This window comes from Citrus sinensis, chromosome 5 (assembly GCF_022201045.2).
Source record: "Citrus sinensis cultivar Valencia sweet orange chromosome 5, DVS_A1.0, whole genome shotgun sequence".
Lineage (NCBI taxonomy): Eukaryota > Viridiplantae > Streptophyta > Magnoliopsida > Sapindales > Rutaceae > Citrus > Citrus sinensis.
The window spans coordinates 30,745,780-31,024,557 of record NC_068560.1 but is presented as its reverse complement, the minus strand read 5'-3'; the positions used below and the strand labels follow the sequence as shown (position 1 = coordinate 31,024,557).

The following is a 278,778-nucleotide window of genomic DNA, read 5'->3' as shown; positions in this document are numbered from 1 at the left end:
TAAGAATCATAATTACCAAGTATGAGCAGAAGGCAAATGATCTATGCTGCCATATGCCTTGTGTATTTGAAACTTCTGTGAACCTGAAATTCCTTGAAGTGCACTGAAACCTTCCAAGGGCACCTAAAGTATTGAAATGAGACAGTAAGACTACTAGATCTAGGCAAGAGTTCTCAGGTGCAACAATAGAAAGGTACCAGTTGCTTAATGTGATGAACAAATATAAATTGTCACTTTCGAGCTTATTTTCATTTGCATTTACCAACAGCTTCTCATTCAAGATTTGGAACCCAATAAAACTCTACAGCCTACTCTGGATAAAATTAAAAAAAGTGTGTCAGCATTCCTCTGCCAAAGAGGAGTGACATATATTTAAATCAGAACTAAATCCTTGAGCTATTGGCTAGTCAGCATTGGATTTCTATTGAATAAGCCATGACTAATAAACAAAAAGATTAGCCATTCCAAAGTGTGTGCATGCATATATGCAAATCAAATCAAAACAACATTATTAAGAAAATCAGTTATCCAGTTCTAAGGAATGAAGTACTTGAAATCGAACAGACATATAAATCTATAATGATACAGATACAGTTCTTTTCTGTGATGTCATTAGTTCAAATTTATGATCTTATAGGATTTGTTGTTCTTGGGCTTGGGGATTTTTAACATTTTCCTTTGCAGACTTCTTGTCCCTCCTCTATGTACATTTCCTACATATAATATACTCATTTTGTTTGGCTACAAGCTTGTTTCCCCGGTGATATGTCACCAATCATTGGCTGCCATGTGTCTTATCATTTATGTGATAATTATTAGCATATCACTAAATGTCACATCAGATGCCCAATCACTTGGGACAAAAATTATGTACCCAACTTGTAAGCATAGCATTAGCCTTTACCTTTGAGGTGCCAGTCACAAACTGCAGAAGACGAGCCTTATCCTCCTTGCTGAACCCTTGAACAACCTCCCAAAACCACTGGATAACAGGAGATGCAGCACTATATCCAGAATATTCCGTATTTGCCCTCATGTCATCCACTGAAACACATTGTTTGCCAATTTTTGTAAGAAGCCAATTTTGGTTAAGTAGACAACAAAATTGGAGAATGATACAACATGAACAAGCCAAAAAGTACAGAAAAAACCATCAACGAAACTCACAATCAATATCCGGAAGCCCACTAATCAATAATTCTAATTCCTTGTCATTGAAGATAGATATCAACTCCCCAGGAATTAGTTCGGTAAATCCCTCCAGAAAAGCATTTATTTGAGGCCGAATAGCAGTCGTCAAACGATGCTCCGCAACTAAATCCACATACTGGTGCTTATTCTCCTCAGTAACTTTAATATTCCGTCCACCAGGAATTAGCTCATAGTCGGTTACCTGCATATGTTCATAGCAACATTGAGATAAGAAAAAAGAGAGAAAAAGGCAGTTAATGAAAGGGTGAGTGAATTCATTACCTGCGCCCTTTCATACAAAATCAGCTTCTCCTCATCAGCATCAATACTAAAAGTGAGGTCAAGAACATCACTGATGTCATTCTGCAAAAAGGGAAGGGAAGTTACCAGATAAGATACAACCCAACAAATGGAAAAATTAGGTGAAACTCAAAAGATGCGGGGAAAAAAAATGCAGCAGACCTCAAGCATCCACTTCAGGTTTTTGAAGTAATCTGGATCAATAGCTTCAATGTCATGATAAGTAACTTTAACCCCCAGGATGTGCTTGTAGAAAGATCGAGTAAAATGGACATCCAACAGTTGCCCGTCAAAAAGAGCTTTTCCAACCTAAAGAAGATTTTGAGGAATGAGCAGCAAGGAAAAATGAATAACCAAGTCATTATAACTAGAGCATCAAAATGTACTCACAACTCGCCCAACAAACTTGAAATATGAAAGATGTTCAGTTTGGTAAACAGAGTTGGGGTTGGGCTGGAATGTTGATTCATTGCCCACTGTTGTGAAAAGTAGGGCTCCCTTGTCAAAAATAACCCTTGACAGCAATTGGTACCACTCCCTTGTAAGGCCACCGGCATCAATGCCTTCCTCTCCTTGAAAGTGAACAGTCAACCTTCCCTTCAAATCTTGCGTTGATCGCATGCGCAGTTGGTTGTATGAATCTTCAAGAATGTAAGCTCTTCTTACAGATATTCTCAAAGGACTGTGGTGGTGATCATGTTGATGCTTTATTTTTGATCTGAAATGTGCACGCTTATTGTCAAAATCAACAAAGCGAGGAACCTTCAGCATGAGTGAGAAAGACTTCTCTAGTAATCCAGGATTTTGACGGATGAATGCATTTAGCAGCTTCCTGTGCTTTTCTGAGAACCTCACGAAAGCAATCTGTTTTTCATCAACTTTTGTAACATGCCCTGAGGTTTTCTGCTGGGCAGAAGATGTACTAGTTTCTTCGACCTCAGAAACTGCAACTACACCAAAATCATGACTGGAACCTGGTTGTGCAGGATGCAACTTTTCACACATCACAAAGAATGATTCTATATATGGTAAGATGTTCTGAGCACCAGCAGGAAGGGGTGATGTGGCACTGAAGGCTTTGGCAGCTGAAGTTTTTGCAGTAGTAAACAAATCAGGAGAAGAATCTGAAAAGCTCTCTATTTTGCTTATGCATGTACTCAGCTCCAGCCACAAAGGTTCCAAAGCTGCATTGATCTCCCGTACCTGGGAAAGAGCTGCAGTATGTTCCTTCTCAGGAAGAATCTGCTGATCCTTATCTTTCTCAGTTAGGGACGAAACAAGAGCACTTAGGGTCTGCAGAACCCTTAAGATTGCAGCTCCATCAGAAGATGATGTACTGAGGAGTGCTTTCACGGTTTCACCAAACCTATGTAGCTCATCCATACCAGATTTAGTTAACTTTTGTATTGCATCTGCTAGCTCAGTAATAAATAATTGGCAATGAGTTGGAGCAATCACCACCAATTTATTCATTACATCTGCCACCAGTGTGTACGCATTATCTGACAAACTGAGTGGAAAAAACAATGTCAGCTCAAGTGCGTTAAAAAAAAGGGGAAAAAAAAGTCATATAAAAACATTAAGAAAACATCAATTGCCAGCACGATATATTAAATCAAGCCAGCTCGGATATTAACACTTCAGAATAGATGTGCACGTAATCTAGAAAGTTGCTGACACAACAAATAACGCTCTTCAAATTCATCATTGTAGGTAGAAGAGAAGAAAGATAAAAACAGTTGAAATAATGAGCACGCACAAGCAGACACACAAGCATAGTCACGCCCAAAAGGAGCTCTAGACTTAAAGATGTTCTCTCATACCCTTCTCGTGCAAGCAATGAGCTTAGGAGTCGAAGTTCTGCTTGTGGCAAGTTAAGCAGCACATTTTGGGCATCACATTCGTCATTTGCACCAGAAGTTGTGGGTTTCGAAGAATCAACAACATTGGACGATGAAACAGAAACGCCGGAAGGAGCACCATGAGATTCTGTATTCATCCCAGCATCTGATATGGGTATTTGTTGTTCAGTTGTGGATTCCGCAGACTTGTTTGGTGAATTGCTTTCAGCATTATCAATAAGGACCTCCACTAAGTTAAGCAGCTGAAACAAAGCACAAAAAGTGAGCATAAACCCAGAGCAGCCAGTACAATAACTATAAGCCCAAAATACCGGAAAGGAGTTAACATTTATTAGAAAGAACATGACCTGTTCCAGATGTGCTATACTCCTCAAATACAGAGGTTGGTTCAAGAGACTTAAAAGCAACATGATGGATATATATCCTTTCTCCTGCTGCTTTCCTTCTATTTCACACCCTTCAACCATCACAGATTTGCCACGTGCCTGATCAATATTCTCTGGCTCTTGTAGGGAAGGGAGAGACAGCCTAAGCTGAAGCAAAATCTTTGCAACAAGGGGATGATTACGAGCCAAGTATGTCAAAGTTTCAAGAATACGCCGGGACACCAAAGGAGGAACTCCTACAAAAGAAAAAGGGTACAACAATAAGACTTTTAACAATTATGGCAATAAGTACAAGAGGCAACAAATTCTTCCAAATTATTGATTCAATGCTCTAGCAATAATATAAACATACACTTACCATCATAATGTTGGGGACGGGAATAAACCACATTGTTCTGGCAGGCATAAAGCCGATATGATGGCTCAACAGCATTTGAAGAATTAGCCGGTTTTCTCGTATCAAGCATCAGCATATCCATCAGAATTTTAACCATAGACGTTCTGGTTTCATTGTGTGCACATAAATTCAAGAAAAGCCTCTGCAATGCACCTTTATACAGTGGCTGCAATTTAAAATAAAACAAATGATGAATAGATAAATTTATATAAAGAAAAACATTAAATGAGCATATAACACAGGAGAACTCCTATTCATAAATTAATAAAAAAAAATTAAATGAGCATATAATACAAGAGAACCAAATTCCACCGAGTAAATACCTGAACTATACGAAGCAACCGAATCAGTGCGTGAAGAGCTTCTGTGCCAACTAAAGGAGCTCCATCAGCTTCAACTACCTTAGAAGCCATAGTCCTGCGGGAAGTAATACTTCCCACAGCTCTGTCCAGGGCTGATCCCAAACCTTCACCACGCCTAGAAGGCTCACCTCTGCGATTTCTAGGGTACATACCAAATAAGGTATGGTTATGATAACGGTTTGCAAATCTTTCACGCAACATGTTAGCCTCCGCAACAAGAGCAGGGGTGAGATTGGCAAGAATAGCATCTGATGATGTTAAGAGAACCTGTAAGGGAAATAAAGTTTAGTCACAAATAGGTAGCAGACAATTACAGAAAAATGCAAATTATACCTCTTCTCTCAAATCTGAAGAAAATGTCGCTATGATGGAGACTGTATCCATTTCAACTGGTTGACCTTCAAGTTCCTGGGATTGATGAAGCCTTTGAGCTCGCTGTTGTGCTAAAACTTCTTCTCGGATATCAGGAGGAAGTGCCGCAAGGAATTCCGGATCAATATCTCCAGCATTTTGTGGTTCAGCATTTGAAGGCTGTGTCACCTGACCCTGCTGAGCCGAAAGAACTTCTGCACGCAACTCCTCAGGGAGAGCTTCCAAGAATGCAGGATCAATGGATCCTGAACCAGCATTGGTGTTTATTTGCTGCTCCACTGCTGGAGCATCCTGATCTGCTTCCCGGCTAGAATTTTCTGAAACCTCAGTCACACTATGAAGAGGTGCATCTCGCCCACTTACAGGAGTAGAATGCCCAAAGGACACATTGGTTCTTCTAATACGAGTTCCTTGTTGATCACCCGAAGGCATTCTATCAGCTGAACCTTGCCTTTCTCCACCATCGTCATGGCCATCAGCACTTCCAATTTCAACATCTAGGCTCCTGAGGCTTTCCCCTAAAGTAGCTCCAGATCCACCACTTTCTTGACTCACTGCTTCAACATCCCGCACAACTGCATCATTCTGTTCAAACTGCATTTCGGCAGATTGTGGGTGTGTAATTGATGCATGCGTTCCCTGCACAGAATCACTTGCAGCAGGCCTCACATCAGCATTACCAGAGCTTTCAATTGCAGCAGTGGAGGAAGGTGGGGCATTAATATTTTCAGTATTCACATTGTTCTCCCCAGGAATTTCAGGCCTTGCACCTGCTTCTGACTCCTGTAATTGACTACCTTCAATATTATTCTGAGGTTCAGCTGGTGACGTGCTCTGATCAGGTTTCTGAGGCAAGGGTCGCCTCAACTGGGAAATAAGTATTTCTTCAAGCCCTTGTGGTACCACAGCCGCACTAGATCCACCATTTTGCTGATTATCATCCATCCACAAGTTCAGACGATGTCCATGACGTCCGCTCCTCAAAGAACGGAAAATAGTATCCAGCCGTGACGAGGTACTCTCCACGTTCCTATCTGCGAAGAAATTATCATTTGCATTCTCTGCATCAGAAAAATCAGGGTCAAACATCATAGATATATGGCACACTCGAAAGTATTTAACAGACCTTCAAAAAAGGGAGATTAAAACCAGAAGACAAAGGAGAAGAACTGGGGGAAGGGTAAAAACACTTTCCATTTTTCTTCTTTTGCACATGTTTGGTGATATTCCTGGAATACTAGTTCATCACAACTAGGCATACCTGATTGTCTAGCAGGCGCAGAGTGACTTGAGGACGATGGTCCCAGCAAAAGAGGATGTCGTGAAGAGGCAACACTGTCACCGTTTCTCCCCAACAGACTGTAAATGGATGTAGTCCTTGCTTGACGCCTAGAGCCAAAAACATCAACTGGCATCACATGAAGAGTTTCATTTGGGAAGCTATGATCTCTGCCAAAAACCTCAATATGGTCAAAGACATTTATCCCATGGATGCCCTCCTCCAATCTGAGAATAATACCATCCTCATCATCCTCCTCATCATCATCATCTTCCTCCAGTACTTCCTCATCAAACTCGTCATCATCAATCTCATGATCATCTTGATCAGTGTCAGGATGAGGCAGGTGATGGACTTCATCCTCTTCCAAATCATTATGTTCTTCATCCTCGTCCTCATCTTCATCTTCATCCACTTCATCCCCATCATCACCGGACATCTCTTCATCTTCATCTTCTTCATCAAGATTTTCTTGCACGTGAGGCTGGATTTCAAATCGGATTCCAACCGTATCAATGCCATTTTCCAGACCCCGCATATCCTCGGAAGTTTCTTGCATGTAGTCATCCTCTGGTGCAGGAGCAAACCCTCCATCAAGATCCTGGTCATGTTCCATATCATCTGTAACAGCCTCAGATCCACCATAGTTTGGTCCAGTATTGAAAGACTCAACATGATCAGCTGCGACAGAATCTTGATTGGATTGGGATGCCACTTCCACGGTCTGGGATGTGTCAACAACATTATCTGTGCTTTCAGTCTGACCATGGCCAGGAGCTTTTGCCAAATTCTCACCCTTAGCAGCATTGGATTCAGTAGAATGAACATGTTCCTTCGTTACCAACTCTAGAGCTTTGACAAGCCCTATAACAACTTTAGGTGAATTAGAATGATCCAAATCCAACACTTCAAGAGTTCGAGTCAGCGACCTAACCAGACCAACATCTATAAAAGTGGCAGAAGCTTCTGCTGTAATACATGAACCAGTAGGTGTTCGAGCAGCTAGAATGTCATTCACTAAATCAACAAAAGTTTGAATATCATCACCTGCTGGCCTAAAACCACTACATGAGTCAACAAAACCATTGAAAATATAGCTGATGTCTGTCAACACCCTCCTCCTTCCCTCTGCAGAGCGGACACAAGACGCCACCAAGAATTGATTAGCCCTGCTGGCTAGTTTATGCCTCCATTCACCATCTACTTTCCTATCCTTTTTGGAATTTCGACAATAGGGAATAAACCTGTGAAGAATATGCTGAAATATTCCTCCTGTGCAAAAGCCAGTAGCACTCCTGCAGCTACTAACTTCAGCATCTCTTCGGAGAAGAATAGGAACAGATGAAGAATACATCAATAAAATCTCTGTCAACAGTTTCAAGATAAATACAACCTTTGCAAGAGATGCAGAAGCATCCTGACTACTGGCTTCATTATCTCCAATAACAGTAGCAATGGCTTTTCCTTTTCCTTTAATAGCGGCAACATCAATGTCCATATCACTTGATGATGGTGCATCAAGGTGCAAATCAGCCACCACATCATCTTTCATTGGAGGTACAAAAGCAGTGACTGAATCCAAAAGAAGTTCAATCACATTAATGAAGCTCTGGGGAGATTTCCGATGAACTTTGACGGTTTTATTATTTGAATCATGAACCTTTCCACTGCCAGGGCCTGTTGTGTTCATCCCACCCAGACTACCCTTTCCATCATTAGTCTGTGTTTTGTCTTTCTCTGATATCTTTTCCTTCTCTTTTTCTTTCTCTTTGGACTTCTCTCTGTCACGGTCCTTCAGCAAGACAATGTAAGGCCTGTCACCGACCATCTCAACTTGACACACAGATTGAGCAGCTAGCATAAAAATCCCAGGATCTCTTGAAATTGCAGAACTTAAGCTCAGAAGGAAATTCCGTGGAGTGATCCGCCCATTTGAGTGCCTGTGTCCACTTGAGTGCCTGTTAGCAGCAGCCACAAGGGTGTGTTTTATCTCAGATTCCATGGCTTGCTGAAGAGTCTGGGGATCTTCAAGGACATGGCGGATGATAGTAGCAGCAACATTGTCGAATCCAGGGAATAAGCTACTTGTTGGCAATGAAAGCAGTGAACTTACACCCCCAGCATCAAGAAAACAAACAGCAATAGAATGAGTTCTGGAGAGAGTCGAACATAGCTGCAGAACAGCATGCATAGTTTCAGATGGAAGCCGCTTCTTGATACAATCACAAGCAATCTCAATAAGCCTCTTCTGCTCCTGAATATCAATGTGCTTTGATGATCCTAATAAATGCAGCTTGTTTTGCTTATCCTCGTCAATGTTGATTGAAGTCTGCTGGTTACTAATACCATCTCTCTTCAACAGCTCTGCAATGTCAGAATTCAATTTCTGATCAACTTGCAGCAGTCGATCAACAGCAAGAAAAGCTGTGGTTATCCACTTTGGAACTTGATTCTTCTCCTTGTCAGATGAACCAGGATTCCATTGTTCAAGTAGCTCAGACACCAGTTTTACAAGACCATTCTTAGCGGCAACTTCCCGTGCCCCAGCATCTTCATGAAGAAGCAAAGCAAGAACATGCAACAGAGCAGATAGCATGCAATTGTTTCTGCTGTCAGTGATCAAACAACACTCCTTCACTTGGTTGATGATAAAGGAGATGACATTAGACCTGTATTGACCTTCATTCTGGGAGCATATCAACACAAGCAGGTCCCGAACCGGAAAAGCTAGAGGTTCCTTCATCAGAAGCAGCTTTGTGCATGTTGATAACAACTCTTCAATTGGAGGAAGTTGGGCCATTTCTTCTTCAAGTGGCTGAGAACTGACATTTGCAGCATCTTCCTTTCCTTCTGATTCAGAGTTTCCCAGGGACATGGCAAGTGCACGGGCAAGTTCATCATCTTCTTGGGCTTCCTCTGGATGGGAAAATAACCACTCCATTGCCAGCTCCACGCTATTTGATCCAACTTGCCTTAAAGCTTCCTCTGCCCTAGGCCTGGAAAAACCCATCTCCACAATTGTTGAAATAGTTGTTTCATTTGGAGGAGGGCCAGTAATACGAGCATTGGTACTGCTACTGACATTTTTCACTTCAACCCCAGAGTAAATGTGCCTAATGATAGAAATAATTGCAGTAATGAAATCATAGCTGCATTCAGTAAACTGTGGATGAGTCCAAACAGGAAGCACTGCCTTCAATACCATGGATTGAAGCATCTTCACAAAAGTCTCAGCATCCCGTGGGAAAGGTATATCTCCATTTATAAGAGGCTGTGAAAGCAAGTGTCTCGTAAATGGAGATAAAATAAAAGAAGATGTTACCATGTGATCCATAAGTTTACCATAACTTGCCAAGGGACCATAGATCCAAGCATGATCTGCATCTTCCTTTTCATCTTGTTTTACATTTCCATCATCAGTCTCCATTGGAGATGCAGGAGTCCTGTTAACCGCAAAAAGCAATTGACTCGTAGCTTCAAATGTCATCAAAACTGATTGAACAACCCCATGCCCGTATAAGCAATTTAACAATATTGGATTACAGGATTCCGGCCTGTCCAGTAGAATGCCATCAATGAAATTAACAACTTTACCAAAGTAGCGACATTTGGTTGATATAGAAGCCTCGGATCTAGAAGGATTTACATGGCCTCCAAAATTCATGTGATCCAGTGCAATGGAAGCAAAAGTAGAAGCCACTGATTTCGAAGAAGGGGACACACTCACAGTTTCATCTCGCCGACGAGCAGGAAGCAACATTGCCTTCCCCAGCTCCTGAAACAAATGGGTAATGTGAAAGGAAAGTGATCTCACCATGTCGCAGCAAGAGGTATAATATGATCTCTGCTTATCGTATTCCTTTTTACTGCCAGAATCAGCAGCATCCGATGAAGGAGAAGGATTGGCTCCAAGCCAGAGATTTGAAGGACTGTCAGTACTCAGCCTATGTCTAAAGCCAGTGGCACGCCCAAGATCACGGTATAGGTTGATGAGATCAAAAAACTGAGCTTCAATACTCCATCCTGATGTCCTCCTCCTCAATAAAGGATCAAGGAACTGCCTGAACGAGTTGAATCTTTGCTCTTCAGACTCATGTGTACTTAATTCAGACTGTTGTGGTTCAGCAGCAGAATCAGCTCCATCATCCTCCAGCTCAAGTTTGGCATCTTCAAGAAGAGCAATCTGCCATAAAATTTCACGATGGACCCGCCCAATATCTGTAAGAACATCTTTGCTACCATTTCCAAATTCTGCCAGTAGTGCAGTTACCCAACGATTGTCCTTGGAGGCAGCAAGAAATAGAAGGAACTCAACAAGGAAAAGAGATGAAAAGAGGCCATTATCTGGCACTATCCTTGGATCCAGCAGAAAAGACCCTGAAACTGCACTAAATCTAGCCAAAACTTTCTTCAAATGATCCCTAAGGGCAGAACAGAAGGCACGCGCCAGAGGAGCTGAGTGATGTTGAGTAAAACCCTTGAAGACCATAGTGCTGTGCAAGGCAATAGATGTTCCTTCAGATGACTGTGCAATACTTGGCCTTAATAGAAGCTTTAGTAAAGCTTCTATTCCCGATTTCTCCACAAATAACCGACAGGTTTCAGTATTCTCCATTGTTCTATGAAGCAGAACCATCAAATGGAATATTGATAATTGAACAAACTGCTCATCACTAATGCCTTCTGTAGCAGTAGTGGAATCAACTGTATCACTGATGCCATCAGCAGCAGAATCAACCGCATCAAGCAAACAGCTAGGTCCTTCATTTTCTCTGTCTTCAGAATCCATTTCCATTGCAGTACTCGAACCAATCTTCCCCGATGACCCAGCAGAGTTATTGTCCCCAAGCAAAGCAATTTTATCAACAATTTCAATGATTATATCAACACCCGTGCCCCTCAACGAAGACACATGGCGCAGGAGTTCTTCCACTGCATTTGCCAGTGGAACAACAGCATCATTCATTGGAATGACATATTTTTTGCTGGTAAATATGTCCACAAGGAATCGCAATGCTGAAGCTTCTTTCACTGCTTCTAATCCTTTGGCATTGAGACAGATGGCACCAAGGCCATTTGGAACACATGTAATGGCCTTTGAAGAAGGAAGTATTCCAGATACCACCGATGACAAGAATGCATCAGGAAGACCCATTTCAAGCAACAGAGGGAGACAGGTTGGGTCTTTGTGAATAATTTCACTCATAACAGTTACAGCTGAGTAATAAATTTCGCCTCCAAATTTATCTACATTTCCATATATTAGTGACAAAGTACCAGGTAAAGCGCTATCATGGGAGTTTAGGGGTGGTCGGGTAGAATTTGCAGGGGCATATGTAGCAGACCCCAGTGCCTTCAGAAGAACCTTGATAAGCCTCTTCTGGGTGTAAACATGATCTTCATTATATCTCGAAAACTCACTGATATTCATCGAATTGTGATTTTCTGCAGCTAAACCAACAATTCTATGTACTTCAATTTGTAGCCTCTGGGCCATCAGCTCCACTCCCCCCAAATCTCTAAGCACTGTCACCGCTGAACTACTGTAGTCCATTAGCTTCTGTAAACCTTTCACAGCCAAGTAGACAAGATGAATATGGGCAGGATCAGAATCCTCCAACAGCGGCAAAAAAGTGGATACCATTCCAGAACCCCTCACATTAGTCCCTGAAGCTGAGGATGAAATAATGTGAAGCATGTAGAAATGAAGAAGTGCCTCAATAAAGGCGAGGGATGATGGGTCATTGGAATTTTTCAGAGACATAATTGCCCTCTGAAGCACATTAAGAAGAATCATCCGATTCCCAATAGCAAAACTGATAGTTGATCCACTCAGAATGCGTGCCCGCTCATGAGACGATGAATATGCAGCTAACTGGGCTCCCAAAGAAAGCATTGCAAGAGTTCTAATAGTCCCAGGAACAGTTTCATCAGACCGTACAATCCTGATTAACTCATTTGTATACTCAGGCTCATTAGCGAAAAAGGAAATCAGCTCATCATTGGCATCACTAGACTGAACAAGCACAATAAAGGCAAGAAGGCAGATCCTGCTGTACAGCCTGCATATTCTGGGTGAGCGGAAGGCATGAGCATATCTGATTCTTGTCAGCAACGCAAACCGGAGCTCAGAAGCTACGTTGTACTGTTCGATGCACTGTTTCATCAAAACCAGATCATCCTCCTTCCTTAAATGTAGGTCTGGAATATGTATAACTCTTGAGCTTGAAAAACTTGCATTGCAACTGTTTTCCTCAGTGCTCTGGGCACTGAGCCCATGCAATTCAAAATAGAGTGTCGAACCAACTCGATAATGAGACTTGTCGCCATCATTTTCTTCTTCAGATGGAAACAAAGAAAGCCCATCCTCCTGCTTTCTCTCATTTGCCATAACACATGAGTATAAACCTAAGCCCTCTTCCTTGCTCCCCCATCCCTGAGCTAAAGATAAGAGAGAGCTGTTTACAGAGCCCAATCCAATCAACTTCCCATTTCCATGCAGCTTAGATGGATTTATTTTCACAAGTGCAGAAAGCGTCTCTAATGTGGCTATAAGAATCTCAGGATCTGTGGAAGAAAGTAGGAGCTTGAAATGCTGAACATGAACAAGAAAAATATATCAGACCAAACACAGTTGCATATGCTTGCTTATATCTAACAGGTTAAAATGATAAATAACAAATTCACATTCGATCCTTTCAGTTGGAGATTACTTGTGAGAAATACATGACTTACCTCTAAGCCGTCAAATGAACCCTTGTTAGGACAATTCTCCAATATTATTTGCATTACTCGTAATATTTGAAGAACTTCATGTTTTGGAAATGGAGTATCATCTTCTAAAATTTTATCTGACAATAAAAGGTCGTTCCTAGAAGCCAAGTATGTCTTGAAATATGTATCAAAATGCAGAAACAATGGCCTCCAATGATGAAAATTTCCCTGAAGTCAAAGGAACAGGTGAGTAAAAGAACACAAGGGGGATCAATAGAAAACTTGACCCATGAGGTTTAGCATGTTCTCACCTTACTGTACTCCCAGCGAAAGCCAGATAGAGGTATTACTATGTCTTGTAATGGACTGTGGATCACCTTGTCAATGAAGGCTTTAATTTTAGGAGGCTGCAATAGAGACACAAATTAAGCATTAGATTAAAAAAATAAAAAAATGCAAAATAATCCAAATGAAGCAAAAGTATTATAAAAATGTGAACAATAATTCCAAATATATTCTTGGCAAACATATGTTTACTTTTAGACAAATGGATGAATGAAAGTAATACTCCCAAACATAAAGTTTGCATGGTAAATGCAAACAGCAATTTAGAAATATCATTACACTAGAATGACATACTCAGTCACTGCTTATCACACTCAAATATTTAGTTAGCAATTTAGACCATTTCCAGGTATTCAATTAGAAGAAATTCACTCATGAAATGTCATTTAACCAAACAGTTATTTATAGATGGATGCTGAGAAGAATAATTAAATGGAAATAAGACAACAGGAAGCAATGCAAACTCAAAACATAGCAAAAAATTACCAGTAAATGACCTCCTAAGTTTGATCAGATAATACGTTCAGTCGCAAGAGTGAAAGATTTCTAATCAGAACCTATGTTACAAACCTACACACTTTTATTTAACTTGATGAATCTATCAGACCACCACAGCATGAATGTCCAGACTCCATAAGTTACAGTCATTAAAAGTTAAAAAATTGCAAGGATCTGTTAGCATCATTGAGAGGATTCCAAGAACCTATTCTAGAAAAGTATCAAACAAAAAGGACACGGCAATGCATACAAGGCCTTTAGTCAGCCAAAAAGAACTAAAGCAGTTCATTAGCCTCATATCCAGTCTTTGGAAGTCAGTATTCAGTAGGTGTACCACTTCAAACAAAGGCCACCATTGTAACATTTATAACTAGACATACCATGGGAAATGGCTATCGTGCAAATTTCAAGACACCATAGGATAAAGGTTAGTTTGAAAACATCCGATGCAAAAGTTTTAATCAGAAATATCCAACTAGCATTGATGTCATTCACTTAAAACATTACCATGTTAGGTCACAGTCGATATCATAATTTTCGGCTCACTGCTACCTCTAACCTCTAAGAAACAAACAACATACACCCTTTTATCAGATTAACAACCTCAATAAAATACTAGAGAATTAAAACTAAGGCAGCCTTACAATTCTATTAACTTAAAAGTATATCAACACACACTTACGACACAAGATTATACCAAATTAGTAGCAGACACTAAAGCCAGTTGCCGGCAGCAGCCAACACAAAAAATGAGAGGCTCAATTCAAGTGGGGCCCATTAGACCCCCTTTTTTCAATCAAATCTGACCATAGAAAACAATAAGGCCCTAACAAAACCCTAATCAACGACTTGAACACACAGTATTCGTATTTTTCAATAAAACCCTAATCATAAGAGAGGTTAACAAAAAATAAAACAAAACAAAATAACAGGACTTAAATTTAGGAAAAAAAACTTACGGGCTCAGAGTCGAGTTTAACAGAAGGACCGATAGAGTTCTCGCCGGAAATAAGCTGTCGCAGCCTCGCCGGCAAAGTTGATCTTGCGGTCGCCATCTCATCTCAACTCAAAATTCGCTGCTTTCTAAGACTACTGCCACAAAAACACAAAAATTTTTAAAATAATAATAATAATAATAATAATAACCTCTAAAAAAAATTTGAAAAAAGAAATCCAACCAACCAAAGCAAAACCCCTTAAAACCACTGCAATTTTAACTAGAAAATAAACTTTTTGAAGAAGAAAACCAAGTTAGATCAGATACCTGAGAGGCATATAAAAATACTGAGAGAGATTTAAGAGAGAGTGGGAGAGATTTAAGACAGAGAGAGAGAGAGAGAGAGAGAGAGAGAGAGAATGAGAGAGAGGCGAAACCCCAAAGCAAAGAGAAGAAGGAAAAGAGAGGTGGGGTTTGTTTTTGTTTTGTTATTATTTTTTTCTTTTTATTTTAGCCTTTTCTTGGTTTATGCTTTTGTTTGCAATTAAATGACAAAATAATTTTGTATTTTTAGGTCATTATTGTTCGCCACGGAAGACACAGTTCTATTTATACAGTGAGAGGCTGACGCACACAAAGCAACACAGTGAGTATGCGACCGAGTTGTTTCAACTTGCAGTCGCTCTCGTTTTGAGAAAGGCCGTTTTGCATTTCTTGCCCCTTCTAGTTTCCTGTATTTCTTTTTCTTTCTTTCCTTTTCATTTTTTAATCAAGTCGGTTTCCATATTTTATATTTTATTATTACGAATTTGCGTCTACCTTTTTTTTCTTTCTAGCCAAACAGGACTGAGTTCGAACTCCAATCTAAACTTAGACCTCCCTCTTGTGCGTCCTGAGATTATTCCTTCTAGAATTTCATTTTTATCACTTAATTTTTTAATAACTTATTTTTTCTCCATATTTTACAATGGTCGCTAAAAAAAGCATACCATCAAAGAGTGAATATGCTTGTTTATTTTTTTGTATTTTATGTATGATTTTCATAATCACATCTGAATAGGAAAAGTGAATTTTTGTATTTTTTATCTTAATGAAAAATGTTAGAATATGTAGTAAATATTATATCCCAAAGTATATCTATTAAAATATACTTATTTTTTAAAATATAAAACCTAACCATTTTTTTGTTTTGACTTACAAGAACATATATGTTTAATAATTATGTTTAAATTTTTTAAATTTATAAAAATAAACAAGATGGCACTTTTATTCATATATAAAAAATGTTATTCAAATATTTATATTCAAACCCATTTAAACTTTAGTCACATTTATACATATTAAAAATTCATATAAAATAATAAACAGTACCTTACTCTTCAAGGCAATCCATAAATTCATTGATACTTTTTAGTATTTAATATTAACATGCGTTCAAGGCCTTAATTGATTGAAAGAATGGTCAACACATAATGGGAAATCGAAAAAAGGCACCCCAATTTTTTTGACTTACCCTGTTTAGAGTTATAACTCAATTATTGAAAGTGATTGGAGTCACTCGTCACCAACGTTAGCAGCAATAACTTTCAATTTCAATAGGATTCAACATCCTCTCTTGGGTTATCCTCCTCCTTTATCCAAGTCAATCTATGTTCAATTCAATTTTGATACTTATAAACGAAAAAAAGAATGCAGGAACAATCCTTGTATTGAACATTATCATTATATGGATGTTAGTAAAAGATACGATTATATGTAACAAAGAAGGATACCACGAAATTTTTAGAAAATTTTTCAAATTACTTCTTATACACTAAGTTCTGATTTGGTATTAAAGTGTTGTAATTTACTGCTGTAGAAAAATATTGTAACTATAAAATAAAAATTAATAGTACGTAGCAAATATAATTTTTAAATAATAATATTAACATAATTAGAAAATATATAATAAATTTTACATTATACAGGTGTAAAATCAAATCAATTTAACTTTTAAATTATAATAACTAGTATTTACCATAAATTTTAATACAATCATCCGACCTCAATTTAAAAGAAGGGTGATATGGTTTATTATACCCACAATTTCTCTAATATTAGTAACATTCAATTCATAAGTTTATTCTTATTTGCCTAATTCTTTTTAAAGGCCGAAGTTTCTTAAATTGCAATACAATATAATATCTAGAAGCGATCTCATTCTGTGACGTGACGTGTTTTAAGTAAATATAAAAATAAAATAAAATAATTTTGTGATCGTGGCTTTGGTGCAAAAATTTGGTGATCTTTGGTGATGTAATGTTTTTTTTTTTTTTTTTTTTTTTTTTTTTTTTTTTTTTATAGATGATTTCGTCAAACCAGGGAAAATTCCATTTTGGCCACACAAAAGTACATAAATAACATAACGTTGCCTTTCTTTGCACAGTAATTTCAGGATGAAATGCTGACTCTAAGAGCACAACAAAAGAAAAGAGTTTCACATATGTGTCGAATGGTCAAACAAATTTATAGTATTAAATCCTCAAAATGGTCAAACAAATTTTGTCTTGTATAGCGATTTCTTTGAGATCGGACTACTGTAAGTATGAAATTTCTGCATGTCGTATAGACGCCATCATTTGGGACCGTGGACAAGCAAATCTAGACCAAAATCAAAAACCAATTTGGAAAATTGCCAAATATAAATAGTGGTGCTTAGGGAATGTTAGGCGAATGTATGAATATTGTAAGATGAAATCAAATGTAATGGATGAATGGTTAATAAATAACTAAAAATATTAATAATTAGATAAGAATTAGTATTGGTATTGTGCTTTAAGTTGTCGAAACAGCTCATATTTAAAGTCTTGATGATGTAATGACTAATGTGACGTTTGTTATTTTTGTCTGAAATCTAAACATATTTGAATTAGTTTGAATTCTTAACAGAGCTGAATGTTTAAATTTAAATGATATGTTTATTTTTTTTCTTAATTACTAAAAATAAATATTTTGTTGTTTGATTTTTTTTAACTTAAATAATCTGAAAACTGGTATTTTTACATGTGTGCGCTTACAAATTATAAATGTGAAACAAATAATAAACATCTCAAATAACATAAATGAGATAATATATTATCATAACATAAATCTCATTCAATTGAATACAATTCTTTAATATTCTTAATTAGCATACGTTAATCAATTTCATTGTAGTTTATGATATGTTTGTTTTTCTTTTTTAAATATCTAAATATAAATGACATCTTGTTTGTTTTTACAATAAAAAACATCTTGAACTTGGTTATTTGACATTTATGTCCTTATAAATTAAAACAAAAAATAGGATTATATTTTATAGTTTAGGAAATAAGTTATTTTACATAGATATTTTTGGAATATAATATTTACTTGTCATTCAGACCTTTTCCATTTAGATAAAAGTCACAAAAGTTTACTTTTTCTATTAAGATGTAAATGTTTTAAAATCAGACATAAGTTTCAAAAAACAAACAAGCATGTTTTAAAAAATGTCTGAAATTAATAAAATTTCAAACTTCAATATTTAATAAACAACCTCTAAGTCCATTAAAGTCATTAAGGTGGCGTTTGTTTTTTAACTTAATAACTTAAAGTGACTTAACTTAATTAATTAAGTTAATTAGAGGTGTTTGTTTTTATAACTTAATGAGACTTTTTAGATAATTTTGACTTAATAAAATAAGCCAAATTTTTTGGCTTGTTACTTAATGGAGAAATTTGAATTAAGTCAATTACTTACTAATGTCAAAAATATCCATATTTTATAATTTATTTTTCATGTCTATCCCAAAACTCACCCATAGACATTTACCCAACATAAAAATATCCATGTTTTTTCTTTCTTGTATTATATACGATAAAATTTGAAATTTATGGTATTTTATATATTAAAATTCTAAAATAATTATATATTCACTTGAATATAGTTTTACTTATAAATGTTAAAATATTGTGGTATTTAATATATTATTTATTTGACATTCAAATTTAATAAGGATACAAATGTAAAAGTACATATTTTCAGCTTTTTCAGTTGAAAAAAAACAAACAACTTAATACTTATTTTTCGAGATTCAGACGAAAAAACAAACATATTATTCAAATTCAGACATTCAGATCTATTCAGAATTCAGACTAATTCAGGTCTATTAAGATTTCAGACAAAAAAACAAACGCCACCTAAGTTAATAAAACAAACATCCCCTCAGTGAATAAGTAGTCCTCTAAGAATAATTTGACTTACTATAAATGTGCTTTACATTTATGTTTATTTTAATTTAAGTAATAATAAAAGTAGAATTGATATTTGTTTCGTATGGTTTCTCATCTCCATCCAAATTTTTTTAAGAAACATAATATATGTTGCTTTGAATTTTAAATAAGTTATAGATGAATTAAGTAATAATGAGTACCCGTTTAAATAAAAAATCCACTATGATAAAGCAATAAAAGAGAGGCGGCATTGAGACCTATCAATCCAAATATCTATGCTCCAAGTGAAGAATTAAAGGAGATTCTTTTTTGGAATAATAAAAAAATCTCTCACAACGTACTTTAAAAAAAACTCAAATTCTTATATTTTTATAACAAATAAGAAAATGAAGTGATAACCATTGTAGTAAAAGAATAATTATCAACCACTTATCTTTTAGCCGAGTGGCAGAGCCACTACTCTCATAATTGTGAAGGCTCGTGGGGGTTTAAATTCTTTTCCAATTATTTATAATAATTGAATGATGACAAATGTCCCTTGAAAATTTATAAGATTTAATGTAAGATTAATCCTAATAATTGTCTGATTGTATATTAGATTTATGGTGCGTTTATTTTATAGAATGAAAATGAGCTAGAATGAGAATCGGGATTATGAATGAGATTCTAATGTTTACTTGGCAAAAATAAATGGGAATGAGAATGCACTTGAATGTCATTGATGTGTTTACTTGGTAAAATAAATGGGAATGAGAATCAATTTACCAAAATACCCATAATATTAAATAATGTAATTTTCATTAACTAGATACATGTATAAATATTATTATGAAAATGAGATTAATTAAAAAAATAAAATTAATAATAATAATAAATGATAATAATGATAATATTAATAATAACAATAATTAATAATAACTAAAATAACAAAGTTAATAAAATTTAATAATAATAATAATGACATTTAAAATAATAAAATTAATTGTGATTTGAACGATGGTAATTCGAAAAATATGAAAAAAAATTAGAGATATACAAAAGTCAGTTTAGGAAATGAGAATTCTCATTCCCAACCCCCTCATGGGAATGAGATTTCCATTCCTTATTCACAAATTATATGAGAGCCACACATTTTATTCTCATTTTTAAATTATATTTTGCCAAGTAAAGATGGGTTTCATTCTCATTCCCTAAATCCCCAAGTAAACATACCATTAATATAAGACTAGTTCTAATAATTATCTAATTGTAAATATATGAGATTTAATGTAAGATTAGTCATAGTAATTGTCTGATTGTATATAAAATTTAGTGTAAAATCAATAATTTTCTAATTATAAATATATAAGATTTAATATAAAACTAGTAATTGTCTAATACTCTCATGTAATATGAGTTGTAATTTGAGTATTAGTGTCATGTAATTTTAATAATAATAATAATAATAATAATTATCAAGTGCTTGAAATTGAGAATACGTAACAGACTTCATAAGGTGCAACAAGGTCAAAACGTAAGCAATGGAATATTTCATACAGCACAATCGATTAAACATTTTGAGGAATTTTTTTTGTTTAATTATTTTTGTAGATCTTTATCCATATATGCATGACTTAGATTTATTATTCTCTGGTCCATCTCATTGAAAGCGTGCGAAAGAAAAAAGCCTCATCCAGCCAAAATTATCGATTCCTTGTATTGAATTGAAATGCAAAAAGTCTTCTAGAATAGAAAAAAGTGTAAAAGACGAAAAGACCGTCTTGCCCGGCGTCATGAAAATGATTTGTTTTAAATAATGCATAAGCGTGCTAAGAACAAGAAAGATATTTTTAATTATAAAACATACGTTTTTTTTTTTTTATTAATGAGATGAGATTTTCTTTTTTTTTTTACAAGCAATGAAAGTAATTGAAAAAAATTGACCCTTTGATTGATTCAAAATATACAACATAAATTATAATTTACTCATTACAATTAAATAATTTGGAGCACCATTATAGTAGCAACAATGATAAATCATGCTATTGTACAATTAAAGTACATGTTATATTTGTTCATAACGTTTGTTATACATTTATATTTTTCGTTACGTTAAAGTAAGGGCATCTATATATATGCTTATTTTGCAGCTCTCACCATGTAAATGATAAGTTGTCAAATCTCAGGGGGAGCCAAGTATTAATAGCCCTACATTATGATTTATAAAATTGTCAAAGGAAGTGATCCATCATTTCGTCTTTTACAACTGGTTGGATACCTGCCGAGGGGGCAATGCCCAAAGCCTTCCGAATTTCGAATATTTAACCTGCATCGGCAAAATTTGGGAAGTGCGATGCTTTGAAAAGTTTTTATCAACGATCATTGGGTCGCTTGACTACAATGACTAGTCGGAAAGCACTTTCTACGGGAGCAATAATTTCTGCGACACTTCCGGTTCCCAATACATTATTGAAACAAGGAATGCGAGAAGCAAGAATTACATTGTTAGAATCGCAGCTTTGGTGCTGTAAGATTGCTAGCTGTGACAAAACAGTGCCCTGGCTGAGGCATTGGTACTACTAATACTAATAATACCCACCTTGAAAAATAGTCTCGTTGCTGATTTTTCTTTTTGTTTTTCAATGTTAGAAATGATGAGATTTTTTGTTTAATTTATGGAACGTGCTTTATTGGTACAAATCATTAACGATCCCCTATTTTTCAAATGTTTAATTATAATTTTGTTGAATTTTAGTGAGACTATGGTTCGGTGTTAAAAAAGAAAATTGATACTTTTTTTTTTCAAGAATAGAACTCCCATGAAATAGGAACAAATAAAAGGCTTTCATAAAATATTTTCTTAATCAAGTTTCAATGTTTCATTCTGTGCATCCCATGAATTAATTAGGGTTCAGTTCGGCAGTTTTGGGTTTCTCAGCCCTCGCTCAAAGCACTTGCACACATAGTAAATGAATGTCTAGTGCTTTATAATCTCAGTCAAGTGAACTTTAGGCAACCACAAAAGCATATCCAAGCCAAGTTCACAATCAGTTTTTCACAACAAGAAATAAATAAAATGTATGAAACCATTGCCTTTTTAGTCGAGTGGTCAGAACTTTATCCTCGCAACTGTGAGAGCTGCAATTCGAGCTCTTGCGACATATGTAGGGGTTTATTTCATTCCTTAATTATGATATATAATTAAATGAAGACGGTTTTTTTCCTTTCGAAATGCAAGTGAAGTAGACATCCTTCGAATATTAAAAAAGATAAAATCTGGGCTGTGTATATGGATTGTACTATATAATAATTAATAATATTCGAGTAAAATCTGGGCTGTGTATATGAGATGTACTATATAAAAATTAATGTAAACTAATTTCAGTAATTATCTGATTGTAAATAGCAGTTGTAATCTTATACAATATGAGTTGTAATCTGAATATTAGTTTCATATAATTAAAAAATAAAAAATAAAATTTATGCCATCAGTGATTTAGAACTGTTGGAGTAAATGGGCGCGGCTGCGGTGTAGTAGTAGCCGAGTTAAATTACAGAGTATGTGGTGTCATTAGCTTCAGTCATTGACCATGATTTCTACTTTTTAATCTTTGAGTTAGTCCTATATAGGATTGTATCCTCTTCATATAAATTAAAAAAAAAGGCATTTGATTGACCTCGAAGACAATTTGTTAGGGTGGACATGAACAAAACAAACAAAAACGGCACGGGGTTGGAGAAAAAGAGCCTATCAAGAAACAACAACAGAGTTTAGTGCTCTAAAATTAAGAACCATACACATGTTCATTGGGTAACAAACAGTACGAGTTGCCTCTCCAATGATTTTGATGGAAATTTCATATGAAAAAGAATAGTCCTAGAATGAAATCCTATTAGGGTTAATTTTAAATTCTCTCTCTTAAAATGATAATTTTTAAAATGCTGCAAGTTATTATAAATCTCAATTTATTCTCCATTTTTATTAAGATAATTTTTTTTATCAATCCATCTTATTTGTTCCTTTATCTTTTAAACAAAAATGAAAGTAAATTGAAGTTCACAATAATTTAAAGCATTCTAAAAATTATTATTTTATTAGGAATAATCTGAAATTTACCTTCCTATTATCACTAAATTTCTGATGGTTCAAAACTTGAAAAGTTATATTAAATAACTTCTTAATATAACAGCCATTTCCTTGTTTAAAAAAAAAAAATTAAATAAAGAAAATAAGAACTTAGTATTTCTCTTATGATGTTTTGGACACAAAGGTTCAGTTCAAAATATGCCTTTACACAGTGTGGCTGATTCTGATTTCTGAAGTTCAACTATAGTTGGTTGAAATGCACAATTGAATGCACAGGACAACTCAGATTGCTATCTTCGTCGCAATTTTGGTTCTGTTCTTTGTTCCGATTTTTGATTGAAATAACCAGAATCATCATCACTGAGATAGTGGAAAATCGAGCGACTGATATGTATATTTCGATTAACAATATTTTACCTGTAGGCATCAAGTGTCGCCTACTTTGCTGATGATAACGGAGGCATAATTTGCAATGGTGGATTCTGGCGATTGCCGAAGCCGTGCAATCACCGGGAACAACTCGGAGGACTGTAGGAATTGTCGGCAGGGAGTGTGGGCGCACATCTTTGCTAATGAAAAGAGGGCTATCTTCAGTGGAGATTCGTTTACGGCATCTTTCCTGCTTGGGTTTAAGGCCAGCACCGAACAATCAGCCACCAACTTTATCAAAGCCTGCAGCATAAAATTAATTGGAGAGAAAAAGTCATCACGGCATGGTGCACAATATTAGATGTGAAAACGATAATAGCATCACTGGGGGTGGTAAATGGATTTTTGGACTGTGACATCGCATTGGTCCCAACACAAACAATATAAAGAAGAAAGGAATATAGCAACCACTTTGTCTAATTTTCCTTCAAAATTAATGGAAAACTTTGGTCAAGTTCCAGCTGCTTAACAATAAGATGCCTTTACAAAGTAATGAAGCATGCCCACAAACCTGCATGGCGCCTTTGGACACAATATCTTCACAGAGCTTGCTCGAGTTGCGAACAAGATTGCTTAGAGCACCTGCAGCATTTGCTTTAGTCTTGTCTTCCTCATCTGAAATCAGTATATTCGCGAGCAGTGGTATAGATCTCCTGAGTTCTTCATATAACACATCATTATGATAGGCAGCATTACCAATCTGGAGAGTGAATTTAAGCTGTGGCTGTAAGTCTACAGTAATGAAATTTGACATTTACAAAATGTGGATTCTTAAGACTAGTGACAATACCAAGACAGTAAGAGATTCCATTACTTGAGAGGGAAATACCTAGAGGAACTTCTATTCTAGAAATAGATAATTGAAAGTAGGTATAAAACCACCCAAGAAAGAACATCTTTTACCGCAAAACATGCAAATTTCCGTGTTCGTTTGTCGGGATCAGCACATCGATCGATGAGTAGGCCAATAATACGATTCTTTGCCTAGAAAATAGCATTCAATTGTAAGAAAATGCATAATCAATCAAGCCTGCCAAATTTTTTCATCATTTGCCCATGCATGAGCATGTTTGCATGTAAATAACAAGGACCTGTCCAAATTTTGAATCTCACTAGGATTTGGTATCTAGGAATCAGATTTTAACAAGTTTACCAGTGAACTATAGAAGTACGAGCTGTGGCGACACATGTTTCCCAGAGCACTGCATGCCTTTGCACGTACATTGGGATCTTCATGGGTGAGAAAGTCTTTAAGAAACTCTAACATGGAAGCTCCATTAATATATTCATAAAACCACTGCATGCTCAAATAGTTCAATATTAATCAGGCACATCGTAAAGATGAGTTACTGTAAATCAAGTAAAAACAAGATAATGATACTGGGGAAGGGGCTAAATAAATATATTCTGATTTACAGCAGTAAATTGAGATGACGATGTCATCCATGCAGAGTGGTGCTTAATTATCTGTCTCAATTTGATGGGAAGGGATAACATTTAGTTTTGATTTTAAGTTGTGAATCTAAAGTCAATCTAATGGTCGATCTTCAGAAGTAAAACTAACATTAGAGTAGAGATGAATGCATTTCCAAACTCCTTGAAATGGGACAAATTAAGTATGACATAAATAGAAGGGAGAAGATAATGGAGTGAGGAAAGTTCTAAATCTAATTCAAGGCAGAATTGAAACTTAAATCCGACTTCACAGCCAAGATTAGTGACTAAATAGGGATACCAAAGAAATGAGAAGAAACTTAGAAACAATTAAAGAGAATAGCGATCTCATTAAGAACATAATCCAACCTTATCCATTCGCGCCAAATCAGAAACTATCATCAAAACATCCAGGGTGACCTCCCTTGTACTCGAATCAAGCAGCCTTCTTACTCTATTTGGATCCAACAAGCCTTTGCCCACAAGTTGAACCGCAAGGGACCGTTGTCCTATCATTTTTGCAAGGAAGGCAATGGGCCTTCCCAAATTTTTTAATTCCATGTGCTCTAAGCAACGGAGAATGATGCCAGGTACTCCCACCTGAAATTAGAATTACACAGGTCACTCAGCACCGGGATGGTTTTCTACCTTGCACTAATAAGTAACATGCTAAAGTGAATTAAAACATGCTCTTGGGGTCTCTTACAACCATTTTCTGCTTGCTCATATCACAACGACCATTTAACTTCTACAGTGTACTGAGCTTATTGGATTTCCAATACAGTGTACTGAACTTAAAAGCAACCAAAAAAAAATACATTTTAGGTTCTTATCAATGATCTAATCTCTACCAACTCTGTTCAGGAAGTATGTATGACATTGACATATATAATGACCAAGGTATATGTGCTGTTCATGACATGACAAAACAATGGCACAAGCATACCCCCTCCCAAAAAGATAAGGAAAAAAATAGGGCAAAAGAGATCTGACCTCCATAAGAATTTTTATATATTTTCCCATGTCTTCCTCGATTGCCTTAGCCATGTCCCTGTCTTCCATGCATACTTTCCCACCAGCGGAACCCATATTGAGAATAAATCCACTGTTTACAGAAGCAGTGGCAGAGGGCAAACCTGGAGCATTTTGTACAGCGACAAAGGGAAATGCTAAGAGATCAATTACTGCATTTATTATATCCCTGACTCCATCCTTCCCTCCACCCGGCCCACCCCAGCCCTTCACAAGCTTAAGATGGACATCAGATAACAAGTTACAGATGAGCTTCATGTATTCATTCTTGAGCAAAACCTGACGAAACATTAAGACTCCACCTGAAAGGCAGTGATATATTGATGAAATTGTTGATACAACCCCTGCAGGAGATAACATCATTTGATCTCTTGTGCTGCCAATTTGTTGAGAAGAATGGGTGTTGGCTAACAAATCAATAAGAAGCATAGGGATATTGCTCGCAATCATTTGTTGTACCGCCAATGGTCCTCCACACTTCAGTCTGGATTCTAATAAGCCAACACATCCATCCTTAAGACCATGCCAATAGGAGAGGCTGATACTCTGGCTAATGGGGCCCATCTGATCTGCATTGCCTGATGTGATTTTAAGGAGATCACAAAGTGTGGCAGTTGGAGGAATCAGAGGAACTGCAATTTCGTAGATTGAGGACTCAACAGTAGCACCACTTTCAAGGGATAGGATGGATGCAAAAGCCAGCATGGCTGATGCAGAATGCAATTGAAAATAAGTCTTAATTCTATCATCAGAAGAAAAATAATGTGCAAGGATTTTAAGTCGAGAAAGCTGCTTCTTTGGAGTGGTTGTGAGCAAAAATAATGCTGAATTTCTCAAAGTTGACTTTAGACATTGAGCAACTATCGCTAGGAAAAGGCATGAGTGCTGAGCCAGGGCACAAGGATTGCTTGGTTTTCCCTTCACATTGCTTGTTTCACCTACTTGCGAATCTTTATTTGAAGATGCACATAAAGATAGAATTGAGAATATCTCCGAAACAGCAGTGCCATCTTCTCCACCGCTGACAACAGTAGTCACAGGAAGAGAACTGGGGAAGCCACAAAGAATACTTGGAATGATTCCACTACGGAGGCAGCACCTTGACAAGAGCTGAAACATTAATCAGAATATTATATTTATATGGACACCAGAGCAGAAATATTTACTATATAAGCATGAAGCAAACAAAAGAAATTAGAAAATACTTGAAAATTTGAATAAAGTAGTTTCACCAATTACTACACAGACCAGAAGAAATTTCAGTGGACAAGAACAAACACCTGAATGACGGCAGACAGTGTGGCTTCTGCACGTTGATGAAGGCAATGGTTAATAGCAAGTTGGACAGCTTTTGAGCGAAGGAAAGCTCTTGTCAGTGCATCAATAATTCTTGCTGATTCAGGTCCAACCAATGACCCACGCTCATGGTCCCTAATGTCAAGTCGGAGTAAAGAATGACTCCAGAATGCATTTAGGGGGAATAGATAGGCATTCTCCATGGAAAAATGAATTTCCAGTACATCTACCAGGGAAAAAATAGCTTTACATGTTTCGCATGCAGCTCGCAACATATTTGAAGAACCGGAATTCAGATTTGATCCGGAAGTTGCTAAGCAGCAACATAAATGGTCTACTAAGCCTGATGTTTTAGCATGGTCTAAAATCCTTTTCAGAGTTTCATTCACCCTAGGAGTAGAATTTGCATCAGGACCTGGAGCTGAGGAAGATGCTTTGAGATTCTGGGCTACTCTAGATAACATAACAGTTATGCAAGCAGTGGCCTCATACATTACTCTTCCAGAGGCATCTTCATTGCAAGAAACAACCTACATATCCACAGGATTAGAGGGAGAAAAGGGCATATAGATTCTGGGGAACCAGCATATAGTATAGATGAATCTGACCTTTGAAAATATTTCAACAACGGCTACCCAGTTTGTGAAATATGAGCTTGCAATGCAACTTCCACTATTGTCTATCAGCATTTTAATGATCAAGAAACTCTGCGAAAAGTTTGTAGTTAGCCATCATCAATCATCAGGGAGAAAAATCACTGCAAGCAATGTAAATCATGAGAAACTCTGAAATGCTAGAATTTGCAAGCCGCCATTGATCACCAGAAAAACAACAAAGGTAAAAAACATTCAGTGGTCAAAGATTTATTCAGCTCTTCAATACTTTACACTTCTCAGAAGATAATCATTAGCATAAGTACAGACGTTTTGTCAATCAGCATTTATTTCAAAAATTAAAATGGAAAAAAAATGTACATTATTCATAATTTGGATGCATAGTGAGTTACAGCTAAAAGAAAAATTATGAAGCCTAAAAATTTGATTAGAATTCAGGAACCAATCAAGATTAAGATAGTTTTGTCTATATCACTTATTCCACAAAGATCCATCAACTAAGTTTTATGGCTTGGGTGACATGACACAGAGATTATAACAAGCAGAAAATACCTTTGCTAATAAGTCATTGAGTTCAGAAGCCTTTAAGCTGACTACCACAGAACTGAAATCAAGAAGTTCTGATATTATTTCATCAAGCAGTCCATTAGATTGGATAGCACTTGCTGCAACTAGGTTTGATAGAATTCGCAGTGACTGGTTTGAATTAAGAACATCTTGATCCCTGAATATGTTGAAAACGAAATTAAATCTTACAAATGAAACTTTTATAGGAGTCTCTTATTCTAAAATCAAGAACATATAAACCACGTAACAAGCTTCTGCAAGCTGTATCTACAAAAGGTCCAATGAGGTAAAAAGAGCTTGACATCCAACCTTCCAAAGAACAATCCCTATATATGCAACATTTATCTAGAATTTCTTTGGTACATGCAAGACACCAACATCTAGCATTATGCAAAGCATGCCTTTCGGTCTGGTTTGGACTTCCAAGTCTGACCTTTTCCTCTCAAGGTCTTCAAACAGACTTTGACTAGCAAGGAACCAACAACTCACTGAAAGTTTAATTCATCAATACGAAATTATTCTTTCTTCTAGCAAGTAGAGCAGGGTAGTCTTTCTTTAAACATTCAGAGGAAAAAATGCATAAGCATGATGAGAATTCTTCTTGCAACTTACTAAAAACTGAGCAACCTAAATAGAGTTGAGTTTGGTTAACAGGAAAAAAATATGCAAAATGTATTATTCGCATCAAATCTAATATTTCCTACTTCTATATCCAGGCTCAAAAAATAAAAGTAAACAAAAATAATAAGGCAGAGAACAAAAGTTTCACCTGCAAGTGTTTTGGGATCCTTGAGACCATTTTTTCAGAGGTAACAAAATAAGTGCCAATGCTTCATTGTCTTGACAAATTGACAGTGCACCTTTAACTGTGCGGGAGTTATTTTCCAATCTGTTCAACGCCTGACTACCTGAAGAGAGATAATATGGTTCATAACATAGATTAATGCATTTAGGAGCGAAATGGTAATGAAACTAACTTATAAATTTGATCAATAATAAAAGTGAACAGTATAAAATATATAACTTTAATCATAAAACATCAAGTAATGATATTGTCATTAAGTGACATTGGGGAAGTGGAACAGCTCCTGAGCAGTGAATAAATCAGATATGCATTGCTCAACATATCAGCCAATCACAACCCTTATTTGGGAGTGCTTATCGATCTTTGGAAGAATCCAACTCCGTCGAACAAAAATGATAAACTAATGGGAAAATGATAAAAATAAAAAAAATAAAAAAAACTTCTCAATAGCAGGAAAACAAGATGCAGATAAAGCAATTGGGGGACGGACATCAGATCAGAAATGACTTAAAACTAGGTATAGTTTAGTCCCATAATTGAGAGAAATAAAGAAAGGAATTATGAGATTATGGTTGAAAAGAAGATTCAGTTGCAACTATAGTACAAAACAGAGGTCTAAAAGAAGGATTCGGATCATCGATCATGTATAAGACGCACTAAGAAGATTTCTGGCGCAAAAGGATTATAGAGAAAATAATCTATGTTCAACATTTAAATGACATTTTCAACATCAGACAGCATAATGCAGGCAAATAACTTTCTTAAACTGCGAGAGTATACCTGATGGTTTAACATTGTTAGGACTTGAAAATCCTGGAAATGCTTCACAGGGTGAAGAATTAGATTGACTTGTGTTGGAACTGTTTAATTCCATGTCACTGTGAAGGCTTGGAGAAGTGTTATTCACAGAAACAGCTGGAGAATTGCTTTTACCTTTGACACAATAATTTACGACTGTCAAAAAATAGGGAAAGCTTAAATACCTCAAGAATGTAAACACTATACAGTAAGAAATGAAAACAATCAAACCAGATGATGATTGAATAGCATTTCCTTCAGCTGTCCATGTTGCATTACATCCCCTGGCTTCAACAGATGTAGCACGCAACTCCTATAGATCATTCATCAACTATTTAAAATTTTCAAGAATATATGACGGAGAATTTAGAGACAATAAAATCCAGAAAGTCTTTAAACATAAACTACAGGCAGACAGTGAATATAATGGAAATATAAGATAACATTACCCAAGCATTCAGTTCATCTGAAGTTTCTTTTACAAATGGATGTTCAAGGAGTGCAGACCAAGTGAGTCGATTTTGTGGCACCTATTTTGCAAGATATGAGAAGCCGATCAGGATAAGGGATTCGCAATCAGAATTTATAAACAGTTATCAAAAAGAGAAATGCATTTTATTTATTGAATAACCTTATTAAGCAGTCCCTTTAGAAAGCTCTTGAAATTTGGACTCATTTCATCTGGATACTTGACTGGATCCTGGAATATTTCTAGTAATATTTATTAGCCTTTAGGTTCACAAAAAGATTACTGAGCATGAATGAACAGTTATAAAAGATTTGAGCATATTTACCTTGACAATGTGCCTAATCAATGCATATACTGAATTTGTATAAAATGGAGGTTGGCCAACGAATAATTCATACCTGGTGGGTCCATAACAAAATAGTCAACTCAAGTTGAACAAAAACAAGGAAAAATGAGGAATCAATAATGACAAATTACTAATAACTACACATATACACAATTTCTCTTTTCCATTTATTCTCATTAAGGGAAAGCACATGATTATATCGAAATAAACTTTTTCGTGTTCTTTTTTCCTTTGACAAACTGTGCTCATGCATTCTTTTGTGATTCTGATTTTTAGCATTCCTACCCCTAGTACTTGAGTTTAAAGAAAAATATTGTCATATACGAAAACATGGTTATGAGTTTCATGGCACAGTAAAGGCATCATGTGCTTCAGTTGCACTAGCATAAAATGGATTTATGCGGAGGTACAAGCATGAGTACAATTTAAGAAGATGGGGAAAAAAACCTACGTAGGTAAGTTCTATGGTATTTTAACACGGATAAACCAATCAAATGATTTCCACAAACAGAAAGCAAGTTGATACCAGTATGGAAAGTAATGCTAAGATGCAATTTCCTTGGCCTAAGTGTTTAAATGACCCAAAAACTCATGTATGATTGTACATGTTTCACCTTGGTAAAGGTGATAAGTTATTACTCTGCTTCTTCCTGCCCTAGGTTCACTTTTAAAAAGATAGAAATTGAGAATAAGCAAAGTAGTAAAAAATTATTAAAAAAAATAAAACAAAAACAAATTGATGAACCACCAAGAAATAATGTCGTGTGGAATTTTGAATCTAAAAAAATGTAACACTTCTTAACTAAATTATAAGCAAACCAACCAATAATACCATGATGGAAAGAAAGTTCAAGGAAACTAGACAACAGAAATCAACAACATAAATTTTTTAAGATCGAAACAATAGCTTTATATTGAAAAGAACCAAAAGAACCAAAGACAACAGGGGCACCAGACAAGATCTAATTAATTTAGCCATAGAACTACATCAAATTTGATTTTCCATTATAGAGAAAGAAGGCTTGAGTTTGACTTACAATATAACGCCAAGTGACCATAAATCAGCAGTGTGGTTGTAGGGTTGTTCCCGTACCAGCTCCGGAGCCATGTATAAAGGAGTACCTGGCATAGATTAATATTGCTAGGATAGTTCTGGATCACTTCAGTAGTTCCAACCTAAAACAATAACCTATAAGAATTGTTTCAAAACCATCCAAACCTTTGATAGATCGCAAAACGACAGTATTTGCAGACATTGCACGTGCAAACCCAAAGTCACAAAGCTGGGATGAAAGCAAGGAATATATGGTCAAGTTTCTTTGAAGAAGTATTTAAAAGAATATGCATACTGTAAACAAAATACACATTAACACTGCTATCACCACCAGGCAAACATTGCCCATGGAGCAAATTTATGAAATATAAATTAGCAGCATACAGTATCACTAGAAATTCAAAATAGGATTGGGGTGGATATATATCCTCATAAATATATAAATACACACACACACACACACACACAAAATAAGCACGTTTTAAACTATCAACCTTGACAACAGACCCAGCACCAATGAGAATGTTTTGTGGCTTCATGTCACGATGGATGATACGGTTTGAATGCAAGTAATGCAATGCTCGCACCTGCAATTCTTAACGCACAAAAGTTAGATTTGAGAGGAAAATCATAATAAACAGTAAACTTGAATTCTATGAAATCAAACAATAGCCATGGCAAAGATCACAGCAAACAGTATTTGTCAAGAAGGAAGTACCAACTGCTTTGCAATTGATTGCACTTGTTCTTCTGGGAGGCATTTGTCGTCCTCGAGAATCTCAAACAGTTCACCCTAAAATCAAGACACATGAGCAGTTTCTCAAATCCATCCGAATGCATACATAAAACCATTGTGTGAGTGTGAAATTGATAAAGTGAGAGGAAGATTACTTGTGCAAATTCAGTTACAACGCAGAACTCCTGCGGGCTCTCAAAGGAATCAAGCATTTCAATAATATTCTGATGCTTCAGCTTTCTTAGAATCTGCAAAAAAATAAACATAAAAAAACATGTAAAAGAATTTCAGACTTCAACAAAACCTCCAGTACATGTTAAGTCAAACAACTTTGCCTATAGAAAAAAATTGAGTACAGACCTCAATTTCTTGCCGTAAATTATGTATATCTTTCTCACTTTTTCCATGCTTCATGATAAATTTCATTGCAACAGTCTGAAATCAACAATAGCATTGAATCTTGTTCTCCCTTCAAACAATTTAAAAAGCAAAAATTAATGAATGAAATAAAAAGAGTACCTGACCCGTGTACTTGCGCCTCCCCTTATATACTTTACCGAAAGATCCTTCACCCACGAGCTCGATTACATGGTAATTTTCTACTCCCATCTTTTAACTGCCAATTAATTAACTAATTATGCTCCAAAATCTCTTAATAAACTTTTCGTTGCTCAAAATTAAGCGTTGATTCCACTCAATCCTGATAAATTTTTTATCTTAAGAGTATGAAAAAGAAAACCTAAATCTGGAAACATATGAGCACAATCAAATTATCGGCGAGAAGAATAAGTATAACAAAGATCTTTCATCATCTCATGTTAATAGAAAATAATGAAACGAGAAATGAATCGAGTGAGCTAAATCTCCAATGAGTAGAAAAGAAAACACTAGAGAGAGTGTGCCTGCGATTTGGAATTTAGAGAGAGAGAGATTTGAAATACTCCCGCCCATGTAATTTGAAATCAGGGTAATAACATCTGTATCCCTAAATTCTGAAAATTTGACAATAAGAACCTAGGTTGTAAATTTATTTTAAACAGGTCCGCGCAGGACCATGTGAGTAGGCAATTTGGCATGGCAATTTATGTTGCACTACTTTTTTGACCCAACCCAAAATGAGTGCACAAAATTAGGGATATTGGATTGAATGATAGTAAGGGTCTCCTCTCTTTTAATAAATAAAGGATAAATTAAAAATTAAAAATATTATTATATTCAATCTTATAATATATTAAAATTTTTGTTTTTTTTTTATGTTAATAAAGTAAAAGATTCTTCCTATAAAATTACTCCAGCATTAGATTAATGTGACATAATTATTATTCATATAATCATATTGTGATTGCATCACCTATTTTTAATTAAATCATGTTTGATACTAGTTATTCAGTAAATGGCGTTGGGTTAACATGTAAACCTGTTAAGACCAGTATTATTTTTTGACATTATAAAATATAAGAAGTTATTTAAATATAAATTTATTAAGTGATAAAATGTGAAAAATCATCTGAGCTTAGTAATACTTTCTAGCCAACTAATATGAATATGATATCAACTTTTATAAAATAATTTGTAAGATGAATAAGTGGCTCCATCATTTCCTCCTCTTTTTTTTAAAGGACTAAAATATCATATACGTCAATTTAGAAAGATATTTCCGTCACTGTTTTATAAAATAAAAATATCAGACATGCAAAATAACACATCATACATACGATGGGAAAACAACAAATTCTAAAAAAGTTTTCATGAAATATGAAAAGTTAACTTACTACAATACTTTTTCAACAATTAATTAATTTAGATTATAATAATTTAATTATTAATTGTTAATGTAATTAATTCTTTTACTACACATAAGCAAATATTAAGGGTTAATGGGTCAGTGGGGGAATATGCTCCCATTGGTCCCATTATAGAGATCCGACAAAGCAAGGATGTAGCAGCCTCAATGGCTTTACAATCATCACCAGTTGAAAACAGTTGGCGGCTTTACAAATTATGTTCATCAATAATGCATAATTGCCACCTTCTCCAAGTAATTTAACCTAATTCCCCAGCAACACACCAATCTTCATTGTCTTATTGTGATAGCAGCTTTGAGTCACATGCCACTATTTTCACCCTACCGACGGTCTCTTGTAATTCCTCACTCTTGAACAAAGCATCTTGCAAGATGAATGTCCACACATTGTCACAGAACCTGTAGGTGTGCAGATGCCCCTGAGGAATTCAGGAGAAGTTAAAATTTCAAATGCTCAGATTTCACCCACAACAAAATAAATGATAGCAGTACATCCTAGGTAGGGGCCTGGATTGACGTGAATTATAATGCTCAGCTATCAGCCTAAGAAGCCTACTTCTCTGGATAAAACAAATTGCAAAGGAATCTATTTCTCTTATTTTCAAAATATACAAATATGCATGAAAAACATGCATGTCCCCTAACATTTGCACTCACAAAAATTGGCAAACACAAATGATTACAATATGAGTCAAACCTGTGCATAAAAGTAAGCATCCAATCAGACTTAAATTAATACATAAATTTGAGTTTTACTTTTTGCATAACCATAGACATCTGTGAAAAACAGTTTGGAGACTTAAAATTTTCAGGGATTCCTCTCCATGAGTCATATGACTCAAGTATTGTATAACTTCTTTGCAATTTAATGTGGATTTCTTAATTGTCTGCAACAGTTATAATTTGGTACAAGTTCCTATATACCATTCTGCACTAATACTAGACCAGTATTTAGGCATGGCAATTGGTTTCCCCTTCATATGCTCAGCCTCAGCTATTTTATAATAGCGCATAAGTCTTCCTATCGCACTAAGTTTATAATAGCGCATAAGTAAGCACTTTATGGACATGTCACATTGACTCATTCAAAAAGCACAAGGACTAGCCAGAAAAAATCAAATGATTCATTTGATGTTCGCACGAGCATGAAAATCTTAAGAGATCCAACATATATATAAAGCCAAGGAAGTTACTATAAATGAGGCATTCAATAAATAAGAATTTAAACATACTAGATACTCCAATTAATTGCTCTAAGAAAAGGCAAAGGACAATGATATAATAAAGTGAAAGAAACTTGGAATCTTACAACAGCCAGTCACCAATTCCAATCATTTAGAATGATTCTTCCATAAGATCTCAAATTCCCAAATACCATGGCTTCTATGAAGCCCATGATACTGGTCCCAGTGGCCATTTTCCATAAAAAAAGTTTTTGTCGTTTAACAAGAGTAACTCTTTGAAAAGACAGCTAACAACTTAACAGTAAAAGGACATTCAAAGGCACATAAATAGGATACATAAATAATATTAAGATCAATTATCACCTGATGCAAAAACTCTATAGTCTAAGCACATGCTGAATAACTATTATCTCTATCAGTGGATTTACACTGCACTGATAGAATATTTAGACCACAAATTTTGCCATGTATATTCTACCTTAGTTCATCACAATAGCATTTGATTCCTAAAAATTCATTAGCAATCACTGAGAACAGATCTTCCACCTCCAGCAATACATGAATCAAAATTAGGGTATATCTGGAATCAAGTTGTTGGGCTTTTAATCCACAAGTGAATAGAATCACCAGCCATCAAGTATAGGTGGCTGTGTGATTCGTATTGTTATTTCAAAATAAAGCAAAAGTACAACATAGCCAGATTCACACCTCAGATCCCTAAACAGACAAATGCTTAACAAGACTGTGCGTCAAAAAAAAAAAGTATCTTAAAAGATTAAAAATAAATTAAAAGAAAAAGAAATTGATACCTTAATGGAGACCTTGCTCTTCACCTGAGTTTCTAGCGCTTCTGTCATAGACTATAAGATGAAAAACATAAATAAATAATTCACAAAAAATAAAAATAAAAACCAATAAACATAGGTATCCAAATACCAAGATCGTTAACATACAATTGAATAACCGTACCTTATCGAACTGGACGAGAACCTGGATAGCGAGCTCGGGAGTAAGCGTACCGTTTTGGACCATCTCGTCTAAAGTCTCGGTTAAGCACATCCCAATCGTCGACCTGCGATACAGCTCAAACGTCGCCATTTCTCACGTGATCTGTCGATTCAGTCCACGTATTCAACAAATGCATCGAGTCAAGATTGAATTTGTGCAGGCAAAAAAACACAACAACACAAAATATGATGATTCAGTATCTAAAATTTTGATCAAGTTAACACAAAATTGCATGGAGAAATTGAAGCTACAAATTGGAGCTTACGTATTGGGGGGTGGTGATTGATTTAAATGGTAGACTTGTTGAACGTTTGCTGTGAAGATGAATTTTTTTGGGCGGAGAGATTTTGGGGCTTTTTATACCCTAACTTTTGTAGATGGAAGTATATATAGCCGCGACATAATTGAGATAATCGCAATGACTATTATGCCCTTATTTGACTATGCTGAGTGTTGACGGGAAATTTGTGTGAAACTGTGAATGTATGATCTAGGCCGCATTGCGGCACTATTGGCCCAATCTTTGGCCCATTGAGCATGGATTATTTTAAAGCTTTTTTGTTTTTTGGGTCCCCGACCGGCGACCGGTAATATTTAACAAATTACTGGCTGATTAACGTGTCTTTCATTATATTTAACACATTATAACATTTGGCGATTCTCCCAAAAAAACAAAACCTCATAAGTTGTTATAAAAATTCAAAAGATGTTATTTGAAATTAAAATTAAAAATGACTTCAAAAGGTAAATATTTTTTTCTTAATTTTTAGGAATTAATAATTTTTTTCTTTTTTACCAAAAGTGATTTGTGTTTTATAATACTTTTCATTCAATACGTTTTTTAATTTGAGAATAAGTAAACTAAAATCTCTCTTTCTCTATGTATGTGTGTGTATAAAAGAACTAAGATATCTTAACATTCTTTTATCTTAGTTAAAAAGTTAAAATATATATTTATATTTTAACCAAATTTTGGCTAAGATCCGATTTTGAACCATTAAACATTTGTTCTCACTAAATTCATGTCAAATCCAATTAAAACAAATAAAATTTATATATTATGGGGGAGATTAGGCTAAGTTTGGCTTTAGATGTATTTTTTGAGGTTTAGGGTAGGAGTATAGCTAAGGTGATATGAGAGATAAGTTGTGGTGTTGGGAGGTGAGATAAGATGATTTGGGAGGTGAGTTGTGGTGTTCTAAGATTGGAATATTATGGTGAGCTTGTAGAGTTGGACATAAGGAACTCAAGAAAGTTTCGAGAATAACTTTAAAGAGCTTATCTAATTAATTTTGTAGAGTTTGTAGGATAACTCACGTGAACTCATATATGAAATATGATTTGGACATCAAAATCATCACAACAAGCAAAAAATAAGTATAAACAATAAAGAGCACACAATATTTTACATGGTTCGGTCTTTTGACTTACATCTACGGGAGTAGCTCATCTACAATCCACTATATAAATGAATTATTGCATAATTTGCTCTATAATATCAAAAAGCCTTATTAAAGTTTGTTTATTGTGGATACTAACATGAGGGAAATGTGAGTCTTATGGAGATTAGAGAGTTTTCTTGGAGAAAAATAAGAGAAAAGCTTCTTTAAGAGGTGACATGGCCAAAATTTTCTATGGTGATGTAAAAATAGAGGGAGAAGAGGATGAAACAGCCTCTCTAAGAAATCAAATATGGAAAAAAGAGGCCTAAGTTTGGATGAAGCTAAAAGAGAGAGATAGCGCTAGAGATGAAGTGAGCCCCCTCAAGATTTAACATGTGGAGCTTACGTAAGAGTGTTCACGAGAGTGTTTTGGTAATTTTAGACACGTGACACTCATTTAATGGTTGGCCTCCCTTAGGTGAGGCTATTTGAGTAATTTGCCTTGTGGTCCTTTGATGGTGACATCTATAAGTTTAAGAGGAAAGAAAACCTCCAGTTGCCTTTTTGTTTCCTCAGCTAGACACGTGGCAACCTCCTATCCATGTGGTCTTGTTGATTTTTTTGTGGTATTAAAAGGATAGTTGATGTGATTTTTTCTCATTACTTGATCAGAGAATCTACATTCTTATTGATTCATTATCTTTAGCTAAAAGAAGATATTTTTGTTCCCTTTCAGGTGTATACTGTTCACATGTTGACATTAACTACCAAAATCTAACTTCCAACAATATCTTTTGATAATGTGTATTTTTCCAAACCTATCATTTTCTTTACAGTTTCTGTAAGCTATTCTAATTAAACAAGATAGCCTCACTTGGTTGACTTTCCTTCCTAATCAAATAAGGTAGCCTCCCTTTGTTAACTTTCTTTACTACATGTTATTCAACTATTGGCCCACGTTAGCATCCAAAATTTCTCCTAAACAATTTATATTTATATTTCGCGATACATTAAATGTAACATTATATGAAATATAAATTTTATATATCAAAATTTTAAGTTTTTTTTTTTTAATTTTTAAGAGTGCGAAACAAATCAAATTTAATTGTCTTGAGGAGTTTGGATTGAGTCCCGTCCTTCAAATTCGATTAAAATATGGGCTAAAAATGTCAATTTGATTTTGCCTACTCGGCATCTGTTCATAAATAATAATAATAATAATAATCAAGTTCATTAGAGCATCTTATCACTTGAAAAGGATCGGGTTGGACCGGAAACTTCCCAAAACTATCAGCTCGCTGCGGCATTGTACGTCGTGGCAAGCGAAGAGCTTGCCTCGTAAAGAAACAGCACTGACGTGGTAACAATTAACATGATGCTCTTTTAGACTTGGACTCTCTCTGGTCTTTGTCGTAAATTAAAAATTAAAAATAAATTGGAGTAAAGAGGGGGAAAAAAAAATAGGAACATGGAGGCGGCAAAATCTTCACCAGCACAAACCACAGAGACGACGAAGAGAAATCAGGAAACGTCACCTCTGTCTCGCGTGAAGAAAGATTGCTTATTCTTCAAAACTTCTTTGCAGGAAGTTTTCTGCTATGTCAAAGCCTGGTTTATCGGACAGGTATGAAGGTTGTTTGGATCTTGATCAATATACATGAAAGAAATACATTATATATTGTTGCGTCTAGTGTTTTCTTAACAAAATGATTTGATGGTAATGTTATGAAATTAACGGGAGCAGGCGAAGAAGGCAACAGCGAGAAACGAGAGGGAAGCAACGGAAGCTGATCAGCAGATTTGGAAGATGCAGGTGGAAGCTGCTGATAACGCCGAGGAAACCAAGAAGAGACTCGATAAGTCCATGTAAATTATCCTCCATATATATTTATAGAATCAGCTTCAGGTGCGGAATTAAAATCCGGGGGGAGTTGAATTCGTTGAATATAAATGGATAACAATTACTAGCAGTGAATGAATAGTCACAGGTTGAATTTTATTTGCTAGCAGTTAATTACTCTGTTTAACATGATTACCATTTACATTCAAGTCATTATTGATGAACTGTTACACTCAGCTTTTGTAATAACATTATACTGCAAAGTTTACATAGTACGAACCGAACACATCCACAGTTTTTGCTCTCGGAACGGTAAATAGTGTCTAAATTTCCTTTTTCTCTATGTTGGAATTAGAAGATGGGGGTCCTTCGAAGCGAATATAGTCATAGATGACCCCAGCTACAGCACTACTGCTTGTAGCTTGTCTCAGAAAGATGGTGTTTTCCCCAGCAGCAAGGTTAGCCGCTGGGACATCCATGCTGTAGAGCCGGTAGAGACCATGAATTCCATGTCTTGCAATTGCATTGTCATGCCCAATTTGCCCAGTTGTAAACAGAGGAGGCTCTGCTTTCTCATCATTCACCCGGACCTTCAGGAAAAGCAATCAAAGTTACCATGTCAGTTTTTCATGCTGAATAAGTAACAAGAACTAGAAAATAGGATTGTGAATATGAACAGGTTTCTTGCCTCCAATTCTGCAACGTTAGCAGTCGCAAGAGCTATTCGCAGTTTATATGTTGCATTCTGATCCACAGTGTCAAGTTTGAACTTAATTTGCCATGTAGTTGCCTCGTATGAGTTATCATCTTTCTTCCTGCGTTTACTCAAAATTTTCATTGACGCATCAAATTTACTTGTTATCAAGTAATATTATGGGGATTCATCTTTTAATCCATAAGTAGTAACTACTATGAATAAATAATTAGCTATCAAGTTGATTAAGTGAGTGGTCGGCTAAAATTTTTCTGCCAAATAAAATTTAGTGGGTTTATCAAACACTAGCGATTGAGCCTTCTAAATTAAGTAGAAGAAGCATAATAGCGTGGCCAACTGCAATTATCTACTCAAGATATAAGTATAGATGTGGAAGGACTAAGGAGCCAAACCTAGGAACTTGAGCGTAGAACCAATCGTTTTTGTAGTCGCTAACGCCGACGGTGTAAACTAAATCCCCTTCAGGGTACAAATCCGAATATCTTTCCCACAATCCATATTGCCTAAACCTGCACGCACAAAAGGTAATTTTCATTTTCTTTTTTTATTATTGATTCTTAAATATCATAAAATTATCCAAGTTTTTAAAAAATTACAGACGAGAGTCAGCCGCTGACTGAATAAGAACAACAAAAGTAATAACAACAAAAAATTATGAACTCCCATGCATGGTAAAATGTATGCCACTATTGTCAGTAACATCTATGACTATGCTTTTCCAAAGCATGTCACTAAAATTATGGGGTGCAGAGCTAACCTGTCTGGGTGGTTAACATAAAGCTTGTTGACATATGTCGGATCAGGATCAGGGATGTAGAATTCAGCAGCAGATCGGCTGGGGATGCCAATTTCCCACAATGTTGGGCCATCTCTTATGGGCTCAAATACAAGATCACCCATGTCAATATCACTATCTGTTCCATTTTTTCAAACAGTAGATTATGCACGTCAATACTGAAATATGAGAACTCACAGCTCGCGAGACATCAGTCAGATGAGAAAGTAATACCTTCAGTTATGGTTAAAACAACATCATTGCGATAGTCTCCGATGAAACCAGGTACAAAAGCATAAAGGTTGTAGTCCCCAACACGGATGTCACCGATCGAAAAAAAGCCATCAGTATCTGTTGTCGTCCAAAATTGATAGCCCTGGTCGGAAATAGAACACAATATTGCAGCTGTGTCAACTTAAACTATGTATCTTGCGAAAGAAATGGAAAAATATACTGCTGCTAAGCACCTTGCATTCTGTTTGCCATGATCCTGCATCCCCTGGGGGTGCTAACCCAACGTAAGCGCCGTCTACTGTTAGATAGTCATCACTAACATACCTGTAGGGCAAGTGCTACCACTAAAACTTCAATCGAAATTCAACAAATTAAAATAATGTCAATAATCAAAATTTGATTGCATGGAGATAGTCTCAGCAAAGTTAGTGATGACACACAAATGGTTTCTATAAATAAAGCCCTTGTGGGCTATTTGTACTTACAAATACTAAGACAGAAACAAATACGGACCTGTCTTGGACTTGTAATCTGCCACTAATATTACCCCTTTGATTCCATTTTGGAAAATCTTCCGAAGCTGGGAAACTGTACGGCCAGCTTTCAGATTCGTTCAACGTCTGAAATTTCAGTTTACTTGAGTCTTTTTCCATAAAATTACTTAAAATAACGGCCCTCACATAATCCATGAGTGACTGTGCAAACCTGTTGTTTAGCATCCTCCCATAGCCAGGCCTTCGGATCATCGCTGTCCAAATCCAAAAAAGAATTGATATAGAAAAAAACCGGGCCAAGAACTTTCTTCCACGGCTCATCCTGCTTCAGCTTCAGCACCAAATCCTCTCCTCCATAATGAGCGCTAAGAAACATCTGATTGCGCAATCAAAATCAGAGATCACATGTTAGAAAATTGATGATACAGGCAGTCGTAAATTCTGAAGGACTAATAAAGGGAAATTCAGTTTACTTACTGCAAGAGTGATGGGGCCAACATGTGATGTTAGATTCTGTTTAAGTGGCCCACCTGATCGAAATTCATTGCTGGGAGTTATTTGCCAGAACCCAATTGCAGGATCAGAGCATATCCACCCATGAACCTTAAGATTTCTATTCTCACATGAGTACTGGTACTTGTCATCCACCTACAAATTAATAATAAGTATGCTTCACAAAATATCTTACAAGCAAAGCATTCTTCTGAAACTTGGGCCTTAAGTTTGGGATTGGCACGTCGTGCCTAAATTTCATGATTGATGATTGCTGTGAAATGAAGTCATTAACGGCCAAAATTTTAGAAAATGGGTGGCAAATCAGTTAACGATATGCCGCCAGAAGCACAAAAATTACAAGCAAAGTACCTCGCCCTTGAACTCGGGCTCCATAGGATTGACGAGTAGAACAGCCTCTGGGAAGGCCAGTTCTTTGCATCTTTTTGGCCGGCGGTCGTCCGGCAATGGCATGTGGCGCTGTCTGTTATCCGATACCGCCATGTACTGAAACCTGTTTGCCCATAATATACAATTACTAACCATTTAACCATGTATTTTTCTGGTCTTATAATCAAACTATTAATTTGAGAGCAGTTTGTGTTACTTGTCTTTTCTAAGCTTGAAAACCATCCTGGTTTGTGGGAGGTTGAAAGCAGGCCATTCTCCTATGTGCTCGTAGATTGCATAGGAGTAGAATCCGGAGGTGTTTCCAAGCATTATATATCTGGAAAGACAATAATATTATTAGTGTTACGCCACGTCAATCTTAGGTGCGGACGTCTCAGTAAAAGTATGGTCACAGTACAAATTCACATTTTGTAAAATGCAGATGTTTGCACCCGAGCATCAAATTTTAGCAAAATAACCTTTTGTCTATATTAAGAGGAGCGAGCTTGTCTTGGAGGGAAATGTCCCACATTCTTGTGAATGAAATCTCTACTTGTTCCTCATTCTCCACAATGACCCTAAAATCACTCCCTTTGATCCTGCGTGTTAATTAATCAGTGGCCTGCTCAGAATTATTAGCTTAAATATATGAAAAGGTTGTGAAAAAAGATGACAACTTACAATTCGTCTGTTCCTGTTGTTCCAGTACTTCCTGTTTCACTCCAAACAAGGTCCCAGTACCTACAATGCATATCGAAATTACTTAGGGTCATGTTAATTTCCATGATACAAACGCTTCAAAATTTAGAAAAATTATGGATGAAAATATCAGCGAGCAATGTACCCTCTATTAGTCTCCTTGTTACGAACTTCAAGCATGTTATCGATGCCATAACCTTGAATTCGAGTGACATGTCCATCTGGTTTTGATATTGTGACTTGGAGTAAGCCGTTATCCATCACCACCTGCACATTGATTCAATTAATTATCTACATTGGAATTAAGCAGAACAAACACCAGGTTTGTTTAATAAAATTTTCTTGTACTGTTGAGATTTATATATCAAAGGAAAAAATAATAATTGCGAAGAATAAGTACATTATACTTATGTCACATATGTTTTGCCATCCTCATATCTATCCAAATATTAAAAAAACACAAATTAAAGGAAAAAAAAAACTGTAAGTAATGCTAATAATAAATCATTGCACAAAGTGGATGTACATGATGATCCTGAATTTGCAATTGCACCCAAGAAGCTGACATGGTTCAGTTTCCGGCACAAAATCCCAATGTGGTAACTAAATTTCTAAAAAATTTAGTTCATACTCTCCGTTACTTATGCAATTGAGGCAAATAATAATGTGAAGAGTTTGGAGGTTTATAAAGAAATGACTCATTTGATGGTGTTTACTTGAACTAGAAGCTAAGATTGTTTCTTTGGCCTGTATTAGTTGTAAATTCTTTACTCAATCGCCACCACCACTTTTTGGTGAACATAATAGAGCCGTGCAAGAGTTGCCAATACATCACATACACATGGTCATCGACTTTTTGTGAAATATAGCTACCCATTAATTCCTTTATAATATATGCATACAAGACACATATATGGCTGATGATATGAAGATGGAAAATGCTTCTCAGCGAGAATGCCGAGAGAATGCCGAGAGAAACGACATACAGTAATGCCGTTTCTCTGGGCCCCCCCCCCACACCAACACGTGAACTTTTGCTCCTTTTGCTTTTTCCACATTTTTAATTCTCCCCCACGTTTGATTCCAGCTGAAAAGCACTACTCCTCACGTGAAAGGATTGAGTTGGGATGTTTCTCTCGTTTCACAAGCATAGAAAACGGCATTAGGGCAGGAGTATTTGCTCATTCATAACGCAAGTAATTAATAACAAATTGATCTTAATAAATTCAGCATTAACAGAAGTAATTGCAGCCTATAATATATATAATTCTTTGGCAAATGAATCAATAAACATTCGAACCTTGGTAGCAGAAGCAACTAACAGCCTAATGCCTCTCTATCAGCAAGTTTGGAATGTGCATCCATTCTTTTCGGCTAAGACAAGAAAATAAACATTGAGAGTTGACAATCATCCAAAAAATCTTTTTCCTTAGTATATGATATGAGAGAAGAAACTATAGTTGAGATTCCATCAATTGCGCTGTATATATCTCAAAATTGCGTTGTGATTTAGATTTGATGTTAACAACTTCATTTGACCACCACATTCATTGTATATTTTGAAGTGAATTTCGACTTTGATTTGTGCTACATTATCAATATTAAACTACTTTAATTGCCACAAAAAATAAAAAATTATTACCAAAAAAAATAATTCCCAACAAAATAATTACCAAACAAAATTATCAAAAATTATCATAATTTAATTATTAAAATAATTATCAAAAAATAATTATCAACGATACAATTAACAAAATAATGACTCAACAAATTACCAACAATTATAAAAAATTAATTATCAACAATACAATTACCAAAATAATTCCCAACAAAACAATCACTCAACAGGTGCTAGCCTGCTAGTGCTCTGTCTGTGTATCCGCTTCTTCTTCCTTCCAATATTTCTCTTTAATTAAACATAAACAAGGGAATTAACAATGGAGAACGCTATTGAAACGCTTGCATTGAAGAAGAGTTGTCCCGCGCCTGAACCTGAATCATCACGCAGCAGCTGCAAGCTTATTATGGCAATGGAGGAGTACAAAACAAAAACGCATCCTCAGCCTCAAGAATCGAGGAAAACTAACACCCCAAATCGGATTAAAGTGCCTAAAGCATTCAAGTACCCTGAAAGTGAAAGGTACAGGAGCCCAACTGATTCAATGATGTCACCTGTTACTAAAGGATTGCTTGCTAGACACAGAAAGGGACCTGCCCTTCTCCCACCTACCATCAATCACCAGCAGATTCAAGAATTGCTTGTTCAGAATGTGGGCTTGCTTCGTAACTGATAAAAAAAAATCACTCAACAAAAAATAATTATCAAAAAATAACTACCTACCAAACATAGAGAGGGAGATGGAGAGAGACGAGGGAGACGAGGACCAGCAAGCAACACCACCGAGCAGCGAGTAGCGACCACCGAGTAGATCTGGAGTAGTAGCGAGCGAGGGAGAGGGGAGACGGGCACGAAGCTGGGGAGACGGAGACGAAGCTGCTGCTGGAGTGAGAGGAAAAATGGCACTGTTTTTTTTTTTTTTTAATACCGGCAGATTTTAAAATGCTTTTGTTTTGTTTTTTTTTTATTGAGAGCAAAACGCTGAAGAAACGGCATTATTGTATGCCGTTTCTCTCGGCTTTCTAGATACCTAGCAGCACTCTATGAAGATATATAAGTCTTTTGCAAACAGCCCATATGCTGCTCAAGTCCTTAGGAATTTTGCTGAAGTCACAAACAATGAGATTAATTCCGTCAATGTAGTATAGTTGCCATCATTCAATTTTTGTAATGCTCATTGGAAATTGAATTTCACCAAATTCCAAACTTAGAAGAATACTTGTCTAAAATTCATTAATGGGAATTAATTAAAAAGTCTGATTTCTTTCCATTCGAAAACTTGGACAAGTTCAATGTAAAAATTTTGAATTAAAATGCATGATTTCCTTTAATTCTGATGTACGATAGTGTGTTAGCTAGAGGTTAATTAGATCTGGTACTTTCAACTTGGACTGTACATGTTACATCTTAATTTTTAGCACATAATATACCATTGAAGCATGCGATAAAGATGAAGTTATTCTTTTGATATTTTGTCAAATTCGGCTGTTCTAGGTCACAAATGAACATTTGAAGTTATCCTTTTGTACGGCTATGAGTGCTTTTAAGAGTGGGTTGCCATGATTGCTTTTAAGAGTGAGTTGTTGTAAATTTTAAGCTGAGTTATCGATAATAAAAGTTATAATTGTGGAGTAAAATTAAGGAAAAAAAACTGTCGAGTTGTCAAAACCCAACAACCACACATCACTCCGAAACTCCTCTTATATTAAGGACTATTTTTTTAGGAGAATAGCATTCTATCTTATGTCTTTCTTTTTTCCCTCTTTTTATTTGTGTTGCATTATGAAGAAAACTAATTTAACTAAACTAGAACATTACATTTTATTTTTCTATTGGAACTCAAGTTTTAATAAGAAATTTCCGACACAAAAATGGAAAAAACAAATCTTGAAACAGGGTTATGAATTTGGATCAGGCCCTTCAAAACGGAGATAGTCATACATGATTCCTGTAAAAGCATCTAATTTTCTTGGCTGAGAAAGATAAATGGTGTTGTTTCCTTTCCTTAGCACCTTCCCCGGCACATCGACATTGAACAGCTTATACACCCCATGGATTCCATGCCTCGCAATTGCGTTTTCTCTCCCAACCGACCCGCTTGAAAATAAAGGACGGCGTGCCGAGCGAGAGTTTACTCGAACCTGCAACTCAGCGCCATGTGCGGCAGCCACTGCCACTCTCAACTTATATGTCGCCTTTTTAACTACTCCCTCCAGTTTGAATTGTATTTGCCATGTGCTTCCTTCGTATTTGTTACCTTTCTTCCTGCAGCGCATGAATTGAATGCAACATCGAAATTGAGTGCCATAATGAAGAAACTTCAAACCTGAGGATCCAAAGTTAATTTTCTATAGAATGCTTGAACCCAGCTGTAAAATTATGAATGAAAGATGGATGGAGAAATTAATAAAGAAACGAACCTGGTATTTTGCGCAAAATACCAATCTTTTCTGTAATTATTAGCCCAAACTTCATAGACCAAATCTCGCTTGCGATGTAATTCTGCATATCTTTCCCATAGTCCGTACTGCCTAAACCTGTAAATAGAAGAAGCTGGTGGTTATGGGGATTTGATTTTGTATTTCATTAATAAAAAAAAATCTAGACCATGGGTTCTATATATTAATTAAACCTGATAAAACTACAATAATTAATTTATAAGAACCAAGTCTAACCTGTCATGTTTAACATATAACTTGTTGATATACTTTGGATTAGGATTTGGAATATAAAATTCTGCAGCTGATCGATCAGGGATGCCTATCTCCCATAATGTAGGTCCATTTCTCGGGGCCTTATATACGAGATTGCCAATCTGTTTTGCAGAACCTGCATTGAAAAGTTCATTAATGAATTGCTAATTTTTTTTTTTTTGGGTGTGTGTATGTATATAAAGTATTAAAGTAGGCGGGCGCCCTCATTTTCTTTTGATGTGGATATGGTTTTACCATGGGGTTTAATAAAGTCAAGATTTTAATTTTCAAACTTTATAATTCATTCATAAATAAGTATTTTAATAGTGTGCACTTGCATATGAAAATCACACACACACACACACATATATAATTGTATATCATTTTCAAGTGTGGACGCTTGTATTTTTTTAAATACGAACACACTTTTAAACCGTGCGGTTTAAAATAATTAGTTTTTGAATGAAGTATAAAACCGTGTGGTTTAAGAGAATTAAAAACTAGCTTTCTTAAACCCCACGGTTTTTAAGTATATTCGTATGAAAATAAAATGAGGACGTCTGCACTAAAAAAATACTATATATATATATATAATAATAATAATAATAATAATAATAATAATAATAATAATAATAATAATAAGTCTTTGTGTGGACATCATTTAAGAAAATACAAATTTTCAGTACTGTATATATTTTTGATATAGCATTATAAATGAGTAATTATAGTTCGAATCCAAATGCGAACGTCCGCAAGCTTGAAAAAAGTTCATTTACGAAGAAAAACGGAAAATATAATTAAAACCTGCGGTTATTCTAATGGCAGCATGATATTTGAAATCCCCAATGAAACCAGGGATCCATGCATAAAGATTATAGTTGCCAATCAACACATTTTTAATGGAGAAATTTCCCCCCTCGTTTGCAACAGTCCAAAACTGATAACCCTGGTAAAATTTAAAATGAAAAAAAAAAATCAGTTTAATGCTAATGTTGTTGCTTTATAATTTACTGCAATTAATTAATGGGCTAAATTAACAGATTCAATTAATCACCTTGCATTCTGTTTGCCAAGATCCAGCCCTGCCTGGCTTTGCCAAACCCACGTAAGCACCTTTTGCGGCTATGCCCGCACGACTAACATATCTACACCAATAATCGATAAAAGCTTAATTATGAGCAATTGATAATTATAACAATAGCATCATGATTGGATTGGATTATAATACTAAAAGTTGTAAATGAAATTACCTGTCTTTGACAATTAATCTACCGCTGATACTACCTCGTTTATTTGATCTTGCAAAGTCTTTTGAAGCTGGGAATTTGTACGGCCAGCTTTTAACTTCGTTCATAAACTTCAGGGAAGGAGAAAAAAAAAAGGTTAAATATTACACATTATATATAATTTAGGCTTCGTTTGGTGTCACTATTTAGTAGCTGTGCAAGTGATTGGCAAACACTTTCAGCTATATTATTTGACACACCACAATCCCAAATAAAGCCTTAATTGTTTACAATTATAAGTTAAAAGTAAATGTATGTATGAAACCTGTCTATTGGCATCCCTCCATAGCATTTGCCGGTCCCCTTTACCCGGTACAGAATTAACGTAAACAAAAAAGGGACCAAAAATTTTCTTCCAAGCTTCCCCATCTTTAAAATTCATTCCAAAATTCTCTCCAACGTAATGCGTGCTGTGAAAAGTCTAATGATCCATGTCAATATAACTAAAATCAGTATATGTTATATGCAATAAAAAATAAAACACGTACGTCATGATTTTATTAAATATGAACGGATGTTTAAGGGGAAAAAAGAAAAGTACATTGATGCTGATGGGGCCTGTATGAGAAGTTAGAAATTGTTTGAGAGGTCCAAATGATCGGGATTCACTACTGGGTAGGATTTGCCAGAATCCGACGGTGGAGTCGGTGGATATCCATCCGTGGACCCGAATATCTTTTGCGTCCATTGAGTATTGATACTTGTCATCCACCTTCATATCAAAAGAACGACAAGTCATTCCCTGTCTCCATAAATGGATGACATGTTGCTTCAATATTAATTCTTTGCAAGAAAGAGGATGTAATTGCTATTTGCTGCTTTGTGTTTTGCTAACGGTCCATGTATTTGTCAATTTCAATCACACATTCAAATACATACTATATGTATGAATTATTTATATTAATTTATCGGTACAAAGTGATGTGACACAATCTGCCTAGAGTAAAAAGAAAAATCAATAATATATAAGATTTGATTTTTTAATCCGTTAGGGACCTTGTTAAGTTACATTATGATGTAACTTACATCAATCATTAAGTTGTAACTAGTGACCTAAAAGTAAAATTAACTAAATTACTTTTAGGTCACTAATTACACTTTTTAAGTTAATGTAAGTTACGTTATAATATAACTTAACAACAGCCGTTAGTTAAATGAAGTACCTCCCCATTAGGAAGCAAAACTGCCTCCTCATAGGCCAGCTTATGGCCTCTTTCCCGGTCTTGTTGTAGAGGCATTTCCCTTTGGCGATTGCCAGATATTATCATGTAGTGAAACCTGCAGCACATTTCAATCTTGCCAATTAATTCAGGTTAATTAAGTATTGATCAATTTTTTGAAAAAGAATTCTTATGTTTCCAAGTTGTTTTTACATACTAGTGATATTTGACAAACTTTATAAGAAAAATGAGAGGTTAAAATTAATACTTGTCTGGATTAGGCTTGAACACCATCCTATTATTAAAAAGCTGGAAACCGGGCCATCCCTTCAGGCGCTTGTAAATGGCATAAGAGTAAAACCCCGATGATCCTCGAAGCATCAAAAACCTAGCCCCAATCAATTTACCAAATCAATCAATAGTTGCTTTTCATTCAAAAATAAAGCAATAAATATTTATCAAATACCTTTTATCGATATTCACCGGAGCTATGGTGCCGTTAGTAGAGGGATGCCACATCCTGGTGAATGAGAGCTCCACTTGTTCTTTAGTTCGCATTATTACTTTATAATTTGTTGCTTCAATTCTGCATAGCAATTAATCAGATCATATACGTCATGATTTTATTTTAATTTTATTGCTAACAGATTAATTTCAAATGTTAAGTAAGAGAGCAGAGATAGAGAGGGATCGCCTGTCATATACGCCACTTCCGCTATTGTAATTATCTTGGCCGGTCCAAAAATTATGATCCCAATAGCTGCATTAATATTTTGAACCAAAAAGAAAAAGAGTTCTCAAAATTACTGAGTCATTGCTATTTGTTAGTCCATAAAATAAATTGTTCTTCAAAAATTGATACCCTCTATTATCTTCTTCGTTTTGGACATTGAGTAAATTTTTGATGCCCTTGTATTGAATTCCAATGACGAATCCCTGTGGAGTTGATATAGATACCTGGAGTATGCCATTGTCCATCACCACCTACATGTTCATTGATACCACATCAATATGAAAATGCAAAAAGCTTAATCTTTATTACTAGCAAAATATATATGGCAGAAAAAAAGAAAAAGATGATGTTCAGAAATAGATTTACGTGATTATTTTGTTCATGCAATTGCACCCCCGCAGCTGAGACTGAGAGGCCCAAGCATTGGACCAGAAATAAGAGCAAAAGAAGAGAAGACATTCAAAACTTAAAAGAGCTAAGATTGAGTGTTACAAATTGCTTGATCTTAGATGCTTAGTGAGAGTTAAAAAGCATATGCTATAACATTTTGTATATAAGTAAGTTGAAGAGCCTAAAAAGGAGGAGCTCTTTTGATATGTTATTTGGCTACAAATCTTTATCAGAGCAAAAATTAAGCATGATATTAATAGTTAACAAAAAAAGAATGATTTTTTAACCACAAATTTTGTCATAAGATGCTTTAAAAGTGATTATTAAATTAATCTGGTTCTCAAATAATGAGATTTTGTATTGAATTTTCTAAAATGCAACCATGGTAGATTTTTAAAATCTGATTATTTAATATAGTAATAATAGACATCCCAAATTTTAATCTCAATATCAGATTTTGCAGGTTATAACACCAAAAGTGGTCTTAGTAAAAATATGTATTTCTAAAACACCCTAGGGAAAAACTTGATTTAAATTCATATTTTATAAATAGAATATGTATGAAAAATAATAAATAATCAGATTTTATTATTTGGAAAAATGAACTTAACTTTGCTTCTTCTTTTTTGTTGGGGGGGGGGGGTGTTTATTATTATTATTATAAGAATGTAAATCAAACTGTACACTGACTTTGAGATGAGCAGGACTGAAACCGCAACTCTCTTATATCACCTGTCAATTAAATACTGAGCTAAAACTCTACTACAGCCCCTCTCGATATCAATTCAAGGCTGAGTTTGCATGCCTGATCACAAATTTTATTACCCGAGGGTAACTTATTTCTTGATAATATCATTCTGTTGTCAAAATTATGTGAAAAAGTGCTTGTGGATTTCTCTTCTAAACTTTGCTAACAAAAAACCCAAGGCATATATAATGCTATTATTTTCCAGGAAAAAGAATTGCTTTGATTTTTCCTAAGAAAGACCAAATTAGGTATTGTTGCTAGAATTACAAGGTGGGAGAGGGGGACCTTCTAAACGAATATAGTCATACATGACCCCTCGGAAAGGGCTGCCACTCAGTGCCTGTGTTAAATAAATTGTATTATTATTCCCTTTAACAAACAAAGCACCGGGCACATCCACATTGAATAACCAATATAGTCCATAAATTCCATGCCTAGCAATCGTATTCTCCTTCCCAATTTGCCCAGTTGAAAATAAAGGAGGTTCTGTTGAAGGGTCATTAATCCGGACCTGCAATGGAAACATATCAAACTAGAGTAAAATTTGAAAATCAAAATGAAGTTCAATAGTCTCTCACAAGTCACAAGTCATGAGTTACGCACAGTACCTGCAATACAGAAACATGTGCTGAAGCTAGGGCCAGTCGTAGTTTATAAACAGCACTCTCATTTACATTGTCAAGCTCAAATTTTATTTGCCATGTGGTTCCTTCATATGTTTGGTTGTCCTTTTTCCTGCATTGCAGTAGAAAGTTGATTTTTAGCTCCTCAGCTCGAATATTTTCACATGAAATAGGCTACTAACTAGAAACAGCTGAATGCTCCTATATTTCATTGTAGCAAGTATACAAATGACCAATATTGTAGAATATAGAGATCGAATAATCAGACCTTGTGACCTGAGCAAAAAACCAATCTTTACGGTAGTCACCTTGATTAACTATGTAAATCAAATCTTCATTAGGATATAGCTCTGCATATCTTTCCCATAATCCATACTGCCTATATCTGCCAATAAAGATATATGTGTATATATAAATTAAAAAAAAAAAGAAACTGTATGTTGAGTTAATGATCTCGGAAAAGTAACAGCATTATTAGCTAATTACTTATCACAATGAGAGCTAACCTGTCAGTGTGATTGACGTATAATTTATTTATATATTTTGGATCAGGGTCAGGCACATAGAATTCTGCAGCATAGCGGTCAGGAATTCCTATTTCCCACAGTGTAGGCCCATTTCTTGGAGGCTTATACACAAGATCACCTATGTCAATATAAGACCCTTCAATTATGGTTATGTTAAAATCATATTTGTAATCCCCAATAAAACCAGGAACGAATGCATAAAGACTATAGTTTCCTGTCCTTATATGATCTATGTAAAAATAGCCATCTGCGTTTGCTCTAGCCCAGAATTGGTAACCCTGCTCAGCAATATGGCAGAGAATTGGTTAGCATTTATGCAACAAGCACTCTGATTTGATATAATATAGATTTTCACAATGTTCTTATCAAATTTAGGATGTGTTGAGCTGCTATATGCTTAGATCCTAACATGTCTGATTTACAAGTTTTGGCATGAGCTGTGTAAATCTGATAATATAGAAATTTCCATTTCCAACTTGTCTGGTTTACCATTTACCTTGCATTCCCTTTGCCAGGATCCAGCATTTCCTGGAGGTGCCAAGCCCACATATGCACCATTTGCGGCAATGTAATCCATATTAATGTACCTATATAAGCGTAACATTTGATTTAGTTAGAAACTTGATCAGAAATTTGTTGCAAAACAAAGAAAATAAAAACATGGGTTCATTTCCAAAAATTTGACCACAGGACATCTTGATTTTCCCCTGTAAAATCCATACTATTAAAACAAAAACAGAAAGGTACCAAGGATGTGACTGTAACTACTGTTCTTCACAGCAACTAAAGTATGCACTTTTACTTGGCAACTAATGCTTAACGACCAACCACTCATTCATCTATAATTGAAAGTGATTCCATTCCGCAACAGTAGTGAATTAGAGCAACAACATTTCAATCTCTAACATACCCTAAAATGATAAACAATTACCTATCTTCAACTAGTAATCTGCCATGGAGTGTTCCCCGTTGATCTGACTGAGGAAAATCTTTGGAAGCTGGAAAATCATAAGGCCAGCTTTGAACTTCAAATATCATCTGAATAAAATTTTAAAATTTCTGTCAGTCTAAATGCAGAGACAAAACTCCTATATAAGTTAGATCGCACAATATATGTCTAACCTGCTGCTTAGCATCCTCCCAGAGAAGAAGAGGATCATCTTCATTCGACAAAGAGTTAAGATAAATAAAGATGGGGCCAAAAACTTTCTTCCATGGTTCAGAGTGTCCAAATCTTAGTATCAGATCCGCTCCTGAATAATGAACACTGTGAAAAAGCTGACGACACAATTTTAATCAAATCAAATAGAAGAGGTCAGAAAACAAATATCATAAAAAATAAAAAAGAAATTACCGCAAGAGAAGTGGGTCCCACGTGTGATGCTAAGTACTGTTTGAGCGGTCCAGCTGATCGGGATTCAATACTTGGAGTGATTTGCCAGAACCCTACAGGCGGGTCGGCGCATATCCACCCATGTACCCTTATATCTTGACTTTTACATGAGTATAGGTACTTGTCATCTACCTGCAATTAAAAAAAAGTCTTGTTAAGGTCAAATGTACCAACACAAGATTAATTTGGCTTGATGATCAACCGTCCTTTCTATCAAATTGTTATACAGTCTTTTATATTTCCTTTCTATTATTCCTATAATAGATTTCAGAATGATTAAACTTTACAAAGATTAAAAAATCCGTACCTCCCCTTTGAACTCTGGTTCCACAGGATTGACAAGTAAAACCGCCTCTGGATAGGCAAGGACTTGACCTCTTCCTGGTAATCGATCATCAGGTAATGGCATAAGTCTTTGCCTGTTGTCTGCTATAGACATGAAGTGAAACCTGTGCATTTAAACTCGTGGAGTGTTAAGAAAAGAAAAGAAAATGCTCTTTATTGCTGTCTAGCCACTTGGGTGAAATCATTTTGGGCATGTACGTAGCTGTTGGCTACCACCTAATATTGAAACCAGTGCACATAGGCTTAGCAACTCGTGTTTACTAACTACCGACCTAACTAATAATTCCATCCCCTAGCAGCTATGGACTGAATGTTAATGATTTTATAGCAACTCAATTCCACTCATAACCATAATCTGATAACAAAAGAATGAGGCAGAAGTTTTATATACTTGTCTTTGTTGAGCTTGAATGCCATCCTAATGTTGTCAATGTTGAACGCAGGCCATTCACCCAAGTGTTCAAAAATGGCATAAGTGTAGAAACCTGATGAACCATGAAGCATTATGAACCTGGAAAATGCTTCCTCATCAGCATTATTTTATTAAATGAAAACAGTATTGATTCTGATAAATAAATCGAAGTGATATGCGCAAAAGAAGACCTTTTGTCGATGTTCAAGGGAACGACCTGGCCTTCGAGGGAGGAATTCCACAGCCTGGTGAATGAAACCTCCACCTGCTCCTCATTTTCTACTATAACTGTAAAATTTGTGGCTTCAATCCTGCATAGAGCAATCTTTATGGTACAACTTCTGTATGACTTCTAAAATTAGTGTGAGGATCTTTGCTTAGTGGGGACTTGGATACTTACCTATCAAGCGTGCCCTTCGTACCTTTCTTTCCTGGCTTACTCCAGACAAGGTCCCAGTAACTATATGTGGATAAAAAATAATAATAATAATAACAAAACTTACAGTAGCTAGACATATTACTTCAAAATATTGAAATTAACATCTAATGAAAAGAATCATCATGTCTTCACTGAAAATTAATGCCTTAAAAGGTCCACAACCAAGTGTTTTCTGTTGATTGCTATCATTATGAATATCATAGTGAAAAGAGTTGTTATCAGAAGCCTGTCCCCGTGATTGTGTAATATCGCTTAGATGGCGAGACTTGAAAAGTAGGCCTATAATTCCCCGCTGTTGTGTCAGCATTTGCACTATTTACTCGTAGATTCAACAGTAAAATTCTCATTGGCATTTATACAAATACCTAATGAGCGTCACATGTTGAAGGCAGACATACAAATTTTAGCAAGAAATTTCATTGGATGGCGGTTATGCCAGTCATTGTCTTCTTTGAAAGTAATCATAGCGAAAATTTTGACACATTCCCAGGTTAAAAGAGGTTTGGGAAAATGGCATGAAAATCAATCTTGATCACAACATGCAGCCAATCAATGGAGATGCCGGGCTCAGATTTTCAGATGGCTCTTCAAAGATCCCTCCTCCATTTCTTGATTAAATGGATTTTATTCTGATGTACCCTCAAGTCTGTTAATTACAGGGAGATAAGTGCTTATTTATAAAATCTTCTTATCCAATTGAAAAATAAATAAAGTACCGGGGAGGTGTCTGATAATAGGCAACTGGGCCAAAATGAGTGGAAGACAAAAAGACATTAAAAAACAGGACAAGAAAGCAGAGAAACCAGACTGTAGTTGCCACATGTCAAAGTGGTTTGGGATTATAAATTTATAATTAATCCCCGTTAAGATTTTCATTTTTGGATTGAGAGACAAAGGATTAAAAAAAAAGGGAATTTAAAGAAAGTACCCTCTATTGTATTCAGCATTACGAACTTCGAGCAAGTTATCGATGCCTTGAAATTGGATTCCAGTGACAATGCCTTCTGGATTTGATAATGTCACTTGCAGTATCCCATTATCCATCACCACCTGCGTTAATTAAGTAAAATAGTGCCTAATTAATGTCCACTGTAACGTTGCTTGAAACTGAAAACTACCATTAAAAATTATCATAAATTACTTACATGTTTATCTTGAACTTGCAGTTGCACACCAGAGACCATCGGAAGTAGGAAAAAAATAAAACAGCCGACATGGGCAGGCCCTTCTGAGATCTTCATAGAACTTATTTGGCATTACGATCTCAGATGAAACAATGTTAGTATCTGAAAAACAGAAACGAATAATATAAGTATATGACGGTAAATCAGGAATTGAGGAAATTAAATAGACTAAATTGGAGGGAAAAAAAAGAAGAATGTTCATATCTTACCTCTCTTATCTAGAAAGAGAATATGTACATGTGAAGGAACATGAAAAGTAAAAGCTTAAGACAAGAACGTGACTGGCTTGTGTTTTCTTGAACTAGAGACAAAGCATTACCCTTTTTTGATCTTTTGTAAATTCTCGTGATATCTATAGCTTTGTCGTCACTGTTGCTTGGTACACCCACGAGAGAGAGAGAGAGAAGAAGTCATCACCTGCTCTTTTTCTTTTCATATGACTTTTTGCAGGCAGAAAAGTTCTAAAGAGACTTTGGGGTACTTTTTAATAAGCATATATACGGAGCTCCCATTATGTGGCACAAAAATAAAACCTCTCTTTAGGTGGATTAGGTACCCTTGGAATTTAGAAATTTATTTGTAAGCATGTGAGCAAGGTTATTGTTCCTATGAGTTTGAACCCATATTAATGTGATGAAAATAACTAATTATTTACAATCCAAAGGAAAAGGATCTAATAAGAACTCGAGAGCCGTGCAGGTTTTTTATGTTTGTTTGTTTTTGTTTTTTTATCAGCGTAGGTAGCGGTGCAGGTGTGTGTTTTCTTTGATCTGAGAGGTTGAGTTGCAGCCTTTGTATTGATTTATTTATTATTTTTGTCTAATGTCTTATTTCTATTTACGTATTAAATTCATTAAACCTACGAAAAAAAAAAAAAAAGAGAAGAAAGAAAAGTGTTTTGGCTTTCCGAATCAAACCTCTTGGATGAGCTTGATCTCCCGTGCTCACCGCAAAAAAATGCCAATTCTCTGTTAAAGAGAAATTACTCCTTCCAACTGATTCCCCCTTTTGGGAAGCTATATCACTTTATCTTATCTTCTTGAATTTTGAACTTAATCTTTGAATTTCAATTGTTGCTATCAATCTTAAAACTTAAATTTGATTGTTCCACACGAACTTGAACATGTACGATCATCCTAAAACAGGGGACTACAAGAGTAATTGTAAACAGAAGAAGAATTATAAAATGGCCAACCAAAAAAGAAAAAAAATTCCATATTCTTGGGTGTCAATGTCTCTAATGATGATGCCCAACCAAAGTGTGCCACTATTTGAATATAATAGCTTTAGCATGTGCAAAGTTTGTGACTTTATAGACTAGTTAGTAGTTACCAACAAAATTCTCCAACTTTATAGTTGGGCTTGCCGCTCGAGCATTAATTAATAAGTTGTCAACTTTTGCGGGCTTTTAACATTCTTCCTGTAAATGATAATTTGTTGGAAACAACAGGTTGTCCTTTGGTATAGTCATTAGTGGAATTGTGGTGACTGGTGATGGTGGTGGGTTGATAACTACTTTCACAACAAGTGCATGAATTCGTATTTCCTTTTCTTCTCCTAAAGTTGAAAAAAATGCATTATCCTTTGACAGATTCAACGGGTGAAATTATTTGGATTCGGTAATACCCGAATTGGGCTGAGAATATTATTGGGTGGATTGGGTCAGAGATTTGGTGAGAGCCTGTTTCAGTTCTGCGTCCGGTTGCCCTCAACCGAGCTATATGAAAAATTGACAAGATATTAAAAAATTCCATGCTAATAATCCTCGGTCTAGACTTCTAGAATAGGCTTGAAATAGATTATAATTTTGTTTGTAATTGAGGTTGGACAGTTGTAATTAAGTATTTGGTAAACACTAGCTGTTATAGCTTAAAAACTAAGTTAATTTAATTTTATACTTATATGATGAAAAATTTATTATATCTTTACTAATTTTGTCAAAATTATTATTTAAAGACTATGTTTATTATATACTATTAGCTTTTATTTTATAATTATAACTATTTTTTACAGCAACTATAGTTTTTAATTTACAACATCTCAATACCAAACAAGGCTTTCATGTTACATATATATTAAGAAATAATCCATAAAGAACAATAAAGCAGTTGATTTGGCCTCTCCTCTTATTGTGAAAATAAGAGGTTAAGAGTTTAAATTTTAATACGTTTTATAATTCGAAGTGAGTTGGGAGCTGAGTGCAATACTGTAACTGAAAAAAATAACAGGAGAATAAAAAAGTTTTTTAAAAAAATTTAATTGATTAATACAATATTGTAACTAATTGAATCTATTTCCACTAACAAATTTCTCAAGAGATGACATATTTCTCTTAAAATATGGTCACGATTTCAAGGATGGAGTGTTGAAAACAGCAGCTGTGAGGAGTCAAAGATTGACCTTGAAGCCAAGCTGGCATGCCACCTAAGCTTCTGTAATCTGCAGCCATCTGATATGGAAGATGAGTCAGATTTATTGAGCTGGCAGAACAGCTGTAGTGAAGAATATCAGCACATAAGCATGGAGCAGTTGAACCTTCTAGAAGTCTGAAATGATTGGCTCATGATTTTCATTCTGACAAATTAGTTTTACAATTTTCCTATGTAATATATTGTTGCTAGCTGTCATTATTCTCATTGTCTCTATATATATACTGCAATAGCTCTGTATTACGATTAATTCAAGTAATCAAATATAAAGAATACATTGTCTTGCTCACTCTACTTCCAACACTAAAGCAATTCTCTAGAATTTAAGTTGGTATCAGAGCCTTCTTTTAGCTATGGCAAGCAGCAGTGACAATGAAACAAATGTTAATCCAACGCAGGTTGATTCAAGTGATCAACCAGACGAATTGAATCAAAATCAAAACCAAAACACTGAGCTACCAAGTCCAGGTCTTAATACCAGAAACACAACACAAATAAGTGCATCACCCACCCATCACATCACTAGCAACACCTATGTTTTTACTAATCCAATCAAACTAACTCAAAGCAACTTTATGCTCTAGAAATCACAAGTGATTTCCAGCATTAGAGCAAATGAGCTTGAGGGGTTTGTTGACGGCAGCCATGTCTGCCCTCCTAAAGCTTTTATGAATCCTGGACTAAATAGAACTACCATTACCTCACCTAACCCTGAATACCAGATTTGGAGGAAACATGACCATATTCTACTGAGTTGGCTACTCTCTTCACTAAGTGAAGGAGTCCTTGGCACAGTGGTAGATTGTTCCACCTCCTGTGAGGTGTGGACAACTCTAGCCAACCAATTTGGTGCTAGAACAAGAGCAAGAGTATTATATCTCAGAACCCAAATTCAAACTACTAAAAAGGGTTCATCAACTATTCATGAATACTACTCCAAAATAAAAACTTTATTGAACTCACTTAGAGCTGCAGGAAATAGTACGAATAATGATGACTTCATCATGTGTGTGCTTGCTGGGTTGGGGCCATAATATGACTCAGTAGTTACTAACATCAACTCAATGCAGAATAATCCCTCAATCTCAGAAGTGTATGGTATGCTTTTGAGTCAAGAAAATAAAACTGAGCAAAACTTGAGCTCTGGGAATATTGAAGCAAACTATGCTCAAATGAGGAATGGAAGAAGGAGCTGGAACAACAGTGAGAGAGCTGCTCATCACCAATTGCCTAGAATAGTCTTTAGAAGCCTTGGAAACAACCCCACAAACAATCAAACCAATCAGAACCTTCAAGACAAAGGGAAAGGAAAAGAAGTGGCAGATGACAATGGCTCTGATCCAAAAGGGCCATGTCAAATTTGCTAGAAAATGGGGCACACAGCAGTTGAGTGTTGGCACAGATTCAAGAAAAACTTTGTACCACAACCAACCAGAAGAAGAGAGCAGAGAGGTGCTTATGTTGCTGCTGCTGAAGGTCAAAACAGTGGAGCTTGGTACCTAGACAGTGGTGCCACCAATCATGTGACAAACACTCTTGAAACATCAGCATCAACTCTGAATACCAAGGTAAAAATAAACTAGCTGTTGGTAATGGTGAAAAGCTTTTGATCAGTCATATTGGTTACCCTGCCTTGCCCATTTATGATCCACACAAGCACATTACCTTGACTGATATATTATATGTGCCTGACATAACTAAAAAACCTTATTAGCATTTCTAAATTACTGCATGACAATGATGTTGATTTTCAAAATTTTATTTGTTTTATTAAGGACAAGAGACAAGGGAAAATTCTGGTGAAATGAGTAACTAGAGATGGGCTATATGAGCTGATGCACTTACCTGCTATCCTAAGCAGGAACAAAATTCTTTATGCTGCTTTGTTTTCTGTTTTGTCAAAGTCAGAGTCAATAAACAATATTAGTTGTCCTGTGTCCATGTTGTCCTTCAATTCGAGTAATGAGTCTGTCGAAGTCAGTGTTGAGTGAAATGTAGCTGATGAGTCAAGTAGCAACAATCTGCAAGCTGCTGAAGAAATTAATCTATGGCATTCTAGACTAGGACACCCTAGTATATCAGTCTTGAAAAATACCCTGCTATCTTGTAATCAGCTCAAAATTAATAAAGATGATGTTCCTTCATTCTGTTCAGCATGTCAATATGGAAAGCAATCAAAACAATCTTTCAAAAGCACTGAAACCAAAACTAAGACAGCCCTGGAACTAATTCACACAGACCTTTGGGGACCAGCACCAATTCTATCCACTCATGGACATAGATATTACATCTCATATGTTGATGACAGAACAAGATACACATGGCTCTTTCCTTTAGCAGCCAAATCTCAAGCTTTTGATACCTTCATTACCTTTAAAAATTAGATTGAAAAACAGTTGAATTTAACAATCAAAGCACTACAAACAGACATGGGAGGAGAGTTCAAAGCCTTTGAACCATATTTGAAAAGAGAGGGAATAGGTCTAAGACATTCATGTCCATACTTACATGAACAAAATGGCAAGGTTGAGAGAAAACACAGACACATTGTGGAGACTGGACTTACCCTACTTGCTCAAGCTAAAATGCCCTTAAAATTTTGGCAAGAAGCTTTCAGCTATGTTACCTTCATCATTAACAGAATTACCTCACCTGTGCTTGAGAATAAGACACCATTTGAATTACTATAATTTCTCAAACCAGATTATACACAAATTAAAATTTTTGGATGTGAGTGTTTTCCATTTCTAAGACCATACAACAAACACAAATTTGATTTCCACACATCCAAATGCATTCTATTGGGAATCAGCAATGTTCACAAATGTTATGTTTGTATGAGTAATTCAGGTAGAATCTATATCTCAGCTAGTGTCAAATTCAATGAAAATTCTTTTCCTTTCGAAAAAAATTCTAGCTTTAGAAAACAAGAGTCAGTAAAAGAGGGTGATGAAGTTGCCTTACTTGAGAAATTTCAGGTTGTGTCTTTTTCTGTTAATGATCCCCATAGCCTCACACAAGTGACAACAGCTCATGACAACTCTTTAGACACTACTGGAAATACAGAATGCAGCCCAAGTCCAGTTCAGAATGAAATGCAACAAGTAAATGATACTGACACAATATCATGTAGCCCTTCAACTCACAGTCCACCTTAAATCACAGAAACAAACAATCAAAACCTTCCCACACAAAACACGTTGTCTTCACACCCCATGGTAACAAGATCCAAGGCTGGCATCTTCAAACCAAAGCTGTACCAGGTTTCCAGTAAAACACAACCTTTACTCCCCAAAAACACCTTAGATGCTTTGAAGGATCCCAAGTGGAAAAAGGCAATGGAGGATGAATATCATGCATTGATGAAGAGTAAACCCTGGACCTTGATACCAAACAACCAAAATTGCAAACTGATTGGAAATAAGTGGGTTTACAAAGTGAAGGAAAACTCAGATGGCAGCATTAATAGGTATAAGGCCAGATTGGTTGCAAAGGGATTCTTGCAGACCCCAGGACTTGATTTCAATGAAACTTTCAGCCCTGTCGTTAAGGCTGCAACTATTAGAATCATCCTAACCATGGCTGTAAACAATGACTGGTTGCTTAGGCAAGTGGACATAAACAATGCCTTCTTGAATGGTGAGCTGACAGAGACAATATACATGCCACAGCCTGAAGGCTTTGAAGACAAGAACAGGCCAAGCTATATTTGCAAACTGAAAAAGGCTCTGTATGGACTGAGGCAAGCTCCGAGAGCATGGTTTGATAAATTAAAAGGTGCTTTGAGTTCTTGGGGATTCAGAAATTCCATGAGTGACACATATTTATTTTTCAGAAGAGTTGAATCAAAGATAGTTATCATACTGATATATGTAGATGACATCATAATTACTGGAAGCGACAACCAAGACATTGAGGAAATGATTAAATATCTGGATACTTCATTTGCTTTGAAGGGTCTCGGAAACTTAAACTTCTTTCTTGGGATACAAGTTATCAGGAGTCAAAACTCTATTCTACTTTCTCAAGAAAAATATGTTCAAGACCTGCTGGCCAAAACAGAGACGACATACTGTAAAGGAATAGAGACACCCTTTAGCATTTCTGAGAAATTGAAGAAGGATGTTGGGAATAGATTCCATGATCCCACACTCTATAGGAGTGTCATAGGAAGCCTGCAATATGCAGTATTGACTAGGCCAGAGCTTGCTTTCTCAGTTAACAAGCTCAGTCAGTTCATGCCTGATCCCAGACAGCCACATTGGGTGGCATGCAAAAGAGTGTTGAGGTATCTCAAAAACACTATGAATTTGTGTCTAAGGTTCAAAAAATCTGAGCATCTGGATCTCATTGCGTACACAGATGCTGACTGGGCAATTGATCCAAATGACAGAAGATCCATAAGTGGATACTGTGTGTACTTGGGAGATAATCTAGTTGCTTGGAGCTCGAGAAAACAAGGCATGGTTGCAAGGTCCACGACAGAATCAGAATATAGAGCAATGGCTCTATGCAACACTGAAATTACATGGATAAATTCTTTACTTGGTGAACTGAAGACGGAGGTTGAAAATGTACCAATTATCCTAAGTGACAGCACCAGTGCAGCAGCCATAGCAGGAAACCCAGTGTATCATTCTAGAACAAAACATTTTGAGATTGACCTTCATTTCCTCAGAGACAAAGTTACAAAGGGTGAATTGGAAATAAACTATGTTGGCAGCAATGATCAAATTGCAGATGTGTTGACCAAGCCACTACCACACTACAAGTTTAGCTGTTTTCGAAGCAAACTCAAAGTCATTGACAAGACCTTGAGTTTGAGAGAGGGTGTTGAAAACAGCAGCTGTGAGGAGTCAAAGATTGACCTTGAAGCCAAGCTGGCATGCCACCTAAGCTTCTGTAATCTACAGTCAGCTGATATGGAAGATGAGTCAGATTTATTGAGCTGGCAGAACAGCTGTAGTGAAGAATATCAGCACATAAGCATAGAGCAGCTGAACCTTCTAAATATCTGAAATGATTGGCTCATGATTTTCATTCTGACAAATTAGTTTTACAATTTTCCTATGTAATATATTTTTGCTAGCTGTTATTATTCTCATTGTCTCTATATATATACTGCAATAGCTCTGTATTACGATTAATTCAAGTAATCAAATATAAAGAATACATTGTCTTGTTCACTCTGCTTCCAACACTAAAGCAATTCTCTAGAATTTAAGTTGGAGGACCTTCCAAACGAATATAGTCATACATGATTCCTTGGAAAGGGCTGATGCTTTCTGTTTGTGTGAGAAAGATGGTATTGTTCCCTTTCAGAAGCAAGCTACCAGGCACACTGACATTGTACAGATAGTAGAGCCCGTGGATTCCATGTCTAGCAATTGTGTTGTCCTTTCCAATTATTCCAGTAGAAAACAGAGGAGGGTTCTTTGAAGGTTCATTCACTCCAACCTTCAAACAGGGAAAGATAAATGTTAATTTAGTCTCTTTCTCCTCCAAGTAACAGTATTAACGGAGTAAATGAAGGTGCTTACCCGCAATTGAGCAACATTTGCAGTCGCCAGCGCCAATCGCAGTTTATATGTTCCATTCTCGTCTAAGTTATCGATTTTGAACTTAATTTGCCATGTGGTTCCTCGATATGTGTTATTATCTTTCTTCCTGCAATGCAGTAAAAAAGTGTCTAGTTAGCAGATGAATCTCTTTTTTTTTTTCTTTTTTTAATAATTTTTACACGAAAGAATGTCCGGAAAAAAGAGCTGAATCGCAATAACTGGAGGGGGATAAATCAACCTGGTAACCTGTGCAAAAAACCAATCTTTCCGGTAGTCACTGACTCCAACTGAATATACTAGATCTTCGTCAGGATATAGCTCTGCATATCTCTCCCACAATCCGTACTGTCTAAACCTGCAACGCAGCAGATGAATTCAAATGATTAAACGGATAAATTTAGCTGGATGGTTTTGATCACTTAATCAAATTCTGATTAATGAGAGCTAATTAACCTGTCAGGATGATTGACATATAACTTGTTGATGTACTTTGGATTAGGATCCGGGACAAAAAATTCTGCGGCTGAGCGGTCGGGGATGCCTATTTCCCAAATTGTCGGTCCATCCCTCGGTGGCTCATATACAAGATCATCCAAATTAGCTTGAGAACCTATATATGTTGCAGAATAAAATACACGGCAATGCCAAGAGATTAATAAGAATTTTAAAGCGAGAAAATTAAATAAGACCTGGGGAAATAGCAATGACGTTGTCGTATTTATAATCTCCAATAAAACCAGGAACAAATGCATAGAGATTATAGTTGCCCGGTCGTATGTTATTAAAGGAGAAATAGCCATCTTCATTTGCTGAGGTCCAGAATTGGTAGCTCTAATAAAAGTAAAAAGGAAATTATCAATTTGGATTGGATTAGTGATGGCACATAAAAAAAATTAAAAATTAAGATAGAAAATATTGATATTATATTACCTTGCATTCTATTTGCCAAGATCCAACATCTCCTGGAGGTGCCAAGCCAACATAAGCACCTTTCGCTGGTATGCTCTTATCATTGACGTACCTAGACAACAGGCATTCTTATAAATATTAACTTCAAACCAAATTTATTTTGTTATCATGAAGGTACTGTACCTATCATGAACCACTATTCTGCCACTGACGTTACCACGTTGATCAGACTTTGGAAAGTCTTTTGAAGCTAGAAAATTAGGGGGCCAACCCTGAACTTCGGTCATCATCTGGAGAGAAATTTTTGGTTATTCCTTGCACTGTACGTAATTATTTCTTGATGGAAAAGTAACTCAAAAAGAGGTTACAGCTAGCGTTTCTGTTAAACCTGTTTGTTAGCATCCTCCCACAGCTTCTGGAAATCGCCTCCGTGGGACAAAGAATTAAGATAAACAAAAATTGGACCAAAAACTTTCTTCCATGGCTCCCCGTCTTCGATGTTTAATATTAAGTCTGCTCCAGCATAGTGGGTGCTATGCAGTACCTGATTGTATGTACCATGTGAATTATTCAGAGAGCTTATAACAATATAGAAAGGTTAGAATTATTGAAAGTTAAAAAAAAAAAATTACATTGAGGGAAGTGGGGCCAACATGGGAGGTGATGTATTGTTTTACAGGTCCAGCTGATCGGAACTCATTACTAGGTGTGATTTGCCACAATCCTGTTGCCGGGTTTCTACAAATCCATCCGTGAACTCTAATATCTTTGCTTTCACTCGAGTATTGATACTTGTCATCAACCTGCAGCTTGTACATAAAATTTTAGCCCACGTTAACACGATTCCATGTTAATTAAATGATAATAAGTGATTTCACTTATATGGAAGAATTAATTAAGCACCTCTCCTCTAAATTGGGGCTCGATTGGATTAACAAGCAAGACTGCTTCCGGGAAGGCCAGGACTTGGCTCCTGTTGCTCAGACGGTCATCAGGTAATGGCATGAATCTTTTCCGGTTGTCTGCTATCGCCATATAATGAAGCCTGCATTGCAGCAAAACAATTCCAGTGCTTTTGCAGAAAGTGCTTCCACTCCATTGTAAACTTGCTGATATATGTAACAGTAACACTTACTTGTCTTTGTTGAGCTTGAAGGCCATCCTGATATTACCAATGCTGATAGCAGGCCACCCTTGTAAGTGCTCAAAAATAGCATATGTGTAGAAGCCTGATGGACCACTTCGCATTACAAACCTACAATTAAATTAACGTTCACCTCATCATCAATTAATTAATCAATCAAACTCTATCATAACTCAGACAAATATTATAGGACCTTTTGTCAATCTTCAGGGGAACCACCTTTCCTTCCAGAGAGGAATCCCATGTCCGTGTGAACGACAGCTCTACTTGTTCTTCATTTTGTTCTATCACCGTAAAATTAGTTGCTTCAATTCTGCCAAACAATTTGAAACGGTAAATAAAATTCGCTTAATGAAGCTGAGGATATATATGAATTGAAATGAGGAGCTATCACATTTACATACCTATCCAATAAACCCTTTTTCCTTTTAATTCCATCACCGCTCCAAACCAGATCCCAGTAACTACAATTCAGAAACTCAATGAGAGTCTTATGGTAAGTTATATATGCTATGGATAATTACATGCGTAATTGATAAATATACATAAGCACGTGTGTGTATATATACCCTCTATTAGATTCGCGATTATTAACTTCAAGCAAGTTTTCAATTCCATTATATTGAATTCCAGTAACATGGCCCTGAGGATTTGATAGTGTGACCTGAAGTATGCCATTGTCCATTACCACCTGCAGTATTTACATGATTGGAAACGCCAACATTACTATAACTTTGTTCTTTTCCCTTCATAAATTAAGCTAGATAGCATGCATCACGCAACAGAAAACAAAAATAGAAAAAACAAAAAGTTATAAGTTTGCTAGCAAAATATTTACATGTTTATCCTGATTAATCAACTGCACCCCAAGAGATGAAACCAGCCACTGGGCAGAAACTAAAAGATAAAGAAGAGAAATCATGGGAGGCTGCTTTATACCAAGAGGTCTTATTACTGCCTTAAGACTCTCCTTTTCAACGATTAAACAATGATTACAAAGCAATGGATGTGACAGCGATTGCAGCAAACTAATGCGAGGTATTTTGAATCAGAATAAAAATATGTGACTATGAGAGCTTTATTGTTCACTATTTCTTCACAAGATGGAAAGTTATCATTGTTTTGAGGACATTAATTACTAGATGGTACCAAAAAAGATATTTGCTTTTAGGATGTAGCTGGTTTAATGAAAAATTATTTCCTTCCTAATTCATCAAATATTAACTGTAATTACAGCCAAATCAAATGTACATCAGATTTTGCCAGATCTTACCAGTTGCGCTCACTGTTAATTTTGGCATGTACCATTTATTACACGCAATAAACCAAAAATGCTTTAATGGGTTATTAAGATATATTAAGCATGCATACATGCATGATGCTATAAACAGTAGTTTTTTATGTGACTTGGGATTGTTCTGTCATTGGCTTATAATTCTGTTAAGCATAAATGAACACTCCGCCATTTAAATTTGCTAAGTAATCATGGATGCGCTTGTCCTTTGTTTCTTAAAATACTAGACGGCTAATCGTCTCTGCATCTATAAATTAAATGACATATCGGTCTAAAATTCTGTAGGATGATTTGTCATGAAAAGTATGCGTAGAATATTAGATGATTTGTTGTCTATTAATTTGTAGATCAGAGAACATGTCGTTTTGAGCGTCCAATTGCACCCAAATTCTTTCGTTTGCATAATGAAGCTCTCTCTCATCACGTATTTCAACGTGCTTAAACCAAAGTATTTATCAATTACATGTGTATCTAATTGTTGCTATAAATTGGAATCCTGATGATATCATTTTTGGCTGTAAAATAATGCAGAATAGGGGTCATTACTTGTCACAGAACACAATATTATCTGTTTCACGCATGCATCAACAATTCACATAGTGTAATAGCAAGCCGTGTTGATCCTGAATATGTAGTAAAGTCAATAATGATAAATAATGCACTTTGCAACACCTCATTGTTTATAGATTACAAAGAATCATTTCCATGTGTAATATTCAACTGATGCATGTACATCGTAGACGTATTTTTAACTTATTTCTCTAATAATCTAGAAGTTTCCTTCTTAGATGTTGTATCTGAAGGACCTTCAAAACGAATGTAATCATACATAATCCCCTGGAAAGGACTTGTGCTCCGAGGCTGTATAAAAAATATTGTGTTATCGCCTGAAACGAGGCGAGCACCTGGTACATCCACATTAAACAACCAATAAAGACCATGAATTCCGTGCCTCGCAATTGAATTGTCTCTCCCAATTAATCCACTTGAAAAGAGGGGTCGATTTGTGCTTGGATCATTAATCCGAACCTATGTATATAAGACAGCAGTAATTCATTAGTACATTATAAATTTTAATCTGAAAGGGAATAAGTAATTTGGAGTACAAGTATACCTGCAATTCAGATAAATTTGCAGACGCAATCGCCACTCGCAATATATAGGTACTGTTCTGATTCACATTGTCGAGTTCAAATTTGATTTGCCAGGTTGTTCCTTGGTATGAGTTATTATCTTTTTTCCTGAAATGTAAGAGAGTTGAAGATGAGATGTATAATCTTCCACAAGTTATTGACTTTCAATGGGTGTAGCAGATAATGCTCTGTTGTCAAGCTTGCCACATGTTTGCTACTCAATATTTGTAACTAGGCATTAATGTCCTAACTAAAATTTTAGCTTGCAGCAATTGTATGTAGTTTAAAGTGAATTTTTCATGTGTCATTTGACTGAAATCTATAATCAGTTACTCTATAACTAGAAAAATAATTGACAGTTTTGATCAAGCAAAACGATATTGCCGAGAAGCTCTCACCTAGTAACCTGACCAAAGAACCAATCTTTAGTGTAGTCACTAGATCCAACTGTGTAAACTAAGTCTCCATCAGGATATAGTTCTGCATATCTTTCCCATAATCCATATTGTCTAAACCTGCCAATAATCAAACAACCAGATCAATCACCAAATTCCTGAGGAAGTAGGCACTTCGTACGTGAGAAACAATGGTGCTAATCAAACTAATTTGAAAATAATAATAATAATAAAATAAAATTTTCAGAAGCAGAGGTAACCTGTCAGGATGATCGAGATAAAGTTTATTGATGTACTTGGGGTTAGGATCAGGAACGTAAAATTCAGCAGCAGAACGATCAGGGATGCCTATTTCCCACAATGTTGGTCCATTTCTGGGAGGCTCATAAACAAGGTCACCCATATCAATGTCAAAACCTATACACGTACATTTATCACATGTTACATTATTAACCAGGAACAGTGACTGAATATCTTTATGTAATTACTCGCACAAATTGATCATAGAGACAGTACCTGGGGTTATGTTAACTACAACATCATATCTGTAATCTCCTATAAAACCAGGAACCCATGCATAGAGATTATAATCACCGGCTCGTACAGCAGTAATTGAAAAATAACCGTCTTCATCTGCGCTCGTCCAGAATTGATAGTCCTATAGGGATCAATAAAAGCCAAGTTATATATTATATATTATACAGGGCAGCTGAAGATAAGACTGAAGAATTAATTCACTTAATCAAAATCACCTTGCATTCTCTTTGCCATGAACCTGCATCTCCTGGCAGGGCCAACCCGACGTATGCACCACTTGCCGATATGTAGTCATCACTAATGTACCTAGACGTTTTTAATTCAATTTCAAGACTTTAAAGTAATTACTTGTAAATTTGGATCCATTTTTTTATCTGAGTTATGTTCTTATCCAATCAATAGCTACATATTTTTAAAAGATCAGCACTCAATCCAAATTCGATTGACACAACAATTAAAAGTTATATGCAAGCTTACTCGTCTTGAACCAATAGTCTACCGCTTACGTTACCCCGTTGGTCCGACTTTGGGAAATCATCTGAAGCTGGGAAGCTGTAAGGCCAGCTTTCGGTTTCTACACTCATCTGATGGAATTAAAAGTTAATTTGCAAGGCATGCATTAGTCTTCTTGCTCATTAATTAATTTTATGAAATTAAAAAAAAAAGTGGTGCCTGTAATTCTATGCGAAAATAATTGACCTGCATTTTAGCGTCGTCCCAAAGCGAAAGCGGGTCATCACCATCAAATGCAGAATTACAGTAGACAAAGACAGGGCCAAAAACTTTCTTCCACGCCTCGCCAGCATTGAATTTGGGCACCAGGTCTTCTCCAGAATAATGGGCACTGACAAACACCTGATTACGCCATTTTGGTCCATAAATTTATTTATTTATTTTTTAAAGAAATTGTATATGCTTTAGTATGACTACCTAATAAGCTAATTAATTAATTGATTGATCATTTAAAATAAAAATAAAAATTGAACTTACGGAAAGAGTGGTGGGTCCCACATGGGAGGTAAGGTTCTGTTTTTGAGGTCCTCCAGTTCTAAATTCAGCACTGGGGGTGATGTGCCAGAAACCGACCGGGGGGTCGGTGCAAATCCAACCATGGACATTTATATCTTTGTTGTCACATGAGTATTGGTATTTGTCATCCACCTGCAAATTCAAATGCAATATAAATATATCTTTTCTTAATTACTTGCAATTTGAAGAAACTATAAAAGAAAAGAAACTACTTCTCCTTTGAAATCGGGCTCCACAGGATTGACAAGGAGAACAGCTTCAGGATAAGCCAAGGGTTGGCCTCTCGGCGGCACACGGTCATCAGGCAACGGCATGTATCGTTGCCTGTTGTCTGCTATCGCCATGTAATGAAATCTGCCCATTCATATTATTCAATATCAGAACAAAGGGAGGGAAGTGGGCAAAGCCTTTTAAAAAAAAAAAAAATTTTTTTTAAATCCTTTATCTTTTCAAAACTCGAATTCAGGTGGACAGCTGAACACAGATATTGAAAATAGCTCGGTTAAGCACTTCTAAGGATATCTCTTCCTTCATTAATTAATTAAACATACAATAGACAATTGATAGTAGATTTTTTTATTTTTTTTTCGTTTCTATACTTTATACTCAACTTTTGTCTATTCGAAGTAAGTTGCATGACAATATTAAACATCTCTTGGAGGGTGGAATGAGGAATGAATTAATGAATAATTTTATAAATGATTAAATTGTACATGAAAGTAGAATAAAATTTGCGTACGTACTTGTCTTTTCTGAGCTTGAAAGCAATTCTGGTTTCTCCGAGATTGAAACCAGGCCATTCCTCCAAGTGCTCGTAAATGGAGTAGGTGTAGAATCCTGACGAACCTCGAAGCATTACGAACCTATATATATTATTAAACAAGTACAAATGGTAATAATATTACAAAAAATATATATAGATATGCTGAGAGAGCTTTAAAGATAATGAATAATGAATGAATTAGTAGCACCTTTTGTCTATATTTAAGGGCACGAGCTTGCCCTCCAGGGAAGAATCCCACGTCCTTGTGAATGAGATTTCTACTTGGTCCTCATTTTCCACTATTACGTCAAAACTTGTTCCTTGAATCCTGCATATTTCATTATATATGCTTGCACGAGTTCTTAACTACTAATTGAGTGAGTTGATGGGAGAATGAATCGTCCTATATAATCTTGATTAAATTAATTTTCCAATTAGCTGTCACTAAATTTTTCTAAGGAGCTGAGAAGGACATACACATCAAATATTCCCCTTGTTCCTGTACTTCCAGGCGTATTCCAAACAAGGTCCCAGTACCTACACACAAACTTTATGCTTCAGGTTTATCGTCCATGCAAGTAAAATTATTGAAGCATATTCGGATTATTAAAAGGCCAAAAAAAAAAAGGAAATTAAGAAAAAAAAAATACCCTCTATTCAGTTCGTCATTTAGAACTTCAAGCAAGTTGTCGATGTCATTGTACCGAATTCCAGTTACGATTCCCCCAGGATTGGAAAATGTAACCTCGAGTATGCCATTATCCAACACCACCTGCACAGATATTGCTTCAAGTATATTAATTAATCAATCTCAACTCCATTATGTAGTTTTTCTTCACAAAAAGGATATAATTATATATAACTACATGGCGATCCTGAATAAGCAAATTCACCGCTGGAGGTGACATGGTGAGGTTCTCAGTTCTCACACAGTTCAGCTTGAATAATGCCACGAAAGAAGAAGAATAAGAAGTGGGGAAGATTTATGGGCTAACAAAGAGTATTTATTAATTATGTTTGTTTACAAATAGTTTCCTTGAAATGGAGAATAAGCATTCTTTTTTTGTCCACTTGCATATCTTGCGACTCTTTACTTTGTCGCCAACACTGTTTGGTGCGCTAGCAAAAAGGGCGTGTAAGAGTCGCTATATATGAGAGTCGTACGTCTATTCTGAAGTATAATACAGGTGGGTTGTTGCCCGTCTGACAACCCCATTTGAACTAATCCGAAGAATTTATATTTATTTTATTTTAATTTTAATTTTTTTTTAAAAAAAAGGTGTTCTAACTTCAAACTTACAAAATCCTAGTGCCAAAAGATTTAGCAACACCTTCCCAAACCCAAGTCCGGTCGTGTGATCTGCATAACAATCAGTTGAAGGAACAAAACTTAAGTGCGCGGGATTCTTTATATGAAGAGTATCCTTCTTTGTAACAGTGGTGCTTCTTAACTTTGATCAACTAAACTGTTTGATGTATATCTATTTTATTTGGCAGCTATATTATATTTGTATTTATATTTGATAGTTAGTGAATTCATTCGCAATCACTTGATCACGTTGCACAAATATGTGCTCATTAAAAAAAAAAGCTTTGGGAAGTGATTTTATGCAAGAGATGCCTTATTTATAATAATGTAAAAACCAACTGAAAGACAAAAATAATAATAATAAATAAATAAACATTTTAATACAGGATATCTCTTATTAGAATGGAACTCCGTATATTTTTTCCTATTGCTAGTGTCACACAAATCTCAGAATTCTGTATATTATTCAGATGCAGTTCAAAAAAAAAAAAAAACCAATGCAGTGCAGTGTAATTTTATCTTTTCGCGCATTAAAATTTATTTTTTCTCTATTTTTCAGTTTAAAGTGAAAGGGAAAGTATACTGATAAACCTTCTGTGTATTATTCAAATGCAGTTCAAACTGGATAGATTGAAAAATCAGGTTTCGTACCCTGTAGGCTCTCAAATCAAACTTATATTTGTACATGTATAAATGGTTTTTCTAGTGCCGACGTTTTTGTTTATATATGGTATAAACAATTCTTAAATAGAGTACTTCTGTAATCCTTCTAAACAATGTGGTACTAATTAATTACTTTTACTAACAAGAGCATGATTTTCTGTGATAGAATCAAGAAACTGGGGGTCCTTCTAAACGAATATAATCATACATAATCCCTTGAAAGGGGCTTGTGCATCTTGGTTGTTTCAGGAAGATGGTATTCTCCCCTTCAATAAACCGGGTACCTGGTATGTTCACATGGTACAGCAAGTAGAGCCCGTGAATTCCATGTCTTGCAATGGCATTGTCCCTCCCTATCAGTCCAGTTGTAAATAGAGGACGGTTTGCATTTGGATCATTAACACGGACCTTGAATAGAAGTGAGAAACTTTCAATAAAATGCATGCAAAATGGATTCTTTTCTGTCAGATAGAAAGACTAGAAATTTAAATAATAACCACGATATTCTTTACCTGCAACTCAGCTAAGGTTGCAGCTGCAATTGCCACCCGCAATTTGTAGGAACTATTCCGATCCACATGGTCAAGTTTGAATTTAATTTGCCAGGTGGTTCCTTGATATGTTTTATTATCCATCTCCCTGAAATTGTAAAGCCAGATAGATTGAGCACAATGCCTAATCACTTCAAACAGTCATTTTCTCACTATGAAGCTTTCAAATTGCCATTTAAAAAACTAACATTAGGATCAACTATCATGCTAGAATGTGAGATGTACGGCCTAGACTATATATGTGACACAGTAAATGATAACAAAAAATCCTAGTCATATAAGCAAAGTAGACCAGATATGATAAAAAATTGTTTAGATTCTTTCACTAGCATGCTTTCTAGTGACCAGTCGTTCCATCATTATTGTTTTTAACATCCAAAAACAATAATAAATAGCGATGCTTCTCACACCAATGAAATATTTCCACTCAGTCCTATCTAGATCGACTTGATAAGTGACCTAATACTTGTTAAATACATGCTGGAGAAAGAACTTTACCTGACAACCTGAGCAAAGAACCAATCTTTGCTGTAGTCACTGACACCAATTGTGTAGACCAAGTCTTCATTTGGATATAGCTCTGTGTATCTACTCCACAACCCATACTGCCTAAACCTGCAAGGGAAATTGTCAAATATATCAGGTTAACTTGTCTAATCAAACCTCAAAATATTAAGTAGACAGTGGCCCTAAAAAATTATATTGCGCATACAGTGGATGTAAATGAGAAATACCTAAATAAAAGTAGACCCCAATAGTACAAATAATCCAGTAGAACAACATATTGAAGAGTGGATATACTCGCTGAATCTCAATTTTAAGAAAGGGTAGGAAGCTAACCTGTCAGGATGATTCACAAAAAGCCTATTAACATATTTCGGATCAGGATCAGGAACATTAAACTCTCTAGCAGACCGATCAGGGATGCCTATTTCCCACAATGTTGGTCCATCTCTTGGAGGCTCATATACTAGATCACCCATTTTGATATTGGAACCTGTATAACATGTTATTTAAAACAATTAATTTCCATTATACACTAAATTCTGGAAGAAGTGAATCAAAGTTGAAGGAACAATACCCGAGGTTATTGTAACAAGAGCATCAGATCGGTAGTCTCCAACAAAACCAGGGACCCAGGCATAAAGATTATAGTTGCCAGTACGTATATTTTTTATGGAGAAACAGCCATCCTCATCAGCTGTGGTCCAGAATTGGTAATCCTAGAGTGAGAAGGAAACACCCCAGTATTTTAGGTATTTAGCATACCAGAGGAGCTAATTGAGAACATAAATAGATAAAGCTCGGAGAGAACATAAGTAGGTTTCTCAAAGATTTCACTCCTTTTTCTATCTTGTAAATATTTTGCAATGGTTCAAAAATAAAATGCTCCTCTTATAGCTAGTTACCAGAAAAAGCATATCATGGCCACTTGCTATATGGCTGTACATAATTTACAAGCAGACCAGGCCACTAGTTTTGCCAAAAAAAAAAAAAAAATTATAGCAAAACATTAGAGAAGAAAAAGTACCTTGCATTCTGTTTGCCATGATCCTACATCTCCAGGTGGGGCTAACCCAACATAAGCACCATTTGCGGATATAACGTCATTGCTAATATACCTATTGGTAATAATCAGTTAATCACAAAAACTTCGATCGGATTAACTACACCAGGATATAAACAATGAACAATTTACCAGAAGCCAGTATTTCAGTTTCTGGCAGTTGTCAATTCATAACAACCAATCATCCACTTGTTTTAATTCGTGGAGGTAGAAGTAAATTCACAAACTTAATTCATTTGTCAACTTGCTTAACCTTTGATCATGTTTCTCTTACTCCCAAAACTATAGTGACTATTACCAGAATTTCCTCAAGTTACTCTTTTTAAACATTTACTTATATTGGCCCTTTGCTTTTTGAATGAATCTCTCTCTAACTACAGAAATAATAGTTTCCTAATAGCACAATAGGTGTATCCTGCATGCCTACCTATCTTGGACTAGTAGTCTACCACTCACACAACCCCGTTCTTCTGACTTCTGGAAATCCTCAGAAGCAGGAAAATTGTATGGCCAACTTTGGACTTCAGACATCATCTGCACAAAATTGATCTCTCAAAAGGTCAATAATCTGTAAACAGAGTAGCTTCACAACAAAAAAGAAGTGCTGTTCTTTACAGGTGGAACCTTTATTTTAGCGTCCTCCCATAGCCAGAGTGGGTCATCTCCATCTGCAGCAGAATTAAGATAGATAAAAACAGGGCCAAAAACTTTCTTCCATGGCTCATCCTGTCCAATATGTGTCTCCATATATTTTCCTGCGTAGTGCCCACTCAGAAACACCTGTTGATATCATATTCATGACATTTATGGAATCCAAGGTCGTAATCAGAATCATCAACCAGAAGCCATCCACACTACAAATTGTTCATAGAGACTGTAGTTTGAGATCAGTTACTTACAGCAAGGGTGGTGGGGCCCACATGTGAGGTTAGATTCTGTTTCAAAGGTCCACCAGATCGGAACTCGTCACTTGGTATGATTAGCCAAAACCCTACAGGGGGAGTGCGGCATATCCACCCATGGACCTTAAGATCTTTATTCTCGCATGAATATTGGTACTTGTCATCGACCTGAAAATCACGAGATTATAAGTAACCTACTGGTTACTTCTACATACCAACTGCTTTGTAGGAAGGAAAGGATCCCGATCATTTTCCAATGAGTTAGATCCAGAAAGCATGCCTTAGAATGGACACTTTGTCACATCAACTCTAGAAAGTTAGGGGTCAGAACAATAAATTATCATAGCTTTTTTATCATGTGCTGAAGGAACTGCCAACTGGGACATAAGCATAAAGAAATTGGTGCAGGCAAAGTACCTCTCCTTGGTGCTCAGGATCTGTGGGATTAACAAGTTGGACAGCTTCTGGATAGGCAAGGGGCTGACCTCTTCCTGTTGACAGGTCCTCAGGAAGGGCATTTGTCTATGCCTATTATCAGCTATGACCATATAGCGAAACCTATCAACCCAAAAATTCGAACAAATTATTAGCTATAATTTAAACTGCTTATTAATGAAGAAAAGTTTTTTTGTTTTTCTTCAAGTACATTAAGGACCATTTTTTCCCAGGCCAATGGTGAGAATCTAATCCCAGACCTAATGGGCTCCTTCTTCTGCTTTCTGTCTTCGTCAGATCATGAGAAGCCAACTTTAGCAGTTTACAAAACAAATAATTAGCTTAGTTTTAAGTTTGACAAATTAATGATGAATGTTCTATATTTTGTATTCTCTATTATTATAAGTTTACTCTTTCATGGGTAAACTAGTTAAAAGATAATTTCATTCTATAGTTTCAACAAAAACTATATGTCAGCGGCCAAATATTGCCTAAGGTTTCACCTGATTTGATCTACAACATTTCACAGCACAGCTTACTTGATGTGAAATTAGTGACCGATTTCATCAGCCCATAGCCCTTGTGCTAGCTCTTCCTCTTATGTAAGCCAATGGCCCTTTAGTGCTAAGAGCAAAGCAAAAAGGAATAGACAGCACATAGATATTCTTAGATAATATCACCAATTTTCAATTCTGGGGAAAGAACATCAGAAATGCAGTTACAAGACCCCACTTTCATCGATCTTTACACCATGGATAATGGGAGAAATGTTTTAGTATCATGATAGATAAGTCAAAAAAACCAGCAGAATATTTTTTTTTCCAATTAAAATACATAAATTCCCCAAAGATTTGTCTACACTAGTAGACAGCAGTATATCTGATAACATGAAGAAGATATAAAATTGCTTACTTCTCTTTTCTGAGCTTGAAAGTAAATCTGGTTTGTCCAAGAGTAAATGCAGGCCATTCCTTTAAGTGCTCATAAATGGCATAAGAATAAAACCCTGATGAACCACGAAGCATTATAAACCTGCAAGTAAGAAGTCAGCATCGTTGCTTATGTATCCAAAATAACATTACAACAAACATATGTATAATAAGAACAAGGACCGTTTATCTATGTTTAATGGAATGTAGTTTCCCTCAAGTGAGGAAGCCCAGGTCCTTAAGAAAGAGAGCTCAACTTGTTCCTCATTTTCCACTACAACCCTAAAACTTGTTCCACTTATCCTGCAGGAGAAGCAGTTCTTGCATCAATCAGTGAAACAAGTATAATAATATATCAGTCTAGTCACAAAAACGAAAAATAAGATTAATCAGATAAATATGAATTTTTGGTTAACAATTTTGAAGCTTTGATAATAAACCAGTAAGTAACCATAAAACAGAACCAAGTGTCCAAAGCCATTGTCTTTAGACTCAGTGTACGTTTGGGATTGAAGTGTTTTGGTGGCTTTGAAGTCACAGTTGCTATGACATGGAATCACTAATTGTCAAATACAGGTAGGGGAGTGAGGAGTAAGATTAAAATCCAATTAAATGTTAGTGTTTATGGCACTTGGCTGCTGTGCTTTCAAAGTTAAGGGTGTGTTTGGGAGTGTGGTGCTGTAGCTTTTAAGCTGCAGTTGTTGTGGAGTAAAAGCTACAGCTGTGGAGTAGAAATTGGGAAAAAAAATTTGCTAAACTGCCAAAGCCCAGCTACAAGTGTTATCAAACACCTTAGTAGCTGGGCCCAAACGGGCTATAAGTAAAAGCAAGAAATCCCAAACATACCATAAGTTGAGACTTGAGATGATAAGTGAAACTTATAAAGAAGAGAACATATTGATGGTATAAGATTATTCAACAGCAGCTCCCAACATCCAAGAAATTAAAATGCAAGATCAAGCAAGCTGCTCATGTGATATATGCTTCATAGATTCCTTTGTTTTTGGTGAGATTTCAAGTACAAAATTTATTAAGTCCAACCACTTGTATCTATCAAGTAATCTTGTTATGGGACAGTTTTTACCTGTGGGCATGAGAAAAGATCTACGGAATTAATTTTCTTTTGTTAATATTTAGTGTTCTAATATGATTAAAACGAGAAAAGATAAGCGTGTTCAACTGTGGTTATCACTGATAAGAACCAAAGTGAGAGGATGGCTTACACATCGAACATTCCCTTGCCTCCTGGTGGATTCCACATAAGGTCCCAATAGCTGCATGATAAAGTATGAGATTAGGGATGATTTCTTTTTACAGTTGAGAGCAAATGCCTCAGAATGAAAGATTGGGTTAACAGAGGATACAAAGAAAAGACTACATGTTAGTGAAGTTTTCTCTCAATTTCCATGATATAACATGGCACACATAAAAAGACCAAATCCCACGCTTGAAATTTCATTAATCACACTATAAACTACTTCTTGCTATTACGAATTGAAAAATTCCAACATTCAGTACCTCCGCTAGAATAGACATTTTCAAATTGAAACTAACAAAAATATAACGAAAAGGGAAAAAGTAGATGTAAAACCAGTACCCTCTGTTGGTTTCCTTGTTACGAAATTCGAGCAAATTATCAATGCCATTATATCGTATTCCAGTAACAATCCCGCCAGGTTTTGATAATGTGACTTGGAGTATGCCATTGTCCAGCACCACCTGCACGTGTTAATACACAATCTGAAACTATAAGATCTGACTTAATGCTAATGTCCATATCAAGTGAATCAAAATCTTTAACAATTACAAGTCTAACGCATTAGAAATATGGGTGCAAAATTAAATTACATGATGATCTTTGATATGCAACCGAACTGCTTGAGTTGGCATGGCGGGCCACGTGCTATTTTGCAGAACTTGATCCCCACCATGAGAACCTGGATCCATTTCAAAATTTTGTTCAGTTCTTTATACTGTTTTGATGCAAGACAAGCTATATAAAGAATGAAAAATCAGAACATAGAAGTTACATGTTGTAGCTTCGCAATGAATTCAAGTTGCCAGGTCTTAGTTAGTTTCCATAAACTCATTAAATATAATTTCAATCAATTTCAGTCACTCAAATTCAACGTGATAAAAAAATCTCTAGTGTGTCAAGTGAACATGAACTAATTATTGAATTTGATGAAAGCGATTAAAAAAATACTGTGAAATCAGAGTAAACTAAAATAGTTTGAGAATGAATACACACTTGCCTCGGGGTTTCAGACAACCGGAGATGCCTTCTGCTACTTGATTGGTACAGGTGCCACAGTCACAACTACCCAAAAAATCTGCGATCCTCTGCAATCTCTTCTTCATAGGCTCTCAACGGACTCGCTTGATAGTGGGGATTGTAGACGCTGCCGCATGCGATTGTGGCTACAGTCTTGGCGGTGGTGGTGGTGAAGTGATGATGGATCCGAGTGGCGGCAAGAATTAACCGTTTAAAGTTCGTTTTAATTTGATATCAGAATTTAATTTAATCGAGTGATGAGGTCTGTGATACCTTAATTATTATTTTCAGAGTGATTTTATAAGAGTTGCCACCATAGGGCAGAAGATTACACGTGTCTTCTTTTGACCTGTTCAAATCTGTCCCTTTTTCTTTTAATAAAAAAATAAAAAATTATCATTGCACCATTTTTCTTTTATTTTATATTCATCTAACAACTACAAAATTTTAATATATTTTTTACATTATATTTCTTTTTAAATTTATATCAATTAGCCACTTTTGTACTAACACCGTTAAATAATTTAAACGAAATGATAATTTTAACCCTAAATAAATTAAAAGATCATTTTATCTTATAAAAGTTTAAAAAATCAAAAAATATAATTATAAAAATACCTCTAAATTTTTAAAAAATAAATCTAAAATAGAGGTGCTCAGTTGATTTTTATTAAATTTAGATTTTGAAAAATTTTAATAATTATTTTTATTAAAATTTTATAATTTTACAAAATTATAATAAAAATAACTAAATTTATTTATTTAAAAATAAATCCCAAAATTTTAATAATTTAGGGTATTTTTATTAAATCCCAAAATTTTTTAATTATTTTTATAATTATAATTTTTATTAAATTATTAAAATAATTTTTATTAAAAATAAAAATTTTAATTTTTAGATTTATTTCTTTACTAAATGTAGGGGTATTTTTATAATTATAATTTTTTTATTTTCAAAGTTTTTACAAGATAAAATAATTTTTAAATTTATTTAGGGGTAAAATTGTTATTTTTAAATTATTTAACGGTGCTAGTGCAAAAGTGGCTAATTGATACAAATTTCAAAAGAAAGGTGGTGCAGAGAACATGTTAGAATTTTCTGTATAAATATAAGATAAAAGAAGAGTGGTGCAATGATAATTTCCCATAAAATAAAAAAAAACTGAATTTAGAGATTTTTTATTGCAAATATTACAAAGGTAAGATATTTATGTTTTAAAATCAAACTTCACATGTATATTTTTTTAAAATAAAATTTAGACGGTATGAATGACCTTATCCACAAAATACCAACTTTACAACTAATAATAGATGTAAAAAGTATTCACAATCAGTTGAACTACATCTAAAGATTAAGTTAGAGGTATTATTAAAACAAAATACATGCCATGGAATATTAAGTTTCCATTCAACAAATTAAGAGCAATTGAAAGTTGACATCACAATACTTACTTGAGTGGGACTATTAGTACCCCTCTGTAATTTTTGTTAGACCCCCTCTCTATCACAATTATATCCAAAGATAAAAATAAAATAAATCTAATTAAACTCTTATTTTTCTTTCTATAAGTTTCCCTCTCTAACTCTTTACACCCATACAATCACAAGAATAACTGTTTTAGTTTTTTTTTCTTTTTTCATTCCCTCACAAACACTTTGCATTCTAATCAATGTGATTTTAGTACATATTCTTATTCTTGTCAATCTCTTCATCCATTATCAATTTCCTATATAAACTTGAAAAAAAATAACTTTTTTCCTCCTTTTCTTGCATATCAACTTTTTTTTTAAAAAAAATTACAAAGTAACTATTTGAGACCATTTTCAACTCTAATTAACTAAGATATATATTTTTTAAGTTAAATATATACGACTTAACCATTCAAAAATTTATGCATAGAAATCATAATTAAAGGTTTCGAGTTGTTTGAAAGAGACTGAAAAAATAAAAATAAAAATTATATTTTTTAAACTAATGTAGCTCATGATAGAAAAGAAGCTCTAAATGAAAATTATAAGGATGTTAGTAGTCCCACACTATTATTTTGTTGACCAGCGGGCGGCAACTGCTTGACCATCAGATGATAGAAGATGTAATTTTTCTTTTCACTCTTGTTTTTTTTAATAACATGTAATTTTTATTTACAATATCATATCACAACTCTACTACTATTCGAATTAGAAGTTTATAATTTCCATAAAAAAGAAAAAAATTATTTTTAAGTTTGAATACAAAAATCCGGGAAAAAAAAAGAGAAACCAACCGTTGAAGTTGAGAATAGGGCATGTAAGGAGGCAAAATTCTTCGAAATAAATAATATATGACCTGGAACGACAACAAACACCATGAACAGGTAAACTAACTACCCACCCATCATTTATTGAAAATTAGTTGAGGCAAGCACAACTACCTCAAACACCGACCATAGCCACTATTACAGTTGAAAGGTGTTATTACAGATGCACGCCCAAGAAAATGCCTCAATATCATGACGAAGTATACTTTCAACTAAAGAGATAAGACAAAAAGTAAGCTATAGCAGATCTGCGGGACTGTGTGTACCATGTAGTACAACAAATTATTTCTAGCACAAGTGAATATGATGAAACTCTTCATAATAAAGCAAGAAACAAATGTTGCATAGCCGTTCAACATATTGCCAAAATGCCAATGAGTTCAGTGAGGTCATAGCAGTACATGCTTTTAGATGATCTAGGTACAGATAAATGGAATACATTGGTTTGTCACCGAAATATATACTCCTCCCGTGTTTATCCTCTATTCTGCTGCTAATGCACTTGACTAGTCTCTGTCTTTCTCGGGAAAAAAAGAGATCCTAATAGAACAGCAATGCCTGTTATTGCTATGGTAAGTAGAAATCGTTTCCGATAAAACTCGTTTGGCGGCGGGGGTGCCGGCCTTCTGTGAGCCCCTTGGTCACTTTCAGCTGCCCTTACATTCCTTCACAAAGATTGAAATGGAAAATTTAAAAGACAAAGATAGAGAGCAAAATTACACATCTAAACCATCTTCTTTTTCCAGACTCCCAGAATTTTGAATCAACACAGGTCATCGCAAATTGACTCCATAAGATTCAAAATCTTAGCTTATATTTATTCTGAATTACCAATGCCACTGTTCAGTTCTAAGTGATGGAATGTAACTAAAACAAATCTATGTAACTATAGCTCTGGTAAAACACAAGCAAACATACCTGGAAGATCCAACAGTGTTTTCTGGGACACCTGTGCACCTACTTTCATGGTTATATCTTTCTCGCAACCTAATATATCTGTTACACAGATGACAAAGTTCTGTGCGATTCCCACAGACTTCCTACAATAACAAAGCAACAAAGCATCACACCCAAGTAAGAAGATATGGCATCAGCTATTGTCTTTCCATTTTCAAAATTATTGACGATTGCCACCTGATGCTCGGCCAGATCAACTGCAGGCAGTGGAAACTCACAAAAGTCGCAAGTGACAATCCTTTGCGGGCACTTTTCACCTTTATGGATGGCTAAAATTTCACGCTCCATTGTCTCGCTGCACTGTGAACAGGCCACCTACTCAAAAGCATGAAAGTCAATAACAGAAATCATCGAAACACATAGTATACCTACTCCAATTCCTCAATCAAAAAAACTGGTATGCCTGCACCTATCAGTTTTGATCAATCACTAAGATGGTTTTGTCATTTGTGTATCAACAAGACATCATCCCAAATATATGTCTGAAAAAAATTATTAATGATTGAGCGGTCTCATTCTAAATAAGCAAATGGTTGATCTAGTCCAGACTTGCCTAGCCTGCTTCTGATTTTACAAACCAACATTTTAAAGACATATGGCATAAAACAAAAAAATCTCAAAGTCAACTACCAATGAGGCCAATATGAAAATACATTCTCTCTAATGCTATCAACACTAGTTTCCTTAATAATTCTATACACATAAGCTAGGGCGCACATGCTATGGGGTAAAAGACAGGCAATATTTTTAACTTTGTTGAGCAGAGGCCTGAAACGCATAGGCTACCAGCAAGCCCAAGGTAACTATCATGAGTTCAGGACTCATTCCATACAAGAGAGGCAGAGCAAGGAGAGGAAGTGAGAGGAAATGAAATAGAAAGTTTGCAGTTAGTACAAAGAGTCATAGGCTCAACCAATGACTTCAGAGATGTAACTTGTACTCTGGTAGTTAAAATGAAAGCAAGGTAAGTTGTCCACCTGCAACCTAGTGGTAAATTTCCTTATTGGTAATCCCAGCAGAGGGACCTATCTCTCCTGGTGTATGCTTCTAGTAGTTGCATTAACCATCATAAAAGTCATGCAAACTTCTTTCAACAATTCAACTTTTCTTAATCACACAAACTATCACCTTAAGAACCCCACCAACCCCCAACTGAGATGCTTTCCTCTCAACTGCCTTACTTTATGGCCAAGGCAACAGTAGAATTCCCAGTTTCCAAGGTGAACTCCAGCACAAATTAGAATGAATACATATGGCACTAAGAACTTGCGGAAGTTCACATTCACTATATACCAGCATGCATCACATTAGTTAATCACGTACCGGGGCATGGGTATTTAAGAAGTGCTCCTCAGCATATTTCCTTGGAACCATGTCACCACATACTTTACATCGTTCCAGATTCCGCGAGCAATGTGCAAAATGCAAATCAATATTTGAAGACGGTATAGCTCTGTCACTAAAAAGACAAAAAAAAGTGGCAAAATTATACAACAGAAATTCATGAAGTAAATTGCAATATAAAATAGTGCCCGGAACATATTGTCACGGTCTCACACTAATACTAGGGAATGAATGATGAATATACCATTGCTGAACAGAACTGATCCGTAAAAACTGGCAAAATGTAACACATCACATCGCAGCAATCACAGAGTTAGGTGGTTAGGCCACTAGCCCACTACTATAACATCCTTAATATCAGCTTCTAAGCAACTTTCCATATCTAACACCATATTCAGGAGAAGATCCAAACCTAAAGTCAATCAATAAATCAATCCGATCCAGAAACAAATCTACAGCATGTTATTTAACAAAAATTGAACCTCCAAATTAAGTGAGGAAAGTGAAGGTCAAAGGGAATAAAAAAAACCTGTATGGTCAAAATCAATTGAGTTGACTTTTAAGTTTACAGTAAATTTTCCACAAATATCAAACAAGAGTTACATAAAACTTGAGCTAAATCAGGTGCCCAAAAAAAAAGATCCTGTAAAACAATTAATCAATAAATACGAATTGAATTTTACATATTTTAAATATGACTTATCGTATAAATTGTAAAACAAAAAATTGAGATAGAATAATTACCAGTGACTGCATATTTTTGTGGTTTCATCAGAAGTCATTGCCATCGCGATACGATCAATCAATTCGACGTCGTAGCTCTGCAATCGAAATAAAGACTGTGAAAGAAGTGGGATAAAAGAAAAAAATAGTGCCGAGAGCCCAAGATTAGAATTATATTATTGATCAAAGATAATTGAGAACAGAAATTACCTTTTTAGGGAGAGATAGAAGAAGTTTGTGTGATGTCGCAGTCTTGTTCTCGCTAGATGCTGTTTTATGGATTTCTCAGAAAATTAGGGGGAAAATAAAATAAAATAAGAAATAATTTTTTTTTTCTTTAAATTGGGAAGGGAGGCTTCGTGTCTGAGGAATGAGGAGATTTTGATTACTTTGGTTGAACGACTTTAGGTGAAATGAGCTTTGGACCTCCGCGTCCGCATTGATGATTGAGATATATAATTATCCCACTCGCTTTAAAATTACGGTGACGCGCACGCCCCCACCGTTCTGAATTTTTTTTTTAAAATTCAATTTCCCAGTAATATCTCAAACTCGTATGCCAAAAATTTCATCTTATATTATGTGTTATTGATATTTTATATTACGTGTCATTAACTAGGCCGATGACAGAATTTTATAACCGACAGAATTTTATAAAAAAATTGAAATATCTGACATTACCCTTTGAAAATATATATTGTATAGGGAATATTAACTTTAAAAAACTATGGTTTAAATTTTCAGTGATTGATGCTATTATCATCTGACAATTAAAATTCTCCAATAACAAATTGTTAGTTAAACTTACAAAAAAATGTTGTTTTACTTTTAAAACCTTTAGTGGTATAATAATACAAGTTCTCGTGGTTCTTGAAATGAGTTTATTATTATATAATGGGGAAAACAAAAAATAGTAGTCAACTTAGAGGCTAATTCCAATACGAGAGGGACAGTACTTGTAGGGGCACCAAGATAAATATCCCAAAAGTGGACTATTTGGGAGCAACGTAGGCCCAATAAGATATTGGTCTCCCCCTGAGCTTTGTTCAGCCCAACTGAAGGTATTGGATCATACGTAAACTTACACAATGCCTATTTCAAAGAGCTCGGCCTAAAAAAACATTCTCTCACTTGCACAGAATTTTGCTGTTCTGGTTTTACAAACAATTAAAACTTTTTTTCTTCTTTTATAACGTGCTTTGTTGGACGTGTATATTCAAATGTACACATCTTTTCACGTCATTCTTAATTTATTTCCACTTTTGGTGTTTTCTTCTTTAATTTTATCTCATATTTTGTTTGTAGAAAGAAACTCCCAACTCTCCAAGACATCCTGTTCATAAATTTTTAAAATACTATTTTGGGAACCTTCAGCCAGCCCGGTCGTATCTATTTCTACCTACCAATATCCGATCGCTTGATTGGCCAGCTTATTTTTGTCCGTTTCTTATATTAGCTAGGTTCAATTGTTTTTTTTAATGAATTATATATAATTATAAAAGATAAAAATAGTAACAAGAATCACGTGTCGCTTATCCTGTCGCACCTCACAATTAACAAATATACTCAATACACATAATATATCCCTAGCTTTGTCTTGCATGAATGAAACCCTAGTTAGTGACGTCCAATTGAAACGTGTGAATGTGGACAAGCCGCTTACGCGGACAATATTAAAATAATTTCCTAACTGAAGTAATGCACCTAACTTTAATATTCGATGTGCATTGCATTGTATTTGTGCATGAACATTTAAGAATTAATCTATCTTATTCATAGACACCCCATCTGAAGCAAACACTACTTTCAACTGAAATTGAAGAAAGAAACAAGGAATGATGTATTCCTTTCAACTCTCTCACACAAATACATTACCAAGTCAGCAATTACTTGGATACTCTTGTTAATACAGAAACCTGCCGTCACATAATTATGTCTTTTGAAAGATTAAAGAAATATATTTCTTAATTAAATATGTTGCGAAACTAATCATTCAATTTAGGCTAGCTTAAAGGAGCTTGGTATGATGAAAGGAACATGGGATAAAAAGAGAGAGATCACAAGGGATTCGATTTTCCGTGCATCCACATGATTATTAATCCTCTCAAACCCGAAAGGATATTATTATAAGACGCTAGCAATCAAGGCCTCAGTGTCATTACCAAGATATGGAAACTTTTAGAATTTAGATCATTCTTGTTAGGAATTTATTGAATAGATCATGGGCGGACCCAATTAAGGTCCAGGAGGGGCTTCAACCCCCCCTGAACCATTAAATTTTCTTTTGAATGTACCCCAAGACCCTTCTGAAAAAGTTAAATAAAAGAATTTGGATACATTTTTCATATATTAAAAATCTTGTGGTTCAATGGTAAGAGTGTTATTTAATAATTTTAAAACCTTAGTTCAAATCCCATTAGCCACATTATTTTATTTTTTAAAATATTTTGTGAAAACTACTTCGAAAAATAATATTTTCACGCATTTAAAATACTGCTTCAAAAAATGATATTTTCACGTATTTAAAAATAATAATAAAATTTGAGTTTATAAGACTTAAAATATATTCGAGTGAATATTAAAAAAATTTAAGTTAAATAAAATTTTTGGAACTAAGCCCTCCCTCATTTTAGTTTTTGGGTCCGTCACTGGTATAGATGATGGTATTTCTATAACAACACCAATTTATTTATTAGTAAGTTGCATCCTCATTGGACATATATAATCGAGTCTTTCATTAATATTGTAACACCCATGTAACTTAGATTATGTCAAGTATTATCACACTATCTTAGAACGACAGCAGATCTAGATCAATTATGATTTTAGTGTGTTTATTGCGGGTCCACATGAGTCTGTAGAGAGACATTTTAGTATGAGAGAAACACACAAGGCATGAAGATATGATGAAGTTAGCATGAATCATTTTGGTGATAAAGGACTTAGGCGTTACTTCATGTGGACACCACAAGGTCAAAGTAATCGAGGATCAATCAATCTCTACATGGCATTTTTCTATCAATTTCAACAAGCAAAATCTTAAACGATAATGATTGAAGATTGGAATGATCGTTAAGAGCGAGATAGTGCTAGTTTGATTTTTGACAGATTATAAAGAGATATTGAAGAGATAATATCCTTATATTATCATGAAGAGTTCTTTATTCTTAAAGGATGATAATTTGAGAAGATTGGGCTCTTCGTTAAAAGTGATTTACCCAACAATATATAAAGGGAAATCATTCACATATTTTAGTAGAACCCAAAACTTAAAAGAGAGAGTATTTGAGAGTATTTTTGTTACCCTTTCTAGGGTGATGCCACTGGCTTTTTGTCTTCTATTTATAAGTTTATCCGTCATATTTTGATGTAAGAAGATGCTACATTTTTACTTTCTCTGGTGGTTTTGATTATTTAATGGTTTGTTGATCTAGTCGTTGCGAGAGTGAAGTTCATTAGAATAGTAGAGGGATTTTACACCAAAGGTTACAACCTTGGTATCATTATTTGATTCGGGGGACATTATCTCTAGTTTTTTCAAAAGAAGGGATCATGTGTTCGCAATAAAGAGATTTTATAGAGAGGCAACATATTGTTGACTTAAAAGTCTAGTTGGAGAGAAAGCAAAAGACATGTGGTGCATGGGAAATGTTCACTTGGTGAGGTTATAACAAATGTGGTGGCAATCAATGATAGAAAGTTTTATATTGATATATGAGTGTGGCTTTGTGGAAGTAGGGATTCAAACCCTGAAACATGAAAAAATTATCTTGATATCTAAGGTTATAATAAGATAGTGGCAATTATTAAGAGAGAGGCTCATATTGTGTAAGGTTTTAATAGTTTGTAATATCTTGAATCTAATGAATTACTTGATATTTGAGAGTGACTTTTCGGACGTAGGATTTGCACCTCAAACCACGTAAATATCCTTTTACGTGCTTTATTTTTTTGCACATTATTTTTATGCATTAATTTGGTTGGTTAACTTTTAATTAACCGAAGTAAACCCACTAAAATTTGATCCAGCAATTCTCATTATAGGGAACGAACAACAAGAATTTAATGGAGTTATCTTTTATTTTGTGAATTACCTTATGGCTTGACTAGCTGAGTAGTTTTCAAACAATTTGTTTTTAACTACTTATGAATCCTAGAGGAAGTATGAGCTAAAAAATCAATTTAACATTTGCCCATTCCATACCCTTATTTATTTATTTATTTATTAAAAAGGTCATAATAGCATACAAATTATAATCCTCAACTATTAACTAAACTGCCGTGAAGTATTATTCCTAGGAGTTTTGCTACAGTAATGATCTCGTTAAATGATTCTGTTTAATAACAAGGTTACAATTATCTTCGAATTTTTCCATTGGTCAAACATTATGACTTATTTTGATTATAAACTCACCATTGTTTTTACTTCTATTTTTTAAAAATATGTGTATATCTGTATTTTAATTGGACAAAATTCATGATCAAAACCAAACGTAGCAGTAAGCACCCTGCCTATATTATCCTTTTATTTGAATAAACTTCATTTGATGCTTTTATTTTCAATTTATTAACTCGCTCGATCTATCTATCTACTAGTTCTTTTTTCCTTCTCTTTTCTGAATTCGTATTGCAAAACTAAACTTATCGTTAATATTATTGTTAGCTTTTTGTTCGGGTCAAACAATGTCACCTAATGAAGCGAAAAATTGAGTCCATATCGACGACTCGGCCATTCTTCTTGTCTCGTCAAAAAGTACAATTGCTTCGCATGACAGTCGAAGTGGTTGGGCCTATCCGCCAATTATAAAAAAAAAAATGCAATTTATAAAGTGGAGTCACATCAAAAGGAACGTGCCTTCCCTTATCCTTTACGCAATCGAAAAGCCAAAGCCAAAGCCAAAGCCAAAGCCAAAGCTAAAACCTCCTTCCTGTAAAGGATATGTACCATTTCACCGATAACTTTATTTGCTTCTCTTAGTATTAATTTGTACAAACCATAAACATTAAAAGCCGCGACGAAGTAATTTTCAGGATGACAATGATTAAAAAGTACTGGAATCGCTCTCCTCTCTTGATTTAAGCGCTCATATCATGTGCCTGATGATTGACACTTGTCCAAAATGCTTTCACGTTGGGGACATGTCAAAGATACCCCTATACCCATTTGTTGACTAACTTGACATTCAATTTCCAAGAGCAAAAATCTTATTGGTCCACGCGTTATTGATCACGTGGTTTCAGCCCAGGGAGTTTGAGCTCGATCATCAAATTTAACAATCAACACAGCCACTACCAAACCGCAGACTAGCATAATCTGTTACAGGGTTTGGTAGCTGTAGGCCTGAGTTCGATGAAGGCGTGCATGCGTGGGAGCTAAATCCTCGATTGGCTAATGGCGGGTGTTGCCTTCACGTGCCTGTCAGTGGATCAAATCTCTTGGCCATGTGATGGCGGGTTTTAGTAAACGAGGTTTCGGATTTGAAACTGTGGATATTCTTATCTTATTGACTATTTATTTATTTTTAATTATCATTTCATTATTAATTTTTTTTGACAATTATCTTTTCTTATTTGATGTTTTTGTTCTCATCATTTTAACATCAAACTATTAACTCCATATGTCACAAGAATATTTTGAGAATTTTAAATATTAAGCTAAAAGTGTTATAGTATTTCAATTTTATCAACAGATTATTTTAGATATATAAATATTTGATAAAAGAATTATCTCTTTATATATAACTTTTTTTTTTTACAAAAGTTTAGAGGATAAAATTCTAATCACACAATTTAGGAGTAAAATAAACATGTTAAAATATTATTATTGTTAATGGTTTAGTGGTAAAATAATAAAAATTAAAATATTAGGTGAGAAAATATAATTATAATTGCTCATCAACCTTGAGCAATTATATAGATACCCCATATTATATAATTTTTAAACCTATCCTATTGAATCTATGTTTAGGAGAATCCTAGGAATTGTGTTTTGTGCAAATCTTCAATAATTTTGATATTTTTTCTTCTTTTAATTTTTAGAAATTCTTTAGAAGCCTAAATATGATATTAATTTGGGATTTAGATTTAGTAAATAGCTGATTTTTTACTAACTTTTTAAAAAGAAACAATCGGTGGTTATTGAATAAAAAAATTAATTAAATATATTGTTGTATATGTACACGTGGCATATGACTGTAAAGAATTAGATACAAGTAAGCTCAGTACTGAATGTAAATTCATTAATTTGGCACAACCTCTACCCTAATAACATGTGCACCCAACTCATTCAGTTGGAAATTAGATCAACCTTTTTCACAAATTTAAATGGGTCAAGTATGGCTAGAAATTGATTCCATTAAGACAAACATCGAATAGAGCATATATATTTAAGTGATATTTTAAAATATATTAAGTGAATAAAATCATAATAATTGAACTTACAAATTATATAATAGTGACTGTAACCAACAAAAACTCAATTGTATTGTTACTAGAATATATAATTAGTTCTATATGGATAAATTGAAGCGGTTTTTGTCCATTGTGCATAGTTCGAGCAGTAATAAAGGGTAAGAATTAGTATTTATCATTGAATGGAATTTCTTGTCCACACCTAAATACTTGATGACACTATTGGTAGTAATTATATTACAATTTTATCCTTACTTTTCTATCCATACTCTTGGAGATATTAATGAAAAGAAAAAAAATTAAATTTATCAAATTAGTCTTAAAAGTAAAATAAATTAGTTGTTATTATTTTATTTTTAGGATTAATTTGATAAATTAATTTTTTTTACAAAGAATTATTAAATAGATTGTCGTAAGGATATTAAACATTGCTTTTTAAGTGATATATATTAATTTATTTATATTTAATCATTAGCTGGTATTAATTTATTTACTCTTCCTTTTTCTTTACTTTTATAACAATATTCTTGGAGATGTTAATGAAAACTAAAAAAATTAAATTCATCAAATTAGCCTTAGAAGTAAAATAAATTAGTTGTCATTAATTTGGTAGATTTTTAATTTTTTTTATAGAAAATTATTGGTAAGATGATTGCAAGGATATTAAACATTGATTTAAATTAACTGGTCTTAATATTTTTTATAAATAATAATTAGTAAGACCGTTGCAGTTATATGAAAAACACCACTTATTTCATACTAATATTTATCTCTTAATTCGCTAATAAGTAAAAACTAGTTAATTTGCTAATTAATTTTTTTATAGATTATAAAGGTATTATTGTAAAAGAAAAGAAAAAGTAAAGATAAGAGTGTAACGTATTTAATAATAAAGACATCTTGAAGTATTTTTCAAAATATAAAGATTAAATAGTTACTTAAGTTAAAACATAGGAATTAAAGGAGGATTTACCCCAATTTATACTCTCAAAATATACCGCCAAAGAAAAGCACTATCATAGTTATTCATCAACTTAATACCAAATGGGTGTGATTGGCAGCATTAATTAATGAAAAACTCTACAACAAAATAGTGTTAAGATGGGTGATCTCTTTAAAAGTTTTGTGTTACACTTCTCTTCCGTGATTAATACTAGTAATATCGTAATATCTCATAAGTATCAATCGAAGCATATGGACAGCACTCCGAATAGAGAGAGAGATCCAAACAGTTACAAAAGTATGTACCATAAATTCAACTATTACCTACTAATGATTAAACTAAGTTTTCCACTAGCTAATTCGATTGATTACAAGTATAATTTTTCTATTCATCGATGCGTAAGAGAGAGACACGTCATAGAATCAAACTACTTGTTTATTTTACATACGTCATATATTCTTTACATTAGTTTGTGGGTATACCAAAAGATATAGAATATTCTGTTGGCAACTTGGACTAAAATAACATTAAACTACACCCAAAATCAAAAAGCGCACCATTATAGAAATAGACATAGTAATATATATAGCATCTTTGGTGGGTTTTCAGATGAGTTTGTGATTGTAGACAGTTCCCAACTTGGAACTTATTAGTTTTGTCAGAAATCAGAATCAGACACAAAAACAGCCATAACATTGACATTGAGAGAAGATTTATCAACTTGTTATTGGCAATTTGCCAAAAAGAGATTGGCGATGGGGTGATGCTTTCGCCGCACTAAAGTTGTGGGATATTTTCGGAGCGCTCTCAGATTTCCCAATTCGGAAACCTTTGTAAAACTCAAAAAATGGACAACAAAAAATAGCTGCGCTTTCCACTTCTTAGTTCTGACTCCACGTGGTGTGTTTAGGTTTCACGTGGCTGTGTCGTACGCGTGAGGCTTTACCACTTGTGACGCACGTAGCTTCCTTTTTAGCTGAAATACCAAATAGGTCCTTCAGAATTTCACTAAATGACGAGGATGTCATGATTGCGGGAAAACATCAAAGGTAACGAAATGACAGCCACAATAACAATCTCTGATTGCCCATCATACAGCCCATTCAGGCGAATTCTCATTACTAACCTGCTTTCTATTTTGGGGTGTTGATTTGACTTCAACTAAATTACGATATTCTCTTTTATTCCACATTACCCATGAAATATTCGATTGCTGATTTTGAGACCAAAATTCCCAATAGAAATTGCTCACAAGCACCTATTTGACTGGTGAACACATTCTTAACCTTTTTTTTCATAAATATTTTAATTTAATAAAAGCAAGTGAGACTATTGCCGTTTTGTCATTATGTTTATCGTTTCAACCATTAAAATTTGTCTACTTATCATTTTCCTATATGTATATATAAAATTATTTTCTATCCAAATCATCCTTCATTAAAGTAAAGACGCCACTATAATATAAAAATATAAAAATTTTAATATATCATAAACTGTATTTTTTTATTTATTAATATAATAAAATATGTATTTTTTATATTTTAATGTACATTCTCACTTTAATAAATTGAGGATGCTCTCAGTAGCGAATAACTCACACACACACACACACACACACACACACACACACACAAAGCTATTTAGGTGCGATGCTAAAATGTAGATTTTATGTAGAAGGAGTTAAAAGACAAAAATGTTACTTTTTTGGTTTTTTAGTGCCTCGGAGTCTTTCTTTTTTTGGGTCTTTCAACTCTATCCACATGAAATCCGCATTTTAACGCCTACCTCGAAGAAGTTCTCTCTCTCTCTTTCTCTTTATATATGTATATAAATAAATGTTCCAACCCAGGATCCTGTATTTGTTAAAATTCAGGATTGCTCTTAACAGAAAAGAAAACACAATCTCTAATGTATTGAAGTATATATTTCTTTTAATATTTTAGTGGCATATTCACTTTGTTAAAATGAGAATGTCCTCATTAGAGAATGACAACACACACACACACACACACACACACACACACACACAAAGCTATTTAGGTGTGATGCTAAAATGTAGATTTTATGTAGAAGGAGTTAAAAGACAAAAATGTTACTTTTTTGGTTTTTTAGTGCCTCGGAGTCTTTCTTTTTTTGGGTCTTTCAACTCTATCCACATGAAATCCGCATTTTAACGCCTACCTCGAAGAAGTTCTCTCTCTCTCTTTCTCTTTATATATGTATATAAATAAATGTTCCAACCCAGGATCCTGTATTTGTTAAAATTCAGGATTGCTCTTAACAGAAAAGAAAACACAATCTCTAATGTATTGAAGTATATATTTCTTTTAATATTTTAGTGGCATATTCACTTTGTTAAAATGAGAATGTCCTCATTAGAGAATGACAACACACACACACACACACACACAAGAAACATTTTTTTTCACTCTCTTACTTTAGGTATAAAGTAGGTAAAATACTTAATTACACATATATCATAGTGTTAATGATAATATCACATTCATATAGTTAAGGTAAAAATTTATATCCTAAATGATACTAATTACATTTATTGTTTATAATTAATATACTCTTGATTTTGTAGCACCTATCAATAAATATATCACTTTAGATATCACATCACTTAATTTAAAATTTGTGTAACCTCAAATGTGCAGATATATCATTTCTCTGAAAATAATTGTTCTTGATAATTTTTTTTTTGTTAAGGGGTACAATACGAGTATTTTATAATATTGTATTCTTTTGATAAATTTTAGATTACCTCTCTCATGAATTAACTATCTTCAAATTAGTTCCTTACTTTAAAAAAAAAACCTTAAGTTAGCACCAAAACTTATCATCTCTCTATTAATTTTAATGGTTAAATGGGTAAAACAATATCTTTACAATTTGAAATAATCAATTAACCAGAAGAAGTCAAACCTTTTTATTTTTTTACTCTTATGTATTTATTATTAGATAAAATGAGCATTATCACAAAAATGTACTTTAACATAATTTGACTTCATTTAATTTCAAAATTCATTTGTTACTGTTCATCATCTTCATCCAATAAAACTCACTCTCTTCTACAAATAAATGCAACATTCTCTCTCCAAAATTTTTTGTTAATAAATAATTTCAAATCAGCTACACGTAAATAAAAACTAAAGTAAAATTAAAATCTAATTAAAATCTAAGCAAGTTTTAACATAACCCAATAAGTTTTGAAGTCAAAATTTCATATTTGAATACTCTGAACAATTATCAATTACAGTTGCTTACCATGGCCAAAAAAATTCTAAGAATTCAAGGGCAACCAAACCCCACCCATGGCCGCGCATGGAAACCAAACCCTTAGCTGTTCTACCAATCCATGGCCGCGCGCAGCCAAGGAAACTATATCCTTGGCCGCGTGGCCATCAAAACCAAACCCTAAGACCTACCAACCAATTGAAATCATGGGACAAATTATGGGTATTTCAATTAGGATTTAATGTGGTTCTAATTTTGTGGAGATGAAATAAAAAAGACACAATTTTTTTCTTTTTAAAAAATTTTAAGGGCCTTAAGTCATTTTTATTTTTTATTTTATTAATTCAAATAGTAGTTTTTTAGTGTTAATGTTGTTATTTAATAAACACTATTTAAAAAATAGATATAATTTTAAAATAGTCAAATCCTACTCAAAATTTACCCTTTTACAATTTACTCAGAAGCTAATGGTTGGATTTTTATTTTTATTTATTTATTTATTATTATTATTTTTTAACAAAGGAAATCTTGTGATGCCAGTCTTATAAGCAATCTAACACAGACTTCGGTCAAAATCAGGTAAGGTGTGTGCTTCCTCGTTGAAAATGATATCCACCTGTCACTTTAGCCCAAAACTCAAAAACCCTTTTTAGTTTTTTACACTTCGGGGGACGCAACGGCCATTCCCCAATTTTTGAGGGGCATCCAAAATCCCATTTTCCTAGGAGAACAGGAAAATGAAATTCCAAAAATAGTAACTACGGTCTACGAATCCGTTTACCCACGCGTCAACGATCTATACGGTGGACGGCGCTTCACGCAAAAACAAACTAGTTTTTTAAAATTCTCTCAGCTCTCCATTGGTCCACGTGTCGTTAACTCGTTTAAAACAACTAGTGGTTTTATACGCCAAAACAGCTGCCATTATACACTTTCCGTATATAGCTGAACTAAGCTGCTTCCGCTGACGATGTGAAATGAATCACATCCTAAGAGCACCAAAACGACGTCTCTGAGAAAGAAAAAAAAAAAGGAAAAACAAAAAACAAAGCTCGCGATTTTCTTTTGTCTCTACTCTCAGCTGCGCACTTTCTTGCCAAGTAAGTCTCTATTTATAACTTCTTCTTTTTTTCTGTAATTTTCTTAACAAAATCATTTGTTTTGAAATTTGAAATTTGATTGGATTGAGAATTTGGTATTGGAGTCGTGATTTATAATAAAATTTTAAATTTTAATTTGTAAGGATGGGGAGAGGGAAAATAATGATAAGGAGGATTGATAATTCAACGAGCAGGCAAGTGACTTTTTCGAAGCGAAGGAACGGATTGTTGAAGAAGGCGAAGGAGTTAGCGATCCTCTGCGACGCGGAAGTTGGAGTCATAATCTTCTCCAGCACCGGCAAGCTCTACGACTTCGCTAGCACCAGGTCATTCGTTCATTTCATTCATTTATGATTGCATATATTTATTTAAGATCTCAATATCATGGTTCTTTCTTTGCTATTTATTTTAAGTCTTCATATAGCTGATGCGATGCGATGAGATCTTATTTTGTTTCGATAATTAATGGCTTATATTTATTTAATTTATTTTTAATATCATAGCATGCGATCGATCTGCAGCAATTTTATGTCTTAATTTTGTTCAGTGGTTCTATTACTATATAATGCATGATGCCACATTGGAAAGGATATTATCTCATTGCCTTGAGTTTTGTCTATATATATATATATAGTTATATACACACTCTCAATGAAGATTCTAGAATTAGGTAATTACTTTTGGGATCATACAAGGATTTAAATGTTAGACAATCATCAAGTTTTGAGCATGAAATTATTGTGGTTCTAGGAGCCGTAAGTATTGTTATAGGGCGCTATAGTTGTGAGCATTTTTACACGGTAGGCACTCCTTGTATCCTTCTATATACAATGCGACATTGCAGAGTATCAAGTAGCTGAAATTAAATCTTTCTTTTGCTGAGCTTAGATAGCAAATTAATTAAGCAGCACAGGTTACTTGAACTGTTGCAGCAGTGTGGTAAGCAGAAGATATAATCGATTCAATATATGTTTGATTGGTGGGTGGTCGAGACTTATAGAGCTCTTTTAGCATAAGATATTATCGACAGGAAAGCAAGGTCAATGTTCATACTAGTTATCAACCTAATTGCTGAGGGACTGCAAATTTAGGAGGAGGGAGTTAATATTTGTAATCCCAGCAGTGAGCGGCGTATAGGAAGATTACAATGAAAGGAAAAAGAAAAAAGAAAAAAGATATCTTGGAATTTTACTGCGTATGGAAATCTTGATATCTTGGAATAGCACCTCTAAACTTCATTCTTCTGAGAAGGAAAAGGGGAAATTTTGTATCGTAAAATTGGAGGTAAAAGGAAATCACATCATTGAACTTTGTGCTCATGGGGTGAAGTCTCAAAATTGAACTGTGTGCTCATTGGGTGAAAGATTTGATTCATTATTTGTGAGCATCACTATAATCTTGCTTAGTGCCGTTTAAGGTTTATAGGGGAACGTGTTCGCAATGGTTCATGAAGAAAGAAAATTTCATACTTGTCTGACATCTTGCAAAATGCTAAAGAGATAGCTGCCGAGGACGCTTGAGCCTAGTGTGGCATGACTACAATCTTAGAAGGATGGATCTAGAATTCAAGTTTTAAAAGAAAGGTGAATGAAATTAAGACATTTACATATTAGCTGAGAATTCAAGTATAAGGGTATGTTTGGGATTGAGGTTAGATAGTTGTAACTTTTAAGTTATAGCACTAAAGTGTTTGATAAACACTAACTATTGTAACTTGGAAGATACGTTAATATGATTTTTTACTTGTATAATAGAAAATATATTATATGTATAATAATTTTGTCAAAATTATTATTTAAAATTTATATTTACTATATATTATTAAATTTTGTTTTATAGTTATAGATTTTTTTCCACAACAGAAGATATAGCACCTCAATCCCAAACATGACCAAAGTATGGTGGATTGAGGAAGTAACGACATGAAGAATTGAAAGGTGTTGTAAATGAACATTATGGATGATGAAGAATTAGCAATACTAGAGGAGTCAAATTTATGATATAAACAGTGAAATTGGCACCAAGATGAGACAACCGTGCATTATACTCGGTACTAGATAATATCTATCTATTATTACTTGAGTCTAGAGTTAATGAGATTCAAACCTATAACTTTTTGTATCGACTTCGATGACCTTATCAATTGTCGTTAGCTTATGTACTTTAACTTGTACTCAAGACCTCCTATACCACTTGAAAATGTGTTTGGACCAACAAACATTCCCCTAACTGGTGATTAATCTTTTGTCCCATCAAATGCTTTCATTTATACACATCAACCCAAATAACTAGCTTGTGACCAGCCCACTTAAGATTAAAGTTAGTATTTTCTAGTTTCTAATTAACATATGAAGGAGTCGAATACTTATAAACTGATTTTGTCTTTTATCTTGCGAGATCACCCTCGATTTATGAAAAAACATACTAGAACTTCGAAAAATTATTATCTAATAAATTGATAATATTGATTAAAGAATAGGTTTTTACTGACCTCGACTTAGGGTCAATGTGGTAGATTAATGATTTAATAAATTTATAAGATAATAGGATTTTTTTTATAAAAAAAAATCCTATTTTCTTATAGAACCAACTTACTACACAAATTATTAATTATCTAATTTAAAACTAAATCCGTATAATATGTCTATGTGTCTTTTGTTTCTTAGCGTTACTTGCTTCTTGAAATTATTTTTGACCTCGTTCTCATCTCTAAACTTTTGTAATGAAAAAAGAAATTGTAGTTAGTATTGTCATTTTACAATAAAAATTTATCTATATCAGTATCACTTTGAGTGCTTCTTTGCACGAGATAGATTTTGCAATAAAATTTAAAAATTTTAATATCATAATAAAAGTAAAAATTGCACAATAATCTTACTACTATAAATGCAAGGCAACTAACTAATATTCAAATAAAGCATAGAAACTAAAAAATTTAAGTAGATCAATATTTACAAAATTAATAGATTTTCTAAAGTCCTAAAAACTTTTAATTTATCGAGGTCTACTGTAAAGATTATTTGAGAACAACTACAATCCTAAACATGCACAAAAAATTTGAAAATTAGCTATGAGTCTGCCAGCTTGCTTTTTCTTTCGATTTCCGAGGTCTGCTAGTTTGCAACAACAATTTTTTTTTTTTTTGTTTTTTTGGTTCGCCGAATCTCTTTTTGTCATTTTTTTTTTCATAATTTGAATATGAAAAAAAATCCTTTTTTTGTTAACTATTGTGAAAATTTGTACTTTGTGAAGTAATTATTCTCAAACAACCTAAATTTAATGCTTAGTTAATAAAAATAAAATAAATATGTATCTGAGCCATATAATTTGAGTAATGCCACTTGTCACTCGATTCTTAAAAGTAGGGGCGGCTCAATCATATTTTAGGTCTCAGGTAAATTGTTTTAATTAGGCCTTCCAAAAAATTTGAGGTGAAATATATGTATTAATTTTATTAAATTTTATTTATTTAAAATCATTTTCTCTAGCTTTTGAGATGCAAAATTATTAATCAAAATTTTATTTTCTAATTCTCCTCATATATCTTTCTCAATAGACAATATAGCTAACCTATTTAATCTTTCATATGACATAGTTGATCTTAAATAAGTTTTTATCAATGGCTCCTTATTAATCAAATTTTTATTTTCTAATTCTCTTCATATATCTTTCTCAATAGACAATATAGCTAACCTATTTAATCTTTCATATGACATAGTTGATCTTAAATAAGTTTTTATCAATGGCTCTTTTTTGAGATTAAACTAACTTTTCTATTCTTCACTTGTTTTTGAATTTTTTTTTATCCTAATGCATATTTTTTTAGTAAACATTTTTTTTAGTGAAACAAGAGTAATTAAGCAAACAACTATGCTAGATAATTACAAGAAAACAACCTATGAACACAATAATATTTTTAAAAATAAACAAAACAACTAAATAACATAATTAATTAATAAGAGAATGGAAAGATAAAACCTGGAAATTTGAGAACTTTAACTTTGATGGATTGAGGTTTCGAGTAGCAGTGATCAATGGAAAGGAAAACAATTGATCTTTTTTTCTTAAGTGACAAGTAGGGTAGAGAAAGTAATTTTTTCACCAAAGCAATGAAGGTTTCATGTATTTTTTTAATTGGAAAAAGATATTAATGGATAATAATTTAAAAAAATATGTGGCCTTTATAGAGTTTTAGATGAAATATATGGAAGAAATAAATGAGATTAAAATTGTTAATTATAATGTTAAAAGGGGACTTTGTAAATATTTAGTAGTTTGTTTGTGGAAAATATAATTATAAATATACATCAATAATTAATAACTATAATTTAGAAATAAAATTAAGGGTCTTCATCTATAGTGGGGTCGTAGGCAACCGCCTAAGTTGCCTAGGAGAAGAGCCGCCTATACTTAAAAGACATTGATAGTTTGCTAGAAGAAAAGAAAACAAAGAGATGATCCTAATCCTATTAAGAAGACATATCGTTGAAGGACAAATATGATCTTTTCACATGCAAATTGACTATTTGAGATCATTGTAAATTAGAATTAGTTAATTTATCTCTGAACAAATAACCGTTTACCTTTAACAATGTGTTTTTTTTTTATCATGTGATGCTAGCTAGTAAGATCATCACTAAAAGGTTTCAAAAAAAAAATTACTTTTTATTTGAAGAGCCATGTAATTTTTTTTTGAAGAGCCATATCAATATTAAGCAACTTCAAAAGACATTTCAATTAGAATTCTTCAAATAATCTATGTTTCTCACTCTTCAATATGGCTAGGAGATTTCTCTCTCTTCTATTAATGTTTTATTGGAAAGAGAAAATTATATAATTGAAGAGCCATATCAGTATTAAGTAAGTTCAAAAGACACTTCAATTAGGATTCTTCAAATAAGCTATGTTTCTCACTCTTCAATATTGCCAATACACTTCAATTAGGATTTCTCTCTCTTCTATTAGTAGTTATAATTGCCATATATTTTTCCTTTGAAAAAAAAATAACAATTTAAGGGTATTTTTTCACCCTATTAAATATCATTAAACTCATACACTTCTCATTGCAAAATATTTTTTCTTCAAATTTTTGTATGTTTTCAAGTAATTTTATAATTAATATTATATTTTTAATTTATTAACTACTGATTTTTTTAATTAGCATAAATTAAATAAAAAATGGAAAAACATAATGGGAAAAACATATCAAGAGCACACCGGCAAGATTATTAGAATATAAACATATTTAAAACATAATTAAAATAATAATAATATTGACGACAACAACGGCGACGACATTTAAAATCAATAAAAAATTACTTTGAAATAAAGATTTGAATACAATAGTTGGAATGATAAAAATATAAGTAATCAAATTTGTTGAGAAAAAATGGAGGGTAGTTAAATTTGGTGAAGGGAAAGATTTGATTAAAATAACATTAACATGTTTCTATTTTAAGAGTCTTTTTGAAGAAGAACTTGTTTTTCTACTTTTCTATTTACCACATCGGTAAGTAAATAAGCATATGAAAGATGAAATTTGAAATGTCTTTTGATAACGCTCTTGACATTACCGTCATCTTCAGCATCGTCAAATTTCCTTATATTCTTCTCAAACCATATCACCCAAACAAAATTACCATGACATCATAAATTCAACAAAACCCCTTACTTCTATCTCCTCTAGACAATAGGTCAAGATCACTGGGGAAATATCATTGAACTCATACACTTCTCATTACAAAATATTTTTTCTTCAAATTTCTAGATTTATCGATGCCTTGTATAGTATAGTTCTAGTAAGCTGATCTACGACCATCCCCCACAGCCTTTGTTTCGGGTTCGATTTCTTATGCAGTTAGGAGTGGGGCGTGCTAGCGGGAAGTCCGGTTATGAACATATATCAATCCCTCAATCAACCTGAGTATATATTTTATAGGACACGGGGCGATATGATATTATAGTGCATATATTCGCTCCTTGTTAAGACCCGACTAACTAAATTGAATCGAATCTCCTCTTCTAGGCAACCGGGTCTGAGTCCCTGTCCCTAGTCTGAGTGTTAGTAGTTTCATTAGAGCAAGCTCCTCAGTGTTAGGGTTTTGACTTGCTTGCTTACCGATATGTTTTCAAGTAATTTTATAATTAATATTATATTTTTAATTTATTAACTACTGATTTTTTTAATTAGCATAAATTGAATTAAAAATGGACAAACATAATGGGAAAAACATATTAATAGCACATCGGCAAGATTATTAGAATATAAACATATTTAAAACATAATTAAAATAATAATAATAATGACAACGACGACGCATTTAAAATTAACACAAAATTACTTTGAAATAAAGATTTGATTACAATAGTTGGGATAATAAAAATATAGGTAATCAAATTTGTTGAGAAAAAATGGAGGGTAGTTAAATTTGGTGAAGGGAAAGATTTGATTAAAATAATATTAACTTATTTCTATTTGAAGAATCTTTTTGAAGGAGAGTTTGTTTTTCTACTTTTCTATTTACCACATCGGTAAGTAAATAAGCATATGAAAGATAAAATATGAAAAGTCTTTTGATGACGTTCTTGACATTACCGTCATCTTTAGCATCGTCAAATTTCCTTATATTCATCTCAAACCATATCACCCAAACAAATTACCATGACATCATAAATTCAACAAAACCCCTTACTTCTATCTCCTCTAGACAATAGGTCAAGATCACTGGGGAAATATCAGCAGCCATGAGCAACTTGAACCATAGATTTTAATGCGACATTATGGTGAAGAAACAAGTGTTCAACATTTTCAGCTGTCGACCTGCACATAACAAACCAACAGCATAAAGAGTCTATAATTCTTTTGTGAACCATATCACACGTGTTAAGCTTGCCAAAGAATGCTAAAACTAGATACATAAGGGGTTGCACACGATGTCTGCATGAAAAGAGTGATGTGAACGCCTGAGTTAACCAAGTGTAGAAGACCAGTACTAGTAACTGTTGAGTTGAAAGGTCTGGTGATTCTACACATGTTATAGTTAAATTCTATAATAGATTAATCTCTTATCGTGGAAATTACCCAATTTGAAGTGGACCACGTTAATTTCTTTAGTCTCTTTGTCTACTGTAATTTGTGAAACTGGTTTTATTGTATTTTCAATCTCAATATTTAGACACATGACCAACTAGTTTTCACTTCTCGGTATAGCGCTTCGTACGACTCATAGATGGTGAGCTTAATTAACTTTCTTTCTCTGATCATCATAACATAAATATTCTTTCCATCAAGGACGAAGGAGATTAACATCCCATATCCCTACGTTAGGTTTTGATTCGTAGAGTAGTACACGTTTTATTATGATTGCAAAGAGATAGGATATACGATTGATTGATGATAACTAATAATAGTAAAGGTATCAAAACCAAACATTTATGCATGCATGCGTGCTCTAGCTGCTTCATAAACCACCCTTTGATTTTTATAATTACAAAAACCAATGATCTTTTCTTATATTTTAGGTTTTTGAGGCTGAAACTGACAGTTGCTTGAACGCGTACATATAACTTGACCACTTTCTTTTTTTTATGTATTTTTTAACCCTGTTGTCTCATCTTTTTAACAATATATTACTGTTACTGATGCTTTTTAGAAACTAGTTAATAAATTAATTAATTGAATGCATTCTTAATAGTATGAGCCGCTTTTCCATGTCCGGTGTGAATCCATGAGTAGCACACTCCTCATTATCGTTTTATCCGGCGGGCCTACCGAAGAAGATTTAGTTAACATAGTTTCTTGAGGATTGGATGTTCTACTTCTGACCACTTAAGAATTTTTACTTTTTAATGTTAATGCAAAAATGTCTTGGAGTCTCCATTATGATTCTAATTGACGACCTCAGTCTTGCATTATTTCCATCTATTGTTAATTAATGTATATCAGGCTCTGTTACCTTGCTCATTCTATTTGCACTTTGTTTTCATTAATTAATTGTTGAAGACGCATTACGTTCTTCAAACCACTTTATGTTTCTATTGTTTTTCTTTTTCCCTTCTTTTCTGTGGCTCTAAAATTCAACTCATGAATGGAAACAATTATGAGGAGAAGAGCATGCTTTTTTCTTTTTTCTCTTTACACAATGATCCTTTTTCATTTCTTAACAAAAACGATTTATTAGAGTTATAATTAGGTAACAAATTCTAAACTTAAATACTAAAATGGAAAAATAAGGATGCTGTTGTATCACAAGTGAATGAAAATTAAAAAAAAAAAAAAAGAGTTTGCTTTGGGTACAAGACATTAAGAGAAAATTCTAGTCTTGAATTAAAATCAAATAATGAATACAAAGTACTCCAGAACATCAAAATATTCACTCTTTTCAATTAGAAAAAGCCATATCAAAAATTCAAAATTTATCATTTTAGAAGACAACTTAACAATTAAAATTTATTATTTAACAATGTTTAGAGTAATTATATTCCCCAGTTAAATTTCAATATTCAGTTTAAAATTACATATAAATTAGCCATCCAATATAGAGTAATGTTTCTCATTCCAAAATTTATTAAAAGATCAAGACTTCCAAGGTTTGAATCCTAAATTATTATGTATACAAAATCAATTTGAACAATGTTGAGTGATTACCTTAAATAAACTTTTATTTGATTTTCCTCTAAATGAATTGAATTAAATATAGAATTTTAGAAGTTAGTAGTCAGCTAGCACCCCTTTTCCTGAATTAATTAGCCAATTATTCCATATTAGCAAGTAGTGTGATAAAATTATGGTCAGTTTAGTATAGTTTGGGTTTTTAATCATTTTGCTTTATGGTTTGAATAGTAAATATGGCTTATGTTTTAGTTTCTTTAATGTTATAATCGTTGATGATGTTCAAAATAAAATTTGACACTGCAAGTGAAACAATTTGCTTATAGGATTTTAACCAAATTATATTTTCTAGGGACTCTAAAGCCTCTTAGTATATTTGTATTCAACCCAAAAATTAAGGGTCACTAATGTTTAGCCCTTGATAATTATTTTACCATTAATTAATAATAAGAAAGGGATGAAGTAGGTTGTGATTTGATTAGCCCAATGGTGGGTTGATTGAGGGTACCAGTTCGAGTTCTATAAAACACTATATAATTCAGTTTTCACAAAATGTAGATGGAGGTAAATGCAGGGGTTGCCATTTCAAACTGAAACCGGTCAAACCGAGCCAATCTGACCATATTGGCCCCATTTAAATCAGTATGTACCAAGTTTGGTTTGGCACACAAATTACAAAATCACAACCCAGTAAATCTCTGGTTGAAAATAGTTTGACAAATCTCAAACCGATCAAATCAAAAAAAAAAAAAGAGTCCACATTATGCTAATTATTTATTATGTCATGTAACTATAGAAACATTACACCATACTACAACAAAGTTAATCATATTTATTTAGTAAATCTTAAATTACCAATGCATTTTAAATATGCACCTGAAAATGAACTAACGATAACTTAAAATTATTCAAAAAAAAAAGTCTAAACTGTTTAAAAAAATGTACGCCCACAATATTTCTTAGGCCAAGCCCATACCTACCAACTCAATCAAACCAAACCGAAATTTTTGGTTTGATTTGGCTTGATGTATGCATATAATTAGTTGGGCAGGCACTAAGTTATGTTTAACGTAACTTAGACCCTCCCAATTAGTTGGCCACATGTTCAAAAATTCTCAACCTCGGTTTAGGTTCGGCCTCAGCTCAAACATACCAAACCTAGGCTATACCAACCAGAGGCGGATCTTAATGGAGACTAGAGTGGACCATGACTCTTGTAAAAATTTAAACATACATGATATCCCCTAAATTATAATAGAAATAAAAAAATATCTCTAAACTATATAGAAATTATTTACTCCAACCTCCTGTAACTAAAGTTTTTAGTTTTCGCCCATGATGCCAACCCTTAAGTAAACATATGTCTCCCCACCATTAGTAAGAGTAGATATATCTCATTGTGTGGGGAGATAGAAGTCTTGCTTTTAATTGGTGCAAATTTCTAACCATACTTGGTTGGCCTCTACGGTGCACTATAAATGTGAACTTAAACTTCCAACAAACCCTAAATTATGATGTATTTTGGTTATCTTTTTTTTTTGGAGAAAAAAATATATTCGAGCATTTGAACTCCACTCACAATGGTAGGGAGAGAATTATATTATCATTAAGCTATAATTAGAAAAAAAAAAAACACAAGGGCTATTTTATCTATTTTTTGTCATTCTCAACTTAGGTAAGACTTAAGACTACATTTGATATATCTTATCAAGCAAAACTTATTTAAATAGAACTTTTATAAGTAAAATTTTTACTCAAAAAATTTTAATTATTTGATTGTCAACAAGAGTTTTTATTAAAAAATTTATAAAATTATTTTAATATATAATTTTTTAAAGTAAAGAATAAAATAAGATTGTTAAACAAATAAAAAATATTTTAAATATTTTAACATTAAAAAAATATTTTCAACCTCTATTCTCAAGAGCCCAAAATTTAAATTTTTACTAATAGAGTTAAAATAGTTTATTTAACCATCAAAACTATACCAAAAAAAAGAAAACAACAAAATAAATTTTTTAGTAAGTGTTTATAGGATTAAATAAACACTTATTACCATTAAGGCTCCATTTGTTATAACTTTTCAAGTAGAGTTTATTTAAGTAGAGATTTTATTAGTACAATTTTTATAAAAAAATTATTATTATTTGATTGTCAATAAGAACTTTTATTAAAGGAAAATTATCATTCGTATACCTTATATTTGTTCAGTTATCAAATATATTACAACACTTTGAAAGTGTATCAATCGTTCATTTTAAATGAACAAAAGTTATCTGCCGATCACTAAACCGTTAGCTACCGTTTGAAAGTTAATGAAATTATAATGAATTGATGATTTTACCCTTGAAACTTAAATTAAAATAAAAAAATTATCACTTATATACCCTTAAATTCTCTTATTATTACTTATATACTCTTAAATTATCACTTGTATCATATGAAAAGACCAAACTACCCCTCTGACGTCATCATATTTAAACGGCAAATAACAATTTAGTGGACGGCAAATATATTTTGTCAACTTAAGGTGGACGATTGATACACCCTCAAAGTGTTGTAGTATTTTTAATATGAAGTAAACTAAAGGTATACAAATAATAATTTTCCTTTATTAAAAATTTATAAAATTACTTTAATAGGCAAATTTTTTAAAATTTTGTTACGAAAAAAATAAAATAAGATTAGTAAATAAATAAAGAATACTTTAAATATTTTAACATTTAAAAAAAACTTTTAACCTCTACTCTAAAAAGTCCAAAATTTGAGCTTTTACTAATAGAAGCAAAATAATTTATTTAAGCTTTAAAAACCCTATTAGAAAAATCATAATAAGAGCGTATGATAAGAGCTTAAATAAATAACAAACATTATGATAAGAGCTTATGTGATTAAATAAAAACTTATGACTATTAAATAAGTTATATCAAACAAGCACTAAATAAGCCATACTACAGGCAAAAAGTCAAGTGGAGAAAGGTTTTGCCAAAACAATCGAAAATTATTATTTTGAGATTTGTGATCGTGCAGAAAAGTTGACAAATTACATGGCTAGCAACTGATAAAAAGTTTGCCTTCAGAGTAGCAGCTTGTGCTGAAACAATTAACTCTGACGAAAGAATGGTGTCAACAAATTTGACTTCAAACAGAACACAAACATTGCTTCTTAACACATTTTAAGGCCAAGGCTACATCAGACGCAAAAGTTGCATCCAATAATTTAAAACAATTTCACAACGGAACAATACTTGAATTTGTTGGATGCAACACTTCTGATGATACTAATTCAGATAAGTTGGTATGGTTCAATGATTTCCGTCGAAATTCAGCTAAATTACAAAGACATTATGAATTCAAGAAGATCAGGAAGTCATCATGAACCCGCATTTGCATGAATCTCTCCTGTCGGGTGCCAGTCTCACAAAAAGCTAAATCAATAAAATCAACCTACTTTTTAATCAAATAACAATAAATGTTAACCAGAATGTCCCTATTACAAGTTCACTTTCTTAGATCATAAACAAAATTTGGTCTATAAGAAGATTTTATTCACATCATTGAATATGTGACCCCTAATTGTAGAGTACACAAGGTTTGCTTACATTACTACTGATGGATGCCATGAATTGGTTATCTAAGCCCAATAACCAAGCATGTGTTCTTCACCCTTGCATATTTGTTTTGAGCTTTACACAGCTAAACAAGCTTTCCTTAGCCAAGGTTTGTTTACTAGTATTTGTTTTCCAAGCTTTACACAAGCTTCCTTAACACCCTAGTCCCTACTCAGTGAACCAATTCAATGCTTATATACTTGTTTTGGCTTGTCTTTATTAGTGACACAAGATGTGGCAATCTACAATCTTGCATAGTCCCACATTCTTGAAACAGTCAATCAATCAACATGATTGAGTCCACAAGCTAGCTCTACCTGTGATACCTTAAGTAACTTAAGTAACTATTAAAGCCCAACTAAGTAGATATTGTTGACCTGGTGGTAAGACACCATTACCTCTATCATGGGGAAGGGTTCAAGTCCTATAGAGGGTCTCATTTCCTCCTGTGTATTAAAAAATAGAAACACAGGGTAAACCTCACCATTCTTTGAAGTCGATTTTTTTAGCTATGCTCAGTAAATCTCAGACTATGTTATAATTGTGTGGATTAACGCTCTAGTAAACCCGAAATCTAATATCAATGGTATAATATAATTATAAATAAAGTTAATGTTCTAAACTTTACAACCTTGTCTTTTTCCCTATATATTTGCTTTTGGGCTCCATGTAAACTTGTCACTTAAAGCACATCTACTTAGACACTAGCATAATATAGCAGAGGCTAGCGCCTGTCTATAATAGCACAGTGACCTAGGCTCATGCCTTGATTACACTAGCAATGTGAGATGTGATGTAATAAAAGTTAGAAAGCAAGAAAGGATGATATCTGCCCTACATCAATGACAATAGTAACAGAGGTCAGTTGAATTAGCTGCTATTGTACTGATTAACCTTTTTACTAAAATTTCAAAGTGGATACTAAGATTTTTTTTGTTGTAACCGTGTAGTGTTCTCTTTCTTACCCTAAAATTAAACACATCTTCTAGGATTTAAATCCTTGAGCTCTTGACCTCTTGACTCATTGCTTCCACAACAAAAGGCCGACCAAATGAACTCTCATTTAGAGATAAATACATACTACAATAACCCAAAGCTATAGGAAATTAGCAACAGGGATATGTTCTCTCACAAATAAGAATGCAAATAAACTAATCAAACCATTAAGCAACTAGTTCACTTTAGACATCTTTAAAATGGTGAAAATACATGAAACCATTGGATGAGAGGTTCCAAATGTTAATTCGTGACGTGCCAATTGACTGTCGCAATCACGATATGAAGTTAGCAAGTTCAAGTTAACACAAGATGATGCAATTAATAATTATGTCATATCTGTATCACTCTTCATCACTATCTTAATAACCGTATTGAATTTGGATTTTGACATGTAATCATGTTTGTTGTTTTAAAAAGGGATGGGCAAAGGCTAAATCAATTTTTTACCCGATTTCCCCAGAATTTAAACTCAAGTGACTAGTTAAAGAAAGACGCTTGAAAACCTAGGAGCCATGGAAACATGTTTATGACATTTTTAGTGATTATAATTATCATGACATGTTGACTCAGTCTATGATATGGTGAAACCACGAGTTAATTATACTTGGACTAAAATCAATTTGTATTTCATTAAGGATTACTAGTAATTTCATAAAATACATCTAAAGTATAGAAACATATTAAATGGATAAAAAGGCCAGCACCGACTTTACCCATTCTTGACACAATTAACTAAATGGGAGATTGAGACATTAACAACTCAAATTATCACCTCTAGTTTAACCACATGGTTAAGTTTCTAATCATTTAAGCTTAAGTAGACTTCACAATGGACAAGGAAGGCAAGAGCTTATCTGAGTTTATTTCAACACCTTAAGTTCGTTATCATACCATGGTGTTGAAAATGGTAATTAGAAGTGGCTGAAGTATTATGAAGAAAAGCGTTTATAGGGCACAAATATACACTTTTCTATTGTAAATTCATGTGATCCTCTAGCCCAATATTAGCAACACTAGGTAAATGTTAGTTGATACTAGTAAACTCCCTAGATGGTCCAAGATGTTTAGGGTCGAAATCTTGCTCACACTAGGTCTGAGGTCGGTTTGTTTATTTAAATCTCTCTCTCTCTCTCTCTACACATACACACAGAGACAGAGGCTAAGACTCACCCATGAAGAAAAAGGTAAAATGTAAACTTAGTACAAAAGCCTCGCTTGGAACTGCTTTGCTGTGACAGCCCCAAAAAGATTTATGGAATCTTTATAATATTAATTTCTTTGGAATTGCTGCACCATGGCAGCCAAGCAGCTAGGCCGCCACAGCACAATAGTCCCAAATGGGGCTTAAGTTTCTATTTGTCTTTCTGATTTCTCAAGTAATTGTTCACAGAGATGCAAAAGCATCCATTGATTAAACCTCTTCACAATGTTTGACTGAATTCAAATCTAGGACTTTAGAGTTGAACGATTGGGGACAGTATTCTATCAAAAAGTTCCAAAGCCAAATCCCATTACACAAAGTTTAAGATGGATCTATTTACACGATCCCTTGCAAAGCTCTATCCAAGTCAATGACGAGTCAGGTTCAAATAGCTAGATAAGTTCTAAGGGCTGACTTAGTCAAGTAGCCCTTTTCTTTGAATTTGCCTCATGTCAACAAATACAAACAAGATTGAGGTTCGCTACTTTACATGAAAAAGGATCTTCAAGGACAATATACATGATAGATTGAATAATTACTTCTAAGAGCATTATTGGACCACATAGGTTGATTTGATGGGAAACATACTGTAACATGTAAACTTTCAAGCCCTTTTTTTTTAACTCATGAAACCTTTAAAAAGATTATCACTGTAGAATTGGTGCGTAAATGCATCCTCTTTCACTAATGAAACAAGAGTGTATGCATGGATGAAGCAAAAACAGAATGTGAAAAGTTCAAGGTAACGGCAGCCTAGAATAGAAAAAGGGGAAAAAATAAAAATAAAAAAGAAGACGATGAATGATATGATAAACAAGTATGTTATTTGCTCTCAATCAAATCTACTTACAGGCAACTATAGCTGACAGAGTCAAATATAACAACGATACCCAAAGAAGTTGAGATGACGGCAGATATGCAAATTTGTTATTTGTTTTCAATCAAAACAACTTGTCTGCAACTAAAACTGATGAGGTGGCATTAGCAATTTCTTGTTCTCTTGACGTATTAAATAGGTGAAACCAAAACTTGTGAGGTGGCATTAGCATTTTCTTGTTCTCTAGAAGTATTAAATAGGTGAAACTGATGATAGATAGTGACCACTTCTAGGGGGTGTAAGTAGTTGCAATTCTTCTTCTATCACAATAACTTAAACCACAAGGATGCTATGACAATCCTGGCCTAGTTTCATACAGCCAGCCCTGTGGGCAAAGGTGTAGTACTTAGTTTTGTAACATCAGTAACTTCAGTTGGCCTCGTACTATAATCCAGCTAGTAAGTGAAAGGCTGCAGACTGGGTTTTTGAATCCTCTGTACTAAATAATGAACCCCTGAAAAAGAGAAGAATTTCAGCTATTTACACTAGCTTCCTTAAGTTCTCAGGGTTAAGGATTCTACTAGAAGAAGGAGAGGGAGGAGATAGTAGAGAATAAAAGTTGTAGCAATGTATAAAAATGCAACTAGTATAGATTCCATATTGCATTCAATTGCCAAGCTGTGGAACATTTCTAATTTCAGTTAGTAAACAATTCAAAATGGAAAAGACAACACTTTCCGAACTTATTGAGACTGAAGTTTGCATCATGCAAGTAAAGCAAAATAAATGGAAACTTATCTTTTGGTCTGGGCTTGAATCATTACATGCATTTGCAGATTTAAATTCCTTGGAACATCTCTTCAACTGGTAGCTCTAAGTGATGTAATCTTAAACTTCTTGTGCCTTGAACAGCAAAAATTAAAGCTGGAGAAAGGGAGAAGGCAGAGACTAACATACATAATACAGTTAAATACAGCATGTTAATATTTTCCACACATCATTTTTTGTGGCAATTTCTGATGTCGTATTTTGTTTCTCTACCTAGTAAGAAACATCAAAAGCACATATCTGATATATGTTTCTTACACCAGCATGAAATCGGTGATTGAGCGATACAACAAATCAAAAGAGGAACATCATCAACTAGGCAACCCTGCCTCTGAAGTCAAGGTACTCTTTAACTCTTAAATTTGATTCGTAATTTTACCTCCAAGGAAAACTCGAGGCATGATTGCTCCATCGGTTCACATACATATATTTAGCTCATGCTGGATAAAAAGACTTAAAAAAGAGCACCTTAATAAGATTAGAAGCAGCAACAACAAAGACTATATTCCTAAATTCAATTGATCACTAAGTGTGTCACCAGATACACTACCAAACAGTGGTCAAATGTGGAACAGTACTCAAATTGAGAAATTGATCACTAATATTTTTTTTTGGGACTAAATGTGTCTTAGAATCTAATTTATTGTGTATATACATGCTAGTTCTGGCAACAGGAGGCAGCTGCATTGAGACAACAGTTGCAAAATTTGCAAGAAAATCATCGGTATGATTCTTATATTTTATTAAAGCAAAATTTATTTGACCTGGAGGTCAATCAATGATAATAATGTTAATGGTTGAAAGTTGACAGATATGACACCTATGTGCACATTTCTGACTTCATTTTTCAAAAACTTAATGTTTTCCACCCAAAAAAGATAGAGAGAATATGTACATCAACATTTTCAACCAGCGTCTATCATAATACCATTACTTATCTGTCATTTCCTTGCATTGCATTAGTGCTTACTGACACGTTTCATGTTTTGTCGTTTATATTACGCTTAACTGAAATGATAACACTTCGGATGATCTTTTATTCTTCGATGGGCATGTTCAATATATTTGTAAATATATGCATGTCTTTTTCTGTGAAACCACCTGTTGCAGTTGCAAAAGCAGCCTATTATACCATAACACAGCAACCCAACCCAATATTACAACCAAAGTACCAAACCAATATTCTTTTCTTAGGCAAGAAATGAAAACAACTCTAAAAAATCTTGTCCTTCAATTTAATGAATCAACTCCCAACCCAAGTTGCATAATGTGCAATTTCCCAAGTTTTGTTGTTGTTGTTGTTGTTGTTACACGTGATGTTTGGTTTGAATATTGGAAATGAGAGGGAAATGGAATGGATTGAAGGTAAAGGTTTCCAATGTTTGGTTAAAACATGGAATCTTCAATGGAATGGGATGGGGATATTGTACGACAAAAATACCTCTTTTAAATTGTTCTATATTATCCATTAATACACACAAATGAAAATATATAATATATTTTTGCTTTAACATTTAATAAATTTTAAGACATCAGAATGCTCTTAAATTTCATATGTCAACTATCCAAAATTTCTTTTATTTATGAAATATTAGATTTGAGGAATATATATTTCACTGGTATTTATCTTTCTATGACACACCCTTTTATTCTTTTACTCTAGACTGGAGAAACTTTTAAAACCTCAGAATGAAGAATCTTGTAATATCAACTTAATGTCCCATTTCAAGAACTTTACATGACAGCCAAGATTCACAGATTATCAAAGTGAACTAGGAAAAATTTTAATATAGACTTGTGGAAAAATTCACTTTTAGAACATCTAGTCTCAGCTTTCAACCCTCAAGCTATGAAGCCTCTAAGACTGCCCTGAAAGCATTATTATTTAGGTTCGCATCAAGTAAACTCAGGTTGGTAAACTTGAACAGTTCCAAATTCATATTCTTCAGAGTGAATTTGGCACACTGAGCTAGTATATCTTATGATGTATAAAATGATAGTTGTACTACAAATGGATTTAGATTTTATATGACATGACGTGACAGCAACAAATTGACCAGCCCTAGCTACAAAATTAGCAGAGAAGAGAATGAAGAACTTACCAGGTATATGCTTTCGATAGATGGGCCACCTTAAAAGTCAAAGGAATAGCTCGTAGTAGAAAAACTGAAATAGTACAGCTTAAAGCTTAGCATTTGTTGACACCAAAAATGCCCGAAGACCACAATGTATATTGTTGTGTGAAGCAAATCAATTGCATCTCATTAACATACCCTATAAACATGTTATGGAATATCAAAGATACAAATTCAAAAGCCTATGGTATATGTCCAAACAGGCAAATGATGGGCGAAGAGCTTTCTGGTTTGAGTGTAAAAGACTTGCAGAATTTGGAGAATCAATTGGAAATGAGTCTTCGAGGTGTTCGAATGAAAAAGGTTTAAAAGTCTTTCAATGTCACCATGCAGTGCTTAGTAAAACTTCCAATTACTGTGCATATATCAGATAAATGTTACTTACATTTTCTATTTTACAGGACCAAATTTTAATGGACGAAATACAAGAATTAAGCCGAAAGGTGAATCCCAGAATCAATGGCTACTGATTTACCATCATATAATTTCAATTCAAGTAGCAAATCTTTTTGGTTTAAAAGATTCAAGTTACTAATTCATTGGCCTTATTGCAGGGGAACCTTATTCACCAAGAAAATGTGGAACTCTATAAGAAGGTAAACCTAATTCGTCAAGAAAACATGGAATTGTATACGAAGGTACAGGTTTAAATAACTAACACAAGCTTAATCAACCTTGAAAGAGTAGTATGATTTAAACTTTGACATATTGATGGATGTTTTAAAGCCATCCTCAACAGAAAAATTTCACATCCCAGGTTTATGGAACAAGGGATTTGAATGGATCAAACAGAAATCCACTTCACACAAACAATATAGGGATTGGAGAGGACTCGCACATACCTGTTCGTCTCCAACTTAGCCAGCCACAGCACGAGACTCCAGCGAGAGCAACAAAGTTGGGGTACAGTTCCCTGCAAAGTGGTACTTTTATTTTGAATTCTGATGTTGCCATGGTTTTAATAAGAAATGTTTCCTTGTTAAATACAGCAGACTGCAACTGCATTAGTGAAGAACATTCAATAAGGTGAGCATTCAGATAATTGACTTGAGTCGATGTTGGGAGGGTTATGCTTCTATTAGTGAGATGTGGTATGTAAACCACGGACCTTTCAGTTTCAAGACTTTGGTTTCATATTATTGAAAAAATTAACTTCAGCACATGTGTGATGGTGAAGGAAACCAGCTATTAATGTAAACATAAGATTTTAAGTGTAATAAAGAAAAATGAAATTGCACTATGAATTTATTTTAGGAGTTTTCGTCCTTGAAAAGGACAAGTGAAACGAAGGTATACATTTTTTTATTTAATTAAAGTAAAAAAAAAAATGATCAAACATACTTATTGATCTGCTCTAATAAAAAGGTAACACCAAACAGTTAATTGGAGAAATATATAGAGAGACAAACTCTCAGGCATTGTTGCTTGGGAGCTCAACCAAATTCAATCAACTAAGATTACAGACCTAACAGTGTCTAGTCTATCATTCTTCATTTTGCCTCCCTTTTAACACACATGAACAGCAACAAAAACTTACCTCTCAGCCCGTGTTGCCATAATAAGACCTATCAACACTTGCCAGAACTGCATTTAAACTGATAAGAAAATTACTAAAATAAAGGAAATGAATAATAAACTCATCACGTACTTTTTCTTTCAAAATAAAAGCAAAGAAGGATATGTGCACAACTAAATGGATAGACAAACTATAGATTCCAGAAAACAAAAAATTGTTAATAGAAATTGATAGAGGAAGAAAGAAAAATATGTAAAATTCTTACTTGCATGTTATATTAAAATAGAGTGGTATCAAGTCCCAAAAATAAAAAAGTGGTCTGCCCTCCCTACGCCTAGTGTACAGATGCAGAAAACTGTAATGTGAAACAAACATAAGACTCTGCTGGTCTATGTCAACAACATAACTTGCAATCCACTATTCATAGAGCATGTTACACAAATTGGCATGTATTACTGGGACAAAGCATGCTCAGGGTTAAAAGCTGACACATATAGTTCACCATTGAAGGTTCCCAGAAAAGAAGAAAAAGGCGTTCTTTTAGGAAGCAGCAAAAGTAATGTAGCAAATTCTCACTGCAACAACTGTAATTCAGCTCTAAATTAAGGGATAAAAAGAACAGGAAAAAATAAAGTTCTAAAACTCTAAAACAGCAATAAATAAAGGATATGTTTCAACCTGGAATACTTGCATAATAAGCCAGAATAATGTCAAGATGATTCTAAACACACTGATATTACCCAAACATTAAAGAGTGCAATTTTTTAAATAATATAATTTTAGAAAATGTTAAAATTTTCAGTTTGTACAGTCAAAAGTTAATCAAATTAAAGTTGTTGATGAAGTCAGGAGTAAAGACTAATATAATGGTCAATCTTCAGATCACCACTTTATTTGGATTCATTGCCTACAAACAGATGAAACGATTCATATAGTGTGCTGGAGAAGTTCATGATGCATATTTAACTTTCAGATGTAGCTCACCTATTGACAACAAAGATAAAATATACTAAAAAAGAAAATGAAAAAAAGGTAACTTCTGCAAGAAGTTTAAGAATTAATTTCCAAAGGAAGAAAACTTAAGAGCATCCAAAATAAAATTTCTAGCAAAATAACTGAAAAAACATACACAATTTGGTTACAAAAGACCCAAACTAGAAATGCAAAATTTAAATTTATGCTGCAATAACTCTGCCTGTGTATCTACCCTTGCATAGTTGCATACACAGCCGGTCCCAAGCCCGGATAAAGGAGAAGGGTTGCAACAACACAATAGATGTCAAACATTTTGATAGATAGCAAGAACATAATGCTTTTAATTTGAATAAGACTTGGCTGAGTTAAGTTAGCCACTTGTCATCATAGAATTGGAAAATATTCAAACAATTGAAAAACACTCAAAAATCTGAATCTTTTACTCATAGAAACAGGCTGATTTGACTTGAATTCCTTAAGATTTGAAGTCCGAACATCAGAAAACTAATATAGCATGTGTTAGATTAAAATAAAAAATAAAAGGAATTATAGAGGAGGGGGAAAAAAAGGGAAAGAGAAATGGAAATCCTCAATCTCAGTTTGAGGAAAAGAAATGGAAGAGAGCTAATAGAGCCTTACAATGAGTTATCATATTCAATCAGCCTGTTGCAATTCTTTTATGCAACTTTTTGTATGCTTTATTCCAATTCCATTGTAAATACCTAGTAACAAAATATACTCATTTTAATGTCTGTGTAGCCCATATACACAGCTTTGTATTGAACTATTATATCTTGATGACTTACCAGCAGCACCTTTGTCAAAATGATGATTAGATTAATGCTAAATAATAAAAAAAACTCTAACTCTGCAAAGTGAATCAAGAATCAAACTAGAAGTATGTTCGAGGATAGACAGACAAAGTACGGTCAACTTCAATGAAGCTATATTGGGAGATAGATAAAGTTAACTAAAATCATATCACACAGTAAGCACAAAGGTAGTTGATGTTTAATCATATCAAGCTACCATGCAGTGTCTTATTTACCTTACCGTATTCCCTATTTATTCTAAGGCATAAACAGGCTACTTCCTATTTTTCCAAAAATCAAGGACAATGACATGCTGCTGCACCAAGACCTTTCAGTTATTCTCATGGACTTTACCATTTTCAAGCTCTTACCTATCAACTTAAATCTCTTACCTATATTTAAGCTTTAATACCATTATTGAGCTCTTACCTATCAACTTAAACTTATATTATTGATAAAATTTGGCATCCACAAATGCACTTCAACTTCTTTTTCAAGAAAAAGTGATCTATTTCAACTAAACTGGTGCATACGTTATTATTGAGCTCTTACCTATGTTTAAACTTTAATACCATTATTGAGCTTTTACCTATCAACTACATATATTATTGATAACATTTGGCGTCCACAAATGCACTTCAACTTCTTTTTCAAGAAAAGTGTTTTATCCATTTCAACCAAACCGGCGCAGACAAAAATTACTGAATAAATTTTAACTTAATTTGTGTTATAAAGTCCTATTAATAAGGAAACTTTTCAGAAGGCCCATCTTTCTATACACACTAGAAAAGGAGTAATTGTTGACTCATTATTGATAAATCTTTACATGACTTCACCTCAAAGAATTTTTAACAGTTCTTAAAAAAACTCCAATAATGACTATTCGTACATGTTCCACACCTTATGTAAAAAAAGGGAAATAAATTGCTAATCTCTTACAAGGGATGTGAACTTTAGTCCAATAAAAATTACTTGCATATTGCATATTTCTTCGAAATAATTGAAAACTATTCTTGTCTCCCACTAAAGTATTATATCCTTCATGACATCACTTCACTTATTTCTTACATTGTTCCAAGCACTAACATGGCAACAATACCCAAACCATCACAAGTAAACATCCATCAACAACCTTATCTTTACACATTCCATGTCAGTTAATAAAGTGACATTTTTAAACCTCTCAATCCTCTAACTAGAGTTGGCAAAGTAGGTCGTCGGGTCGGGTTCGTGTCGTGTCAAATTCAGGTTGATCTAAACCCGACCCATGTAATAATTGTGTCAAAATATTGAGAATCAAACCTGACACGAAAAAATAAGCGTGTTACCTAACAACTCGTTTAATATCTATATTTTTAATAAATGTTATACATACACCCCCAACATATACACACACCCCAAAATATTACACATTTACACTATTATAGTTTTTAATTATATATATGTAAATAATACTATAAATCAATATCATAAAGTATACATGTGTACCAATATTTTGCATATTTACACTATTAAAGTTCTAAATCTATATAAAATTTTAAAAATAAAACACTGTGTATATATCTACCCTTCCAAAAATAAAAAATAAAAAGAGAGAATCATGTCCAATATTTGATTTTTAATGACAAGAACCTAGAAACTAATTTTAAAAAAGAAAATATAATTGTGTCATTGTTTGGGTACACGGGTCAAGAATTTTAACCCTAACCCGACACCGAAAAAAATCGTGTTGACTCGGAACCGACCCATTTAATAATCGTATCAAATTTGACGACCCATACCCATTTATTCGTGTCAGATAATTGGGTATTGTCAAATTTTGCCAACTCTACCTCTAACGCCCACATCTAATATGGGACGATTATTGATAGTGAATAGATTTACTAAAAATGAAATTCATTTCTATGTATTTCCTTCTTAGAATTTGAAACTCCTCACTCTCAATGCTTCCAACATAAATTATTTTGTTTTACCATACTCTATTAAATCATAAACATTCAAGACTAGACGTGGATATGACACTATAATCAACTTGGCTTCTCAATTGATACGAAAATTTCAATTGAGTAAACAAAAATTCTGAAAACCCGACTCATTTAATGACCGGCTCCTACCATGCATGATGTTATCAACTTTCAATAGAATTTTCTTAGCAATTTTAATTTCAAGCTCTTCAACCCAACAAGCATCAGGCAAAGAAAGCTTTGACTAAGAACGAAGCCAATGCACCTAAAAGGCCTTGAGCCTATTCAAGTCAACCTTAGTCTTTTATACATGCCTAGGAGTTCGCACTAGTAATGTTCATCTTGTGCATGAACTTGCACCCATGCTCCAATACTCCAAAGATTGCCTTGCTGTTAAGCGCAAATATAAAAATGTGACTATCATCTCAATTTCAATTTCAACCCTGTAAGAGGGTAAGTATATGAATAGTGCATTGACCCAAACATGTGGATTAAGAAAGAGAACAACTATCATTTCAATTTCAAATGCTTTTATCCGTAAAATGTCACTATAAATGAACATACAATTGTGTAAAGACAAAACTTCAACCGAGAAAATATTCTTCCTTTTTTCTCCAGGCATGCATGTTTTACCTTATACTTCAAACAAGCCTTTTTCATCCAAAACATATATATTTGTTCGTGCTCATCTTTAGTACAATAGTGATAAGGGATGCGAAAATCTTCCCATCAAGCCTTATATTCTTTTGAGGCTCAATATTCTACACCATCAGGTTAGGAGTTCACTCTAACGCCGTATTATATCTGAGAAACCTAACAAGGATTACCATCAACACCTTCTCCTACAATGTTTTTCAATGTTCCAAGAAGCAATTGTATATGAAAATGTCAAATCAATTTTCATAAATGATGCTCTCAAATTTTACAAATAAAAGCTTCAATTTTAAACTTAATCACATTCCCAAATCATGCATCTCTACAAAAGGTTATTAGAAGAGGGGTTTTTATATTTTATTTTTCCTTCTCTCTCACCAAAATATCATCTTTTGGCCAAACTCTAAGCCAACCGTGCATAACGTCCAAAACTCATTGCAACAAATTGATCTAAACTCTAAACCAAAATGTCTTTTTAGATCACCAAAAAATTGTTACATAATCTCTCATCTATACTGTTTCATTCCAACATGCGAGGTAAACCATTATGAAAAGTACTATTTCATCATAATAGCATTTCCATCATGGCACAAATACCAAGCCTAATCAAACCTTTCATTTGCTTTCTACCACACATTGTTTGAAAATTTTGTAATTATAAACCCAAGGTAGCTTGCACGATTGATCTAGTTCTATTTGAAAAATAATATTTTGGATAATACGCCCTAAAAGTTGCATAAAGAACTTGTACATATAGACTTAACAACAAGAAGAAGCATCATTGTCTTATTCATTACAATTTTTTCTATTCTCTAACAACTCACCATCTATATATACATGTATATATGTGTGTGTGTGAGCATTTAGCGCATGAAAATGATACACACACACCATCTATATACACACACACACACGCACATATCTGGGCATGAAAATGATCTGATGAGCATTTAGCGCCTACACATAGTGAGTACCTAGATACGTGGTACAATTTCGTAACTCTTTAAGAGTGCTGAAGATGTGGATTAACTGGACAGAGCCATGTGGCAGTGTCGCTCACTATAAGTTGCCCGCTAGATTATTACTTTACATATATGTTAGTAAATACTAAAGTAAATGAAATTTCTATGTTCAAAATTAAGCACAAATAATGTACGATGCCCACTATAGAAGTACCACAAAAAATTTATTCCACACTTTTCTTCTATTTTTTTAAAAATAAGGAAACACGGGTAATTTTGAATTAAATGCTTAATGATGAACCACAAATGCTGAAAGTTAATAACTTCCCTAAGAAACGACTTATTTAATTGTTCGCAAATTAATTATATCCAGACAAGCATAATGTTCATCACAATATTTTATGTGATTTTTAGTGATATGCTTGTTGAATGAACCATGAATTAATTTATGAAACTCAGAAGGAACAACTATGATGATTTTCCAGCAATAAAGCACTATAATATGATAGTGGTACAAATCTGATGCAATATCAGCCAATGAAAAGTTAAATACTGTGGCAAAAACGTGTTCAATCTGACATACATTCACATCCCTGTGGAATAACAATGAGTGCATTCAATAAAAATTTTCAAAGAAGTCCCAACAAGCTTTAAAGTAAGTTGTACTAAGCACTATACAAAACAAACAAAAGCAAGTAGGAAAGAAACTTAAAGAAAAGGAAGAATCATGTCTCACCTGAAAGCCAAATGCACATCTTCCTCCAATCAAACTCCACTCTTCGTCTAACAAGTATCTAAGATAACGAAATAAAAAGGAAATCAGTTGAGGAAAGTAAACGCTGCAAAACGATAACAAAAAGAAGTGCAATAAATCCAACGACATAACTATAAACCATGACACTGCGCTTGATTTTGCGAAATATCGGTTAAGAACCAGTAACTTTGAATCCAATGACCGTTAAGAGTTTGAAATTGGTTTCAAATGACTAATAAGTTATCAGATTCTTTTGCGCCTACATTTTCCTTGAAGGTTTCTCAGCAACCAAACAAATACAAAGCCAATTGCAGAAGAAACACATTTTGTTCCAAAGAAAAATGTACGGAAACATTTTAAATATGGAAAATTACCTCAAAATGAACGCTCGCAAGAGATTCGAGCAACAAATTAGATCAAAGGAACCGGCGTTAAGCGAGAAAGTAAGCTCAAAGATTCCGAAACACAAACGTAAATTCACAAAAATGCAAATCTATGATGAACGCCAAGATCAAAATTTACGAAGAAAGGGAGCTGAAAAAATAAATGAAACGTGAAAACTAGATGACAATGGATCTGCTTCTTCAAAGGAGACAATGAAATTGTTACAAGAGACAGCTAGAGAAATATAAAGAGAGAGAGAGGAGAAAGAGAGAGAGAGAGAGAGAGAGGGAGGGAGAGAGAGCCACGAAAAATATCTGCGAAAGAGTATATATAAGAAAACACTGGAGATGCCCCCACCTGATCTTCACACGTAATCAATCGCTGTAATTTTGATTTTGGGATTTTTTTTTTTAATTTGCTGTTGAATGCCTAGGGTTTCGGATTCTCATAAACCGCTTTCTGAATTTTTGGGACAGCTGCTGTTTCAGCATATCAAACAATAATTTAAATAATTTCACTTGGTCTAGCGGGTCTTGGACTGGACTCGACCCGACTTTGTGAACTGCTCATTTCCTCTTTTTTTTTTTCTCTAATTTTTTGGATTAATTTTTTTTAAATATATATAACATATAAAGCACCCACATTCCTTCTCATTTTTTCTTGTATAAAATATAAACAAAATTTTCACTTTTAAAAATTCTTTTATGCAATAGTAAATGAATCAACGAGTTATAATAAAATATGTAACTATAAAATATTTATCTTATGAAATGAACTGTAAAAATTTTTTCTCATTTCATTGAACAAAATAATTCAATTTTTAAGAAATAAATTAATAATTAATTTGATATTTTTAAATTAATGTTATATGATATGTAATAATAGATCAATCAATAAGTTATAAAAAAATTTAACTATAAAATATTTATTCCATGAAATGAAAGAATTTTTTTCTAAATTTATTGAATATAATAATTCAATCTCTAAGAAATGAATTAACAGTTGATTTGATATTTTTAAGTTAGTGTTAAATGATATGTAAAAATATAAAATTGGACAAAAATTATGTTATTTTACTTGATGTTTGGTAGGCATTTTGTAAGTTAATATACCTTTTTTTTTTAGTATTTTTAACTTCGTTCAAAAATTATGTATGACTACTTTCTAAAAATGACATCAATCATAAATTAATAATTTTTTTCGTTTTTTTAATTGAATATAAATGTGCAATTATAAATAATTTCTCTGTTCATTAATGTATTCCTGAATGGCTCAAAGAGCCGAGCGGCTTAAGCCAAGCCATCAAGTGTAGTCCTGTTTCGAAAACTAACGGCGCCAAACGTGAAAAATAAAAAAAAAACATTGGACGAACCTACTGGGACACGTAGCAGTCTACTATTTGACCACGCAGAATCACCCACAATCACTCAAATATTAGGTCTTTGTACGTGTCTTTTCCCGCAAATTGAGAGGGAACACGTATCCAATTTCCTAACGTCGCGTCTAGTTCTTGTAAATCTCAACTGTTATAGGCTCATTTTTGTAATCAGCCTTTGAAGGCATCGCGGAAAGAAAGTACTTTACTTAATTGAAAACAAATCAAGTGAAAACAGAAAAGAAAAGTACAGAGAAAGGAAAGTGGCCTACCTGTCAAGGACACGTGTCAAATTTTTGGTCAGCATGTACTTTATAATTCTCGCGATTAAAATATTATGCAAGGACGAAGATATTTTTTAGCATTGGCTTAAGGTTGTGACACATGGCAGTTGTAACGAAGATATTTTGTAGGATGATTGTAAAGTGAGAGAATCTATTTCAACAAAATGATTCACTAAAAATTATGAAAAGATGGTGGTTAAATTATTAAGATCACGTGAAACAGAGTTTCGAGCTAACAAGGTCTAGTAGATAAGATAACAAAGTCATTATCAAGACAATTAGGTCCAATCTTATGACACGTGTGGAGATATTATTGGAGAGTAAGATATCAGGCGATATACCGTTGTTGTTATCATATAACATCGACTGCGTATCTCTCGCAATTATCTACGTATGCGTCTAAGTAAGTACCTTGGGGTCAGCGGAATTGCGATATTAAGGATAAGGATTGATGTCATTATTTATATAGTAGCTAAATTGCAATTAGGAAATTATCATTAGAGATGCAATAATTGAATAAGGTTAATTAAGACACGTGTCTTAATAAAATTTTGGTAATCAATTAAAGATAGAGTGAGAGAAATGTAATGAAGAAATAAATCGGTTTGGTTAAAACCTTTTTTTAATAATCTACTTGGTTCTTCTTCATCTATCATATATTTTGTCTTTTCCATAATTTCTTTACCTTTACTTAAAGATGACACTGATTTTCTATTTTTCTGCTATAATAACATCTATACGGCTATTTCTTATTAGTTTCATTACCTTTTAATATTATTTTAGGTCTTAAAATATCTTTTATGTCTACTTTTTTAGGTACTAAAATTGGGCTATTTAAATTTAATCTTTCAACTCTATTTATTAATACATATAATTCTAAAATTGAATGTTTTGTATTAATATTTGCTAATTCAAATTCTACGATAAAAGTATGTTCTAATATTTTTATACAAGGATTATTTTGTATCCAAGATCATAATCTTTTTCTAAAACAACATATGGATCTTTATAAAAACTATTAAGATTATCATCAAATTTATCAATTACGAAAATATGTCATGAACTAAACAAAATTTGTCTCATAACTACTTATATAAAATATATTTCAAACAAAAACAAAGATGTACTATGATACCACGAAAGAGAAAAGAGTTATTTTAAAGAGGAGTGGATGACTTTTACTTGGCTTGTTAGACCAACAATATAAACTTATGTAATTCCCATTCGAGTTAACCATCGAAAATCCCAATAAATTTTTGAAATAAACAGTTGCCCTGGTAAAAATTAACTTTTGAAAGCTTATCAAACTGATTCTAAAATCATGCCGACAAAAACACTTTAAAACTCCTTACTCATGCCCAAAACTTTTTTCAACAACACATTATCAACAAAAATAGGCTAATAGAGATCATATTTAAAAAAAACTTTTAGAACATTAGTAAAAACTTTTACTACATTCCTAATATTTTTGTTCGAAACAAAAACTTGTTTTCAAAATCTCTTTTCTTCAATAATTAATTTCCTTGAATAATAACAAGGATAGACCTTTGGTTAGTGTTGTAAAATAATTTTTTACAGATGCTGGAAATCAAATATACACTCATTTTCTTTCCTTTTTAACAAAGATTGTATATACACTTAAAAGAGACAAAAATTTATTAAAAAAAAAAGAGAGAGAGTCCACACGAAATTGGCAACCCAAATCTAATAAATTATCTTGGTTAACAGCACCTCTCCTAGAACATCTCCCAAAAACGACAACAAATTAAACGCCTAACAAACCCCACCGGTTTGTAGATGGCAACCCAAATCAAATAAAATACGAAGATTACATGAAGCAAAATAGAACTAGCATGCACGTGTCAAAGTGTTTCGATCAAAGAGGCAAGCTTTATAAATTTTAAGAAGCTTTGAGAAAGATTTTGTGGCAACAAGTTTCAAAGATTGTACATTGAATCTATTCAATGTATATCGAGTGCGTAATATGGCTACCTACTTTTGCTTCTAGAGCCTAACACACTTGTCGTCAGGTTAGCACCAATTAAGTTTACTGTCGGGTAATTTCGCAACATTCTGCGTATCGACCCAACAATTGCCGACGTATTACCTACCTAAGAACGAAAAAAAAATTGGCAACAAGTCACTTTCCTCTCCTTTTGACTCACTTACGAATTGAGTGCTGAATTATTTTCCGTCATTATCTTTAAGTGATAGATTACTTATATGCAGTTATGTTTAGAAATTAGGATGCTTAATTGCTTATTTTTCTGCTATCAAAGTAAGGAAAAATTAGTAGGTAGGCTATTTTCATAAAGGATAGGGTTATTCGCACCTAAAAAATTTAATTTGTATATTTTTATTTTTCAAAATAGTATAATTATTTAAACTCACCATTAAATTTTGAAATTTTAATTTTTATGATAATCTGTTAGGATGTAATGAAAGATGTATTTTTTATTTTTTGGAAAAAAGAAATAATTAAATAAATAAAAGTAACATCAGAGTTTATTGAATGTACAATCTCATATGAGCTGACTTGGAAATTGAGCTCCCGGCCCACATAGACCAGAGTTTTGTCAAATGGGTTTTTGTGGGCCAAGCAATCGAGCCCACAAAATAAACCGGTTCAATTAATCTAATTAGGCGTACTTTGTTGAATTACTTTGCTGAAATGTCGTTATCACTTCTAGGGATGGCAATGGGCACCGCCCGCAGCGGGTTTGCCATTACCAAACCCAAACCCGCACAAAATTTAAATTACCAAACCCACCCGCAACCCGCAGCGGGTTTTAATTTTTTTACAAAAACCCACCCGCAGCGGGTTTTAACAATTACCAAACCCGCAATGGTATCCGGCGGATTTTTTGCGGGTTTCCGTATTTAAAATCACAAATGTTTAATATATAAATTTATAATAATAACCTCAAATTCCATATAACATACTCAATTTTATATTTAAATAATGTAAATGAAAAATTAAAATTTCCACATCAATTCAACACAAATTCTCAAATTTAAGTATAAATTACACAAATCTATTTAAAAAACACAAACTAGTATCTAAAAATAATAATTACATTTCATATTATCATTTAAAACAAGCTCCAAGAGAAGATATTCATTTCATTCACCACCATAAGCACCCATCCAACACAATGCCTATAATAATAATTAAGATTAATATTTTTAAATACTAATTCGAAGAAAAATGCCTTTAGTTTTCTTTAGATTATGACTTTAGAATAGGATATAGGCCATATACACACATACACAACTTTGAGCCTTTAGCTATTTGGTAATTTAATTAATGACATTATTTTCTTTATACATTTTTATATTAAAATTAAATTAAAAATATTTGAAAAAAATATTGCGGGTTTGGTGGATATCCATGCGGGTATCCACCAGATATAAGGTTAATACCAAACCCACCCGCATCCATGTGCGGGTTTTAATTTATAATACTAAACCCGCCCGCAACGGGTAAAATTACCCGCAACGGGCGGGTTTTGGCGGGTGGGTTTGGGCGGGTTTGCGGGTTTGCGGGTACAATTGCCATCCCTAAATTCACTTCATAGAATGCTCGGCCTCGACCGCACAGGAGCAATAGTTATTGAACAAGAGAAAACACAAACAGGATAAGAAACAAGGCCTTGGCGGCAGTGGCACTCTTCTCCCTGTAGCTTCTCTATCTTCCACTTCTTAACAAGAGTCTCATAGTAAGCATAACTCTCTATATTCCTTTATTTAGCCTCTTTGATAAATTATCGTTGTTCTGTTACAAAACCCTCTCTAAAACACTTTTGTTGTGGAAGCATGAATTTTTTATCATTAATATACGTTTGAAGCTGAAAATATGGATATTATAGTACCAGCAAATCATGCCCATGAAGGGTTTTGCTCATTTCAACATTTCACTCGAGAAAGCTGTAGAAATACTGGTCCTTTCAGTGTTGGGGCTGGGGATATAGCTAGGGCTAGGGCTATTAGGAAAGTTCATGTGGGCTGCAAAGTTTCTTTTTCTGTTCAATCTGCCGACAGTGTAGATTTTAAAAAGCATAAAGGGTTCCAAAAGCAAAGGCAGAACCGGGTTTTTGCCATTTCCAAAGTTGAAACACTTAGTTTTAATGGTAAAATGAAGCATGGTGAGGCATTTGTACAAGGACATTTGAACAATGGTCATATTTCTTCGGGCATGGAGAATTCTTCACTAAATTTTGAGGATTTTGAGAGTAATAATCATCTTCGTCGATTGGTTAGAAATGGGGAGCTTGAAGAGGGGTTTAAGTTTCTTGAGAGTATGGTTTATCATGGTGATATTCCTGATATAATCCCTTGCACAAGTTTAATTCGTGGTTTTTGTAAGGTTGGTAAAACTAGGAAGGCCACAAGAGTTATGGAGATTGTAGAAGATTCTGGAGCAGTTCCTGATGTTATAACTTACAATGTTTTGATTAGTGGGTATTGCAGACTGGGGGAGATTGATAATGCTTTACAGGTTTTGGAGCGAATGAGTGTTGCACCTGATGTTGTTACATATAACACTATTTTGCGAACTTTGTGTGACAGTGGGAAATTAAATCTTGCCATGGAAGTTCTTCACAAACAATTGGAAAAGGAGTGTTATCCGGATGTAATTACATACACCATATTGATTGAAGCAACTTGCAAAGAAAGCGGGGTTGGTCAGGCAATGAAGCTCTTAGATGAGATGAGGAACAAAGGATGTATTCCCGATGTGGTTACTTATAATGTTCTTGTCAATGGAATTTGTAAGGAAGGAAGGTTGGACGAAGCAATCAAGTTCTTAAATGACATGCCATCCTATGGATGCCAACCGAATGTGATAACACATAATATTATTTTGCGTAGCATGTGTAGCACTGGGAGGTGGATGGATGCTGAGAGACTATTAGCTGAAATGGTTCTCAAAGGTTGCTCCCCAAGTGTTGTCACTTTCAACATCTTGATTAATTTCTTGTGTCGAAAGGGTTTATTGGGTCGAGCAATCGACATTCTGGAAAAAATGCCTAAGCATGGGTGTACTCCCAATTCCTTAAGTTACAACCCAGTGCTTCATGGTTTCTGCAAGGAGAAGAAAATGGACAGAGCAATTGAGTATTTGGAGATTATGGTCTCCAGGGGTTGTTACCCTGATATTGTAACCTACAATACTCTGCTCACTGCATTATGCAAAGATGGGAAGGTTGATGTAGCAGTTGAGATACTTAATCAGCTCAGTAACAAACATTGTTCTCCAGTTTTGATCACTTACAATACTGTGATTGATGGCCTCTCAAAGGTGGGGAAGACGGAGCAAGCGATGAAGCTTTTGGAGGAGATGCGCACAAAAGGTCTTAAGCCTGATACCATTACCTACTCTTCACTTGTTGGTGGACTAAGTAGAGAAGGCAAGGTTGATGAAGCAATTAAGCTTTTCCATGACTTGGAAAGATTGGGTGTCCGGCCTAATGTTATCACCTACAATTCTATCATCTTAGGACTTTGTAAGGCTCGGCAGACCTATCGTGCTATTGACATCTTGGCAGATATGGTAACGAGGGGTTGTAAACCCACTGAAGCTACATACACCATTCTCATTGAAGGCATAGCTTATGAAGGTTTAGCTAAGGAGGCTCTTGATCTATTAAATCAGTTGTGCTCCAGAGGAGTTGTGAAGAAAAGCTCAGCAGAACAGGTGGCAGTCAAAATGTAGCCTGTTGGTCCATTCCATTTTCTGTTCTGTGGTGATTGGTAACTGGTAATTTGTGTCCTTGAATTTCTTCAGCTTTAAGTGCTGGCAAATTACGTCCGTAAGAGCTTATAAATTTCCTCATATTAGCTTCTTCTTCGTAAAGAGTGAAATTCAAGGTCAATTTTGGTAGACAGTCCATGTAGACTTTTCCTCTTCTTTTTGTCAAATTTTTGTATTTTACTTTCTACCTCACTTGACCACTCAAATGCTGTCTTGTCTATCCTTATTTAAGCTTTCACACTTTGAATCGGCATTGCTCTGCAAGCTTTAAGTAGTTTGTTCATGTCCTAAAACGCTCTTTGTGGAAATAATTTGTTGCCTCTTGCTGCTGTCATTTTCATTACTGATAAAAATCAAATATGCTATATATACTAAACCAATGTAGATGCTGTTGTTATACGGAGCCTCTGACTTGAGCCAGTCACAAAGCAATAAGTTTAGTTCTGTTGTGGCATGATTTCTTCTTATGTTTATTTATCTGCATTGAAAACCAAGTGTAGGATGAATTAATAGGTGTCATCCAAATGGATGATCAAAGATGGAAATGTAGGTCTATGCGAATGAATGAGCTTGGAATGATAAGCACGTTTACACAATTGCACAGTTTCTGAATGGCATCAATACTGCAGTCCATGGATATTCTTTCTGTAAGCTTCCAGTAATTCTATAGCATCAAACGCACATGCTCCTTTATTTGCTTGAACCTGGGAATATCTGAAGGGAGAAATGTAAAAACAGTGTTGCAGTATCACTATTTGCTCGGGGACGGCTTCGATGGAATGACATTAGTTAACAAACTCTAGCTGACTTGGATATGTATATGTATTTTTTGGCATTTTGTTTCATAATGGCCTTGACGTCCAGTGGTGTTACAGGTTTTTCAATCTTTTCTTTTCATCTTCATATGTGAAAATTTTAAAGAATCTTATCTTTGTACAATGAGAAGCCCTTTGGGAGTTTAAGAATTGCATCCCAAGTTAAAATCAGTATCTTTAATATGTTTTGTCTAGCAACTGATAGTTTAGTAGTAAAAATTCGGTATCTATCATTTTAAGCTTTTGGTTTTCTGTTGTTTTCTCAAAGTAAAGATTAAAGATGAAGCCGACCTCTTATATTTAAAGCCAACATGAGTTAATATATTCGCACTGAGCTAGCTCAGCTTGCTGACATTTTTTATAAATCCAGTTTCCTTTTGGATATAACAGCTGCATGTATATTTTGTCCTCTACAGAGACACTTGTATTATTCGACGTGTGTCCACTGCGGAATGGTGCAAATGATATTTACTACATTTATCATGCATTGTAATTGTACAGGCGGAGATTCGCTCTGTGGCAAGCAAATGACAAATTATATCTTCACTCATCTTCCGTTTCTCCTTGAAAACAAAATGGGACTTGTTATTCCATATCGACTTATAAATGCCATCTTCTCTCTACCACACATTCAAAATCCACAACAAAAGGAGAGAAGAGGCATACCCCAACAAGTTGGCAAAATGAATAGTTGTTCTCATCTTAAACTCAAAGCAATGATGGAGAGAACTTCTTCTTCTCCTAAGAATACAGATGATGAAGCAACAGGGCTGCTATCATGCTGGGGTCGGCTCAAGCTAAAGCTTCCATGGAGGAAGCCGAGAATTTGGAGAGATACAAGAAGGCGTGCACAGCAGCGAAGTGTTTGTTTTAATATAGAAGCAGCTTTCAGGGCCAAGAATCCAAAACCAGCGGGTGGGTTTAAGTATGATCCTTTGAGCTATGCTCAGAACTTCGATGATGGCTGTTGGGATGAGGGTGATGTTGATTCTCTGTCTCGTGGCTTCTCTTCTAGATATGCTGCTCCATCTTCATCAACTTCGAAATCTCTTTTATGATGTTCTCTTACTCTTTTGGTGCGTCTCTTCTAAAAGTTGTAATATACATTTTCGATATATCTTCCAATATATATGTAAATATAAAACTATACACACACACATGTTTAAAAAGTTTTGCATTTTACTTGTGAATTTTTCTTCAACAACTTGAAATGTTTTTCATTCAAGCTTGCATATTTCTTTCCTTCAACCTGTATTAACTATCTTGTATTTTCTTCAACTGTAGTAGATTTAACTTTTAAGAAGTATGAATCTTGTTGTGGAGTTCCGCAATATATACAGAACGTCATCTAGGAACTGAAAAAATAACCATAGATGATTAATTGTATAACAATCGTGATTAATCACAGACATCCACATGACTTAAAAGTTTAAAAGAATGGACTTGAGAGCTAAAGAAGCCTGATGATTTACGAATACTTTTTTTTTTAATTTCTCTAATGATGCCTCATGAAGCTAATAACACCAGCTAAAGTAGCTTAATCTTGTAGCGGAAGGACATTTAATAAACAGGACACCCTTCAACAACTACACCTTTGGTAGTTGGGCAGGAAGCCAGATCACAATGTTCACCAGCTGAGCCCCACCAGTCTATGCTTCTGTTCTCCATGGTAAGGGTGAAGTACAAAAGAACTCCCATGAAAGCCAATCCAGCATCTAAGGCTGCTGATACAACATAATTGTATCTTTGCCACCACCCCTTTCGATACTTGAATATGAAGTAATTGAATATTGTCCCAACCACAATCCAGCAATTGAAGTTCACAGTCGTAGCTGGTGGCATTTGGGCTGTTGCTCCCAAAAGTACTGGAAGATTAATCAATGTAATCCATTTATGCTTGGGAAATGCTTTGTGCAGCAGCCACACCACGAAAGGTCCCAATGTTCCTAAAAGGAAGAACCAGTTGAGAGCTGAGTAGATTCCCATTCTTCCGAAGATACGTTTTGGTCCAATTAAACCCCAGATGACAGATGCATCATAGAATACGCGGTCACCAGGACATGTCCAAGGACTATTGGGAGGGAGGAGTTGATCTTGACATATGTTCTCTACGGTTGTTAGCAGCCACCAAGCCACCCCTAGATTGACTGTTCCGGCAATTATAGTCCCTATGAACTTTATGAACAACAAAAAGCCAGAAGGAGTTTAGACATCATACATTCCAATTGAAAACATAACCGTATCGAGAAACTAATTACTGTCACGAGTACCTTTTTTTGCATATTGTACTGAAATATCTGATTAAATTAGTACAAACCTGAACGACGAACATGGCTCTTGTTGGAATCTTCATGTAATGGCCAAGCTTGAAATCACTGAGGAAAGAAACTGCCTGGCTCATGCTGATGTACCCATATGTCTTGAAGCAGACATTAGCTATTGGCCTACCTGGATATATAACACCCATGATGTACTCTGTGATAATGTTTAATCCCGGCGTCTGCAGCAAAAGTAACAAATAATGAATTAACAAAAATGACCCCAAAAAAAAAGTTAGTATTAATCTAAACCTCTTTTTTATTCGACTATACAATGCAAATATACAAGAAGATAGCTTTTGATTAATCAATTATCATGCTGAACAGAGTTTTAAGCTAAGGGCAAAAGTTCGCACAAGCCAAAATTCAATGCTTTCACCTGATTGGTTGTGGCAGTTATGATGCTGATTGGAAGGGTAAAAATTAATGCAAGGGCTGCTGCAAAGAGGAGTCCCCACCATGGCATTTGGACCTCATCTTTCATGAAAATGCATAGCACAAGAGAGAGTATCAGCGATCCAACAAGCATTAAATAAAACCACCAATTTGGTATGTCCTTATACTTCTTCATCAACCTAGTGTGGATATCTTGCTTTCCCCTTGTAGAGGCTCGGATTTGTTCATATATCTCCCTGTTAGAACAACCATTCATGTAATATAACAATTGCTCCGATGTAATCTAAAGCACTCAATTCTAGTCTCTGTGATTACTTACCTTCCATTAAACAAGGCCACATGCGTGAGAGTAGATATAATGGCAGCGAAGCCAATGCCATATGTAACGGCAAAGAATGTGCTTAGGTGCATGGGGCCCTGCCGCTCATACATTGGAATGTCTAGTTCAAAATTTTCATTGACAATGGCTGATATGTTATATATCTGTCCTTTTGAATTGAATAAGTGTGAAGAGAAGATCGGGAACGTTTTGGCATCATAGAGATTGAAACCCCAGTAAGCTATTGGTGTCAAAACGTACATCACAATGATATAGCCAACAAAAACATTGACAATTGCAAAGAATGGAGTAATAAGAGGGCTGCCAAGATAAGAGGCAATGACTGACCAGTCAAGGGCAAAGGCACCAAGACCGAGTCCTTTCATGCCTGAGCCTAGCTGGTGGGCTGTTATCGAACTTGGAAATGCCCAGCAGACCCAAGAAACTGTAGTCAAAGTGGGGAAAAGGTAACCTGGAAATATATACCAGGAGAAGCTGCATACAAGTACAATCAAGAAAAATTTCCCCCGTGACATGCGATTGTTGTCTTTCTCATGCAGAGCCCTGTTCAATTGTAAAATAAAATCAACATGGGACTTTTCATTAAATTCTTCTTTCAATTTCTACAATAAGAATACAATTATGTATACAGGTTCATAGTTCTATGTCGAAAGTAGAGTATGTTATTATTTGTTTGGTGCCTTTGAAAGTGCATTAGACGTTAGCGACAGCATTTTTAAATAATTAAATGTGTGTTTTTTTAAAAAAATTCGTATAAAGTAAGTTCGAAAACAACAAAAACGATTTATAATTTTTCTTTTGAAAAAAAATGCTTAAAACTATTTTAAAAAGGAATTTATATTTACTTTGTAGAAAATTCTTGGATTAGAAAAAATATAACAACTCCAAACATACTACTAATTATAAATTACCTGCTTCTAATTTGGAGCTAATTATTAAAGAAGAACTTACGAAAATCGTCTTAACCCTTGAAATCAATGCAATCATAAATATCCTCAACCGCTCACATGTGACAAAACTTGGTTTAAAATGATCTGGCAAAGATTTGTACCTAAATAATAAATATATTGAGAAAAAAGACACTGTAGTCTTAACTGTAGCTAAAATGAAAATATTTCTTAATAAAGGAATTATTTATTTAAAGGGCAATATTTTGAGATCCATCATTATTGTTATTATTAGCCATCAACTGGCTAGCTTTCACATTTTCTACCATTCAATGTTGTGCAGGTAGCCGCAAGTCTAGTCTATCGCTTAATCCATGCAACTAAATAAAACACTACGTTTTGCACTAAAAATTTACTTTCTTTTTTTGAAAAAAAAGAGCAATAATTACCTGAAAAGAGAAACCTGAACCAGACTACTGGGCCACCACATCTCCGCCGGGTCAACGACGAACTTCCTCAGTATTCCGGCCCAACCGTACCCCAGAACCTACTCACAAGAGATTAGTCATTTAAATGTATCATTTAATTAACTTTTCACTTTTTAGGGAAAAAAATGAGTACATAATTACGTCTAAATTTTAACAACATTAAAAAGAAAAAGTTGAATAAATAACCTGAGTGGTAATGACAAGAATCCACGCAGCCAAGAAACTGATATTACGTCGATAAAAGGCCTTTATAATGTCCACTATACTGATAGCGTAAGCGGCTCCACTGCCGAACCCAGCCCCAGCATTGGCGAAGATCGAGATGAGCACGTGCTCTTTCACGTTAAACGGCCCCGGATTTAACGAAAACTCCTTCTCTCCGAATCCAGGGACTCTGAACTTCTTTTCCGGAAGCAGCCTCGCCATGAACCGTCCGATGGGGAGAGTTGCCACCTGTACGGAGATCATGGTGACGAGCAGAGGCTCCGTACGGTAGGCGAAGAACGTGTTGAGGAAAGAGAGGAGGACGCACGAGATTACGCCTAAGAACCACATACGGAATGTGTATACGGGCAGCGTCGGGTCGTCTTCGTTTGACACCGTTAGACGGACTTCTTCGATCGGAGAAACGTCGTCGTTTTCGTCGTCCAGTTCGTGATCTTTGCGTTTCGACGGCGGCGCTTCTGCATCGCGAAAGTCCATCGTGAATGAGCCTGTGAGAGTCAGTTAGCTAGCTCTGCCGTTTTGGCGTGAATTGATTATGATTTATGAATCCGTAGTAGTTCGTGAAGAGCAAAAATAGGGTATTTTGTTACGTAATACGTGGAGAACTAAACTTTAATTACAATTGAATTTCTGATAATGTGAATTATATGAAAAAGAGGATGTGTATATATATATATGATTTTGTCTTGTTAGTTTACACATCCTCTTTTTCATATAATTATATATAGAGATTTTTCTAAGTTATATTTCATGTACTTTAATAAATCTAAGGTGGCGTTTTTTTTTTTTTTTTGAAATCTGAATAGACCTGAATTAGTCTGAATTCTGAATAGATCTGACTATCTGAATCTGAATAATATGTTTGTTTTTTTGTCTGAATCTCAGAAAATAAGTATTAAGTTGTTTGTTTTTTTCAACTTAAAAAGTTGAAAATATGTACTTTTTCATTTGTATCCTTATTAAATTTAAATGTCAAATAAATAATATATTAAATACCATAATATTTTAACATTTATAAGTAAAACTATATTCAAGTGAATACATAATTATTTTAGAATTTTAATATATAAAATACCATAAATTTCAAATTTTATCGTATATAATATAAGAAAGAAAAAACATGGATATTTTTATGTGGGGTAAATGTCTATGGGTGAGTTTTGGGATAGACATAAAAAATAAATTATAAAGCAGTGATATTTTTGACATTAACAAGTAATTGACTTAATTAAGATTTCTCCATTAAGTAAAAAACCAAAAAAATTGGCTTATTTTATTAAGTCAAAATTATAAAAAAAAGTCTCATTAAATTATAAAAACAAACACCTCTAATTAACTTAATTAATTAAGTTAAGTCACTTTAAGTCATTAAGTTAAAAAACAAACGCCACCTAAATGTAGTTACTTATGATTTCTTGGATTAAGATTAAATGATGAACTGATTTTTTGCTGAGTACTGAATCAATGGTCAAAATTATTTTGAGTTTTTATTTTTTATTTCTCTTACCTAATAACTGTTGATTCAGTAATGAGAAAAAAACTCAGTTCAGCACTAAATATTTATCCTGATTTTCCTACTTATTTTACATACTATCATTCTTTTATATTAGGTAATTATTTTTGAGTTGTTGTAAGTTACATGTAATTTAACTTAGCATTTGTCTCACACACATACATTTATGCTTTAAGACTTAATTAATTTAATTTGTAAATAAAAAAATAATATTAATACCAACAAACGCATAGATAAACTAATATAAAATTGTTCTAACTTAACTAAAATCCTCGATTTGAGATTTGTGAATGTAGCTGTATTATATATTTGTTGGAAGAATTGGGCACAATGTGATTTTCGATCATAAGATGATTTAATATAAAAAGAAAAACAGTATTATTAAGATATCCCAAAACTTGTCCCAAAAATTATGGCATGTACCCTGTGACACAAATAAAACAGTTCAATGATTTTTCATAATATTTAAAGAATGCCAAACCAACATAGTTTTGAGTACAGGGAAGTAGGATTATTATATTATACTATATTACATTAACTAAAAGCATATTAAGCGAACACTGGGCACCCATCAACTGCAACGCCCTTTGCTGTGGGGCAAGTTGCGAGATCACAATGCTCTGGGTCAATATCAGGGTTGGACCCCCACCAGTGCAAGTTTACACCCTCCAAGCCCAGCGAGACGTAGAGCAGAACAGTCATGAACGCCGTTCCAGCGTCTAAAGCAGCCGACAGAATGTAGTTATACCTCTGCCACCATTTCTTGCGATACCTGAACACGAAAAAGTTGAATATTGTTCCGACCAAAATCCAGGCGTTGTAGTTCAAAGCTGTGGCCGGCGGCATGTAAGCTGTTGCTCCGAGCAGGACTGGAAGATTGATGAGGGGTATCCATGATTGATTTGGAAATTTCTTGTGCAAAAGCCACACTGCACATGGTCCCAATAATCCTCCTACGAAGAACCAATTGAGAGCCCCGTAGTTTCCTTGAGAACCGAAGATTCGCCTTGGTCCAACTAGACCCCATATAACAGATGCATCGAAGAATACACGATCATTTGGGCATGTCCAAGGACTGTTCTTCGGAAGCAGACCTGGTTGACATATGTGTTCGACTGAGTTTAAAAGCCACCATGCTACAATGAGGTTGATTGTTCCCGCTATGATGGTTCCAATGAACTGATGATCAAATGCAAGCTTGTATTAATTTCATGCTAGCTATTGGATTGCGGAAAACAGAGAAGAGGGTTTGATTATTATCAATTAATTACCTGAACTAGGAACATTGATCTTGGTGGGATCTTCATGTAATGCCCTAATTTGAAATCACTAAGAAAGGAAATTGCCTGAGCCATGCTCATATATCCATAGGTCTTAAAGCAAACATTGGCTATCGGTTCCCCTGGCAATATTACTCCCATTATGTATTCCGTGATGATATTCAATCCTGGTGTCTATACAGAACAAAATCGTGATTCTTAATTATTTTAGGGGGCCGGGAAATTAGAATGTTTCAAAATTTCATCCTTAAACTATAACTTACTTGATTTGTGGTGGCAGTGATGATGCTGACGGGAAGAGTGAATATGAAAGCTAGGCCAGAAGCGAATATTAGCCCCCACCACGGCATCTGAACCTCCTTTTTCAGGAAAATGCAGAGTGCAAGAGAGACTGCAATTGTCCCAACGAGAAGCACTTGAAACCACCATGAAGGTATGTCCTTGTAGTTCTTCATTAATCTTGTGTGAACATCCTGCTTTCCCTCGGAAGAAGCTCGGTATCGATCTAAAATCTCCCTACAAATAACATTATATATGGAAAAATATGCTGTTACATTTTGAAGAATGCGTGGATTGAGAGACAGTTAAGTTAATTACCTTCCGTAGAATAAGGCCACATGAGTAAGTGTAGCTGCAATTGTGGCAAAGCCAAATCCGTAGGTTAGAGCAAAGAAGGTGCTCATATGGATTCTTCCATGTTGCTTATACGATGCCAAATCCAACTCAAACTTGTCATTGACGATCAATGTGATGTTGTACTCGGGACCTTGTGCGGTGTACAAATGCGATGAAAATATTGGAAAAGTTTTGGCGTTGTACAAGTTTAGCCCCCAATAGGCAACGGGAATCACTACGTAAATAATAAAGGCATATCCTACGAAGACATTTGCGATGGCGAAGAAAGGACATATTAAAGGGCTGAACAAGAAAGACGCAACTGCTGTCCAGTCCAGGGTTAACGCCCCGACCCCGAGTCCGTTTAGGCCCGACCCGATTTGGTGGGCTGCAACTGAGTTCGGAAAAGCCCAGCAGACCCACGAGATGCTTTGTAAGCTTTGGAAGAAGTAGCCAGGGAACAAGTGCCAGCAGAAGCTACAAACTAGTGCTATCACAAAGAATTTCACTCGAGATAGATGGCGCTTGCCGCCGACATTGTCTTCCGTCTCGTGCAATGTCCTAAAAGTTCAATGAACAAATCATAAGGCGAATCATGCAAGTTCTTCCACGTGAATACAACAAGATCTTAGATGAAATTCAAGCAATGAACAAGAACTCTGCCAGCACGCATATATGGAGGACGTACATATGTAGATATTGATAGCATCACATGCACACATATAGAACAATGTTCATCGTGTAAATCTGCTCATTATAATATGGACACCCACAATGGATGCCATTGTGTGCTTGTAAATGTATTAAAAACAATTTGAAAATGGAGTTTATTGATAACCTGGCATTTTGGAATCCATCTAAAAGTTTCTACATAGAATAAGGGCAGTGATTGAAAGTAAATTGGCGTCAGAAATGTATATCGGCTAATACTTTGAAAATTGTAAAAGAAGGACTTACTATAAATCAAAATTTACACACACACACACACACACACACACATATATTCTTTCTCTAGCATAGATGTCCACATTTTTTAAAATATAGATTCAAAATTTTAAATATTGTAATGTTATAAGCTAATATTTCAATAGTTTAAAATATTATCAAATCTCATATCTACATCTTAAAAACTGAGGGCGTGATATATACAATTTTTCTTTGATAAGTGAGGATGCCAATTATTGACATTATTAAAAACACAGCATTCTTACTTTAACAAAGTGAATATACCCTCATTAAAGAAGAATTCTCTCTCTCTCTCTCTCTCTCTCTCTCTCTCTCAGAGAGAGAGAATTATTATTTATAAGGGATCTCTTTATGTTATTAAAATACGAGATAAATTAAAAAACAAGCAAAACACATATCATAATACTGTGTATTTTATTCTATAATGTATTGAAATATATATTTTTATTGTTTTTTTGGTTATTCCTTACTTTAATAACTTATATATAAAATAATTTTTCAATCAAGTATCTTTAATTGTATTAAAATCAATAAGAAGTTAAAAATAAAAAAATACATGACTCTCATAAAGTATAATTTATCATGTAATGTATTAAAATCTATATATTGTTTAATTTTTTAATCTTATTGTAGACTTTAATATATAGGAATCCAATTTTTTTTTTAAATCTAGGACGGATATTTACAACGTTGTAGACTATCTTTTTTTACTGTTTCAAAACCTTGTAAAATAGTTTGCAATGTTGTGAAAAGGCTGCTTACAAAGTTGTTAATTCTTCTTGAATTTTAAATTCGGATGGGAAAGTTTACATATAAATAATAAAATAAAATAAAATAAAAATGATGGCCTCTCCTCTCCTCTCCTCTCCTTCATTATTATTATTATTTAATGAAAGTTTGAAATCATGCGAGTGGGATGAGGCTGCATTTAAAAAATCGGTATCTGCCGATTAAAATTTAATATTTAATCTTTTGATAAATCAACGATACAATGCTATGTTAATTTAGCTCATTTCAAACAAATTCAATGATATTGATTTATATGGATTTATTGTTTTGTCGTTCATGAACGAGATTCTCACTGGGACCCGACTAGTAGCCAATAGCCATGCATGAATTGAACCCTGCAGAATCCCAGCTCACGGCTGGTATATACTGTTCGCATGTATTGTAGAAGACAAATTAAAAGCTTAGGGAAAATTCTTGAATATTGAACTTCATTGGGGATATAGCTGTAATGGGCCTCGAAATATAATATTATTTAATTACGAAAACAACGCATTTATGTTAAACAAATTAAAATGAACTGTAAACTACTTGTTTTTATTCATCATAAAAAGATGAAGAAGAATACTTAAAAGTAATAATACGTGATAATAATAAAAGTTGAAGCATACCGGAACAGGGAGATTTGAACAAGGGTACTAGGCCACCACATATGTGCCGGCTCCACCACGTACTTCCTCAGTAGTCCCGCCCATCCGTACCCCAAAACCTAAGAAATAACACCAGCATGACACACACACACACACACACACAACTTTGTATACTTCATACAAATTATTAAATTTTATCTATAATTTTATTAAAATTTTAAGTAATTGTTCCCTGTAAATACATAAGATTAAAAAATATATTGGCCAAAATTAAATACCATTAGGGGCTATTTGATTAGCAGGTTTGCCTTTAATACAGGGAGTTGTTCTTAGAATTCTAAATTTTATTAAAATTTAGAATGAATTGAAAAAGTAAAAACTGGATGAACTTTCACAACATTGTCAACCCGTTTACACTTTAGTAAAATTCTTTTTATACTATTGTCAACTCGTTCTAGATTTTAAGTTCGAGTTAGAAAATTTTCCTAACAACCAGGTACTTAATTATAATTAATAATAAAATGTTTTACTTGTAGTTTTAATTAATTTAATGACGGGATTAAAATGTAGAAGAAAGGTGATGCTGAAAGCTGATACCTGGGTAGTGATTATAAGAATCCAGGCTGAGTAGAAAGAGATGTTCTTTACATAAAATGCCTTGATAATATTCACAATACCAACGGCATAAGCTGAGCCACTCCCGAAAGCGCTTCCAGCATTTGCAAATATGGTAATCAAAACATGCTCTTTCATGTTAAAGGGACCGGGGTTAAGAGAAAACTCTCTGGACCCAAATCCAGGAATACGGAACTTAGCCTGGGGAAGAAGGGTGGCCATGAACCGTCCGATGGGGAGAGTTGCCACCTGGACGGTGATTTGGGTGATAATCAGAGGCTCCTGACGATAAGAGAAGAATTGGTTGAGGAAAGATAGAAGAGCGCAGGAGAAGAGACCAAGGAACCACATGCGGAAAGTCCATACTGGGAGTGATGCGTCGTCTGTGGTGGGCACTGTTAGCCGAACTTGCTCTATTGGGGACATCTCCTCTTCTTCTATTGCGGGATCCTCGGTCGCCACTGTTAGTTCTTTGCTTGGCGGCCCCTCTGTCTCTACGGTTCCCATTGAGACAGAATGATCAAATTCAAGAAGAAAGATGTGTTATTTTGCTTGCTCGTTGCTTTCTGTTGTGGAGTACTTAAATGTTAATGTAGACAGGTATATATAATCGGTTACTGTCCTGTCTTTTAGAGAGGGACAAAAAAAAAAAAAACTAAAGAAATGATATTTGGAATGTTCTATCTTCTTGCAATTTTCTTTCTTTCTTTTTTTTAAAGGGTGGGTGGGGGATTTTTTAAAAATTAATTAGTTGGAATGTAGACAGGTATATATAATTGGTTACTGTCCGGTCTTTAAGAGAGGGACAAAAAAAAAAAAAAACTAAAGAAATGATATTTGGAATGTTCTATCTTCTTGCAATTTTCTTTCTTTCTTTTTTTTAAAGGGTTTAAAAATTAATTAGTTGAAAATTTATTTTAAACTATATTTGAAATTTGAAATAAGTGATTATTCATCAATTCAAATAACGATACATAGCATATTATGTTAATTTAAAAAATTTAATGTAATTTGAGATAGATATTTAAACAAGCATTACCCATACTAAAAAAGAAAAAAGAAAAAAGAAAAAAGAAAAAAGAAAAAAATGAGATCCAACTTGCAGCCCAAATTTGCAATCATACATTGTCGTAGTCAGCAGTGCAATTCAGTATACATTGATGGTTCTTTTGGAAGCATTTATGGAAGAGGAAGATCACGGAATGGATCATAAAATAATCTCGCAACAAGTACAGGTGAAAGATGTGTAACATTAGCCGAGTTTGGGGTCAATGTCAGCTTTGCTTGCTGTTTAAAATGGCTTATTTCCCTAAGACAAAGACAGTAATCATACAAGATTGTTAATTTGTGACAAAGAATTAATTGGAATTACTACGAAAAAATCCTATAAAAAAACTTAGGTTGCGTTTGGTAACGCTTTCAATTTGTTATTTTTCATTTTGTGAAAAGGAAAATGAATAAAACTTGTTTAGTGGACTCATATTTTTAGAAAACGTTACAATAACTAGAAATGAATCATTTTCATTTATTAAAACTCGTGAAGGAAAATAGAAAACACTATATTGGCGTTCTCAATTTTTTGTTCTCTACCAATGATCGGACAAATTTGACTTTGTATGATCATTGTAATAAATTTAATGAGTCCCACAATAAAAATGCCTTCTTTACATTATTATAATAGATAATAAGAATATAACAAATGTAATATCATTATAAATTGATTCAAATAATCTTAAATATTGTTATGTTATAAATATACTTTATATACACGATTAAAAATACATTATTATTTTTAAAAATAAAAATAACTATTTTTGGGAATATTTAAAATAAATTAAAAGCAATATCAAAAAATCATAATTTTCTAATTATGATTTTTTGTATATTACTTTTTAATTTATTATAAATAATCATACTGGCGTTCTCAACTTTTTTGTTCTCTACCAATGATCCAACAAATTTGACTTTGTATGATCATTGTAATAATTTTTGTGGGTCCCACAATAAAAATGCCTTCTTTACATTATTATAATAGATAATAAGAATATAACAAATGTAATATCATTATAAATTGATTCAAATAATCTTAAATATTGTTATGTTATAAATATACTTTATATACACGATTAAAAATACATTATTATTTTTAAAAATAAAAATAATTATTTTTGGGAATATTTATAATAAATTAAAAAATAATATGCAAAAAATCATAATTTCCTTTCTAAAATTTTTTTAAGGACATAATATATTTTTATATTTCTTATATTACATTATGATATTGTCTAGACACTTTTGTATTTATTTACAAAAATATTGTCTATAATAATAAAAGACTATTTTTAAAAAAAGACACTTTATGACAATAACTCACAAAAAAATATATTGCAACTAAAAAAAATCTAATAATAAGTAATTCTTTACTCTCTCTCACTGTACCAACTTTTTTCAAACAAACAACCAAATATATTTTTGCTGTTTTCATTTTCATATACTATTTTTAAAATAAGTTACCAAACACATTTTTGTTTTCAAAAATATCACGTCAAAAACACAATTTTCCTTCTCTAAAACAAATATAAAAAAATATCAATTGGAAAACAATATCAAACTCACCCTTAGGGTGCATTTGTTTTTATTTTGAAATTTGAATATATTTAAATTTAGTTGAAATCTAAATAAGTTTGAATAGAAATGTATGAATGACATGTTTATTTTTCTTTTTTCAATATATTAATAGAAAATTTTTAAAACCCTAGTAGTTTGACATAAATATTCTTTTAGGTGATGCATATATATATTTTTGTTACAATTTAGAATTTTAACAAGTTGATTAATTTGATACTATTACAAAAAAATAACACTATCATTGTTTCTTAATTTAATTTTGTAATAAAAGATGTAATTATGACATCAACTTTTATTACAAAGTCAACATTATTGTTTTAGTTTTGATTCATTACAATGGACATTATCTCATTTGTGTAATATTTTAGTTTAATTAATGTTACCATGTGAATGAACATTTAAAGCAATGAAAAAAATAACTTTAAGGATAAAACAAAATATTAGCCTTATACATAATATAGAAAATACATGAATGTTTAAAGGTATTTTTAAGATATAAAATTAAAATTTTCCACTTTAAGTAAAAAAAATTATTCAATTAAAATTGTCTAACAATAAGTGATAAGTTAAAGAAGAAAAACTCAAAATAAATAAATGTTTGAAAAAAATTAAATTCAGACTTAAGACAAAAAATAAACAGCACTTTAATTTATGAGGCTATGCCTACTTTGTATTAACACAATCGTGACTATAGCAAACCTACATATCTGTTTACCGAAAGTTTTCTTTTTTTATAGATAAGAACCCAATAAAAATACCATAAAGAAATTTAGAAAAAATTTGTATGGAGACAGGCCCACACAAGCCCTTGTCCAGTAATTTTAATTTGTTGAAAGATCAATGGTGAAAATTTACTCAATTATATGGGAACGATTGTCAATTCTGTGGGGGCTTTTTAGCAGTAGCATCAGTTCAAAGCCACCCTTGATGAGCCTCTGGGCCTCTTTCAGCCCAAGCCGGGGTCAAGAGTTTGTTAAGAGTCTGCTCTCCGCGCGGTCGTTTAAACTTTCAAGACGCCATGGTCTGTGACGTTATGCCAAGATAAAAAATTAAACCTTGATTTGAAAAGGGTTTTTTATTTAAATATGTACCATTTGTGCTTAAATACTAAATTTATACCCCATTATAAATATATATTTTATGAAAATATAAAGAGTTAAAAATAATTTAAAAAATCATCTATTTACGTTTATTTTCTCTCTCATGACTTCTACATAATAACACAACCAAAGTCGAATATACTCAATTTTTTACCTGACTTAATTAAAAAGAAAAATTTATTTTAATTTAAGTTGAGTATTCTCAACTAATTAACGAATTTTAATGAAAAGTTAAGAATTTTTGCTGAATGAATATTGGGTAAGGTTAAATTAAAGTCGGCTATTCTCGACTCTTTACTCGACTTACTTAAAAAAATTAAAAAATTTTCAGATAATTTTTTATTTCAATTGAAGTCGAGTATTCTCGATTATTTACCTAACTAACATAAAAAAGTTGAGAATTTATACTAAATTATTAATTGTGTATAGTTTGATTGAAGTCGAATATTCTTGACTATTTACTCGACTTTGAGGAGTTAAGTTTAGTTTTATAAGGATTTAATTGTTGTTATTTTTATACTTTTTTTAATTTTTTAGAATATATATATATATATATATAATTTAAGAGTGTTATAATTTTAAGTATATATTGAATATTTTAAAAGAAATGAGGTATATCACGCAATTCTCCCATTTGCAAAACCCACAATTGTTTTAATAAAGCAACCATCAGCATCTCCACCAACCCCCCCACCAACTTGGCCTCACAGACAGAGGTCGTCAGCAGTCACTTTGCCAACCCAAATCACAGGGAACAAACACACACACACAGAGAAATGGCAACTTCAATGGCTCTTCGCCGACTCTCTTCCTCCGTCACGAACCCAATTAAGCGTCACCTTAACCACGGTTCCCACTATTACGTTTACATGGTCTTTTTCATTCACTTCATACTCACTGTTTGATCGTTCGTATAATCTTTTACTTTTCATTTGAATTTGATCTGTTTTTTGCAGTCGTCTTTACCCGACCAAGCACTAAACAATGAGAAAGCTCCTGCTTCTGTAAGCGTTATTAACACTTGCTTACTCACGACATGATTGTGATCTATCCCGTTTGCTTTTTATCCTTTAATTCAATATCAACTGGTTTCAGTGGATCAATCAACTCAATGCTCCACTTGAGGAAATCGATCCCGAAATAGCTGACATCATTGAACTTGAGAAAGCTAGGCAATGGAAGGTATATTATATGTTGTAATAGTATACACGCTCTATGCAATTAATATAAAACTTACTTATATTGTAGTTTTGCTGATGTGATGATGATCCTGGACTTAAAATAAGTTTTTGTAATATGTAGGGACTTGAACTTATACCTTCAGAGAATTTTACATCCGTCTCGGTGATGCAAGCTGTTGGGTCTGTCATGACCAACAAATACAGTGAAGGCTATCCTGGCGCTAGATATTATGGAGGAAACGAGTATGACAAGAGGACCATACACACCACTCTGCTTCACTTTTCTTTTTTCTTTGTTTTAATTATTTTTCTGTTTACATTTCCATTTATGACTGCTATCCAATTAGGTACATTGACATGGCCGAATCATTATGTCAGAAGCGTGCATTAGATGCCTTTCAATTGGATCCTGCAAAATGGGGAGGTAAATTAATCACGAATACGATTTCCTAATTAGATATTTTCATGCATTCCAGTTGTTATTGCTCATCATTTTGATTTAAAAGTTTGCTTGAATGTTGGCTAAAATGTTGCATTTTGTCTATGAAGATTCAAATTCACTTATTACTCATACGATAAATAGATTGATTTTGTTTAAGGAAACAGGTACGATTTTTATTTTTGCCCCTTGCAGTTAACGTGCAGTCATTATCTGGATCTCCTGCTAACTTTCAAGTTTACACTGCATTACTGAAACCTCATGAGAGAATTATGGCCCTTGATCTGCCTCATGGTGGACATCTTTCACATGGTTATCAGGTGCTCATAAGTTTGCCCACTGAATGTGGTTTTAGTTATCTATTATTCCAGAGCCTACAGAGTTTGTGCTTGTAATAATTGATGACAAGTTTTTATTTCTTGTGTAGACTGACACCAAGAAGATATCTGCTGTGTCCATATTCTTTGAGACAATGCCATACAGGTTGGATGAGAGCACAGGATATATTGATTACGAACAGGTAGCCTGCCACTTGTGCATTTCTGAAAGTTTTCTTAACTGTAAAAAAGAAAAAAGAAAAAAAATTCTGGAGTACTGTTAAGTTCATCTAGGTCACCGAACTCACATTATGGGTGCTAAGGTTCATCCTCAGAAATTGGATTTATCAGTAAGAGTATTGCCAATTCTATAGTTCTTGGGATTGTAAACATAAAATCTGCTCACAACTATATGGTGTGTGGTGACTGTATATCATCTGTAGCTCCTTCCTAGCTGATGATGAAAAAGCGTCACTATATGAGGAAGTCACAGGATTTGCTTTATAACAAGAGTAAATTTTTCTTTTTCAGAATTAAGCATATGGGTAGTCATAGCTCCATCTCTCGCTCTTTTTTTTTTTTTTTTTTCCTGGTAATGGGTGAAATAGCTCTTCTGCTTCTTTCAGTTTTCTTTCAAACTTTTTTCTTGGAAAGTGTGGTTAGGGTTTTGTTTATTAAGCTCTGGCTTATCTGAGTGGGAATTTTGCAGTTGGAGAAAAGTGCTGCACTTTTCAGACCAAAACTCATAGTTGCAGGTGCAAGTGCTTATGCTCGCCTCTATGATTATGCTCGTATTCGCAAGGTAAACTTGCTTTTGTTTCAATGACATATTTGTGATAACGTGCATGTGTAAAATCTTAAATTTTAAAATGATGAATTTGGCAGGTCTGTGACAAGCAGAAAGCTGTTATGTTGGCTGATATGGCACACATTAGTGGGTTGGTTGCTGCTGGTGTTATTCCATCTCCATTTGAATATGCAGATGTTGTGACGACCACAACACACAAGTCACTCCGTGGTCCACGTGGTGCCATGATCTTCTTCAGGAAGGGGGTTAAAGAGATTAATAAACAAGGACAAGAAGTAAGTCCTATTTTTCAACCCAAAAAGGAATAGTGAGACCAAAACAAAAAAAAAAAATTGACATGAGCTTTAGAAAGCTAGGAAGGAACAAGAAAGTGCTGTTATTTCAAGTGGACCTTTTTTAACTGTTTTGTACATGCAAGATTTTTGCTTTTTACAAGTAGGTAATGTTGATATTCAGAACAGAAGTTCCCTTGCAAACCACTTAGAATGAGTTATTTAATGGTTCACTTGTTTCCAACAGGTGATGTATGCCTATGAAGACAAAATTAATCAGGCAGTTTTCCCTGGACTTCAAGGTGGTCCACATAATCACACCATATCAGGATTAGCTGTCGCACTTAAGCAGGTTTATATTTATTTGCTTTAATTTTATGTATTTAGCCAAAGAAAACACCATGAATGTGGTCTAAATTCGTGCATGTTTTTCTATGCTTTTTAGAATGCCAGATCAAGCAATTCTAATCATTTATCCTAGTCTGTGTTGATTCAGTTCTTTGATTGTTATGTGATTCCAGGTAAAGACCCCTGAATACAAGGCCTACCAGGAGCAAGTTCTCAGCAATTCTTCAAAGTTTGCACGGGTATACTGAATGTGTCTTTCTATCATTGGATACTTTGTCTATTCGCAGTTTGTATTCCTTTGTTAATTTGGATGAGTAGATGGTATATCCCATAATCATATATACCAGAGCAATTTAAGTTTTAGTAAATACATTTCTAAATCCACTCTGTCTGCAGAGTTTGCTAGAGAGAGGTTATGATCTGGTATCTGGTGGAACTGAGAACCATCTAGTCTTGGTGAACTTGAGAAACAAGGTACAAGAAATCTTATATATGGTGAAATTAGAACCACCTTCAAATGTAGACCTTGGTGTTCACTCAATTTGCACAGGATGTACAGCAAACAATATTATAGCATCAGAAAAGGAATCGGTTCATTCATTCCATTATTTTATTTCCTAGGGTATTGACGGATCAAGAGTTGAAAAGGTTTTGGAATCAGTTCATATTGCTGCCAACAAAAACACTGTTCCTGGTGATGTGTCTGCTATGGTTCCTGGTGGCATCCGCATGGGTATGTCTTCCCATTTTAATCCTCTATCATCTGCTGATTATTGCCAAAGTACTTCAATACCAGTGTCATTCTTTTCTTTGGTGCTTCAGGAACCCCAGCCCTCACATCTAGGGGGTTTGTCGAGGAAGATTTTGAAAAGGTAGCTGAGTTCTTCGATGCAGCCGTGAAGTTGGCATTAAAGATCAAGGGTGATACTAAAGGTTCTTTACGATGCCATATTCTATTGGGTGTAATCATCTTCATAATCTTTGTTGGTTTTACTAACCATCTTGTGTATTATTTACTATTCAGGAACAAAGTTGAAGGATTTTGTAGCAACTTTGATGTCAGATGAAAGCATTCAATCTGAGATTTCAAACCTCCGAGACAAAGTCGAGGAGTACGCAAAACGATTTCCTACTGTTGGTTTTGAGAAAGAAACAATGAAATACAAGAACTGAAGGATGATTAATGATATTTATGCAGCAAGGTATGTCATATATTTGTTTCATGAAAGCATATAAAATAGTAGGTGGTTTCCGTCTATATCAATAATGCCAGCTTATGCAAAGTTTATTTGGTGTCTTGGAGCAGCAATTGGGAATTCAATTGTTTTGCAATTTGTTGATGTTAATTCACTGCTGTACAGAGAAGCCTTGGATACTTTTCAAATGTTTACCACAATCAATTAGAACTTTGTCAGAAAGAATAAATTTTAGTCAAAAGAGCAGATAGGGATCTTTATATCTAGGACTATCCGTCTTAACTAGATCATGATCATCTTTGAAACAGAGTTATGCAGACGAATTTATTGTCAGATAGGGAACCAGTGTCAGCCTCGAACGCATTGAGATTTTAAGATGAAAATTGTCGAAGTTTAGTGCATGCTGGACTTCCGTCTATGAGATCCACAGATGAAATCAGAATCTTCATCCCATTGGTAACTTGAATTCCGTCAGCTGGCCCTTTCGCAAAGTATAAACAGTGATGTTTGTATCAAAAATTTATTTGGAATAATTTCTAAATTGTGTCATTGCAACGACGTTACCTGGTCCCTTTTGCAATGTATAATAAACATTGATGTTTATACCGAATGTGTTTATCGGAATAAATATTAAATTGTTTCACAGGTCACGGCAATGTATGAACAAGTCTTCCCATTGCAGCATGATTTGTTTAAAGAATAGCGAAGTGAATGAACATCAAAGTAAAAAGAGAGCACAATTTTTAGTCGCATATGATTTGTTATCAAAAGACGAACACATTAGTTTAAGGTATATTTACAACGCAGAGCTGTTTAATACACAAAGCCTCCACTGAGGCACTGAGTGCAGAAATTACGTTAGTGTATACAGTATATTATAAATTAGAAGTTAAAAATTAAAACACATAGAGCTCAATAGTGAGAAACCGATGTTTTTCCTAGGAGTGGGCTAAGGGCTTGGTGTCAAATAATATTGTAAGTAGGGATGGCAAATTGGCAATGGGGAGGGGAGGGGATCAATCTCCCCATACCCATCTCCGATATTTTGTTATGTTCCCGTCCCCTCCATGTTCTCGTCAGAATTGCTTAAGAGAATTTTTATCTCCTCCCCGAATAATAACAGGGGATCCCCGAGGGTCCCCGGTCCCCAAATAACTAATAGTCTAATACATTTTTTTTATTTTCGATTTTAAATTAATCATATTAAAATAAAAAATTCAGATAAAAATAAAGTTCAAAATATATTTTGCATTAATATTGATCCATTACAAAGTCACATTCAAAATATAAATTATTAAAATAATTATCTTTGTCAATGACTCAATCTTCATAATCCTACAATAAAAAGAAAAAAATTATTTTTATATCGGCAATAAAATAAATGAAATAAATGTAGATACTTAATTAATATTTTTAATAAAACTATTCACCTCCTGCTCCTCCTGTTCTTCCTCGAGAAATGTGGCAAATTGAGAGATAGCCTCAGATTTCAAACCTAAAACAAGAAAAATGATATAAGTAATGTAACTTATAAGCGCAAATATTAATAACTGTATAATATAATTACAATGTAAAATAAACTCATACTGCTATTGTAAGCTCGTAACTAAGTTTGACAGCACATTAAGGCCTCTAATGTGCTTGGATGAAGTTTGTTACGGTGTGGGCTCACAACTCTACCACCGGTGCTAAAAGCTGATTCAGAAGCAACTGTTGTAATTGGAATTGCCAAAATATCTCTAGCAATTCGAGCTAATGTAGAATACGAATTAGGATTAGAACTGTTGTAAATTATAATTAGGCAGCTCTCTCCTGTATCATTGTGGTTTGGATTAAAAATTTAAGACTTTAATTAGTTAATTAAGTTTAAAAGTTTAATAATATAACTATTTTAATATTTATTATTTTTAACAATATTTATAATTTTGTTATTTATTTATTAGTAATTTTAAAAATAAAAATAAAATTAAAAATTAAAATGGGGAAATGGGTAGGGGATGGGGATTCCACCTCATCCCCGTCCCCTCCCCGAATAAAAAATTGGGTAAAAAATAATTCCCGTCCCCTCTCCGAATAAAAAATTGGGTATAAAATTATCCTCGTACCCTCCCCGAATGGGAAAAATCCCCGAAGGTACCCGTCCCCGTGGGGATTTTTGCCATCCCTAATTGTAAGTTGTTCATTTTCCTATATTTGATAAAAGATTATTCATATTTCAATTTTGGCACTACTTCATAATTCAATCGTGAAATGCTTTTTTTTTTTTAGAACTACTTCTATTTTAAGGCACTTTAAGGTATTCACCTTTTTTTTTTTTTTTTAAGAAGGCCACTTTAGTATTTATTCAATAATAAGGCCAAAAGTTAAACTATTTGAAACTGTAAGGGGAAAAGTCGAATAAACTGAAAGAAATGAGGTGTAAAATATAATTTACGTTAAAAATATTGCGGCAGAAGATGAAGATGGGTTAACCGATAACTGACTTGGGTCCATTCTTTCCCTTCTCAGTTTCTTATCCAAGCAGAAAAGAGATGAGAATATGTTTGTTTCCCGAGATGTAATTTTCCAATAAGCACTTGCTCGTCTTCATTTGCTTCCCTTTCCCTTTATGGCTTCTGTGCCTTGGGCTGCTGCTGCGGCTTGCACTCTTGAAACAAAATCCAGACAACCCAGCAGCTCTCTTGCCACCCTAAAGGATAAGGTACCTTTTGTTTTCCACTCCACTCTTCATTTTCTTTTTCCAATTTTAATTCTGCCCACTGAAGGTTGAGCATCAATTCTTCAGACATCTTTTGAAGATTATATCTTAGAATTAACAAATTGAAACTAGAATAATTAGCTAACTAGTATTTCGGAAGTGCTTTTACTTGCTTTGATTTGAAGAAATGAAGGGGTGAAAGTTTGGTATCAGAGGCTGAGTGACCCTGTCTTTCAATTATTCAAGTGCTAGTTTTGGTTTCTTTGTTTTCGTCATCTTAATTTATTAAGAAATTTTCATTAGGGCCTTGTTATTTCTTTCTGCAAGCGCTGACGCCAAGCCCTATGTTATATCACAGAATCACACCGTTTCATATCAGAGAAGTGGGAGTAAGCTCATCCAACTGAATGGCAATTCAGAACCAGTTAGGTCTCTAGGCTTTCAAGAAGCTCTGTCTGTGCTAACTGAAGGCCCAAAAGTTCAAACATCTAGTTATGTTTCTCTTTTACAAGAATGCGTAAATAGGAAATCACTTTCAAATGCTGAAATTATTCATGCTCACATCGTAAAGACTGGATCCCATCAAGACTTCTTTGTTATGACATTCCTTGTCAATGTTTATGGGAAATGTGGGAATATGGAAGAAGCTCAGAAGGTTTTCGACAATCTGCCTAGAATAAATGTTGTTTCATGGACATCCTTGATTTCGGGTTATGTTCAAAATTCACAGCCAGAGCTTGCTATTCATGTGTTTCTAGATATGTTGGAAGCTGGCAATTACCCTACGAATGTTACTCTAGGAACTGCTTTGACTGCGTGCTCTTCACTGGAGTCCATTAGATTGGGGAAGCAAATCCATGCTTATGTTGTCAAGTACCAGACTGAAGGTGACACGAGTGTTGGAAACTCACTATGTAGCTTATATTCAACATGTGGCAGCTTGAATTCTGCAATTAAAGCCTTCAACAGGATTAGAGAAAAGAATGTGATGTCATGGACTACAGTTATAGGTGCTAGTGGTGAAAATGGTGAAGCTGTACAGGGACTAAGATTTTTTTCTAAGATGCTTTCTGAAGGTATTCAGCCTAATGAATTCACATTAACTAGCATCTCGAGCGTGTGCGGTACAATGCTGTCATTACGCTTAGGAGCACAGGTTCATTCTGTGGGCATTAAACTAGGCTACGCATCAAATCTTCGTGTAAGAAATTCTATTATGTATTTGTACCTGAAATGTGGATTATTTGACGAGGCACAGAAACTTTTTGATGGCATGAGTCATGTTAACTTAGTTACATGGAATGCAATGATTGCGGGCCATGCCCAGATGATGGATCTTGCTAAGGACGACCTATCAGCTCACAATGGTGGAAATGAGGCATTAAGAATTTTTTCGAAATTAAACAGCTCAGGAATGAAACCTGATCTATACACTTTCTCAAGTATCTTAACTATATGCAGTAGATTGGTGGCCTTAGAACAAGGGGAACAGATTCACGCTCTGACTCTGAAAACTGGGTTTTTGTCAGATGTGGTTGTGGGAACTGCACTAGTTAACATGTATAACAAATGTGGAAAAATTGAGAGAGCAAGCAGAGTTTTTGTGGAAATGTCAACAAGAACATTGATATCGTGGACATCAATGATTACTGGGTTTGCAAATCATGGCCTGAGTCATCAAGCACTGCAGCTCTTTGAGGATATGCTACTTGCTGGTGTTAGACCAAACCAGGTTACTTTTGTAGGTGCTTTAGCAGCTTGTAGCAATGCTGGAATGGTCTATGAAGCACTTGGTTACTTTGAAATGATGCAAAAGGAATACAAAATCAAGCCTGTGATGGACCATTACATGTGCCTGATTGATATGTTTGTTAGGTTAGGCTGTATAGAGGAAGCTTTTGATTTTATCAAGAAAATGGATTTCGAACCCAACGAGGTTATATGGTCAGTCTTTATTGCAGGATGTAGGAGACATGGAAACATGGAATTAGGATTTTATGCCGCCGAACAGTTGCTGAAACTCAAACCAAAAGATTGTGAGAGTTATGCCATGTTGTTGGATATCTTCGTTTCTGCAGGGAGGTGGGAAGATGTTGCTGTTGTGAAAAATTTAACGAGAGAAGAGAAACTTAGTGAAACAGATGATTGGAGCTGGATCAGAATAAAAGACAAGGTTTATTCATTTAAACCCAATGATGGCTTGCATCCTCAGAGTGCAGAGATATTCAAGGTATTAGATGAACTGGTTGAAAAAGCCAAGTGTTTTGGATACAAGCAACAAGAAAGCTTTGAGCTTACTGATGAGGAGAGTGCTTCAGTTTATCACAGCGAAAAGTTGGCCATTGCGTTCGGGTTACTAAACACACCAATTGTTTCACCAATTCTGGTTGTCAAGAGTACCACTGTGTGCAGGGATTGCCATAATTTTATCAAGATCATCACATTACTTACAGCTAGAGAAATCATCGTTAGAGACAGCAAGCGGCTTCATAAATTTGTCAATGGACATTGTACATGTAGGGATTTTGGTGTTAGTTTTTGAATTTGAATGTTCTTATTTTACTGTGGGAATAATATATTGCAAGATTCTTTCACTAGTTTATGTTTGACAATGTGCTGAAAACGAACAAAAAAAAATTAAAAAATTAAAAAACAAAAACAACAATCACACAGCTAGAAGAACTATGATTTCATGATTTGACTAATTTTCTTTCTGAAAGTAACAGTTAGTTACAGATATATATATATATATATTCATCTAATCTCATAAAGTATATATACTCATCTAATCTCATAAAGTATTATTGTCAGTTGTTACAAACACTAACCATACAAAACAATAATATTTTTATGTTTTCTTTTTCTTTTTCCCTAATTTATGTTTAATAACTTGAGCGTCAAACTCTAATTGGCGACAGAGAAATCAACGCTTTTTACTCTTTGAGTTGGTGATCTTTGCTTTAGTTGATTCATTAGGCGGCTTCCAGATGATATCCTCAAGATTACTGCAAAAGTTCTTGTAGAACTGCAAAAGACACAGAAATTCATCCCTTTCAACTAAATTAATAAACCCAAAAACCATTAATAAATTATCATTATTTCAAGCAGAGATCATATTGGACTATCTGATACATAAATTTCTGGCTCAATGCAAAAAGACAGCAATGATAAAGGATACAGATATCTGACCTTCAGATATTCAGCAGCATCTCCAGCTGCTTTCTGAATGTCAACCATAAAAAATGTGGGAGCCACTTCAAAAACCTTCACTCCAAACAAATTAAAACAGAAAATGAGAACTGCGTAGACATAAATATTGGGGAAACTGAAATCTTGTCCAGAGTTGGCAGTTGGAAACCTACTTCCAGTATAACTGAGAAATGAGTGATCTTATTTGCAGAAAGACCTTCCACTCTCATCTGCAAGTTAATGAAATATATATGAATAAGAGTTCAGAAATCGTGCACAGAATCATTCTTAATCCAAAATAAGTACTGATGCAATGAAGAAGAAACAGAGTACTAGTTGATGTTATGATATCATAGAAATGCCATGATACAGAAAATTCCAAGTGGTCAGTCATTCTACCTTGTAATTACGAATATGCGTCTTATACCCCATTGACTGTGCAACAACTTCCATACTTGATAAAACAACTTTTGCTGGCTTCTGTGAGACAAAGCGTGTCTGATGCTTTACAGATTCCTGTGAGCAAGGGTAAAATACAGTATCATCACTGAAGTAGAAGAATAAAATATTTTGAACTATTTCATAAAATGATGTATATATTTGAGTCATAAATCCACACTATACTGGAAAACGGCAATAAAAATTTCAATACAAGGTCCATTAGTAAAACATTGTAATAAGAAAATAGCTTCACTTCATCAATAACTGAACAATTAGAATCCTAGCAGGTAGGACAGCAGATTCTGTAATGTAAAGAATGTTGACATAAAGCTTATATCTTGATTACCCTAACATAGGATAAGCTGAGCTGGCCTCAGGAAAAAATCAAGGGAACATTAGAATAATGAGAAATTCATACATACCTCTCCACGATCAAATAGTGTCGAAAGGTTCAAGCCTTGAGATAAAATTATTAAGTCGAAGGCATTGAGGTTCAAAGGGCCCATGTCCTCAGTCCCACATTGCTCGTTATTAGGCTCTCCTTCCTATGGTGAACCATATAACCATGAATGTCAAGAAATTATACAGGAAATTACGACAACAGTGCATTTGAATGAAAGTTCATGATCCAAGCACCACCGCCGTCAGTAAAAGTAGACACACTTAAGTTCTATTGGATATTTAAAACACAAAAGTTACCATTTGAAAGCCTTACCAACCTCAGAATCATCAAAAGCAGCATTTACATCATCAAGATTCACATCTTCATATTCAATGAGTTTGACTGGAACATAACCCTTCCTAAACCACTCATCATTCCTGATCTCTTCAATGGTAATACGCTGCACAGCGAGAGGGAGAGACGAATTAAGAAGCAATAAACAAAAGCAGAGAAACGAGATTAACACTAATGAATTCTATGAAACATTTTCTAAGAATCAGAGATTTGCAATTCATGACTGCAAGTGCCAAATGGTATTCAAATAAAGACAAGAAGGCAAAGTCTCTTCAGAGAGCTGATACTTACAGTTTCAGGATTTGGGTCTAAAATCCTATGAATCAAAGATTTTGCTCCCACTGGAAACCAAGTTGGGCACGAAAAGTCAGCTTTCTCAACCTGCAAAAGGAATCAAATAATTCAATCAAAATCAATGTTTATTTAACATTCATGTTGACATCAAATTATATCAAAAACAAACTTCAGAATAAGCAAAGTTGTCTAAGTAGTGATTGGCCATCTAATGCCTGGACTGATGAATAAGAAATAATACAATCAACACCACAGTAAGGAAGTGCGCATAATAATTACATTTATATGTGAAGACTCCATAAATTTTCACATTCCTTCTCATTTCCACATAACACCTCACTCAATAACCAAATTACTGCTTAAAGTATGTAAACTAAGAAGTTGATAAATATCAACTAAAGAGAATTCATCTTCGCAACGTTGTAGCAAACTTCAAGTTAAAAGAATTCTGCACATCGTGAGAAAGAACTTGATAGGCAACCACAAAAGCTACTTATATGTACCATAATCATAATATTAAAAACTACTTATGGACCCCTTTTGTATCTTTTCCAGATTCCAGATTAATGCATACAACATTCTCAGTTTCTCATCAAGAAATAAAAATTCATAAGACCATTGAATTAAAAAAAAAAAAAAAAGATCATGCCTTACTGTATAGCGTGGTGAGATCAAGCTCGTCAAATGGAAGATAACCAGCTATCAGAACATAAAGAATAACCCCACAAGACCATACATCTGCTGCGGCACCATTATAACCCTTGTGACTGAGTACCTACAACAAAAAGTGAAAAGATTGGTACAGAAACGTCCACAAATATAAGTGTCAGCAATTCATACCAAGTTTTGTTCAACTAAGAAGCAAATATCCGCATTAAAAAAAAAAAAGAGAAAAAAAGAAGCAAATATCCACATAATTACCTCAGGTGCTACATAATTTGGAGTCCCACAAGTTGTACGAAGTAGGCTAACTCCCTAACAGCATAAGTCACCAAGTAAACAGATGCAATTTTTATTATTTCTCTCAATTACACTGTAAGTCGGGAACAGCTATAAACTCCAATAAATGTAGTAATTGTCTTACTTGTTCTGGCAATGCACTTAAACCAAAATCTGATATCTTCAAATGTCCTTGGGAATCTAGCAATAGATTTTCAGGCTACATGGATAGGAAAACAGACGTAAAAATTAAGTGAAACAGAAAAACACAACAGCTCTCCATATGCCAGTGTAAGTATACCTTCAAATCTCTGTGGTAAACACCCTTGCTGTGGCAATAATCCACACCATCAATAAGTTGTTGGAAATATCTCCTAGCTTCAGACTCACTAAGACGTCCATGATGAACCTACATAATCGTGGTTAAATGAGAGTGACGATGATGTCAAGAATTTAAGGTTTTGAGCTGTTAGATTCCAAGTTAAGGTACTCACTATTTTATCAAACAATTCGCCACCTGTAATGAATTCCAATATTATATAAATCTTCGTGCGACTAGCAAGAACCTAACAAAACAATTTGGCGTCATAAGGGAACTTGAAACACAACCAGCACCAGCTTGTAAGAATACAATTCCCTGCCTCAATAATCTAATGCTGTGAAAAATAAATCTAAAAACTCCCATGCCTCATGAAGCCGAACAACACAAGGATGTCTGACAAGCTTCATTATAGATATCTCTCTCTTGATCTGTGAAACAAAAGACAATTCGTTTTGAGAAAGGCAAACTTGGAAAGAAAGCTGCAAACAAATGAAAAATGAAATTATATAAAAACCTAATCACACTAATTTCAATCATATTAAAGGTAACACTTGCTTTCACTCTTTCATAATGAATGTCAAAATTATGACAAATGGCCAGCAATCACAACCCAGAAACTCTAAGTAGTGTGCTTAAGCACAGAAAGTCCTCAAGAGTTAAGCCAATGTCTTACACTTACGGATCAACCAATTCAAAATTTTGCAACCGCCCACCAAGAACTAAACCTAAATTTTAGCAAAGAAGACATCTAAGTAAGGCCAATTCTTTGCTGTGTACCAAATCTACAATTTAATCCCAAAATCTCCAAAACTTGGATAAAAATTTGCCAAATATATAGCTAAAAAGAACAACTCGCTCGCTCCACAGAGATGCCCCTTTAGTTAATATACCAAAGTACTATCATTATTATTATTAAATATTAATTTTATATCTAACACTTAACTTACTCGGTAATGAACATTATTTAGCACCAAAACCAAGGCCAAAAATGCAAACTTTTATTAACTTAAAAATAATGCAAGAAAATTAAGAAGAAAAAGGGGAGAAAGAAGAGAAGAGAAACCTGATCGGCCATCTTGTGTTTGATAATAGCACTTCGATCGAGAACTTTCATAGCAACACTTTCACCTGTCTCCGTGTTTTGCGCGAACTTCACCTTCGCGAATGTTCCTTCTCCGATCGTCCTCCCCACCTCGTACTTCCCCACTTTTCGAACCACCATTTTTATTTATTTTCTCCTCTTTTTTCTTTTCGCTTCTTAATTTGCAGCAGCAGCAGCTAACAACTTTGTTCTTCTTCTTCAGAACTCACTCAATCAATCTCAGCATTCTTGTTTTGGCACAGTGTGCGTATCTGATATCAAATCGAATGTAAATGGGAAGCTTCACCTTTATGTATGTTTAAATTAAATTATTAGCGATATATATATACGCGATTTGATTTTATTTGATTGTCTCTGATGAATAATATATTTATCAATTACAGGACAGGTGCCTAAAGCGGCAGAAAAGAAAAGGGACTGGATTGGGTGGTCCGAATACTATTCTTTTTTTTTTTCTCAATATTTTCTTCAGACAATCTTCTTCTCTTTTGGTCTGAATTTAAGATAAATGGGACTATGGAAATTTTATTTTTTATTTTTTGCAAAAAATAAAAAAATAAATAAAAGAGAGAATTTGAATTGAGGAAGCTTTTTTTGGTTTGATTTGGTTTGGTTTGGAGGGATTAGGTTAGGTGGGATAAGACATCAGATACCATTAAGGCATTAGCTATTTGATGCAATGGATGCAATTTAATTGACCAATTAAATTGTTTAGTGTGCGCTGACTGCCCAGGTTTTTACTTTCCTTCATTTCATTGGTGACAGATCATCCTCTTTTCTTTTCTTTTTTCTTTTTTTTCAAAAAAAGAAATTTGTATAGACACTGACCTTGACCTATGGTGCGTCATATCATTGTCACAGTGTTTTGTAATAGTAGCTTAAACATGCACCTCCGTCCTCTGATCCGACATGTAGCCCTCCCATGTTATCGTTTTTGTCTGAAGATTTTTGCAAGTCTATTCCATAGATGTTCTAATCTTTGATTACATTGTAATTATGCACCATGACTTGAATACTAAAGATAAGCATCGTGGCAACTGGCCTTTAATTATCAGGGCAAAGAATCGAATGTAAAACGGCAATTTGCCATTTTTGTTTTTCAATATGGTTTGTCAATAAAAAGAAAAAGTGGATGTCTATTTGTAGTTTGTGCCAACCCGTAATCCAACAATTACAACTCTTAGCTAAGTGGAGCGCCGGGCCCACTCTCCACACCCACTTGATTAATTTCAACTCCTCTACCACTTTTGTATAAAAAATAAAAAATAATATTATCGTAAAGACCTTTTCATTATATTGAGGGTAATTTTTAAAAACCTCCCCTGAGGTTTGGACTTGTTGCAAGTAGATGGCGAGAATTGATTTATTTATAAAAAACCCCCTACCGTCAGTTAAGTTTAACATTGACCGTTAGTTGACCGTACAAAGACAATATTACCCTCAACAATAGTTTGTAAACGAAAATAACTAAAAAAAAACCAAAATTATTGGTGCAAAAAGCACAAACCCTATTTTTTGACAATTTTATCCTTGTCAATTCTAAAAATTTACAATATCATAGGTAAAGATTATGACTATTTCATTTTTAAATTTTTAATTTTATCTTTCTTGTAGGAATTTTAAGGAAATATCAATAATTTAAAGAGGATTTTTTAATTTTTTAATTTTAATTTTTTATAAGAACTTTAAGAAAATATCAATAATTTAAAAAGTGTAAAATAGCTAATAATTTTGGTTTTTTTTTATAGTTATTTTCGTTTATAAACTATTGTTAAGGGTAATATTGTCTTTGCACGGTCAACTAACGGTCAATGTTAAACTTAACTGACGGTAGGGGGTTTTTTACAAATAAATCAATTCTCGCCATCTACTTGCAACAAGTCCAAACCTCAGGGGAGGTTTTTAAAAATTACCCTTATATTGAGGGGACCAAAGAAGAGATGCTTATGGGGCAGTACGTGTCATGATACGGGCACTCGACATGACGTTAACACGTGTTGATAGTATTTGCGACGTGACACAACACGACGCGGGCTGGACTAAATTGAGAATTTTAGACATTTGGCCTTAAAAGTACAGTACAATAGAGATGGATTAAAATACAACTCATGAAAATACCTATAATAAGTAAGTTTTACTTTTTAATAAAATATAAATTTAAAATATAATAATTTTATAAATAATTTAAAATTAAATTTTTTAATGTATTTTATTAGTATATATATATTTTTTAAATTCATTTAATTTTTAGTTTAAAAAAATATTCTAATTATTTTACGTTTATAATTTATTAAACCAATAGATGGTATCATGATTTTAAGAAATAAAATTATAAATATCATGAGATGTATTAATGTTATTATAAAATATGATTTATGATTATATATAAGTTTAAGTTAATAATTAAGTTAATTCTTAAGAAAAATTAATTGTTGTTGTTGCTGCTGCTAAGTATTAAAAAAAAATTTCTAATACCCTAAGATCTAGTTCAGTAATTAATATTACATTTTCTTTCAATTATTAATTTATTGTTATTGAAAAGCCCAAACTTCTAGTCCAAGTGCATCTATTGGCCTATCTATCTGCCAAAGGTATTTGGTTCTAACCTCTAAAAGTTCTAAATTTTTGGCTCCGAATTCATCAGATTATGGTGGCGATAGTTGCAGTAAAAGACTTACCATCTGGGCACAAGGGAATCCTTTTTGTCATCTGAAGTAAGGGACAACCAGACTTCCTCTTCAATACCAGAGAAAACTAAGCGTTATGTCGGAGACGGGAGAAGAATGTTGCTGTTTTCGAATGTGAACCAATTGGAGAGCTTGTTTTTGAACTCATTTCACAGTCACTTCCAGCTTTTCCTGTAGTGAGGCCAGAAAAATCATTGGGACTATCTCGATATCTCTACTAGACCTTGTGAACCCAATCTCTGCAGTCTCGACAGAGAAATGGTTCTGGATTTGTGGGTTTGAGACCTATCAATCTATGCATTGCACTCGGTTTCGCTTCTCCTGTTCCAGCACCATATGTGCTACGCCTGATTCCAAGACATTCTAAAGATTGGGCATGTGTGGTGGATGAGGCCTGTAATGAGGTCATCAATCTCTGCATGAGGTAAACAGAACTCAAAAGACACAAAGAGGATACCTAGATGAGAATATACTGATCTCAGAGTTGAGAAGTCAGCCTAATTCAGTTAATGCCCCCAAATGTTCCTTTTCCTGTATTGTGAAATTCTGGGTTCTGTTTACCCTTCCCATTTGCATGCTTGCACATTCCACTAGTTTGTTATTCTCACACGATGACTGCATGAAGTGTAAACAAATGAATTTTGGCACTCATTCTTCTGATTCTTTGTTGTTCATCTCAGGGATTCAACCAGTGTAGAGTGAGTGACATCACCAAATCTGCCGAAACACTTGTGCTGGCAGAGTTCTATGGAAAAGGATGGTCTTCGATGAACTCTGGTTGTTTCAACTTCAAAGAAAATCGAATGAAAATGACGGCGTTACTCCATCCGGCACAAAGTGCAGGCGTTTTCTCATATTTTATCAATAAATCTAAATCGTATTTCCTGCTCAGGTGATTATTTTTGCTGGTAGAAACGCTAGAATATGAAGTAGAACACTGAGAGAAGCGGCAATCTGAACAGAACTTTATGACAGCTGTTGAGTTCTCTGTGGAGAATCCTTGTGGAAGAGCTGTGATATTGCTGAACTTGAAGTCTGGCTCTGTAAAGGTAGGCAATTTATTATTATTGTTATTATTGTCGTCATCTGTTAATCAAAAGCTTTTCGGAATAATATGATACTAACTTGCATTCGAAATTTCCTATGCTTGACGGACAGATCAATGAAAAATGGCTATTGCGGCCTGCAATTTTAGCGGCTTTTTTCACTTTCTTCTGCTGTACCGTCTAGAATGAAGTGGCTGGGGAAGATGCAGCGGCTGGAAGATTTGTATGTAATCATGAGCACGTGAATATGAAGAGTAGTTGTTCTAGTCCTTGCGGAGGGTATGTGAACTGCAGTGACGCAGCTCTGGCTGCAAGGTGCTTACAACTTGGAGACTGTGAATCGCTCCATTGGAATAAGAGCAATCCCTAGGCTAAAGACCAACCAGCGAAAACGAGACGGTTAAAGACGAACGCGCAATTTGTGACTACAAGCACGGAAATATTGTTAAGAGTGCAATTTGTGGGCCTCGTGGCGGGTGTTTTGGTTGCAGCAATTGCAGTGGTGGCTGCTCCTCCTGAGAAGTCACTAGCATAAAATCTGTGACATTTATGCTATATATTAAGCCTTCAATGTAAGGTAACTATCTAAATAAGCTACTGCACCGAATAATTCTGCCGTTGCCTGCAGAAGATTATGAAGTTATTATAGTCGAACCAACGATGACTTTCTCTGCTTTCTTTCAATATAAGTTTTGCTTTGAGCCTGCACTTCAATTATCTTCTCTTAGTAAAGCTCCAAATAACTACGAATTTGTTCCACACTTAGATTGTTCCGTTGAGGTTGGATGACCAGGAACAACAAAAAGAAGAAAAAAGAAAAAAGAAAAAAAATCCGCAACAGCATCCTAAATTTATGAGAATGTTCCAAAAAGTTTTTGCACCATTCATTTCTTATTCATTTATTTATTTTCTTGATAGGAATCTCTTATTCGTTTAACTTATCTAGAAACGGGCACCAACATTACAGAGAACTCTTGTACGGCTGAGGAAAATATTAAACAAGTCTTTCAATAGTCTAGCAAATTTTAAGATATTTGACCTGAGCCAACAATTAAATCTCCTAAGAAAAATTAGGGTGCATAGAGCAAAGGTTTGCAATGGGATAAGAGAGCAATTAAAGTTCAAGAAGTCAAAAAACCAGAGAGAGAGGGAGCGCATGCAAGAGTAACTGCCTGCAAAAATAACAACAAATGCAAGATTCCCAAAGCAGATGCCCTGAGCATGTGCACTTGAGAAAAAAACTCAGCCATCAGAGGAAACAAGTAATGGCCATCCCAAGGGCATCTCCCTTTCAGCTATTCTTTTTAAAAAATAAAAAATAAAATAAAAACAAATACAGAGGCAACAATGCACCCAGCAAATACATCAAACTGAAATTCAGAAGACATTGGAGAATGGAGATCTGGCAAGAAAATCACATGAGAGTTGTTGCTGAACAAACCTTCCCAAATTCTCCATTTGCAAATAAAGTAATCAAATAATCATCCAATTTACAGTCTCAATAACAAGAATTCGCATTTACACGATAATTTCAAACCACTGATAACATTAACAATTCAACATTCAACCTATATAAAATGTTTGTTTTTTCTTCTTATTTAACAACAAATAAAATATGAAAAACAAAAGCAAATATAATGACGATATGATAACTGAAATCAAACAGAACTTGTCTGAGGAGGCTTAGCATTTACCACAACCTTACCCTCCTGATTCAATGCCTGGTATTGAGCCATCATCCCACCTGCTGGCGGACCTGCGGCGGCTGTTGTTGTCGTGTAGTACACCTGTCTTCCTGCGCCATCATACCCCACTTGCACAACCCCAACCCCTTCACTATAACCCCCAATTTTAGGCTGCTGCTGCTGAATGGAACCGGGTGCTGGTGCTGACGCCGGTACTAAATTGTACATAGGCTGTTCCTGTACGATCCTCTGCACTCCGTAATAAGCTTGACTAGCTGGCGGTCGCGTTGACGGAGCTGAATACAAACCACCAGTGCCAGGAGCAGCATGCAAGTAATAAACAGGCTGCTGCTCCGTTTGATAAGTGCCAGCGGTCACCTGCCGTTCCGGTAAATAAGAAGCTGCAGGAATCTGCATTTGCATCGGCATAGGAATTGCCCCTGGCGGCGGAGGCGTCATTTTCTGTCCGGCTCCGGCGTAACTTACCCTTGGGATTTGGTTAGCTTGCTCGAGACCACTGATGTTCAATCTCTGCAATTCTTGCCTTTGAGTCTCTATTACGGGATCACCAATCACGTGACGATCCTCCGATCCACAATCTGATCCCGCGGTCACATCCTTACCCACTACCTCCGGTGGAACCGCCGCCGTTTCAACCAATTTCGGCTTATCAAATCCGAACAAGAAATCTGGATTCGCCGCCGAAACTGCCGCTGCTGAAGGTGAAGAACCTTCTAGAGTTTGGATCTGAACGGAATTCAACGCATCCACAAACCACTGACGCTCGGACTTCGGTTCGGTCACGGCAGGCGACGATTTCGGATTCAATGCGAACAGAAACAGCCTCAACCTCGCCGGTTTAGCCGACGCCCGGTACAAGCGGTCGTATTCCAACATCATGTGCTCGAGATCCTCGTCGTTAGTGACGGAGATCAGCGCGTCAAGGTCTTCTCCGGGCAGCTGGTACTTGAAACAGATGTTATCATCGCTACAGAGAGCGGAGAGCTTGGCCATCATGGTACTGAACTTGATGTTTCGTTCAACGGCTAGGATTTTGGTATCGCCGCCGACGTAAGCGAGTTGGTTGTCGTGTTGTCGGGGCTGGATTTTGCCGCCATAACTGCACATGAACTTGACTTTGTAGTTGGCGAGTGGCTCGTCCCATGACTGGTTCTCGCAGTCGATTTCCCGGGAGCGTGGCGAGGAGTCGCCGGAATCAGGGTAAGAAGAGTACGAATAGTTTTCCATTGTTGATGACTGGCGATGGAGAGAGGAAGCGGGAGAGGGAAGAGGGTAGAGGGCGGGTTTTGGCGGTTAGGGTTTGTGGGAAACTGTGAGGCTGAGAAAAACCATTTTACGGTTGAAACGACGTAGTACCAGTTGCGCGAGAAGGAGGGGATAATTGAAGTTGCTGTCTTTTTATTCTTGTGGGAAGCTGGTAACGTATGGGGATGCTGTGTGGGACCTCCTTGGTGGATTGATTAAGAAGTAAAATAACGACGAGACGTGGGAGGAAGACTTTTATAATCATAAATTTTATTTTATTTTTTTATATTATTGATTAATGGGGCATTATTTTTATTTTATTTTTTTATTCATCATCTAGACTCTACGAGTTGATAGATCAATCATTGATATTTTTTATTTAGGCTTGCAATTTGCAAAAAGATCAGGTTGGAATGTGATTGATAGTTGCTTTAATGTAGGAAAGTATTAAAGAACTTGTAATTATCTGTAAACACATAGAAGAAGAGTTTCATATTTTAATTTCTAAATTATGCCTCATTTATTTAGTGACCAATATTGTTGGTGTTTTTCAAAATATTATTTGCTCCAATTTCAGATATGTGGACTACTGTGAGAAATAATGAAGAAATAGAAATATGTAATTTTTTTTTGTCTAATTTATTCTGTTAATTCAATTAACAAAATACATGAGATGAGTGTATTATTATTTTTGTTAATATTCTATCAAAATTTTCAATTTAAATTTTCATTGCTCTTCTATTAATCATTTAATTGTAAATATTTAATAGTTTAAAATAAAATTAAAAACATATATTTTAGTATAATTTATCTCTTCCAATCCAGTGTGCTGCTCAACAATGAAACCTGGGGGGGATAAAAAAATATGGCGAAAAACAGCTATAATACAAAAATTTTAGATGGTGGATAGTGGGAGTGAGAGGGTGCAAATGTCGAAGAGAATCTCTTGTAAAGTGTAAAGAAAGGGGGTCAACAGTGAATTTTGGGATTTTTCCGGCTGTGTCTGAGCTGGTATAAAAGTCATTAATTAACACCACACTTTGATCTACTAAAAAATGCATGTGTCAACTTGGTAATTCATAATTAATTGACCCGCCGTAGATGACTCCAGCAGCAAGCCCACTGTATTTCATTCCATGTGATAAAACACGATCTAAATTTAGAACATAAAAATTAATTAATTGTTACGCCAACAGAGCAGAGCGGGCGTGCAATTTTAAAAACAAAATCAAAAGTTAACAAAATTAAGTAATGATCGACCTCTGGCCGCCGATGTCGTGACATTCGGGATTTAAACAAGAAACCGCATGTGGATGTGTGATGCTAATTGCCTAATTGGTATCAGTAACGGACGGTCAGAGACTCAGAGCGTCATGGGCATAACAGTCCTACGCCAACCGACATCGTTTAATTAAAGATTAGAGGCGCCACATTTGCTGGAAATTGCGTTTTCGCAGCACCACTTGTGCTTGTGGCGTCAACTTCCCACTTCCTACCGCCTACTTTATCTTGGCCATTTAACATCTATGAAACCTCAAATGAAACGGATTTGAAGGGAGTTCTATGTTTATTTGTGAATCTATACTAATTTGAAAGTAATAAATAAAAAAACTTATAATACCAAATTTTGTTCTTGCAAAAAGACTAATTTTTCACTTACATCTCAAAGAGGGAGCGGGATTTGGGAAAAATTAATTGAAACCAATCAAGTTTCTATCGCTCGAGGGCTGAACCACACGAGCCCAACAAGGCCCAACATTAAGCCCAAACGACGGTTCTTCTTCCAAGCCCAGACCTCAACTCAACAGCTTCTTTAACAGTCGCCAAAATGTCTCGACTCGATTGAGAAAAGAATTCAATTGAGCGAGCCAATAACGATGGTTAATACCGTCGTCGTAGAGAAACCTCAACTCTTATCAGCCGAGGATCGCCTCTCTCAATCCGGTCTCTCTGCTCAGGTCCGCTTCTTCCGCTTCTTCTTCTTTTAACAATTCTAAAATTTGGAGATTTGATTAATTTTGATTAAAATTGACAGGTGGGACTGTTGATCGGCAAGTTAAGCCCCACCCTAGACCGAGGCTTTATATTCGACTTCATCCCCACCCCTCAAAACGACGCCGGAGAGGCAGCTTGTTCGGTCTCCAAAGACGACAAGAAAAAGCCGCCCTCCAAATCAAAGTCTCAGCCTTCCGATTCTATTTCCTTGGTCATCGACAAGGATTGGATCGCCGAACATGCGCGCCAGGTTTCCAGAATGCTATTGGGAGGTATCAAGGTCGTTGGCATTTATGTTTGGGCTACCGATTCCGCCTTCAAAAATTCTACCATCGAGCTTTGCCAGGTACATTACTTTTTCTTCAGAATTTTGAGGTAATGCAAATTATGCAATGCCTGTGCGCAGTGGAAATTATAATTGAGAAATAGCAAAATTAAGAGGCAATAACATATATAACATAAACTTAAGGGGGCTAATGCAGTAAATTTTAGCGAAAGCCTTTTTTATTTTTATTTTTTAAAAATTGCTGGGTAACGCATGGTTATTTTTTTTTAAAAAAAATTTCGGTAATACGCGGTCGTTATGTTTCATTCTACTTTGCAGACAGTAAATGCAGCTGCGAAAGCTGTGCCTATTTTGGAGATTGATTCAGACGAAAGGCTGCTTGTACACATTGGTTATAGTCCTAGGAGGTACCCAATTCTGCAGTCGTGTTGTGCTATCTTAATAGACGTTAGTGATTAGTATGTGTACAGTAAGGCTGATAAGCGAGCTTACTTGTGTAGGTATACATGTCGGAATTGCACGATAACTTCTAATATTACATCAAGCTGCCTAAGACCCTGTGATCTCAAAACAGGACTGGTCTTAAAAACACTTCGAACTTTTAAGTGCACATACAACTTCAGTCTTAGGTAAATGCATCGTTTCTTACTCATTTACTCTTTTACTATTCCAACATTAGCATGTGATGTCTAATAACTCTACTTTTTATAAGCACGCTAAAGATGTTATAGATAAACCTCTCTATAGTGATACACTATATAAGAATAACTTTCGTGTAGTCATAAAAATTTATGGTCCCAATTTGGACCAATTGTAAATAAGAATAAACTCCACATTATAATAAGTTATAAGGCTTCTAGATCCCGCCTTAAGGAACTTGTCTCTGCATAATACTATGTTAAATTAAAGGTTTAAGATGAAATAAAAATATTTTTTATATAGTTATTTTGCACAATGATTTATTCTTTAGACTTTTAAGATGACTTTGCATATCTCTTTTGTCAGTGTCTATACATTGTATTTGACATGCTCTTAATGAATTATCAATGTAGCGCATACTTTACCTCTATATCACTTGCATTAAGGATAACTAGATCAAAACAATAATTTTTGTATAGGTACATCTCTATTTAGTTGTAACTTCCTCATAATAATAAAATTAATTTGGTTTGAACATTCTGACTATAGAGAGGTTTTACTATATTTGCGTTGGTGCTTGAGATCTTTCATTGTAACTGCTGTAAGTTTAGTCACGTTTGCTGCACTAGTTGAGTTTGGAGAGTTCATTAATCTTTGGACTAATTGTCATTTGATGTTTCCCACATTCTTGCAGACTGCCGATAAGGCTTGTGGGTGCATCAAATACCCAAACATTTAGTGACATTCTTCGCCAAGGAATTTCAGTTCATGCTAATGAGCTTAGAGGTGCAAAAGCTGTTGTAGATGGAAATTTTGTAAGCACTTCACTTTCTGCTATTCATTCTAATTTTGTTGTGGTGAGCCTAATTCATGTTCGCCATGGAAGAATAACTATAGAAACTATTAGAAACCATTTTCTTTAATCTCGCAAAGAATTCAAATTAGAGCTTATAAAATGCATCCATATTACGAGACCCTTTACAATTTGTATTCAATTTAATTAATAATTTCCAATAGTTTCAATGAGAATTGTCTTATACAGCATTCTTTCCATACTGACTAACAGTGAGGAGTTTACTCTGCATTTTATGCAATTTTAGGTTGTTAATGATGAGCCCTGCTCAACAGATGGTTTGCATGAAGTTGAGTTGCTTCTACCGCTATTGAATGATACATCTGCAGAAGGTGTGCTTGCAAATTTTGAATAATGTAATTCTTTTTGTTCCTTTAAGCCTTGAATTGTTTTGAGATTATCAACTTCATCATTAACTGTATTGTTAATATTGTAAAGCATGCAGCCAGAAAGATGTAGTTGGTCTTCTCATCTTAAGTGGCTCCGTGTGTTCTTTTGCATTCTTGACACCAAAAGAACCCATTTCTCAGGCTTTTTCTGAAATAAAGGTATCACATCATTTTCAGCTTTGGCTTTATTGTTACTTCAAAATGGAAACTTTATGCATGCTTTGGTCTTCACAAGCATTGGAGAAAACTGTACTAATGTTATTATATCAACTTTTTTCTCACTGGTATTTCGCATGAACTGAGTAAGATTGGTGGAATTCACCATCTTTCATGTTTTGTGTGTTTTCAAGTTCAAATTTTCTACTTTTGTGTGTGTGTCTACATTTGAACACATGTATGTGTATTTGCCAACCCCATTGGTATATGGCATGTTTGCAAAAGCTAGCTTGTTAGTTTGTAGAGAGAACTGAAGTCAATTATTCTTGTTCTTGTTTATTATCATGGTTCTTAATCTCTCATTCAATCACGGACTGCTTTTCTGTTCTCAGGGTGATATCATCATGAGTCTGCAAAGTAGGTTAGATGTTATTTGCGATGAGGTTGATGAAGATCTGGCTCCAACTGCCGGTGGTGGTGAGGAAGCAAGCAATGAGAAACCTGTTTCCAAACTTATCCTGCATTCACTGAGGTGTTTTAGCTGCAATATTTATGTTTTGCTGTTTGTTTTATTTGAGTACATATACATATGTCTAATGGTCCAGATTTAGTCACTGGTAGTTCATATAGGATTCCTGCATTTTTTTAATGCCTTCTTGGGAAGCTTCCTTTAATTTTCATACAACTTTATTGTTTCTTGCATCCTGAGCATGCTTGTCTCATAAAAACCTGTATTTCCATTTTTTAGGCTCAAGTTTGTAAGTTGTCTCTGATGCTGTTGCTGGAACATGATTTATCAGTACTGATTACTAGTTCACTGTTGAATTGAAATTAGGAAAACATGCGGTCTTTCATTTCCACGAAGAGTTTTTGTGCCTTGGTTGGCGGATACATATATCTGTGACTACCTTCAACCATCCGAAACACTTGAGGTTTGTATTTCTAAAACAATAATATGAACTCTCTTTCTCTCTTCTTTTTAAGACTAACTTCAATAATTTCTGGAAAGATGAAAGGACAAGAGTTGGTGTTTGGGGTTGAGGTTTCCCATCCTCATACAAGCCTTTTTTAAATTCTAAAAAAATTTAAAATAATAAAGACTGATTTTACTCAGCTTCAAGTGCTTGTTTTGATTTGTGTTTTTCATGCTACGTTAGGTTCTTAAAGAACATTGTGTTGAGTTGATGTCCATGGAAGCTCTTAGTGATTCCTCATCAATCCTGGATGTTGAAGTAGAAGCACCCTCAGTAATCAGTAAATCTTTTTGGGATGTAGTAGTCCCTTTCAGTTCAGGAGGATCTAGCTCTTCGTCAGCGAGCAAGGGAATTGAAACGAGTAAGGAAAAGACCGAATATCCTGTGAAGACTGCTAATTTCAACATCATGGCAGCTGTTTTTTTCCTGCTGCTTTCTATTCTGGTAGGATTTGTGCTTATTGCTAAGAAACTCTAGCTCACCAAGCAAAATCTTTTTCATTAATCATATGGTTCAATTTTTTTTCTTTAAAGTACCCAAAAAAAAAAATTTCTTTAGAAATTTTGTTGAATTAGGGAGGAAGAACACAATGTACAGTAAGGTAGGTATATTTTATTATTTGCAACAGTGACAAAAAGCCCCGCATTTTACGAGTCAGAAACATTGTAGAGTTCTTGATTAGGAGTAGGGTGCAGAAATAATCAAACAACTTACTTTTTGTGGGAAGCTGCACGCGCATATTGATAGGTATTAGAAGGTCGTGGAGTCGTAGTAAAAAACATTATGATTTCAATGAAATCATAATGTTAATTGGATACTTCTTCTCTCGGAATATTCTCTTTTGCTACATCTGCAGGAAGACGAAGCTCGCCGGATATAGTTCCAGGATAACATGAACCCCTTATGCTTTAGATTTAGAAAGAAAAAAAGAAAACAAATAAAAATGTTGAGCATATTTTATAGTAAGAATAGAATGCATGCATCATATTAGAATGAATGTGTCGTGCGGGTCTAATGCTCACCTCTGGTCGACGATGACCACCGATCGTATTTCACAATTTGTAAACCTAAAGCACATATTATACAGACAACAGTTGAGGGTTTAAAAACAATTGTTTATGATTGAATTTGCAAAAGGAGCAAATAAAAAAATAAAAAATTATTGAAAATATAGTTAGTGCTAGCCGACCGTGGGCATAATTCTTGGTTGGGGGATGTTTGACAGTCGTTTAGAAGTGCATTGAGAGTTTGCTGCAAGAATATGCCATGGCTGACGACTGCAATCTCTTTCTCCTGTCGAGTCCACAACCTGTACATAGATACGAGGGCTATAAGTTTCATGCCGCCTTAGATTATGGTACTTAAAAATATTAAAAAAAAAACAGTAAGTCACCATTTCATAAACTCCATTCCCCTTGCTGTAACTTCTTCGAATGGCTCTCTTGCGTCAGCTTTCCATAACTTGTCATCTTCACTTTCTATCTGAACAAATCAAAACAAAACAAAATTTACGTGTAAGGAAGAAGCTTGTGATACCAACTAAAAGATTCTTCTTAACTCAATTCTGTGGATTGGGGAATTGAATGATAATGGTTCAGCTACTTGCCAATTTAAAGTCGATTGCTGGGAAAAGAGAGTGATACTCGCTGATGCTTCTTCTCTTGTCACATGGATGAACCCCCTGCATGCAGAAGACGACGCGGCTGTGAGCAGAATTATACATGTGTGTTGAAAGTTGAAACTCCCATAAGGGGCAGTCATGTGGTAGCCATCTTGATTCTTGTGCACACTACAGGCATTAGGTAACACACGTACCAAACGTTCTCGGCAAAGCTCAACTGCTATAATTGGTGGGCAGTTAACAGTTGCTGTTGCCGTCAGAGACGGATGCGCATCGATCCCATCCGTTTGGCTTTCACCATCCCCACCGAAAACTCCAACTGCTGTTTGCAAAGTTCTGCAACCCCCCATTATCAGCAAACCATATGTAAGCTAGCTACCCACAAGAAACAAGCCAGTGCTAGCCGCCGACTGCTGATGTTTTGTTTCAAGTCATAATAAAATAATTACTAACTTAAATCAATAATAACCTTAACAATGGGGATGTGATGACCAAATCAATCTTTTGGGTAAGTCCACTTGCTTCAACTCGTTTCCGCAAATTACCCACCTGCTGCCACCCCAGAGGTGAAAGATGTGCATCAAAAAATTCTTGAGATAATAAGGCTTCAGGACCATTATTTCCTTCCATATTGTGGACCCCTTGTCCGTGCCTTACCTGCAAGTAATTACTATCTAAATAAAGCAGCCTAGGTGAAATCAATAAATTAAATATCAAAATAAAAAGGTCAAAATGCTGCAAACCAGGTGAAGAATCTTGCAATGTTGCAATGAATATAGATGTTTAGCTGTAGCGGCATCCAGAGCTGCAAATGATACAACTGAGAAACAATGCAAGGAGAGTACAAGAGTATCGCATGCAACTAAGTAATTAGGCAAATACAAAATGGAATTACTAGCTAGAGGTAATTTACAGCATATATCGTACTCAATGATGCAGCATATATACGCTTCTAATCTGTGTTTTACAAGTTCCCATAAATAATATATAGGGTGATCCATGAATGTCATTGTAAATTTTTCCAAAAAGAATTTACCATGTATACAAGTATGCCATCAAAGGTAAAAGGTTGGTAGATTTAAATGATCTCTTGACGCATATACATTTTTGTCTAAAATTTACTTATTTACTATATTCTTATCATCAATCAATCATGTTATCGTATTTATTTGCTTGCACAAAAAATTGTATCACCAGAAATTTCTTATTCGGAATGGAATACATCCACGAATGAATTACTTGGTATTTTTTTCCCATAATTCATAATCCAACTTCCTTGACAATGGCTTGGCTTTTTGGTAGTACTATTACCACAAATATAAATATAATTTAAATGAAATTTTATCAAATATTTGTTGTAGTTTAAAAGTTATAGTTACCCAACTGCAATACGGATAAGCTAATACCAAACAGTCCTCAATCGCAACATTTTAAAAAATTAGCATGGAAGAGATCAAACCGGTACCGAGTCAATCTAGACCGTGAATGTCCATATCTTATGTTAATTAATTAAGCAAGAACTGCAAAAGCACCTTGCAAAGTAACATGCAACAGATGGCTAATCAGAAGAAGCAACATAACAATTATACGCTTCCCAACTGGCCGCAGAAGAAATAGGAGATAACTAACATACCAGAGAGAGGAGAAACAACGAAAGTCTTGCCTCGAAATAAAGCAGCAAAAGCATCCATTTTTTTTTTTTCCAGATATTAGATTTGGAAAAAAAAATTAATAATAATAATAACACAGACGAAACGAGCGGGAGAGGGAGCTGGGACAGGAAGGCAACCGGAAGAGAATTTTATATTGGATTGTTATTATTAGTGGATATATAAATATAAATATATATATGTATATATGTCAAATAGAAAGCAAAGCTGGGAAGGATCGATGTCGATGGTGGTGGTGTTGTGTGGCATATGATGTATATCTATATACACATATAGTTTGATTTGATATTTACAAATGAGTTGACTTTTCTTTGGAATTGGAGAGCTTTAGTCGGAGACAAAAACTCTGATAAATTCCATGCATTGGACGAAAAGTACTTCCACAGAGAAGCTTCTATGAAAGCGTCCGCCTGCTTCTGCGACATTGCCATGACACTGCTAGCTACCTGGCTAGAGAGACAATTACAAATATTATTATTCCAATTTTCAACTCATTTCCAACTTTGCATTTTGTAATTAATAATTCGCCAATGTGTTATTACTGTAATATTTTAGTTGGCAGGAAGTCAATTTAAGGCCAATGCAAATGGATTTGGCAGGGAGGAGTTTTCTTAACAAATAAAAATATACATGGAATAAATAATTGATTAATGGATTCATCAACACTATTTTCATTATATCTCTCGGAACTGCTTGGCTTCCGCAGCTTGACTTGTAAGATGGATTAATTTCTTAAGTGGAACAGGTCTCGTAAACAGTACAGAGGCATACAACAAAAGATCCAAAATCCAGCTGCCAGCTGTAACGTTCATGCACCATTAATTTGTAAGCATGGAATTGTAAACACGTATTAAATTTCCAACCTAAATTCCTGTAATTGCATGGAAGGAGCTTTTGCTGGACTTATTTTGTGTTACTCGCATGATTCCATTAATTTCCATGTCTTAAAATAGGAATTGGAATTGACACCATACAAATCTCTTTCCGTTACTGACTTTAAAAGTCTTCCAACAACGTGATACCAAGGTTGCTTTTAAGTCTTTATCATAATTTATTAAGTATTAATCCATTGAAGTTCTACGGTATAAAATTAATATTCAATAAATTGATTGTCTTAATTAAATTACAATTCTTATCATCGTAAATTAATAATTTGATAAATTTATAAGATAATAAATTTTTAATAATTCATATTTTTTTTCAAAAGACCTACTCACTGTATAAATTAATAATTAACTAATTTAAAACTAAACCCATAAAAAAGAAAATGTATACGCGACTTTTGTAATTTATGTTTTCGGTGTTACTTGCTTCATCTTGAAATTGAACATATCTAATTTTTTGTCTCGCAAAAAGAGATTTCGGATAGTATTGTCAATTAAAAATAAAAAATTATTTAATGTTAGTATAGGTAAGCGTTTACAAGCTAAGGCTGAGAGGTTAGAGCAGTTGCTCCACAGTTCAACCCTTCATAAAAACATTATAGGAGATTCCAATCCTTTCTCAATTATTAAATAATTAAGTGGAGATAATTTTCTCTCTTACTAAATACGAGTGGAGTAGACATCCCTCAAATATTAGAAAAGATACAAAATTTGGGCAGTGCTTTATGGGATTTAATATAAACTTATCACAGTAATAGTTTGAATATGAGTGGAGTTAATGTCCTTTAAATATTAGGAAGGATAAAAAAATATTTGGGCAATACTTCATAAAATTTAGTGTAAATTTATTTCAATAATAATTTAATTTATTAATATCAGTAATAGTCTCATATAATATGACATACTCTGATTGTGATATGAATGTAAAAAAAAAAAGTAAGTGTTTACTAATTTTCCAAAAGATTTTATCATAACCTGCGGCCCTGCAGCAAAGCTATTGTTGGTTGGGCCGAATTGTATCCTGTCCTAATTTTTGGCTAAATTGTAATTTTTTCCTTTTGAGATGTATTTACATTTTAACTTTAACGACAAGAAAATTAATTAACACATAGTATATGCTTGAATTTTTTTTCTTCTCCTCATTAAATATTTTGATTTATAATATAATTATCTCAAGTTGAATTTTCAATCTAATATGACAATTTAATGTAATGTTATTCATGAGAGTATTTTTGCTATTCTTTCTTCCATATAACTCCCAATAAAATGTTTGATTAAATGGTACTACATCAAATCTTAACGAAAATTGTAAAAACTATATTAAAAATTATATAAATTATTAATACCTTGACTAAATTAAATAATTTCAACATGACCTAACTAAAAAAAATTCTCGCTTTGCTCCTAATCATAAATGATGTCATATATCCATTAAATGATAAATTTATATTGAAATATATTATGCATCATGACCAAGTAATTGATATTTGAGCAAAAGCTTCGTCCTTTTTCTTTTTCTTTTTTTTTTTTTGGTTGTTGAGAATTAAAGCTCCTCCAACTTAATATCAATTCCAGATCCTTGAGTTTATGGAGAGACGTAAAGGAATAATTTTAAGGTACTAAGATTCAACTAACGCAGCATGAAGAGCTGGTAATTAAAAATAAAAATAAAATGTAACTGTCATTTTTAAAATTCTCTTGCTTTCAAGCCAATTTTTGTTACTTACCTAACACAACCTTTATAAGTCTATTATACTAGCATGACACTTATTAGTAGCAATGCTTGATTTTGTTATCCCATAATTAAAACACATATAAGTTGAGATACAAAATAGTTAAGGATAACAATGGACAAGGTTTCAACATACATATAAACGCTTTGAGAGTTGTGATAACTCAAAAAAGAGTTAGTACTATAAGTTAATTTTATTAACACATAATTATTAGGCTTTAGTGTTAACGTGATAGAAAAAACGAATGAATAAATATTGGAACAAAGATGGAAAAAGAAAGACTAAGCTAGCAAGTTTTCCCAAAATTATGGGTAATTGGGCTAGCAACTTAGGCGGTCCGCAACAAAGTGCTTATAAAATTTGAAGGATTCATTACATAAAAGAGTATGACGCCATCTTATTAACAACAAATAAAGTATTCAATTGGATACAAAGTCCTTATAGAAAATAATAAAACGAATGAATAAATGAAGCAATTTATATCTGGTCGTCGTATCATCTATCCTTGGGTATCCTTGGGTTGGACGGAGAGTGAGAGAGAATCCCAATGAAAAAAAGGAAAAAAAATGAATAAATGAAACAATTTATAGTCACGTCATCGTTGAGTTGGGAAGCTGGCGGACCACTTAACCGCAAGAAGGAGTTGATGCAAAGTAGATTATTACTTAATTAGTTGCCGAGGAAATATAATCTGAGTCCATCATCCTGCAAATTTAATTAAGTAAAGGGTGAGCCTTTTGGGTATAATTAGACGGATAGATTTCAGAGCAGTGATTCATATTTGTTGCAAATGACAAGCTGACGTACCCTTTGTTGACGACGACAACAGAACGAAGCTCACAATTGTTAAAGCTGAGTGCATGCACATCAAAAAAGAAAGAAAAGATTATTCATGCTTACAGAATTAATTAATTAATTAACAACATTAATTAAGCATATGCAGTCAGCCACCAATGTGGAAAGTAGCTTAGCTAGATAAAAAAATACAAGTGATTTTTGGATTTGGTCAAAGTTATAAAGTCAAGCCAAAAGGCTAAAGCAGAGGAAGCCAATATGAATGAGTGCTGGTACCCGTAGTTGTACATACCGTCTGCACAAACCAGTTTTCACGGACGGGTCAGCACTGTCATTTTCTAAAACATAGAGAAAATGTTGCAACACTACCCCATGGCTCACAATTGCTATCTCCTTTTCCGGCCGTGTCCACAGCCTGTACATGTAAATTAATTAATAATCGGCCCAGCTTAAATTTGTTAACTAATTTCATTCTTAATATTAATTAATTAATTGATAGAAAAAAAAGAAAAATTAATGCATATATGCATATGCATGTGATGATGTTCAAATTCAATCACCATTTGAGAAACTCAATTCCCCTGGCTTCGATATCTTCATAAGGCTCTCTGGCTTCAGGATACCACATACCATCTTCTTCACTCTCCATCTGCATTAATAAATAAATAAATAATAAAAGTTACGGATTAATTGATAATTTTATAATTAATTAACGTGGATGATATTCAAAACATAACAACATTAATTGATTAATTCATCGGTAAAGTATAATACACTTGCCAGTGAAAAGTCGATTTCTGGGAAAAGAGACCGACACTCACTCACGCTTCTCCTTTGATCACATGGACGAAGGCCCTGATGAAAAAAATTAATCAATTAATTAATTAAATCCGAACAAAATTGGTGTGTGTATGTACACGCACGCACATGTGTGTGTGTGTGTGTGTGTGTGTGTGTATAAGCTAGACTTTTGTTAATTAATTGTAATGCAAGTAAACAATTAATACCAAACGATCTCGACAAAGCTCGTGAGCTACAATGGGTGGGCAATTTGACTTCCATCCTGCATCTGCTCCTTCGCTACCAAACACTCCAACTGCTGTTTGCATGGTCCTGCCAAATTCCAAACATACAATTGTTAGTTAAGCCATTATATTTCGCCTGCGTGGTTTTGAAGCAGCATTACTTAGCTGACCACGCGGGAGTTCAAACACTTGGGTGAGGCATGCGATTAAAAAATGAAATTGGGGCGATGTATGTGATGATAATGATTCGACCTTAACAAAGGGGAAGTGACGACCAAGTCAATCCGCTTTAAGAGTCCGGTTGCATGAACGTACTTGCCGAGATCAGCAACCTGCTGCCAACCCAATGCTGAGATTGGTGAATCAAACAGCTCTGGAGACAATAATGCATCAATATTCTTCTCTGCTTCTACATTGTGAACCCCTTGACCGTGCCTCACCATGTGTAGAATTTTGCAATTGTTCGGTGAGTACAGAAACTGAGCCTGGGCAGTCACCATTTCTGCAAAGTCGTGTGTCAAAAATTGATGAGAAATGAAAAGAGCGTTGGCTAGAAACAAGTTAAAGATTCGTACTAGTAGTATTGAAATGGAATTGGGAAAATGTTTTACGACACAATTGAGTATGGGAGGACAATAAATGCTGTGAGCAACATATATATAATAAATGAAGTGTGAGATGGGTGGGTTTACTTTGATTTTTACTTTTATCAGCTTTGATTCGTTATTTTGTGCCTTCAACGTAATCGCTGGACCAAATTCCTGAGACCTATATTGAGAATTTTCTGAAAGCGTGTTTAATATTTTCTGCATCTTAATTCATGCAACAGACAAACCTCTATTCCCCATAGTCTCAATTAACATATATTTAAATCGGGGTCTCCATTGCTTTTTTTCTTCCTTTGTGACTCTCACCATCTTTGGTTGGTTTGAAGTTTGAACAGATTCAAAAGAAAGATATTTCCTTGGACTTTGAACTTGAAACTTGAAATGATTATTCTTGGCAATTACGTAGATCAATTGATTTATTCATGTTTATTTCTACCCCATGCCTAATGGTACTCAAGACTTAGCAGCAACTGTTCCCAATGGTACTCACAATATATATAAGAATGTACGAAATGACCGATTAAAATCGAGGTAATAGGGAAAGATGGAAATAAATAAATAAGTGCATATAAAAAGGAAACGTCAAGATGATGCAAATCTTGATGGAATTATTCTTCACGAGCAAAATAATCAGAAGAATGATCTAAGGTTCTTGTCTCTTTGAGTTAACATATAATTCATTTTCATACATCCTATTAAGAATAGGCGCCTAGTCTTAAAAACTTAACGCATCGCCTATACCAAGAAAGAATCTTGACAATGGGTAACTGAGCTTGCAAGCTCATAAAATCTTTTTAGTTTGATAATATTGCTATTTCAGTGATTCACTTGAAGTTCTTGATATCATCATATTCATAATCCAGTTCGATCAATGTATCACCCCATGCCCAGGCTATGATTACTGAGATGCTCCTTGCTTCGGATGCTTCTCAGCAGCAACATCACTAGGAAGATCAACACCGCTAGGAATCTTTCCTGGGTGGTTTGTTGTTGGCGCATCTGAGCCAATCATGCTGCAACAAAAAAGATAAGTTTATTATTTTGCAACAACAGTTGGAAAACATGAGTTGTGCATAGGCTGGACAGCAAGTTCTCAAGAAATTATATACTTAACCTGCTCACCTTCTATCAACAATAACCATTGAGGGAAGTTCGCAATTAGCAAAGCTGCAGACAGATAGCAGAAAGCATACTAGCAAGTAGTTGAGCCAAATCAACATATATTTATGTATAAAACCAGTGAGATATGTTTAATCTTTGCCTCAAATTTAAGTTTCCCCTACTATCAATTTTTCAGCTGGTAATTGCTACAAGGAATAACATTGAAGAGGTTATTCAATCTCCTGGGGTGACTAGAACCCACGCCTGGAACAGAGCCATCTAATTTTACTACCCCAGATGACTAATTTAAGATAAAAACCGTACCTCAGAAGAATACTTAAAAACAGAAACTGGCCATCTGGTTAATTCAAAGCTACCATTATTTGCCATCCAGAATTTTACAAAATTATAAATGAAAAACTTAGAGCTCAACAGAAAACAGGCACATAATTAAAAGCAAAGAAAGTCTTATTCAGCTACCAGTCTTACGAAATGAACCAGCAATTTCAAAACATGTCTTGCAGTAAGAAGTTATTAGGAGATGGCTTAAAAAGTGAATGAGGAATCAGCAGAATCGAGGAGAGTGAGGCACCAACCAAATAGCTTAAAATAGCACATCAAGCACGTAGTTCAACACTTACAAAAAGGTTTAACAAAATTCCTTCAAAATATATATATATATATATGGTAACCCACGTTTCAAGCTGTTTACAGACAATTGCAGATGAACAAATGAGGGTAACACTTACTGTGTGCGTATTTCACTCTTTATAGATGGATGGCAATCATTTCCAAAAGCACTTCAGGGTATGATATAAGAATCCACTATGAGTAGCAACTGCAATCTCCTTCTCTTTCCGCGTCCACAACCTGGAACAATTGAAATGAGAAAAGGCAAGGAAATTGTAAGGAATAGATTTGATATAAAATCTGCAATAGCTGCTTACCAATGTGTGCATTAGATGTCCGTATGCATTTTATTCAACAAGAAAATAAGACTGGAGGGAAATATACTAAATATGCAATATCCTCAACAATCAAGAGGAGCATTTACAGTTTCAAAAAGGAGCTTTGCCGGGTACATTACTTTTTCTAGAGAATTTTGAGCTAATGCAAATGATGCAATGCCAGTGCCTAGTGGGGTCATAATTGAGAAATAACAAAATTAAGAGGCAACAACATATATAGCATAAACTTAAGGAGGCTAATACCGTAAATTTTAGCGAAAGTCTTTGTTATTTAAAAAAAATGCTTGGTAATATATGTTTTTTTTTTGGGTATCATTATGCTATATTTTCTAGTGATTTAACATTTTAATGCTACTTTGTGGACAGTAAATGTAGTTGCCAAAGCTGCGCCTATTTTGGAGATTGTTTCAGATGAAGGCTGCCTATACACATTGGTTATAATCCTAGGAGGTACCTAATCCTGCAGTACTATTGTGCTATCTCAATAAAAGTTAGTGATTAGTATGTGTACAGTAGGGTGGATGAGCGAGCTTACTTGTGTAGGTATATATGTTAGGTATTTATTTGTGACATACCCTAAAAGTAGGATATTTATCTAAATACACTTTTATACTTCAAAATTCCTCATATATGCTTTTTTTATATGCAATTACCGAATTACCGTAACTCAAAACCTAATTCTTTAAAATTATTCACAACTTGAATACACAACGCACAATTTATCACTCACGACCACCGTACACCATACCAAAATTTCCCCTGATTCCAACCTACTTGAAGATTACTAGTCGAAACAGAAAACAAAGAATAAAGTGTCGTTCTAATGGGCTATTAGGTAAGGCCAACTCTGACAACGATTATCCTACTACGACTTCATGGTTTTACTTTAGAGTCTTTGTGGATTTTGCTCCACTGCTGGTCCTTTGATTGGGTATGCAGTCAGTAGTTTTCTATTAATCATATGGGACCTTTGGTCAGCTGTTTTCCTTTTGCATTTTGTTTTGATATTAAGAATACATGTTTAATTTGCAATGTGATTAAGTAACAATAATTGTTCTTTAATCTCTTTAATTACAAGGACTATTGGGTGTCTTGGCAATTTAGCTTGTTTTACTAATAGTATTAGGCTTTGAAATTTACGAAACCATATCTGCTAATATTCGTTCTAAGAAAAAGAATTTAAGAATTTTCCATCTGCCATTTGACATTATTTTTCTTGATTTTTATTTCAAGCAATCTTAAATAGAGCTTTGCATTTACATGCCATAACATTTGTGTACATGACTAATTGGATGAATGGGTCTAGTTAATAACTCAGCGAACTTTATCTCTTTTTTACGACCACAAACTTACAAAAATCAAATTGTAAATTTTTCTGTTGTATTCCCTTAGACTAGCTAGAACGTATATTTTGGTGTGCTAGCTCACTAGCTGCGCATATGAAATTTGATAGTTCTAAATTTTGACTTGCATGTTTGTTGAAATGGAGTGATTTCAAGGGAGCTCATTCATCTTTACCGTAATCTTTCTATTTAATGTAATAAATTTATTAGGCAGACAATTTACTTATGGTAATGTGGTTTGATATATAAAACTGTCAATATTTGTTCATTGAGTATGTGTGTTTGTTAAATTCTCAAACAATTTAGTTGTTATGTCTGTGGCCTGTAAATGATCCTATGGACGTCACATTTGGCTCACCAATATAACAACCATTGGACACATTCGTCAACCTTTGTAGTACAAAAAATGATACACTCCTATTAAAAATGCTAGATAATTGTCATGGTACAGAAGGGATCTAATTGTCATCTAAACGCAAAGAAAAGATTGTAGATTAGTATATAATTTACGGAAGAGAAGAGAAACAAAAACTTTGACTTACTTACGGACATTGTACTCCATTCCCTTAAAGAAGTCGCGAGAAACAACAGATGTTGAGGTGCACCCTCAAAAGACAATAGACTTTCAAGTGCATCCCCTTATACCCCGAGAGGAATTACTGGAGCTGCAGCGATGGATGGATTTCGCCAATGATAAAACAAGAGTCGTAAGTTATCTCATATTATGATATTAACTTTTTATTTTTTATTATTATAATGTATATTTATTTAACACATTTAGTTATTGTCATTTATCTATACATGAAAGTTATCAATTTGACTATTATGGATATTGGTAGAGAATTTTTTCATAAATTATATACACCAGACACGTGGTTATCTAATTTTATAAGTTATTTAGCACAACTTTTTTTTATCATTTTTTTGATAAATATTTGCTATTTTCTAAATAAAAATTCACATTTTATATTCAGCATATCGACATTGCATGATACTACTTAAGAAAAGATATGTCCTGGGCTACGACTCCAAACATATAATTTTATGCCATTATGGACAACAATTTTCTAGTATGATTAATTTTGCATACATTTTCCTTAACCTCTAAAAATAATAAGAGATGATATATTGTACATGGAAAACCCGGATAAGATGTCAGAAAAGGGGAGCTATTGCATTGATTACACTAATGGTGCGAAATTAAACTGCACCACTGTTTATAAAAGTGTTTCGACAGTGAGTTTGACATTCTTTTTTATATTATGTGGCATTTAGTTCCTAAAATATTGCCCAAACCATACAGGTATATTTGTCGATACTTATGAATAAGCATTGGATTTTGGGGTGGTCGATATATCTACGGGTAAGATTAATGTTTATGACTCTATAATAGACGACAAAAGATTAAAGTTTGGTCAAACAATTGCTACATGTTGTAGACACGATACCTCTACTATTTCAAAATATATCATATCACAAAACACATCCAAATTGTGCTGATGTCATATCAAAAGTCCATTGGCCCATCTTGCGAGTACGAAATATCCCGCAACAAAAATCAAGGTATACAATTGAGCACATTATTTATTTTTTTAATTAAAATGGTGATTTTATTATTGATATATATGAATTTTCTTAGTGGTGACTGTAGAGCATTTTTGTTACGGTACTTGGAGATTCTAGCCCATGGCCTTGATGTCAACACATATTGCCAACACGGTGATGTTATCGAAAAGCATTGTATGTCAAATTATTTGGACATAGGTTGTGGAAACCAACGACCTAGTGTCATACCCTTAAGAACTTTATTACAATGATTTTTCCATTTTTTGGATAAATTATTGTCATATGTAACAGTTACAATAGAGATGCAATTGACATTTGATGCAATTGACATTTGATGTAATTAAATATAGTTTTGCATTATATATAAGCTTTATTTTTTGTTAAGTTTATTATTGAAAGAATAGAAGGTAGTTTTGCATCATATATGTAATATAACAGGACAATCATAAACATTGAACGAATGTTCAACCTAAGTTCACGATTACAGTCCAGTACCTTCATAGATACATGACTACAGTCGAGTCTCTTTCTAGATACATGTGACTATAGTCGAGTATCTTCATAGATACACCAATTATTCTTAATCATTTGACATTTATAAATCATTACCCATCAGTTACATATCAATGATTCATCTTTTAATAAATGGCTATAGTCGAGTAAACTTCATCGATACACGACAACAATAAAGTAACTTCATAAATATACGACGTTAGTCGAGTACGTGGATAAGGAATAAAAGCTACCTAAAGCACTCATGAAAATGATAACACAATCAACGTACTTGATAAACAACACAATCAATGTAACACATCAAACTTCAATACATCAAATAACGAAAGCTTTTCTACATCAAAAAACATAGGCCCAACACATGTTAGAATTATAAATAAGTTTTAAGTGAACAAAAGTTGCTACTGCACATGCATGCTTTTGTTTTATTCAGTCCAATTACAAGTTTATTGTCAGACAGTGGAATTAATGTCTTATATAATCGCACCTACCACACTTACAACATAACTTCTCCTCACCTTATAATGCTATTTTAATTTCTTGTGGACGACTATTTTCTGCTTTTCTATAAGGGGTAAAATCTTATTATTGTGCACTTCCTATGAAACCTACCATTCTTCTTGCGCACCAACAAGATAGATTATTTCTGCTTATATTGCAACTCAAGCTTCACTGGAATAGTAATATGAGCACACATCATATGCAAGCAATATTTGTTGGCACATACATACAGCTAATACATGTTCATAAGGTAGTTGATCGAGTTGAAATTCCCGGCAATTATATATCTTGTCAAGAATATTGACATGACTATCAAGGTCAACATCTTTAATAATAAATTCATACATATTTAGTGCCACCACTTTATATGTACAGGAATCCTCTAATTTTCTGAACAACTTCTTTTTCAGTCCATTTTGTCAGTCGAGTGTGACAATTAATTGTCTCTTTTCGCCTATCACAAAATCACTCTTGTAGTTTATCAATGATCAAATCCAATAACTTATGAATGGGCAATTCTCGGGAATTTTTAAGGATAGAGTTCATGGATTATGTTACGTTGGTTGTCATAGAACTATAATGCAACCCATCAAAATGAGAACAAGCTCATTTCTCATATCTTACATCATAAAAATATTTTGCAATCTTTCATTGACCTTTTGTATCTTATTCGTAAAATAGTTAAATTGTTGTGATCGATAGGCCTTTACAACTAGTTTAACAATTGTATTTAGCCCAATTTCTTTAAATTTAGCACATAAATTTCACTTCAAATGGTGCGTACAAATATCATATACAGATTATAGGAATGCAATGTTAACATTTTTCTTCATACTTGGGTGCCGGTCAAAAATGAAAACCAAATTAAGAATTTCACATATTGCTTCCTTTAAAGTTTTTATAAACCACCCCTATGAAGCATCGTTCACACTGTCACTGATACTACATGCAACATGATAAAATTGATTGTTATCATCAAGTGCTGTCACAAAGAATAAAGTTTTTTTTTTAATTTTCCCTTTAAGAATATACTATCAATTGCAATGACTGACCTTATTGATGAAATGAATCCATGTACATAGCTTCCAACTGCTATAAAGAAATATTCAAAGTTATTTACATTGTCAACTTTAAGAAATATACATGTATCTAAAATTTTCTTCTTCAACATTACCATATAGGAAGATAGTAATTTGAATGAATCCTCAAGCGTGCCTCTAACTTTCTCTATTGCATATTCTTTTGCTTCCCATACTTTGTAATGAATTATTTTATACTCAAACTGTTTCTGAAATTCTTCTCTAATCTCACTAGGCCTCTATGAAGATGAAGTATGAATAAAGTATGACGATGATCTCTCTTACGAACATCAAGTGCAGAAGTATGAATGCTATAATACCTTCTAATTTCAAACATATTCAAACTTTCAAGCTTGGTAGCACGAAGTTACCACTTACAATTACTGTCACTACATCTAACAAGAAGTATGTTCTTCCATGCCTTAAAGGTTTTAAACTTAAAATTTCTCCTTAAAGCTTCCATAGAAAGAACTTCTTGTAACTCCTCTTACGAATCGAACAACTTTTTCACCATTAACATATCATTATTACCAACAACTCTCATGGATGGCAAGTTATTACTATTCGAATGCGAGTTATCGTTATTTAATGAATTGCTGCATGCAAACAAATTGACTACAAGCATATATATACTATTAGAGGAATGGAAACTCATATTGCAAGGTGCTACATTCTCGACTGTTGATTACTAACTATTATCCCATCAAAATCATCAAGAACAATAACATTCACATTTTCTAAATTTGGCACCCTTCTATCATTAGGTTGTGTTTTAAGAACAAATTTGAATTCTGGTTAATCTTTAGCAACAAAATTATTTCGACTTAAACATTCACCTCCAACATATAACTCAACGGGTTCTTGTGGACAACTATCTGGCTTAAAGTTAATGTCAACATCAGGAATAAGTGTCTTTAAAATCTATTTTCGTTTGTAGGTAATACAAAGAGAATTGTTCAACTCAACTCTACTAATCGTCTCCTTTAGAAAATAATTTACATCATCATCAGTCAAAATTGGAACGAACGACATTAGATCGAATGTTTTAAGCTTCAACTTCATTTTAATGTCAAATTCAAAAAAAAATCCATGAAAATAAACCTAAATATTATTTCTATCAATTGTGCATATGTTATAGAATGGGGCACCATGATCCTTATTGCCTTTATACCATTAAATCTAAAATAGCTGTTTTACTTAATTCATTTACCACAAAACATAATAGGCACATGTATTGAAGTCATTTTGTGTAATGATACAATAAATACAAAAGCAAAATCAAACAAGGCATAAAACAAAGTGTGGAACTGTCTGCCCATGTACACGATTACAGTCGTGTAATTGCTCGTTTACATGATAACAGTTGTGTAACTTGCTAAAATACACAACTATAGTCCAGTAAACAGTCAAATGATATATTTAGTAAAAATAATATATTCTTTACACTAATAGAATGTTATGCGTTATAACAGCTACTATATTTTTCACACTTGCATGACTGCAGTGGTGTAAATTTATACATATATGACAAAAGTCATGTAACTTACAAAAATACACGACTATAGCCTAAGTTAGAGGATATATTTCTTCTTCAATTTTTTTTTACACTTGCTCGGGTTTCATAGTAGTTGGAGTATTTTACATTTTTAATTGGACACTTCTTCACTTGATATGAATACTCTCTTTTGCAGCATCCCAAGGAAGACGAAGCTCACCCGATATAGTTCCGGGATAACATGAACCGGCTATGCTGCAGATTTAGGAAAAAAAGAAAATAAAATAAAAAATATTGAGCACAATTTATAGTAAGAATAGAATGCATGCGTCATATTAGAATGAATATGTCGTGTGGGTCTAATGCTCACCTCCTGTTAATTATGACCACCGACCGTATTTCACAATTTGTAAACCTAAAGCACATATTATACAGACAACATTTGAAGGTTAAAAAAATAATTCATTTTGATTGAATTTGCAATAGGAGCAAACAAAAAAAAGTTTATCGAAAATGCAGTTATAGATGACCGACCGTGGGCATAGTTCTTGGCTGAAGGATGTTTGACAGTCGTTAGAATTGCATTCAGAGTTTGCTGCAAGAATATGCCATGGCTGACAATTGCAATCTTCTTCTCTTGTCAAGTCCAACAACTATACGTATGATAAGAGAGCTATTAGTTTCATGGCGCCCTTAATCATGTTACTTAAAAATAAAAAAGATAAAAACAAAAATAAACACTAAAAAGGTAAGTCACCATTTCATAAACTGCATTCCCATTGTATTAGGGATAACTAAGTCCAAAACAATATTTTTTTTTAAACTATATCTCTAGTTTGTTGTAACTTTCGCATAGTAATAAAATTAGTTTAGTCCTAACATTATAACTATAAAGAGGTTTTACTGTATTTGCATTGGCGCTTAAGAGCTTTCATCATAATTGACATAAATATAGTCATGTTTGGTGCACCAATTGAGTTTTGAGAGTTCATTAATCTTTGAATTAATAGTAATTTGATGTTTCCCACATTCTAGTAGACTACCGATAAGGCTTGTGGGTGCATCAAATGTCCAAACATTTAGTGACATTCTCCACCAAAGAATTTTAGTTCATGCTAATGAGCTCAGAGGTGCAAAAGCTATTGTAGTGGAAATTTTGTAAGCAGTTTACTTTCTACTATTCATTCTAATTTGTTGTGGTGAGCCTAATTCATGTTCACTATGAAAGAATAACTCTAGGAACTACTAGAAATCATTTTCTACAATCTCGTAAAGAATTCAAATTAAGGCTTATAAAATGCATCCATATTACGAGAAATTTTTACAATTTGTATTCAATTTAGTTAATAATTCCCAATAATTTCAATGAGAATTGTCTTACACTGCATTCTTTCCATACTGACTTACAATGAGGAGTTTCCTTTACATTGTATGTAATTTTAGGTTGTTAATGATGAGCCCTGCTCAATAGATGGTTTGCATGAAGTTGAGTTGCTTCTACCATTCTTAAATGATACATCTGTAGAAGGTGTGCTTGCAAATTTTGAATCATGTAATTCTTTTTGTTGGTTGAAGCCTTCAACTATTTTGAGATTATCAACTTTATCATTAACTACATTGTTAATATTATAAAACATGTCGTCTTTCATTTCCATGAAGAGTTTTTGTGCCTTGGTTGGCAGATACATATTTATATGACTACCTTCAACCATCCGAAACACTTGAGCTTTGTATTTCTAAAATAATAATATGAACTCTATTTCTCTCTTCTTTCAAAAACTAACTTCAATAATTTCTGGTACGATGAAAGGACAAGAGTTGGTGTTTGGGGGTTGAGGTTTCCCATCCTTATCCAAATCTTTTTTAAATTTTAAAATAATTAAAATAATAAAGACTTGTTCTTATTCATTGCTTTAAGTGCTTTTTTCGATTTGCGTTTTTCATGCTACGTTAGGCTCTTAGAGAACATTGTGTTGAGTTAATGTCCATGGAAGCTCTTAATGACTCCTCATTAAACTTGGACACTGAAATAAAAGCACCCTCGATAATTAGCAAAACTTTTTGGGATGTAGTAGTCCTTTTCAATTTCAGATCTAGCTCTTCGCAAGAGAGGAAGGGAATTGAAAGAAGAAAGGAAAAGACTCGTAAAGGCTGCTAATTTCAACATCATGGCAGCTGTTTTTTTCTGCTGCTTTCTATTCTGGTAGTATTTGTGCTTATTGCTAAGAAACACTAGCTCACTAAGCAAAATCTTTTTCAGTAATCAAATGGTTCATTTTTTTTTAAGTATAAAAAAAAATCAGAACATTTAATTGTTTTTTGACTTAGAAATTTTGTTGAATTGTGGTGGAAGAACACAATGTGCGGTAAGGTAGGTATATTTTATTATTTGCAACACTAACAAAAAACCCCTCATTTAGTCATTTGAAGAGTTAAAAATATTGTAGAATTCTTGATTAGGAGTAGTCTTGTCTTTTTGTGGGAAGCCGCACGCGCATATTGATGGATATTAGTAGCTCGTGGAGTCGTACGTAGTTAAAAACATTGTGGTTTCAAATCGATATTAGTAGCCAATTAATTGGATACTTCTTCACTCGGAATATTTGCATCCCCATGAAGACGAAGCTCGCCGGATATAGTTTCAGGATAACATGAACCCGTTATGCTGCAGATTTAGGAAAAAAATAAAAAAAATAAAAATAAAAATGTTGAGCATAGTTTATAGTAAGAATAGAATGCATGTGTCATGTTAGAATGAATGTGTCGTGTGAATCTAATGCTCACCTCCTGTCGATGATGACCACCGACCGTATTTCACAATTTGTAAACCTAAAGCACATATTATACAAACAACAGTTGAGGGTTAAAAAAATAATTGTCTTTTTATTGAAGTTGCAATAGGAGCAAAAAAAAAATTATCGAAAATACAGTTACAGCTGACTGACCGTGGGCATAGTTCTTGGTTGAATGATGCTTGACAATCGTTTAGAAGTGCATTCAGAGTTTGCTGCAAGAATATCCCATGGCTGACAACTGCAATCTCCTTCTCTTGTCGAGTCCACAACCTATACGTATGATAGGAGAGCTATTAGTTTCATGGCGCCCTTGATCATGTTACTTAAAAATTAAAAAAAAAACAAAAATAAACATAAAAAAAAAGTAAGCCACCATTTCATGAACTCTATTCCCCTTGCTGCAACCTCTTCGAAGGGCTCTCTTGTGTCAGCTTTCCACAACTTGTCATCTTCACTTTCTATCTGAACAAAACAATAGAAAACAAAATTTACTTGTAAGGAACAAACTTGTGATACCGACTAAGAGATTCTTCTTAACTCAATTCTATGGATTGGAGAATTGGATGATAACAGCTCAGGTACTTGCCAATTTAAAGTCGATTGCTCGGAAAAGAGACCGATACTCACTGATGCTTCTTCTCTTGTCACATGGATGAACCCCCTGCATGCAGCAGATGACGCGGCTGTGAGCAGAATTATACATGTGTGATGGAAGTTGATTCTAGTGCACATACCAATTTAAAGCTAACGTACGCACCAAACGTTCTCGGCAAAGCTCAACCCCTACAATTGGTGGGCAGTTAACAGTTGTTGTTGCCGTCAGAGATGGATGCGCATCGATCCCATCCGTCTGGCTTTGACCATCCCCACCGAAAACTCCAACCGCTGTTTGCAAAGTTCTGCAACCCCCATTATTAACAAACCATATATAAGCTAGCTAACCACAAGACACAATCCAGTGCTAGCTGCTGACTGCTGATCTTTTGTTTCAAGTCATAATATAACTTAAATCAATAATAACCTTAACAATGGGGATGTGATGACTAAATCAATCTTTCGGGCAAGTCCACTTGCTTCAACTCGTTTCCGCAAATTATCCACCTGCCGCCACCCTAGAGGTGAAAGCTGTGCATCAAAAAATTCTTGAGATAATAAGGCTTCTGGGCCATTATTTCCTTCCATATTGTGGACCCCTTGTCCGTGCCTTACCTGAAATTAGTTACTATCTAAGTAAAGTAGCCTAGGTGAAATCAATTAATTAAATATCAAAATTAAAGGTCAAAGTGTTGCAAACCAGGTGAAGAATTTTGCAATGTTGCAATGAATATAGATGTTTGGCTATAGCAGCATCCAAATCTGCAAATGATACAACTGAGAAAAAATGCATGGAGAGTACAAGAGAATCGCATGCAACTAAGTAATTAGGCAAATACAAAATGGAATTACTAGCTAGAGGTAATTTACAGCATATATCCTTCTCAATGATTCAGCATATATATGCTTCTAATATTTGTGTTTTACAGGTTCCCATAAATAATATATAGGGTGATCTATCGATGCTGTTGTAACTTGTAAATTCGTCCAAAAAAAATTTATCATGTATAAAAGTTGTGGATTTTAATATGCATACATTCAAAGTGGAAAAGTTAGTAGATTTAAATGATCTCTTAACCGGCATATATTTTATCTAAAATTTACTTATTTATTATATTCTTATTTATCAATTATCAATTACATTGTTGTATTTATTTGATTGTATAAAAGATCATATCACCAGAGATTTCTTATTCATGATGGAATACATCCATGGATGAATTATTTGGCATTTTTCTTTATAATTCATGATCCAACTTGACAATTACGTGAATTTTTTATAGTACTATTTCCACAAATATAAATATAATTTAAATGAAATTTTATCAAATATTTATAGTAACTTAAAAGTTGTAGCCCCAATTGCAATACGCTCATACCAAACAGTCCTCGGTCACAACATTTTAAAAATCAGCGTGGAAGAGATCAAACCAATACCGAATCAATCTAGACGGTGAATGTCCATAACTTAATTAATTAATGAAGCAAGAACTGCAAAAGCACGAAGCGTTCAGTTTTTACTTTTCCAAAAGTAACATGCAACAGACAGCTAATCACAAGAAGCAACGTAACAATTACACCGTTCCCAACTTGGCCACAGAAGAAATAGGAGATGACTAACATACCAGAGAGAGGAGAAACAACGAAAGTCTTGCCTCGAAACAAAGCAGCAAAAGCGTCCATTTTTTTTTCCTGATATTAGATTTGGAAAATTAATAATAATAATACAGACGAAATGAGCTGGACAGGGAGCTGGGACAGGAAGGCAACAGGAATAGAATTTTATATTGGATTATTATTAGTATTATTGGGTATATATATATATATATATATATGTCAGATGGAAAGGCAAGCTGGTAAGGATCGACGTGAATGGCGGTGGTGTTGTGTGGCATGTGATGTATATCTATATATACATATAGTTTGATTTTATATTTGCAAATCCATTGACTTTTCTTTGGAATTATAGAGCTTTAGTCAGTGACGAAAACTCTGATAAAATTCCATGCATTAGACGAAAAGTACTTCCATAGAGAAGCTGCTATGAAAGCGTCTGTCTGCTTCTGCGACATTGGCATGACACTGCTAGCTAGCTCGCCGGAGAGGCAACTTCGAATAGTATTATTCCAATTTTCAACTCATTTCCAACTTTGCATTTTGTAATTATTAATTCGTCAGTGTGCTATTATTGTATTATTTTAGTTAGCAGTAAGTCAATTTAACGCCAATGCAAATGGATTTGGCAGGGAGGGATTTTCTCAGCAAATAAAAATATACATTGAATGAAATATAAATGATTAATGAATGGCTTCATCATCATTATGTTCATCATTTCTATTGCAACTGCTTGGCTTCCGCAGCTTGACTTGTGAATTAATTTCCTAATTGGAATGAGTCTTGTAAACAGTACTCAACAGAAGAATCAAAATCCAGCCGCCAGCTGTAACGTTCGTGCATCATTCGTAAGCATGGAATTGTAAACACATACTAAATTTCCAACCCAAATTCCTGTAATTGCGTGGAAAGAGCTTTTGCTGGACTTTTTTTTTGTGCTAATCGCATGATCCTATTAATTTCCACGTCTTAAAATGGGAATTGGAATTGACACTACACCAATTTCTTTCCGTTACTTGGTTTTAAGTCTTCCAATTGTCTGATACCAAGGTTACTTGCTTTTAAGTCTTTATCATAATTTATTAAATATTAATTTATTGAAGTTCTACCGTATAAATTAATATACAATAAAATAATTATCTCGATCAAATAATAATTTTTATTAGTCGTGACTTAAGGCCAACATGATAAATTAATAATTCGATAAATTTATAAGATAATAATTTATTTTAAAAAATTCATTATTTTTTAAAAGACCCGCTTATTATATAAATTAGTAATTATCTAATTTAAAACTAAACACACACACACAAGCACGAACGCACACACATACACACAGTCATTTAAAAAAATAATTATTTAATGTTAGTAGGTAAGTGTTTGCAAGCCAATGCCAAATAGCTAGAGTAGCTGTTCTCACAGTTCGACCCCTCCATAAAAGCATTATGTGGGTTACAGTTCTTCCTCAATCATTAAATAATTGAGTGAAAATAGTCTTCTCTCTTACTAAATATAAGTAGAGTAGACGCTTCTCAAATATTAGAAATGATAAAAATCTTGACAGTGCTTCATAGGATTTAATGTAAACTTATCTCAATAATAGTCTGAATATGCGTTAAGTAAATATTCTCGAATATTAGAAAGGTCAAAAAAATTTAGCAGTGCTTCATAAAATTTAATATAAACTTGTTTCGATAATAGTTTGATTTTTAAATATTGGTAATAGTCTCATGCAATATAAGTTATAGTCTTATTGTAATATCGGTCTCAAAAAAAAAAAAAAGTGTTTACTAATTTTCCAAAAGATTTCATCATAATGTGCGGCCCTGCGGCAAAGCTATTTGTTGATTGGGCCGGATTGTAGCCCGTCCTAATTTTTATCTAAATTATAATTATGTCCTCCTAAGTAGATATATTTACATTCTAACTTTAATGAGGAGAAAATTAATTAACACGCAGTATATGCTTGAATTTTTTTCTTCTCTACATTAAATATTTTTATTTATAATATAATTATCTCAAGTTGAATTTTCAATCTAATATTATGATTTAATGTAATGCTATTCATGAGAGTTTTTTGTTATTCTTTCTTTCATAATTCTCTCAATAAAATGTTTAACTAAATGCGAACTACATCAAACCTTAATGAAAATTGTAAAATTTATATATAAATTATTAGTACCTTAAATAAAATTAATTTCAACCTAACCTGATTGAAAAAAATTCTTGCTTTGCTCGTAATGATAAATGATATGTCATCTATCCATTACATGATAAATTTCTATTGAGATATGTTGGACCAAATTATGAAAAGCTCAAAACTCACGAAAATATAGGTCCAATAAAATTATTTTAATAAAATAACCCAGGCCTGTTCTCTATAAGAATGACCAAAATACTTACAATTCTAACTAAAGTGTCTACATGCAAGATACGACAAAAAGTCAAAAGCGCGATTCATCAAAAAAAGACATAAATCTTGAAGAATGACCTAAGTTCATTCCTTACGAAGAATGACCTAAGTTCATTCCTTACGAATAATGACCTAAATTCATTCCTTACGAAGAATGACGTAGGAACTTAGAAAATATTTCTAAGTAAAACATCCAAAAGGCGAGTTTTCGACAAAATGCTAAAGGCATGATTCAAAAAAGAAGAACATAGGTCTATTCTTTATAAAGAACGACCTAGGTCCACTATTTATAAAGAATGACATGAGTCCATTTTTTACAAAGAACTACCTAGGTCCATTCCTCACAAAGAATGACCTAGGTCCATTCATGGCCTAGACACTTCGAAAATATTTCTCAATAAATACACATTCTACAAAATGAGCTTACGGGTAAATACACATTCTACGGAATGGGTCTACGGGCAAATACACATTCTAAGTAAAGCGTCTACGAGCAAATACACATTCTAAGTAAAGGGTCTACGGGCAAATACACATTCTACGTAATGGGCTTATGGGCAAATACACATTCTAAGGAATGGGCCTACGGGCAAATACACATTCTACGGAATGTGCCTCCGGGCTTATACACATTCTACAGAATGCGCCTACGGGCAGAATGCGCTTACAGACAAAATGTTGTAAAATCAATCCACTTTGTAAGGAATCAATATAAGTGCCGAATTTAAGTTAAAGTTCATTAAAGGTTAACAGCCCAAAAACATGACAAAGGTCCAAAGATTACTTGTCATGAACAAGCTTGACACATTATGACAGGTGTCTTTATGCAAGAGTTTTGTAGACACTTGTCACTAAGACAATGTCACGTGTCATGATGACACCTCCATCTCATGGATCAAATTGCCTATATAAATACCAAGACTCCCCATTTGGAGGTAAGAGAAAAAAGGTAAAGAAATGTTGTCATTCTCTCTTTAAATTCTCTGTCTACAATCAAATTTAAAAGGCTAACTTGAAAGCTGAAGAGTTATCGCCAGCAACCCCAGCACCCTTTGATAATTGTTTTTTTTTTTTTTTGTAGAACAATTAACCACAAGGAAACGTGTGATTTGAAATACTCGCCTCAAGAAAAAAAATAAACCACAGAGCTCGATTTAGAAGAAAGTTTGAAACACAAATCAATCACTGTACATTGAGCAAAAATTTGCATCAACAAGATATATTATGTGGCATGACCAAGTAATCAATATTTGAGCAAAAACTTCGCCTTTTTTCCCCCTTGTTGAGAATCTTCACAACAAATTTAATATCAGTTCTAGATCCCTAAGTTTATGGAGAGATGTAAAGGAATATATATAAACGCTTTGAGAAAAAGAAAGACAAAGCTAGCAAGCGCTTATAAAATTTTGACGGGATTCATTACGTAAAGGGTATGACGCCATCTTATTAACAACAAATAAAGTATTCAATTGGATACAAAGTCCTTATGAAAAATAATAAAACGAATGAATAAATGAAGCAATTTATATCTGGTCGTCATATCATCTATCCTTGGGTATCCTTGGGTTGGACGGAGAGTGAGAGAGAATCCCAATGAAAAAAAGGAAAAAAAATGAAAAAATGAAACAATTTATAGTCACGTCATCGTTGAGTTGGGAAGCTGGCGGACCACTTAAACGCAAGAAGGAGTTGATGCAAAGTAGATTATTACTTAATTAGTTGCCGAGGAAATATAATCTGAGTCCATCATCCTGCAAATTTAATTAAGTAAAGGGTGAGCCTTTTGGGTATAATTAGACGGATAGATTTCAGAGCAGTGATTCATATTTGTTGCAAATGACAAGCTGACGTACCCTTTGTTGACGACGACAACAGAACGAAGCTCACAATTGTTAAAGCTGAGTGCATGCACATCAAAAAAGAAAGAAAAGATTATTCATGCTTACAGAATTAATTAATTAATTAACAACATTAATTAAGCATATGCAGTCAGCCACCAATGTGGAAAGTAGCTTAGCTAGATAAAAAAATACACGTGATTTTTGGATTTGGTCAAAGTTATAAAGTCAAGCCAAAAGGCTAAAGCAGAGGAAGCCAATATGAATGAGTGCTGGTACCCGTAGTTGTACCTACCGTCTGCACAAACCAGTTTTCACGGACGGGTCAGCACTGTCATTTTCTAAAACATAGAGAAAATGTTGCAACACTACCCCATGGCTCACAATTGCAATTTCCTTTTCTGGCCGTGTCCACAGCCTGTACATGTAAATTAATTAATAACCGGCCCAGCTTAAATTTGTTAACTAATTTCATTCTTAATATTAATTAATTAATTGATGAAAAAAAAAGAAAAATTAATGCATATATGCATATGCATGTGATGATGTTCAAATTCAATCACCATTTGAGAAACTCAATTCCCCTGGCTTCGATATCTTCATAAGGCTCTCTGGCTTCAGGATACCACATATCATCTTCTTCACTCTCCATCTGCATTAATAAATAAATAAATAATAAAAGTTACGGATTAATTGATAATTTTATAATTAATTAACGTGGATGATATTCAAAACATAACAACATTAATTGATTAATTCATCGGTAAAGTATAATACACTTGCCAGTGAAAAGTCGATTTCTGGGAAAAGAGACCGACACTCACTCACGCTTCTCCTTTGATCACATGGACGAAGGCCCTGATGAACAAAATTAATCAATTAATTAATTAAAATCAGAACAAAATTGGTGTGTGTATGTACACGCACGCACGTGTAATATATATATATATATAAGCTAGCCTTTTGTTAATTAATTGTAATGCAAGTAAACAATTAATACCAAACGATCTCGACAAAGCTCGTGAGCTACAATGGGTGGGCAATTTGAATTGAATCCTGCATCTGCTCCTTCGCTACCAAACACTCCAACTGCTGTTTGCATGGTCCTGCCAAATTCCAAATATACAATTGTTAGTTAAGCCATTATATTTCGCCTGCGTGGTTTTGAAGCAGCATTACTTAGCTGACCACGCGGGAGTTCAAACACTTGGGTGAGGCATGCGATTAAAAAATGAAATTGGGGCGATGTATGTGATGATAATGATTCGACCTTAACAAAGGGGAAGTGACGACCAAGTCAATCCGCTTTAAGAGTCCGGTTGCATGAACGTACTTGCGGAGATCAGCAACCTGCTGCCAACCCAATGCTGAGATTGGTGAATCAAACAGCTCTGGAGACAATAATGCATCAATATTCTTCTCTGCTTCTACATTGTGAACCCCTTGACCGTGCCTCACCATGTGTAGAATTTTGCAATTGTTCGGTGAGTACAGAAACTGAGCCTGGGCAGTCACCATTTCTGCAAAGTCGTGTGTCAAAAATTGATGAGAAATGAAAAGAGCGTTGGCTAGAAACAAGTTAAAGATTCGTACTAGTAGTATTGAAATGGAATTGGGAAAATGTTTTACGACACAATTGAGTATGGGAGGACAATAAATGCTGTGAGCAACATATATATAATAAATGAAGTGTGAGATGGGTGGGTTTACTTTGATTTTTACTTTTATCAGCTTTGATTCGTTATTTTGTGCCTTCAACGTAATCGCTGGACCAAATTCCTGAGACCTATATTGAGAATTTTCTGAAAGCGTGTTTAATATTTTCTGCATCTTAATTCATGCAACAGACAAACCTCTATTCCCCATAGTCTCAATTAACATATATTTAAATCGGGGTCTCCATTGCTTTTTTTCTTCCTTTGTGACTCTCACCATCTTTGGTTGGTTTGAAGTTTGAACAGATTCAAAAGAAAGATATTTCCTTGGACTTTGAACTTGAAACTTGAAATGATTATTCTTGGCAATTACGTAGATCAATTGATTTATTCATGTTTATTTCTACCCCATGCCTAATGGTACTCAAGACTTAGCAGCAACTGTTCCCAATGGTACTCACAATATATATAAGAATGTACGAAATGACCGATTAAAATCGAGGTAATAGGGAAAGATGGAAATAAATAAATAAGTGCATATAAAAAGGAAACGTCAAGATGATGCAAATCTTGATGGAATTATTCTTCACGAGCAAAATAATCAGAAGAATGATCTAAGGTTCTTGTCTCTTTGAGTTAACATATAATTCATTTTCATACATCCTATTAAGAATAGGCGCCTAGTCTTAAAAACTTAAGGCATCGCCTATACCAAGAAAGAATCTTGACAATGGGTAACTGAGCTTGCAAGCTCATAAAATCTTTTTAGTTTGATAATATTGCTATTTCAGTGATTCACTTGAAATTCTTGATATCATCATATTCATAATCCAGTTCGATCAATGTATCACCCCATGCCCAGGCTATGATTACTGAGATGCTCCTTGCTTCGGATGCTTCTCAGCAGCAACATCACTAGGAAGATCAAGACCGCTGGGAATCTTTCCTGGGTAGTTTGTTGTTGGCGCATCTGAGCCAATCATGCTGCAACAAAAAAGATAAGTTTATTATTTTGCAACAACAGTTCGAAAACATGAGTTGTGCAAAGGCTGGGCAGCAAGTTCTCAGGAAATTATATTCTTAACATGCTCACCTTCTATCAACAATAACCATTGAGCGAAGTTCGCAATTAGCAAAGCTGCAGACAGATAGCAGAAAGCATTTTAGCAAGTAGTTGGGCCAAATCAACATATATTTGTGTATAAAACCAGCGAGATATGTTTAATTTTTGCCGCAAATTTAAATTTCTCCTTCTATCAATTTTTCAGCAGGTAATTGCTACATGTAAGAACATGGAAGAGGTTATTCAATCTCCTCGGGAGACTAGAACCCAGGCCAGGAACAGAACCATCTAATTTTACTACCCCAGATGACTAATTTAAGATAAAAACTGTACCTCAGAAGAATACTTAAATACAGAAACTGAACATCTGCTTAATTCACAAGCTACCATTATTTACCATACAAATTTTACAAAACTATGAATGAAAAACTTTGAGCTCAACAGAAAACAGGCACATAACGAAAAGCAAAGAAAGTCATATCCAGCTACCAGTCTTACGAAATGAACCAGCAGTTTCAAAACGATATCTTGCAGCGAGAAATTATTAGCAGATGGCTTAGAAAAGTAAATGAGGAATCAGCAGAATGGAGGAGAGTCAGTCACCAACCAAATGGCTTAAAATAGCACATCAAGCACGAAGTTCAACACTCAGGTTTAATAAAATTCCTTCAAAACAATATATATATATATATATATAAATGGTAACCCATGTTTCAAGCCGTTTACAGACAATTGCAGGTGAACAAATGGGTAACACTTACTGTGTGCATATTTCACTCTTTATAGATGGATGGCAATCATTTCCAAAAGCACTTAGGGTATGATATAAGAACCCACTATGAGTAACAACTGCAATCTCCTTCTCTTTCCGTGTCCACAACCTGGAACAATTGAAATGCACAAAGGCCAGGAAATTGTAAGGAGTAGATTTGATATAAAATCTGCAGAAGCTGCTTACCAATGTGTGCATTAGATGTCCATATACATTTTATTCAACAAGAAAACAAAATTGGTGGGAAATATAAGAACTATGCAATACCCTCACCAATCAAAGAGGAGCATTTACAATTTTGCTAGAATTTCAACCCCCCCCCCCCCCAAAAAAAAATGTCATCCAAATTCCTCTAATAAAAGTGGCATTGAGAGGTACAACAGACTCGGACATGATAAAGTTCTCACATAACTACTATAAATAGATTCAAAATGAGATAAAAACACAAAGTTCAGACACCAAGTATTAAGAATGCCAAGTAAAAGGCAACTAATAACCATTCACTTAGGACAAACATGCGACCACCATTTGATGGAAGACAAACTGTGGTAATTTGAATTTACTACAGGACAATGACATCTTGAAGCCTGAAGTCTTGTAAAACATAGACTAGTGCAAGAAAACCCAAAATAGGCCTCACCAGTCGGTAGTAAGATAGCTTCCTGCTACAGACTACTTCCCCCTGCATCAGGCTAATTTATTTTATATCAATAGTTTCTAACCAATTTCAGGCGCATACCCCATTTTCCATTTTTTTTTTTTTTTTGATAATCCAGAGTCTTGCACAACTCGGCCTGGCTGGTTTGGCCCAGCCAGGCCCTCGGTGGTAAGTCGGGCGCCCCAACCCCATGACCCATGAAACAACAAAGGGTGGAATTATAAGCACCAGATCTCAAGCCCTCAACCAACTGGGCTGACCCTTTGTGGGCCTTATTCTCCATATTCATGCATAAACTTTCAGTACTTTGTTATTTTCACATGTTGTTTGAAATATTAAAATCTTAAATACAGGCAAAAGGGAACTCACCAGTTTACGAACTTCATACCCCTCTTTGCAACTTCTTCATTAGCCTCTCTGACATCAGCCGTCCACAAAATGTCATCATTGCTCTCTATCTATAACAACAATTGAAAAAAGAGACTATTAATCAAACTAAGCCAAATTCGATTGTCAGCAGAAAAATTAGTTACTGCCATCAGCAAAACAAAAACCAATTATAACCAATTACTTGCCAGTGAAAAGTTAATAGCAGGAAAAAGAGACTTATACTCAGTGATGCTTCTTCTCTTATCACACGGATGAACTCCCTGTAGTGGTGAAAGTTAAACATGAGTAAAGTAATACAAAATTAAATTCTCTTTATTTCTGAAACATTTAATCAAGTAAAAAGTGGAAGAAAAACCAGAAATATGTCCCAATTCCACGGTAGTGTTAAACGGCTTAGATTTCTCAGCCTACAAACATGAAAAAAAAAAAAGGGCCCTCCTATAACTAACCCTATGGGGATTTAAAATTACCCTGAAATTAAAGAGTCTTAAGGAACTAAAACAAGAAAACCAATGATGTCGCACATTCTAGGCTCCCAACTCAAGCAGTAGAACACAGTTTTTCTTTTGTTTATGCTACATGACTAAAATCTGTTACATGCGATACATACCAAGTGTTCACGACAAAGCTCAACTGCAATAAATGGTGGAGAATTTAGACTTGATATTGCAGCATGGTTGCTGTTCCCTGCATCAGCCACCATCAACGGAGGTGCATCTATCCCATCTGCATACCCTTCACCACCAAAGACTCCTACTGCTGTTTGCATGGTCCTACAATCCAAGTGATGAAAAATCATAACCCAAAAGAATAAGACTACATGAATAATGATGAAATGCACGCAAGAATTTAAGTCAACTATGCAATGTTAAATTGCTAAGCAATAATTAAAAAATACAAAATCAAAACTCTATTTTTTAAGGTATTACCTTAACAAAGGGGAAGTGATGACCAACTCAATTTTCTTAGCAAGCCCAGTTTCATGAACATGCTTGTGCAGATTACTGACCTGTTATTGTACAAAGAATAATATAAAGCATCATCCTTCCATAAAAAGGAAATACATCTTATCGAAATAAATTCTGAGAGAAGTTTTCTGATGCGAATTGTAAGTGACACTTGATAGTCCATAACTTGTCATTAAGGACCAACCTAGACTATACCATTAAAATTTTCAAAATTCAGACAAACTAAAGATTTATGATTCCCTTTGTTCTAAAACTCCACACAACACATAATCTATTCCTATCAGAATATGATTAGGAATAACGTTCTACATTCTAGTTTTCATTAATCGAAACTTCTCAAGAAGATAAACTTATAATGAAACAACATAGAATCAGTAAAGTACCTGCTGCCAGCCAAGTGGGGTAAGATGTGCATCAAAAAGATCATAGGACAAGTAAGCATCATGGTTCTTCTCTCCTTCTACATTGTGAATACCCTGAGCATGCCTCACCTGTATTCAAAATTTGAAATTTGACATAGATCCCATCAAGCATGCTTCGTCCAAGTTTCAAGTGCACGCAAATTTCTACAATATTATAAACACAAGGGGCAGAGTTGGCACAAACCAGGTGAATGGTTTTACTTCTGTGAAATGGGTATAGACTTGTACTTGCTGCAGTATCCATACCGTCTGCATACCAACAAACAAACAAGATCAAAACTCAACAGCATAAGATGTGCGACAAGCAATTAATTAAAGCCTGATAAAAATGGACGCGCAGCGTGTGTTTATTAAGAGCAGAAAATAAAAATAAGATAAAACTTACTGGTTCCACTAGACAAGCAACTAGATCCCATCTGGGGGCATGGAGGCCCAGGTTAGTAAAACACAACAATGCCCACCACCACAACATAATCAAAACATTACAATGTAAGATTTTTTTTTTAAAAAAAAAAGCTTTAAGCGCCCATTAACCATTAATCAAACAAATTAATTCCCAAATATTAAATAAAATAAAGAAAGATCAAGGGAAAAGAAGAGTAACCTGGAACAGAAGAGAAGCAAATGACAGAAAACCGGTTAGGAGGATCACGAATCAGAGAAAAGCGTTTGAGCGGCGGTGGAGTTGGATATTTTTGAAAACTCGTAAAAGGAGGAGCAACAAATGAAGAAGAAGTAAAATGTAAATTGGGAATATTATAATTACTTAAGAATATAATGGTCATGATTCTTTTTTTCCAAATTTGTTTTTTTATTTTTTATTTTTATTTATTTTGGTCGGTGTTCAGCGAATAAGCGTTACGTGAGTTGGATAAATAAGCTCCCCCTCTCCCTCCCCCGGTGATTCGGTCCCAGGAAAAAACGCGATAAGTCCGTTTTAGTTGGCGCTGTGTTTTATGTTATCCTCAGCATATGCCAAAATGCTGCCAAGGCCAAGCGCCACCCGCAATTCCGTACCCAAGCAAAATTAAATTTTATTTTATTTTAGGGTTAATTTTGTCCTGCCCCCAACTGTTTCAACATTTTTCACCACGCACCCATGTGTTTCGAAAATATTCACTCCACACCTAATTCCGTTAATTTGACCGTTATGTTTAACGGAACTATTTAAAATTTAAGTAAATATCCGAAATACCCCTTATCTTGAATTAAAAAAAAATAAAATGAGATAAAATATTAATTTAATAATTAATGTTTACATTAAAAAATTTTATTTAAAAGTAATTAATAATAATTTTATTAATTAAATTATCAAATAAATTTAATTTATCATCATCAAATAATATTTAGGATATGAATTTCTAAATTTATCCTTTAACCGTTAGAATAAACGGTCAAATTAACAGAATTAAGTATAGAGTGAGTATTTTTAAAATATATGGGTGCGTAATAAAAAATATTGAAACAAGTGGGTGCAGGACAAAGCCAAGCGCCACCCGCAATTCCGTACCCAAGCAAAATTAAATTTTATTTTATTTTATTAGTTGACACTAGCCCCCCCTGTTTTTTGGGGACCATACACTCTTTACCGCTTCCGTCTTCATATTTCCCTCTCTTTGATTTCGTCACAGACAACATAAGAAGAAAGATATTTATTATAACTCCATAGAAAGAAACGTCAACTTCTTCCTTCAATACAATATAATACACTCAGAGGTCGGTTCGATGATCTATTCTATCCCATTAAATAATAAAATGCACACGTGGCTCCAGCTGAAATGGACTTTTCACAATGTCTCCGCAGTTAAAAATGAAATTGGTTTCTAAAACAAAAGGATCGTTATTTGTTAAAAATTAAAATGTGTACTTACGCTTAAGATTATGACTTAAAAGTTATTTAATTAAAGTTATTTAATAAATACTAACGGCTATAATTTAAAAATTAAATTAAATTGATGTAATATTTACATGATTAAAAATTAATAATATTTTTATTATTTATCAAAATTATTATTAAAAATATATTTATTAAATACTATCAATATTTATTTTATAATTATAATTTTTTCACATTAATTTTGACTTAAAATTTACAATACCTTAATAATAAAAATGACTTGCGACTATGATGGTTTTGACAACGTAAATTTCCCATAAGATAAATGTGCGCGCTGATATCAAATTGCGAGGTTCATTGTATCCGAAAAACAACTCATTGTTAGGCAATTTCAGCTCCTTATCAAATTTATTTGAATATTTCCATTTTTTTTTCGTTAATTCATGACAAAAAGTCAAAAGTTACGATTCTATCCCAGTTCCTGACAATAAAAGCAGGGGTGTCGACATCTCCCTGCGTGAATCATGACCAGAGCACGTTAATTTGGGCCAAATGGCATCAAAAAGGCTTTGGGTTGAACGAAGTTTATTTTTAGGCTTGGACAAGTTTCTTTGCAACAGGAACTGTACTTTACTTGAATATTAATACTATATACACCCCATCCCTAATATGTGCCATGTACAACCGGGTGTATTTAACAAGGAAATCATATTTTTCTCTAGTACGTGAATCGACAGATGGGCCTAATTGCAATCTTTCACTTGTTTTAAATAAGAATGGTGATATATAATCCTTTTAATTTTTCACACTAATTTTCATTATGTCATTAACTTTCTTAATTTTTTAAATTATCCTTATTAAAAAATAAGAATGTAATTAAAACAAAAATTTTAGAAACCCCAGCCACCTTCTACTATCATTGTTACTACCTCAAGCAACCATTATTTATCATTCATTCTAATCTCAGCCGCTTAATTATTCGCCTTCTCATTTTCTTCTTTGCCATTCATTCAACTTAATTTCTAATTTCTTGATTCCAATACTTAAATTATTCTCTCTGTCTTTTCATGTGATATTATTTTGATTTTGACAATATTGCATCAATCTTGCCAAAATCAATTTTCTTTTTTTTAAAAAAAAGGGGGTTTTAGTTGGTAGTCGTTGATAAATTTTTTTGGTATGATCAATTGGTGACAAGTGGCTAATGGTGCAGTGGCTTGAACTGATGACAATGGTGGTGGAAAATGGCTAGTATTTTTATAATTTCATTTTTGTTTAACATTTTTGTTATTCAATAAGGGTAATTTTGGAAATAAATGAGAATAATTGAAAAGTGAAGGCTGGTAAAAGAACTATAGGAGATCAAACGTCACTATTCTTTCAATAACTACTATGTGTGGGGTTTCTTGAATATTTTGCATTGTAACTTTATTTTACTTCTATGTAAAAATGATCATTTGTTAGTTCATTTTACTATATTAGGCTCCATTTAATATAACTTTTCAAATAGAGTTTATTTAAGTATAATTTTTGTTAGTAGAGCTTTCATAGAAAAGAAAAAAAAAAGTAGTTGTTTAGTCATCAATGAGAGTTTTTATTAAAAATTATAAAATTATCTTAATAAACAAGTTTTTTAAAGTTATGTTATGAAAATAGTGAATTAAAATTATAAAATATGTAAAAGATATTTCAGATAATTTCACATTCTAAAAAAGATTTTTAACCTCTATTCCCAAGCCCAAAATTTGAGTTTTTCCTAGTAAAAGCAGAATAGCTTAATTAATCTTCAAACCCTCAACTAAAAAAAATTACCAAATAACAAGAAATAATTTGAAAATAACTTATGCGATTAAATAAGCACTTAGTAATTTGATAATTATAGTTGCTACATCTTGTCGTGTTTTGACAATGCAACACATGTGTGCGTACCTAAATACAAATAAAACAAACAACTATCAAAATCCCTTCGAAGGAGGGGCTTCCAAAGGACCTATAGCATAAGCCACAAGCATTTTTTTACAATTACAATTGTAATGATTTTTTTTTTGTAATTGTTAAAAAAAGAACAATATCTTACTTTTATTAAAATCATGTAGAATTCAATTTAATTGATGAGGCATCATTTGTCAATTAAGAAGATAGAAGTCATATAATCAAGATGTTTGCAACGGAAATGACATATCGTTTGAGAACAAAATACAAATGATAAGTTACCTAGATATGCATCAACACATACTATTTACGGCTTTACACATGTCAAATGCACTGAACACCATGTCATCTGTATGCTCATCATATGAATGATATGTCATCTGTAAATAAAACTATAAATGATGAGTTATAGAAGATCCACATGCCGATTATAATTTAAAGTAGGACGTGACTATTTGCATTCTACAACTTACCTGGAATACTCTATTACTTTGTATTTTCATATACTAATTTTGAAATTTTACTTTATACAATCTTAAAAATTCAGAAAAGAAAAATTCCTTACGTACTTAAAACACCAATAAAACTATTCAACGTACCCAATTTTAAGAGATTTAACACATGCTCACAACAATATTAATCAAGCCAAGTGTAAATAAATTATTTAGTATAGTTTTAGTTATTAATTTTTTTATATTTATGTTAATATTGGATTTTACACCCAAAATAAATTGCAATGAGAACATAATAATAAAAATATTCCATAAATAATACAAAAAGAAAAAGGAAAAGAAGGAGAAGGGGGTCAAAAGCAGAAGAAAAGGATAGTATTGATTAAGATGTTATAAATAAAAGTTTTAGGTAGAAAACAAGAGGATTTTTACATTGAATAATGAGTTTATACTTATATCGATGTGAAGTTGTTCTGTCATGCAATGAGCAATCGTGGGATCAAATCATTTACTCGACGACAACGGTAAATTAACTTAGTGTATTATCGTTGGGATGCCATAACTAATATCCTTATTTCATATATATAAAGTTGATAGTTACGTTCGTATTCTAACCCTGGATCTACATGTGCATATGCGATGAGACTGTAAAATTAAGTTAGCATTCCGATACAAATGATATACATATTAGGTAAGAAAACCAGTTTGTTTCAATGTTAGGTAAGAATAGCATCATATCCTGTAAGTGCCGAAGTTCCCTGCAACTGAGGGAGATGAGCAGTAGTGGTTCATTGTATCTGTAATGCTTCTAAATAGTTTTGGATTCTCTTTCAGCAATCACAGCAGAAACGTACGATGGGGGCATGCAGCAGGTTATATTTTCAACGTGTTTAGATTTAGTAAAATCAGTTTTCAGTTTCAATCGAGATAAGAGAACTGAGAATTAATACGGACTCAGATATTTTAATTTTTACTCTAAAATCTTAATCCTCCCTCAGGAACTCAATAGTAAATCCTGTACCATTCCTTTTAAATTTTAGGGCATATATGCATGGCATGGCATCGATCGCGGTTACAAATATACATGTAGGGTTATATATATTATGAGACTTTTTTTTTTCCCTCCTTTCTTCTTTTGAATGAAGAATTATTATGCGACATCTAGTTGTAGAGAATCTTCTAATTCCTTTAATAATATTAGGAATCAAGTAATATCACAAACAAAAGAAGAACGTACAAGGAAACAAATTAATATAATGGGCAGTTTTTTTTTTTAATTAAAAAATTCATCAGTTTCAAAGATTTGATTCGCCATCCAGTTTCCACCAACATAATCTTATTTGAAATATTCAGTTCTTTAACAGTAGAATGATACGTCTATAATCTTTCGCATTGGACAATTAATGGGCATTGTTCTGTTAAAGAAATCCTATCTGGTCAATAATTTGTAGTTAAGTTCAACTAAATTAATGTTCCTCCAATTAACAAGGAGATATGATGTCTCATAATCACTCCAAACAACAGCTAATAGCGTACCTTAAACCAATTAATCAACTATTGATGAAAACTAAAGCAAGTTCAAACACGTCTCATTCATGACTTTTTAAGTTTGTATATTCATAACTAAATTAATTAATCAAAAACGCCAGCAAGTGTTAATTTTCTGCAACAGGTTCAGACAAACATTTTCCAGCTGGTTCTGCTAACTAACTCTATATGGATCCTTAATTAAACCGTAATCTCTTAATTGATTTTTTGGTTAATTTATATTTTTTAGAGGCTTCCACCTATGATTTGACACATGTACCAACAATCGCGAAAATGGGGATAAAAATAAAAGCAGTAAAAGATTAAAAACATTTAACCTAAGAAACAAATCGTTTGTTTAAATAAATTTTTATCATTTATGTACGGGTCTTTATTCAATTGGTCTTGTCTCCAATTTTGTCCCGGCCATTTTTGTACAAATATAGTGTAATTTTCATAATTCGACAGATGTGATCAATGCATTAAGATGCTAATATTATTGGCACTACAATTTTTTATTTTATTTGGTGGTCCGATCCTTTTGTTGTCATTAAGATGCTCATGGTCTTTCTAGTTTCAGTTTCTTTGGTTTTTTTTTAATTTTGTTTTTATGTTTCTCGCTTCCTAGTTATGCTCTGGGTTAATGCTCATTATGCCACGAGGAGTAATTTTTTTCTTCTCTTTTCGATAAAATTTCCTTCATGCCGCCAATGTTGGCCTAAAAAACAAAATTGCTTTCATCTGTTCCATATACCAAATCACAAACTTGAAAAAGTAATTAAGGTGAATAATTAAGTATATGAACTAAAATGACAATAGTTCAAACCTTTAATTTTACATATACTATATAGTTCTGATACGTAATTTGTATCCTGGCTATCTTCATTCTCACGCGTATGTGAAGGTATTAATTAATTGACTTTAGGATAGCTTTCCAAACTTGCACCGGCCAGTTGTGCTTGTGCAATAATGATTGAACTGCTGCATATCTAGAAGTTGCGCGATCCTATTATTATTTGAAGGTTAATTTAGAAGACAACTTGTAGCACAATATATACTGATATATACGTTTATATATTTATTTTGCTATATTAAAAGAACTGTTTTGTATGAATGTATAACAACCAGGAAACAACAAATCTTCTGGAGATGATTATAAGAGCGTACGAAAACCACTTGTCCCACTATTTAATCATCATTTTGCATGATCAATCTTTGACAAGACAGAGATTGGATTTGATTGTAGTGAGACTTCCTAACAGGAAGCTGCTTAATTCTTGGATAATTCGTTCAAATTTCATGAAAGGAGATCCTTAAAATGGACACATTATCACTAGATTGTGATTGAATTAATATTGTTGAATTGATGTGGCGTCTAATTGATCTTTGAGGAGACCGTGACTGGTCTTCAAGAATATCTTAGGTTATGGAAAATAATTGTCCAAATAATAACAACTAAACTTCTAATTATAAAGTAGTTCAAGGACCACCAGATGGATTGATCTTAATTAATTAATTTTTTGCTGTGGCACGGAAGATTAGAAAGCGTTCTTTGTTGCTATATAAGCGGTTGAGATGATAATGCAATCTTGTTCGAATATACGTTAGCTATAAACAATGCATGATAAGAAATTATTAGGTGTACCAAAGTGCTGCTGGCTAGCTTAGATTTATATATTCCTAGTTTAGGAAACAAACAATTAATTAGAGTTGAATATCATTTGATTGTGTGCTGCATTAGAATTAATGTTGCAATTTGATAGATTGATGAGATCACGCCATACACGTGTAAGTTAAGGACCCACCACGTACGTACGTTGAGCAGTCAACAAAGAATGATCTCAAACCAATCCCCAGTGCTTATTAATTCAACTCAATAACCTTGATCCAGCATTTTCTTCTTCTTCTTTTTTTACAATTATCTGTTAAATTTAGCTAAAAGCATTAATTTATTAATTAATTATCGAAAAGTGAGAACTAGGGCAAGAAGATCAATAATTGGTGTACTGTGAACTGGACACTGATTCATTTGTCTCTAACTAATAATTATGGCATCGTTTTAACTAAAATTTTGTCAATCTTGCATGCTATAATTTCCTCATTAAATCAGGATCCTAGGTCTGGTTATTTGAACTTTCCTTCACCTTAGCAAGTAAATCAAAACACATGCATGATAAAAAGTCAATCTAAATGAAAACAATTAATGAATCAATCTTGACAAGTATGCATGGTCAACAATGTACACTTGAAAAACTCAAGAGAGTTAAAGTGGGGGGCGAATATTGTCATCATGCAAAACGCATAGGCAGATCCAGTGTACATATGATACAGTCTCTCTACTAACTTTTAGGTACTTTACTTCAAATGAAAACTTGCAAATTTAATTCTAATGCCAAATCACTTGTGTATATACCGTAAATGACCTACATTTAGAATACTGAAGTTGCAATTAGCTAGCTAGCTGGCTATACTTAAATCAATTGTGTGTGTGGCATTTTGTTGCCTCTTGTACATGCCATGCCCTCCCTCTCATTAATTAGCTAGACTTAATTCAACATATTCGACTGCCAACTATGCCCCCACATATTAAGATTTTTGAGGCAAGCTAGACACAAGGCTTTGTTAACGGGTTACTAACCCTATACGCCAAGCTACAAGGGCATCAATTTATTTCAAAGGACGACTGACTGACTGACTGACAACGAATCACCTTATCATTGTATATATAATATAAAAATCACCAAATTTTCAAAGTATTTTACATGTCACATGTTCAGTCCTGAGTAAACTGTTTAATGTTATAATCGTTAATGGCTGGAAAACGATCATGAAATTTACAGGATTTTTATTTTTTTTTAACACATGTTTTGGTCGTAATTATTTCACATTACACAGCTTTTGATGAGTAGTTGTTGCGATATTGTGGGGTTAGCTCATTTTCTAGGGAAGAAAAGAGTACTCGTGACGGACGTCCCTTTTCACTTTTGGACTCTAAATCTAATAATGACTCACTTTTCCTGCACATACATCATGATACACAATCTTCAAAGACATACACAAAATGCCAATACCAAATATGTGTTCACCAAAGAAGAAAGAAGAAAAGAATCGTACTTAATACTTTCTTTCTTTGTATCTTTCTTGCAGACAATTGAACACACGAGCAAGAACTGTCTTTAAGCTGCAGGCAAAAGATTAAAAGACGATCTAGTCTTCAACAATAAAGGTCATTTTTGACACTGTAGCTAGCAGCAGTATTGGTATTAGTATTGGACCCCCACTAGGGCTAGAGCTAGGGCACCACAAGTCACAAACAAACAAAACAAAAACAGACAAATTATTAATAAGAATTGAAGAAATGGAAAGACTAGTGGTTTTGAGAAGGAAGCTAAAACCCTAAAATAAGATATTGTGGGCTGTCAAAGTAGTAAGGTTTCCAAAACCGCTTAGTGTCGGGGTGGTGGGGAGAAACTGCCCGCGGTTTTCTCACACCACCGTTGAAGGCCCTGTGCTTCTCGTGGTGTGTTACCTTGTGTCATTGTCATTTTTTTATTTTTAAATATATATTTGTCATTTGTCTCTAATCTCCTTCTTAATACCAATCCAAATCCTTTCTTAATAATCTTGTAATTGTTTGGGCTCTCAATCTTTTGTCGCTTTCTACCTTTGAGATTTATATCCAATTAATAATACCCGTTGAGGATGGGGTAATATATACTACCAAATTGTTATCGCACTAATCAAATATTAAAACTTAAATGAGATTGGTCCAAATGATACAGAATCAATATAAAAGTGACTCATAGATATTTTAAAATTGATTAAGAAGATACATGTATTAGTTCAACGACCAATTTGAATTTTAATTTATTCATAACATTAGTCGAGACGATACAGATAATGATAAGCTGTAACATTAGTTAAGACGATCCAGGTAATACTTGTTGATTCAGTTATATATATATATATTTGTCTGAACCACGAGGTGGTCCTGAGTGGGTCTCGACTGTGGGAGACACCTTTAAGCCCGTATCACAATTTAAACTAATCTCTACTCGCACCGGGTCAGCCCGTAAGGGGTAAAGTGCTGGTTAAAGTAGTGACTCTATACAAGAGCGGTACTTAAACCCATGTCCTCTCTTAAAGAGTAAGAGTGTTGAACCACTTACACCAACCAACTTTGGTTACTAAGTTCTTTACATATCAATGAATCTTTAATCAAGTTTTAACTCAATTGGCTAGTAATCAGGGTTAGTAATTTGGGATCCCCTATCTTACATGCATGTAAGATACATGCCTCTCACATGAATAGTGTGTGGGTCCTACATATACACTATTCATGTGAGAGGCATGTATCTTACATGTAAGAAAGAGTTTGCCTAGTAATTTTGTCATGAATGTCTGTGCATGTAAAGCAACTCGCAACTTCTAATGGATTTTATTCACTTGACACGTGAAAAGACATAAAAATGACACGTTCGATTGTAGAAATTCACGTGCCCATAGAGAGCATTATTCTCCTCGACGTTCGTGCACTCGTCCAAATGTTGTTTTTATTTGTTTTTCTTTTGATTTTATTGGAGGAAACTATCGAAAAGCAGCAAAGCACCAAGCTTGGAAAGGAGATCACAGAGTCAAGTAAATGTAAAAATATTTGTCAGAATGGTATTTTAGCCGTTAATATCAGTTTCTTCTATAACAATTATTACACTTGTTTTTTTTATATCTCTTCAATTAATATAATAAACGTTGAAGTTTATCATCATCATTCATAGATGAAATGCTCACTAGCTGGCTGTCGATTAAGAAGCGATAATACTAATTAATTAATAATATTTTGAGGACAATAACGTGGGAAATTTCCGAAAGTTAATTGCCTTTAGAAACTTGCTTGCTCCAAATCATTTCCTCTTTAGAATTTCAAAACTTTTCGTGAGAAGTTAGCACCAAATCATTACAACTTTTTTAAGTTGTTCGAAGAATCGAAAAGATTATTAACAGAGCACGACCGACCACTTATTACATTAAGTAAGGGCAGTTCGGTAGATCAATTTATTTTTTAAATTGCAGTTAATTTTAAAAGCAACTCTAGAAGTATGATAAATCTTATTAGCAAACTGATATAATTATGCAAACTACTAAAATGAATATCGTGTGCTTAACTGAAATTTACTTACATGAATTTAACATTTATATATAATAACTAGTAACTAAAATTATAATATTTATACTTCATTAATTTTATTTCTTAAAATATTTTAACAATAATAATGATCTTCTTTAAAAAAATAATGTTTTTACTTTCTTAATTTTATTTCTTAAAAAAGTCATTATAATAATCTTCTGATTTTACTTTCTCATTCAATAAGGATAGTTTTGGCTTTATGTAATATATGTGAGATATAAAACTCAATCTTAAAATCAAATATTGAAAAACTACTCAGTTTTACTTTTCAAGATATGTCATGTGATGATTTTGCCAAAAATCATTTTTTAAACAAAATTATTAAACACCAAAATTATTTTTTTATCTTTTCAAAATCATTTCTAAATCTCCTAATAATCTTATCAAATGAACCCCAAATTGACTGAATCTATATAAATTTTTTCCATGTTATTTCGCTTACATTTTCGTTATTCATATACTCACGTTGAATTGTTTCACATATACATTTATCTTATAATAAATCAATTGTAACTGTTATTAAAGATATGGTAGAAGATTTGAAGTAAGTGATGGAATTTTACTGGACATCTGATAGAGACATCTCGTCTACCACACCAAGAGTTTCTTCTTACTTAGGCTCATGTTCTTCATAGGTTTTATTGATTGGGTTAATATAAAATGAGTCGATATATCAATCACCATCAAAACCTATATAATTAATAGGTTGTCATTTACTTGTTTCACAATTTTACAATTCCTTAAGTGGTGGATTGGAGCAGTTAAAATTTCTTTCATTGGATGATCTATTTAAAAAAATTCTCTCGTAAAATTGAGTGAAATAAATATATCATGAAATCAATAGACATATACACTAAGTATTTAGACCATATTTAATATTATGGGTGGGTAATTGTAGTTTAAAAGCTACAATACTAAAGTAGTTAATAAACACTTATTGTCTTGGCTTGAAAATTATTTTAATTTTATCTCACACTTCTAATTATCACACACTGTGATTTACAAGTTGTGACATCGAATAGTTCTTAGTGTGAAGACAGATTTGTAACATCCGGCAAAATAGTACCGCGGTCGCTTGGGACATTGGATTCCAATTTCCAAAGGAAACAATTAACAAAAATAATATTATTAGTCTCTGCGGTTTACGTTGATTATGTATGTCACCATGACTATGAATGACCTAATTAAAAATTTTGCATGCAGACATGCATTTTGCAAATAATTAGATCTGCAGACTGCAGTGAATGTATATTGTTTATTATTACATTTTTTTTTTCTCTTCTCTGGGCAAAACAATGATTTTACATCTGCGAATTTTGTATTCCATTATTATCTCTCTCTAATCCATATTTATAATTATTGATTATCCTGTACTATTATCATAAACTATGAGTAGTAAAAAAAAAAAAAAAAAAGGTTCCTCTATTTGGATGCGACTCAATGTCGCCACCTTCAATTTGAGATTTTTATTCGAAATCGAGCTTGCTTACCCACCATGCATGATTAATAATAATAGAGGACAAGCGACTGTAATGTATAATAGCAAGAATAATTATGATTATAAACACTTATGTGTGTCACTTTGTTAAATTATGAAATTAACGTCTTGAGAGAATGAGGCCAACACTTGGGAATAGACAAAAATTCCTCCGATATCATATGGTAACGCCACTGATCGTAGTGTACAGTCCTGCCGAAAGCTACCGTTAAAAAATACTTATATATACCATCTTAATTTTTATAGTTATGCATGATCGGCTAACTATGCCATCGTTCCTTGATTCTAAATTAGAGAAAAGAAAATGAAATTAGCCAGGTTGCGTAGTTAATTTAGTTGATAGAATTTTAGAAAATTAATAAATTCATTTGATGGGCAGAAAATTCCGAGTTTATGAAATAATAAAAGTGAAGAAAGAACAAGAAAAGGCCCGCCAATTGATTTGATATTGCGAGCTCGGCCAAAAATTTCAAAAATTCTAGAGGCAAAGAGGTAATGAAAATGGGACCCAAATCAGCAAATTTTTCAGTGAGAGAAAGAGATGGGGGTGTTTGTTTTGTGTTGTGTTGAATTGATGGCCGAAAATAACATCACCAAATTTTAAAAAGTTTTTAAATTTTAATTAACCATACAAAGAACCTGACAGGGTCTATGATGCTAAGGCTGGCCACCCTTCGTTTGAGACAGATATGTGGGTCAAAATTTTCAGAGTAACAAAAGATTTTAATATTAATTTGTTTGATTGCAGATTTCGGTGAAAAAGACCATGGAAACAGTAAAGAGGGGATTAAAAAAAAAGGCAGATTCCATTTCAATCTTAGCTTATATGCCCCATTTTCTAATACGCACTCTAATTTAATCCATTGTTATGATTAATTTAATTAAAAAATTTAATATCATTTCATGGTTGTTCTTGTTCTGTTCCCAGCTATATATATATTCTTCCACTAGGTGCAACTTCTTTTATTCTCAACGTACTGCCTGCACCTGCAATTAGCAATTTTAACTTCATTTTCGAGAGAAAAATGGAGTTTAGTGAGCATGGCTTCTTAGAGGAATTGTTAGCTCTGAGAAGAGACGCTTACACTTGGGATACTAGTATTCCTGCGGAAATGAATCAGATTTTTTCTGATGGTAATTGGATTTATGATTGTTTTGATGAGAACCCAGCTGCCTTTTCTCCAAATTCTTTCTCAGCTCCAATTCATCAACAAGATCACTTCAATTACAATAACTTCTTCAATGAGGCTGCCTATTGTCCATATGGTGACGATCAGTTGTCAGCTCCGCAGCTTACGGATTCATCATCCATGAACACGCTCGATTCGCACACGCATACGCCGCCTTCATTTCCAATTCAAGAAGAGGCTCCATTGTCCATGATGGAGTTGGATGGCGAAGAGCCTAACAATTTACTCGCTGATGAGTTCCAGAATTTGGAGATGCTGCAAAATTGTTTCAAAGTAGAGCCTGTTCATGAGTCTCCGGAAACGCTCCCTGTTTTTAACATGGGGACTGATTGCCTGGAAAGGAAGAGTAGAAACAAGAAGTTGGGTGGGCAGCCATCAAAGAATCTAATGGCTGAGAGGCGGCGAAGGAAGAGATTAAATGACAGGCTCTCAATGCTCAGATCAATAGTTCCTAAGATAAGCAAGGTAAATAATGTTTTTAATAAACTCTATTCCATTGTTCATTGTGTACTTGTGAATTTTTCGTTTTCTAGAAAATGGTTTAATTAAGCTAATTAATTGTCTTGTTGGGTTTGTTCGATAGATGGACAGAACATCTATACTTGCAGATACAATAGACTACATGAAAGAGCTGCTTGACAAAATCAGTAGCTTGCAGCAAGAAATTCAAGCAGGTTCAAATAATTTGGAGACTGGCATTTTTAAGGATGTGAAGCCAAATGAAATCGTAGTAAGAAATTCACCAAAGGTATGCATGGAGTCATTCCTTGATTAAAAATTAAAATGAGACACGCATGCACTGAACTTCATTAATTAAGTAATTAATTAATGGAATTCTGACACTGAATAAATGTAATTGCATTGCAGTTTGATGTGGAAAGAACAAATATGGATACCCGGGTTGAGATTTGCTGCGCAGGGAAGCCAGGATTGTTGCTGTCGACGGTAACGAGTCTTGAAGCACTCGGTCTTGAGATTCAGCAGTGTGTTATTAGTTGCTTCAATGACTTTGCAATGCAAGCTTCTTGCTCAGAGGTAGGTACAATTAAGTTCTGGTTTCAGGTCCATCAACTTTATGTCCTGTTGTTTAATTAGGCCTAATTATTGTATTCATCATTTATGGTGATGGTGACAGGGAGTGGAGCAGAGAGAAACTTTGAGTTGTGAAGACATAAAGCAGGCATTATTTAGGAATGCAGGATATGGAGGAAAATGTTTGTAGAAACACTAAGAGAGGGAAGTTTTGGGATAAGAGGATTCCTCATCAGTGATCTCTCCATGAATTCATTGAGCTGTTTAATTGTTGAATAAGATATGTTTACTTCTCAGGGCAATGTAATATCCGTTTTGATTGAAGATGATTATGATTGCAAAAAATTTGTTTTAATTTGTTCTCCCAAGTACTTTGGAATTCAAATACTAGAATTCTTAAGGTTAAACCTCTGTACGCCTAAAGAGAACAGGACAGCCAATGAGCACTCGCCGCCACCTGAACCCTGGCACATATATAACTAGAAATTACTGAGCCTTCTTGAGATTGTAATTAACTTGTTAATCAGAAGTTCAAAACAGAGTTCATTATATGCAGCTAAAAATGCTGAACAGCATTAGTATTTAGACTTAAGACTGGACATTTAACTTGCAATGAAATAAGATTTCATATCAATAGTTTTTCTCTACTTCGGACATTCTCACTTGTCATTAAAATATTAAAAAATACAAATTTTAATACATTTATTAGTATATAAAAAAATGTAATTTTTTTATCTATTAGTAATATCCTTACTTTGTTGTTAAAATCATCATTGGAGAATTATTCCTCATATCAATAATTAATATCCTACGTTGTTGTGTGTAAATACGCTGATCAATCCTTTTGTTTCGGAAACAAAGTTAAAAATGAAGCCCAATTGGATCCTGCAGTGTAAGCTCGGCGAGCTGATTTAACAAATGCAAAAAAGATAAATTATCGGAAACTTGATTAATCTAATGTCCCCACAATACAACAATCATTTCCATGAAGACAAATGAGGCGTATTGTTTTGTTAAGGAATCAAAAGCTCTACAAGCATATCACTCCAAATGAATAATTCTGCATCAGATAAGAATAAAAAGCTCAATTATTATGTGATGTGTTAATGCATATAAACAAATAAAAAAGCAAAGCAGTCCTGATTGATTAAGTCGCTCCAGTCTTGTCTTTGATCGCTTTTGATCTTTAATTTATGCTTTCACTGGTACGCTTGGCATGACCCTTTAAGTGAAACTCACTTTGCCGTCTCTGATATTATTAAATACATGATGTAAAGAAGGGGCCGTGCTTTTGGGAAAAGGTAAAATTATGCATATATATTTACTCGACATAATTTTAAATGAAGCCCCCCAAATCCAATTCCAAAAGCAGCTGCAGGAAGAAGTTGAGACATTTCCACACATCTTTTCATGGCACAAATTTTACCTTTGCAGGGTCCGCAGCACTGTGTTTTCCTTTCGGAGAAAATGATTACCTTGTGCTTGCTGCCTTTATAATCTCTCTCTATGACTCTTTACCAGCAAAGCAAGGAGTCATTCAAAACATTATGTGGATGTTGGGATAATAAACTTGTTAGTAAATTACCCAGATCAAATTTATTGCACTTCCCTCGGATCAATCCTAGGTTTCATGAAAATTAAACTCAATGGCATATACTATTGTGCAATGAACAATTGAACATGGACTCGCCCAAAAGGAGGAGTAATGTGATCGGGAAACACTCACTAGACCTTGGACGTTGGGTTTTCTTAGTACATAAAAGAATTTTTGAACGCAAGGTCAATGGACCGAAGAAAGATTTGGCCCTTTTGCTGATATCAACGGCCCATTTTAACAATTTCTTTTACCTTTATTTCATCATTGATGCAACGCAAGCATAAAAGCAATCAGCCATGTCTGAGCAGACTGAGCTGGGCATCTTATTTTTCTTTCCGATATGGATAAAAAGCAAAGCACTAGCTAGCTAGGTTTTTGTTTTATTGTAGTGGCCGTGAAAAGGTGGTGAAGTCGAGTCACATTGGGACAGCTTGGTACCTGCCCCAACTAAGCTGGGTTTTTTTTTTTTCAGAAAAAAATCATTTTCCAATCTCAATTAAATTTTTATTTACCCCTTTTTAATTTGAATAAAATACGAAAATGAAGACAAAAGTTACATTTTAATCACCAAAATCACTTCAACATAAGTAAATTAGGTTCAGAGTAGAATGAAAGTACTTTAAAAAAGAATAGTTAAATTAACTTAAGTAAATTAAATTCTCATCAACTAATTTAAAAGTATAGCTCTGCCGCTAATGAAAGCAACATTTGTATATCCACCAATAATTTCCTTGTTGCATATAAATAGTGGATAAGAAATCATAATGTTTTCCACTTATATTTTGAAAGAGAATTGATATATAATTGAATATTGAAACGATCATGACCTAAAATATTTGGACTTATTTTATTGGGGAACTTGATAGATGTTACATGCACCCCAATGACGCATCTATATATATAATGTAAATTATCTTTAAGGGATAAGGCCATGAATGGAAAACATTTATAGCGCACCCTCCTCAGTGGAGAACCCTTTTCACAAGAAGGCGCTTCAGGCAGTAAACTGATAATTAGATCATTTGAATCATGGGTAAATTTCAACTTAGTCCTCTTTGAATTAATAATCTTCAAATTGCTTTCTTTATTTTTGAAAACATTAAATTATCCCTAAAAATAGTTAACTTTAACGATTGACGGCATTGATTTGTTAAAGTAGGAAAATATTCTTTTTTGACAGTTTTATTAACTAACTATTTTAACATTAAAAAAATACTATTTTAATTAATAAAATAACAAATAAAATAGACGAAATCCTTAAAGTTTAAAAAATCTTTTCAATTTCACCTCTACCAAATCAGAATCACACTAAATTCTAACAAAAGTACCCATAATTTATCGGATCAGGATTCTCTCCTGATCTGATCATATCTTGAGCAAATAACTCAATTGTTGATTGGCTGTTAATAAATAAAAAATAAAAGAATTTAAATTTTACTGATACACTACCACTAAAAGACACATGGCAGAAAATTTTTAAAAGTTCAGTAAAACTCATATCAGGAGAGGATTATATTCCTAATTTATCACATTATTTCAAATAGTTGGCATGATTTGGTTGACTTGATCGCGTGTAGCCATGGATTTAGGCCATGAAAATTAGCTTACATAGAGGTTGATTTTTTTTATTATTAACTAACTATGAAGAGATTATACAAATATTGTTTTACCCTTTTGACCATTAAAAATAATAAACAATAACGACGTGATGTTTTTAAAAATAAAGAAAATAATTTAAAGATTATGATTTTATGAGGGGTAATCCAAAATTAACCTTTGAAATTAGCTGTGATAATGAAAATATGTGAAGATGGAGAAGCAAGATCCATGCACGCATAACGTAATGATGGGCATATATAATTCGTTGCTTGTAATGATATGAATGATACATGTGTAGGTCTCAGGATTTGGCAAATTAAGAGCGAATTAGTTCCGTAAAGAACTTTATAAGCACCCGTGCTTAACGTCATGATTAGTATAGAAGAATATTTATAAGAACAGTGAAATGGAACAATCACTACGTGACAATTGCAACATCATTAATATACTAAGTGCAAGAATTTATGATGGGTTGGGGGGTCAACCATTTATGATGGTGTAATTAAAACGCATAGATGAAATCACGTTGGTCAAACAGTTGTTTGATATGTGATTGAGATGAGTGCAAATGCTCTTTTAATCTCTTTATTTGGATTTAGACATTCGATTAAACTGTATATTTTAAAAAAATACTTTTAAACACTTATATTGTTAAATATGTTACAATAATGCTGTCTTTACTTTTTATTTCCTTTTACAATAATTCTCTTGTAACAATATTATTGAGAATGTTAATGAAAAGAAAAAAAAATGATAATTTATCAAATGAGCCTCAAAAGTAATTTAAAAAGTTATCCAAATTTTTATATCATTATTTTACTTTTAGGATTAATTTTTGTAAATTATTTTTTTATAAAATAATTATTAGTAAGATTATTGCAAAGATCTTAAACATTGCTTTAAATTCAAATACACTAACTTATTTATAGATAATTATTAATAAGATTGTTGCACACGTAAAAAAAAAAAAAAGTACTAGTTCTTTCATACTAATATTTATTGGTCAATTTGTTAAAATTAACTTTTTTAAAAGATAAACTAGTTAATTTCAAGTATATTGTTGTAAGGATATCATTGTAAAAGTTAAGAATAAAGGTAGGTATAGATGAAACATATTTAAATTATTAAATGTAAGGGTATTTTGAGTTTTAATTTTTTTTAATAAACAAGTATTTAATTCAAAATATAGAGAGTAAACAAATATTTACCCTTTAATGGTAATGAGATACTATATAACTAGATCAATTTGCGACTTAGATCTATAAGGACCATCCACCAAATAATTACAATATATTTGACTAAATTGTTTATTTGATTTGTTTCTTTTGGACCCAATGCAAAAGCAACTATCAAATTAATATGTAAGTGATTATCAAAGATACAATAGAATCCCTGCAATCTCAAACATATCACATGTACTATATTGCCTTCACTATGTGATTGTTTAAGTGAATATACGTAGTTTGAAATGTAATTGATATGCAAATTAAGTTGAACTTAAAGCCAAGCCATACGGGTAAAGAAAAGAGCTGAGCTTGGGACTTAATTTTCTTATTAATTCCTTGTTTACAAAATACTATCGTATATAGAGATCGAAGAAGAAAATTTTGAGAAGTGAATGGTGAAAGCACCAACTGATGTGATAGAGCCAAATGCGAGTGGGAGTCTAGGACCCCGCCAATACTTCTCTTCTTCCGTACTGGCCTTGAATTGTACGTGAAGGATTATAAGTGCCTAACCCACCATCCACCAAAGAGTCGCTTAAAAAAAGCAATAAATAGCAACCAATTCCACCACCACCATCAAACCCTGGGAAGCAAAATTAAAACCACGGAAGATACTCGATTTGATGATTCGAAAATTGAATTCCTATAATACTACTAACACGATTGTTTTCAATTAAATGTACACTTGAAGGAAGCAAGAAAGGTAGCTTAGAGTACTACGTACGTAGCGAGAAGTAAAATAAATAATGGGGAATGATGAAGAAGCGTCATCATCAAATCGGCCATCCATAGGTTTCCCTCTCGGTTTAGCCCTGCTTTTGATGATGTTGTTTTGCATGAGTGGCGTCCTCACTTGTTGCCTCAATTGGCATAAAGTTCGATCCCTCCTCATTCACGCTGATAATGATAATATTCAAACCAATAGCCACCATCTGCACACGGTAATTAACTATCTGCCTCTCTCGCGCAAAATTAATTGATTACTATCTGTTTGTATTTTCCATATATTTCGGCGCATCATAAACTGATATTAGTTTGCTAGTAATGCTTGTAGTTCCAGGCGCCGGAGCAAAATCAATTCCAAAGCTTGCTAGTGTCGATGCCCGGGGATCAGGTACCGAAGTTTGTAGCAATGGCATGTCCATGCAAGCCTCCTACACTGGCCATGCATGGAGAAGGACGTCACAGTGACGTCTGTGCACAACCCTCCTAATTAATCTTTGTTTTATACTCATACGAATTTGAATTTAATTAAAACTGCCTTCAGATTTGCGGAATCTACAGGAAATGGCACAAAAAGATATTTACACTAAATTAACTATTTTGTATATTCTGAAAATAACTTGTATCTAAACCGAGCTATTTCTTGTGAAATTGTTTTATTTAGCTTGGGAATGAAAAACTAATGCTGTGTTAATTTTGTTTGAGATCTCGCATTTATATAAAACTTTGTCGGATTTCCTTCAAATTTTGGTTAAGTTGGGATAATTGTTTATTTGGTTTATTTTAAGTTCCTGAGGTGAAGTATTCAAGTCTCCCCCAGTAACAACACGGAGTTCATTTCTTTATTTTCCATGTTGGAATTGTTGAGCTTATCTCTGTTGTTTTATTATTATTATTATTATTATTATTTTCGCGTTGTCAGGATTCTTGGACTTATCCTTGTTGGGCTTTAGTTGAGTATTTCTGTAGGCTTATACATAAATTTTCTTGTTTAGGATTCGGGTCTGGATGGTGACAAATCCGAGTTGAATTCTTTGATTTTCTTTGTTGGGCTTCTTGGGCTTAATATTTGTTAGGCCTCTTGGGCTTAATCTTTGTTAGGCTTTAGTTGAATATACATGTGGACTTAAATGTGAAACGCATTGTAAAGATTGGAGTCTTCCCAATGACAGCGGATTTACATATAAGCCCATTTGATTTTGTCTGTTGAGTATTTTTACTGACTTGTATGTAAATTGCATTGTATATAATATTAAAAAATTTATTTGAGAAACTTATAAGTCATGAAAACTAAAACTATGCAATTTGAAGAAAATAATTTAAGATTTTAGGACTTGTACACATTTTCTATATAAAAACTTAAAAGAAATACACTCTTTAAGGTGAAGTTTCATGGCAAGATGGTTAATTTTTAGGATATAGGGGTACTTTTGAAATAAAAATTCAAAAGTGGTGTTATAAGGAATTTAAAGGGCTATATCCAGTCCATTTGATAGTTTGGCCCAAAGAGTTGAGAAAGAGTGCAGCCGTGTAAGGGAAGGCCGTGTTAGATCAGGCGAAAAAAGCACAGCATTGTCAAGACTCAAAAACTTACAGAATTTATTCAAGAAATAATAATATTAAATCAGAAAGCGGCCATCCTTTTCTCATTTTGGTTCAAGTGTAGCTTTCTTCACAATATTTATAAATTGTGCACCCGTGCGCTTGCTTGTGAAAAAGTCTATATTATGACTGGCCAAGTGCCTATCGTTCTGAATTCTCATTTATGAATCAACCATGTCATATCCTTGACCATTTCTCATATGCTCAATAAATATTGAAATAACACGTAAATTAATTATGAATATTACTTTCCAGCAAGGCAGCAAAGTCTTTGTTGATAGACCCAGCACAACACTCCTTTTTTTTTTTTTTTCTTTTCTGCCCACGAATTGACAATGAAATTATAATCTTATCGGACCTAAACTGTCACTATCATTGAGATAGTCAACACAATAGAGCTTCCAGTTTCCGAGGCATAATCCCACAATATCTGCTCTTTGAAAAATCAAACTAAAAGTAACTCACAATGCTCTTTAATTCTGATTTTTCTCCAAATAATACTTCTATTATATATATGTGAGCATACCTTCAATTTTTCAGTGCACTCTCTCACTCACTCGCAACAACCATTTTTGACAACTTTTTTCACTTTTCGGAGCCAAGCAAAGCCAATCCGCTAATTCTTAAAGAGGCCCAATTTTTGGGCCTGGCGCATTGTCATTGGCGCAAGAGCGCCGAAAAGAATGACGGGCCTAATTCATCCTGATGATAACTAGATGACGTGGAGGATGAATTGATGATGGAGGATGCAGAAGCTGCGGCATGTTCATGATGCTCAATCACTACATGTATGCATGGCTCCAGGGCAACGCGTGCATTACCGTAGGCAGTTAATGATGGTTACGAAATCTCTCGCCTTCAGGAAACAATATAAAATAAAATATCCTACTAAAACTCCACACCCACATTTCAAACCGACGCGCGTGCGTCGTAACTTCTCACCCACAACCACAGATGTAAACTATGGTAATAATATTATTTCCCGTGACTGTATATCCAAATAGTTATTAGAGAAAAAAAAAAAAAAGGTCATGACAAGCATGATGCTTTTTTTAAAATAAAAATAAAAATAAAAAGAATAGGAAGGAAAATGGTTAATGGAAAGAGCGTGACACACAAGCGAGGGAGGCATCGCGTGAAAAAAGGGGGATAGTGAAGGAAGTTAAATGTCGCAATCTGCTCCCGGCAAAACAAATTTAAAAGCCGCTTTCTTGTCCCCCAATATATCAATCATACTTCTTTACCCTGTTTCTCTCTGTCCCCTTCTCTCTCTCAATCCGAATTCCACCCTCATCTCTCTCTCTCTCTCTCTCATACACACTTTTATTGCCCTCTGCGTAACTTACACTCCATCTCTATCCTCCCGTCCACTTTATTCAAAATTCCATTTCTGCCCCCATTCTATTATGGTATGACTTATGCCAAAGTCCCTACGTAGAAGGCATCGAATAATTTTTCGGCTATTTGCAGAAAAACTACGTTGGTATAATTACTAATATGTCCCTTTTCTGTGCAGGCTGTGGACCCCTAGACTGGGCTCTAACAAACCATGTGACACTAAGTGGGCGGGACCCATTTTGAGTGATTTCATGTGAGTGGAGGGTATTTGTGAGAGATTAAATTAGTAATTTGTATGTAACATGGGGCAAAGGGGCAGAGGAATCTTGATGATAAAAATACGAGAGCAATGAGTGGGGTGGTTGAATTTTGTTATATTCAGCTAAGCAAGTCTTGTTTTTCTTTGCTTCTCATTGTTATCGCGAGGCTCTCTTTCTTTGCAAAATGGGTAGAGAAATTTGAAAAGAGTAGCCGCTGGTGTTGGGTACATAGGCAATTGGAAAGCATCATGATTATACAGATATGATAAATATTTTGGCAATAAAGTCAACAGAATATGGTTTAGTTGGAGGTAAAAGGGTCTCCTTCGCTTCGCTTGGGGGTGCCCACATTCTTATGAGGGAATAGGAATCGCTGCCCAAAAAGTTTAGGACATCTTTCGAATCTAATCGGCTTGAACTAAGCTCAATTGGGAAAACGACATCCAAGGGCAGTGATTTTGACACGTCATGAGACGAAATGTTAAAAGACAAATTTGCCGCTACAAGGGCATATTAGGGATTCAAGATGTTAGGCCTTAACACTTCGCAGATCCAGGCACACATTACATGATTGCGGTGGCGCAACATGTAACCCATGCTTACTCGTTGATGTGCATGAAATCATAGCCCGTGGGCCCAATTGCTTGTAAATTTCTCTCTGTCAAATCTCATTTCGTCACCTGGTCCGGTCATTTCATCCGCTTTAAAGTAATTTGCATGCATGAAAATGTTTTGACAAATGGGACTTTCCTTCCCAATTTTTGGTTTGACATTTAAAATACCAACTTTGTAATATCTTTTAAGAGAATATAAGGTGTAGTATAAAAACAAAAGAAAAATACAGAGTAAAAAGTTGAAGCGTGTGTGTAAGCACAGTGTACAAAGTACATTGTTTGTGTACAAAGTTATGCCTTGCTCCAGTCTCCCAAGTCCCACCCATCACAGAGATTTTATGAATGAACTTTACACTAAAGCCCTTTTTTTCATCATCAAAAAGAATTAATCCCAAAATTGTGAAATTAAAATCGCATCGACGGCTGGCATTTAACAATCAGGGACACCTCATAAAAAAAAATCAAAAAAATAAAAACAATCAGGGACCCATCAGCCATTGAGAAGCGTTCCCTCTGTCTATCGTTCGGCGGATTATAAAAAAGATTAAAACAAAAAGAATTATTAAAAAGAAAACAGAAAACAAAATACAAAGGAAAGAAAGAAGAGTGTTTTTTTACCTTTTTTTTTTTTTTTTAAGAAAAGACATAAATATTGTTTTTTAAATGCATAGAGTTTCACATCGGACGGCAAATAAGCTTTTGTTGCTCTGTGCCAAATGGAGGGTCCTTAGCTCTTTCTCTCTCTTTCTCTTCTCTCTCAAGTCTGAAGTCTCAGCTTTGCAAATCTTCTACTTCTTCTCCGGCAAGTGATCAACAAAACCAACCAGGTGAGGTCAGCTTTTAATTTTTTTAAATTTTTTTCAGTTGCTCCCGTCTCGTTGGTCTATGATTACTGTAACTGAGTGATTTCTTTTATTTTTTCTTTGATTTTTCTATTTCTGGTGGATTTCTTGTTAGTGTTGGTGCTTTAATTTTTTTTTTTAATTTAAATTTCTGTGCCTTGCTTTGCTGCTGTTTGCTTGTAAAGAAAATTAAAGCAAAGAAAATGTGCAAGTCTTGTGTAAATGATTTCTGTAGTTAGCTTCCGTACAGATAACAGTGAAAATGCTCAACGCTGCTGTTTCATCCTTTCAAAAATAAGATTTTTGTATTATTCAGGAACCTAATATTGGACCTTCTCTTTTCTTTTCTTTTCTTTTCTTTTCTGCATGCATTTATTTTTCTCAGCATTATTGGTTGCAGTTACCTGTCGAGTTCAACTCTGTTCGTAATTTTTAATTTTAGTTTCAATAAATTGTTTGATTTGTCTTTTAGTTACGTGCAATCTCTGTTTGTAGTGTGTAGAAACTTATTTAACAAAATGGGATTTGGATCTCTTGGGTTGTAAATATGCACGTATACTGGCGTATTGCTTAGTTTTTCAGAGCTCCATTTTTAAGCTGAGGTTTGACTTTTTAAAGCTTTGTAATTTATGAATCTCTTGTTTTTCTTTGTTATTAATCAGCACAGTTAATGCATAACGATCATGTTCAACCCTACCACTATTCTTTTGAAACACATTTAGATATATAATTTGTTGGATTTTGAATTCTTTTTAAAGCAAAGCAGGACTAAGTTAGACCTTAGTTCACATCACATGTGCTTCAGTTATCCTTTCTGCCCATGGATGATGGATCTGTTAGTTTTGTACTGGTAGAATCTCTTCTTGTGACTTAGTTGCTTTTGGCATATTCTGTTTGGAATCATATGCAGCATAATTTGTTATATAAAGATTGTTTGATTGTGTTGGAAATTTCAATATTGATCATTCATTTAGTCTACGTTCCATTGATTGCTTTACAAGAATAGACAGCTGTTATTGAATGGAAAACTCTTTTTGAGTAAAATATTTCCTAAAGGATCAAATTGCTCTTTATTTCTCTGTCTTTCATTTTAAATTCTGGGTGTTTGTGTTTAGATAAAATTCTTTGAACGTCCAAGTGTGGTAGATCTTCTTATGTTAAACAGGTTGTACGGAATTAAAGTATCAGATTTTAGATTTTGATGTCTCCACCACCTGGTGTTGGTGAGGAGAAGAGGGGTCCTGGCAATGTCAATTTACTGGCTTCTCCAGCCTCCATGGGCAGCGTATGCCAAAAAAGCTCGGTAATAAAAGAGCGTAACTACATGGGATTATCAGACTCTTCTTCAATGGACAGCTCAGTGGTCTCCAGTGTCTCCGGTGAGAGTAGCAAGAGCAGTCTGAATCTCAAGGCTACAGAGCTGAGGCTCGGACTTCCTGGGTCCCAGTCTCCAGAGAGAGGTTCGGAACTCTGCCTCCTAGGTCCTGCGCAACTGGATGAGAAGCCATTGTTCCCTTTGCATCCAACAAGTGATAGCCACTACCCATCACAGAAGAATGTTGTTTCTGGAAATAAAAGGGGGTTCTCTGATGCTATGGATGGGTTCTTAGAGGTAAAGTTACTACTCTGGCTGAAGATGCTTGGAAGTTATTTTCTCTATCACGATCTAACTTGGAAATTACCCAATCTTTGGTGCAGGGGAAATATCTTTCTAGTTCTGAGCTATTGTCACCCAGGGCTGCTCCAAACTTGGGGCTGAAGTCAGGTTCTATTCAAGAGAACCTTGGGCCTCAAACCGCTAAAGGCAAAGAGATGGCCAACCAAAAAGCAGTGCAGGAAAGGCCTCATGTTAACAATGAGACCATAACAAACCATAATGGTTCTGCAAATAACAGTAGCAGTGCACCTGCTGCCAAGTAAGTCCAAAGTTGGTTTTGCGTTAAATCTCGGATTCAGTAAGATAGAAAAATTACAATCTTCCTTATTCGGTGACAGGGCACAGGTTGTGGGTTGGCCACCAATTAGATCATTTAGGAAGAATTCATTGGCCACTTCGTCTAAGAATAATGATGAAGTAGATGGAAAAGCAGGTTCCAGTGCTCTGTTTGTTAAGGTCAGCATGGATGGTGCTCCTTATTTAAGAAAAGTGGACTTGAAAAATTACTCTAAATATCAGGAACTATCTTCTGCCCTTGAGAAGATGTTCAGCTGTTTTACAATTGGTGAGCCTTTTTTAACAGTCTGTTTGAATTTTAGATTTTGATCAGTGTATTGTATATATTTATGCAATTTGTGCTGAGCCAATATTTCTTTGAAGACGCACATTCTGGTTTGTATGGATTCAGTTGCTGCTGTTTTCATTTGTTATCAGGGCAATATGGATCTCATGGGGCTCTGGGCAGGGAGATGCTGAGTGAAAGCAAGTTGAAGGATCTGCTACATGGCTCAGAATTCGTTCTCACTTATGAAGACAAAGATGGGGATTGGATGCTTGTGGGTGATGTCCCCTGGGAGTAAGTTCTAATTTCTTTTGTTTTGCTTATTGCTTGATTTTTTTCCTGCATGTTGCATGAATAACTTACATTTCCATTGCCATTGATCTTATTTAGAATCTTGAGTTATTATATAAGAACGGTGCAGTCATTGTAGTGGGAGAGATTTTAAGAAGTTCCATATCAAATATGATGCTTGATGATGTAGTTATAGGTAGTAGAATATCTGAAGTCGATGTGAATATGCCAAATGGATGTAGCATAGCAATGAGTAACATCCAAGCTATGCAGAAGGCTGATAACATTGAAGTTATTCAAACATATGACCTTAGCTTTCATCAAATCAACTTTGTGTCAATCATCAATTATTATTTGTAGAGCTTTATGAACGGAATATAAGAATGATTCTTTGGCACTGTTTCATCTTTCAAGGCTGACTTTCAACTAAAGCAGGGAGGAAGATTATATCAGTACCAAAGCTCTTAGAAGATAACCCAGGGCTAATTTTTTATGTTATTCTGGACACAACTATGTTGTAACACTTTTTTCCAGTCTCTATAGATTTGTGTAAATGGATGTATATCATGCATCTGGTAAATTTATCTAGTCCAATCAGCCTGATCACTGTGGGTTCTGCTCTTATTTCCTAAAAGAATATATGAATATTTTGTTTCAAGATGCTACTCTAGTTTGATTAGTGGATAGACTAGTTAACTCAAGAATCAGAAAAGACTGTTTATTGATATGATTTTTTTTTTGTTGGGGGGGAATGGGGAATGGGGAATGGGGAATAAGGACTGCTTATTGACGTTAACTGCTGCATTTGTTATTATTGTTTATAAGATAGAAGTTGAATTTATGCTGCAACTCTGTGCCCTCACATCTGATTCGCAACTTTTTATCACAAATTGTTGTATAAATCCCTGGGCATGCATTGTAGCCTAATCTATGCATTGATTCATTTCAGGATGTTTATTGGTACATGCAAGAGGTTGAGGATTATGAAGAGCACTGATGCCATTGGCCTAGGTATGTATGGTCAATCAAACACTGCACTCACTGCATGAGCTATTCAACTAGAAAAAAAATTATAATTCTACATGTAATCTAATTTTTGTTACTATATTCTTAACTGAACCTTTTAGATCAATGTGCAACATGATCAAAATTCCGATTGCTTTGTGTGGGGTGTTCTCTCAACTTTTATCATGGGATTCTGAAGTATTGATATTTATTTACTGTTATTTTACGTAATCCAGTGAGAAGCTTATATGGTATTCTGAGAACTTAGGTGTCCCTGATGTGTCCTTTATTAACTATTATCTTTTGATGAAGTCCGTTGCATAAGTTCTGCCATTGCTTCTGCATATCAGTCTGATTTGTTCTGCAATTCATGGTCGTGAACCAATGAATTGTGTCCACCATTATATCTGCCTTAAAATTAATTTAATTAGGCTCATTTTTTTGGGCGATTTTGTTTCGTGCAGCGCCAAGGGCTGTGGAGAAATGCAGGAACAGAAACTAGCTACTGTTCAACATATTGTTGGTATTCATCCAGCAATTCTCGGTGATAAAATTCTGGCAGATGACAGAAAATAACATGATCCAAATTCATGCTTGGGGGTGTTGGAGGGCATCTGCTTTTCTGTGTTACCACATTACTACGTTTACTGTGATGGATTTTCATGTTCTGTAAGCTGTGATTGTTGTCCTGTTATTAAAATTATAAAACTCTCGTAGACCTTGTATTTTGGAGTGAACCTCTGAGATTGGATCTCCTCAAGGAGTTCTGACAAGTTCCTGTTCCCAACAGGTGCCTTAGTTTGTAAAGTGCGTTGTTTGTTGAACTACTTTGTTATGCGTGCTTGTATGGTGAAAAAAAAAAGACATCATCCATGTCATTAATTTGTAACCCTGTCTCCATTACCTGTCTGTCTGTGCCATACTTTCATGTTGCTCTGTCTGTTAATTAATATATGACGCCTGTTAATTATTATATCTATAGAAGCATTTAGTCAACTGCAATTGGAGCTGCAATCATGCACTGCAAACTTCATGTGGGCAAAATCATTTTCCAAGGATAGTTAAATATGACCATTAGTTGGGCAATTATTTTAAGGATCAGGCTACGGTGCAGTTGCATGATGCACTTGGACTGGATGCACTTGGATTGGTGGAGTCCACTAGCACCGTGAAAATCTAACTTGCTGCTATGAATTTCTGCTATAGTCCACCAAATCTCTGATTTGTTGCTAACCTTGTTGAAGTTTATTCATAGTTGAAGTTTATGCTTGCCGCTGAATAATTTTTCTCTGCACCAAGCATTAGGTGTTATTAAGGGGCACAGAAATAATGTAAGCCATGCATCTCGAGAGAAGCTGGTGGCCTTCTATTCTCTAACTGGGTGTACCTATTGGCTGGGTTGTAGTTTCTCATACTCGTGTTGCACGTGGAAGATTAGTATGAGGCTATGAATTGCCCAAGTGAGGCCATAGATAAATCCATCATCTTGTAAATTTGTGTTGGGGATGGGGCTTGGAACAAGTGCAGTATGATTGGAAGTGAGTGATAGAGCTGCTTGAACCTTATCCGCATTATGTCTTGAAGGCAAGGATCAATTTCAAGGACGCATGGTGTATGCGTTTGTGGGTGAAAAATAGTATTGTGTTAGTAAGTTACTTTGTTGGTAAATGAGCTTCTTGCCTTCAGATGAAGAGGGAACTTCTTCGAGCTTGTTAAATTCCGAAGCGCAATCAGGGGTACCTGTAAAAGATATTCCAATACTCTAAGTCGGCTTCCCTCTTAGAATTAATGTATGTGAAAAAAGAAGATGAATCTTATCTGTAGAATGCTCACAATTCTGGAGACAGATCCCCTTTTCAATCAGTCTCATGCCCATTGATCATTATTTTAATTTCAGCATAAATTGAACACGTGGCATGGCGGAGGTCCTTTTGAAAACCTATTTTCAATCAGTCTCATGCCCATTGATTTTATATATATATATATATATATATATATATATATATTTGCACAGATCTTGTTTTCCTTATCCTCCAAAAATATCTGGCCCCTCAGAAGGAAAGCACATGGTAAAAATATGGGATTCAATCTAGTAAAACCGATGGAAGCGCAAATGAATGAGAGGATTGTTGATGGTGGCGATCGAGTTTTCACCATAAATAAATATCGGGTGAGTTCTCCACATTCTGTGGCTGAATAGGGGGACAAAGGATATGCTCGCCCATTAATTCAATGCATCAGATACATAGCTAGAGCGTGCAGCAAACATAGTCGCAAGCAGGGCCAGGGAATGGCCTAACTTAGAAACTCCCACTCACTGCTGGGAAATAAGTAAACAGGAAGGGGTGAAAGATGGCATCTCGGACTCAAGAGAGTTCAGTAACTGTTACAACTGACAACAACTCTTCGGTCTTTGACACGTACGTGAATATGTGATACAGTCCTCATTGAACAGTATGAACATAATATGGGCGTACACTGAAGGCACACAAGTCGAGTCTGAATTTCCATTTACATATCTGGAGTATTCTTTATTCTTACTACAATAATACACCCACTAGTCACTAGTTAGATCAATAGTCTAGTTGTTTCTGTCCAGTGCAAGCTCATTTTTATATATTCCATGTAAAGTACTCGATGATTGAAATGGACTTGGAGTAGTTGTTAAAATTGAACTCAAAAGTCCATGAAGACGAGAGATCGATTTGAGAAATTATGAGCGTAATCACGATTGTTAAATTCCCACTATCTATATTTTATAACTCATGGGTTGACATAAAGGGGATAATTGTCAATAAATAACTAATCCCATTATAATAATACACGCAACAATTCAATTAGTATAGCAACACCCCACATGGCTTGGTTTCATATACCACAATTCTACTAATGCCAATCTTGGACAGACTCATGAACTTGAGGGGAAAAAAAAGAAAAAGAAAAATAAGGGTACGTTGAGATCCTAACAAGTCCAAATCTAGCAGAGCCAAGACGCAACAGGGAAAGCAAAACATAAGAGTTTTTAAACTAATATCTGGCAACATCAAGAGATTTAGATTCCGCTCCGTGGCCGAAAAAGTATAGTTTTAGGTGAAAAAGCACTTCTTTGTACACAAATTTCTTCCTTTGCTTTAATTGAAGTAATCTCTATCCACTATGGTAAAGATAATTTAGATTATCTCAATCTCATACATTCTTTGCATTCAACTTTATTTAAAGCAATACATGGGCTCCATTTGATTTAAGCTACTAAAATTTTTGGTAACCATGCATTTACAACTTCATTAATTTTGGTGATACATCTAGTTATATATCTCACAATAATTTATTAAAAGTTTCTAAAAATATTAATAAATAAGTTTACTTAATAGCTAGTAATTTTTGCTAAATATCTATTAACTTTCTTTTAATAATTAGAACTTCTATTTCACATCACAACAATTGTGCGATAAAAATTACAAACCACAAAATCAAACAAAGACTTAATTAATTATTTTTTTGTTTCCATAAAGCAACAAACTTTAACCCATCTCAACTAATAGCTTGTGATAACTTTCTTAGCCCACTTAGACTGTCTAGAAGATTATGACAGCAATCAAAATCTCATAATTTGTAAACAAGGATAAATAGTTAAGTAGGCAAAAGTTATCTCATTATACGTAATTTTGCTATTGTGTTGGTCCCTTTTTCTCAAAGCCATGGCCTAACTAGAGATACAACCAAAATCGCATTAAATGAATTCCGCGTTTGGTGGCATAGCAGAACCGTTGTTCTCACAATTGTGAGGCTAGCGATTCAAGCCCTCACAATCTATTATGGATAATAATTGAGTGAAGACACTAATCGCAGTAATTGTTTAATTACAAATATATCAGTAATAGTCTCATTTTTAAAATGAGTAAGATATAACGTGAGACTAGTATCAGTAATTGTCTGATTGTAATTATATTAGTAATAGTCTGAGTAAAACTTACTGTCCAATATATTAGTAATTGTCTCATTTTAATGTAAGATATATCAGTAATAATGTCATTTTCAAAACAAGAAAGATTTAATATAAGACTAATCTTAATAATTGTTTGCTTATAAATATATTAGTAATAGTCTCATTGTAATATAAGTATTAGTCTCGTGTATCTAAAAACAAAAAGGCATGAAATGATGAAGAAAATTACAGAATGAAGCCGATGTGATAATAACCATATGCGTTTCTGGTGGTGTTTTTAACTCTTTTTTGGGCAACGATCGGGTTTCTATTTGGATTTCAACCTAGTGATCTTTAATGTTGAATTATGATAAATGACAGCGTATGCGTGTTCTTCTTGTACGGTTGTAAGAACGCTTGCGAAAAATTGTAGGACCCATTAAACTGGGGGCTCAAAGTCTCATTACACGTTAGCCTAGCTGGTTTTATAAAGCCCAGTGAATCAAAACGATTGCTCATTTTATAAATACGAAAAAAAAAAATGGCAGCTTAGCTAATGGAATCTCTACCATTGATCACAGAGTCATTGCAGTGTCCTATCATGACTTGATTGGGCCCACCTGCGAGAATCTCACTGGGCCTACACAGATCAAAGACTATTGCAATCTCAATCAAAACTAAGAAACTAACATCATGCCAGCTGTCAAATCTGGCGACTTCTAAGTTTTGTAGCTCCGAATCATATGCATGGTGTCGTCGTAATTTGCATTATCAATTACCATCGCCCATTTCAAAAAAAAATTACCATCGCCAAATCCACCACCAAAATTTACGAATGTATATGAATACGCGACAAATTTGTTTCTCAATTTATGCAGCATTCATTTACAACATTGTATAACAATTATTTATAATAATAATTCATCATTTTTTTAATATATTAAATCATTTGGTATCTAAAAATTATATTGGACCCTAACTAATTCATATTCGAGTTATGTAAGATCATTAGGGTGACAAAACTCTCTCAACAAGTATTTAACGCAGCTGTATTCTCAAGTCTCGAACTCAGAACTTTGGTTAAAATAGAACAGTCTCATGTAATATTATAATTTAAATGTTAAACCATAACATTATAATAACTTACCAACACTACTTATCTTTTATATTAAATTACACTTTAAAATTATATTATAATGTATGTTAAAATCACAGGTATTATAAAGTTTAAATCGTATGCTATTTCAAGCTTATAAATAAATATCCACAACATTGGAGGAGTCTCCATTGATAATTTGATAGTTTATCTATAAATACTTACAGTCTTTATGATAGAGACAAAAGCCAAAGTGACAAATAATTAGATACTATGTTAATATATATGATGACTATAATCTTATTTATGTTTCTCCCTAGTATGTATATATTGAACGTAAACTTCTTTTTTTTTTTTTTTTGGGATTATATGTTAAGTGATTAAAATGAATAATTTAAAAAAATAGCAAGTAGGGTTTGATCATATACATCGCCCACATTGGTCATGCAAATATTAATACGTAAAAAATAAAGGGTTGTTAAAAGATTCTAGTAGTTGTACCTTCAGGACATGTGCTCCATTAATGGCAGCATCTCATCTCAACAACCACCCTCCAGTGAATGAAGCTTTCATAATTTCATTTTCAATTCAGTAATTCAATTTAAACTTTTAATTAAGGATATTCCCTTCTCATACCTACACCAATTGTGATCCACATGACTGACTCTTCACCAACCCATTAATGCTACTAAACTTAACGATAGAAACAAATTCCATTGTAATTGATCCCATCTCACCAAAAACCTCTAATTTAAGTTAAGTTAAGAGTGATTTTTTTTTTAAAAAAAAATGTCATAGCCGAAAGGGAAAAATAGAAACAATATTTTTTTTTTTTTACTTATTAACGATAATACGTACCATAATCGGGTTTGAATATTTATTAAAAAAAAAAAGAGAGTAATGCTGTGGCCAGCGCATGGGTTACGTTAATTTTCAGAATGGTAGGTGAACAAAAGGGAATGTCATATTTTTGTAATCCGAATTAATGACAACCAAATCTAAGTAATCTTATTAATTATAAATGGGGTTATGCGATTGGGGGATCCCAAATCAAAAAAAACAAAAAACTTTCATTAAATAATGAACGCTTACAGTACAAACATAATTAAAAATTAAAGTTAGAAATAATTTAGACTAGAAAGGGATTTGATCAATACACATGGTGATTGCAGAATAAATGGTGTGTTTCGTGGTCAAAAAAAGGTTCTTCTATAATGATGCTTTATTGTTGTAATTTTTGCAATTAATTAAGTAGTCCAATTGCTAGAATGAATTAATTAACAACAGCAATTTGGGAGTTAGCAAAATAATGGGATTTCTTCCATATGCCCATATGGGATGTCCGGTTATGTCATGTGATTTATGGGCATTTTCCTTATTTCTAAATCTTTAACTAATCTCTAATGATTAATAAATAACCAGCAGGTGCTTCATTCTATTCTATCATATGCCATCCAAAATATATTATTGTTGTTTGTGGGGTTTGGTCAGTTTAGTTGATTTTTTTTATTATTTATTTATTTTTTATACTATTAATGTCATTAGACTCATAACTTGATATTCAAACCATTTAATTGGCAAGTACATGATGATATGTAAGTTGTCTAAAACAGATGCATCTGTCCCTTCTAAACTTTAAATTACTTTTTTTTTTTTTCTATGAACAAAGATTTAAATAAAATAAAAGCTTTGGAATTTCTTTCTCAAAGGCCAAAAAAGAAAATGAAAATATATGACTATATAGATCAATCATTACTTATTGTCCTCTTCTACAGTAGCTATTTTTATATTTATATTGAGATATATAATAACGTATTTTCATGAATCTCTCTCTAAATATATCACAACGGTATGGTCGAATTGATTGAATTATTAAGATTTTTGGCCATTATGAGTGTTTGTTAGAGATGGGTCTATTACCAAATGGTAGGTGGGTCCCTAACGGACCAATCCGAATCACAAGAAATTACATCACTTTTATAATCATCTCATGAATTAAAAAGAAAAAAGAAAAAATATCCACGGTCCACCTGTTTTTTTTACTTTTTTAAAAATACATAATTTTTTTTTTACTGGAATCCACCTAAAGTTACATTTTTTTTTCACTTTTCCACTTCTGTTTGGAATCCGTTAAGAACACTAACGGAAACTTTAGAAAATGACAATTTTACCCCCTAAAACGAAAATAACAATTTCACCCTAAAAATTATCAAAAATAATAAGATTAAATCTAAATATTTTTCTCATCGGCCAATAAAGAAATTAATTCCACAACCATCAAATGCAGGTTTTTTTTAAACCCGTCTGTAATTAGAATGTTAAATTATAACAGTAGTATTAAAAATAACCCAATCTCGCAAACCATTAATTGAATTTAAGATAAGTAGAATTTTATTATTTGTTGAGTTATAATCTCTAGTAGTTAAGATTTTTTTGTACTTCATTAATGTACTAATAATGATATTAATCATTAAATCTAATTATTTTTGATATTTTTTAGGTTGAAATTATAATTTTTGTTTTGGGGGTAAAATATTTATTTTTGAAAAAGTTAAAAAAATGAGTGGACGGTGGATTTTTTTTTTAAAAAATAAAATAAAATTTTTGCATTGGATGCTTTTATAGACTGGTGTTGTATTATTAATTTTTTGTTATTATTTGAAAAAGTAGGGGATCCAGCTGCAATGCCGAACATGAAATTTGAAACATAAAATCTTTGAGATTATTACATCTTTGTATGTCGCGATGATTCCTTTTGAGTTCCGAGTATCGGGACCGTTTAAAGCAGTCAACAAATTTGACCGAAAAATAGGCGTGGTGCCACGTGGAAGCAGGACGAGGGAGATAATGAGGACGATGACGACATGGGCATCCCATATGGTGTGTTTCGGGCCACGTTGGCGCGTAAAGCGGGCCCACACGCAGAAAGCTTTAAAACGCGCAATTGCCATGCAAATGCAAAGTGCAATGCTACCTCGGTGTTCGCACAATTATTAATATGCAGACACTTTGCATGCATGATGCATTAAATGTGTTGAAGCATTAAACATACATACGCAAGTGTCCACTTCGGTGAAAATTAAGCTTCAATTGGACCGTGAAAAGAAACCTGACACACCATAATGCATTAAATATTTTACTAGGGTTTTTATTTCATCGTTCAAGTAAAGTTTTTAGCCAAAGAAATTGGAATTTGTTACTCAACAAGAAACCCAAGAAACGGGAAATTTCTATTTTAGTATTGCTACTAGCTAGATATCCAAATGGACGGGACGGGCATGTATATTAATGGTGATCGATATTTATTATCTCACCACAATTTTCGCTTTTTACTTGTACGTTCGATTCCAATGAGTTGTCCCATCTTACGTGTAATGTAACATCTTGCGAGTGGCTTATATCAGGAGAATCTCTTTTGAAATGTTCGATACGACTCATCATAACAATTAAGCTTAATCTCCTCGAAAAAATTAATTTTCGTTGAGCTTCAAAACCTTTGAGTAATTCCTTATTATGATATCGGCCAAATTGATTGGTAGTGACATTTCAATGAGTTAAGCTAATAACGAGAAAAATAGATGGTGTAGTCTTTTGGGACCATGGAAAAGATGTAAATTATGTGATTTAAATTATACTCTCTCAATACTGTTACTAGCTAATCTCAAAATGAATGCATGTGTCAAAATACTATTAGATAGATGCACGAATGACATGTTGTACATATTCTATGTGAGTCTCTCTTAATTAAGTCTCTTAAGTATGCTAGGGATGGCAATGGGGAGGGGAGGAGGTCAACACCCCCGTATCCATCCCCGATATTCTGCATATATTTACATCCCCTCTTTGTCCCATCAGAATTGCTTGAAGGGATTCTCGCCCCCTCCTCAAATAATAATAGGGGATCCCCTAGAATTCCTGATCCTCGAATAACTGATATATTTTTAATTTTTGAACTTAGTTTAATCATATTAACCTGAAAATATATAAAATAAAATGAGAGTGATTATGAATGGCCTTTATTTCATTCTACTCCTTCAAGCTTTTAGTATATATAATATTCAAATAATGATTTTCAAAACAAACTTTAAATAATGTGATTTTTATACAATATTGACATGATTTTGTCCATGAATGATGATACATGCTGATCACCGACTGTGGCACAATAAAGTCACATGTGTGGATGTTAGTTGACGTTGCGATGAGTTAGGCTACTCGGTCACTGACAACGCGACGCACTATTGAGCTATGATGAGATGAAGACGGGTTGGGTGCTTGCTATTGAGCGAATAATTTGGAAAGGATGTGCAAGACTGTGAGGGAGTGATTTAGAGTTTGATTTGTAAGTTATGAGCTTGTGGGATTTTGTGCTTTTGGTTGTAATTAAGTCTAAATTATATTAAACATTTTATATTAACTAATATTTATATTATTTGTATAAATATTTTGATATTTACACCAATCTTTAATATTTTACAATTTAAAATATATTATTTATTCACTAATAATTCTAGAAAAATAAATTAAAAATTAAAATAGAGAAATGAGGAGGGGATAAGGATTTCACCTCATCCTTTTCCCTTCTCCGAATAAGAAATTGGATATAAAATCATCCTCATACCCTTCTCAAATGGGAAAAATCCCCAAAGTCTCCCGTCCCCATGGGGACCTCTGCCATCCCTACTCACTGCATCTCACAATAAACGTAGTCTAGAATTTAACCTAAATAATGCAAGTTCAAAATTATAAGTGTAATAATGAACTTCACAAGGAATGGTCCTCAAATTTTATAAGTGTTAGGAGTATTTTCAAAATGTTAAGACCACAAGAGTTGTTTTGATATTATACATCAAAAAAATTTCAGAACCTAATTAGCGTATTTGTCCTATTTCATGATATTAGCGTGACTCTACTCATACTGATAGATTTATTATTATCATAACTGTGTTGTAGTATTGGAGGGGAGTGGGGGGAGTTTATCTGAACACATTCTAGATGAAATTTCGGCGCCAAAGGATCAAATTCCAGCTCTTAAATGTCGATTAGACAGTTAATTGGATATGCCAATGATAACAATAGAAAATGATATTAAAGGGCATTAAAGAGCACACTGATGCGCCGATTTGATGAAAATTTGCGGGGACTGCTGTGAATTCCTTCAAGGAGTTTGAGTTTTGTCTCCTAGAACACAAGCACTGCAAGAAATTGGTTAAAAACATCGCTAAACCTAATATACTAGGCGTTGCAGCTGGCCCCCAGAAAAGAAGAGTTAATTAAAACCTGCTCCCTCCCTAGTTAATTTCAACACGCAAGTTAAAAAGGGAATCATTAAAAGTGGATTTAGTTTGCCTAACTCGGATTAAAAAACAGGGTTAAATAGACATTGTGATTAAAAAATGATTAGTTTTTTTCCATGACTTAAAAGACTCGAGAGGCACTGGTACTGTGTGACGGATGGTTGATTGATTTCATTTCAGGACTCGTGTTCCCGGGTAAAGGAGTTGACAATTGGTAACGCAGTTCATCAGTTGAGGTTCCCCATGTGCTGAATAAACGTCAACAAATAGGTAAACGGCGTTAAGCCCATGCGGGCTTTTTTAGATAGACCTAGAAAATTCGGGCCCCACGTGAGTGTCGGAATTATTGACTGTGGGTGACATTGCTTCTCCTCGCTGTCAAGTCTCTCTGCCATCCGTAAGATGCTTTCTCTCCGGGAAGGTACAAAATATTTATTACTTCGGGACTCTTGCTTGCGCGCCCTCATTTTTGCTCAGCACTCGCAGGTCAAGATACACGCACGTTCCATGTAATGCAAATCATGTATTTAAAATAGAAATTTACTTAGATGAGATCAAAGTTACTGAAATTTACTACGAACGACTAATGGAAGCAAAATTTGAAAGTACTGTATGTGAAAGGGAAGGCGATGTAAGGGTAATAAAGATATCGTCTGCATATGAGCGGTCGATTCAATACAATGGTGGGACCAACTTGCGGAAATAATATCCGTGATTTCTTAATTCTTGTCAGCAGTACTTGCTTCATTTACCAATTACCATTCGGTTAAAAAAAAAATGGACACGGCTCAACAAAAATGATAGGACAAAAAACACCAGACCCTAAAGGTAGCTTCAGCGTATGCCCAATTCATGGTCTCCGAACTACTGACACTCCTAGAAACGAACGACCCAACATGTGGGTGTCTGAGCCCTATTTTGCAATTCGATTGAGTACCATTGCCTTTTTCTTTTGAAACTACTCTTAAATCTTAATCGCTATTAATTTTTTTTTTGGGTAATTTTTAAAAATTTCTCCTTAGGTTTGTGTTTGTTGTAAGTAGATGGCGATAATTTATTTATTTATAAAAAATTTTCTATCGTCAGTTAACTTTAACATTAACCGTTAGTTGACTGTGCAAAGACAATATTACCCTTAACAATAATTTGTAGACGAAAATAACTAAAAAAAAATTAAAATTGTTGGCGCGAAAAGCACAAACCCTATTTTTTGACAATTTTATCCTTGTCAATTCTAAAGATTTATAATATCATAGGTAAAGATTATAACTATTTCATTTTCAAGTTTTTTATTTTATCTTTTTTATAGGAGCTTTAAGAAAATATTAATAATTTAAAGAGAATTTTTCAAATTTTTAATTTTATTTTTTTTAGGAATTTTAAGAAAATATCAATAATTTAAAGAGGATAAAATAGCCAATAATTTTAATTATTTTTTAGTTATTTCCGTCTACAAACTGTTGTTAAAGGTAATATTATCTTTGCATAGTCAACTAACGGTCAATATTAAAATTAACTGACGGTAGAAAATTTTTTATAAATAAATAAATTTTCACCATCTACTTGCAACAATCCTAAAGCTCAGGAAAATTTTTTAAAAATTATTCTTTTTTTTTCTTCTCACAGTGTTTGGGTGTTTAATGCACCAAGATATGCAATGAAAAAATTTCTACGTACTGCATCATTATAATAGCCTGCATCCTAGGTTCCTAGGCCTTTTTAATTTTACGAGTGCATGCACGGAAACTTGATATCATGAATGATGGTATGTGGTAACTAGTAATTAACTACCTATGAGCCATTGCCCAGCAGTTCCGTACTAGACCAGCTCTTGCGGTCCCTCCCGCATCACAATCATGTTCGAACGATTCAAACCTAATCGACGGCTATTATCCATGATTAAAATGAAACTTCTATTGCGTTGTTTTGTGTTTCGTCGTATAGGATCATGACCTTAGACGCCTACTGTATGCGGATCATGCATGAATAACAGAGAAGTCCAACTAAGCAATGTCTGAATCACTTGCGGTTTCTATGAGTGAAGAGCACGTGCCACATGGATAGTGAAATGGAAGTTGCGTTGCGTTCGTGATACAATTTTTTTACAATGGCGCGTGAAAGGGGGACTTAATACAAAGTGCACGGAGCATGTAAGAGATGCCAACTCTTCAGTTAACAGGTCGGTGGCCATAACGTGCTCTAAACAGAAAGAGTCCCGGCCGTTTGACTGGTTACGTAAAATATTTAAACCCAACACGTGCCGGTTACGCGGTTAAACCCAGAAATTACCTTTTCCAATGAATATAAATATTAACCTATCGCATACGCAGAGAGAAAGAAAGCTGGATAGAACAAGTAGAGAGAGAGAGAGAGAGAGAGAGGAAGTAGATCAAAAGGCTTTTGGTTTCCTGGATCTTTTTGGGGATATTTAAAGAAAAATAAAAATAGAGCTAGAGTTTTAAAGAGAGAGGGAAATGACCTGGGATTTCTTTCTATCTTCATTATCACATTCTCGTTTGTCTCTTTTACTTTTATTATTTCATTTGATCCCATGCTCGTATCGCTAAACTCGATCTTACCATTTTGTCTTCGTTCGCACAACTCTTAGATAGATCAAAACAAAATCTCTTTTTCTTTTTCTTCCTTCCCTTCGAAACGAAGAATACATTGGAAAAAAGAAAAGAAAAAAGAAAAAAAGTGTTGTTACCTTTTGGATTTGTGACGATGGCTACCGGTTGGAGAAGAGCTTTTTGCACGACGATCCCTAGAGATCCAGAAATTGCAGCAGTTTCAGAGAAGCAGCAGCAACAGAGTGCAAGTCCGAGTCCGAGTCCAAGCCCCAGAAGCTGTACAAAGCTAGGGTTTTTTAGCAACCCTTCTACTCCTCGATTGCAGTCTCAGCCAGTGTCAAGCCCAGGCATGCGTTGCCGGACTGCAACTCCCGAGGCACCTTCAACAAATGAGAGCCCCAGACTCCAATGCAAAACCACCCCCAAAGCGACTAAAACACTCAAACAATCTCTCGGCTCAAATCCATCTTCTCCAAGATCTCCTCTCAAGCTCTCTCTTTTCAGGAACAGCTTCAAGTTCAGAGTAAGAATTTGAACGCCGTGCTAATATATCTCAAAGTGTTTTGACTTTCAATTTTAGTTATTTTTTATAGAAATTAATTGTACTTGTTGTTATTATTGCTATTTCCAGACTAGCTGCGGGATCTGCTTGAACAGCGTGAAGAGAGGTCAGGGCACAGCCATTTACACTGCAGAGTGTTCACACGCGTTTCATTTCCCTTGCATAGCTTCGCACGTGAGGAAACATGGAAACCTCGTGTGCCCCGTCTGCAACACCACCTGGAAAGACGTTCCTTTACTCGCCGCTCATAAGAATCTCAATCAAGAGAACCTTAACCGAAACGACGACGATTCACCCAACAGCACCACCACAAAGACCAAAGTTGAAGAGAAGAAAATGATTGAACCTTCGCCGAGACTCGTTAAAACTCCGAAACAAGAACCAAGAGTAGCTCCATCGGAATCTAGATCTTACGATGACGACGAGCCTTTGTTATCTCCAACAGCCGCTGCTGCTGCTCGTTTCAATCCAATACCTGAAGCAGACGAGAATGTCGAAGGCGATGGATACGACGTCGAAGAGTTTCAAGGATTTTTCGTTAATCCTAATCCTTCGTCTTCAATCAAATCCGATCAAGTTCAACTAGAATTCAACGGAAGACAATCAAGAACAGTTCAGCTCAGATTGCTTCCAGAATCTGCCGTTATCTCGGTTGGTAAAAATTACGAGACTTATGCGGTGGCATTGAGAGTTAAAGCACCGCTACCGGCACCTCCCGTTAACAGCAACAATACGGCCTCGCATCGTGCGCCTGTCGATTTGGTGACTGTACTAGATGTGAGTGGAAGCATGACCGGAGCCAAGTTACAAATGTTAAAACGCGCCATGCGTTTGGTGATATCGTCTCTCGGCTCGGCTGACCGCCTTTCTATTGTCACTTTCTCCGCGTGCTCCAAGAGATTGTTGCCTCTGAGGAGAATGACGGCTCAGGGTCAGCGCGCCGCTCGGCGCATTATTGATCGGCTGGCGTGTGGCCAAGGGACTAGTGTGGGTGATGCTTTGAGAAAAGCTACTAAGGTGCTTGAAGATCGGAGGGAGAGAAATCCCGTCGCGAGTATCATGTTATTATCGGACGGTCAGGATGAGCGGGTCCAGCCTAGTTCAGCTAATCATAGGTATGGAGTAAGCCACGGGTCTTCAACTCGTTTCGCGCACATTGAGATCCCTGTTCATTCGTTTGGGTTTGGACGGAGCGGCGGCTACAGCCACGAGCCAGCTGAGGACGCTTTTGCCAAATGTGTTGGCGGACTACTAAGTGTTGTGGTGCAAGATTTAAGAATCCAGCTTAGCTTCGCGCCCGGATCCGCGCCAGCTGAGATCTCAGCTGTTTATTCATGCAATGGACGGCCCGCATTGCTCAGCTCCGGCTCAGTGCGGCTGGGCGATTTATACGCCGAGGAAGAAAGGGAGTTACTCGTAGAGTTGAGGGTCCCTACACCGGCGGTTGGGTCCCAGGCCCGCCACGTGATGTCAGTGAAGTGTCTATACAAGGACCCCGCAACTCAAGAGGTCGTATACGGCGCGGATCAGCCGCTTTTGGTTCCATGTCCACATACGGTTAGATCATCCGCACCAAAGATCGAACGGTTGAGAAGTTTGTTTATCAGTACACGAGCAATAGCCGAGTCGCGAAGATTGATAGAGCACAATGATTTTACCAGCGCGCATCATTTGCTTGCATCGGCTCGAGCTCTGTTAATCCACTCCAGCTCAGAATCGGCTGAAGAGCATGTGAGAAGTTTGGAGATTGAGCTGGCAGAATTGCATTGGAGAAGGCAATATCTGTTGGAGCAGCAACAGCAACAACAGCAGCAGATGATGATGATGCAACGTCGAAGAGTGAGCGATAAGGAAGTGATGGTTGTGACTGATGAGAACGGGGAGCCGCTTACGCCTACGTCGGCTTGGAGAGCGGCTGAGAAGCTGGCTAAAGTGGCTATGATGAAAAAGTCGTTGAATAGAGTTAGCGATTTGCACGGCTTCGAAAACGCAAGATTTTAATTTAATTAGATATTGCATAACCAAGAAAACAAAACAGCTATTATTTGGAGAAAGAAAAAAACTTTAAAAAAAAATGGAGCAGGAATATAATATATATATTAGGGACAAGCTGATAGCAGACGGCGCGGGGGCCTTTCTACATAGGCTGATAAAAATGGCCCACATCGATTTGATTGGGTTGCTTGTATAATTTTGAGCTTGTCCGTTGTCACAGCCCAAAGGGATAAGAGAGGCTCCGTTTGTTTGTAGTGATTGATCATGATCTTGATGATGATGATCACCAACTTAAATTTTAAAAAGCTGTGAATGCTGGCGTAATGGAGCTTTTTTTATTTTTATTTTTTTTCCCTTTCTTAAAACCTTTTTGCTTTTGCTTTTGTGTTATATATTCAAGTCCTGATAGGGGGAGTAGGAATGGTCTAGTAGCCTAGGACATAATGATTGTATACATGATGATGATTGAGTAATGTTGTTAGCATACTGCCTTTGATTCTTATAACTACAGCTAATCTTGTAACTCTTGCGAGGGCAATCATGGGCTACTTGTCAAATGACTATGTGAGACCATACGCCTATCTCTTATTTTGCTGTTGCATATGTATGAGTGCGCCGTTTTAAACCAATTTACAAGGTTGGAATCAACCAGAATCTGCCTGTCCACTGTACTGGTCCTGTATCCAAACAGAGCCCATTTTAATTCATTCTTTGAAAGCTTACGGATTTAAACTGTTCGTCCTGTGTGCATGTATTGGCATTGGCGTTGGCATTGTATTTTACTGTAGCAGTTTTCCGTTGTCTGGTCCTTTTCTGAGTGAGTGTTAGCATTTCATGGTCCACTGCAGTCGTCAATCAGCAGAAATCGTGACTCACCTACCAACGGCGGGGATGGAGCGGCCAGTACATCAAACATAACGGCACAGATACGCTAGTGATCATGTGACGAAATGGGAGGGGGGGACCGCACGTCATCCGTCGGCTCCTCTTTTGGTACTAGAAAGAAGAGCAAAATTGAGCATGCGCGTACAATGGGACACTTGAGTTACGTTCTTCTACATGTGGGAAGCCGCAGCTCCACGTTTCTACGACTTGAACAACAAGTTTGTTTTCCATTAAATATTGTGTGATGGCGCATAACATTAGGATATGATCTTTATAGGAGCGGTGATTTTGTTGAAATCAAGAAGTAGAAAAAGGGATATATTGCTTTTGGATATTATATAGCCATAATAATTAGAAGATTACACTTTCTAGGGAAAGTGGAAAAAAGGTAGATCCAAAAAAAGGTTCTCATGTTCTCATCTCTGTTTCAGGCCAGTTAGGTACTCCCAGTAGATTATTGTAAAGTTCAATGTGCCACTATTTGGGAAAATCTCATAGTAGAAAAGCTAAAATCACCGTGAAACACAGTGTACATATGTGTACATTGCAATATGTGTTACTTAGGCTGGAGGACAAGAAGTAACAAGCTGTATAATAAAGCAAACTATAGCGTCAGTGACCCACAAGCCAAGCTGTTCTCCATAAAAACCCGATAACGTACGTGTACTTGCTGTCTTTGGAGTCCTGGTTCTATATAGCTTTTTATGTACCAGTGGGAGCTGCGGAGACAAATAATCTCAAAGGTGTGGTGTAATTACTCTGGTCTATGTCTATCATGTCACGGACGAACAACAGTGGTACGAGTAACCACAATACTTGTCGAAGTTAAAGCGTCAAAGTCTTAGGCTGCGTTTACTCGACGAATTCAAGAATAGGAATCCGAAATTTGAATGATTCATGCCTTTACTTGATAAAATAAGGAGGGGAATGAGAATCATTTTTGTACGCCCCACAATAATTTGAGAATTAAGAATGGAAACTTGATTCCCAAGTCTCTCATTCCCGACTTTTTTCATTCTATCCCCATAAATTTTTAATTATTTCGAAAATACCCCCACTTCAGATAAAAATATAAATAGCAAAAAATTAAAAAAAAAAAAAACCTAAAAACCTAAACTCTCTCTCTCGCACAAGCCTCCCAATCAAATGCCATCGAAGCAGCTTCCATCACCGTCGCGCCCAAACTCATCCAACATATTTGTCATCACTGTTCGTCTCCGTTGTGGACACCAGCTAGTGGCCGGTTTCGTCTCCGTTGGGCCGTGTCAATTTCGTCACCGTTTCAGTTTCGTCCCCATCTAATTTCGTCTTCGATTTGTCTCTGATAGCCGCGGTTCCGATTTGATGCTGCTGCTGCTGCTAACGGTGATGATTTGTTGTTCTGACGATGACGATTCTGATTTTGATTATTTCTGTTAATTTTTTTTTTGAGAAATTGATTATTTTGTTGAGGATGATTATTTGGGAAATGGATTAATTTGAGGATTATTGTTTTTTTGGAAATAAATTATTTAGTTGATGATGATGATGAATCTGATTATGATTATTATTATTTTTAAATGGATTATTATTTTGCTAATGATAATCTTTTATTTTGATTATTATAATTAATTAATAATCTAAGAAAATATGAATATAATTAATTAATATAGTAACAACAACAACAACAATAATAATAATAATTGTTATTATTATAATTAATTAAGGGTATTTTAGTAATTTGAAATAATTAAGCTCATTCCGATTTCGATTCCTACCGCTTAAGTAAACAATATATATATATATATATAAAGTTGGGACTTGAGGAGGTGATGTAGCATCACTATTTCTCATCTTTGCATATTCTCTATTATCTAATAAATAGAGAAATTTTCTTTTAGATTTGACTTTTCATCTTCTCATAATTAATTTGATTGTTATTACACAATAATAATTATGTAAAGTTTTTAATGAGGCATATTCTTTGTAATGAACATCCAAGGGGGAGTGTTATGAATTTATTAAAATAAATGTAGATATTCATAACATATATCTCTTAGTCTCCCCACTATCTCTCAGTAGTAACCTTTAGCTTCCCTATAACTCCCACTATCTCACAATGAATTATGATCCATAATTTTTCATTAATTTTATGGAGTGATTATGTAACTATAAAATGAGAGCTCATCTTTTTGTTTTGTACACACACAATTGGAATGAACAAAATCACTCTATAATATATATCTCATTTTATTCTTTATCTTACGTTTCTTCTTTATCTTGTGTTTCTTCTTTATTTTTGTTGCTGGCTAATAGCTTCTATATATATATATAAAGCTGGGACTACAAGAGGTGATGTGGCATCACCATTTCTCATCTTTTTATATTTTCTATTATCTAATAAATTGAGAAAATTTCTTTTAGATTTGGCCTTTCATCTTCTTATAATTAATTTAATTGTTATTATAAAATAACAATTATGTAAAGGTTTTAATGAGGCATATTCTTTGTAATGTTATACATTTATTAAAATAAATGTGGATGTTCATAACATATATCTCTTAGTCTCCCCATTATCTCCCATTAGCGACCTTTAGCTTCCCTATAACTTCTAATATCTCACAAGAAATTATGATATATAATTTTTCATTAATTTCATGGAGTGATTATGTAATTATATAAGGTGAGTTCATCTTTTTGTTTTGTATACACACAATTGGAATAAATAAAATCACTCTATAATATATTCTCTCATTTTATTCTTTATCTTACGTTGCTTCTTTATTTGTATTGCTGGCTAATATATTTTTTTGTTTTTTATAAGGCTGGCTCATTGATAAAAAAAAATCAATTCATATTTTTTATCAGTTTCATCAAGTGTAAAATAAAAAAAAAAAGATAATACTAAATTCTTTTTTCAAAGCTGTGTGAAGCGCGGTTCTATTTTCTAATTTATTATAATTCTCATTTTTCATTCCGATTCCAGTCCATTCCAATTACTGACAAGTAAACGCAGCATTAGTCTAGTATTGGTCTGGTTGTGCTCCTCAGCTACATAACTAAAGTAGAAAAATGCTAAGCAGACCGAATCTATGAGCTTTTCGGCCTAGTCTTCTTCGACCCATGGGCTGGTAAGCCTGCGACATCCCTCAGAGGCCCAGAAGCACGCCATCCCCTATTGCAGCGTTGATGGATGATGCCAAATCCGTCGCTAAGAAGACAAACATCCTGGAGGGCATAGTTCAATTGAACCTGGGTTGGATTCTGAACCTCCCATTGGGTTTGAGTGGACCTTCTCTGTGAACGAGGCACTTGTAGCTTTGCGATATTAATGAAGCATCTGCATAACTCACTAGCATCTCCGCAGCAAATCAATTATCAAAAGCATGAAGGACTAATTAAAAAATCGTGATACTGCAGAAGTTCTTTCATGGAGACCGAAAGGGAAGAAATCCCCAACAAAGACATTTACACAAGCGTGTCTCTATATAATGAAGTACATTAATTACATGGATTTATAGTGGTTTCATCGGTACAAGGATCAGGCTCACCTCTATCCTAGGAGGTTGGAAGGCACCCAAATGAGAGTTAGGAAAAAAGTGTCTTATAACAACACTTGACGAATTGAATGATCCCACATAGGGATCTACACTGTTATACTATTCAAATGAAGAATACAGCAATGCCGAGACTCACAACAAGGTGAGGACGTTTTCCTCTTATTCAATTGAGGAAGTGAATGAAGTGCCATTGACAAACTGGTATTCAAAAAGCTCACTTCTGGTTTTGTTCTATCTTGGCTCGAACCTTTTGCTCGAAAAGAGATGTATCTGTTTCAAGGCCAAACATTCTGTTTAGAGCATGCATGTTCTCAAGGGTCTCGTCTAGAGTCCTGCTGTCACTCCCATCACATCTCAAGTGCTGCATTGGACCATGAAGAAGCTTATTCACGATACCACGGCTAAGGTCATCGACAGCCCTCCTTGTTTTCTTTGAGATATCATCACCCATCTTTGATAGGCATTTATCTAACTCTGCCACCCTGATTCTCTCAGCATAAGCTCTCAATTTCTTAATAGTAGGAACAGTCTCCAATGAATCCCTCCAAGCTGCAAACTGTTTTGATTCCTCAGAAATAATAGCCTGAGCTTCCATTGCTTTTCGGAGCCTGTCCTCTTTATTAGCAGCCACTACCTCCTTAAGGTCATCAACATTGTAAACCCGTGCAGTTTCAACATCTGCAACACAAGAGCCCACATTACGAGGAACGGAGATATCAATAAAGAGCCTCACACCCCCAACTGCAGCCTCAACGGGAGGAAGGTCCTGAACATGATCCTTCAAGAATAATGGAGCTTCAGATGCTGTGCTGGTGAAGACCACATCTGCATCAGCAGCACAGGACAACATTTCTGAGAGAGGTTTATAAATTATCTCAACACCGTTGAGCTCCTCGCGGATGGCTGCAACTCTCTCTTCTGATCTGTTTACAACCACCATCTTAGTGCATCCTTTGGCTACCAAGTGTTTTATCACAAGCTTCCCCATCTTGCCTGCTCCAATAACCAACATCCGGGCAGTGGCATGTGAAGATTCAGGAAGCTTCATCAAAGCCAGTTCAACAGCAGCAGAGCTGACGGAAACAGCCCCAGCAGCAATATTTGTCTCGGTTCTAACCCGCTTACCAACACTGATTGCATGCTTGAACAGTCCGCTAATGTTCCTTCCAAATCCAACAACTCCTTGACCAACTTTGACAACTTGTTTAACTTGAGCAAGAATTTGCCCTTCTCCCAGCACAAGGGAATCAAGACCCGCTGATACTTCAAAGAGATGCTGTGTAGCATCTTTGTTATACAGCAAAAACCGGTGCTCACAAAGCTCTGCAACGGGGATCCCACTTGTCTGCAAATGGAAACACTATTAGTCTAGATCTATTGGCAATCTCAAATTCTCATACTAAAATTAATTCAGCAACTAAATTTGATAAAAACAAATAAAATCAATCCACTATGGCTCTGATAGACAGATGCCATTAAAAAAAAAAAGAGGGTAAAATGGGTTAATGCCAGAAATCTTAGGCGAGTTAATGAAGCAGAAATGGTACAATAGGAGAACAAAAGCACCTTTGACATCCACTCAGTCACTTCTTTGACTCCACGATGCTGAGAGAGAGCTACAACATATATCTCCATTCTGTTGCAGGTGCTAAGGACAGCGGCCTCCTCTATATGATTTAAGTTACACAACTCTCCGATGGCCCGTGGCCATTCAGCCTCAGGAATGGCAAGTTTTTCTCGCATCTCAACAGGTGCAGTGTGAACACTGAGCCCAATGACCACAATGCTGCTCCTTTCCTTCGTGTATCCTGACAGATATAAAATGTGAAAAACTAGGTAATTGGCGATTGAATAGTTTGCCAAAAGCACAAAAACACTCCAGAAATTCCAGTAATCACAGCACTTCCTCAGGTCAAAAGACTCAAAATGACCTTACTTGTTAGTAAGGTATCGTAGATATGTCAGGCGTTTAATTAATTCTACAATGACCTGGTCAATCTATAACTCAACTGATCACCACCGGAAATAGATTTTCTTTTCTCATTATTAGAATTCCACATAATGGTGGACAATTAATTAACACATGTGCACAGACATACATGTATATTATAGAAAAGGAACAAAGTCACAGGAATTGAAATAAAAAAATTAATTAGTCATTGTAATAAGAGAGCCTCAATCATCTGCTTAGGGAAAAACAAAACAAGCCCTAATGAAAATTAACCACCGGCATTCATCAAAATAATCAAATAAACGGACATTCACGTACGGTCAGGGGCAGAGGCCTTGAGCTGCTCGAGGGCGGAAGCGGAGGAGGGATCAACTGCGACTTCGCATCTAACAACGCCTCTCCGGCTCTGCTGCAAATTTCTCTCGTTCCGATTTGGTTTACAAGCCACCCGTATTTGTTGACCGAGTTGACTTTGAACACCCTTCATAAACAACGCTGAAGAAGAAGAAGAGGAAGAAGAAAGATTGAATAACAAAGTTGTTTCCATCTTTGAACCGGCCAAAGCGGTGGCAAATCCACTTGAAAACGACATGATTCTGAATCTTCGTTCAAAAATTATCTTGTGCCCTAATGATAATAATGATAAAACCCCCAGACCCCTCAAAAAAATTGACGCCGGATGGGAGGGTATACAGAGGTTTTATGGGCTGTTGAACAAATCTCCGTGGAGCTTTTTCGTATTTGGTTTGATTTGGTGTCTTTGGCGACTGCAAAAATGTGGGACTTATGGGTCGGTGCGAAATTATTGACTTTTTTTTTCCTCTTTTATGGGGGCAAAAGAGGGAATTGGGACTTCGCGATTTCTCTACTTTGATTTCTTAACTCTGATTGGCGGGTGGATTACACGTTTTATCCACACTCCTCCCTATCTTCTCTCTTCTGGCCCGCCCATTGAATTTTAGGACTTTTTAGTATTCTGTTTGGTGAATTGATATAGGCGCACGGTCACGGTCACGCTCTATAAAGGGTCTCGGAACGGGATATGATGAGTTGGAATTTGTAAATTTTAAACTTGTTTTAAATAATAAATAGAAAGAAAAATGTGTTTTAATTTTATTTTCGATTAGGATTTTAAATTTTGATTGGGATCTTAAATTATTTCCAATAACATGAGTTTTTTATTATATACCGTAGATTACACAACAAAGATCAAGTCATATGCTATAATTAACAAGTCATACATCATATATATATATGTGATTCATTAAACCAACTTATCATACATATCTAAAAATCCACACTTCAAACCATTTGAAGATTTTCAAACATTCCAAATCCTAACCCCGAATAATAAATAAGAATAAAATTTTATTCCGAATTTCATTTCGAATTGGCTAAAATCTCTAATATCGATCAAGATTTAGAAATTTCTACCAACCCTAAATCAAACTCCTTCTATTAAAAAAGTTTATACTTCTTCTTCATAAAATCTTTGATAAACAGAAGGAAAGAGGGGGTGTTTTTCCCCTACCCAACCTTTACCTTTCCAAATTAAATAATTTTGGCACTTTTCTTTAATTAATTTTTGCTTAAACTGTTAAACGTATTCTTTTTTTTTCCCCTCTCTTTCAAATAAGTTGACCGCGGGCTCGGTTGAAATTCTTAGTGTAGATGTGGAAAAAACCGCGTAATGACTATGATTAGAACGGGTAGAAAAGGGGAGTTTGAAAGCATCAATGTTCTTCTGATTCTTTAATTTGTCCACAAGCCATTTGCCAGTCATGATATAATTATTCAAAAATTAACATCAAGAGATTCGAGATTGGTAACGTGTCACTCTCTCATCCATCAGATTGATTATCCCATGATATGAACCAATGGTATTTGATGATTTCATGTGAAGGTCTAAAGCAGATAGATACAAGGAAAGAGATAAGATGGGAAGCGGCAGTATGTGATGGGTATTCGTTTTTAAGATTTCAGCCTCTCCATTTGCCACCAATTCGATGGCAATGTCGTGGAGAGGATCTACACTCACATTTCAGGATTCGCATGCATGCAGGCTATCCTATCTAGCTCTTTTTTTTTTTGGGGACAATTAACTATTTTTACATAATCTGATAAATTAATTAATCATATTACACTTAGTTTATCAATGGAATGGCCATTTCAAGTTTCATCATCAAAGAAATACTTGTGGAATAATGAAATAATCACAGTACCAACCCAATATCTTATTGGATCCAAGACAGTCTTTACCTTAGCGCCAAAGGATGTTTACAAAGAGATCATTACGAGACTTCAATGCATTTTTTTTAATATCTGCAAAATGATGAGGCAAATTGTACTTGTATTGTGTTTTACTAAGTAACAACAAATCAAAGCCAGAACAGATGTCCAGCAGGTCCTTTCATTCGCTTTAGTATTCAGCCTTGCATATTAATTAGTTGACACTAAACTAATAGAGAAATATCTTTAGCTTCAATTTAGCTTCTTTTCATTTTAGTACATGAATTGGCGTGACAGTAATGCTTGTACCATATTCTGTTGCATATCTCTTATAATTTATTAAATTTGTGCAGGCAAATGGCTGTCCGTGTGATTGAAATACTAACTTCAGGATGTGGACAACGATTTTTTCAGTTTTCTCTGAGACTGAGCCCGAGTCCTTAAGGGCCCGAGCACCCACTTGTCAAAGGATGAGTCCAATGCACAATCGAGTAATGATATTTAACCTCCCACCACTTCCCATTTTTCAAATAATTTCATTTATTTTCAAAGATTACCATTCCTTAAATAATAAGAGTTATTTTCAATTTGCAGACATAAAAAACAACATTCAAATTGAACCCATGAATTTCAACTTTAATCAAATTGCTCCCATTCCGTTAAAACTTGACCAATAGCAAAAAATCTAGGTGTCCTCAATGTCTGTGCTTGAAGCTGAATAACTGCTTTGCACCAGGATTATGCTCTCAATGTCCATTCTACTTAATTGAACGCAGTGTTTGTATACGCCACTCCTGGTTGTGGTAACTGGGTTCACCTCTGTACAATTTTTTTTTTGGGGGGCTGTAAAATAATTAAAGAGTGATTTGATGAGATATGATCTTGATTTGAATTATCGTGAAGTCGGTTAATTAGGGCTTCTGTTATTGTGTTTGGGTGTGAGTCCATACTATATTTTTGACGCAGCAGAATTGGAAATTAGGTTTTCTTTTTCTTTTTCAATTGGCGGATTTAATGGAATGGGTGCAATATGATTAACTTTTAAATTCATGGATTTAATTTGATGAATGTTACTTTTTACGGGTGTAAGTTTAAATTAACTCTTATTGTTTGAAACAAGTGTAATTTTGAAAATGACTTGATTAATTGAAAAGTAGGAGGGGGTCAAATATCATTACTGTACACAATTATTTAATTTACAATTTTTCCTTAATTTAAGCCTCCATCTCAAATATTAATGAATTGTCAAATAAAGAATATTGCTTGAAAACCATTCAGTCAAGCTCTTTAACGCAAAATATAATACTTAATTCAATTTTACCATTCATCATCTCTAATTTTGAATTGTATCTAATTATCCAGAGACATCCAAATTTTTTTTTTAAAAAAAAAAGTTGATTGTTTTCTGATTGAGAAGAGCTTTTCTGTAAAAACTTTGACAAAGAAAAGTAACACAATAATATACAAATTGTTTACTGTATATACATTATCATTCTATAAATTATAGGAGAAAAAGTGTCATTCTACCTATTTACGGAGATAATATGTGAAACACTAAAAAAAAATAAAATAACATAAAATAAAGGTAAAATATTATCCCATTATATTCCCTTCGGATGGCATGGCACCTTTCAAAATTTATCAATTATTATTTCACAGGGAACGTCCGATCATGTTTAAAAAAAAAAAACATTATTGTTATTTTATTATAAATGGGTTGGTGATTGAGAAAGGAAAAATGTGCTATTCGTGAATTTCCAATGGCCCGTAACAGCCCATAAAACTCAATCAATCGGGCTTGGGCCACATTGAACTTGGACCAAAAACAGTCCAACTTTTAGGCTGGCATTATTGACGTATACAAATTAAACTTTATGCTGTGCACTTGCGCTTACAGATTTTTCTTGGAGTGGGATTATTAGTATCTTTGAAATTCTTTTCCCAAAATCTTCTTCCCTCAAAACCTACTTTGATTCCTAAAATATCTTTTTTTAAAAAAATTTTCAGTTTCTTTCTGATTAAAAACAAATTATATTTCTTCCACTCAACTCGAATTATAGTTGATTAAAAAAAAAAAAACTCCAATTACAGTTTTTTTTAACAAGTTTTTGAATGATTAAATGATATATTTATTTAACTCCCAAGAAACATACATATGTAAGAATTAAATAGAATTAAAAGTGGAATCAAACTGCTATTATGCAATTCTTTTTAAATTTAAAAAAAAAAAGATAAGCAAGAAAACAATAAGAAAAAAAAAGTTTAGAATGCAGTGGAAATAAAAAAAATATGAAAAACTTCCTCTAGCTGTGTAGTGCAACGAGTTAGAGAGAAATATGAGAGTTTAATTAGATTTTTTTTATCATTTAATGTAATTATAATTCATAAAAATTATAGAGGGGTGCCAATAATTCAACTCTCTTTCTTAGCTAATTAATATGGCATATGATGAATTATATTCGTGACATGTGACATGTGTTTGTAATATTAATTATAATACAAATGTTTATGTTAATAATATATAAGTGTAGCATTAGTCTTAGCTCGGTCGCTCACCCCTAAACAATCAATAATGATAGATTACTTACGAAGATTGAATGGAAATTAAGTTTGCATCCAAACTAAAATAATAATATTATTTCTAACCTCTCATATATTATTAAGTAATTATGTCATTTACCACGTGGCGCGAATTGTATGAGAATCACATGTATATCTTATTAAATCAACTTTTTTGCAATCTTATCCTCGCTCTCTTAATTACAAGTTTCATGCACTTCACTTGTAAATAGTAAGCGAACAAGCTTGGATCTGACGTGGTTTTCTTAGCCTAATAACATTTTTTTAAAGGCAATATAACTCAGACATTTCGTAAACGCGTCCGAAGTCAGAAGTTTTAATTTGCTGCCTAAATAGGAAAATTGAGATGTTCTCAATTCAATCTAAAAGTAAAAATAAAAATAAAATATGAACACTGAGTCATACTCATATACATCTAGTGCATGCCACTTGAGTTTGTTGAAGAAGTCATTTGTTCTCTATTTATCTGCAAGTTCGTCGTACCCAAGTTGCTTGTAAAATTTGGGTGGCATATAATTAATTCTCTACACGCACCGTCACAATTCATACACCTGCAAATGCCATCTAATATATGCGTTTTATTATACTGATTTGTTTTTTTTTTTTTTTTTAACTTAGTTAGTAAACTAATATTTGGATTAATTACCAAAAAAATGAACCATTTTTCACGGATTCAAATTCTTTACTATTCTTATCTTTAGTTTGCCGGTTGGTATAAACAAAAATAATAGATCGATGCATTTGTAAGTATACATGAGTAATACTGTACATTACATGTGTCGTAAAATCTTCAAAGGATAAATAAAAACAAGATGAGTAGAAAATCATTTTTCTTTTTTATTTAGACAGTTGTTAAACATTAGAGCAATATTATAGTTACATAATTAAGACATATAATGCATACGTTTTTCAAATAAGGTAATTGTTCGAAAAGTCAAAAGTAAATGGGGCGGGCTCACATGTTGGATTTGGAATAAATTGAATCCGCTTGCTTTTCTTGACAAAAATTGGCAAATTGAAGGAGGAGTCGCATGCATTTCTTCTGTTTTTCTTTCAATTCCGCGCCAAATTGCAAGACTTTTGACAACTACTTTTAAGACTTTTTGCAGTGAAGCTCAACTATAAATAGAACTTCATTGGGACGGCTAAAGCATCCCAAGATTTGAGAGAATTCTAAATTGGGAGAATAACAATTCAATTATATAATTGTTAAGATAGTGAGTAATTTGGAAAGTGTGTATTTCATAGGTTTGTGGTTTTAAGTGTGTGAGAGTATTGGTGTATTTGAGTTTTGGGAAGTGAAGTTTTTTACTCAAATATTGCACTTTAATAATTGTTAGTAATACAATTATTTTTCTCTTACTCTCATGGACGTATGCATATTGGCAAATCACGTAAATTTTGTGTCATTTATTTTTCTGTGATTATTTGGTGTACTTGATTCTGTATTCCGCACACAACAATAAGGTGTTATTTAATATGCATTTTATTAATAGGCAGTGTAAGATTAACGTGACATTTCTCTTGAGATAAAAATAGATTAATATCTCAACTACTACATAAAAGTAGAAATAGTCTAAAACTAATTATTGAATAACACATCCTGTATACAACAATGATTGCAGTTTATACTTTATATGAATACTTGATAATGTCTAATATGGAGCTATAGACGAATATGTGGGTAAAAGAAAAATTATTAGCTATCTACTCAAGTTTATCCCATTACAAAAAATATTATAAAAACTTAAATTTATTTGATTTTATATCTAATGCACCTAGTTTGTATCAACCGTCTACCAAAAAATAAAATTACCCTTACAAAATAATACACAAAAGTAAACACAAATTATAATATTGTCATTTTGCGAGAATAATTTTATCTTTTTAGTGGATAGATGATACACAAAATAAACAATGAGTACAAAATTAAATAAGTTAAAATTTTTGTGAAATTTTTGATAATGTAGTAACTTTTGAGTGTAGATGCCTAATAATCTTTCATGTGTAAAATTAACTGGCTAGCTACCGCTCATATTATTAGCTCAAAAAATGATGAGTATATGTATATATTTTAACTCGGCTCTTAAATGGACAAGGATTCTCTTCTAGTATTTTTTTCTCTCCTAGTGAAATAAGTAGTTAAGATTGAATTTTAAATTTTAATTTTGACAATTAAACCATCTTCATCTATTGTATTTGTTGTAATTTGTGATGGCTAATCACAAGAACTAACACAACACTTCAAGCTTTAATCAATCAAGATTAAATTGGAATCAAGATTGACAAGAAATCAGAACAACGAACAAAGAAATAGAACTGATTCCTAAGAACAAGCTACTATGTTTGAAGGAAAAATTCACACTCTTTCATTAATCAAAACTGAATACAAACAGATTACTTTTAATGAAGAGATTACAAGATTCACACAGAAAAAAGAATTATTCTGAATGGAGAAGAAATGAGCGAGAAAGGGTTTATATAACAGGTGCTGCAAACCAGCATCGCGCTTCCGGAAAATTTCCAAATATCATATCACTACCATTAACAACCCAGACCACGTCAGTAGAAATTTTCAAAAGCACCCCTCAACTGAATGCAATCTGTATGACGACCCACAAAGTTTTCGTTTGATTTCTTTTAGTTCCGAAATCAGACAAGCATATCTTCACAGTAATTACAATTAAACCAACTTTTTCTATTAAATTTGAAAGATTAGGAGAGAATAAGAGAGAAAAATATTAGGAGTGGATTCTAATCCCAAACCTAAATTAACTGGTTATGACGTGTAGACTTGATGGCAAATTATCCAAATCCAGCGGGCTCAAGCTCATTTGACTTTCCAATAAATAAAAAAAAAAAGGCTCAAGCTCCTGCTTAAATTTCCTTTCAATTTTAAAACTTGTACGGCCTTTAGAGTCGCGTAAGCCGAAACTTTTTTTTTTTTCGCTTTTACTTTTACTCCATTTGGTCAACTGAACTTTCATGTTCATCTCATCTGTATAACCACATCTATATGATTGAAAAATTCTATAATACATTTGTTATATTACAATTAATTGATGCATATATGACATGTATAATTATGTTTAATACAATCACTACTTGTATAATGATTTACAAAATAAATACACACATGTCATGACATTATTTATTTGTTAGAACATCTCCAAAAGAGTCTTTAAATTTTACTTTTCAAATTTTAATTTGCTTATTGATGTGCTAAATAAGTGTATAGAAAAATATAATCCCCTCCAAAAGACTCATTAAATAAGAATACAATAATATTATTTTAATTAAATCTTTCCTACTATCAAATTGAATTGTTATTATATTTTTAAAAGAAACATAAATAATAATTATTGCAGTCTTATCTTTTTAATAAATAATAATAAAATATTAATAGAAGAGGGAGAAACTCACTCGTTAATATCAAAGAGTAAGAGCATCGCCAAAAGGCTATATAAATTTTACTATTTAAATACATATTTGCTTACCTATGTGGCAAATAGAAGGGTGAAAAAATATGATATTCTCCAAAAGACTCTTTAAATGGAAATAAATTAATATTATTTTAATCATATAATTAGTTTTTTAAAGGAAAAGTCAATAGCAATTAAAGCACTTCTCTCACTTTCTTCAATGAAAAGTAATAAAATATAAATTGAAGAGGGAGAAATTAACTCTCCAAATTTGAAGAGAGATAATTAATTCTTATTTGAAGAAAATCTTAATTGAAATGTCTTTTGAAGCTTTAAATATTGATGTGGCTCTTCAAATAAGTAATAAAATCTTATTTGAAGAGTATTTTGGTGATGCTCTTAGAAACAAATCTTATTTGAAGAATCTAAATTAACGTGTCTTTTGAAGTGTTTAATATTGATATGGCTCTTCAAGTAAGAAGTAAAATTTTATTTGAAGAGTTTATTGGAGATGCTCTTATATAACTGACATAGTACAACAGATGTATTCTAAAATTTCTCTTATCTCACACTCTTATTTTTTTTAATAAATAATACAGTGATGTTACAATTAAAAATTTATCACAACCTGTAAAAATTATCTTGTTAAAGCACAGTTCAGCTTCAGCCTGACTAAAATTGACGGTATTTTGTTGAAGCCCAGTTCAAATATTTTCACATCCGAAAAAACTGGATCTATCTTTAATAATTTAAAGAAATTTTTTATGTACAACTAAATTGATGTGCCGTTATTGGTTCGAAGTTCTCAGGTAATATGAAACTCCCAATCATGCATAAACATGCGACCGTTTGGTGACATGCGACCGTTTGGTGGCGGCTTCAGAGGATATGATCCGCGTTGCCATATTTATCACAAAGATCAAGTTAAAACTCCAGAACCATAGTTAAGTAACCAAGGTTAAGCTTTCCTCGGCGACCTTGCCTATAAGTAGCGAATGTTCTTTGCCCCAGATATATAAATATATCTCAACATAAGACTAGGAAATTTTGTTCGTTCATCCTTATCCTCGTTTTCAGGTTTCATTTTCGTTTCTGTAGCTTTTCGTGTATTGTGTTTCTCAGTCTCTTTCTAATTTCACAGCATACAAGTGTAATTAATTTAATTCGTACTGAATGTGTGTACATGTGCCTTGTCCTATATATAGAGAGAAAGAGAAACTGAAGAAATGGCTGAGAACGGAGAGTTCAGTTTTACGAGCAGGGCTAGAAGCACAGGACGAAACGGGCTACCGAGAATCCAAACAAATAATAATAATAAAGAAACGTTGGTGTGTCACGATGACAGCGCAACGCCGATAAAGGCAAAGACGATCGACGAGCTTCACTCTCTTCAGAAGAAGAGATCGACACCCAGCACTCCCATCAAATCCCCTCTCGCCACGGCGACTGCACCCGACGGTTCATTTGCCGTCATCTCCGAAGAGGAACGCCAAAGGCAGCAGCTCCAGTCCATAAGGCACGTGATAACATAGACACGAGTTAATTAATTAGAAACGATCGATGCCGTTTCATCATCAACCCGTGTTTTTTTTCAATTTTCTATTTAATTTCAGTGCTTCGTTGGCATCTTTGACGAGGGAGACAGGGCCAAAGGTGGTGAAAGGGGACCCGGCAACGCCTAGGAAGGTAGATGGCCAGCCGTCCGCGCACTCATTTCATTATACATCGACTCCAACGTTTGACGACAATATTAGCGACAGTGCACTCAAGTTTACGCACGTCCTTTACAATCTTTCCCCTGCTGGTATCTCTCTATCCACACAAAATTAATTATGTGATTCAAATGAAACCCCCGGTGGTTTCTGTATTTGATAGTTAGATATTTGGAACAGAGCTTTACGAGCAAGCCGTTAAGTACGAGAAGGGATCCTTTATTACGTCATCTGGAGCTTTAGCGACGCTATCAGGTGCAAAGACGGGACGCTCCCCGAGAGACAAGCGGGTGGTTAAGGACGAGACCACCGAACGCGAGCTCTGGTGGGGAAAGTAAGTTAATTCTTTATTATTTTATCTCTTCTATTCTCTTCTCTTCTCTTCCAATATAAGTAAACTTTTTTGTTTATTTATTGATAAATAACTCATTTCCTGTTTTTTTTTTATTAACGTTTGACATGTTCTACGTTAATTGTATGCATATTATTTATACATAGGGGCTCACCCAATATTGAAATGGACGAGCACACTTTCTTAGTGAACAGAGAACGGGCCGTTGATTACTTAAACTCATTGGATAAGGTAATTTATTTTCTTATGATTTTCTGACTTTGCAATCTATATAATAAAATATTTCCATACAATAATAGTAACCGTTTGCTTGCAAGCTTCCAAATTTTCCTACCTCGATGCTTAATATCAATTTAGCCAAATAAATACATAAATAAATAAAGGGGTATGGAGACACTAGGACGTGTTAATTTGCTGACAGTTCCATTTACATCAGCTTTGCTAGATATAAGAAATTGGACCAATAAAGTGTTGGCTCTATTGGCAATGAAGTCTCCTTAAATGATTTGATTGAGTTTGCTCCTCAGTTCGAGTCGCAGGAAAGTCGCATTTGTTGGGAGAGCTTGTGCCTCTCGATTCGAGCGAAGATTTCTAATCTAAATTGTGGTATGAACTTAAAGATACCTCCTATAATTGAGGTCCTCCCCAAAATACCTCGTGGTAAAAAAAAAAAAAAAAAAAGAAGTTGGCGTTAAAATGCTTTAGAAAATATTATTTCAATTTTGTTGTTAAGTATGCAAAACATACTCAATTATATTGTTAAGTGTGCGTGAAAGAAATCAAAGCATTCCAATCAGGGCGTTGGGCTCCATTCACATGGGTGTTAGGGTACACCGTGGCCGTTCTCATGGGCGATGGTATCTTGCGGACTAAGGAATGACTGTATTGCTTTTGAGAGTAATTTTGTCTAAAATAAGTATAAGTGACTATTATACTATGAAATTTTATTAAATATTTAATTTTAATAATGATTTTATAAAAAATAGTTAGATAGGTAAATTTCCCCGCTGGACTACCTTCGCGTAGGGCCAGTTTGTGAAGATAGACGCTAAAAAGTGGCTACATTATCTTCAACGAGTATAACACGAACATGAAATTGCCGAGATATCTAATTATCTAAAACTGTATTTCAGGTCTTTGTGAACGACCAATTTCTCAATTGGGACCCAGAACACCGGATCAAAGTCCGAATTGTTTCTGCCAGAGCTTACCATTCCTTGTTCATGCACAACATGTATGCAACATTACCCGAATTTCATTTCTGTCTATTGAGAGATCACGAAAGAAAAGGGGGAAGTTTTTTGATTTCCCATGACATGTATTTTTTTGCATTCTTTGGGTGGTGTCTGGTGACAGGTGCATCCGACCCACGTCAGAAGAATTAGAAGATTTTGGTACTCCGGACTTCACAATATACAATGCTGGGCAGTTTCCTTGCAACCGTTACACCCACTATATGACTTCCTCTACTAGCATTGACATAAATCTTGCTAGGAAAGAAATGGTCATTCTTGGCACCCAGTATGCCGGAGAAATGAAGAAAGGTCTATTCAGCTTAATGCATTACCTAATGCCTAAACGTCAAATCCTCTCCCTCCACTCTGGCTGCAATATGGGAAAAGATGGGGATGTTGCCCTTTTCTTCGGACTATCCGGTGCATTTTCATTTGATCACTTTCCCTCTGATTTGTGACAATGTGACTGTGATTTTCCCCAGCTGGCCCTTCATTTTGTTATTGATGAGATTTCTTATTATTCATATTTTGGTTTTGTTCAGGTACTGGGAAGACAACTCTGTCTACTGATCATAACCGGTACTTAATTGGAGATGATGAGCACTGCTGGAGTGATAATGGAGTATCAAACATTGAAGGCGGGTGCTATGCCAAATGCATTGATCTTTCAAGGGAGAAGGAGCCTGATATCTGGAATGCCATCAAATTCGGGACTGGTAACAGACTCTTAACCATATTTCTTTCAATTGGATATGACAAAATTCTTAACAAATGACTCCACTCTTGAATAAACGGTCATTGGAGTTTGTTTGGCTGTTTGTTTGTGGCAGTGCTAGAAAACATTGTGTTTGATGAGCATACACGAGAAGTGGACTACTTGGACAAATCTGTCACGGGTAAAGATGCATCTTCCTGTTTAAATAAGCAGAAAGATCTATCCATTCATCTGAATGTTTAAATATCACGTGAATTATTTTTGTTCTTTTAATTCTCTGTTTCTCAATGTTAATAAAGGTTTTGAACTTTACATATTATTTGGAAGCTTATCATCATGCTTACTGGGATTTTACTGCTGCAGAGAACACTCGTGCCGCGTATCCCATAGAGTATATCCCAAATGCAAAGATACCTTGTGTTGGCCCTCATCCAAAGAATATAATCCTTTTGGCTTGTGATGCATTTGGTGTACTCCCACCTGTGAGCAAGTTGAGCTTGGAACAGACCATGTACCACTTCATCAGTGGCTACACTGCTCTGGTAATTTAGAGAGACCTGTCCGTCACAGTCATTGATTTTTTTTTTTTTTTCAAAGTGAAAATGTACATTTTTTTATAGAAAATATGTAAAACGGAAAAAAGTTGATTTAAAATATGTCAACCTCTTGATGGAAAACAGGTTGCTGGAACAGAGGAAGGTGTGAAGGAGCCACGGGCAACATTCTCAGCCTGTTTTGGTGCCGCATTTATAATGCTACACCCTACAAAGTATGCTGCCATGCTGGCTGAAAAAATGCAGAAGCATGGGGCTACTGGATGGTTGGTTAACACTGGCTGGTCAGGTGGAAGGTATGCAACTACAGCACAATGTCATATCTTAAGTGATGCTCTTATTATTTGTACCCTCGGCAATATAAAAGTATACTTTCTTCGATGTTAAATTTTAATCCCTGTGATCCTTTGGCAGCTATGGGTCAGGAAATCGTATTAAATTAGCTTTTACGAGAAGAATCATTGATGCAATACATTGTGGGACTCTTTTGGAGGCAAGCTACACAAAGACTCCAGTTTTTGGGCTTGAGATCCCAACTGAGATAGAGGGAGTGCCCTCAGAAATCCTGGATCCAGAAAATACAGTAAGCCCGCTTTCCTTCATTTAATCACTAATTAAAAATCTTTCATAACCTTTGTCAAAATTTGAGCCTCTCTTTTTCTATTTACTGATATGTGTAAATGTAAACTATAGTGGTCGGACATGAAGGCCTACAAGGATACACTCTTGAAGCTAGGAACCCTTTTCAAAAAGAATTTTGAGGGCTTTGTGAATCACAAGATTGGAGAGGACAACAAGCTTACTGACGAGATTCTTGCAGCCGGCCCTCTTTTCTAATCAGTCTTTAAGATCGATCTGGTGCCTATGGGACACCAAGAAATAAGATATAACTTAATTTGCAATGTAGTCATATGTTTGTTAAATTTATAAAGCTCCATATGCTTCTCTACGTTGAGCTTCTACTATTTACTTCACTCGTACTACAACTCAAGAAGGATTCATTTAGTTTTTGGATTTTTAGCTATGAGATCAGATTGATTATCTTACATGGCAAGTAACATCTCATGCTCGGCATAAACACCTAAACTAAATGAAAAACATAATACGTGTGGCGAGCACTTGCTGGGATCCTCGTAACCAGTGAGTGCTCTGCGTAACCATTCTATACTAGTATATTGGGCAGCATGATCAATTCAAGTCCTCTTACCAGCTTTCTATCAGATCAGAGTTTTCCATCTTTCAAAAAAATTAGATTTGTCTAAATAGTGCAGGATAAAACTTGAATGTTGATCCATACATTCATTTAAGTGGCATTCAATTCGAAAAAAGCATTTCAATTGCAGCAGAAACTCTACAAATGATTCTCAAATAGAAGCAGTAAACATGGAGCAAATCTTTTGCAAGGCAGGTCAAAATCATTAGTCATTGATAGCCCACAAACAAAATATTTGCAAAATCATCATTCCTTTTACAGTCTTAATGTTACATTAACGAACTAAGACTCACTAGATCCGCTCACATCATCTCTGTGCTTAATCATTCCGGAATCAACAAGAATGGGAATCTCTGCTGCAAGCCATGGAGCAAGACCAAGACAAAGTGCATGTGCTATACCAAACCTAGGACTGGCAAAACACAACAAGAAAAGACGTAGAACAAAGCCAATCAGTTAAGTTAATGATTTTACTATGTAAAGAAAGCCCAAATGAAAAAGAAAAGAAAAATGTAAAATGAAAATCAAATTAACATTGCAAATGAGTGAAACCACGGCACACAAAGAATAGCTTGGTTATTGAGAATGTTACTGCCAAAAAAGAAAACAATTTGAGCAGATATAAGAATCTTCAAAAAAATTGGTGAAAATGATTCCCCTTTTCCTATTTGGCCATCAAATTAGAACTTGAGTTTACAACTTCCAACAGCACTCAAACATTCCTTCCTGACCTCCAACCTCTTTCCCACATAAAATTCCTTTAACTCAGAAGAAGCTGAGGTGATCTAAAATTAAAACAGGGGAACAGTTTGCCAGAAAACCAAAAAAGGATAACAAAACCGGTGATGTTTCGTAACACAATTCTGCAAATACTTACACTGCTCCCATAACAATACCACCCACAATTGAAAATTTTAATTTCATTTTTCATTTGATAAATTCTGGACAGCCAAAAGCATATCACAGAAATTATAAATTCCATTGTCAACTCAATCAAAACCGAAAATACACAAAATAATCAACAAATGTAAAGCAAAAGTACCAGTTTTTAGCCCAAAGTGGCTTGAAATGTACGGTCAAGCAAATCTTCCCTCCTCTGTACATCTACAAACGCCACAAAAACAAAATATAAACAATTTAAAACAATTAAAAATTCGGGGGAAATGGGTAAAGAAAGAATCATCAAACCTTCTGGGTCTTGCCATCGAGTTGGGGGAGCTCAAGCTCGGGGGCCGTGGCGGGGTACGTAACCGGAATATCAAACTGGAGATCGAATTCGTACTTTAAGAGGTTGTGAACGTACCAGCACTTGCCCGTCCAACGTGTCCCCTCCGGATTGGCCGCTGAGATGCGGAACCAATCGTTGTCGTTGGACTTATTCATCTGTGTATAGGCGATCAAAGCCTTGTACTCCTCTTTAAGCCGCTGCGTCCACGCCGCACCGTCTCTGGGACCGGCTTTCGTTGACAAAAGCGGGATCTGGGTCAGCGTCGATTTCGTGTTCGGGTCCCATCCCTCCATCTTTGCTAACCCTAACCCTAGATTTTGCCAATTGTGAATTCCGATTGATAGATCGTTTGTTTATTTGTATGGTTGAACTGCTAATGGCGCTTTTCCCTTCATCTTCCAGGAAAATGGTGCTGCGACATGTGGCGCGAAGTGGGGGTATAGTTGGAATTACAGAATCGGTTTTTCTTCTGTAACGACGAGAGTGCCCCTGATTGCATCAAGATAAAATGTAAAAACAGCAGCATAACATTATTATTCATCATAATAATCAGAGTTTAAGCTATATGGTGTCACTCACACAGCTGTTTGTTTAAGGAAAAATAAGACTCAAGCACAATTTGCTAACTCTTCGAGCGGTTAACACCTCCAATTGCTCAATTAAAAGTGAATAAATTGTAACCACTGGACCAAAAATTCACACAGTTATTTGTTTAAGGAAAAATAAGACTCAAACACAATTTGCTAACTCTTTGAGGGGTTAGCACCTCCAATTGCTCAATTAAAAGGGAATCAGCGGTTCAAGCCTCGCGATGCATGTAGGAATTTATTTCATTTCTTAATTATGATATATAATTAAGTGCAAATAATATTCTTCATTTCGAAATGTGAGTGAAGTAAATACTCTCAAATATTTAATAATGTAAAATCTGAACAGTGTTATATAAGAATTACTGTAAATTAATCTCAATAATTATCTTATTGTAAATATTAGTTGTAAATATTATATAATATGAGTTGTAATCTGAACATTAATGTCATGTAATTAAAAAAAAGTGAATAAATTTACTTGATACCCTTCTATTCATGTCAAAGAATGTTTATTTACGGGTGCAATACAACTGCCAGGAAGACAACTAGGAACAATTAAGTAGAAAAATCAGCAAGGTGGGTGGCTACTCTACTAACCGTCTTTGACTTGACTTATTTTAATTTAAATAAGCTGATTTATTCTTGACTAAGTACCTATTTGATATGACTTATTTAAGAGTTATAAGTATTTATTTAATCTCATAAGTACTTTTTAAAATTTTTTACGGTGTTTGATTTTTTTTTAGTAGAATTTTTTTAATTTAAATAAGTTAATTTACCTATATTAGTAAAAGCTTAAAATTTAAACTTTTCGCAATAGAGGTTGGAGAACTTTTTTTAAAAATATATAATATAAAAAATATCACACAGTTTAATAGTTTAAAAATATTTTTTATTAACAATTAAATATCCAATAATTTTTTTTAAAAAAACTTTATTGATATAAATTATACTGTTATAAATTTTATTTAATAATTTATAACAAACGGAGCCTAAATCAAACAAAATAAATTAGAGACTGGTGCTACGTTACGCAATGTACGCCACACACAGCAACAGTTGCGGGTTCCACCATGGGAACTGTTGCTGCGTGTGGAAGTAGTGAAATTGCTTTGTTCAATAATTAACACAGCTGATCCAAACAAAATTTTCTTCTTGTTCGCTTGAAATTCTGCAAATGGCAGAGATTGTTTTGTGCCCACTACTGCAAGTGATTTTTGACAAAGTAGCTTCTGGGCTTCTGAAAAGTATTGCACTTAAATTTGGCTACGAGGAGGAGATCGACAAACTTCGGCACACGATAAACCTCATTCGGGCAGTTGTTGAAGATGCAGAAGAGCGACAAGTAAGGGAGAAAGCCTTGAAAATTTGGTTGGAAGACCTTAAAGAGGTCGCTTATGATGTGGACAATTTACTTGATGAGTTCTGCTTGGATGCCATAACAGCTAGAACACAAGGATTTTACTATCAAAAGGTACTTAGGGACCTCCTTCCTTCTTTCAAACCAGTTGCAGTTTATCTTGAATTGTTTCCAAAACTAAGGGAAATTAGAAAACGATTAGATGTTTTGGCTGCTGAAAGGAGCTTGAAGGAGGGGGTTGTTAAAATAGGGTCTGATTTTGAAAGTAGGAGACAAACTGGGTCTTTTGTAATTGAATCTGAAGTTGTTGGAAGAGAGGAAGATAAGGAAGCCATGATAGATCTTTTAGCATCAAATGGGGCAAGTGGGTTCAGTAGAAAGATATCGGTTATTCCCATTGTCGGTTTAGGTGGCGTTGGTAAGACTACCCTTGCTCAACTTGCTTATAATGATGAAAGGGTGACAAAGAGTTTTGAATTGAAGATATGGGTTTGTGTTAATGAAGACTTCAATGTGAGGAAGATCATGAAATTGATTATAGAATCTGTGACACTTAATAAGTGTGATTTCTTAGGCATGGATGTTCTTCAGTCTCAGCTTCGACGCTTATTGCGTGGGAGAAGATACTTGCTTGTCTTGGATGATGTCTGGAACGAAGACCATGAGGAATGGGATAAATTAAGGGTTTCTTTAAGTGATGGAGCTGAAGGAAGCCGGGTCATAGTCACTACTCGCAGTGCGAAGGTTGCTACGATAGTGGGGACAATTCCTCCTTATTATTTGAAGGGTTTATCTCACGATGATTGCTGGACATTGTTCAAGCAAAGAGCTTTTGCTCCTGGGGAGGAATATTTAAATTTTCTGCCTGTTGGAAAAGAAATTGTGAAGAAGTGTGGAGGCATACCGTTAGCAGCAAAAGCATTGGGAAGTCTCATGCGCTTCAAGAGAGAGGAAGGTGATTGGTTATATGTTCAGGAGAGTGATCTTTGGAATGCATGTGAAGGTGAGAATAGAATACTACCGGCCTTGAGGCTGAGTTACAGTCATTTGCCATCACATCTGAAATGTTGTTTCACATTCTGCTCGGTATTTCCTAAAAATTTTGTGATCAAGAAGGACAATTTAACTCATCTCTGGATTGCAGAAGGATTAATACGGTCAAAGGATGAAAGAAAAGCACTTGAGGATATAGCCAATGACTACTTCAATGACTTGACGTGGATGTCCTTTTTCCAAGATGTGAATAAAGATAGTGATGGTAATGTGTTAGATTGCAAGATGCATGATCTTATTCATGATCTTGCACAATCTGTTGTTGGAGGTGAATTTGTTGTACTGGAACATGGCCATATACCGAGACATCTAGCTCAAACTCGTCACTCATCTGTGGTGTGTGATTCTGATTTGCAGACTATTCCAGAATCCTTGTATGAAGCAAAGAAGTTACGAACCCTTAATCTGCTGTTTTCTAAAGGTGACCTAGGAGAGGCCCCTCCCAAATTGTTTTCAAGTTTCAGATATTTGCGTACCTTAAATTTGAGTGGCAGTGGCATTAAAAAGCTCCACAGCTCAATATCCTGCTTGATATCTTTGAGGTATCTCAACATGTCAAACACCCTCATTGAGAGATTACCCGAAAGTATTTGTGACCTTGTTTATCTGCAGGTGTTGAACCTCTCAGACTGCCATGATCTAATTGAACTACCTAAGAGATTAGCATCCATATTCCAACTAAGGCATTTGATGATATATGGTTGTTGTAGACTGTCTCAGTTTCCAGATCATATTGGAAGATTAATTCAGCTGCAAACATTGCCAGTATTCATTGTAGGCACTGAAATCTCCCAAGGGCTCAAGCAACTGCACTCACTGCCGCTGGCAGGTGAGCTAAACATTAGAAAATTGGAAAATGTAAAATCGGGAAGTGATGCAGCATTTGCAAGCCTGAGAAGAAAGCCAAAGCTTCATTCACTAGGCCTATCATGGAGAAATAATCATGATGCTTTGATGAAGGAAACTGATGACAGAAATAGACAGGCAGAAGAAGTGCTCGATAGCCTACAACCTCACCAAAATCTGAAAAGATTGTCTGTTGAAGGGTACTCAGGTGACCGTTTTCCCACATGGATTGGCTTTCCTGGACTCCCAAATCTAACTAATATAGTGTTGATTAACTGCAAAAGATGTGAGAATCTCCCTGCATTGGGCCAACTTCCTTTCTTGAGGGTCATTTACATGCACGGAATGCATTCAGTAAAGAGTATTGATAGTGGGTTCTACGGTAGAGGCTCGGGAAGACCATTTCAGTCATTGCAAGAGCTATCCTTGATAGACTTCCCCAGTTTGGAATTCTGGTGGAGCATGAACACAAAAGAAGAATTTCCTTCCCTAGTCAAGTTGTTCATCAACAAGTGTGAAAGATTGAAAAACATGCCATGGTTTCCATCTCTTCAGCATCTGGAGTTCCGAAACTGCAATGAAATGATAATGAAATCAGCTACAAACTTTTCCACACTCTTAACCCTTCTAATTGATGGCTTCACAGGACAATTGGTTATTTTTGAGAGATTGCTTGAAAATAATCCTTGTCTCACATCTCTGACAATTAGCTCATGTCCCAACCTTCGCTCGATATCCTCGAAGTTAGGATGCCTGGTTGCTCTTAAATCATTAACAATTCGCTGGTGCCAGGAACTCATCGCTTTGCCCCAAGAAATTCAAAATCTCTCCTTGTTGGAATCTTTGGAGATCAGTGAGTGCCACAGCCTTACAGTCTTGCCAGAAGGTATTGAAGGTTTGACTTCACTTCGATCACTGTCTATTGAGAACTGTGAGAACTTAGCATACATTCCGAGAGGGCTGGGACATCTCATAGCTCTGGAGCATTTAACAATAATGTATTGCCCAAGCCTGGCCTTTCTTCCTGAAAACTTCAGAAACCTCACCATGCTAAAGAGTTTGTGTATTTTGAGCTGTCCAGAGCTGGCATCTCTGCCGGATGAGCTACAACATGTCACAACACTGCAAAGCTTGGAAATCCATAGCTGTCCCGCTTTCAAAGACTTGCCTGAATGGATTGGGAACCTTTCTTCTCTTACATCTTTAACCATATCCGACTGTCATACCATCATTTCACTGCCAGCAAACCTGCAACATCTCACAACTCTCCAGCATCTGTCTATCAGGGAATGTCCAAGGCTTGAAAGTCGCTGCAAGAAATATGTTGGTGAGGATTGGCTGAAAGTAGCTCACATTCCACATACTTACATTGGATCACAACTGAACCCAGACAAGACTAATGCAAGCAGCTCATTATGTTGAAGATTAATCATAGTAATTCATATTCTTAATAGGTTTCATTTCACTTGTCTAAGTCCATTTTCAGATTTGAATGATGTATATAATCACTGTTGGATAAGGTGCGCAACTTGAATTATGATACTGCTATTAATAATATGGTGAATCTCGCATGGAAAAGACCGATTTTTCACTTTGATAGTGGCAGAGGCAGACCCACAACAAAAAAAAAAATTGCATTTTTTTATTTCCTTTGTTCTGTACATGGAGTATTATTAATTCTAGCCAAATTATGGAAATAATTACTAGCCATCATGTCAGTCATTCCTACTCATTAGTCTTTGCCCTTGGCCTTCACGAACTTTAGATGGTTTCCGGTTTAAAACAATGGAGAAATTTACAAAAATAACCATAACCATAAAAGTTTTACTGTTTTCACTAATTCTTTAAATTTTTTTCTATCAATATTAGCCAAACACACGCTTTTCTCCCCAAATTACCATTGTTTAAAAGTCAAAAGCAACTTTCTTTCTCTCATTTCGTTAAACCAAAGACAGCTTTCCACTCTTGAATCATCACTGGTGACGATAAAAGACAACGATAAACGACGATGATAAACAATAAAAGTGAAATTCGATTATAATCTATCCGGATCCAACACTAATCGGCATTAGTTAGTGGTATGAGTTATTTTCTGAAGTTACTCGAGAGTTTCAGAGAACTGCAGTCGCGGATGAATCTAGCGACAGGCTGCCTGTCGCACAAAGCTATGTGCGACAGGCGCCTGTTGCACCAAGAGGGATTGTAAACTGATTATGGATTATCGGATTTTGGTTTTATGAAGTGCCCACAAGCTTTAAAAAAAAAAAAGCGCGAAGTTGCTTGTAACTTTCAACATGATTAACAAATTTCAACAGATCGATCCATCTCTTTCTTTCTCTCCTCTCTCAAATGGCTACTGCATTAAATAATATTATACAGGGCTAAATAACCAAATGATTTGAATAAATCTCGTTGAAGAGAATAGAAGATAAGAAAGAGGGAAACATTTTTGCTTTTCTCGGATTCTGTGCAGAAAGCCCTGCACCATTCCACCTTCTTTCTTTTTCTTAAAATATATATATATTTGTTTCTATATCTTTCTTAGTTTCTTTCACCTTCGTTCACTCTTTTTCTAGTTTTGCCTTCAAACTCCTGTTCTACAACTTTCTACACTAGCTCTCCTCAGTAGCTTGTTCTTACGCAGGGATTGACTTCAAATGATGAAGAATCCTATTTATCTATCCAAATTCGTTTAAATTTCGCAGAATTCAACTCTTAGATATGCAAACTTCAGTTACGGGTAATTCAAGATGATAAATTATAACCAGCATATCATCAATAGACCAAAAGCACATTGAAATACTAGATATCTACAGAAATTGATTTTTTTTTTTAAAAAAAAATTATAATGCTTTAATGTATTTACAAAAATAAATATATTATTTTAGTGGAATCGCTTGTGAATTAACATATCATTTGCTTGAGAAAAAGATCATTAGTGCCGCCGACAATGAGAGTTTCTTCGGTTTGGGAGAGATGGGTAAAAGAGAGATTGTTGGGGGAGAGAAGAGAGAGAGGGGTATTTTGGTCTCAAAGGTTTTTTTATGCCTAATGTTGATAGAAGTTTGTTTGGGGGGTTAAGATGAAAAAAGCCAAAACTTTTATAGTTATTGGTGTAAATTTCCCAAAACAATGGACATGCACGGATACTGCTGAATGCTGATGTCTATTTATTTTCCTTTTAGGGATGTTAACAATATCAGCTCGGTCTGAAATCAGACCGAATATAATTATAAAAAGTTATTTATATTTTATAATATTTTTTGAAATAATTCAGGATCCGTGTTAAGCTTCGGACTTCACTTGATAAGTTTGAAGTCAGTTCAAAACCTAAATTTTATTAAAAAATTAGAAAATAGAATCGCACTTCACGCGGTTTTGAAAAAAAAAATAGTGTTATTCATTTTTCTTACTTTACACTTAATGAAACTGATAAAAAATATGAATTGATTTTTTTTTTAAGATGAGGCAGCCTTATAAAAACACAAAAAAAAAAAACTATTAGTCAGCAATACAGATAAAGAAGCAACGCAAGATAAAAAATAAAATGAGAGAATATATTATATAGTGATTTTATTCATTCCAATTCTGTGTGTACAAAACAAAAAGATGAGCTCTCCTTTTATAGTTACATAATCATTCCATGAAATTAATGAAAAATTATGGATCATAATTCCTTATAAGATAGTGAGAGTTATAAGGAAATTAAAGGTTGCTAATGGGAGATAGTGAGGAGACTAAGAGATATATGTTATGAACATCTACATTTATTTTAATAAATTCATAACACTCCCCCTTGGATGTTCATTACAAAGAATATACCTCATTAAAATCTTTACATAATTGTTATTGTGTAATAACAATCAAATTAATTATAAGAAGATGAAAAGCCAGATATAAAAGAAAATTTCTCTATTTATTAGATAATAGAGAATATAAAAAGATGAAAAATGGTGATGCCACATCACCTCCTCAAGTCTCAGCTTTATATATATATATATATATATATATATATTATAAAACATAATTATATTTATTTAATCCATCTATTATACATGTTTAAAACTTTAAATATTTAAAATTCATATTTTTAAGCTCAATTTTATTGAAACAAAATAAAATCATAAATTTTAAAACAAATTAAAAAATATACATATATAATATTATAAAATATAAAACTTATTTTTTATAAATACAGACTAAAAAACCCAGCTCTGACGTTAAAAAACATGCCTGGAGGAATTCGGGCACTGCCATACCGAGGATCGGCTCGAGTTATTGCCATTCATGAATCATGATACCTTCCATATAATTTTTGCATTAGATTATTTTTTGTTTATTATTTTCTTTTAAAGTTAATTAGCTTATTTTAATACAATAAAAAAGAAATTAGGTCAGTTATCAATTCAATAGAAATTAATTAAAATAA

The 278,778-nt window shown here is 34.3% G+C and overlaps 32 protein-coding genes and 4 long non-coding RNA genes across 94 annotated transcripts in view; 14 read left to right on the top strand and 22 right to left on the bottom strand.

Moving 5' to 3' along the window:
- Positions 1-15,168, bottom strand: part of LOC102609169 (E3 ubiquitin-protein ligase UPL2-like) — a 15,739-nt gene extending 571 nt beyond the window's left edge. Inside the window, exons 1-16 of one of the 2 annotated variants that reach the window (XM_006472357.4) lie at positions 14,971-15,168; positions 14,666-14,798; positions 13,175-13,270; positions 12,885-13,091; positions 6,132-12,744; positions 4,832-5,931; positions 4,460-4,765; positions 4,098-4,302; positions 3,701-3,975; positions 3,315-3,595; positions 1,882-3,001; positions 1,654-1,800; positions 1,474-1,554; positions 1,168-1,393; positions 905-1,044; positions 17-123 (exon numbers count right to left, since the gene is read on the bottom strand). In XM_006472357.4, the coding sequence (XP_006472420.2) occupies positions 17-123; positions 905-1,044; positions 1,168-1,393; positions 1,474-1,554; positions 1,654-1,800; positions 1,882-3,001; positions 3,315-3,595; positions 3,701-3,975; positions 4,098-4,302; positions 4,460-4,765; positions 4,832-5,931; positions 6,132-12,744; positions 12,885-13,091; positions 13,175-13,270; positions 14,666-14,761 (11,000 nt within the window). In that variant the 5' untranslated portion in view covers positions 14,762-14,798; positions 14,971-15,168. The remainder of the gene's footprint in view (positions 1-16; positions 124-904; positions 1,045-1,167; positions 1,394-1,473; positions 1,555-1,653; positions 1,801-1,881; positions 3,002-3,314; positions 3,596-3,700; positions 3,976-4,097; positions 4,303-4,459; positions 4,766-4,831; positions 5,932-6,131; positions 12,745-12,884; positions 13,092-13,174; positions 13,271-14,665; positions 14,799-14,970) is intronic. The other variant, XM_015528646.3, reaches the window with a different exon arrangement.
- A 7,903-nt stretch (positions 15,169-23,071) lies between these two features.
- On the bottom strand, positions 23,072-33,645 carry LOC102608885 (serine/threonine-protein kinase TIO). 2 transcript variants are annotated; one of them, XM_006472356.4, is made up of 22 exons: positions 33,042-33,645; positions 32,883-32,957; positions 32,678-32,770; positions 32,505-32,579; positions 32,281-32,373; positions 31,952-32,015; positions 31,770-31,854; positions 30,712-30,784; positions 30,549-30,617; positions 30,367-30,447; positions 30,149-30,230; positions 29,900-30,052; positions 29,084-29,222; positions 28,300-28,471; positions 27,742-27,840; positions 27,118-27,663; positions 25,799-26,947; positions 25,175-25,405; positions 24,525-24,668; positions 24,275-24,355; positions 23,883-24,071; positions 23,072-23,614 (listed from the first exon to the last, which is right to left on the bottom strand). In XM_006472356.4, the coding sequence occupies exons 1-22, from the start codon at positions 33,129-33,131 to the stop codon at positions 23,369-23,371; spliced, it is 4,029 nt and encodes a 1,342-aa protein (XP_006472419.2). In that variant the 5' UTR covers positions 33,132-33,645; the 3' UTR covers positions 23,072-23,368. The 2 variants fall into 2 exon arrangements, with proteins under 2 accessions (XP_006472419.2, XP_052298816.1); XM_052442856.1 differs by lacking the exon at positions 33,042-33,645 and having other exon boundaries at positions 32,281-32,381; positions 32,883-32,931.
- A 672-nt stretch (positions 33,646-34,317) lies between these two features.
- Positions 34,318-36,935, bottom strand: LOC102608588 (transcription initiation factor IIA subunit 2). The gene is made up of 4 exons (XM_006472355.4): positions 36,784-36,935; positions 36,480-36,620; positions 36,320-36,370; positions 34,318-34,745 (listed from the first exon to the last, which is right to left on the bottom strand). Exons 2-4 carry the CDS (start codon positions 36,606-36,608, stop codon positions 34,605-34,607), a joined length of 321 nt encoding a protein of 106 aa, XP_006472418.1. The 5' UTR covers positions 36,609-36,620; positions 36,784-36,935; the 3' UTR covers positions 34,318-34,604.
- A 2,222-nt stretch (positions 36,936-39,157) lies between these two features.
- Positions 39,158-39,899, top strand: LOC102608295 (uncharacterized). The gene is made up of 2 exons (XM_006472354.4): positions 39,158-39,524; positions 39,645-39,899. Exons 1-2 carry the CDS (start codon positions 39,369-39,371, stop codon positions 39,768-39,770), a joined length of 282 nt encoding a protein of 93 aa, XP_006472417.2. The 5' UTR covers positions 39,158-39,368; the 3' UTR covers positions 39,771-39,899.
- Positions 39,872-44,212, bottom strand: LOC102608008 (probable rhamnogalacturonate lyase B). 2 transcript variants are annotated; one of them, XM_052441475.1, is made up of 16 exons: positions 44,066-44,171; positions 43,940-43,977; positions 43,685-43,806; positions 43,522-43,581; positions 43,320-43,439; positions 43,058-43,177; positions 42,823-42,964; positions 42,436-42,606; positions 42,170-42,334; positions 41,978-42,084; positions 41,698-41,788; positions 41,465-41,606; positions 41,213-41,369; positions 40,848-40,964; positions 40,429-40,555; positions 39,872-40,330 (listed from the first exon to the last, which is right to left on the bottom strand). In XM_052441475.1, exons 3-16 carry the CDS (start codon positions 43,798-43,800, stop codon positions 40,064-40,066), a joined length of 1,902 nt encoding a protein of 633 aa, XP_052297435.1. In that variant the 5' UTR covers positions 43,801-43,806; positions 43,940-43,977; positions 44,066-44,171; the 3' UTR covers positions 39,872-40,063. The 2 variants fall into 2 exon arrangements, with proteins under 2 accessions (XP_052297435.1, XP_024952035.2); XM_025096267.2 differs by lacking the exon at positions 43,940-43,977 and having other exon boundaries at positions 44,066-44,212.
- Positions 44,213-45,476: 1,264 nt separating this feature from the next.
- LOC127902442 (uncharacterized) lies at positions 45,477-45,830 on the top strand. Its single transcript, XM_052441348.1, has one exon. It carries the CDS (start codon positions 45,477-45,479, stop codon positions 45,828-45,830), a length of 354 nt encoding a protein of 117 aa, XP_052297308.1.
- Positions 45,831-46,854: 1,024 nt separating this feature from the next.
- Positions 46,855-50,890, bottom strand: LOC112497668 (probable rhamnogalacturonate lyase B). The gene is made up of 11 exons (XM_052441477.1): positions 50,763-50,890; positions 50,565-50,684; positions 50,300-50,414; positions 49,678-49,848; positions 49,402-49,557; positions 49,101-49,207; positions 48,905-48,995; positions 48,655-48,796; positions 47,833-47,986; positions 47,578-47,694; positions 46,855-47,422 (listed from the first exon to the last, which is right to left on the bottom strand). The coding sequence occupies exons 1-11, from the start codon at positions 50,852-50,854 to the stop codon at positions 47,056-47,058; spliced, it is 1,632 nt and encodes a 543-aa protein (XP_052297437.1). The 5' UTR covers positions 50,855-50,890; the 3' UTR covers positions 46,855-47,055.
- A 1,459-nt stretch (positions 50,891-52,349) lies between these two features.
- Positions 52,350-57,853, bottom strand: LOC102607519 (probable rhamnogalacturonate lyase B). Of its 4 annotated transcripts, none has more exons than XM_006472352.4 (15): positions 57,410-57,846; positions 57,052-57,192; positions 56,835-56,956; positions 55,868-55,927; positions 55,659-55,778; positions 55,447-55,566; positions 55,018-55,159; positions 54,672-54,842; positions 54,440-54,595; positions 54,249-54,355; positions 53,814-53,904; positions 53,297-53,595; positions 53,059-53,175; positions 52,776-52,902; positions 52,350-52,678 (listed from the first exon to the last, which is right to left on the bottom strand). In XM_006472352.4, exons 2-15 carry the CDS (start codon positions 57,145-57,147, stop codon positions 52,412-52,414), a joined length of 1,995 nt encoding a protein of 664 aa, XP_006472415.2. In that variant the 5' UTR covers positions 57,148-57,192; positions 57,410-57,846; the 3' UTR covers positions 52,350-52,411. The 4 variants fall into 4 exon arrangements, 3 of the variants coding, with proteins under 3 accessions (XP_006472415.2, XP_006472414.2, XP_024952033.2); XM_006472351.4 differs by having other exon boundaries at positions 57,300-57,845; XM_025096265.2 differs by lacking the exon at positions 57,410-57,846 and adding an exon at positions 56,272-56,552 and having other exon boundaries at positions 55,868-56,185; positions 57,052-57,068.
- A 4,108-nt stretch (positions 57,854-61,961) lies between these two features.
- On the bottom strand, positions 61,962-67,824 carry LOC102615207 (uncharacterized). 2 transcript variants are annotated; one of them, XM_052441476.1, is made up of 15 exons: positions 67,703-67,824; positions 67,538-67,597; positions 67,327-67,446; positions 67,125-67,244; positions 66,893-67,034; positions 66,622-66,792; positions 66,378-66,533; positions 66,173-66,279; positions 66,011-66,101; positions 65,770-65,911; positions 65,534-65,690; positions 65,319-65,435; positions 65,060-65,186; positions 64,747-64,976; positions 61,962-61,989 (listed from the first exon to the last, which is right to left on the bottom strand). In XM_052441476.1, exons 1-15 carry the CDS (start codon positions 67,816-67,818, stop codon positions 61,962-61,964), a joined length of 1,884 nt encoding a protein of 627 aa, XP_052297436.1. In that variant the 5' UTR covers positions 67,819-67,824. The 2 variants fall into 2 exon arrangements, with proteins under 2 accessions (XP_052297436.1, XP_006472995.2); XM_006472932.4 differs by lacking the exon at positions 61,962-61,989 and having other exon boundaries at positions 64,644-64,976.
- A 1,214-nt stretch (positions 67,825-69,038) lies between these two features.
- Positions 69,039-73,453, bottom strand: LOC102606842 (probable rhamnogalacturonate lyase B). Of its 3 annotated transcripts, none has more exons than XM_052440549.1 (15): positions 73,151-73,453; positions 72,935-73,056; positions 72,762-72,821; positions 72,493-72,612; positions 72,265-72,384; positions 71,734-71,875; positions 71,483-71,653; positions 71,192-71,347; positions 70,970-71,076; positions 70,708-70,789; positions 70,472-70,613; positions 70,216-70,372; positions 69,959-70,075; positions 69,542-69,668; positions 69,039-69,456 (listed from the first exon to the last, which is right to left on the bottom strand). In XM_052440549.1, exons 1-15 carry the CDS (start codon positions 73,190-73,192, stop codon positions 69,181-69,183), a joined length of 1,941 nt encoding a protein of 646 aa, XP_052296509.1. In that variant the 5' UTR covers positions 73,193-73,453; the 3' UTR covers positions 69,039-69,180. The 3 variants fall into 3 exon arrangements, with proteins under 3 accessions (XP_052296509.1, XP_052296508.1, XP_052296510.1); XM_052440548.1 differs by having other exon boundaries at positions 70,708-70,798; positions 73,151-73,450; XM_052440550.1 differs by having other exon boundaries at positions 70,708-70,798; positions 72,493-72,821; positions 73,178-73,450.
- Positions 73,454-74,253: 800 nt separating this feature from the next.
- On the bottom strand, positions 74,254-81,200 carry LOC102631222 (rhamnogalacturonate lyase B). Its single transcript, XM_006472346.4, is given in 17 exon segments — positions 74,254-74,664; positions 74,769-74,895; positions 75,306-75,422; positions 75,648-75,804; positions 75,889-76,030; positions 76,339-76,429; positions 76,802-76,908; positions 76,999-77,154; positions 77,274-77,444; positions 77,694-77,788; positions 77,791-77,834; positions 78,624-78,743; positions 78,824-78,943; positions 79,864-79,914; positions 80,238-80,359; positions 80,489-80,577; positions 80,896-81,200. Coding segments are annotated over 17 exon segments (2,055 nt in total). The 5' UTR covers positions 81,002-81,200; the 3' UTR covers positions 74,254-74,424.
- Positions 81,201-83,514: 2,314 nt separating this feature from the next.
- LOC102630731 (uncharacterized) lies at positions 83,515-86,653 on the bottom strand. 2 transcript variants are annotated; one of them, XM_006472344.4, is made up of 6 exons: positions 86,447-86,653; positions 86,258-86,352; positions 85,493-85,628; positions 84,347-84,484; positions 84,131-84,252; positions 83,515-83,877 (listed from the first exon to the last, which is right to left on the bottom strand). In XM_006472344.4, the coding sequence occupies exons 2-6, from the start codon at positions 86,299-86,301 to the stop codon at positions 83,706-83,708; spliced, it is 612 nt and encodes a 203-aa protein (XP_006472407.2). In that variant the 5' UTR covers positions 86,302-86,352; positions 86,447-86,653; the 3' UTR covers positions 83,515-83,705. The 2 variants fall into 2 exon arrangements, with proteins under 2 accessions (XP_006472407.2, XP_006472408.2); XM_006472345.4 differs by having other exon boundaries at positions 86,258-86,334.
- Positions 86,654-97,762: 11,109 nt separating this feature from the next.
- Positions 97,763-117,370, top strand: LOC102630220 (MADS-box transcription factor 23-like). 6 transcript variants are annotated; one of them, XM_025095815.2, is made up of 9 exons: positions 97,763-97,930; positions 98,074-98,256; positions 114,261-114,339; positions 114,660-114,721; positions 116,336-116,435; positions 116,534-116,575; positions 116,687-116,770; positions 116,872-117,035; positions 117,125-117,370. In XM_025095815.2, the coding sequence occupies exons 2-9, from the start codon at positions 98,075-98,077 to the stop codon at positions 117,138-117,140; spliced, it is 729 nt and encodes a 242-aa protein (XP_024951583.1). In that variant the 5' UTR covers positions 97,763-97,930; position 98,074; the 3' UTR covers positions 117,141-117,370. The 6 variants fall into 6 exon arrangements, with proteins under 6 accessions (XP_024951583.1, XP_024951582.1, XP_006472406.1 ...); XM_025095814.2 differs by having other exon boundaries at positions 117,122-117,370; XM_006472343.4 differs by having other exon boundaries at positions 116,687-116,728; positions 116,890-117,370.
- On the bottom strand, positions 113,160-124,610 carry LOC102630518 (uncharacterized). 27 transcript variants are annotated; one of them, XR_008055267.1, is made up of 6 exons: positions 124,144-124,610; positions 123,752-123,809; positions 119,263-119,345; positions 117,914-118,003; positions 117,670-117,716; positions 113,160-117,131 (listed from the first exon to the last, which is right to left on the bottom strand). It is a non-coding gene; the product is annotated as an uncharacterized LOC102630518 (long non-coding RNA). The 27 variants fall into 27 exon arrangements; XR_008055262.1 differs by having other exon boundaries at positions 113,160-117,045; positions 117,670-117,727; positions 124,144-124,609; XR_008055274.1 differs by lacking the exon at positions 117,914-118,003 and having other exon boundaries at positions 113,160-116,163; positions 116,975-117,045; positions 124,144-124,606.
- A 4,791-nt stretch (positions 124,611-129,401) lies between these two features.
- LOC127902560 (uncharacterized) lies at positions 129,402-133,537 on the top strand. The gene is made up of 2 exons (XR_008054952.1): positions 129,402-129,531; positions 132,068-133,537. It is a non-coding gene; the product is annotated as an uncharacterized LOC127902560 (long non-coding RNA).
- Positions 129,531-131,901, top strand: LOC102629926 (pentatricopeptide repeat-containing protein At1g09900). The gene has a single exon (XM_006472342.4). The coding sequence runs from the start codon at positions 129,669-129,671 to the stop codon at positions 131,526-131,528; it is 1,860 nt and encodes a 619-aa protein (XP_006472405.2). The 5' UTR covers positions 129,531-129,668; the 3' UTR covers positions 131,529-131,901.
- Positions 133,538-133,704: 167 nt separating the features above from the next.
- On the bottom strand, positions 133,705-137,811 carry LOC102614616 (oligopeptide transporter 2-like). The gene is made up of 6 exons (XM_006472930.3): positions 136,998-137,811; positions 136,773-136,870; positions 135,416-135,979; positions 135,080-135,332; positions 134,700-134,882; positions 133,705-134,557 (listed from the first exon to the last, which is right to left on the bottom strand). Exons 1-6 carry the CDS (start codon positions 137,511-137,513, stop codon positions 133,943-133,945), a joined length of 2,229 nt encoding a protein of 742 aa, XP_006472993.2. The 5' UTR covers positions 137,514-137,811; the 3' UTR covers positions 133,705-133,942.
- Positions 137,812-138,985: 1,174 nt separating this feature from the next.
- On the bottom strand, positions 138,986-143,961 carry LOC102629648 (oligopeptide transporter 4-like). Its single transcript, XM_006472341.4, has 6 exons — positions 143,384-143,961; positions 142,808-142,905; positions 140,427-141,005; positions 140,093-140,345; positions 139,821-140,003; positions 138,986-139,728 (listed from the first exon to the last, which is right to left on the bottom strand). The coding sequence occupies exons 1-6, from the start codon at positions 143,906-143,908 to the stop codon at positions 139,099-139,101; spliced, it is 2,268 nt and encodes a 755-aa protein (XP_006472404.2). The 5' UTR covers positions 143,909-143,961; the 3' UTR covers positions 138,986-139,098.
- Positions 143,962-147,767: 3,806 nt separating this feature from the next.
- LOC102629156 (serine hydroxymethyltransferase 2, mitochondrial-like) lies at positions 147,768-152,333 on the top strand. 2 transcript variants are annotated; one of them, XM_052442454.1, is made up of 16 exons: positions 147,768-148,001; positions 148,086-148,133; positions 148,225-148,311; positions 148,432-148,553; positions 148,658-148,734; positions 148,945-149,069; positions 149,177-149,269; positions 149,776-149,868; positions 149,952-150,149; positions 150,394-150,498; positions 150,668-150,733; positions 150,891-150,968; positions 151,116-151,227; positions 151,317-151,427; positions 151,519-151,696; positions 151,801-152,333. In XM_052442454.1, the coding sequence occupies exons 1-15, from the start codon at positions 147,906-147,908 to the stop codon at positions 151,665-151,667; spliced, it is 1,560 nt and encodes a 519-aa protein (XP_052298414.1). In that variant the 5' UTR covers positions 147,768-147,905; the 3' UTR covers positions 151,668-151,696; positions 151,801-152,333. The 2 variants fall into 2 exon arrangements, with proteins under 2 accessions (XP_052298414.1, XP_052298413.1); XM_052442453.1 differs by having other exon boundaries at positions 147,769-148,001; positions 151,999-152,333.
- A 585-nt stretch (positions 152,334-152,918) lies between these two features.
- LOC127902650 (uncharacterized) lies at positions 152,919-153,755 on the bottom strand. The gene is made up of 3 exons (XR_008055081.1): positions 153,278-153,755; positions 153,121-153,185; positions 152,919-153,025 (listed from the first exon to the last, which is right to left on the bottom strand). It is a non-coding gene; the product is annotated as an uncharacterized LOC127902650 (long non-coding RNA).
- A 408-nt stretch (positions 153,756-154,163) lies between these two features.
- Positions 154,164-156,982, top strand: LOC102628893 (pentatricopeptide repeat-containing protein At4g21065-like). The gene is made up of 2 exons (XM_006472338.4): positions 154,164-154,391; positions 154,747-156,982. Exons 1-2 carry the CDS (start codon positions 154,299-154,301, stop codon positions 156,928-156,930), a joined length of 2,277 nt encoding a protein of 758 aa, XP_006472401.2. The 5' UTR covers positions 154,164-154,298; the 3' UTR covers positions 156,931-156,982.
- Positions 156,983-157,062: 80 nt separating this feature from the next.
- Positions 157,063-162,037, bottom strand: LOC102628609 (CBL-interacting serine/threonine-protein kinase 8). 2 transcript variants are annotated; one of them, XM_006472337.4, is made up of 14 exons: positions 161,373-162,032; positions 160,675-160,737; positions 160,482-160,553; positions 160,289-160,396; positions 160,133-160,207; positions 159,970-160,023; positions 159,698-159,823; positions 159,046-159,135; positions 158,738-158,860; positions 158,441-158,563; positions 157,977-158,093; positions 157,751-157,807; positions 157,578-157,652; positions 157,063-157,413 (listed from the first exon to the last, which is right to left on the bottom strand). In XM_006472337.4, the coding sequence occupies exons 1-14, from the start codon at positions 161,529-161,531 to the stop codon at positions 157,312-157,314; spliced, it is 1,344 nt and encodes a 447-aa protein (XP_006472400.2). In that variant the 5' UTR covers positions 161,532-162,032; the 3' UTR covers positions 157,063-157,311. The 2 variants fall into 2 exon arrangements, 1 of the variants encoding a protein (XP_006472400.2); XR_003064513.2 differs by lacking the exons at positions 157,063-157,413; positions 157,578-157,652; positions 157,751-157,807 and having other exon boundaries at positions 158,734-158,860; positions 161,373-162,037.
- A 1,873-nt stretch (positions 162,038-163,910) lies between these two features.
- Positions 163,911-166,253, top strand: LOC102628318 (uncharacterized). The gene is made up of 3 exons (XR_370144.4): positions 163,911-164,603; positions 164,779-165,147; positions 165,257-166,253. It is a non-coding gene; the product is annotated as an uncharacterized LOC102628318 (long non-coding RNA).
- A 361-nt stretch (positions 166,254-166,614) lies between these two features.
- Positions 166,615-168,279, bottom strand: LOC102628028 (uncharacterized). The gene has a single exon (XM_006472336.4). The coding sequence runs from the start codon at positions 168,075-168,077 to the stop codon at positions 166,803-166,805; it is 1,275 nt and encodes a 424-aa protein (XP_006472399.2). The 5' UTR covers positions 168,078-168,279; the 3' UTR covers positions 166,615-166,802.
- A 1,616-nt stretch (positions 168,280-169,895) lies between these two features.
- On the top strand, positions 169,896-173,919 carry LOC102627735 (uncharacterized). Its single transcript, XM_006472335.4, has 10 exons — positions 169,896-170,053; positions 170,131-170,436; positions 170,695-170,783; positions 170,877-171,005; positions 171,710-171,830; positions 172,116-172,200; positions 172,307-172,416; positions 172,806-172,945; positions 173,249-173,345; positions 173,571-173,919. Exons 1-10 carry the CDS (start codon positions 169,973-169,975, stop codon positions 173,862-173,864), a joined length of 1,452 nt encoding a protein of 483 aa, XP_006472398.2. The 5' UTR covers positions 169,896-169,972; the 3' UTR covers positions 173,865-173,919.
- Positions 173,920-173,979: 60 nt separating this feature from the next.
- LOC102627136 (phosphoglycerate mutase-like protein 1) lies at positions 173,980-195,477 on the bottom strand. Of its 5 annotated transcripts, XM_052440880.1 has the most exons (10): positions 176,642-176,686; positions 176,474-176,540; positions 175,752-175,813; positions 175,478-175,665; positions 175,203-175,344; positions 174,990-175,068; positions 174,781-174,865; positions 174,577-174,696; positions 174,410-174,454; positions 173,980-174,293 (listed from the first exon to the last, which is right to left on the bottom strand). In XM_052440880.1, exons 4-10 carry the CDS (start codon positions 175,636-175,638, stop codon positions 174,194-174,196), a joined length of 732 nt encoding a protein of 243 aa, XP_052296840.1. In that variant the 5' UTR covers positions 175,639-175,665; positions 175,752-175,813; positions 176,474-176,540; positions 176,642-176,686; the 3' UTR covers positions 173,980-174,193. The 5 variants fall into 5 exon arrangements, with proteins under 5 accessions (XP_052296840.1, XP_052296839.1, XP_052296837.1 ...); XM_052440879.1 differs by lacking the exons at positions 175,752-175,813; positions 176,474-176,540; positions 176,642-176,686 and adding exons at positions 194,379-194,440; positions 195,304-195,477; XM_052440877.1 differs by lacking the exons at positions 176,474-176,540; positions 176,642-176,686 and adding an exon at positions 195,304-195,376.
- LOC102614327 (phosphoglycerate mutase-like protein 1) lies at positions 179,668-182,011 on the bottom strand. 2 transcript variants are annotated; one of them, XM_052440883.1, is made up of 8 exons: positions 181,808-182,011; positions 181,368-181,617; positions 181,098-181,203; positions 180,871-180,945; positions 180,651-180,739; positions 180,383-180,505; positions 180,103-180,147; positions 179,668-180,000 (listed from the first exon to the last, which is right to left on the bottom strand). In XM_052440883.1, exons 2-8 carry the CDS (start codon positions 181,613-181,615, stop codon positions 179,961-179,963), a joined length of 726 nt encoding a protein of 241 aa, XP_052296843.1. In that variant the 5' UTR covers positions 181,616-181,617; positions 181,808-182,011; the 3' UTR covers positions 179,668-179,960. The 2 variants fall into 2 exon arrangements, with proteins under 2 accessions (XP_052296843.1, XP_052296842.1); XM_052440882.1 differs by lacking the exon at positions 181,808-182,011 and having other exon boundaries at positions 179,669-180,000; positions 181,368-181,798.
- Positions 195,478-199,031: 3,554 nt separating the features above from the next.
- LOC102626864 (phosphoglycerate mutase-like protein 1) lies at positions 199,032-201,467 on the bottom strand. Of its 2 annotated transcripts, XM_025096683.2 has the most exons (8): positions 201,254-201,467; positions 200,814-201,063; positions 200,544-200,649; positions 200,327-200,401; positions 200,107-200,195; positions 199,839-199,961; positions 199,559-199,603; positions 199,032-199,456 (listed from the first exon to the last, which is right to left on the bottom strand). In XM_025096683.2, exons 2-8 carry the CDS (start codon positions 201,059-201,061, stop codon positions 199,417-199,419), a joined length of 726 nt encoding a protein of 241 aa, XP_024952451.2. In that variant the 5' UTR covers positions 201,062-201,063; positions 201,254-201,467; the 3' UTR covers positions 199,032-199,416. The 2 variants fall into 2 exon arrangements, with proteins under 2 accessions (XP_024952451.2, XP_006472395.2); XM_006472332.3 differs by lacking the exon at positions 201,254-201,467 and having other exon boundaries at positions 199,040-199,456; positions 200,814-201,244.
- A 290-nt stretch (positions 201,468-201,757) lies between these two features.
- LOC102626376 (phosphoglycerate mutase-like protein 1) lies at positions 201,758-219,296 on the bottom strand. 3 transcript variants are annotated; one of them, XM_052440875.1, is made up of 12 exons: positions 219,286-219,296; positions 206,076-206,154; positions 205,857-205,887; positions 205,656-205,720; positions 205,433-205,540; positions 205,011-205,090; positions 204,692-204,854; positions 204,263-204,341; positions 204,061-204,145; positions 203,023-203,142; positions 202,292-202,336; positions 201,758-202,182 (listed from the first exon to the last, which is right to left on the bottom strand). In XM_052440875.1, exons 3-12 carry the CDS (start codon positions 205,885-205,887, stop codon positions 202,068-202,070), a joined length of 891 nt encoding a protein of 296 aa, XP_052296835.1. In that variant the 5' UTR covers positions 206,076-206,154; positions 219,286-219,296; the 3' UTR covers positions 201,758-202,067. The 3 variants fall into 3 exon arrangements, with proteins under 3 accessions (XP_052296835.1, XP_052296834.1, XP_052296833.1); XM_052440874.1 differs by lacking the exon at positions 219,286-219,296 and having other exon boundaries at positions 206,076-206,221; XM_052440873.1 differs by lacking the exons at positions 205,857-205,887; positions 219,286-219,296 and having other exon boundaries at positions 206,076-206,381.
- LOC102626083 (transcription factor bHLH61-like) lies at positions 218,690-220,479 on the top strand. The gene is made up of 4 exons (XM_006472329.4): positions 218,690-219,557; positions 219,676-219,840; positions 219,960-220,127; positions 220,228-220,479. Exons 1-4 carry the CDS (start codon positions 218,928-218,930, stop codon positions 220,312-220,314), a joined length of 1,050 nt encoding a protein of 349 aa, XP_006472392.2. The 5' UTR covers positions 218,690-218,927; the 3' UTR covers positions 220,315-220,479.
- Positions 220,480-229,664: 9,185 nt separating this feature from the next.
- On the top strand, positions 229,665-234,329 carry LOC102624962 (auxin-responsive protein IAA8-like). Of its 8 annotated transcripts, XM_006472326.4 has the most exons (8): positions 229,741-229,910; positions 230,421-230,527; positions 231,091-231,537; positions 231,624-231,841; positions 231,921-232,147; positions 232,297-232,438; positions 233,385-233,446; positions 233,905-234,329. In XM_006472326.4, the coding sequence occupies exons 3-8, from the start codon at positions 231,127-231,129 to the stop codon at positions 233,940-233,942; spliced, it is 1,098 nt and encodes a 365-aa protein (XP_006472389.2). In that variant the 5' UTR covers positions 229,741-229,910; positions 230,421-230,527; positions 231,091-231,126; the 3' UTR covers positions 233,943-234,329. The 8 variants fall into 8 exon arrangements, with proteins under 8 accessions (XP_006472387.2, XP_006472390.2, XP_052297679.1 ...); XM_006472324.4 differs by lacking the exon at positions 230,421-230,527 and having other exon boundaries at positions 229,665-229,910; XM_006472327.4 differs by lacking the exon at positions 230,421-230,527 and having other exon boundaries at positions 229,665-229,910; positions 231,072-231,537.
- An 11,761-nt stretch (positions 234,330-246,090) lies between these two features.
- On the top strand, positions 246,091-251,295 carry LOC102624669 (E3 ubiquitin-protein ligase WAV3). Its single transcript, XM_006472323.3, has 2 exons — positions 246,091-246,851; positions 246,960-251,295. Exons 1-2 carry the CDS (start codon positions 246,483-246,485, stop codon positions 248,889-248,891), a joined length of 2,301 nt encoding a protein of 766 aa, XP_006472386.2. The 5' UTR covers positions 246,091-246,482; the 3' UTR covers positions 248,892-251,295.
- A 1,849-nt stretch (positions 251,296-253,144) lies between these two features.
- On the bottom strand, positions 253,145-256,053 carry LOC102624392 (glutamyl-tRNA reductase 1, chloroplastic). The gene is made up of 3 exons (XM_006472322.3): positions 255,579-256,053; positions 254,876-255,117; positions 253,145-254,654 (listed from the first exon to the last, which is right to left on the bottom strand). The coding sequence occupies exons 1-3, from the start codon at positions 255,850-255,852 to the stop codon at positions 253,524-253,526; spliced, it is 1,647 nt and encodes a 548-aa protein (XP_006472385.2). The 5' UTR covers positions 255,853-256,053; the 3' UTR covers positions 253,145-253,523.
- Positions 256,054-264,405: 8,352 nt separating this feature from the next.
- Positions 264,406-269,008, top strand: LOC102623813 (phosphoenolpyruvate carboxykinase (ATP) 1-like). Its single transcript, XM_052442465.1, has 13 exons — positions 264,406-264,568; positions 264,697-265,007; positions 265,105-265,295; positions 265,384-265,537; positions 265,702-265,786; positions 266,689-266,789; positions 266,912-267,210; positions 267,333-267,506; positions 267,621-267,686; positions 267,869-268,047; positions 268,186-268,355; positions 268,474-268,642; positions 268,753-269,008. Exons 2-13 carry the CDS (start codon positions 264,718-264,720, stop codon positions 268,894-268,896), a joined length of 2,022 nt encoding a protein of 673 aa, XP_052298425.1. The 5' UTR covers positions 264,406-264,568; positions 264,697-264,717; the 3' UTR covers positions 268,897-269,008.
- Positions 269,009-269,372: 364 nt separating this feature from the next.
- LOC102623234 (ubiquitin-fold modifier-conjugating enzyme 1) lies at positions 269,373-270,890 on the bottom strand. The gene is made up of 3 exons (XM_025096467.2): positions 270,461-270,890; positions 270,315-270,376; positions 269,373-269,684 (listed from the first exon to the last, which is right to left on the bottom strand). Exons 1-3 carry the CDS (start codon positions 270,791-270,793, stop codon positions 269,555-269,557), a joined length of 525 nt encoding a protein of 174 aa, XP_024952235.2. The 5' UTR covers positions 270,794-270,890; the 3' UTR covers positions 269,373-269,554.
- A 1,228-nt stretch (positions 270,891-272,118) lies between these two features.
- Positions 272,119-275,954, top strand: LOC102622943 (disease resistance protein RGA2-like). The gene is made up of 2 exons (XM_006472317.4): positions 272,119-273,453; positions 273,595-275,954. Exons 1-2 carry the CDS (start codon positions 272,268-272,270, stop codon positions 275,769-275,771), a joined length of 3,363 nt encoding a protein of 1,120 aa, XP_006472380.2. The 5' UTR covers positions 272,119-272,267; the 3' UTR covers positions 275,772-275,954.
- Positions 275,955-278,778: the final 2,824 nt, after the last annotated feature.

What these genes read in the sequence shown, in the direction of transcription:
- LOC102607519 (XM_006472352.4), bottom strand. Translation starts at nt 57,147, where the DNA reads ATGAAGATCTCAGAAGGGCCTGCCCATGTCGGCTGTTTTATTTTTTTC. An exon ending in TGCAAGTTCAAGATAAACAT is followed by an intron (nt 56,957 to 57,051) that starts GTAAGTAATTTA and finishes TAATTAACGCAG; the next exon opens with GTGGTGATGGATAATGGGAT. An exon ending in CCCTTGAACATCGACAAAAG is followed by an intron (nt 55,567 to 55,658) that starts GTCTTCTTTTGC and finishes AGCATTTTCCAG; the next exon opens with GTTCATAATGCTTCATGGTT.
- LOC102628028 (XM_006472336.4), bottom strand. Translation starts at nt 168,077, where the DNA reads ATGGAAAACTATTCGTACTCTTCTTACCCTGATTCCGGCGACTCCTCG.
- LOC102627136 (XM_052440879.1), bottom strand. Translation starts at nt 195,361, where the DNA reads ATGGACGCTTTTGCTGCTTTGTTTCGAGGCAAGACTTTCGTTGTTTCT. An exon ending in CGTTGTTTCTCCTCTCTCTG is followed by an intron (nt 194,441 to 195,303) that starts GTATGTTAGTCA and finishes TATCATTTGCAG; the next exon opens with ATTTGGATGCTGCTATAGCC. An exon ending in ATCACATCCCCATTGTTAAG is followed by an intron (nt 175,345 to 175,477) that starts GTTATTATTGAT and finishes GGGGGGTTGCAG; the next exon opens with AACTTTGCAAACAGCAGTTG.
- LOC102623813 (XM_052442465.1), top strand. Translation starts at nt 264,718, where the DNA reads ATGGCTGAGAACGGAGAGTTCAGTTTTACGAGCAGGGCTAGAAGCACA. An exon ending in ACTGGCTGGTCAGGTGGAAG is followed by an intron (nt 268,356 to 268,473) that starts GTATGCAACTAC and finishes ATCCTTTGGCAG; the next exon opens with CTATGGGTCAGGAAATCGTA. An exon ending in TCCTGGATCCAGAAAATACA is followed by an intron (nt 268,643 to 268,752) that starts GTAAGCCCGCTT and finishes TGTAAACTATAG; the next exon opens with TGGTCGGACATGAAGGCCTA.
- LOC102627735 (XM_006472335.4), top strand. Translation starts at nt 169,973, where the DNA reads ATGGTTAATACCGTCGTCGTAGAGAAACCTCAACTCTTATCAGCCGAG. An exon ending in AGGCTTTTTCTGAAATAAAG is followed by an intron (nt 172,417 to 172,805) that starts GTATCACATCAT and finishes TTCTGTTCTCAG; the next exon opens with GGTGATATCATCATGAGTCT. An exon ending in CTTATCCTGCATTCACTGAG is followed by an intron (nt 172,946 to 173,248) that starts GTGTTTTAGCTG and finishes AATTGAAATTAG; the next exon opens with GAAAACATGCGGTCTTTCAT.
- LOC102608885 (XM_006472356.4), bottom strand. Translation starts at nt 33,131, where the DNA reads ATGGGAGTAGAAAATTACCATGTAATCGAGCTCGTGGGTGAAGGATCT. An exon ending in TGATTAGGCACATTGTCAAG is followed by an intron (nt 30,618 to 30,711) that starts GTAAATATGCTC and finishes GAAATATTCCAG; the next exon opens with GATCCAGTCAAGTATCCAGA. An exon ending in CAGATGAACTGAATGCTTGG is followed by an intron (nt 30,231 to 30,366) that starts GTAATGTTATCT and finishes AATGATCTATAG; the next exon opens with GAGTTGCGTGCTACATCTGT.
- LOC102629648 (XM_006472341.4), bottom strand. Translation starts at nt 143,908, where the DNA reads ATGGGAACCGTAGAGACAGAGGGGCCGCCAAGCAAAGAACTAACAGTG. An exon ending in TTCTTATAATCACTACCCAG is followed by an intron (nt 142,906 to 143,383) that starts GTATCAGCTTTC and finishes GTTATTTCTTAG; the next exon opens with GTTTTGGGGTACGGATGGGC. An exon ending in TCACTGCCACCACAAATCAA is followed by an intron (nt 140,004 to 140,092) that starts GTAAGTTATAGT and finishes TGTTCTGTATAG; the next exon opens with ACACCAGGATTGAATATCAT.
- LOC102608008 (XM_025096267.2), bottom strand. Translation starts at nt 44,107, where the DNA reads ATGTCAGCTTCTTGGGTGCAATTGCAAATTCAGGATCATCAT. An exon ending in TTCAAGCTTAGAAAAGACAA is followed by an intron (nt 42,965 to 43,057) that starts GTAACACAAACT and finishes ATGGGCAAACAG; the next exon opens with GTTTCAGTACATGGCGGTAT. An exon ending in AGCCCGAGTTCAAGGGCGAG is followed by an intron (nt 42,607 to 42,822) that starts GTACTTTGCTTG and finishes ATTAATTTGTAG; the next exon opens with GTGGATGACAAGTACCAGTA.
- LOC102623234 (XM_025096467.2), bottom strand. Translation starts at nt 270,793, where the DNA reads ATGGAGGGATGGGACCCGAACACGAAATCGACGCTGACCCAGATCCCG. An exon ending in TCGATGGCAAGACCCAGAAG is followed by an intron (nt 270,377 to 270,460) that starts GTTTGATGATTC and finishes TGGCGTTTGTAG; the next exon opens with ATGTACAGAGGAGGGAAGAT. An exon ending in CCACTTTGGGCTAAAAACTG is followed by an intron (nt 269,685 to 270,314) that starts GTACTTTTGCTT and finishes GTGTTTTGCCAG; the next exon opens with TCCTAGGTTTGGTATAGCAC.
- LOC102630731 (XM_006472344.4), bottom strand. Translation starts at nt 86,301, where the DNA reads ATGGCAATGACTTCTGATGAAACCACAAAAATATGCAGTCACTG. An exon ending in ACAAAAATATGCAGTCACTG is followed by an intron (nt 85,629 to 86,257) that starts GTAATTATTCTA and finishes TTGTCTTTTTAG; the next exon opens with TGACAGAGCTATACCGTCTT. An exon ending in TTGATCTGGCCGAGCATCAG is followed by an intron (nt 84,253 to 84,346) that starts GTGGCAATCGTC and finishes TTGTTATTGTAG; the next exon opens with GAAGTCTGTGGGAATCGCAC.
- LOC102629156 (XM_052442454.1), top strand. Translation starts at nt 147,906, where the DNA reads ATGGCAACTTCAATGGCTCTTCGCCGACTCTCTTCCTCCGTCACGAAC. An exon ending in ATTCTTCAAAGTTTGCACGG is followed by an intron (nt 150,734 to 150,890) that starts GTATACTGAATG and finishes CTCTGTCTGCAG; the next exon opens with AGTTTGCTAGAGAGAGGTTA. An exon ending in TCCTGGTGGCATCCGCATGG is followed by an intron (nt 151,228 to 151,316) that starts GTATGTCTTCCC and finishes TTGGTGCTTCAG; the next exon opens with GAACCCCAGCCCTCACATCT.
- LOC102608588 (XM_006472355.4), bottom strand. Translation starts at nt 36,608, where the DNA reads ATGGCGACGTTTGAGCTGTATCGCAGGTCGACGATTGGGATGTGCTTA. An exon ending in TTCTCGTCCAGTTCGATAAG is followed by an intron (nt 36,371 to 36,479) that starts GTACGGTTATTC and finishes TTCATCTTATAG; the next exon opens with TCTATGACAGAAGCGCTAGA. An exon ending in AGAGCAAGGTCTCCATTAAG is followed by an intron (nt 34,746 to 36,319) that starts GTATCAATTTCT and finishes TGAATTCCTCAG; the next exon opens with GGGCATCTGCACACCTACAG.
- LOC102626376 (XM_052440873.1), bottom strand. Translation starts at nt 206,256, where the DNA reads ATGACCATTATATTCTTAAGTAATTATAATATTCCCAATTTACATTTT. An exon ending in CCCCACTTGGCTGGCAGCAG is followed by an intron (nt 205,091 to 205,432) that starts GTACTTTACTGA and finishes GTACAATAACAG; the next exon opens with GTCAGTAATCTGCACAAGCA. An exon ending in ATCACTTCCCCTTTGTTAAG is followed by an intron (nt 204,855 to 205,010) that starts GTAATACCTTAA and finishes CTTGGATTGTAG; the next exon opens with GACCATGCAAACAGCAGTAG.
- LOC102624392 (XM_006472322.3), bottom strand. Translation starts at nt 255,852, where the DNA reads ATGTCGTTTTCAAGTGGATTTGCCACCGCTTTGGCCGGTTCAAAGATG. An exon ending in CAAGGCCTCTGCCCCTGACC is followed by an intron (nt 255,118 to 255,578) that starts GTACGTGAATGT and finishes TATATCTGTCAG; the next exon opens with GATACACGAAGGAAAGGAGC. An exon ending in TGACTGAGTGGATGTCAAAG is followed by an intron (nt 254,655 to 254,875) that starts GTGCTTTTGTTC and finishes TTCCATTTGCAG; the next exon opens with ACAAGTGGGATCCCCGTTGC.
- LOC102624669 (XM_006472323.3), top strand. Translation starts at nt 246,483, where the DNA reads ATGGCTACCGGTTGGAGAAGAGCTTTTTGCACGACGATCCCTAGAGAT. An exon ending in GGAACAGCTTCAAGTTCAGA is followed by an intron (nt 246,852 to 246,959) that starts GTAAGAATTTGA and finishes TGCTATTTCCAG; the next exon opens with ACTAGCTGCGGGATCTGCTT.
- LOC102606842 (XM_052440548.1), bottom strand. Translation starts at nt 73,192, where the DNA reads ATGTCACCTCCAGCGGTGAATTTGCTTATTCAGGATCGCCAT. An exon ending in TTCAAGCTCAGAAAAGACAA is followed by an intron (nt 71,876 to 72,264) that starts GTACGTACGCAA and finishes ATGAATGGGCAG; the next exon opens with ATTTCATTACATGGCGATAG. An exon ending in TTCTTTGGTCAGGTTACTAG is followed by an intron (nt 69,669 to 69,958) that starts GTGAGAGCTTCT and finishes CTTACATTTCAG; the next exon opens with GAAAAAAGATAATAACTCAT.
- LOC112497668 (XM_052441477.1), bottom strand. Translation starts at nt 50,854, where the DNA reads ATGCGAACTAAAGAACAAGTGGAGCTCTCATTCACCAGGATGTGGCAT. An exon ending in TTTTGCTTCCTAATGGGGAG is followed by an intron (nt 49,849 to 50,299) that starts GTACTTCATTTA and finishes TTTGATATGAAG; the next exon opens with GTGGATGACAAGTATCAATA. An exon ending in GGAGGGATGCCAATAGACAG is followed by an intron (nt 49,208 to 49,401) that starts GTTTCATACATA and finishes CCTTCCCTGAAG; the next exon opens with TTTATGAACGAAGTTAAAAG.
- LOC127902442 (XM_052441348.1), top strand. Translation starts at nt 45,477, where the DNA reads ATGGAGAACGCTATTGAAACGCTTGCATTGAAGAAGAGTTGTCCCGCG.
- LOC102630220 (XM_025095811.2), top strand. Translation starts at nt 98,075, where the DNA reads ATGGGGAGAGGGAAAATAATGATAAGGAGGATTGATAATTCAACGAGC. An exon ending in GAGGTGTTCGAATGAAAAAG is followed by an intron (nt 116,436 to 116,533) that starts GTTTAAAAGTCT and finishes TCTATTTTACAG; the next exon opens with GACCAAATTTTAATGGACGA. An exon ending in TACAAGAATTAAGCCGAAAG is followed by an intron (nt 116,576 to 116,686) that starts GTGAATCCCAGA and finishes GCCTTATTGCAG; the next exon opens with GGGAACCTTATTCACCAAGA.
- LOC102614327 (XM_052440883.1), bottom strand. Translation starts at nt 181,615, where the DNA reads ATGGTGACTGCCCAGGCTCAGTTTCTGTACTCACCGAACAATTGCAAA. An exon ending in AAAACTGGTTTGTGCAGACG is followed by an intron (nt 180,148 to 180,382) that starts GTATGTACAACT and finishes GCATGCACTCAG; the next exon opens with CTTTAACAATTGTGAGCTTC. An exon ending in GTTGTCGTCGTCAACAAAGG is followed by an intron (nt 180,001 to 180,102) that starts GTACGTCAGCTT and finishes TTAAATTTGCAG; the next exon opens with GATGATGGACTCAGATTATA.
- LOC102626864 (XM_025096683.2), bottom strand. Translation starts at nt 201,061, where the DNA reads ATGGTGACTGCCCAGGCTCAGTTTCTGTACTCACCGAACAATTGCAAA. An exon ending in GTCACTTCCCCTTTGTTAAG is followed by an intron (nt 200,650 to 200,813) that starts GTCGAATCATTA and finishes GGAATTTGGCAG; the next exon opens with GACCATGCAAACAGCAGTTG. An exon ending in GTTGTCGTCGTCAACAAAGG is followed by an intron (nt 199,457 to 199,558) that starts GTACGTCAGCTT and finishes TTAAATTTGCAG; the next exon opens with GATGATGGACTCAGATTATA.
- LOC102615207 (XM_052441476.1), bottom strand. Translation starts at nt 67,818, where the DNA reads ATGGACAATGGCATACTTCAGGTCACACTATCAAATCCTCAGGGCCAT. An exon ending in CCCCTGAAGATTGACAAAAG is followed by an intron (nt 67,245 to 67,326) that starts GTCCTATAATAT and finishes ATTTAATTGTAG; the next exon opens with GTTTGTAATGCGAAGTGGTC. An exon ending in TTTTTTGCACAGGTTACCAG is followed by an intron (nt 65,187 to 65,318) that starts GTTGATTTATCC and finishes ACTGCATTGCAG; the next exon opens with GAAGAAAGATAATAACACAT.
- LOC102628893 (XM_006472338.4), top strand. Translation starts at nt 154,299, where the DNA reads ATGGCTTCTGTGCCTTGGGCTGCTGCTGCGGCTTGCACTCTTGAAACA. An exon ending in TTGCCACCCTAAAGGATAAG is followed by an intron (nt 154,392 to 154,746) that starts GTACCTTTTGTT and finishes GTTATATCACAG; the next exon opens with AATCACACCGTTTCATATCA.
- LOC102608295 (XM_006472354.4), top strand. Translation starts at nt 39,369, where the DNA reads ATGGAGGCGGCAAAATCTTCACCAGCACAAACCACAGAGACGACGAAG. An exon ending in AAGCCTGGTTTATCGGACAG is followed by an intron (nt 39,525 to 39,644) that starts GTATGAAGGTTG and finishes TAACGGGAGCAG; the next exon opens with GCGAAGAAGGCAACAGCGAG.
- LOC102628609 (XM_006472337.4), bottom strand. Translation starts at nt 161,531, where the DNA reads ATGGTGGTTCGAAAAGTGGGGAAGTACGAGGTGGGGAGGACGATCGGA. An exon ending in TAAGTGCATTGCCAGAACAA is followed by an intron (nt 160,024 to 160,132) that starts GTAAGACAATTA and finishes TTATGCTGTTAG; the next exon opens with GGAGTTAGCCTACTTCGTAC. An exon ending in CGCATATTCGTAATTACAAG is followed by an intron (nt 157,808 to 157,976) that starts GTAGAATGACTG and finishes ATTAACTTGCAG; the next exon opens with ATGAGAGTGGAAGGTCTTTC.
- LOC102629926 (XM_006472342.4), top strand. Translation starts at nt 129,669, where the DNA reads ATGGATATTATAGTACCAGCAAATCATGCCCATGAAGGGTTTTGCTCA.
- LOC102626083 (XM_006472329.4), top strand. Translation starts at nt 218,928, where the DNA reads ATGGAGTTTAGTGAGCATGGCTTCTTAGAGGAATTGTTAGCTCTGAGA. An exon ending in TAGTAAGAAATTCACCAAAG is followed by an intron (nt 219,841 to 219,959) that starts GTATGCATGGAG and finishes ATTGCATTGCAG; the next exon opens with TTTGATGTGGAAAGAACAAA. An exon ending in TGCAAGCTTCTTGCTCAGAG is followed by an intron (nt 220,128 to 220,227) that starts GTAGGTACAATT and finishes TGATGGTGACAG; the next exon opens with GGAGTGGAGCAGAGAGAAAC.
- LOC102614616 (XM_006472930.3), bottom strand. Translation starts at nt 137,513, where the DNA reads ATGGACTTTCGCGATGCAGAAGCGCCGCCGTCGAAACGCAAAGATCAC. An exon ending in GTGGCCTTGTTTAATGGAAG is followed by an intron (nt 135,333 to 135,415) that starts GTAAGTAATCAC and finishes TTGTTCTAACAG; the next exon opens with GGAGATATATGAACAAATCC. An exon ending in GAGCCATGTTCGTCGTTCAG is followed by an intron (nt 134,558 to 134,699) that starts GTTTGTACTAAT and finishes TTGTTCATAAAG; the next exon opens with TTCATAGGGACTATAATTGC.
- LOC102624962 (XM_006472324.4), top strand. Translation starts at nt 231,127, where the DNA reads ATGTCTCCACCACCTGGTGTTGGTGAGGAGAAGAGGGGTCCTGGCAAT. An exon ending in CTATGGATGGGTTCTTAGAG is followed by an intron (nt 231,538 to 231,623) that starts GTAAAGTTACTA and finishes TCTTTGGTGCAG; the next exon opens with GGGAAATATCTTTCTAGTTC. An exon ending in GTTCAGCTGTTTTACAATTG is followed by an intron (nt 232,148 to 232,296) that starts GTGAGCCTTTTT and finishes ATTTGTTATCAG; the next exon opens with GGCAATATGGATCTCATGGG.
- LOC102622943 (XM_006472317.4), top strand. Translation starts at nt 272,268, where the DNA reads ATGGCAGAGATTGTTTTGTGCCCACTACTGCAAGTGATTTTTGACAAA. An exon ending in TCTTTGGAATGCATGTGAAG is followed by an intron (nt 273,454 to 273,594) that starts GTGAGAATAGAA and finishes TCTGGATTGCAG; the next exon opens with AAGGATTAATACGGTCAAAG.